The 256,031-nt window shown below is 66.7% G+C and overlaps 30 protein-coding genes and 1 non-coding gene across 73 annotated transcripts; 13 read left to right on the plus strand and 18 right to left on the minus strand.

The window, feature by feature from the left end:
- Positions 1–1,106: 1,106 nt before the first annotated feature.
- Positions 1,107–5,704, plus strand: LOC134525907 (mucin-2-like). Its single transcript, XM_063357220.1, has 6 exons — positions 1,107–1,413; positions 2,248–2,966; positions 3,167–3,240; positions 3,841–3,956; positions 4,058–4,204; positions 5,256–5,704. Exons 1-6 carry the CDS (start codon positions 1,122–1,124, stop codon positions 5,264–5,266), a joined length of 1,359 nt encoding a protein of 452 aa, XP_063213290.1. The 5' UTR covers positions 1,107–1,121; the 3' UTR covers positions 5,267–5,704.
- A 2,231-nt stretch (positions 5,705–7,935) lies between these two features.
- TRIM46 (tripartite motif containing 46) lies at positions 7,936–15,625 on the minus strand. Its single transcript, XM_063357168.1, has 10 exons — positions 15,419–15,625; positions 14,326–14,581; positions 13,878–14,221; positions 13,614–13,757; positions 13,388–13,483; positions 13,024–13,277; positions 12,160–12,281; positions 10,377–10,676; positions 9,344–9,641; positions 7,936–9,209 (listed from the first exon to the last, which is right to left on the minus strand). The coding sequence occupies exons 1-10, from the start codon at positions 15,479–15,481 to the stop codon at positions 8,834–8,836; spliced, it is 2,253 nt and encodes a 750-aa protein (XP_063213238.1). The 5' UTR covers positions 15,482–15,625; the 3' UTR covers positions 7,936–8,833.
- Positions 15,626–15,928: 303 nt separating this feature from the next.
- On the plus strand, positions 15,929–17,290 carry KRTCAP2 (keratinocyte associated protein 2). Its single transcript, XM_063357169.1, has 5 exons — positions 15,929–16,063; positions 16,246–16,400; positions 16,513–16,576; positions 16,840–16,906; positions 17,094–17,290. Exons 1-5 carry the CDS (start codon positions 15,961–15,963, stop codon positions 17,212–17,214), a joined length of 510 nt encoding a protein of 169 aa, XP_063213239.1. The 5' UTR covers positions 15,929–15,960; the 3' UTR covers positions 17,215–17,290.
- Positions 17,291–17,817: 527 nt separating this feature from the next.
- Positions 17,818–19,165, plus strand: DPM3 (dolichyl-phosphate mannosyltransferase subunit 3, regulatory). The gene is made up of 2 exons (XM_063357170.1): positions 17,818–17,900; positions 18,113–19,165. The coding sequence occupies exon 2, from the start codon at positions 18,119–18,121 to the stop codon at positions 18,395–18,397; it is 279 nt and encodes a 92-aa protein (XP_063213240.1). The 5' UTR covers positions 17,818–17,900; positions 18,113–18,118; the 3' UTR covers positions 18,398–19,165.
- Positions 19,166–21,394: 2,229 nt separating this feature from the next.
- SLC50A1 (solute carrier family 50 member 1) lies at positions 21,395–25,340 on the minus strand. 2 transcript variants are annotated; one of them, XM_063357111.1, is made up of 6 exons: positions 25,223–25,340; positions 24,053–24,130; positions 23,802–23,925; positions 23,556–23,717; positions 23,356–23,475; positions 21,395–21,725 (listed from the first exon to the last, which is right to left on the minus strand). In XM_063357111.1, the coding sequence occupies exons 1-6, from the start codon at positions 25,288–25,290 to the stop codon at positions 21,540–21,542; spliced, it is 738 nt and encodes a 245-aa protein (XP_063213181.1). In that variant the 5' UTR covers positions 25,291–25,340; the 3' UTR covers positions 21,395–21,539. The 2 variants fall into 2 exon arrangements, with proteins under 2 accessions (XP_063213181.1, XP_063213182.1); XM_063357112.1 differs by lacking the exon at positions 21,395–21,725 and adding an exon at positions 21,793–22,373.
- Positions 25,341–26,415: 1,075 nt separating this feature from the next.
- EFNA1 (ephrin A1) lies at positions 26,416–29,932 on the minus strand. The gene is made up of 5 exons (XM_063357110.1): positions 29,808–29,932; positions 27,864–28,159; positions 27,642–27,707; positions 27,313–27,363; positions 26,416–27,137 (listed from the first exon to the last, which is right to left on the minus strand). Exons 1-5 carry the CDS (start codon positions 29,909–29,911, stop codon positions 27,022–27,024), a joined length of 633 nt encoding a protein of 210 aa, XP_063213180.1. The 5' UTR covers positions 29,912–29,932; the 3' UTR covers positions 26,416–27,021.
- A 4,248-nt stretch (positions 29,933–34,180) lies between these two features.
- On the minus strand, positions 34,181–45,356 carry LOC134525818 (ephrin-A3-like). 2 transcript variants are annotated; one of them, XM_063357064.1, is made up of 5 exons: positions 45,137–45,356; positions 36,966–37,255; positions 35,344–35,409; positions 35,097–35,174; positions 34,181–34,930 (listed from the first exon to the last, which is right to left on the minus strand). In XM_063357064.1, exons 1-5 carry the CDS (start codon positions 45,256–45,258, stop codon positions 34,809–34,811), a joined length of 678 nt encoding a protein of 225 aa, XP_063213134.1. In that variant the 5' UTR covers positions 45,259–45,356; the 3' UTR covers positions 34,181–34,808. The 2 variants fall into 2 exon arrangements, with proteins under 2 accessions (XP_063213134.1, XP_063213135.1); XM_063357065.1 differs by lacking the exon at positions 35,097–35,174.
- A 9,948-nt stretch (positions 45,357–55,304) lies between these two features.
- On the minus strand, positions 55,305–58,847 carry LOC134525819 (ephrin-A4-like). The gene is given in 6 exon segments (XM_063357066.1): positions 55,305–56,764; positions 56,868–57,130; positions 57,214–57,273; positions 57,434–57,502; positions 58,263–58,587; positions 58,590–58,847. Coding segments are annotated over 5 exon segments (666 nt in total). The 5' UTR covers positions 58,713–58,847; the 3' UTR covers positions 55,305–56,764; positions 56,868–57,041.
- Positions 58,848–62,446: 3,599 nt separating this feature from the next.
- Positions 62,447–70,205, minus strand: ADAM15 (ADAM metallopeptidase domain 15). 9 transcript variants are annotated; one of them, XM_063357054.1, is made up of 26 exons: positions 69,983–70,205; positions 69,160–69,263; positions 68,418–68,494; positions 67,970–68,048; positions 67,787–67,863; positions 67,525–67,708; positions 67,390–67,455; positions 67,234–67,302; positions 66,949–67,118; positions 66,787–66,871; positions 66,559–66,707; positions 66,301–66,478; positions 66,039–66,131; positions 65,735–65,930; positions 65,545–65,653; positions 65,305–65,455; positions 65,158–65,235; positions 64,966–65,077; positions 64,700–64,838; positions 64,434–64,495; positions 64,242–64,295; positions 63,877–63,982; positions 63,363–63,431; positions 63,085–63,156; positions 62,794–62,915; positions 62,465–62,601 (listed from the first exon to the last, which is right to left on the minus strand). In XM_063357054.1, the coding sequence occupies exons 1-25, from the start codon at positions 70,050–70,052 to the stop codon at positions 62,804–62,806; spliced, it is 2,661 nt and encodes an 886-aa protein (XP_063213124.1). In that variant the 5' UTR covers positions 70,053–70,205; the 3' UTR covers positions 62,465–62,601; positions 62,794–62,803. The 9 variants fall into 9 exon arrangements, with proteins under 9 accessions (XP_063213126.1, XP_063213130.1, XP_063213132.1 ...); XM_063357055.1 differs by lacking the exon at positions 64,434–64,495; XM_063357057.1 differs by lacking the exon at positions 63,363–63,431.
- Positions 70,206–71,417: 1,212 nt separating this feature from the next.
- Positions 71,418–75,699, minus strand: DCST1 (DC-STAMP domain containing 1). The gene is made up of 16 exons (XM_063357607.1): positions 75,528–75,699; positions 75,316–75,441; positions 75,163–75,237; positions 74,934–75,062; positions 74,709–74,848; positions 74,444–74,624; positions 74,156–74,299; positions 73,457–73,578; positions 73,223–73,380; positions 72,960–73,059; positions 72,738–72,833; positions 72,529–72,655; positions 72,294–72,410; positions 72,031–72,173; positions 71,812–71,925; positions 71,418–71,663 (listed from the first exon to the last, which is right to left on the minus strand). The coding sequence occupies exons 1-16, from the start codon at positions 75,604–75,606 to the stop codon at positions 71,418–71,420; spliced, it is 2,097 nt and encodes a 698-aa protein (XP_063213677.1). The 5' UTR covers positions 75,607–75,699.
- A 59-nt stretch (positions 75,700–75,758) lies between these two features.
- DCST2 (DC-STAMP domain containing 2) lies at positions 75,759–79,538 on the plus strand. The gene is made up of 15 exons (XM_063357608.1): positions 75,759–76,062; positions 76,162–76,332; positions 76,453–76,554; positions 76,659–76,853; positions 76,966–77,031; positions 77,156–77,369; positions 77,456–77,631; positions 77,705–77,869; positions 77,946–78,113; positions 78,231–78,331; positions 78,439–78,569; positions 78,718–78,833; positions 78,930–79,023; positions 79,110–79,349; positions 79,439–79,538. The coding sequence occupies exons 1-15, from the start codon at positions 75,759–75,761 to the stop codon at positions 79,536–79,538; spliced, it is 2,343 nt and encodes a 780-aa protein (XP_063213678.1).
- Positions 79,539–81,949: 2,411 nt separating this feature from the next.
- On the minus strand, positions 81,950–97,101 carry ZBTB7B (zinc finger and BTB domain containing 7B). Of its 5 annotated transcripts, none has more exons than XM_063357236.1 (3): positions 96,553–97,101; positions 83,368–84,371; positions 81,950–82,763 (listed from the first exon to the last, which is right to left on the minus strand). In XM_063357236.1, the coding sequence occupies exons 2-3, from the start codon at positions 84,360–84,362 to the stop codon at positions 82,343–82,345; spliced, it is 1,416 nt and encodes a 471-aa protein (XP_063213306.1). In that variant the 5' UTR covers positions 84,363–84,371; positions 96,553–97,101; the 3' UTR covers positions 81,950–82,342. The 5 variants fall into 5 exon arrangements, with proteins under 5 accessions (XP_063213306.1, XP_063213307.1, XP_063213308.1 ...); XM_063357237.1 differs by lacking the exon at positions 96,553–97,101 and adding an exon at positions 92,419–92,587; XM_063357238.1 differs by lacking the exon at positions 96,553–97,101 and adding an exon at positions 88,680–89,406.
- Positions 97,102–97,127: 26 nt separating this feature from the next.
- LOC134525923 (mothers against decapentaplegic homolog 6-like) lies at positions 97,128–100,723 on the minus strand. Of its 2 annotated transcripts, XR_010073866.1 has the most exons (5): positions 100,593–100,723; positions 99,793–100,194; positions 99,534–99,647; positions 97,489–98,836; positions 97,128–97,191 (listed from the first exon to the last, which is right to left on the minus strand). XR_010073866.1 is itself a non-coding variant. In XM_063357239.1 (4 exons), the coding sequence occupies exons 2-4, from the start codon at positions 100,172–100,174 to the stop codon at positions 98,301–98,303; spliced, it is 1,032 nt and encodes a 343-aa protein (XP_063213309.1). In that variant the 5' UTR covers positions 100,175–100,194; positions 100,593–100,723; the 3' UTR covers positions 97,371–98,300. The 2 variants fall into 2 exon arrangements, 1 of the variants encoding a protein (XP_063213309.1); XM_063357239.1 differs by lacking the exon at positions 97,128–97,191 and having other exon boundaries at positions 97,371–98,836.
- A 2,122-nt stretch (positions 100,724–102,845) lies between these two features.
- On the minus strand, positions 102,846–105,959 carry FLAD1 (flavin adenine dinucleotide synthetase 1). Of its 2 annotated transcripts, XM_063357432.1 has the most exons (7): positions 105,766–105,959; positions 104,910–105,669; positions 104,254–104,401; positions 103,952–104,050; positions 103,671–103,860; positions 103,203–103,276; positions 102,846–103,120 (listed from the first exon to the last, which is right to left on the minus strand). In XM_063357432.1, the coding sequence occupies exons 1-7, from the start codon at positions 105,895–105,897 to the stop codon at positions 102,985–102,987; spliced, it is 1,539 nt and encodes a 512-aa protein (XP_063213502.1). In that variant the 5' UTR covers positions 105,898–105,959; the 3' UTR covers positions 102,846–102,984. The 2 variants fall into 2 exon arrangements, with proteins under 2 accessions (XP_063213502.1, XP_063213501.1); XM_063357431.1 differs by having other exon boundaries at positions 104,910–105,959.
- A 396-nt stretch (positions 105,960–106,355) lies between these two features.
- On the minus strand, positions 106,356–108,246 carry CKS1B (CDC28 protein kinase regulatory subunit 1B). Its single transcript, XM_063357016.1, has 3 exons — positions 108,057–108,246; positions 107,396–107,523; positions 106,356–106,522 (listed from the first exon to the last, which is right to left on the minus strand). Exons 1-3 carry the CDS (start codon positions 108,113–108,115, stop codon positions 106,470–106,472), a joined length of 240 nt encoding a protein of 79 aa, XP_063213086.1. The 5' UTR covers positions 108,116–108,246; the 3' UTR covers positions 106,356–106,469.
- A 126-nt stretch (positions 108,247–108,372) lies between these two features.
- SHC1 (SHC adaptor protein 1) lies at positions 108,373–118,737 on the plus strand. 5 transcript variants are annotated; one of them, XM_063357013.1, is made up of 14 exons: positions 108,373–108,492; positions 110,529–110,612; positions 114,313–114,468; positions 114,671–114,741; positions 115,045–115,108; positions 115,377–115,496; positions 115,914–115,967; positions 116,078–116,129; positions 116,313–116,439; positions 116,543–116,711; positions 116,922–116,982; positions 117,107–117,274; positions 117,364–117,626; positions 117,841–118,737. In XM_063357013.1, exons 2-14 carry the CDS (start codon positions 110,601–110,603, stop codon positions 117,967–117,969), a joined length of 1,446 nt encoding a protein of 481 aa, XP_063213083.1. In that variant the 5' UTR covers positions 108,373–108,492; positions 110,529–110,600; the 3' UTR covers positions 117,970–118,737. The 5 variants fall into 5 exon arrangements, with proteins under 5 accessions (XP_063213083.1, XP_063213084.1, XP_063213085.1 ...); XM_063357014.1 differs by having other exon boundaries at positions 117,110–117,274; XM_063357015.1 differs by lacking the exon at positions 110,529–110,612 and having other exon boundaries at positions 108,394–108,492.
- A 232-nt stretch (positions 118,738–118,969) lies between these two features.
- Positions 118,970–121,092, plus strand: PYGO2 (pygopus family PHD finger 2). The gene is made up of 3 exons (XM_063357074.1): positions 118,970–119,249; positions 119,332–119,381; positions 119,494–121,092. The coding sequence occupies exons 1-3, from the start codon at positions 118,979–118,981 to the stop codon at positions 120,580–120,582; spliced, it is 1,410 nt and encodes a 469-aa protein (XP_063213144.1). The 5' UTR covers positions 118,970–118,978; the 3' UTR covers positions 120,583–121,092.
- Positions 121,093–121,235: 143 nt separating this feature from the next.
- PBXIP1 (PBX homeobox interacting protein 1) lies at positions 121,236–124,694 on the plus strand. 4 transcript variants are annotated; one of them, XM_063357510.1, is made up of 11 exons: positions 121,236–121,337; positions 121,972–122,043; positions 122,119–122,227; positions 122,310–122,356; positions 122,435–122,573; positions 122,660–122,875; positions 122,944–122,967; positions 123,090–123,163; positions 123,243–123,368; positions 123,461–124,449; positions 124,550–124,694. In XM_063357510.1, the coding sequence occupies exons 2-11, from the start codon at positions 121,984–121,986 to the stop codon at positions 124,590–124,592; spliced, it is 1,827 nt and encodes a 608-aa protein (XP_063213580.1). In that variant the 5' UTR covers positions 121,236–121,337; positions 121,972–121,983; the 3' UTR covers positions 124,593–124,694. The 4 variants fall into 4 exon arrangements, with proteins under 4 accessions (XP_063213580.1, XP_063213579.1, XP_063213577.1 ...); XM_063357509.1 differs by having other exon boundaries at positions 121,972–122,227; XM_063357507.1 differs by having other exon boundaries at positions 122,310–122,573.
- A 380-nt stretch (positions 124,695–125,074) lies between these two features.
- Positions 125,075–126,647, plus strand: PMVK (phosphomevalonate kinase). Its single transcript, XM_063357181.1, has 5 exons — positions 125,075–125,223; positions 125,417–125,480; positions 125,812–125,964; positions 126,030–126,159; positions 126,381–126,647. The coding sequence occupies exons 1-5, from the start codon at positions 125,132–125,134 to the stop codon at positions 126,515–126,517; spliced, it is 576 nt and encodes a 191-aa protein (XP_063213251.1). The 5' UTR covers positions 125,075–125,131; the 3' UTR covers positions 126,518–126,647.
- Positions 126,648–128,128: 1,481 nt separating this feature from the next.
- Positions 128,129–148,431, plus strand: KCNN3 (potassium calcium-activated channel subfamily N member 3). Of its 2 annotated transcripts, XR_010073871.1 has the most exons (9): positions 128,129–128,958; positions 132,167–132,262; positions 135,643–136,061; positions 140,234–140,375; positions 142,314–142,424; positions 143,795–143,922; positions 144,102–144,171; positions 145,282–147,228; positions 147,736–148,431. XR_010073871.1 is itself a non-coding variant. In XM_063357307.1 (8 exons), exons 1-8 carry the CDS (start codon positions 128,221–128,223, stop codon positions 145,576–145,578), a joined length of 2,001 nt encoding a protein of 666 aa, XP_063213377.1. In that variant the 5' UTR covers positions 128,129–128,220; the 3' UTR covers positions 145,579–147,324. The 2 variants fall into 2 exon arrangements, 1 of the variants encoding a protein (XP_063213377.1); XM_063357307.1 differs by lacking the exon at positions 147,736–148,431 and having other exon boundaries at positions 145,282–147,324.
- Positions 148,432–161,005: 12,574 nt separating this feature from the next.
- Positions 161,006–174,573, plus strand: ADAR (adenosine deaminase RNA specific). 4 transcript variants are annotated; one of them, XM_063357103.1, is made up of 15 exons: positions 161,006–161,183; positions 163,210–164,754; positions 166,084–166,270; positions 166,353–166,510; positions 166,894–167,035; positions 167,218–167,435; positions 167,833–167,989; positions 169,025–169,196; positions 169,782–169,875; positions 171,332–171,460; positions 171,572–171,705; positions 172,180–172,362; positions 172,842–172,954; positions 173,319–173,446; positions 173,746–174,573. In XM_063357103.1, exons 2-15 carry the CDS (start codon positions 163,307–163,309, stop codon positions 173,984–173,986), a joined length of 3,504 nt encoding a protein of 1,167 aa, XP_063213173.1. In that variant the 5' UTR covers positions 161,006–161,183; positions 163,210–163,306; the 3' UTR covers positions 173,987–174,573. The 4 variants fall into 4 exon arrangements, with proteins under 4 accessions (XP_063213173.1, XP_063213174.1, XP_063213171.1 ...); XM_063357104.1 differs by having other exon boundaries at positions 163,213–164,754; XM_063357101.1 differs by lacking the exon at positions 161,006–161,183 and adding an exon at positions 161,870–162,019.
- Positions 174,574–176,602: 2,029 nt separating this feature from the next.
- CHRNB2 (cholinergic receptor nicotinic beta 2 subunit) lies at positions 176,603–180,560 on the minus strand. Its single transcript, XM_063357306.1, has 6 exons — positions 180,108–180,560; positions 179,471–179,616; positions 179,332–179,376; positions 178,727–178,836; positions 177,642–178,611; positions 176,603–176,919 (listed from the first exon to the last, which is right to left on the minus strand). Exons 1-6 carry the CDS (start codon positions 180,148–180,150, stop codon positions 176,749–176,751), a joined length of 1,485 nt encoding a protein of 494 aa, XP_063213376.1. The 5' UTR covers positions 180,151–180,560; the 3' UTR covers positions 176,603–176,748.
- A 277-nt stretch (positions 180,561–180,837) lies between these two features.
- Positions 180,838–189,245, plus strand: UBE2Q1 (ubiquitin conjugating enzyme E2 Q1). The gene is made up of 13 exons (XM_063357223.1): positions 180,838–181,219; positions 182,328–182,432; positions 182,745–182,849; positions 183,209–183,259; positions 185,341–185,481; positions 186,054–186,138; positions 186,607–186,667; positions 187,217–187,307; positions 187,406–187,464; positions 187,765–187,813; positions 188,053–188,148; positions 188,321–188,387; positions 188,819–189,245. Exons 1-13 carry the CDS (start codon positions 180,935–180,937, stop codon positions 188,848–188,850), a joined length of 1,227 nt encoding a protein of 408 aa, XP_063213293.1. The 5' UTR covers positions 180,838–180,934; the 3' UTR covers positions 188,851–189,245.
- A 3,031-nt stretch (positions 189,246–192,276) lies between these two features.
- SHE (Src homology 2 domain containing E) lies at positions 192,277–197,104 on the plus strand. Its single transcript, XM_063357505.1, has 6 exons — positions 192,277–193,273; positions 193,956–194,082; positions 194,903–195,211; positions 195,681–195,831; positions 195,968–196,087; positions 196,546–197,104. The coding sequence occupies exons 1-6, from the start codon at positions 192,878–192,880 to the stop codon at positions 196,730–196,732; spliced, it is 1,290 nt and encodes a 429-aa protein (XP_063213575.1). The 5' UTR covers positions 192,277–192,877; the 3' UTR covers positions 196,733–197,104.
- A 1,755-nt stretch (positions 197,105–198,859) lies between these two features.
- Positions 198,860–202,881, minus strand: IL6R (interleukin 6 receptor). Its single transcript, XM_063357446.1, has 10 exons — positions 202,734–202,881; positions 201,077–201,328; positions 200,868–200,991; positions 200,552–200,736; positions 200,296–200,456; positions 200,054–200,198; positions 199,930–199,973; positions 199,718–199,796; positions 199,519–199,627; positions 198,860–199,425 (listed from the first exon to the last, which is right to left on the minus strand). The coding sequence occupies exons 1-10, from the start codon at positions 202,828–202,830 to the stop codon at positions 199,245–199,247; spliced, it is 1,377 nt and encodes a 458-aa protein (XP_063213516.1). The 5' UTR covers positions 202,831–202,881; the 3' UTR covers positions 198,860–199,244.
- A 903-nt stretch (positions 202,882–203,784) lies between these two features.
- Positions 203,785–215,180, minus strand: ATP8B2 (ATPase phospholipid transporting 8B2). 2 transcript variants are annotated; one of them, XM_063357299.1, is made up of 27 exons: positions 214,792–214,925; positions 212,827–212,885; positions 211,934–212,047; positions 211,649–211,747; positions 211,395–211,456; positions 211,171–211,243; positions 210,739–210,809; positions 210,490–210,569; positions 210,108–210,266; positions 209,944–210,032; positions 209,672–209,868; positions 208,752–208,960; positions 208,510–208,553; positions 208,265–208,430; positions 207,999–208,187; positions 207,684–207,799; positions 207,366–207,530; positions 207,165–207,276; positions 206,915–207,020; positions 206,655–206,799; positions 206,385–206,568; positions 206,015–206,238; positions 205,579–205,662; positions 205,127–205,372; positions 204,843–204,981; positions 204,614–204,744; positions 203,785–204,516 (listed from the first exon to the last, which is right to left on the minus strand). In XM_063357299.1, exons 1-27 carry the CDS (start codon positions 214,850–214,852, stop codon positions 204,229–204,231), a joined length of 3,612 nt encoding a protein of 1,203 aa, XP_063213369.1. In that variant the 5' UTR covers positions 214,853–214,925; the 3' UTR covers positions 203,785–204,228. The 2 variants fall into 2 exon arrangements, with proteins under 2 accessions (XP_063213369.1, XP_063213370.1); XM_063357300.1 differs by lacking the exon at positions 214,792–214,925 and adding an exon at positions 215,021–215,180 and having other exon boundaries at positions 203,786–204,516.
- A 391-nt stretch (positions 215,181–215,571) lies between these two features.
- Positions 215,572–218,087, minus strand: AQP10 (aquaporin 10). 3 transcript variants are annotated; one of them, XM_063357604.1, is made up of 6 exons: positions 217,533–218,087; positions 216,754–216,880; positions 216,521–216,658; positions 216,316–216,434; positions 216,016–216,233; positions 215,572–215,841 (listed from the first exon to the last, which is right to left on the minus strand). In XM_063357604.1, exons 1-6 carry the CDS (start codon positions 217,842–217,844, stop codon positions 215,739–215,741), a joined length of 1,017 nt encoding a protein of 338 aa, XP_063213674.1. In that variant the 5' UTR covers positions 217,845–218,087; the 3' UTR covers positions 215,572–215,738. The 3 variants fall into 3 exon arrangements, with proteins under 3 accessions (XP_063213674.1, XP_063213671.1, XP_063213672.1); XM_063357601.1 differs by having other exon boundaries at positions 215,572–215,944; XM_063357602.1 differs by having other exon boundaries at positions 216,016–216,434.
- Positions 218,088–218,242: 155 nt separating this feature from the next.
- HAX1 (HCLS1 associated protein X-1) lies at positions 218,243–220,557 on the minus strand. Of its 3 annotated transcripts, none has more exons than XM_063357600.1 (8): positions 220,092–220,557; positions 219,642–219,856; positions 219,399–219,532; positions 219,243–219,288; positions 219,017–219,132; positions 218,753–218,903; positions 218,564–218,678; positions 218,243–218,386 (listed from the first exon to the last, which is right to left on the minus strand). In XM_063357600.1, coding segments are annotated over exons 1-8 (1,101 nt in total). In that variant the 5' UTR covers positions 220,415–220,557; the 3' UTR covers positions 218,243–218,385. The 3 variants fall into 3 exon arrangements, with proteins under 3 accessions (XP_063213670.1, XP_063213669.1, XP_063213668.1); XM_063357599.1 differs by having other exon boundaries at positions 218,519–218,678; positions 220,092–220,553; XM_063357598.1 differs by having other exon boundaries at positions 218,532–218,678; positions 220,092–220,552.
- Positions 220,558–221,008: 451 nt separating this feature from the next.
- Positions 221,009–252,615, minus strand: UBAP2L (ubiquitin associated protein 2 like). 11 transcript variants are annotated; one of them, XM_063357589.1, is made up of 29 exons: positions 252,545–252,615; positions 248,529–248,658; positions 247,873–247,950; positions 247,369–247,479; positions 244,736–244,904; positions 244,304–244,399; positions 243,541–243,586; positions 243,154–243,266; positions 241,139–241,198; positions 237,537–237,589; positions 236,005–236,090; positions 235,366–235,537; positions 234,275–234,476; positions 232,756–233,033; positions 232,303–232,475; positions 231,271–231,460; positions 230,590–230,644; positions 229,972–230,146; positions 229,704–229,776; positions 228,067–228,262; positions 227,885–227,973; positions 227,115–227,168; positions 226,400–226,481; positions 224,695–224,912; positions 224,499–224,604; positions 223,231–223,298; positions 222,704–222,901; positions 222,202–222,252; positions 221,009–221,651 (listed from the first exon to the last, which is right to left on the minus strand). In XM_063357589.1, exons 2-29 carry the CDS (start codon positions 248,616–248,618, stop codon positions 221,556–221,558), a joined length of 3,378 nt encoding a protein of 1,125 aa, XP_063213659.1. In that variant the 5' UTR covers positions 248,619–248,658; positions 252,545–252,615; the 3' UTR covers positions 221,009–221,555. The 11 variants fall into 11 exon arrangements, with proteins under 11 accessions (XP_063213659.1, XP_063213657.1, XP_063213658.1 ...); XM_063357587.1 differs by having other exon boundaries at positions 227,115–227,162; positions 244,709–244,904; XM_063357588.1 differs by having other exon boundaries at positions 222,202–222,237; positions 244,709–244,904.
- LOC134526140 (small nucleolar RNA SNORA58) lies at positions 226,571–226,705 on the minus strand. The gene has a single exon (XR_010073893.1). It is a non-coding gene; the product is annotated as a small nucleolar RNA SNORA58 (small nucleolar RNA).
- A 131-nt stretch (positions 252,616–252,746) lies between the features above and the next one.
- C21H1orf43 (chromosome 21 C1orf43 homolog) lies at positions 252,747–255,723 on the plus strand. Its single transcript, XM_063357441.1, has 7 exons — positions 252,747–252,887; positions 253,605–253,706; positions 253,963–254,071; positions 254,296–254,349; positions 254,642–254,808; positions 254,944–255,002; positions 255,390–255,723. The coding sequence occupies exons 1-7, from the start codon at positions 252,819–252,821 to the stop codon at positions 255,586–255,588; spliced, it is 759 nt and encodes a 252-aa protein (XP_063213511.1). The 5' UTR covers positions 252,747–252,818; the 3' UTR covers positions 255,589–255,723.
- Positions 255,724–256,031: the final 308 nt, after the last annotated feature.

A 256,031-nucleotide genomic window follows, 5' to 3' on the forward strand; every position in this document is an offset into this window, starting at 1 on the left:
ATGTTGCAGACCTTAAATTGCGGGCTGGGGGCGGGGGGGGTGGGACGACGGGGACGTGTTCCCGGCCCCCCCGGCGCCGCCCCGGGTCGGCACAAAGGGCAGATGGTGGCGGGTGCGGGAGGGCCGGGGCAGTGGGGGTCAGCAGCACCCTGGGGGAGCTGCCCGTCCCCACAGCTGAGGGGTTTCGGGGGGGGGCCGTGACACCACTACCCCCACCCCAATCTGGCTGCCCGTTCCCTGCCTGGCACCGAGGCCGCGGGCCCCGTCGGGGGGAACTGGGTGAAGCTGGTGCCATCGCACCCCGCTGACGCCCGTCCCTGTCACCGCGGTGCGGAGGGTCCCCCCACTCTCTGCTCCCTTTGCTCCGATGCCTCGGAACCCGGGGGGGGGGTTCGGCTGCACGCAGGGCTGGGCAGGACGCCGGGCGTGGGGGTCCCGGCCAAGCCCTCCCCAGGAGTAGGGGCGCTTCCTGGGAATTGGGGCTCTCCGGCAGGGCAGGGACAGGCAGGGACCAGAAAGGCCGGTGTGACCCGGCGGTGCCAGGAGCACGTGTCACCGGGGAGGATGGGGGCACCCGGTATCTCTGGGGTGGGGCATCGGCATCCGGCTTGGCACTGGGCATCAGCCTGGGCTGGGGGGCCGCGTCCTGACTGGGAAGGGGGTCCTGTGCCCACTGGGGCCCTGGCGCTTGGGGCGGGGGCCCTGGGACCTGGCGGGGAGGTTGCTGGCAGGTACTGGGATTTTGTGGGGCCCTGGGCCCCACCTGCGTAATCATTTGGGGCGGGGGGATCACCAGTGTTTATTTGAGCGTTGGGCGAGGCAGTGCCCGGTAATGATTAACCCCGCGCTGAGCCAGAGAATGAGCCCCCCCCCGCCCCCTCCCCGGCCTCGAGCGAGGGGCTGGGGGGTTCTGTCCCCCTGTGCTCCCCACCACGTCTTGGGGGCCATGGCTGAGCCCACAGCGCTGGGCAGACGCTGCCCCCCACCTCTGCCCGGGGACCCCTGGCCACTGCCCCTTCCCTGTGCCCCTCCCCGTGGCCGCGTCCACCCGCAGCACGAGGACGCCGCTGGCAGTGTCCCCCCAAGCCGGGGGACCATGGGGGACCCGGCCCCAGGGGAGGATGCCCTGGGGGCCCCATCGGCAGGGCGGCGGGCCGGTGCCCTGCGCCAAGCAGGGCGGAGGGACCCCCCCTTCCCCGGGGCCGGCGGCGGGGTGGGGCCTCCCCACCTGCTCCAGGTGCTCTATAAAGCTGCCACCGCTGCCGAGCCACCGGTTCCTGATCCCGGGATCGCAGAGCGCGCCGCCGGCTAACGGGAGAGCAGCGCCACAGAACCCCGAGAGGCACTGGGCCCGCCCCGGGATGAGCCCCATGGCGTTCACCGCCCTCCTGCTGCTGCTGCTGCTGGGCGCAGGTGAGGGGCTGGGGCCGATGGGACCCCGAGCTGGAGGGAGCCGGCCTGGGAGCCAGGCAAGCGGGGAGTTAACGGGGCAGGGGACGGGAGCGGGGTCCCCTGGGCTGCTTTCTGAGCGGGGACCGGGGGGGTGCCAGAGCCGGTGGCCCTCAGCACCCCGGCAGCAGGGAAATGGCCATCTCTCCTGGCCTGGCCCCGGGGTGCAGCACCCCAGGTCTGGTTGTCCCCAGCAAATCCAGGACCTGGGGACCTTGCTGTGGCCGCGGCTCCTCTTAGCCGTGTCCGAAAGGATCGGCCGGGCTGTGCCGGGGCCAGCCGGAGCAGACTCGCGGGCTGGTATGCAGGTGTGTCCCGGTGAGCCGTCCGGACCCCAGGCTCTCCTCCAGTGCCGCCGGCTCCTGCGGCACCCGCTGGGAAACCGCCCGGGAGCTGCCCGCGCTGGCCGGCAGCCAGGCCATGCGGGTCCGGGGCGGGGGGCATGGTTGGCACCCACCCTCCCAGCCCAGCGACCTGCAGCAAAGAGGGGTTTATCTGGGTGGAGGGGCTGCGTCCCAGCCCCCCCAGCATGGCCGCGTCCCCTCAGGAGCAGAGGGGATCCTGCAGGGCTAGGCACGGCGCCGGTGCCAGCCACCTCAGTGGTGCCACGTGTGCCCAGCACAAGCCCCAGCTGTGGGATGTTCCTGGAGGGCTTGTCCTCGTGGGCATCGGGAGCTGCTGATGGTCGGCTCCTGGAGGTCCCAGTGCTTCACGGTGCCTTGTGGCCCGGGGGGGTGTCCAAGACCCTCCCAAACCGGTGCTGCGGTCCCAGCCGCTGACTCCTGGGGTTTCCTCTAGGTAACTGTGACATGGCCACGAGTGAGACCACCGTGGAGACAACCACAACCGAAACAACCACCACAGAGACGACCACCACTGACACGACCACTGCGGAGACAACCGCGGAGACGACCGCCATCCCCACGATCACCACTCCCAACGTCACGATCTCCAAAACCACAGTGGGCAACGGGAACCGAACCTCCATCTCCTCCCACATCACAGTCTTCACCCCTGCCACCAACACCACAAACTCCCAGCCCGGCAACAGCTCCGCAGGCAACGCCACAGCCGAGAGCACCGCGGTGCCCGTCTCGAGCACCGCCATCATCTCCCACGCCAATGCCACCACGAACGGCAGCAACTGGATCACCCCCGTCGGCACCAACACGACCAACAGCAGCTCTGCGGCTCCCACCCCCACCGCGGGCGCTGGCACCGCGATCCCCATCTCCAGCGCCACAGGCAACGGGACCAGCAGCCCTCGGGTCGTCCCCACGCGGGAAACCTCTGTCACCAGCCAGGGCAGCCCAGCTCCCGGGCAGCCCTCCACGGCTGTGCCGGCCAGTAGCAGGGGTCCCAGCCCCAGCAAACCCCCAGCCCCGCTTCCCACCGGGGTCCAGCTGCTCCTCCGCGTCCTGCTCTCCTTCCGCATCCTCAACAGGAGCTTCAACGAGAGCCTGCGCGACCCCACCTCCAAGGAGTACAGGAACCTGAGCAACGCGGTCTTGACCATGGTGAGTCCCAGCCCCGGGCGAGCAAAGACCCCCCCCAGTCCGTGCTGGGAAGGAGCCGCCTCCCATCAGGGCTCCCCGTAAAGGCACCCCGAGCACCTGCTCCGCCGCAGGCTCCAGCAGCCCTGGCCGGTCCCGCGAGGGGACAGGAGGGAGGGGGTGTCTGGCGGGGAGGTGGCCGTCACCCCCGTGCTTTGTTCCAGTACGAACGCGTCTTTGGCTGCGCGAGCTGCGTGGGCGGGCAGACCTACAAGGGATGCAGCGAGCTCCAGTTCAGGTGAGCCGGGCAGCGCGTGTCCTGCGTCCCGGCGCGGAGCCCCTCGCGGTGGAGGGGGCGGCCGTCCGGGCGCTGACACCTCCTCTCGCGGGCAGCCAAGGCTCGGTGGAGGTGCAGTCCACCCTCATCTTTGGGCCCGGCAATGACACCATCACCAGCGCCGCCACTGGGCAGCAGCTGAGGAAGAGCGTGGACCAGGACGGCTTCATCATGGGCCTGCAGCTGGCCGACATCCAGAGTGAGCGGGAGCTGGGGGCTGGGGGTGCACGGGGGGACGGAGCCCCGCGGGGGTGTTCGGGGGGAGCTCCGCAAACGCTGCCCCATCCTGGCGGGGGCAGGGAATCGCCTTGGTTGTGTGGGGGACACACACACGGGTTTCCCTGTGGGACAGGCTCAGGGCTTGCAGCCAGCGGAGCCGATGCAGTTTCCCAGCGCTTGTGGCAGATGGCACTGGGAAGACCAACTGGATGCCTTGGAGGAGGGCTCGTCCCCTCGTGCCCCGTCCTGGGAGTCTCTCAGGGCTGTTTGTGTCCCCCCCGGCCCCCAGCCCCACGGCTCTGCGCAGCGGCGCAGACACGGACGGCTCTGGTCCTCTTTCAGGCACCGAGGAGGTGACGTCCCCAGCACCGGTGCCTGCAGTCCCGGATTGGGCCATTGCTCTGCTGGTCCTGGTCTGCATCCTGCTGCTGCTGAACATCCTCACCTGCTTCCTGATGGTGCGTCCCCCATCCCTGTCCTCACCTGCCTTCTGCTGGTGGGTCCCCTGTCCCTGTCCCCATCCCTTCATGGTCCCTGACCCCTTCCCTCTCCCCCCCAGACCACCTGCACCTGCCGCCGGAAAAGCCGAGGGAAGCTGGACCTGCTCAGCACAAAGGATTCCTACCACCCCATGGCCGAGTACGCACCGTACCAGAGCCACGGCCGCTACGTGTCACCCAACAGCAAGCCCAACCCCTACAGCCAGGTGAGAGCCGACCGCCATCGTCCCCGGGGCCACTCACGCCCGGCGTCGCGGCCGCCGTGGGCTGGGGCGGTGCTGGGGAAGGGGATTTTTGGTGCAGGCGGGTGGCTGGGCAGGTCCCTTGACCGCTGAGTTAATGGCTAACGGAGCCGGTGGCCCTGGGAGCCCGCCCCATGCCAGTCCCCTCCCGGCTGGGACACGAGCCTAACTTTCACGCCTGGATGGAGCAGCGGCGCTGGGCGCGCGACCGGCACTGGCAGACCCAGCCCGGCTCTGGGGAGCTCCCCGCGACCTTGGGCGGCTGCCCCCCCTGCCTGGTGGTGGGCAGTGGGGGGGTCCCTGCCTGCCTGCGCTGCCCCTGCTCGGGCTCCGCCATGTCCTGCCTGGACCCTGGCATCCGCCGGAGTCGGGGCATCCTTCTGCCATGGATGGGGAGCGGGGCTGGGGACAGGGCCGGGGTGGTACAGGGGTGGCAGGGGGCTGCTTCCCATATCCCGCGCCCCACGTCCCGCGCCCCGCGTCCTGCTCCCCGTATCCTGCACCCCGTATCCCTCTCAGCGGCTCTGAAACCCAAGGGCACAGCTCTACCCCCAAGCGTTGTGGGATTTCGGGGGGGGGGGGGGGGCTGTCCCGTGCCGCGGTGCTCCCCCGTGTGCCGGTGCTGCGGGCAGGGGCCGTATCCAGCTGCTTGGCTCCGTGCGAGCCGCTCGTCCTGTTCAAATACCAGGGGCCTGGGTAAATATTTACCTTTGCTCTTGCTGGGCAGGCTTATCGCGCGGGAGGGGAACACGGCCGGGGCCACTTCGCCTCCTCTGCCAGCTCCTGTACCCGGGGGGGGGGGCTCTGGGTGCCTGGGGGGGAGCTCTGGGTGCCCATGGGGGCTCCGGGTGCCCACGGTGCCCGTGGCCAGGGCGGCTGCCCACCGCGCAGCGGGGGAGGGATGCGCTTTGTGGCCAAGCACCGGGGGAGGGTGCCCCGGGTCGGGGGCTGAGGAGGGGGCTCAGCCCGGATCTGACGTCCCCCCTCACCCCCCCTCAACCTGCTCCCTCCCCAGGTGGCCGGTAGCAATGGCGGGGGGGCCGGCACCTTCACCTACACCAACCCCGCCACCACCTCCGACAACCTCTGAGGAACGCGCCGGGACGGAGGGCAGCTGCCGAGGGGAGGGGGCGGCCGCAGCCCCCCCCTGCTCCCAGGGGGGAGCAGCACCGGCCCCGGGCGTTTCCCCCCCTCCCCGGGTGCTGCTCGGCCCCTCGCCGCGGGCAGCGGGAGCCGGATGGTTCTGGAGCGGCCGAATTCGCGCGCATGACAGAACTGGATGAACAAAAAGATTCGGGGTGGGAAGGGAGGGTCCCCCGCACCCCCCGGCCCCCGCGCTCGCTTGGCCGTGCACCCCCTGCCATGGGGGAAGGGGGCTGCTGCGCTCGCCCCTGGGGGTTCAATTGCTCTTTTTGTGGTGTTATTTTATATAAATATAAATCTGGGGTGTTGGCGCCGGGCTCGGCTCGGCAGGGAAGTGGGGTGGTGGGGGCCGTGGTATATTTATCGCAATTTCGCAATAAAAGGATGGGTGCAGCCGGGTGCCGTGTCCCGCGGGGCTGCGGCGAGCCCGGGCGCAGCGGGTGCCTCCGCGGTGGGGTGATTGCCCTTCCAGCCCGGCGGCTGGTGGGACGTCCCCGGCGTGGCCGTCACGCACCCGGGTGAGCTCGGCTCGGGGTGGCAGGGGGACGACACCGCTCTCGTTTGTGGGGCCGGGCAGATGTGGGGCTCGTGCTGGGGTTGTTTCTGGCTCGCTGTCACTGCACCCGCGGTTGGCTGGGCGCGGGCGGTGTCCCCGGCCCCTGTGTCCCCCCCCCACTAGGTGTGACCGTGTCCCGCTGGGACACCTCTCGCCCACATCCCGCACTCTCGGTTTCCGTCTCATGAGCAAACACGTCTCGTTTGACACAACCGGTTATCCCGCGGCTGCGCCAGCGGCGGGCAGAGGTGACGACGGGCCCATAAAACGATGGGGCGAGCCCGGTGACGGCTGTACGTGCATGGCTGGCGTGCCCGCTCCCGCTCCCGCTCCCCTGCCTGCTCCAGGCTTGGCATCCCCCAAGCCCCGGGGGAGCCCCGAGACGGATTTGGGGACGGCGGGGGGAGCGGGACAGGGCTGTGGGCCGTGCCAGGGGGCAGCAGGGTGGCCCCGGCGGGGCTGGGGACTGAAACCAGACCTGGCAAGTGCAGCACGGGGCCGTGTGCCGGGGCACAAGCCTTCGGGATGGCCGTGCGCTGGACGGGGGGGGTCTGGGCTGGGCCCACACTGGGGGCTGGGAGGGTTTGACAACCTCTGAAAAGCCAGAAAAACAAGGAAACAAACCTTCCCCAAAGAAACCCCTTGTGCGCCCAGGCACGGGGCCAGCGGCTTCACCAGGAACCAACCCCTGGGACCAGCCCGGTGGCATGTGGCTGGTGGCCACCTCGGCACGTGGGCTCCGGGTGGGGGACGCGGCTGTGCCAGGTGCCCGGGGACCTGGGCATGTGCCAGGGAGGCACCTGGGCCACGCCGGGGTGCAGGCGAGGGGCTGGGGGGGCTCTGGGGCAAGGGAGGGGTGTCTGCCCGGGAAGAGCGGGGCGACACGAGCCCCGAGGATGGTGGTGGGTGCAGCCGGGGGTGGGGGGGCCTCCGCTGCTTTTGGTTTTCCGTGTGCCTCGCCGATAGCCAGAGTTGCCAACAGCAACGGCAAAACCCAGCAGCCTTCCAGCCCGGCAGGCGGGGGGCTGCGGGGACGGGGGGCTGCGGGGACAGGGTGCAATGGGGACAGGCAGCTGTGGGGATGGGGGCCGTGGGGACAGGGCGCACCCCAGAGGGGGGGAGACCGGGGCAGGGAGCTGGGCGGTTTGGCACAGGGCGGGCTTTGGGGGGGTCTTTGCGTGCACGTGAACAGCAGGACAACACCGGGGGAGGGGACAGGGACATGGGACATAAGGTGCCAGATCCCGCCCTCGTATGCCAGGAGGAAGGGGGGGGGAAGCTAAATCAGCATTGAGTCACCTCTGGCTTGTGTGTCCCCCCCGCGAACCTGCTGCCAGCTGGGGATGGGTTTGTGTGCCCAGGGCAGGGCCCGCCGGAGCGCGGGGGGGGCGCGTGGGGCTGCTGCCGCCTGGGGCTGGGCAGGGCGGTGTGTGCCCCGCTCCCGGTCCCCCCCCAGCCCTGGGCAGGGCCTGCAGGAATCGAAACTGGCGCCTGGGCTGGGCCCCACAAAGAGCCACCTGTTCGCCGGCCATGGCGGCCCCGCGGGCTGTGAAGTGGGGGGGGGGGCGGCGTTCCATGGGGACAGGTGCCAGCTCCGGGCAGGGGGGGGATCCCAGCCCCACATGGGGGTCCTCCACCTGCCACACCGCTCCCCATGGGATGGGGGGAGCCGGGCTGGGGGGGTGTCCATTCCCCATTACCCACCCCACAAGGATGTCCTGGTGCCCAGCTGACGCCCAAGCTGGACCCCCCCACTGATGCTATAGGGGTCTTCTCTTGGCCCAGCGAGGAGATGGTCCGGGGGCCCCCCAACACCTGAGGATGGGGCGGCAGCAGCCACGTGTCTGGGCAGAGCGTGGGCAGGGACCGGACACGTCAGCACTGCCCGGGCAGGATCGGGCCCCGCTGGCACGGCCCGAGGGACAGCCCAGCCCCGGGGGCGGCCAGCCCCCCGCAGCCCCCGCCCGCCGGCCCTCCCCGCAGGGCTCCAGAGGAGTCTGGCATTGCAGTTTATTGTAGGAAACCATGAAAATACAGCAAATGTTAACGGAACCCAGGAGAAACTACAGCAGCTCGGACGGATCCCGGTGTGGGACCGCTGGCACCGGCCCCCTGCAGTGGATGGTGGCCCCGCGTAGCCCCCGGCCGGGTGGGATGCCGACCCTGCGGCCACCCCGGCAGCGTGTGGTTTGGCACCGAGTGGTGTCACGGCGGCCTGGCGTGTCCCCCCGCCGGAGTACGGGCAGGGCTGGCCGAGCCCGTGGCTGCCCCGGGGACAGGGCAGAGCCGCCAGCAGTGCTCCGCGGCCCCAGGGGACAGCGGGGACACCGAGGACCCGCAGCCTGGCAGCCCGCGGGAGGGACGCAGTGGCGGCGGTGCCTGGCCACGGCGGTTGTGCCCGGCCGCGGTGCTGCGGCTGGGCGAGCCACGTTGAAAATGAGCCGTTTTAAAAAAAAGTCTTCACACCTCGTTCCAGCCCAGCCTCCCCCCGCCCTCTCTCCCCAAACCCAGCTGCCTCCCCCACCCCAGCCGGCACCCAGCCGCTCCCCCCCCCACCGTCGCTCGTCACCCCCCTCCCCACACAGCCCCACGTCCCGCTCGCACCCCCTCCCTGCTCCATCTCTCGGGCTGACCCTCTGCCCAGCCCTGCCCGCGGCCCCGAGCCAAGCCGAGGAAAGGGGCAGGCGGATGGGGACAGGAGGGGACGGCAGAGCTGTCCCCGTCCACCCCCATGCCACGAAACAAACGCCCGGCCTGCTCCCGGCCGGCAACAGGGCCGGGGCTGCCCTCGCTGTGCTCTGCTCCCTGCTCACCCCTGTCCCCCCCCAGGCCCCGGAGCTCCCTGGGCAATGGGGGGTCACAGCCAGCGCATGCGTGGGGAGCACGGGCACGGCTCAGTCCAGCTTTGCGAAGCCCCCGATGGTCACTTTACGCTCCTGCTTGTTGGCCACCAGCTCCTGGAGATGCAGGGCACCCCCTCCGATGAAGCAGAAGGCAGGGCAGACGGGCCCCGAGCAGTCCACGCCGCACTCCCAGAGCTCGCGGAAGGAGACGGCGTCGTAGAAGCTCACCTTGCCCTGCTCGTAGTCCAGGCAGATGCCGATGCGCGGGGGCAAGGGCATGGTGCAGCCGTTGGGGTCGCGAGAGGTGAGCGCCGACCCGTGCGAGAGCAAGATCTTGCCCATGCCGATGGTGAGGAAGGCGTAGGGCGGGGGGGCCTCCACCGTCGTGTCCTCCGCCCCGCTGTCGTGGCCGCTGTCAGGGTCGTACCTGCGGCGGGGGGGACGACGGGTGAGTCCCGCGGGGCAGGGAGACGCGAGGGAACGGCTGGGGCTCGGTGGGGAGGCAGGAACAGGCAGAAGACCCCCCCCCCCGGCCCCGCGCCCACCGAGCCCGCTGCTCACCTGGGGCTCACCACGTCCTGCGGCACCTGGAACCACTCCTGCAGCTTGCTCTCCAGCCCCACGCCCACCTTGACCAGGTAGGAGCTGGGGTCCACGCAGCAGGCCCAGTAGCTCTTGCCCTGCGTGATGGCCACGTCGCCGATGACCAGGTCGATGGAGAGGTGGCAGCTGGTCATCAGGCGCTCGGCGGCGAAGAGCATGGGGATGCCGGGGACGCTGCGCACGGCGCGCTGGTCCTTGCTGATGGCCAGCCGGTCCCGGTTGAAGCCCCAGCGGTTGTCCAGGAAGAAGTTGAGGACTGGAGGGAGGAGGAGAGGAGGGTGGGTGCCCTGGTTTGAGCGACACAGGACTAATTGCTCTTCTAACGCTTGGGGAAACTGCACTTTCAGAAGACTCTAGTGGCTGAATCTGTGAAAATATTTGCTTTAGAGCCAGCTCTGGGGTGCGGGTTTCAAGGTCTCGGTGTTTTCGAGCTCCCCAGGTGCGGGGACGAGGAGGAGCGAGACCCCGGCACTTGCCCCAAGCTGCCAACAGGGTTATTTCACACCGTGAACGGCACGTTCCATAGAAATTAGGAAGTTTGCTGAGGAGTTCTCCCTCTGAGCACTCCTCGCCCCGGTGCCGGAGCCCTGAGCCCTTCCCTTCCTCCTGAAGCCGCAGCGCTCGCCGTGGCCCACGTTGGCTGTCCCTGCTGGGAGTGCGCGGCTTCCTGCTGAGGGAATGGGCTGGGCAGAGTCCTGGGGTGTTTTATACTGGTATCGGGATCAACGCTGGTTCTTTAGCGTTATTATTGTTAATTATTTAGTCTTATTCTACTAAATCTATTTGTATTTCAGCCCTCGCGTTTCCTTGTGTTCCCCAATTCCCCTTCCCAGGTGGGGAGGGGTCATCGGGTGACAGAATAACTGCCTAAACGACAATAAATCGTTACGGGTTTCAAAAACCGTAACAGCAGGCGAGAAGGACGGCGCGAGCAGCCGGCGGGGTCCTCCGAGCCCCCAGACCGGTGCTCCGAGCCCCTGGCACCCCTCACCTGGGGCGGGCGGCGTGTGCAGGTAGATGTCTTCGCTGTACTCCCCAAAGCCCGCCTTGTTGCAGCCCTTCACCCGGAGCACGTAGACGCTGTCGGTGTCCAGGTACTCCACGAGGGCGCTGGTGCCGCGCACCTCCTCCCGCCGCTGCCACAGCTTCAGCCCCTTGGCCTTGGCGTCCGTCTTGCGGTACTCCACCGTGTAGTGCCAGGCGGGCGGCGAGTGCTGCGGCAGCCGCCAGCACAGGAAGATCTGGTCGTAGGCGTAGGTGCGCTGCGTGTCGATGACGGGGGCCTCGGGCGCTGCGGGGAGAGGCACCGGCGGGCATCAGGCAGCATCCCCCCCCCCGGCAGGCGGGGAGGCGGCCAGACGCAGGGAAGGGGCATTCCGGACGGACGCACGGACGCACAACCAGCAGGAGTCTAGGGGGATCTGACTGCGGAGACCGTGTGTAGGCACCGGAGGAGAGCGAGAGTCGGGGAGACAGAGGAGCTCGCTGCTGTGAGGCTCCAGGGACCAGACAGGCTGAGTGCAAGTCGGGGAGGGAGGAGAGAGAGAGAGAGAGAAAGAGAGAGGATGGAGGCAGCAGGAGAGGAGGAGGGGAGGGGATGGGGATGGTGGTGTGAAGATGCCAGCGGCGCAGTGGGAAGGAGAGGCGGAGAAATGAGGGGATGGCAGGAGGAAGTGGGGCAAGGAGGGGGGTGGAAATGGGGTGAGAGGCGGACAGAAACGGGGTGGGTAAGGGGATGGAAATGCGGCGAGAAAGGGGGATGGAAATGGGGCAAAAGGGGGACGGAAGTGGGGCACGGAAGGGGACGGAAATGGGGCAAGAGGGGGATGGAAATGGGGCAAGAGGGGGATGGAAATGGGCCATGGAAGGGGATGGAAATGGGGCAAGAGGGGGATGGAGATGGAGCGAGAGGTGGACGGAGATGGGGCACGGAGATGGGATGCGGAGATGGGGCACGGAGGGGGACGGAGATGGGGTAATGGGGTGAGGATGGGGACAGAAATGGGGCAAGGGGGAGGATGGAGATGGGGCAAGGAGGAGGATGGAAATGGGGCGCGGAAGGGGACGGAGATGGGGCAAGGAGGAGGATGGAAATGGGGCGCGGAAGGGGACGGAGATGGGGCGAGAGGGCCACGGAGATGGGGCGCGGAGGGGGACGGAGATGGGGCGCGGAGCGGGATGGGAAGGCAGGAGGAGCGGCAGCAGATGGAGAGGGGGCAGAGGCACCGCCCGCGGGCAGGATGGGGATGGAGGATGGCGTCGGAGCGGGGCCGGGGCGGGAGCAGGGATGGCGGGATGGGACAGAGAGAGCGGGGCCGGCTCTGGGGCAGGGATGTGACTTGCCTCAGTTACTTCGGTGACGACTCAGCAGCGGCCGCAGCCTATAAACAAAGAGAGGTAGAAGCAGGTCTGAAAAGTGTTGCCAGCGGGTCCGGCAGGGCCACGCGGCTCCTGCCCTGCGGGGAAGCGCCTGCCCTGCAGCGGGGCAGCCTCCGCTCCGTACTCACCCTCCGCCGCTCCTGCTGCCCTTACCTGGCACCGTGGCCCTGCCTGTCCTGCCCGCTGGCCCGGACGCCCTGGCACAGGGCAGGGCAGGGATCGCTTTTGGGGGGGCTGCTGGGGCGGGGGGCCGTCCCTGACGGGGAAGGGGGACCGGCAGATCCGCGAGCACCCGAGCTCGGCTCCGGCTCCGAGGCGGGCAGGGAGCCGTTCTGCCCGCGGGGGCTGCGCCTCTGCACGGGGCACAGCCGGCGCCCGGGCGCTGCTGCCTTTACCTCGGATGAAGGCCAGGTCAGTGAGCAGCTTCAGCTCCCTGCTGACGTCCAGCTGGAAGTGGCTGAAAGAGGCCGTGGCCGCAGGACGGAAGCTCTGCAGCGAGTCGGTGGCCCTGAGGATCCTGCGGCACAGGACAGCAGGGGTGTCAGGGTGGTACGCTGTCCTGGTTTGAGCGACACAGGACTAACTCCTCTTCTAATGCTTGGAGAAACTGCACTTTTAGAAAACTCTAGTGGCTGAATTTGTGAAAATATTTACTTTGGAGCCAGCTGTGCCATCTGGGATTCAAGGTCTCGGTGTTTTCGAGCTCCCCAGGTGCGGGGACGAGGAGGAGCGAGACCCGGGCACTTGCCCCAAGCTGCCAACAGGGTTATTTCACACCGTGAACGGCACGTTCCGTAGAAATTAGGAAGTTTGCTGAGGAGTTCTCCCTCTGAGCACTCCTCGCCCCGGTGCCGGAGCCCTGAGCCCTTCCCTTCCTCCCGAAGCCGCAGCGCTCGCCGTGGCCCACGTTGGCTGTCCCTGCTGGGAGTGCGCGGCTTCCTGCTGGGGGAATGGGCTGGGCAGAGTCCTGGGGTGTTTTATACTGGTATCGGGATCAACGCTGGTTCTTCAGTGTTATTGTTAATTATTTAGCCTTATCCTATTGAACCTATTTATATTTCAACATTTGCGTTTCCTTGGTTTTTCCCCATTTCTCCTTCCCGGGTGGGGAGGGGTCATCGGGTGACAGAATAACTGCCTAAACGATAATAAATCGTGGCGGGTCTCTCAGACCACAACACACGCGACGACCGCCTTTGGCACCGGAGGGCCGTGACCCCCCTGGCTGTCAGCCCCGTGCCCACGAGTGTCCCCGGTACCTGTTGTGCAGCTGCTTGGCGGCCTGGACGAAGCAGGGGTGGTCGGTCTCCTTCAGCACCTCCTGGGCGTAGCCCACCATGCCTGAGTTCTCCAGCATGGCCTGGTGCTCCTGGATCTGGCCGTGCAGGCTGGCCAGCCGCTCCTGCTGGCACTCCTCGATGGCCTGCAGCAGGGTGGCCCGCTTCTCCTCCAGCATGGCGCACAGCCCCTGGATCAGCTGTGACACCTCCTCCTTGGCCTGCGAGCCGTTCACCTGCCCGGCACAGACGGGTCAGCGTCGGGGGCAGCGAGGGGACCCGCCTGGCAGTGCCACCCCCCTGCCAAGGGACAGCTCAGGGACAGGCAGACGCCTTCCGCCCTCACCTCTGTGTGCTTCACCGTCTCCTCCAGCTCAGCAATCTGGGTCTGCACCGTGTCCTGGCTGCTCAGGATGTAGGCGAGGCTCTTCGTCAGCTTCTCCTGCAGGGAAGGAGGTGAGGCGAAGCACCGGCAACCCCCGCGTCCCCGACCTGCGCGCCCCATCTGTGGCCCCGATTCCTCCCCGCCGAGCCTCGTCCCCCGCCCCGAGCGCGGTCCCCGCGGTCCCTACCCTGAGGGCCTGGTAGGCGCTGAGCACCGGGGTGATCTTGTGGCTGGTGTGAGTGCGGCGCACGCGGCAGAGCTGGCACACCAGCCGCTGGCAGGTCTTGCAGTAGTGAGTCACCTCCTCCTTGTGCTCCGGGCACATCAGCCCCTGCGCGGGCACAGGGGAGCTCAGCGGGGCTCTGCGCCCATTCCCCGCTCCGGGGTGCACCCCCCCCGGCACCCGCAAAATCCCGAGCAGGGAAGGAGGAGCCCGAGGGGGAGGCCGTACCTTGGGGCGGAAGGTGAGGGTGGGGGGCGTGGGCTCGTGCTGGGCTTTCTGGGTGCCCCAGGGGTGGTAGAGCTTGAAGCACTCGTTGCAGAAGCTGGACTTGCACTCGGTGCAGCCCTTGGTGGCCTCCAGCTGGGGGGGCTTGCAGAACTGGCACATGATGGCGGCACTGATGTTGATGGTCTGGCGGTAGCGCTCCACCACCCGCTCCAGCGTCAGGTTGCGGAAGAGGCTGCCCAAGCCCCGCTCACCCAGGTCTACATCCCGCTGGCAGGCCGGGCAGGGGAAGCTGACGGTCTGGGGATGCACGGTGCCCCGCTTGCGCCCCGGGTAGGTGCCGAAGCCTGTAGGAGGGAGGGCGTCAGGGGGGGCACGGCACGCCAGAGCCGCTCGGCCCTCCTGCGGGGACCCCGCCGGACCTTTTCCCCATCCCCTCCGTCCGACCCACCTGATTTCAGGAGGCGGTCGAGGCGGTCGGGCTTGGGGACGGCCCGGCGTCCCAGGCGGGGGCTGCGGGTGGCAGGGGTGGCGGCGGGCGAGGAGGGCTCGGAGGTGGGGTCGCAGCAGAGGTAGCCATGCTGCAGCAGCACCTCGCTGGCACAGACGTGGCAGACGTTGTGCGCGCAGGGCAGGGCCAGCGGCTGCTTGTACATCTCCTTGCACACCGGGCAGACCAGCTCCCGCTCCATGTTCTTCATGCTGGTCTGGGGAGAGAGCAGGGAGCGTCACCCGCCGCAGACGGGACCAGGGCCATGACGGGACCGGGACCAGGGCCGGGGTCAGGGCTGGGACCAGCATCAGGGCCAGAATTACGACCAGCACCAGGACGGGGACCAAGGCTGCCACTGGGATGGGAATCAGGGCTGGAGCCGGCACCAGGCCAGGATCAGGACCAGCACTGGGAAAAGAGCCAGGGCCAGCACCAAGTCTGAGATCAGGCCTGGGACCGGCAGCAGGGCCAGGATGAGGACCAGCATGGGAGCAGTACCGGGATGGGGACCAGGGCTGCCGCTGGGATGGGGACTGGGGCTGGGAGCAGCACCAGGGCCAGAACCAGGACCAGCACCAGGACGGGGACCAGGGCTGGGATCAGGATGCGGATCAGGGCTGAGGCCGGCACCAGCGCCAGGATTGGGACCGGCACCGGGACCAGGGCCAGGACCAGGACCAGGACCAGGACCAGGACCAGTACGGGCACCAGCATCGGAGCCAAGATGGGGACCGAGCCCCCCACCCACGGGTGTGCGGGCAGCCCCCGGTGCTCCCGGTTCTCCCCGTGCCCCGGCCCCACAGCGCGGGGGGGCCGGTGCCGGCCTTCCCCGGGGATCGCCGCCCGGCGGTCCCGGGCCCGGTGGGTCGCGGCGCGGGTGCGAGGCCTCTCCGCGGCCTGCCCGGCCCAAGGGCATCCACGCCATCCCGCCCGCCCCCGCCGCTGGGGCCCGCCGCGTTGCCATGGCGACGCCGGTACCGGGGGAGCCCGGCCCGGCCCGGCCCGGCTGCCCCGCGGTGCGCCCCCCCTCCACGCCGCCGCCGCCGCTCACGCTGATGCGGACGAGTGCGTCCATGATGGAGGTGAAGGTCTGCAGGTCCTCGCCTTCGGCCATGGCTCCGCGCCCGCTCCCGCTCCCGGCGCCGGTCCCCGCGGCGGAGGCGGCGGCAGCAGCAGCGGCGGCCGCGGACGCCCCGGTCTGTTGCAGGGAGCGGCGGAGCCGAGGGGAGGGCGGGGGGCGGCGGCGCGCATGCTCGGCGGGACCCGCCCCGGCGGCGGCGGCGGGGGGGCGACGGCACCGGGAGGCTCCCGCCGCGCCCCCGGACCCCCCCCGCCGAGGCCGTGCAGACGGCAGCGCGGCCCGGGGTGCGGCGCCCGGGGTGTCCCCCCGAGCGGGCTGAGCGAGGCGCCGGGAGAAGGCCCGGTGTTGGGACCGGGGGTGTGGAGGGGGGTCCCCGCCTCCGCCCCCGGGCCGCCGGCGGCGCCTCTCCCCGCCGCCAGGGGGCGCGCGAGCCGGCGGGGCCTGCAGCGCCTCGCCCGGCCGCCAGGGGGCGCCCGAGCCCGCCGGAGCGCTGCCCGGGGGGAGGGCTGCGCATGCGCACTGCCGCTCCGCCGCGCCTGCCGCCGTGTCCCTCCCGCAGTGCGCCTGCGCAGCGCGGCGGGACGGGGCCGGGGGCGACGCCGCGGGGCACCATGGGTAACGGGGGCCGAGGCCGCGGTCCGGGGGGGCGGCCGGGACGTGGGGGGATGAGGGGCGGGCCGGGGGCCGGGGCACGGGGGGCTGCGGGGCGGCACAGGGCCCGCGGGAAGGCCGGGGCCCGGGGGGTGGCCCGGGCTGCGCGGTGCCGGTGGCCGTGCTGAGGCGGGCCCGGGCCCCAGCCGTAGGCACGGGCACCTCCCTGGCGCTCTCCTCGCTGCTCTCGCTGCTGCTCTTCGCCGGGATGCAGATGTACAGCCGGCAGCTGGCCTCCACCGAGTGGCTGACCATCCAGGGCGGGCTGCTGGGCTCCGCGCTCTTCCTCTGCTCCCTCACCGTATCCTTTGGGGCGGCGGGGAGTGGGGCTGGGGGGGTGGCGGGGACCAGGGCTTGAGGGGCGGTGGGGAGCGGGGCCAGCGGCCCGTTCTGTCCCATAACTCTCCGTCCAGGCCTTCAACAACCTGGAAAACCTCGTCTTCGGCAAGGGCTTCCAGGCCAAGATCTTCCCCGAGAGTAAGTGCTGCAGGGGGGTGGGAAGGGGGGGAACGCGCTGGCTGTGCCAGGGTTACGAAGGGCCCACAGCGTGGCCCTGCCCTGGGTGTTCCTCTGCCCGTGGGGCCGAAGAGTCCCAGCCCTGCCCCAGGGGAAGGGCCCATCCTGACAGTTCCCCCTGTCCCCACAGTGTCACCACTGTGGCCCTCGCCCCTGCTCCTCTGAGGCTGACGTCTTGGGGCAGTGTGACTCCATCTTTTACCTCTCCTGTTTTTCCCCCGCAGTCCTCACCTGCCTCTTGCTGTCTCTCTTTGCCTCCGGCCTCATCCACCGAGTCTGTGTCACCACCTGGTAAGCCCAGAGCCTGCCCCGGAGGGTGGGCAGTACCATCGTGCCACTGTGGCTGCTGCCAGGGACCCCCAGGGTGGCAGCATCGGGCACAACAGGGCGGGGGGATCAAAGGAGAAGGGGTTGTTTCCACCCGGGCGCGTTCCTGCCGGCCGGCCGCTTGAGCAACCTCTTCTCTTCTTTCCTGCAGCCTCATCTTCTCCATGGTTGGCCTCTACTACATCAACAAGATCTCCTCCACCCTCTACCAGTCTGCAGCGCCCGTCGCCACTCCCGCCAAGGCGGTCGGGAAGGGCAGGAAGAGGAATTGACGTGGCGGGGCAGCCCCCTGCCCCCGCCAGCCCGGCCTGGGGCTACCAAGTTCCTCAATAAAGCTATTTCTTTGTAGCTGGGTTTAGTTCCTCGGCCAGCTCGTGGTGCGGCTGGGAGCGGTCCTGCTCGCTTGCCCAGCTGCGGTGGAGTCTGGGGGCGCTCTCCGCCTCGCCAGGGCCAGGGGTCTCGGTGCCACGGGGGTCCCAGTACTGCGGCAGGTGATGGGGAGGGGGCGCAGAGGGTCGAGCTCCATCCCCAACTGCTCCCTGCCCCCGGTGCTGGCACGGCCAAGGGAATTTGGCCATGTCCGTGCCCTCCGTGGGCCGGGCAGGGGGGATCCCCCGGGGGGGCAGGGGGAGGGGGTGGCCGTGGGAAGGGCTCCGGCCCCGCCGGCCGTGGGAGGGCAGGCCGGGCCTGCTCCCACGCCGCTCCCCCCCTCCGCCACCCGCCGCTGCCGGACGCGGAGGAAACCAGATGCTTCCGCCGACCGAGCCCGGCGCTTCCCGAGCACCGGCCGGGGCCGCCTCGCCGGTAGGGGGCGCCCCGCCGCCATCTCCCGCCGCGCGTGCGCTCTGCGGCGCGGCCGCGCACTACAGCTCCCAGCGGCCCCCGCGCGGCGGCGCGCTGGCGTGACGTCATCCCGGCGACAGGGAGAGCGCGGGCGCTGGGCCCGGGACCGACCCAGGTGGGGGCGGGGGCCGGTACCGGTACCGGGGCCGGTTCTTCGTCCGGCTCGGGGGGGGCCGGGAGCGGGACCGGGAGCCGGTGCCTGTTGGCGAAGACCCGGAGGGGTTCGGAGCCGGGCCCTGCTCGGGAGGCCGCGGGGGGAACCGGGCCCGGCCCGGTTGGGGCGGGGGGCGCGGTCCCGTCCGGCTCTCACCGCCCTTCTCCCCGCAGGCCGCCATGACCAAGCTGGGGCAGTGGCTGTGCGGACTCGCCCTGCTGGGCTCGTCCTGGGCCGCGCTGGCGCTGGCGCCGCCGGGGCTGCGGCTGCCCGCCCCGTACCGGCAGGCCCTGCTGCCCCTGCCCATCTACTTGCTGGTGGCCTTCGGCTGCTACTCCCTGGCCACCGTGGGCTACCGCCTGGCCACCTTCAACGACTGCGAGGAGGCGGCTGCCGAGCTGCAGGAGCACATCAGTGCGGCGCGGGAGGACCTGCGCCGGCGGGGGCTGCGCTTCTGACCCCAGCAAAGGCGAGGGACGGCGGCCGCCGGTGGCGTACGGGGCTCCTGGGGCCTCCAGCTGGGGCTCCCCTGGGCGCTGCTGCCCTGGTTGGGGGCCACAGGCAGCCGGGGACACTGGGACGGTGCTGGAAGCCACATCGGTGGGTGTAATGGATTGAAGAACCCACAGCAATTTATTGTTTATACAATTATTCTCTCACCCGATGACCCCTCCCCTCCTGGGACGGGGAATTGGGAAAAAACAAGGAAACACAAAGGTTGAAATATAAACGGATTAAATAGAACAAGGCTTGATAATTAACATTAATAACGCTAAAGAACCAGCGTTGATCCCGATACCAGTATAAAACACCCCAGGACTCTGCCCAGCCCATTCCCCCAGCAGGAAGCCGCACACTCCCAGCAGGGACAGCCAACGTGGGCCACGGCGAGCGCTGCGGCTTCGGGAGGAAGGGAAGGGCTCAGGGCTCCGGCACCGGGGCGAGGAGTGCTCAGAGGGAGAACTCCTCAGCAAACTTCCTAATTTCTACGGAACGTGCCGTTCACGGTGTGAAATAACCCTGTTGGCAGCTTGGGGCAAGTGCCCGGGTCTCGCTCCTCCTCGTCCCCGCACCTGGGGAGCTCGAAAACACCGAGACCTTGAATCCCAGATGGCACAGCTGGCTCCAAAGTAAATATTTTCACAGATTCAGCCACTAGAGTCTTCTAAAAGTGCAGTTTCCCCAAGCGTTAGAAGAGACATTACTGGAAAGTAAAATTACTGAAAGAGCAATGAATCCTGTGTCGCTCAAACCAGGACGGTGGGGAATGGCTCATCTCTCCCCGGGGTGCGGCTGGTGTCCGGGGGGGCTCCACGCACAGGAGGGGTCTCCACGCAACCCCAGGAGGCTACAGGGAGCCCGCCCTGTCCCAGCCCGGCCTCTCCCTCTCCCAGCAGCTTGGAGCTGGGCTGAGGAGAAGCAGGGATTGCAGGGTGGCGAGGACAGGACCGGGCCTGGCCCCGCAGCCCCGCGGCGCTGGGGAGCACGGTGAGCGGGGCGCCTTCCCGGCTGCCCTTCAGATGTGGTTCTCGCCCTCGGCTGAGAGAGCCAAAACTCATCCCGACCCGCTGGCCGGGTTCCAGGGGAAGGAGGGGGGCGGCTGGCTGGGTGGAGCAGGCAGCGCAGCCTTTAAAATGCCGAATGCCCAAAGCCTGCGGTCTCCCCCGGGCTGCTGGGGCGGCTCGGCCCACGCCGGGGGGCTGCTCCCCGCTCCTGCTGCTCCTCTGCCCCCCACCTCTGCGGGCAGCAGCAGGGAGACACGCCGGAGCGCCGCCGGAGCACCCGGAGGTGTCCCTGCTGGGCCTGGCCGGGATCTGGCCGGGGGTGCCCCTCCGTCCGGGGGTCCCCCTCCATCTGGGGGTGACCCTCCGTCCCGGGGAGGGGGGGGCCGAGAGCCGGCGCTGCCGGCCCGGCTGGAAGAGCTGTGCGGCTGGTGGTGACGCATGCCGGGACCTGCCTTCCTGGCAGCCTCCCCGGCTTCTTCGCATACCAGCCAAAGGACTTTCTTGTTTTTAATTATCGGCTGCGCATCCTTCTGCAAAAAGGAGCAGTTGGTATCATGAGGGAGGACTCGGGCTAATTAGCAGGAGCGACTAATTAGCTGTTTCCTGAGCAACAGTGGCAGTTCAGAGCAGGGTGGGCAGCTCCCGCGGTCTCGCCCGTGTGCGGCTGGTCGAGGGGTGGCACCTTTCTGGGCCCGGGGCTGCAGCAGTGGTGCGGGGCAAGGACAGCAGCCCCCCCGGGCTACTCAGGGCCCTCCAGGGGCTACTCACAGCCCTCCATGGACTACTCGTGGCCATCTGGGGGCTACTCGCAGCCCTCTGTGGGCTACTTATGGCCACCCAGGGGCTACTTGCAGCCCTCCATGGACTACTCAGGGCCACCCAGGGGCTACTCATGGCCCGTTCATGGCTACCCAGGGGCTACTCGTGGCACTCCATGGGCTACTTGTGGCCATCCAGGGGCTACTCACAGCCCTCTGCGGGCTACTTATGGCCACCCAGGGGCTACTTGCAGCCCTCCATGGCCTACTCATGGCCATCCATGGCCTACTCGTGGCCATCCACGGGCTACTCATGGCCATCCAGGGGCTACTCACAGCCCTCCAGCAGCCGGGCAGGCAGCAGCACGCTGTCAGTGTCTCCCTGCACGGACACGTGCCCGCTGCGGACGCTCGCGTCCCCGGGAGCTGCTGCGCTCACCTCCGGCCTCACGCGTGGGGCCGCGTCGCGGCCACTCCCGCGGCCGCTGGCGGCACATGCCAGCCGGAGTGACCGGTCGGCAACCGAGTTTCTGCCTGGTGCGTCAGCGGGGAAAGCTGCCCTTTCCCAAATCCTTCGCCCAGGCTGGGAGCTGCGCCCCGGAGCTGGGGGAAAGCGGGGGCTCCTCCCCGCTACGGGAGCGAGCACGGCCCCGGGGCCAGACCCTGCGGCACAGACACCTGCAAGCGCGGCCGGCGCGGGCGCGGGGAGCCCCGACTCCGCAGCAGCAAGATGGAGCATGCCGGGCGAGCCCGGTAGCCGCACCGGCTGTGACTGCGTGCCACAGCGCAGCCGCAGCTCGCCTTCCCCGCCGGCCACCGCTCGCGCCTCGGCCCCGGTCCTGCCGCTCGCCTCCCTGTTGATTTTTCTCAGGCCACGTCGCAAGGTGTAAACGAGCGTCTGAGCCGTAGCACCGGGCTCTGCCAAAATCCTCGTCACTGCTTCCTTAATCCGGCCTGCGTCATGCGGGATGGAGGACGCGCCCGCGCTGGCGGAGCTGCGGGGACGGGGCTCCTCACCCTCGGTGAGGGGGGCAATGGGGGGGTGTCTCCCTCCTTTCCCGCAGCGGCTGTCGGGTGATTTGGTCACCCAAACACGCTCCCGTCCCGCCGGACGCGCTCGCCCGATAGCTTCATTCCAGACCGTTGTTATTTTGTTAATCGAGTTTGGGTCGATGCCAACAGCCGCCCGATTTGTGCGCGCTCCATCGTCGTGGGTTTTAGCAAGGATTTTAATTGATTCGAAGTTTGCCGCTGTCGTGGCCAGTAGCAAACCCCGCGTCGAAGCCGCAGAACGGACTTTTCTTTCCCCGTTGCGACCGGCGTCCCTGTGCTGCTGCTCAAGGGGGGGTCAGAGCAGTGTGTCCCCTGTCGGTGCTGCCGTCCTCGGTGTGTCCCCGCTGCCCCAACCCGGCCCCATGCCCGCTCCCTTCCCGGGGCTGGGGCTGATCCTTCCTCGCTGCTGGAAGGTGGGTGCTGCCGGAGGAGGGTTTGCCGGAGGCCAGGGGGGTGCCAGGCTGAGCATCCTGGGGACAAAGTTGGGGACAAGAGCCATCCTGGCCTCTGCACCCAACACACCAGGAGGGAGGGGACGACAACGAGGCACTGGGAAGAGTCTCTGATTTATTAAAAGGCACTTGAATTCGTACAAAAGAGACGCAGGGCTGCCCGGCAGCCCCCGGCGCTGGGGGAGGGAGAGCCGTGGGCATGGAAGACCTTCCAGGGGACCCCGGGGACAGGGGGGGTGCCCGGGGGCTGGGGCGGGGGGGGGGACTCCCACGGCCCCGAACTCATCACCGAGACCAACCCAACCGCCACCGAGGGACGGAGGGCTGGAGGGACGCTGGCGCGAGCGAACGGCGGCGGCAGAGGCAGGAGGTGCCCTCCCGGGGCCCCCCGGTCCTGCCCGGGAGCTGGTGGCCCTGCACCGAGGGGGACACGTGGCTCGGCGGCCGGGGCTGGTCCGTGCCGGAGCAAACTGGCAAGGGGAGGGGGTTTGGCGGGGGGGGGGGTCCTTCATGGATGTGTGAGCACGTGGGCTCCTTCCTCGGGGGGGGGGCGGCGGGGCCCCCTCAGGCGTGCAGGGGTCGGTAGGACTTGTCCTGGCCTGGGGGGTACCGCCAGAAGAGCCAGAACCGCACGATGCTGGTGACGATCCCCGGCACGTTGGGGACCTGCAGGAGGACATGGTGGGGGGAGCGGATTTACCCGGCTCACGGTGCTGCTGCGCTCCCCCCCCCACCCCCCAGCAACCGCTCCACCAGCCCTGCGTTGCCGGGGGAGATTTATTGGCCTTATACCATCTAATTAATTAAAATCAATACTCATCTCGCCGAGCCCAGTCACGGGCTCTGCTGTGTGACACAGACGCCGCCGGACGGGGGCCGGCCCCGTGCCAACCGCTCAGCTGAGCACGGCGGGGGGGGGACGGGACGAGGTGGGACCAGATGGGATGGGAATGGGATGGGATGGGATGGCATGGCATGAGACGGCATGGGATGGCATGGGATGGCATGGCATGGGATGGCATGGCATGGCATGGCATGGGATGGCATGAGATGGCATGAGATGGGATGGGATGGCATGAGATGGGATGGCATGGGATGGCATGGCATGGCATGGCATGGCATGGGATGGGATGGCATGAGATGGGATGGCATGGCATGGCATGAGATGGGATGGCATGAGATGGGATGGGATGGGATGGGATAGGATGGCATGGCATGGAATGGGATGGGGATGGGATAAAATGGGATGAGATAGGAATTGGATGGGATGGGGCGAATGGGAAGTGGATGGGATGGGATGGGATGGGGGTGGGATAAAATGGGATGAGATGGGAATCGGATAGGATGGAATGGGATGGGTTAAAATGGGATGAGATGGGATGGGGATGGGATAAAATGGGATGAGATAGGAATTGGATGGGATGGTGCGAATGGGAAGCAGATGGGATGGGATGGGATGGGATGGGATGGGATGGGATGGGATGGGATGGGATGGCATGAGATGGAATGGGATGGTATGAGATGAGATGGGATGGGGTTGGGATGAGATGGGAATCGGATGGGACGGGATGGGATAGGATGAGATGGGAATCGTACGGCACGGGATGGGATGGAAGAGCATCCCTCGGGGCCCGCCGCCCCAGCTCACCGTGATGTAGGGGTCGCGGAGCTGCAGGCCGTAGAGCGTCCAGCTGGTGGAGGCCAGGAAGGTGGTGACGGTCAGGGGGAAGGACAGGCAGCGCGTCGACTTGCTCCGGACAATCTTGGCCTGCAGAGGCAAATGTCAGGCTGGTCCCAGGCTGGGCATCCCCGGTGCCACTGCAGCACACCCCCCCCAGCCCCACGCACCAGGTCAGCCAGCGGTGAGAGGTACATGCTGATGGTGAAGACGCTGCAGAAGAGCCCCAGGCGCGCCAAGCGTGTCCGCCCATCAGCAATCAGGAGGGTGAAGTAGCCGTAGCCGGCGGCCAGCACGGCCAGGAGCAGCAGGCTCCTCAGCAGCACGGGGCGCTGGGACGGAGGGGAGGGGACGGTCAGGGCGAGGGTCCCCTCCTGTTCCCCCCTCTCGACCCAGCCGGCCCCCCCCCCCCACACCTTTGCGGGGCTGTAGTAGAGATAGGCCAGGATGTAGAGGGTCTGCAGGGCCGCCCCGATGGCGCTGACGGCGATGAGCGTCGGGTCCTGCTTCAGGCAGCCGTAGACCAGCCAGCTCAGGTTGCTGCAGGGCAAAGGGCTCTCGCTGCCGTGGCCTGGGGGCTTCTTCCCTCCCCCAGCGCCATATAGAAACCACCACCCCCACCCCCCCCCTGCCACTGAATGGGACCCTCCCCTCCCTTCCCCAGTACTTGACGTCGGTGGTGAGGAAGGGCAGGAACTGGATGTTCTCCACGCTCTTGGTTGCCAACATCTGGCGCAGGTCAGACCTAGGGAGAGGGGGGCAGCAGCCTCCTGGGTGCCTGGCACCATGTTGGGGGGGGGGACACACACGTGCAGTGCTGGGGGGGGGTTTACAATCTTTTGCAGCCAGCAGCCACCGCTCTCCCCTCCGAAACGTGCACCCTGAAATACTCCCAGTCCCCCTCTACTGCCCCTCCTCCAGCTCCTCGCCCTTAGTGCCCCCCCCCCAGCACCCCCAGACTCCCCCGTTCCCTGGCATCCTTTGCCTTGTCACCCCCCCCAACACCACCCCACCCCCCCGCCCCAGTGCCTGCCACGCTGCACCCCTCAATTCCTCTCCCATTGTACCCCTTGAACTGGACCCAGTGTGCTCCCCTTTGGACCCCCAGCTGCCCCCCCCCGCCATCGCCCCCATCACACCCCCTGAACTGCCCTGGTGCCCTTCCCATTGCACCCCCAGACCCTCATTGCACCCCCTGAACTGCTCATGTCCACCCCCAGACCCTCACAACCCCCATCGCACCCCTAGACACCACCCCCCCCCCCCACGGCCACGATTGCACCCCACAAACTGCTCCTGTGCCCCTCCCCATTGCACCCCCCCACACACCCCCAACCCCCCCCCCGTGGTCCCATTGCACCCCCTGAACTGCTTCTGTGCCCTCCCCATTGCACCCCCACACCCTACTTCCCCCGTGGCCCCCATTGCACCCCCAGACCCCCCCCTTTGCACCCCCCCAAACTGCTCCTGTGCCCTCCCATTGCACCCCCACCCTCTACTTCCTCCATGGCCCCCACTGCACCCCCACCCCCCCCCATGGCCCCCATTGCACCTCCAGGCCTCCCCATGGCCCCAGTTGCACCCCCAGACCCCCCCCCTTTGCACCCCCAAACTGCTCCTGTGCCCTCCCCATTGCACCCCCACACCCTACTTCCCCCATGGCCCCCACTGCACCCCCAGGCCCCCCCGTGGCCCCAGTTGCACCCCCCAGACCTCCTCTTGTCGCACCCCCGAACTCCTCCTGTGCTCTCCCCAATGCACCCCCCAACACCCCCCACCCCCCCCCCGGCCCCACTGCAGCCCGGTCCCGGTCCCGCCGCCCCCCCTGGGCGCTCACAGCCCGGTCCCGAACATGGCGAGGGTGCAGGCCAGGCAGGCGGCGGGCAGCAGCGGCGGCGGGGCCATGCCGGGCCGCGGCACCGGGCACCGGCGGGGAGCGGGGGCGGCGCTGCCCGCGGCGGGGCGGGGCGGGGCGGGGCGGGACGCACTACCGGGGAGGGACCGGGCACCGGGCGGGGCGGGGGGGGCGGGGGGGGGCCGGGCAGGCCGCTGGCGGCCGAGCAGCCCCGACGCCACGGCGATGGGCAGGGGGCCGCCGCCATGGGGCAGCACCCCACGGCTGGAGGTGGGGGAGGACGACGGGGGACACGCCCCGCCCCCGCTGTCCCGTGTCCCCGGTGCAGGGAGCCCACCCCCCCCCCCCCCGGGGCCCTGCATCCCCGGGGTCCCCTGCCCCCGAGATGCCCCATGTCTGGGGTCCCCCATCCCTGTGACCCCCACCCCCGCGTCCCTCGGGTGTCCCCCACCCCCCCCCCCAGAAGCCCCACCCCTGTGACCCCACCTCCCCCGGGGGCTCACACCTCGTGCGAGGGGGGGTGGGCGTGTGTGGGGTGTGTGTGTCCCCCATATCCCTGTGACCCCCCACCTCCCCCACCCCCGCAGATGCCCCATGTCTGGGGTCCCTCCCCCCCCCCAAAAGGTCCCCCAGGTGCCACATCCCTGTGACCCCACCTCGTGCCGGGGGGGGGGGGGGGGGTGGGCTGCATCCACGTGACCCCCATGCCCCAAGATCCCACCTCCCTCAGCCCCCCATGTCCCCGGGGGTCCCAGGCTCCGTCCAGGCTGGCTCCCCTGCCCGCCCCCCCCCCGGGCTCTGGAAGCTCATCCCGGTGCAGAGACGGGGAGGGGGGAAAAAGGGGAATATTCCCCCCCCCCCCCTCAGGGAGGGCTTTGTGTCACCAGATAAAAACAACTGATAGCGCCAGCCCCGCCGGGGCACTTTTCCACTTCAAAGCCCTGTGCAAGCACCGGCCAATTAATTAATTAACCAGCACAAATGCCCCGCATGGGCCATTCCCGCACATCCCTCCAAGGCCAGGCCCGGCCGGGAGAGCCCAGCCCCGCGGTGGAGTGGGGTAGGGGGGACATGCCCCCCTTCCCCCCCCAGGCTCCAGGTGCTCAGCGTGGTCTTGGTTATTTATTCAAGACAATTGTATAAAAACTCCCATAGTAGAAAGCTGTACAAAGGGGGGAGGGGGACGAAACACCCCGCGCAGGGTGCTGGTGGAACAGCGGGGGGCCCCTCTGGCACCCTGCAGAGGGGAAGGGGGGGGGGGGCAGCTCTCTCTGTCCCCCTTTGAGTGGGACAAGGGATGGGGAAAAGGGGGGGGGTTCCATGGCCCCGATCCGTAGCTGCCGGAAAAAAAAAAAAAAGAAAAAAAAATATGGAGCACATCCAGGCTCTCGGAGCCAGGTGACGCCAAGGGACAACAGCCCCAGGGCACCGTTGGCACCCGGCGGCCACAGGGCCAGCACCGCATCCCCGCCTGCGGGACACGTCACAGTCCGAGCCCACAGGGGAGAGACAGACACCCCACGGTCTCAGCTCCCGGGGCGGGGGTGCCAGCCCCCCGCGCCCCTCCGGTCCGGGCACGCAGCCCCTCGGTGGCACTCAGTCCCCGGCAAGGGCCGGGGAAGCCAGGGTGGCCCAGGGCTCGGGCTACTGGCCCCTCTGGGCCCTCTAATACTGACAAATCCTTTCCTCAGCCCGCCCCACGGCGCGCCCCAAGACACAGGGGGGGTCCCCAGCATCCGCCACAGCCTTGGTCCATCCGGGCCCCGTGGGGGGGGGTCGGCTCACAGCCCCTGCGGCACCAGGAGGGGCAGGAGGAGGCTGACGAAGGTGAAGGGGCTGCTGCCCCGCATGGCCGAGTTCTGCCCCACGCTCCTCAGCACATGGGCAGCCGCGTCGTCTGTGGGGAGAGAGGAATCATGAGCGTCCCTGGCGGAGGCGGGGGGGCTATGGGGGGGTGTGCCATGCCCCATGCCCACCCATGTGGGGGCTGCCACCCGCCCCTGTCACCCAGTCGAGTCCCCCCCCACCCCCCACCTCAGGAGGAACCAGCCCCACAGCAGCCCCCAACTTACCTGCCTGGATCCTCCCCCTCGGGGTAGCAGCCGGGGCAGGCGGTGCCTGAGCTGCAAAGCAAACATGGGGGTCAGGCCGGTGAAGGGCAGCCCCCCCTGACCGCCCCCCATCCTCCTCCCCCCCCTCCAACTACCACCAGCCAGGTTTTACTGGTACCATCCCCCCACCAGCACCTTCCCAGCCAAACCGCAGGCACCCAAACCCCGGGGCTGGCAGGGGGCCACGGGCCGGCCATGACTCAGCTCCGGAAAGGCCGAGTCCGGCTCCGATGCTGGGGGCGGGGGGGCCGCACAGGTGCCACGGAGTGGGGGAACCGGGCGATACTCACTGCCTTTGCCAGCCACCGTCACCTTCAGCTTCAGGCACGCTTCGCCGTGGTGGTGAATGGGCTTGGCTGCAAGGGAGGATGGAGGTTAGGTGGGGGGGGAGCCCGGCAGGGACCCCCAGCCCCAACGGCAGGGACCCCCAGCCCCAACGGCAGGGACCCCAGCCCCAACGGCAGGGACCCCCAGCCCCAACGGCAGGGACCCCCAGCCCCAACGGCACTCACAGATGTAGTAGTAGCTGTGCCCCTCTTTGAACTCCTTGCCCAGCGTGAAGGGGGTGAAACGCTGGAACTTCTCCGAGAACTTCTCCGGGCCGTGCAAGGCGCTGGGTTTGTTGCATTCCCAACGGATCTGCTCCTTGGATCGGGGCTTGCAGGCCTGGAACTCCTCGGGCTCCACCAGGTAGAGCGTGTAGCGCTCCATGGCGCGGGGGTCCACGCTCCCCTCCTCGTAGTGGGGGCAGATAATATCCAGGTAGTCGTTGAGACGCACCTCCACCGTGTAGTCGCTCGCCAGGAACCTGCAGCCGGAGGGGGGCGGGGGGGTCAGCTCCAGTGGGGAGAAGCCTGGGGGGGGCTCCCCCTGCACCCCCAGATCCCCACACCGATTATCAAGGCCAAGCGAGAGCAGCCCCCTGCCCCCAGCAGCTCCCTCAGAGCCCGAGGCGGGCAAACTTTGGGCCGCCTGGCAGTGCCCAGGTTGGCTTTGGGAGGAAAAGCCCCCCCCGCCGGCGAGCGCACCCCCTTTTCCCAGCGCTCCCCGCGGCCCCAGCAGCCGTGGAGCAGGGAGGGGACCCGCCAGGACGCGCACCCTGCCCGTCCCAAGGCTCCTGGAGCCAGGCGGCGGCGGCAGCTCTCGCCCGTGGGGCAGCCGGCCCGGCTCCAGCGCCTGCTGCGCCCCACACCTCACCCGGGGGGTGGGGGGGGGGTTGGGGGGGATGGACTGGCAGCCGGCCGGGGGCCTCCGCAGCGTCCCCTCACCTCACCGACTGCGGTGGCCTCGGGAAGGCACGGCCACCCATGGGTGCCTGCCCTGGTTCTCAAACACTGCAGGACCCCTCTCTCCCGAGCCCCCCTCCCACAGCTTGGGGGGGGCCTGGTGTTTAATGGGGGGGGCACCCCTAAAACCGGGGGAGGGGGGGCATCGACTGGTGTATGGGGCACCCCAACAGCCTGGAGGGGGGCACCCCTAAAACTTAGGCAGCTGGTGCCTGGGAGGGCACCCCTACAGCCTCGGGGGTCACGGTCCAGGGCAGGGGGGCACCCCTACGGCTTGGGGGGGGGGGGTAGCACCTAGCGAAGGGGGCACCCCTACAACCTGGGGGGGGGGCATTGCCTGGGGCGCCCCGACAGCCTGGGGGAGGGGCAGTGCTAACACCTAGGGAAGCGGTGCCAGGGTGGGGGGGGCACTTCTACAGCCTTGGGGGGGGGAGGCTGGTAGCTGGGGGGCACCCGTTAAGACGAGACGGGCACTCGTCGGGGATCTGCTGCCGGGGGGGGTGGGTGTCACGGCCCAGGGAAACACCCCTATAGCCCCGGGGGGGGGACGACGACACGATACCTGGGATGGGGTCACGGCCCCGGGGCCGGTTCCTGAGCACGGGGGGGGGCGGGCTGGAGGGTGGGGGGGGGAAGCCGGTGCAGGTCAGCCCCCCCCCTACACACACACACACACACACACACACACACACACACACATATCCTGCCCGGGCGGCGGGAGCCGGGGCCAGCCCCATGTTTGTCAACACGCTTCCCTGTGCCCCGGCGCCGGGGCTGGCGCCGCGCCACCCCCGCGGGGAAGGAAGAGGCCCCGCTCCCGCTCGGCCCTGGGAACGGAAAGGCCCCCCCCAACCCACCCACCCACCCCCCCCCCCGGCCCGCACCTGGACCGGCCGCGCCGCTCCCCCGCCTGCGCCCCGGGACCGCCCCGCCGGGGCTCGGCACCGGCCCCGCCGCCACCCCAGCGCCGGCCCCGCCGCGGTAACACACCGGGCTCGATCCCCATCCCCCCCCCCCACCCCCGCCAGCCCTACGGCGGCTCCGGCCCCGCCGCCCGCCTCCCGGACAAAGGCCGCCGGGGAGCGCCCAACCCCGGCGGGGAGCGGCGCCGTCCGCGCCCTCGGGGCCGCCGGGTCCCGGTACCGGAGGTGGGCGGGGGGAGGCACTCACCGGGGGTTGGAGCTGTTCCAGAAGACGGTGTGGCGCTCGGCCGCCGCCGCCCAGCACAACCCCAGCCCCAGCAGGGCCAGGGGCACCCACCGCCGCCGCTCCATGCGCTCCGCGGCCGCGCTCCGCCGGGCGGGCACCGCGCCCGGCCCCCGCCTTAAGTACGGCCCCGCCGCCGCCCGCCCCCCGCCCCGCCCCGCGCACCGGGGCCGAGACACAACAACAACACCGGCAGCGCGGGGGGAGGGAGGGGGGTAACCCCACGCACGGCCGGCACCGGGCAGGGACCCCCCCTCCACCCCCCACACACACACACCGGCGGGGGGGGGCAGGTCCTGCCCGGTGGCACCGCCACCCTTGGGCAGGGGGGGTCACGCCGGTGTCTCAGGGCGGCGATGGGGTGAGGCCCGGGCTGGTTTCCCCCCCGCACACACCCCTCCGGAGGCGGTGTGACCCTCCACGCCCCCCCGGTGCTCGGGGCAAAAGGGTCTGAGCTGTGACTGTCCTCTCCTCGGTGGGGGGCAACAGTGGGGTCTGGCTGATGGGGGGGCCCTCAGGCTGTCGCCATGGGAACCCCCTTACCTGAGGTGCTGGGGGGTCACCAGGAGCCCCTGGGCAAGCAGCAGCTGCAGGGGCTGCTAAGAAGGTGCTGGGGTCCGGGGGGGGGCGTTGCAGGGGCAGCCCCCCCCCTCCTCCTTCTCCTTCTCTTCCCCCCGCCCTTACCAGCTGCCTCTGCTCTCCCAGGGCTTCGCTCCAGCTCGGGGTGAACCCCAAAAGCATCCCCTGCCCTGCTCCCCTCGCTCCATACTGTGAAATTGCCCCCCCCCGGGACCCCCTGGCGCAGGACGGGGGGCTGCGGGCGCAAGCGGGCGCGTTGCCGGCCAGCCCGCTATCTGCTCCCCGTCTGCCCCCGACACCGATCCGGCCTTGTTAAGCCTCGGCGGAGGGATGCTCCGCCGCCCCGTGTTGTGAAGTGATAACTCAGGCGCATTTGCAAAACAACTTTCCTCTTGTTTATTGCATAATGATCCATTGATTGTGGGTAATGTTGCATGCCCGCCGCCGCAGCCCTGCGAGGAGCGCTCCCCTGGCACGCTGGAGGGGCTCGGGCAGGCGCCGGCACCGCTGCTGTAACCAGAGAGCGGCTGTCGGCTCCGGCAGCCGAGGGATCCCACGGGGCCGAGGTTGTGGGGCTGGGTGCCCCACGTCCCACCCGCAGCCCTCGTGTCCTCCCCACGCCCCGGCTTCGCTCCTCGCGCTCCCGCGGGAGGGGGACCCGCTTCTTCCCTTTCATCCTCCCTCGTTGCGGCCGGGCCTGACATCATCCCCGGCACCGTGATGACTCTGCCAGGCCTCTTGCTCCCGGGGAGCCGGCGCTGCCGTGGCTTGTACCGGGCAGCACCTCCCGGGAACTTCCCCCCCACCACCTCTCCCCGGGGTCAGAGAGCCAGAGCGTGGCACGTACAAGCCGTGGGGACGGGCACAGCCGGAGGGTGGTGGGAGCCGATTGGCACCGCAGCTGCTTCCCTCCCCTGGGCCCCGGCACTGCCCCCGCCATGGCAGAGACCTGTGCCAGGTGCCTGGGGAAACTGAGGCAGGGAGCAGTGATGGGGGGGCCCTGCAGCCCCTGGCAAAGCCCAGCAGCCAAGGCTCTTCCCCCCCTCCAGCAGGGCTGGTGTGAGCCCCGGCGGGTGACAAACCTCCTGGAGCACCGCGCTGGATCTGTCCCACGGGACTGGGGTGTGGCGCCCAGCGCTGTCGGCTGAGGGGCTCCCCCGTCCCCTCCCCTGTGGTCCCCAGCCCCGGGCACGGGGACATGGCTGGGAGCGAGGTCACGGGGACCTGGCCAAGTCCCAGTGTCACTGTCCTGCCTGGCCCATGGCAAAAGGGCAGCGGCTGGGCTGGGGGAGGAAGGACAAGCGTGTCCCCAGCTGGGGACAGCCCGAGGGACCAGCTGGGGCCGGAGGGTGCCCCGTTACCTCCCCGTGCTGGATCACCCAGGGCTCGACGGTGGGCGACAAGCAGTGGCAGGGAGGGGGTGACCATGAGGGTGGGCAGTGCCGGCGGTGGCACGCACGTGCATGCGGTCACAGCCGCACCACCTGGCGCATGTGCGGCGCTGGGGGCCGTCCCCGCGTGACCGTGGAACGGGGTCAGTGCCCGCGCCGCCCGCGGTTTGCAGGACAAAGGTGAAGCCATTTCGCGCCGTAAACACCGGCGGCAGAGCGGCACGGGGCAGGTGGGGCCGGCCAGAGGCCGCCGAGCTTGTGACAAACTATTTATGGTTTCACGGCTCGGGACACCCAGGTGCGCCCCGGCCCTTGCCCGCGCTGACGTCACCGGCCGCGAGGTTGGGGGAGGAAGAGGAGCCGTCCAGTCCGCGGCCGGGAGCGAAGGCCAAGGTGACGTGCCGTGCTGGCTGCGTGCAGCCGGGCAGGTAGGCACGGCCCGACGCCAGGCTGCGCGTGGCAGGGGCAGAGCCACGTCCCCGCGGCCGGCTGGCCACGCCAGGCCCTTACACGTTTGGCCGGAGAGTGGGATGCACCCAGCCCTGCCCGGGGAGCACGGCTGCTGCCACGGGGTGATGCACAGCCTCGTGCCACACGGCCGGTCCCGGTGCACACCCCGTGCCCAGAGCCAGACGTGCCGCCGGGACTCTGGAAGCCTCTCCAGCACCCGGGGGGGCACCCGAGCCCCAGCGCTGGGATCTCAACAAGGGCTCCCCCCTGCCTGGGGGCAGCAGGGCTCGGGGATCCCCCGTGGCAGCACCCCAGCAGCCTCCGTGGCTGGTCCGGGCTACCCCTGGCGTGTCACACTGCGCCCTGCCCGAGGGCACGGAGCGGAGCAGGGCTGGGTGGCCGGTCCCCACCGGTGCCACACACATGGCAGGGAGCGGTGCCTAGGTCGAGGCAAGCGGCAGGAGGGATTTTGCAAGTGGCGCTCGCCATGCCGTGCCATGCCATGCCGTGCCGTGCCGTGCCGGGGTGGCTGACTCAGTCCCCTGCTCCCCCCACAACGACGCACCGGGCTGCGCCAGCCCACCCTGCCCCTGCCCCAGCACAGCCACGCGCCGGGACCGGGCTGCGGCTGGTCACCATCAGCCACCCTCTGGGGGGGCTACAGCCCTCGGCAGCGCTGGGTGACACTGCCCCAGCCAGACCCTGGCCACCCCACGCAGCTCCAGCCCGGGGCTGGCAGCCGGCTGGCACCCGAGTCCCCGGGGAGGGGGTTCCAGGGCAGGGTCCCCAGCCCCACAACGGGCCAGGCCTGCGGGAGCGCGGGGGGGACGCGGGGAGCCCGGTGCCTGCCGGGAGCGCTCGGAGGACCCGTCTGACGGGTTCGCCGGCTCTTCCCGCACCCGGACAAGTCCGGGCCGGCGGGACGCCGAGCCACCGCCCAGCAGCGCCTGCCGGGGTGGGGGGGAGAGCAGCCGCCCCACTGCCATGGCTGTGGGGACCCCCCGAGCGAGGCCGCATCCGCAACGCGTCTGCCCCCGCTGGGAGAGGGGCCGCAGCCCCCCATGTCCCACGCTGCCTTGTGGGCAGAGTGGCTGCCCCCCCCCGGAGGCACTGGGCCCCCCCCCAGCCCGGTGGGGTGCAGGGTCAGGACCCACACGGCTGCTCCCCTGCACCCACCCGGGGCTGTGGGGCGCCAGCAATGGGGCCGGGTGTGCCCCACTCCTACATAGCTCAGCAACACCCCCCCAGGCGTGACCCCAGCGGGTCCCTGGGCATAACCCCCACCCCACACATCCCCTTTCCTCGCTGGACGCACTGGGGGGGTTGGGGGGGAGCCGAGGGCATCCCCCCCCATCCTGCGGGAGCTGCTGCGCAGACAGGCATGCGCCAGATCCCCCCAACGCCGGCAGGAGCCGGCATGCCCGGCAGAGCCAGACGCGCCGGTGAGAGCGACACGGGGATTCCCACGGGGCCCCCCCGGGCACAGCGGGGTTGCCCGCCCGCGGCCGCTCCCCCCGTGCAGCTGGCGGGGGTGGCGAGGAGGGCTCCCCTGCGCCCGCCCCTCCCGGCCACTGCACCCCAGCACCGCCCGGGGACGCGTGCCACGCCGAGGGCACTGCCCCCTGCCCTTACCTGGGGGTGCCGCCTGCCATCTTTGCCGCGCCGTCCTCCTGTGGGCAGCGCCGGCTCCCCGCCGGATGCTCCGTGCCGGTGCCTGGGGGGTCAGCGGGGAGCAGGATGGTGGGGAGCACCCAGGGTGCCCTCGCTGCCAGCGGCACCAAACCTGCGACTGGGGCCGTTGTGCCCGGGAGCGCCGCACGCCGCCGTGACAGGGGTCGTTTTTTTGGTTTGTTTTTGGTTTTTTTAACCTTTTATTTTTTTTATTTTTTTTTTAAGAGATTAAGAGCAGAATATGAAAATCACCAGCCAAAGCACTTGAAAAAAAGGTTGAGTTTGTTTGTTTTGTTTTTTTTTTTTTTGTTTTGTCTTGTTTTGTTTTTCCCCAAAAAGTGTCTGTGCGTTTGCATAGGTCGGGTCTTCACGGAAGACGAGGAAAATCCAACACGTTCGACTATGTACAAGCCAGCCAGGGCCAGCGCTGCTGCCTATGGTACAGTATAGATATATCTCTATAGTCGCTCTCTGTACAGTATGTATAGATCTCTATATAGGTATGTACAGCCTGCCCGGCCCTGGGGGTCCCTGCCCTCGCCGGGCTCCCCCGGCCGCTGCCCCCCCAGCCATGGGGCACCAAGGTGGGCTGCGGGCAGGACTCCGCGCCGTGGGACGGTGTTGGTGGCACCGAGCCGCATCCTCGCAGACGTGGCCGCAGCCGTCGGCGCGGTGGCGGGGGGGGGGACGAGTCCCAGCCGGGATGGGCGCGTGCCGCGGGCCCCTGCCCCACGGGGCGGCTCTCCGGGCAGGGGCGGGGGTGGGGGGTGCGTGGTCCCACGGTGGTTCCCACCGGCTTCTCACGAGGGGCAGCAGGTCGGGGGGTCCCCACTCGGCGGAGCCACGCTGGCTGGGCCCCCGCCGGCACCGGGAGCTAGGAGGCCAGCAGCGTCATGAGGAAGAGCGCGGCGGCCACGGCCAAGGGCAAGTGTTCCCGCTTGGGGCTGGTGCCGCTGATGCTCTTCTCCAGTTTGGGCATCTCCGGGTTGAAGTTGTCTGTGGGGAAGAGCGAGAGGGTGAGGGTGGCACCGGGGGTGGCCCCGAACCCCCACCCCGCGGCTGGGGCTGCCCTGGGGGCGGCGGCGGTGGGGGGGGGGACACGGGACGTGGGGCTGCGGGGCCGGGGCCGGACGGGGGGATGAAGGGGCTCTGCCCGACTCACCCAGGTCCTCGATCTTCACCTCGGGCCGCAGGGTGAACTGCGGCAGGGTGGGCGCCAGCTTCTCCCCGGAGTGCGACGCTGCAAGAGGGAGAGAGGGGACGGGGGGCGGGGGACGGGGGGTGTGTGTGTGTCACGCTCCTTGGCCACCTCGTACCGCAGCTCCCTCAAACACCCCGGGGAGGGACGGGGGACCCCACGCCGCCCCCCCACCCCCGCAGCCCCCGGGGCGGGCAGGGGGGGTACTTACTGGAGGCGCAGCAGACGAACACCTTCATCTTCAGGCAGGCCCGGCGGTGGTTGTGCGTCGGCGTGGCTGCAAGGCAAGAGCGGGACGGGGTGAGCCCAGCCCTGGGGCGCCCGCAGGCTCCGTGGGTCTGGGCATGGTGGGGTCTGCCCCTGCCTGGGGGCGGGGGGGGGGGTGTGGGGGGGGGGTGTTGCGCTTCGGGCTGGGGGGATGCAGCAGCACCCCCGTCCTGCACCCGGAGGCTGCACCTGCATCAACACCATGCACCCCCGTCTTGCATCAGCATCCCCCCCCCAGCATCCCAATCCTGCACCAACACCCCCCCCAGCATCCCAGTCCTGCACCAACACCCCCCCAGCATCCCAATCCTGCACCAACACCCCCCCCCAGCATCCCAGTCCTGCACCAACACCCCCCCCAGCATCCCAGTGTGCATCTACACCCCCCCCAGCATCCCAGTCCTGCACCAACACCCCCCCCAGCATCCCAGTCCTGCACCAACACCCCCCCCAGCATCCCAGTCCTGCATCTACACCCCCCCAGCATCCCAATCCTGCATCAACACCCCCCCCAGCATCCCAATCCTGCACCAACACCCCCCCCAGCATCCCAGTCCTGCATCTACACCCCCCCCAGCATCCCAGTCCTGCATCTACACCCCCCCAGCATCCCAATCCTGCATCAACACCCCCCCCAGCATCCCAATCCTGCACCAACACCCCCCCCAGCATCCCAGTCCTGCATCTACACCCCCCCCAGCATCCCAGTCCTGCACCAACACCCCCCCCCAGCATCCCAATACTGCACCAACACCCCCCCCAGCATCCCAGTCCTGCACCAACACCCCCCCCAGCATCCCAGTGTGCATCTACACCCCCCCAGCATCCCAATCCTGCACCAACACCCCCCCCAGCATCCCAGTCCTGCATCAGCCCCCCCAGTATCTCAATCCTGCATCTACACCCCCCCAGCATCCCAGTCCTGCATCTACACCCACCCCTGCACCCCCGTCCTACATCAACACCCCCCCAAGCGTCCCAATCCTGCATCAGCCCCCCCCAAGCATCCCCGTCCTGCATCAGCACCCCCCCCAAAGCATCCCAGTCCTGCACCAACACCCCCCCTGCACCCCCCTCCTGCATCAGCACCCCCCCAGCTTCCCAATCCTGCACCTGCCCCCCCCATCCCCATCCTGCTCCCCCGCACCCCCATCTTCCCCCACGCCCCCATCTCACCCCTGCATCACCCTCCCCCCCCCGCACCCCCAGCCCTCCCCACCCCCGCCCCTTCCACCCCACACCCCCATCCCTGAGCTCAGGGTGCCCGCTCCTGCGGGTTGCGGGGGGGGTGGTTTTGTCGCTGCAGCTGCCCAGCTGGGGGGGGTGCAGGGAGGTGCCCACTCCTGGGGGGGCTGCAGCTGTCCAGTTTTGGGGGGGGAGAGGGGGGGAGGGCAGGGGGACCAGCTGGGGGGTTTGGTGGGGGGGGGGGTGTCCTGGCTGGGGTGGGGATGCGGTGCCGGCGCTGGGGGGGGACGGGACGGACGACACCAACTTGGGGTGGGACACGGGGGTCCCCGTCGGGGAGGGGGGGCTGCGTGGGGGTCCCGCCCGGCGCCCCACACGTACAGATGTAGTAGTACTCCTGCCCCGCACGGAACTCGTAGCCCAGCGAGAAGGCGCTGTAGCGCTGGAACTTCTCCGAGAACTTGATGGGGCTGTGGGGCGCGTGGGGCCGGTTGCACTCCCAGCGCTTGAAGCCCTGGCTGGTGTTGCAGGTGCGGTAGCCCTCCGCGTTCACCATGTAGAGCACGTACTGCTCCAGCCGGTGCTCGGGCACCGAGGCGTTGTAGTGGGGGCAGTAGATGTCCAGGTAGTCGTTGACGTTCACCTGCACGGTGTAGCCCTCCCGCCGCAGGCTGCAAGGGAAGAGCCGGGGGGGGGGGGGGGGCGTGGGGGTCAGGAACACCCTTTCCAAATGCGGGTCCCTCCTCAAAAGGGACCCGGAGGTTGGAGAACAGGCGGAGCGCGGATCCCGGGGGGCAACGGTAACCCCCGGCTCGACCTCTACCCGGAGACCCCCAACACACCGGGACCCCGGTGCAACCTCAGCTCCGCGGGCCCGCAGGGCGGCATCACCCTCTCACGGGGTGCGGGAGGGACGCTGCCGGGGACGGATGCCATGGGTGCCAACCCACGGGCACGGCGGGGGGGGGACGGGACACGCCAGCCGGGACGCGGGCGCACGAGACGGCGCTGCTGGGTCCTGCCGGGAATGTGCTGGCGGCCTCAAGGAGGGGACAGACACAGCAGGACAGACCGACCGACCCGGCCACGGGGCTGACGGGCACCGGGGACCCCGCGGGACGCAGCCCCTGGGTCCTCGCCGGCCGCGCAGCCCCGGGTGTGCGGGGGGGGACACGAGGCCCCGGCAACCGACCCACTGCGCTGCCCGCCATGGCCCCAGTCCCGCCACGCGCCGCAGCTCACAGAGAGGATTTCTCACCCTGCTCCGGCTAATCCCGTTAGTTCGTTAATGCCGTAAAGGGTGGCCCTGGGGGAGCCTCATTTACATTGATTAGGAGCGGCAATCCCCTCAGATCCACTCAGGAGAGGCTCCGCTGGCTCCTAATCCGCGCCCGATGGAAATCCCGGCCGCGGTAATCCTCGCCGCCGCGCTGACCCACTGCTCCTGCCAATTAATTACGAGCCGGCGCTGCGAGGCGCTGGCTCCGCACCGAGCTGCCGCCGTGGCAGCGCCGGACCCGGCCTGGACCTCGCTCCACCGCCCGGCTCAGCCCCTGCCCCGCGCCCGCTGTGGCCCCCCGCTCCCCCCAAGCCCTGCCGCGGTGGGGGTCCCTCACCCGGCTCCCCCGGGACATGGACCACCCTGGCACGCGTCACCGGGCTCCGCCGTGGGGCAACGGCTCCAGCTCGGGGTCCCCATTCAGGGCAAACCTGGGTCGCGAGGCCCTGACCCCACGCTGGGGGTCTCCTCGCCCCACGGGGGGTCCTGCCACCCCCCGCCCCGGGGCGCTGCCGGCAGCGGAGGCGGTTCCCCGGGTGTCTGCGGCAGGGCCGGGCAGGCAGCGGGCAGGGCCGCGCGTGCAGACACCCCACCCTGCCCAACCGCCCCCGGCGGTGTTTGGGGAGCCCCGGCACGCGGCCAGCGCCGGCGGCACCCCGGCACGCAGCACCCCAGAACCGGGTGCCGGCGAGACAACCAAAGCCGGGGCGGGGGGGACGACGACACCTGGAGTCCAGCGGCAATGGGGGACCCGAGCAGCCATGCCACCCCAGCGCCGGGGGACGTGGCGGGGGGGCTGGCGGCAGGCCTCGTCACCCGCGGGGCAGGGAGCGTAGCCCCACGCGGCACCTCCCTCGCCACGCAGCCGCTATTCGCTAGCCCAGCCCGGCACTTGCCGGCCGCCAGGCAACTCCTCCGCCAGCAAGGTGCTGAGGCAGCCACCCTTGCTCCGCAGGGCGCCGGGACCTTTCATCTTCCTTCTTTGATGTGGTGGGAAGGTGGGGGGGGGAAGGAGAGAAAAAGGCTTGTTATTAAAGAAATGGCCCCAAGGAGAAAATTGCAATTAACTCCGTGCGGGACGCGGGGCTGGGACGCCAGCGTGCCCTGAGCCGGCTGCCCCACAGCGGAGCGGGCACCGGTGCTCACCACGGCCGCGCCGTGGCTGTGCCGGGGGAGCGAGGGACCGGAGGAAACGCGTTCCCCCCGGGATCGGCCCCGGTCTCTGCGCCCACGGGAGCGACACCGGGCGCCATCTCCCGCTGTGCCAGGGGAAACCCTGTCCTGGGGTGCCGGGGAGATGTAACCCCCCCCTTCCCCTGCGGCACCCAGCGCTGAGGCACACGCAACCCCCGGGACCCAAAGCTGGGGCTCATTAAGAAGTGCGGCTCCTGGTAAACATCCTTGCTAACGAGCGCTGCCCCACGCCGCGCTGGGGTCTGCCCTGGGCTGGGGCACACCAGCGTCGCAACGGGGAGGCGCAGGGGACCCCAGAGGGTGTGGGCCACGCTCCCCACGGCCATCGCTGGCCATCGTGTGCTGGGAACCCGCAGGCATCAGAGCGTCGTCGCCGGCCGGGAGCGGCCGCAGCAGAGCCCCAAACGGGCAGAGCCACGGGGCCACCACGGCCCGGGGCACGTCCAGGGGGCTCGGGCAGCAGCTTTAGGCCACGGTGCGGCATCCGTGGTTTGAGGACACCCCGTCACGCTCAGCCCCCGCACCCTGACCGCAGGGCAACCCCCCCCCCAACAGCTGGATGCCCCCGAATCCTGGCAGCCCCAATGCCATCGCCGGAGCGCCCCGAGCTCTGCCCGCGGCAGCGTCCGACAGCGCAGGGCAGGCAGAGCCACGTGCCCGGCCCAACGCCAGCAGCAGGCAGGGAGCCCCCGGGCCCTGTTTTCGGGCAGGAGGATGGGATCAGACACCCAGAGTGGGGGTCCGAGCCCCCTTTCTCACCGACACCCACCCCAGAGCGGGCACGGGCTGCCCGCTCCCTGCCAGCCCCCGCGGCTGTTGGGAAGCCCCAGTGACAGGCAACTTGGGTCAGGACGGACACCCCCCCCCGGGCTGTGGTGGCCGCGGTGCAGCCGGCGGGGCGCGACGGGCTCCAGCAGTGCCCGAAGGGTTAAGCGCAGGAGCAGAACAGGCAGCATCTCTTCTGCACGACTGCATTTTTAGAGCAGGGCATTGCGAGGCACTGGTACCTTCCAGCAGCCTGTCGGCGCTGGGCAGATGGATGTCCCCTGGCAGAACCGTCCCGAGCGCGGGCTCGGCTCGGCGCCCACCGGCCCCGCACCGGCGGGACCCCGGCTACCTGGCAAGCCGCAGCCACTGGTGAGGCTGGGCGGCCGCTCCGCTCCCATCTGCTGTGATAAATCTAGGCTGAGCGCCGCACGCTCGCTCGTGCACTGCTAGGGAGCGCCTGGTGCACTGCAGCACGCCCCGGCCCCGGCAGCAGCGGCACCGGGGTGGGACAAGACCCCCAGCTGGACCCCGGCGCTGTGGAGGCTCATCCCCACGGCGCGGGAAAGGCCTGGAGGGCGGCGGGGCCGGAGCTGGGCTCAGCATCCCGCGTCGGTGGTGACAGCGGCGAGGACCGGGGCGACATGAGGCATCCCCTGATGCGGGTGACAGTGTGGTGGCCCCAGCACTGGGGGCCAGGGCAGACACCCCCCTCCCCAGCCCAGCCGGGCTCTTTGTTTGGCTCCGGCAGCTTCGTCCTTTGGCGCATCCAGGGCCCATCGATCAGCCGGGGAACAAAAAAGTGCCATTGATTTACGCGGTCCCCTTCCCGTCACCCCGCGCCACAGCGAGAGGCGAAGGCGGCGCATCGATCCCCCACGGACAGACGGACGGAGGGGACGGAGGGACAGGCCCACCGCCCACGCCCCGCCGTGCCAGCCCTCCCCACGCAGCCAGCGCCGCACAGTCACGGCGCCCAGACGGCCGCGCACACGCGCACGGGCTCGGCAGACAGCGCCTGCGACGCAGCCCACGCGCACGGGTGGCACGGCGCCACAGCACGGTCCCCAGCCCGTGTCCCCCCCCCCCCCCAACACGCCTGGCGCAGCCGCAAGCCGCGGGCACAAAAGGCACCGCCGGCACATGGTGTCCCTGGGGCCACCCCCCCTTCCCAGGGAATCGGGGCTCCTGGGGAGACGGGGGCAGCTCCCCGGGGACGCGGCAATGGGTGAAGGGACCGCGGTGCCACGGGGCTGCGCCCACCCTGGGGTGACGGGCACAGCCCTCCCCGAGCACCCCGGGACCCCCAGCACCGCCCTACAGGTGCCTCCGTACCCCCCCGTCCCTATCGACGGCCACGCAATCCCTTTAATCCCCGCTAAAGCCCGGACCTTCCCGCTTTGCTAACAAGATCAATGAGGTTTCTAATTGGGTTTTAATTAAACCATCAATCTGCAACCGGTGACTCAATTACCAGCCTGGGCAGGAGCGGGTGGCCCCGGCCCTGTTGCACCCCGCGACGGCCCCCGCACCCCGATGCCGCGGCCCCTTCTCCCACGGGAACGCCGTGGGCCCCGGCCGCTCTGCCGGGGCTCGGTGCCGCCCGCCGCGGTGACTCACAGGGCACGGCACCCTCTGCCCACGGGCAGCAGCTCCCGCCGGCGCCACAGCCAGCACCCACGGGTGGCCGGGGGCTCTGTGCCCCACAGGGACCAGCCTGGGGGGCACAGCCGCGGGGCAGCAGAGCCCCCCCCAGCGCACCTGGGGACGCCGCAGCCGGCAGGGATGGGTAATTAGTCACCGAGAGGTTTAATCACCGCCTTCCCCACCTCCAGCCCCGCAGCAGGGTGGGAACGGCCCCACCTTGGGCGCAACTGCCCCGCGCCCCACAGCGCCTCCTGCCGGGCGCCCCCGGGCACCCCCGGGGTCCGTCCTGCCGCGGGTGCCACCGTCCCCAGCCCCGCGGGTGCCGGCGGATGCAATGGAGGGATCCGGCCGGGCACAGCCCCGCTGTTGGGGTCCAGCGGCTGCAGAGGACCCAGGAGTCCAGGCACCCCCAGCCGCCCCGGCGGGCGCAGAGCGGGGACACGGCTCCTCTGGGGCGCAGAGCGGGGACGCGGCTCCTCTCCCGCGCGTGGACGCTCCCCCGGGAGAGGCTGCTCCGCGTAAGGGCTCTCGAGAGCCCGCTCCGGCTCTCGCCGCCTGCAACACAAAGTCAGCCAGATAAAAGCCGCCTTGAAGAGGAGCGTGGCGGCAGCGCCGGCGGCTGGGAGGGGGCCGCACGCGATGCTCCCTGCGCGCAGGTGGGCTCCGACCCGCCTGCCTCGGCCGGGCACCAGCACCCCCTGTACCCCCATCCTGCAGCCACCCTGCTCTGCCCCCCCCACAGCACCGGGCACCCCTCGGTCCCCGGCGCCCTCGGTCCCCGCAGCAGCGCCAGGGGCACAGCGTGGCTCACCCCAACCCGCTCTGGGGGGGGTCCTGGGGGCTGCAGCAGCACCGGGCCATGCCTGTGCCCATGCGCAGGGACAAAGTGCATCCGGGACACCCAGCAGGGAGGTGGCATCCCATGCGCGCTGGCACGCCGGGGCCCGGCTCAGCTGGGGACACCCCTAGGAGCCCCCGGCCCCACTCCATGGGGCACCCCAGGGACACAGCCCCCCTGAATGTCAGCACTGGGTGGGACGCGGCCACCCCGCACCTCTGCCCCGTGCCACCGCACCTGTTCCCAGCAGGACTTGGGAGCAGAGGGCAGGGATAGGACAAGGATCGTCCCGCGCCCCTGGGGCTCGTCGGCTGCCACCAGTGGAGATGAGGGGACACAGACGGCACCTGCGCTGCCCCGAGCCTCACGCCCCACCTTCACGCCTCCCCTGAGCTTCGCCATCAGCACCCCAAACCCACTGCAGGAGGGGTGCTTTGCCCACCCATGGCCCTTCCAGCCCCCCGGCACCACCAGCCATCCGCCGTGGTGGCCAGGGGACCAGAGGAACCCAGCCATGTGCCCAAAGGGGACAAGCCACTGCCAGCCCCTGGCTCCCCCAAGACAACCCTGGGACCCCGGGTGCTGCGGGTGGGTTCTGGGGGGCAGCCGCTCGCCCCATCCTCCTGCCAAGGGGACACGCAGGGGCACCCGGGACGGTGCGGAAGGAGATGCAATAAATTTCTGGGGTGCCTGGCGCAGCCCCCGAGGAGCGGCCCGCAGCCGAGCCTGCCGGCGTGCCCCCCCCTCCCCGGAGAGCCCCACGGGGCCGCGCAGGGCTTGTTTATTGCTCTGATTGCAGCGGGGTTGCTGGGATTTGCAGGCTGCGGCCCAGGGAGCCTAATTCCCCCCATAATTTATCTAATCCAGACACTTTGCCGCGCGGCTATAATTGCGGCCGAGCTGCCGCACTGCCTAACAATAAATATCAGCGCTCCGGAGTCCCTGGGACATGTCTCTGCCGCAGCCGCCCCCACCGCGCCGCCCGTGCCCTGAGCCGGACGCTCGCAGCCGTGCCAGAGACGCGTGCGCAGCGGGCGCGGGCGTCTGGCCGTGCCACCCCCGGCTTGGCACGGTGGGGGCACCGCCGGCACCCCCTCCGCCCCGTCCCTCGGGAGGTGCCAGGGCAGCGCCGGGTCACGGCACACGGCTGCGGGTGATGGGGTGCGGAGACGTAGCCCCTCGGTCGCGGCGGGGCGAGGGTGGGAGGGCGGGAGTCTCCCACCCGCAGAGGTCCCGGCAATGTCACGGCGTGGGGAGGAGATCGGGGTCCAGGCGGAGGAGCGGGCACAGGGGGGGATGCCCGAGCGCGTTGGGGCGAGCCGAGCGCCTCGCCATTGTGCTGCGCCTCGGCACGTCGCACACATGCACAATTTATGGGGCCCGGGCTTCCGCCTGGCGACACAATCTCAAAGGCAGGGGAAGGAGCTGCCGTGGCGGGGTCGGGGGGGACGCTCCCTCCCTGCACAAAGGGGAGCGGGGCGGGGGGAGCCCGGGGGACCCCCGGGTACCAGCGAGAACCGGAGGATGCTCCGGCTGGGCGCACGTCCCCGCCACACCCCTGCGCGCTCGCACCAGCGAGGGAAGAGGGGCGACGGCAGCGGGCTGAGCTCCCCGAGCCCCGGGGAGGGGGCCAGGGACCCGCCGCCCACTCGCAGCCCCCCTCCCCATGGAGGAGGGGGGGGACCCCAGCCCAGCAGCGCCCATCGCCACCCCAATGCCTGCGGTGCCCGCGCCCCTCCGGCGCAGCCGTGCCAGCCCCAGGTGTGGGGGCCGCGCACCATCTCCCCCCACCCCACCCCCCCCCGCCCCGGGGTGGGTGAGGGGAGGGTGCAGCCCCCGCCGCAGGGCGTGAGGGAGGTGCCGCGGGTCGGTGGCTACCGATCGCCCGGGCTCCCGGCGGCTCCGCTCCCGCTGGCCGTGGGCGCGACGGCGATTTCCACAGCTCGCCCCCGCGAAACCCCCCGCACACGCACACACCGCCCCCCACCCCCCCCGGGGGCCCCCGGCTGCTGCCCCAGGGATGGCATCGCCGCCCCCCCGATGGACGGGGCGGGGGGGGGGGGGGCTGGCGGGCACACGCCGGGCCCCCCCCCCCCTCCGCGCCGCCAGTGCCGCTCCCGCACCCAGACAGGCGGGGGGCGCGTCTGGCGGCGGGGGCGGCGCAGCGAGACCCCGTGCCCGGCCCGGCGCACCGGAGGAGGGGGGACACCCGGCCGTGCCCTCCCCGCGGCACCCCAGTGCCCGCCGCGGGGCGGGTCAGCGCCGTCGGGGAAGGGGGGGGCGGCTCGGCCCCCCGGTGCCACCGATCCACCCGCTCCCGCACCGAGCCCCGCTGCAGCGGCGAGCCCGACCCCGCCGGTGCCCCGCCCGGCAGCGCAGCCCCGGGGCCCCGAGCCGCCGCCGGTCGGGTCGGGCCGGCCGGGTGGCTGCCCCCCCCCCCACACCCCCCGCGCCGCCGCCGCCTCCGCGGGCAGGGCGAGGTGCGCCGGGCCGGGAGGGGCATCGCACCGGCACCGGTGGGGGGGGGGGGTCCCGCGGCCCCGCCCGCACGGGGGCGTCGCGCGATCACCGGCACCGGGGGTGGGGGGGTCCCGCAGCCCCGGCGCGCGCGCCCCCAGCCCGGTGTCGCCCCCCCCCCCCCCCCCGCCCTTCCCTCCCCCTCCGCCGCCGCGTCGCGCATCCTTCGGCGCGATCCCCGGCGCGCCCCCGCCGCGTCCTTCCCGCCGGCGCCCCCCCGCCCCGCCCGGCCCCGGAGACACCCCCCCGCCGCCTCCCGGTGCCGGTACCGGCGGCCTCCCCCGCTCGGCCCGCCGCCCGCCCCGCACTCACTGCAGGTTGGAGCTGTTCCAGTGCACGGCGTGCCGGTTGCCCAGGGCCCCCGGTGGCCCCCGGCCCGGCAGCAGCAGCAGCAACGGGAGCAGGGGCAGGAGCGCGGGCAGCCGTGCAGCCATCCTGCCGCCGCCGCCGAGCCCCGCCGCGATCCCGATGAATGGAGGAGAACCGAGCCGGAGCCGCCCGCGCCCCGCGCCCCCGGCACCCAGCTCCGCCCCGCGCGCGCCCGCCGCCGCCGCCGCCGCGCCCCCGCGCGCGCGCCCGCCGCCGCCCCGGGCCCGTCGGCACCGGCACCGGCACCGGGCGGCGGGGGCGGCGGCAGCGCCGGGCTCGGGCTGCGGGGCGTCGCGGGTGGGGGCACCGGGGCCGGGTCCCACCGGGATCAGGTGTCACCGGGGGCTCACCGGGCCCCCCGCGGGGGGGAGCACGGGGAGGGCCGGGTCCCACTGACATCGGGGGCTCACCGGAACCCCCTGGGTGGGGGCACCGGGGCCAGGTCCCGCTGACATCGGGGTCTCACTGGGACCCCCACGGGTGGGTCCACCATGGCCGGGTCCCACGAAGATCAGGTGTCGCAGGGGTCTCACTGGACCCCCGGTGTGTGGGTCACCGGGGATGGGTCCCACTGACATCGGGGTCTCCTGGGTAGCAGTCCTGGGGCTTGGGGCACTGGCCCCCATGGGTCCATGCGGCCGCCACAGCCGTGGGTGGGGGCTCAGGGCCCCCAGGGATCCTCACGGTGCTGCTGCCAGCGTCGCGGGGGTCACACATGTTCACAGAGGGGTTTGGCCGCCCCGGGGACACGGCAGCAGGTGGGTGGGTGGATGGGTGGGCACTCAGCCACTTGCCACCGGCACGGGCGGGCGGGGGCCAGCGTGCCAGGGCAGCCTGGGTGCCGGGGGAGCACAGCCACAGTACCAGGCTCTCTTGCCTGCCCTGTCCTGCCCCAGGAGGTGGCACGTGGCAAGGCCGGACCCCTTGCTCTTCCCACAGCCCTGCCTCATTTCCCCCCGGGGGTCCATGGGGTGGAGGTCCCCAGGGAGCCAGCAGCAGCCGCGGGGCCGGTGGGTGCTCCCCGGGTGCGGGTCCCTGCCAGCCATGCGGGAAGGGAGCGAGCTGGGTGCCAGCTCCGTCCTCGGCAAGATCCCATAGCAACTGCCGTGCGGCACCGCCCGGCGGTCCCGTGTGCCGGGTGATCCACGCCCCGGCACATGCGTGCGCACACGAACGCGCTCGCACCGGCGCAGGCACACGCAGCACAGCGCGAGTTCCCACGCGGGAGCGCGCCCCAACACGCTGCCGGCACCCACCTGCCGGCCCCTGCTCCGGCGGCGCCGGCTTCATACACCACCCGGAGATTTGGCAGCCCGAGGAGCTTGCAAACGAAACCGGGTGGCTACCGAAACCGCGGCTGGGCTTGCTGAGCCGGCCCTGGCTGCTCCTGCCGGGAGCCATCTCGCTGGAGCGGCGAGCGTGGCCAGGGTGGCGTGGGGCCCCCCGCTGCGTCCGTACGTCCCTGTGTCCCCATTGCCCAGGCACGGTGGCTCGCAGGCCCAGGCAGGTGACCCCAGGCGGGGTAGCCCGGGGCTCAGGGCTGCCCAGTGCCAAGGTTAAGGGGGTTTCCCAGCTGCCCAGAGCTGCTGGGGGAGCTCATGGTGGGAGCGGGGCTGCTCCCCCCGCAGGGCTCCTTTTTGGGCTCCCAGACACCCCTTCGGACGTGTGGGCACTGCCCCCCACACATGGAGGGGGACGAGGACAGCGGTGGCCAGGATCTTGCCGAGGCCCCCCCAGTCCCACTCAGCACCGTGGGGGGGCCCGGTGCCGGCAATGCCTGTGGCAGGGCTGTGCCGAACCCTCCCAGCCCCCATCTGCACCGGCGGCACTGGGGGGCCGAGCCCCCGCCGGAGCCCTGCCGGGAAGGGGGAAGGGGCCAGCGGAAGGGCCCGGAGGACCAAAAAAAGCTTCTATTAATTATTCATCCGGAGAAGTGAAGTGAAGAAAACACAACACGTGGAAAAGGGCTCTGGCTGGCCCGCGGAGGGGGGGTGGAGGTGGGGGGGCAGGAGGGGCTGCAGGGGCCGGGACACCCATGTGCCGGGACACGGTGGCGATGGCGGCGGCGGTGGCTCCCTCCCGGTGCGCCCTGCGGTTGGGGCATCCCGGGGGGCTGAGCACCTCTGGAAGGGCCCCGGCAGCGCCGCGCTGCCACCATGGAAACGCCTTGGCTCGGCAAACCCATGGCAACACACACCTCCACATGGAAACCCCCCCCCACCCCGGCTCATGGCAACGCGCACGCCGCCGCCAGCACCCGCACACCGCCACGCTCGGGGGGGGGACCCTCCGGCCCGGGCACCCCCATGTGCGGGGTCACGGCAGGGTGGACCAAGTGCTCCCGTGGGGACCCAGGCGGCCGAAAGCATCACGGTGTGCACCCGCGTGCGGGTGCCAGCACCCACCAGGCATCACCCCCGGGGCTCGGGGGCAGCCCGGCTGCGGCAGCCGGCACACGGCGGGGGCTTGGCTGGGTTTTGCTGACCACAGCAGGAGACGGCGTCTGCGGTGGGGACACGGGGGGGGATGACACTGCCAGCCGGGCGGCTTTGCTCTCAGGAGGACATGAGAGGCCTCGACCTCTCCAGGAGAGCTCGGGCACGAGGCAGTCCTGGTCCCCCCCTATTTCCGTGCCCCCACGTCTCCTCACCCCTGTGCCCGCCGTGCTGAGGGCCGGCAGGTTTCTGCTTCAAAGCAGGGCCGGGGGGGGGACCGGAGCAAAGCGCCCCACCCGCCGCCTGGAGCGGGCAACCTGGGGCACTGGCCATAGTGGCCACTGCGCCCAGAGTGGGGTGGGCCCGGGGGTCCCGCCGGCCGTGGGTGCCCAGCAGGGCAGGGGACCCCGCTTCGCCCGCCCTGGTTAATATTTAACCGCGGCTTCCTGTGACAGCATGTCGCAACCGCAGAGCAGAGCCGGCATTCAATAAATCATCGCGCCGGGCTGGGAGCCGGGGGGGGGGGTGGTGGTGGGGGGGAGAGCGAGGAGGAGGGGGGGGCAGCGGCGGAGCAGCGCCCAGCCGAGCGCGAGAGGGGGAGCCGATAAATAATTCATTAAATAAATAAACATGGCGAGAGAGCGGGGAGGAGGCAGGAGTGTAACCAAGAAAGGGCTCGGTGAACGCGGGCATGAAATATTCACCAGCCACACCTACGCGGCCCCGAACACGCTGAGCTCAGGGCTCCCGACCCGCCGGGAGGAGCCAGGTGCCGGCACGTGTCCAGCTGGACACGGCAAAAAACATGCTAGCGGCACGCAGAGACCGCGGCCAAGGCCACAGGCACACGGCACGCAGGTCGGGGTGCAGGTAGCCAACCATGCCGGCGTGGCCAAGTGGCCACCGGCTCCCGCCAGCTCCTCCCGGCAGCGCTCAGCCACACGAATGGGGCAGCCCCGTGCTGGCGTTCGGGCTGGCCGTCCTGCCGGGGAGCTGGCCCAGCCTGGGGCACGCTCGCTGTGCGCCACACGCCCCCGGGTTCCCGGTTGCCCCGCTCCTCCCTGCCCCTTTCCCTTTTTTTTTTATCCCCGCGTCGGTCTTTAAATTTGAATGAAGGCCTCACGGATGGTCGCGCCGCGTCAGCGTCTCGGCAAACGCCGGGCAAGTGCCACCCCGGTGAGGGCGTGGGGTGCTGACCCCCGCACGCCCCTGGCCCTGGCAACTTCCCATGGGACCTTCCCGGGGCCGGGCTCGGAGCTGCCGCAGCGTTATCCAGGGCGAGGAGCTGGCACAGGGGAGGTGGGGATGGGTGGCAGTGCCACAGGCCACCGGACCACCTCACTGGCGAGCCACGGGACCAGCTGGAGCGGCCCGGTGCTGCCGGGTGGGCTGGAGGCGAGCCCCACTACGCGGGCGGACATGGGGCTGATTCGTTAATTAGCACCTCGGTGGCTTGAGTTAATTGACGCGGAGCTTAATGGCGCAGGATCGCAGAAGAGGGTTAATTGCCAAGGCAGAGCCGGCCGCCAGCAGCCCGGCCACGGCCACGAGCGGGCGGCTGCGCTGGGTGGTGGCGGCGGCAGCGCAAAGCCGAGCTGTCGGAGGAAATCAGCTTCCTCGCCGAGTCACCGGATGAAGCCGTGCGTGGCTCCCGGCTCCGCCGCCTGCCAGCCCTGGGCTCGTTCACGGCACCGGGGTTGCTCCCGCTGCCCGGCGGGCAGGAAGCCGCAGGGTCCCTGCCCTGGGCGCCGGGCGCCTTCTTGCCGGAAGCCTGGCTCCGGCGGGCTCCACTGTGCCAAATCCCACCGGGACTGGGCACGCGGGCACCCAGAGGTGCCAGGTGGGGGGTGCAAGCGGCCACCCCTTCACGGTTCCCACGGCCCGGCAGCTGCGGTGTCCCCCCCGTGCCACCCCGGCACGCTGCTGTGCCGCTGGCAGGGGATCCCAGGTCGAAACGGGTCACCACGCTGCGAGGCACCGACCAGCGCCCACCACACGCCGCTCACCCCTCGGACCACCTGGTGGCACGGCGGGTGCCGGATGGGGGTGCCAGGGTCCCGGCTACCCCCTCTGCCGCATCCCGTGGCCCACCGCCGGCGGCGGGGGCTACCTGGCAGGAAGCGCCTGAGTCAGCAGCCGGCACCGGGTGACTCAGCCGGCTCCTCTCCTCTCCTCCCGCATGGCAAATCTCCCTCCTGGCCTCAAGATCACTCCAATATCGTCCACCGGTGGCAACCCCGGCCCCGCTGGCCCCGGCCCAGCCCCTCCTGCTCCGGTGTGGCCGTGGCAAGGATGCGCTGGTGGGCGCGCTGGCCGCGCTGGCGTGGGCAGAGCAAGCACGGCGGGGGGCTGGCACCCGGCCCCGCTGCAGCGCGGCAGCCGCGGCTCCCCGGGGGAGCGACAAGGACGTGGAGCTGGGTCTGCAGCTGCCGGCCCCAGCGCTCAGCCGCCCGCTGGCATCGTCCCTGCCCACCCTGGAGCCCAGCGCGCTGCTCGCCTTGGCCGCGTCACCTGCTGTCTCCTGCACGGTGGCCAGGGGCTTGTTGGGGGCTGCAGCAGGCACCACCTGGGGTGGGGGTACAGCCCTCTGCCCCCCGCCAGCGCCCGTCGGCCCCAGGCAGGCAGTGGTGGGCAGAGGGGTGTCGGAGAGCGGAGCACGGGGCCGACAGCGCGTGCAGCTGGGCCACGAGGAGCCGTCAACGCCCCCGCGCCGAGCCCCGCTGTTCCAGCAGCCGCGGGAGCACCCAAGGACCCGGCAGGCCACTGCCCACCCCCCGAGGGACCCCGCACCCCAGACTCGCCCTCACCCTGGCAGGGCCTCGCAGCATCCCCGGGGCTCAGCCCCACTCAGCCCCCGCAGCATCTCGCCCTCCCCGAGCGCTGCTGGTGCCGGGGCCGCGCTGGCTCTGCCGTTGGTGCCCGTGCCCGGGGCTCCCCGCGGGCAAGAGTGCGGGGGGAGTGCGCAGGAACGCGCATGCCGGGGCCGCCGGTGTGTGGGGGGGCTCCTCGGTGGGTCCCCGTGTGCATGGTGCCGTGGCCATGGTGGGGTGCGGGCTCAGGGTGGGTCCCTGGGGGGGGCCGGCAGATGCACGAGGGGCGACGGAGCACCCATGGGACTGGGCAGGGACCCGGCCCGCCGTGGCACGTCAGACCCGGCGCCGTGACGGTGGCGTGGAGCCCCGCAGCAGCCCCGGTGGCAGATCTCTGAGCCGCCCGTTACCGGCGCGTAAGTGACGTTAATCCAATCGAGGGGTGACAGGCAGCATCCATATCCCGCTCCCGCTATACATAGATCACGCTGCAATGAGCATCCGCGGCTGCTGGGGCGGGGAGAGCGGCTGCAGGCCGGGGGTGACAGGGACGGGTCCACCGGGGATGTCCCCATGGTCCTGTCCTGACCCCATGGGCGATGGCACCAGGGGAACCGCAGCCCCTCGGTGACAAATGAGGGTTGGGGCCGGGCGCAGGGGTCCCGGGTGACATGGGAGCCATCCTGGGGACCCCCAGCTGGCACCGAGCTGCCCCAGGGATGCGCTACCGACTCCGGCACTGCCCCCCTGCCCCCCGGGGACCCCATCCTGGGCTGGGGCCGTGGCGGTGGGTGACCCCCTGGCCTGGGCTCGGGGACAGGGGCCGGCCGTGCGCGGTGACCCTGCTCCGCCACACCCTTGGTGCCGGGCAGAAGCGCGGGGAAGGGAATGAGCTAATAAACCGGGGAGGGGGGGGTCGGGATAAAGCATGCAGCGCGGGAGATTTCAGGGCCTGAAATATTCATCAGGTTTGATGCGGCGCCCGCCGTCACGCCGGCCGCGAGCGATGGCGCGGGGTCGTTTTAATAATGCATTGCTGGTAAAAAGGCTCGCGGGAGGGGCGGGGGCGGCCACGGCTCGGCGCCGGGCTGAGGTGCGGTGGGAATCCCGGTGAAAACGGGCGATCCCTCCGCCAGCTGCAGCCGCTGGGCTCCGGTGGGGCCTGGGCCAGCGCCGCGGTGCCGGCTGGGTGCTGCGGTGCGCGGTTGGGGACAGAGCAGGCAGTGGCGGTGGCACCACCTGGGGACAGCGGGGCACGGAGAGGCGCTGGGGGGGAGTGGGGTGCCCCGTGCTACTGGCACCCACCGCCCCAGGGGGTGGCGAAGGCCCCCACATGGGTGCACCCAACCAGCAGCCCGGCAGTGGGTGCCCGGCCGCCCCGTCCGGGCCACGTGGGGGTGCCGGGGTGCGAGCGTGGCGCCGTGCCCCAAAACGGGGTGTTGCCGTCGCAGCCGCCTCGCGCTCCCTCGTTAAATAATTCAGCGCTTCGATCCGCCTGCTGCTGCGCCTGCTTCTGGCCGCGGGCCGGCCACGACGCGCTCCTGCCAGCCACCGGCGCTTCCCTGGCCCTGGGCTGGGACCCGCGGGGACCCCAGGAGGTTGCCCACAGTGGAGCCGGGCGCACCTTATGCCTGGTGAGCCCGATGCTGGCCAGGCGCTCCTGTGGCTAACGAGGTCTTTGCCAGGGAAGCTCGTTAGCAGCCTGCCAATCAAAGGAGCACGGGGAGGATCAATGAAGGTGGGGAGCAGGTACGGAGGCACCGCGGGGCTCCTCCATGAAGAGGGACCCCTGGGGAGGCGCCTGCCAGCTCCCCCCGTCCTGCAGCCCCCCCGGGTGCTCACCTCCGCCCCGTGCCCAGGCATCGCTCCTCGGCGCAGGGGTCCCTCCGTGTCCCCCAGCGTCCTCCCGGCTGGACGCGAGCCGGGAGGGGGCGGCTGGGCAGCGGGGGCCGCGCGCCCGCGGCGCTTCGTGAGCTACTGCCCGCCAGGGCCGCGGTGAACCCCGGCATCCGGCCCCGCTGCCGACCCCCGCAGCACCCGCTCTGGGCACCCTTGGAAGATGCCGCCCCGGACTCACCCTCCGGCTGCCGCAGGGACGCAGCGTGCCGGGGGTAACGCCGTGTCGTTGGCACCAACCTGTCCCTGTCCCGATCGTCCTCCCGATGGGTGCGAGAGCGATGCTGCGCCGGTGCCAGCCCCGGTGTCCCGGGATGGACCTGGCTCCATTTGAAACCAATGAGGGGCGCAAGGACAGGAGGTGTAAAACCCAGGGGGGAGTGCTGCCCGCTCCCTGCCCGCTCCCTGCCCGCTCCCTGCCTGCTCCCTGCCCACACGCCCTGGGACAGATCCCACAGGCTGGGGGGATCCCTGTGAGCCACCCCCCCTCGTTCCCAGGGATGCAGGGGGGGTCCCGGCCCGGGGAGAGCCGGGCACGGCAGAGCTGCCTCCAGCACCGTGTGCCCTCAGTACGCAGACAGAGCCGGCAGCTGAATCCCGCTGCCGCTGCAAGGGCAGCTCCTGCCCATCCCGGCTCCGGCGCAGCAGGATTATTGTCCGTCAGGATTACAGCAGGCTGAGGGGGGGACGGGGGGGGGCCGCCCTGCCAAGCCACTGCCGGCACCCCGACACGCGCAAGGGCACGGGCAGACAGGGGCAGGCAGGGACGGACAGACACCCCGGCGCAGAGCGGGGACGCACGAAGGCGGCGTCTGCCTGCACCCGGCGCCCCTGGGTGCGCACACCCACCGGTGCCCGGGCTGCCGTGCTAGCCCCTGGGCCAGCCCAGAGAAGCGGCGGTGCCCTCTGCTCCCACCCGGCAGCGGGACTCGGCCAGCAGAGATACGGCTGCCCGCCTGGCACCCAGTGCCAGCCCCGCCGGATTGGGGGGGAGTGGGATGCGATGGCCCCCGCGCGCGTGTGCCGCGCTGGTGCGAGCCGGCGCGCCCCGGTGCACGTGCCCTCATTGCTATGGCTGGCGCGGCCTCGGTGCGTGCGGCTCTGGCTAATTAGCTGGCGCGGGCCGGCTCCCTCCAAAGCCCCTGCTGAGTGTTTTGCTAAATTATAACCTTGACGATGCACATCATCAGGCGGCTGCTCGGGGAACGGCCGGCTCCGGCTCCGGCCCCGCGCGCCCAGCGCCGAGCACCGGTGCGGGGCTGCCTGGGTGGGGTGGCAACGCACTGAGTGGCGTCGCACTGGGGTGGCATCTCGCCACGTGCCCGCAACCGCCAGGTGATGCGGGAGCAGGGACCGAGCCGGGCGCTGGGCGCTGTGGCGTGGCCCCAGGGTGCCAGGGAAGAACCTGCGGTCAGTGCCTGGCGCCCGGCGCATCGCGCCCAGCGCCCGGCTCGCCCGGTGCCGCGCTCCTCGGGGCTGGGCACACACGTCCCCTCGGCATGGCGAGTCGGTGGCCCCGTTTCCATGGTGACGCAGAGCCATTTCCCATCTCCAGGATGCTCTCGGCAGCTCCCGGGCGGGGGCTGCAGCCGCTGCCCTGCGCCCATGGGAGACAGGCATGGATGGGTCCCACCACCCCGGGGGGCGGGGGGCATGCTCCTCCCTTCCAGCCCTCTTGGGATGGCGGGGGGGGCACCAGGCCCTGCATCCCACCCTGCGTGTCCTGGGGCTGCCCCCCCAGCGTGGCCGCGGTGCCTGACCTCACCCTCCTCCCGGGCGGCGAGGGGTGTCGGGGTGTGCCGGGTCCCCTCTCCTGGTATGGCTGGGGGGGCAGGGGGGGCCACGGCAGCATGGCCGGCTGGGGGACCCGGTGCCAGGACCTTCCTGACATGCTGCTGGGAGCGCCACGGGGCTGCGGGCCCCCCCGTCCCACCGGCGAGCCGGGGCACGGGGCTGGTCACAGCCACGCCGTGCCACCGCCTCACCTGCCGCCACCGTGTCTCCCGTGCCGCCGGCGCAGCCCGCCGCCTCTTTATTGCCCCTCTTCATCCCAGGGCTGCCTATTACCGTCTCGCCTCATTTTCTGTTCCCGGCGGTACGTTTTTTTCTTCCCAATTTCGGAGGGTTTAACGGCTGCCCGCCACGCCCGGGGCTGCTTCGTGGGGCACCCTCACCCCACGCCCTTCCCCGGCGGGACCCGGGTGTCCTGGCACCTGAGCATCCCGGCCGGTGCGGGTGGCAGTGGGGAGCTGGGGGGGGTGTGGGGTGTGCGGCTGGCATCAGGGGGGAGCCCCGAGGCAGGGAGATTGCGAGACAGAAGGGACGGGCTAATGGAGCCTATTCCTTTAATAGATTCAATTTCTGCCGCGGCTGGCTGCGGGGCGCGGAGCCATCAATTCGATTCAGGGGACGGGGAATCTGATTTGGAGCGGCCGTGCCATCAATTAGCTTTTATTGATGGCATTGCTCATTGGAAGTCGATGGGATTTGAAGCCGGCAGCAGCTCCCGCATACCAAGCATCCCCCCGCTCAAGGACAGGGCCCCGCTGCTCCAGGACCCGGCACCCACCCCCGGGACCCCCCAGGGACCCTCAGCCTCACCTGGGAGAGCCCCGGGGCCCAGGGAGGGGAGATGGGCAGCCCCCCAGAATCCCTGCCTGGGGGTCCCGCGGGTCACCGTCACCCCCGACACCCCAAGGTGGGGCTCCCGCGGGGGACAGCCTTCCTGCATCCACGCCACGGGGATCCCGCAGGGCACAGCGGGCCCCCCCGCCCCCCGAATCCCTGCGTGGGCATCCCACAGGTCACCATGACCCCCAATATCCCTGCAGGGTGGTCCTTTGGGGGACGCCCCCCCCCAGCCAGCCTTCCCATATCGGGGGGGACCCATGGGAGACGGTTTCTCCCAGCATCCCCACATAGCGTGGAGGTCACACAGGGCACGGACCCCCTTGCACCGGGCAGATTCGGGGCACCCTTGCGAGCCCCACGGTGGGGCCTGGCCCCGCGGCGCCCCCCATGGGGACGGGGTGCCCCCGTCCATGCGAGGACGGGGTGCAGGGTGGGGGGGGGGAAGGGCAGGCAGCGGCGCAGGGGGGGAGGGGCGCGACGCGGTCGATGCTTTTGCTCAGCCTCTTGCCGAGCAGTTTCTCCGGAGAAGCCATAAAACCTGTCTGACGTGCCCAGCACCACTGCGGCGGGCGGCCGGCAACGCCTGCGCGGGGAGGGGGCTGCGGGGGCCCAGCTGCCGCCAGCCCCATGGGGAACTCGGCTCCGGCTGGGCCCCCCGAGGAGGGCAGCGGGGGGCTGCACCCATGGGGAGGGGGGGGACAGGACCCACCGGCGGCTGCGGGAGCCTTGAGGGGGGGACAGGACCCACCGGTGGCTGCGGGAGCCTTGAGCATCGCTCCCGGGGCATGGCATTGCCGCCTCCATGCTGCGGCTGCACCGGAGCCATGACCCCAGCAGGGTCCCAGCTGTGCCAGGAGGTCGGCCCCCCCACAGCCACCTGGGTGCCCCCTTGGCGAAGGGTGACACCTCAACTGTGTCGTCCCCCCCCCAACTGACATCCCACAGCCCCCCACTTTGGGGTACACCGTAATGAGGGGACAGACAGACAGACGGACGGACGGAGGACCGTCGCCCCGCTGGCAAACCAAGCCCAGCCAAGGGCAGCGAGTGGGGCCAGCGCGCCCGGCCGGGGGCTCCAGGTGAGCGACCCCCCCCCCCAAAGCCCCAGCACCCCTCATCCCTGTCCCTTCCCAGGCGCCGGCAGCCGCCTCTGGGTCCCGCTGCCAGGCGCTAATTGCAGGCAGCTCATCTGTAATTAAAGCTCTCCCTGTGACATGAGTTGACGTCTCAATATCAAATCGCTGCAATTAAACCCCCCCCCCCCCGGCCGGAAAGGTGGCGGCCAGAGGCGCGGGCACCCCCGGGGAGCAGCCCCCCACGGCCCGTGCCCCAGCGTCCCCGGGGGGACGGGGACCGCGGGCAGGTGGGCACGGGCAGGAGGGGACCGCGGGCAGCGCGAGGCCAGGGCTGGGGGGGGTCAGGGGGGCCGCAGAGCCCGAGGGCGATCTTGCAAACACTGTATTGCTCGGCTCAGTCACTACCAGGGGTTAAAACCAAACCGTAGGGGCTGGTCAGGCAGGAGGAGGAGGAGGAGGAGGAGGAGGAGGGCGTCTTCCCAGAAGACAGATCGGTGTGTCCTCGCTGGAGGACAAGGCAGCAGAGGGGCCTCCATCCGACGCCCGCTCCAGGGCCTGGAGGGGTCCCCGGCATCCCCCGGGGCGGGGAGGGGGTCCATGGGGGAAGGCACGAGACGAGGCTACGGCCCTGGGGCAGAGCAGGGTCCGGCCGAGCCGTGGGGAGCCCAACGCCGGGGCAGGGCGGGGGCCGGTGTGCGGCGATGCCAGCGGGAATCCAGGTCCCTGGGAGGGAGGGAGGGAGAGAGCGCGGTCGGGGGATGCTGCGGCACGGCGAAGGGCGAGGGCACCCACCCCCCCCCCGGCAGCCCACCCGCACCCCACTCACCTTCCAGCCCGGAGCTCCCGGCCCCGGCTCGGTTCTGTGGGGGGTCCGGTGGGTGAGTCGTGGCCCGGGGCTGCCCCACAGGCTCGGTGGGGTGGGGATGACGGCGGAGGAGAAGTCTGGAGGCGGGCGGTGGGGCAGAGGAGCCCGTCTCCCCGCCATGGGCAGTGCCGGGGGTCAGATCCGGAGCAGGGCGAGGAGCGGGAGCGCCAGGCAGGGGGCACAGGGCTGCAGCGGGGCCGCGACGCCCCGGGCGGGCACTGCGTCTGCCAGGGCAGGAGCAGAGTAAGGGCGAGCCCATCCCCGGCCCCCTGCCACCCCTCCGGCCCCCCGCCCGCCCCATACTCACCCTCCGGCCCCCCGCGCCCACGGGGCTGCGAATTGGGAACCTCCGTCACCGGTTCCGGCGCTGAAACAAACCCCGATGGTGTCAGTGACCGGCACCCCTGGGACACACCGTGTCCGCCCCACCGAGGCCCCAGTGGGGGTCAGGCTGCCCCAGAGACAGGGGAGGGGGAGCCCCAGATTTTTGGGGTGCAGTCACCCCCCCCTCCCCCGGCCGGACTCACTGGTGTTTCTGCAGCAGACGGAGACCCGCAGCTTCAGGCAGCGCCCGGCGCTCTCGGGGCTGGGGACGGCTGGGCAGAGGGGACACATCAGCGGGTCCCCCCCCCCTCGGCACGACCCTCCCCCCCCCCCCCCCAGCCTGGGACGGGACCCCCCCGACGGCCGGGGCCGGGCCAGAGCCGGGCCTGGGGCGCCCCCTGGCGGCGGGCGGCGGGACCGGCACCCTCCCGCGCCCCCACCCGGGGGCATCCAGACCCCCCCCGGGCACCCCGACCCTCCCCCGTGTGCTCCGACCCACGTTGCACCCATAGCTCTAGGTGCAGCTGGACCCCCCCCCCATCATGCACCCCAACCCCGGTCGCACCCCAACTCCCCGAGGGCACCCAGACCCCCCCCCAGTTTGTCCCCCCCTCGGCAGCACCCAGAGTCGCGGTGCAGCCGGACCCTCCCCGACGCCCCCTCCCCCAGTTGCGTCCAAATCCTCGGTGCACCCCGACCACCTCATGCACCCCAATCCCTCTTGCATCCAGATCCAGATCCCCGGGTGCAGACAGACCCCCCCCCACCCCACCCCACCCCATCAACCCCCACCCCACCCCACCCCATCAACCCCCACCCCAGTTCCACCCAGACCCCCACCCCCGTTCGCCTCAACCTCATCTGCATGCAGTGCAGCCGGTCCCTCCCCGACGACCCCGCGCGGTCCCATCCAGACCCTCAGCGCGCCCCAACCCTCTCACGCGTCCCCAGCCCGGTTCCACCCAGACCCCTGGGCGCAGCCGGACCCCGGTGGGACCCCAGCGCGGCTGCACCCACCCCCCGGTGACTCACAGATGTAGTAGTAGGTCTCCCCCGGCTGGAACTCGAAGCCGAGCGAAAAGGGGGTGAAACGCTGGATCTTTTCGGAGAAGCGGACGGGCCCGAAGGGCGCCTGGGGCCGGTTGCACTCCCAGCGCTTGAAGGCGCCGGGGGTCTCGTAGCAGCCGCGGTAGCCCTCCCAGTCCACCATGAAGAGCGTGAAGGTCTCTGCCCGGCCGGCGGGCACGGCCCCCTCGTAGTGCGGGCAGTAGATGTCCAGGTAGTCATTGATGGCCACCTGGATGGTGTAGTCGTCCCGCAGGAACCTGCCGGGCAGGGCGAGCCGGGGAGCGGGCGCTGGGGGGGGGGGGTCCTCTTGTCCCCAGGAGGGACGCCCCGCCGCCCCCCGCCCCAGCAGAGCAGGTGGCCAGGCTTTGGCCGAAACAGGTCCTGGGCACACGGCCGCTGCACACAACCAGGCATCAGCTCGGATTAGCCGCGGGCCACTGGAACTGAATGGGCTCGGCCGTTGCGGCCGGGGGGAGCCCAGCCACGCCGGCCGGGGCACAAAGCCCCCCACCCCAGGCACCCGCCTCACCGCCCCCGGCACTGATCGGCACCGACGCCTCGGCTGCCCCACGCGATGCCTCCTGCGCCGGGACGGTGCTTGCACCCGGGCGGGGGGCACAGGGGGGTGCCCAGCCCGGGCAGGCCGGCACCGGCACCGCTGCTGGGACGGCGTGAGCTCACGGCTGTGCAAACGCCAGGCCGGGGTGGAGCAGGCGCGCACACACGTGCACACACATGTGCACACACACACACACACACACACACACACACACGTGTGCGCACACGCTGGGTCCTGCCCGCCCGGGACAGGTGACGGCGCAGGAGCCCCTCTCCCCATTCCCGGGGCGGCACCCTCCGCCCTGCGCCCGCGTCTCCCGGCCGGTCGGATCCTGCCGCGGCCCCGGCATGCACCAGGGCCCCGGCCTCGCCGGCAGTGCCGCGGCAGGGATGGGGCTGCCCAGCTGCCGGCGGGTTGGGAGGGTCGCCCCGGGGGGGGGGCTGGCAAGGAGCCCCCAGCTGGCTCCAGCCACCCCGGTGTGGGCACAGCCGGGGTTTACACCAGGCGCAGGGTCCCGGCAGAGGCTGGTGCGTTAATCACCGGGCCGGCAGCGCTGCGGTGACGGGCAGGCTCGGGCCCCAGCCGCCCCCCCCCAGGCCAGGGGCTCTTCGAGGCCAGGAGCGGGCGCGGGCTCCGCGCTGACTCAGAGCACCCGCCGGGCGACGCTGGCCGGGACGAGCCCGGGCACGGCCGAGGGCTGCCAGGGGCCGGGGCCCTGCCCTGACCCTGTGGAGGGGCACATGGACCCCCCCGTTCCCGGAGCACCCACGGGTGATGGGTTCCCACGTCTCGCATCCGCAGGTGCCCGCTCATGGCGGGGGACAAGGCGGCATCAGTGCCCCCAGCCCTGCCCGGCGTGTGCCCGCCTGCCCCAGCCCAGTTTCGTGGGCCGAGAGCACGAGACCCCCGTAGGGGAGGCAGCCCCCAGGCCTGGCACGGCACCCCGACCCTGTCCCCCCCCGCTCCCCCAGGCCCCCAGCAGCCCCAAGCTGGGAAATGCCTAAAATGGAGGAAGCCGGGAGGATGGATGGGGCCAGCCCCGGCCCACCCATGATGGCAGAGCCTGCGGGCGGCCCCCCTGGCCGTGCCCAGCCGCCCCCACCAGCGGGGACATCCTCCATGTGGACCTGCAGCCCTGGCAGTGCTGTCCGCCGGCTTGATGCCACCTGGGGTGACCCCAGGCTCGGTGCCCACTGGCCACCAGCGCCCCAGGCTGCCCACCAGCCCCATGCCCAGCCAGCGTGCCTGCGCTCGGTGCCACCTGAGGATGCCCAAAGCTCCCGGTGACACCAGGGGTGCCCAGGCTCCGTGCAAGCTGGTACCACTGGGGGCTTGGCACCACCGGGGCTGCCCACCGGCTCGGTACCCCCCGGGGCTCAGTGTCCCCTGGGGACACTCACCGGCTCGGTACCACCTGGGGCTCAGTGCCACCAGGGATGCCCGGTGGCTCGGTACTGCCCGCGGCTCAGTACCGTTGGGGGTACTCAATGGCTCGGTAACACCCAGGGGTGCCCGGTACCACCGGGAATTCCTCACCGGCTCGGTAAGGCCCAGGGGTGCCCAGTGGCTCGGTAACACACAGGACTCGGTACCACCGGGAGTTCCTCACCGACTCGGTAACGCCCAGGGCTCGGTACCACCGGGAGGTAGTTGCCAGCTCAGTACTACCCATGGCCCGGTAACACCGGGAGTTTCTCACCAGCTTGGTACCGCCTGAGGGTGCCCGGTGGCTTGGGCACACCCGTGGCTCGGTACCACCGGTAGGTGCTCACTGGCTTGGTAACACCCAGGGCTCGGTACCACCGCGGGGTGCCCAGTGGCTCGGTACCACCGGAGCTTGGTACCACCGGGGCCACGCACCATCCCGGTATCACCTGGGGGCGCACGGTGGAGCGGGGCTGCCCGGGGGCTCGGTACCACCGGAAGGTACTCACTGGCTTGGTCACACCCGGGGCTCGGTACCACCGGGAATTCCTCACCGGCTCGGTACCGCTGGGGGGTGCCCGGTGTCTCGGTAACACCGGCAGTTCCTCACGGGTCCGGTAACACCCGGGGCTCGGAAACACTGCGAGTTCCTCCCCATCTCGGTACCACCTGGGGGTGCCCGGTAACACCCGGGGCTCGGTACCACCGGGGCTACTCACCATCTCGGTAGCATCGGGGCTGCCCGGCGGCTCGGCGCCCGCCCGCCCCGCCCCTCCCGGGACCCGCCGCCCGCCGCCCCGACCCTCCCGGCGGCGCGGGCGCGGGGCTCGGCGGGGCCCGGGGCGCACAAAGGCGGGGGGGCGGCGGCGCTACCTGGGGTTGCTGCCGTTCCAGTGGACGCCGTGGCGGAGGCCGCGCACCGGCGGCGGCGGCGGCCAGAGCAGCGACGCCCAGAGCAGGAGCCCGAGCAGCGGCGCGGGGCGCATGGCTCCGCCGGCGGCGGCGGGGGGCGGCGGGGCCGGGCCGGGCCGGGGCGGGGGCCGGCGGCGGCGGCGGGGGCGGCCCGGCACGGCGGGGCTCGGCACGGCACGGCCCCCGCCCCGACAACTTCGGGCCAATCCGCGCCGCGCCGCCGCCCGGCAACTTCCCCGAGTGCCATTAACCCTTGGGGGGCGGCACCGGCGGCATCCCCGGGACCCAGCCGGCACCCACCAGCACGGGGACCGGCGCCGAGACCCACCCGGCACCGGCACCGACCCATCGACACGGGGACCGGCACCGGGACCCACCCGGCACCGACCCATCGACACGGGGACCGGCACAGGGACCCACCATCACCGGGATCGTCGGCCCCGCACCGATGCGGCACCGAGACCGGCACCTACCCGACCCCTTCGCACCGGGACCGGCGCCACCCCGGTCCCTCGGGCGTCCACCGGGACCGGCGCCACCCCGGTCCCTCGGGCGTCCACCGGGACCGGCACGGGGATCGGCACCTCCGATATCCGTCGGCACCTGAACCGGCACCTACCCGCCCCCCTCGCACCGGGACCTGCACCGCACCGGTCCCTCGGGCATCGACCGGGACCGACCCGGCACCCACCGGCACCGGGACCGGCACCTCTGCACGGAGACCGGCACCGGCATCTACCCGCCCCCCTCGCACCGGGACTGGCACCGCCCTGCTCCCTTGGGCATCGACCGGGACCGGCACTGCCCAGCACGGCCCGGGCACCCGGGACCGGCAGCACCGGCTGCTCCCCGCGACCACCCCCCCTCCCCGGGCCGGGCATGGACACCTCGGCACCCACCGCACGCCGGTACCGGCCCGGCGGGACCCGAGGGGGGGTGTGTGTGTGTTGGGGGGGGGGGGGGGGGCGCTCCGTGCCCACGGGGCGCGCGCACACGTGCCCGCGCGCGCAGGCGGGTGGCCCCTGCACGTGCCCACGTGGCTCCGAGGGAGACCCCCGCCCCTCTCCCCCGCCGCGGCTGCGCGCTTAGTCCCCGCCAGGGGGCGCTGCCGCCAGAGACCCACTTCCTGCGCGGGAGGCGGTGCTTCCGGCCGGCGCCGCGGGGGCTGCCGGGAGTTGTAGTTCCGCGGGGATCAGCGCGACCAGTCCCTCTCCCCTTTCCCGGTCCCCGGTGGGGCGGAGGCAGCACGGAGACAGCTCACAGCCCCTTTATTGGCGTCGTCGGGGGGACAAGAGGGCGGCGAGGCCCCGGGGCGAGGCCTCACCCGCGGCTCCAGCGCTGCGGCGCTCCCGGCCCGCGGCTCAGGCCTCCCGCTGGGCACCGGCGGGCGGCGGCGGCGGGGCCGGCCTGGGGGGGGGGAGAGAGGCGGGTGGTGACGGGGACCCAGCGAGGCCCCCAGGGCCCCCCCTGCTCTGGCTCCCCATAGCCCATGCCCCCTCCCCCTGCTCTGGCCTTTCACCCCCCCCCCCGGCACTGTGCAGCCCCCCCATTCTGCACCCCAGCTCAGCCCCCCCCAACCCCTCGCAGCCCCCCCCTCACCTGGAGGGTATCACCGTGACGTAGGGGTGACCGGGGGGGGTCTCGCTGTGGGGGAGCGAAGGCCCCGGGGGGTCCAATGGCAGCGGCCGCTGTGGTGGGGGGGGCTTGGCTGGAGCTGGGGGCTGCGGGGGAACGGGGGCGTCAAAGCTCTGGCCCAGGCCAACCCCCCGCCATGGGCTTGGGGGGGGGGGGGGGGCACAAATCACCTCCCCTGCCCTGGCGGGGGGGACAGGGGGAGCCCGGCCGAGGCACAGGCCGTCCTGCCCCACACGCTGGTGCCGCTGCCGTTACCTGCGTGCCGGGCACCACGGGGTCTGCGGGCAGCGGGCGTGTGGGGGGGGGCGGCCTGTCCGAGGGGGGGGCCTGGGCAGAGAGAGCAGGAGGCTGTTTGGGGGTAGGGGCAGAGCTCTCCCGTAGGGGGGTGCCGGCTCTGCCGGGGCGGTGGGCACCGGGAGCCGTGCCACGGAGGGGCCGCAGGTCGTCGAGAGCGGGTGCGCAGCCAGGCATGCAGGGGTGGCCGGTGGCCAGGGGGGTGCTGCCCGGGCCCCCTACCCCGGCCCGGGCGTTACCTTGGGCGGAGGGTCCGGCGGGAGAGGCCGGGAGGGTGGATCGGGCCGGGCCGAGCCGAGGGCAGCCGGCTGCGGAGAGAGGGAGAGGGGGGCAGGCGCGCCATGCAGCCCCGCAGCCGGGCAAGCCGTGCAGCATGCGGAGACCCCCCTCCCACCGCCAAGCTGAGACCCCCCCCTGCCCCCACAACGGGTGGCTCCAGGGCTCAGCCCCGGCTTGGATGGCCACCAACGGCCCCTGGCCAGGCACTGATCCTGAGCGTGGCACAGGCCGCCGCAGCGGCGCGGTCCGGGGCCGTGCCAGGCTGCTCCTGTCCCGGGGTGTCACGGAGCCGAGGCACGCGGCCCCGGCAGGGAGGGATGCTCGGAGCTGGTACCCAGGGATGCCTCCTCGGCAACAACCAGACTGAAACCCGGTACCCACGGCAACCGCAGCCTGTTACCACGGTGACAGCATCCCCCTCACCAGCGTCCCCCCTCCGTCCCCATTTCCCACCCCCCCAACCCCAGCTCTCACCTTGCTGCTGTGCATGACCTGCAGCTCCGTGGCCTGTCGCCACTGTGGGGGCCGGGGGCGCTCAGGGGGGCCCTGGTTGCCCAACCGGGGCTCTGGCTGCGAGATCCTGCAGGGGAGAGGCAGGATCAGGCCCCACTCACTCCGGGCGGTAAGGGGGGGGATCCCACACGGCAACTGAGCGACACCGACACCAGCAGAAGCCCAAGAGAAACGAACCCCTCGGCACCGGAAGATGCGACACCCTGCACCCCGGGGCTGCCCCACACCCCCCGGGCACTGCCAGGGGAAGATCGCAGCACCGGAGGCCTTGCGAAGCAGGATGGCTCAGGGACAGCCCCACGCCCAGGCGCCGGCAGTGACGTTACCCGCTCCAGCCGTCTGGGGCTTCTGGACCCAGGAATCGGACCCGGGTCTCAGCGCTGTGGGGAGAAGAGTGGGGGGGCTCAGCCCTGGGCTCGGGGCCGGGGGCGGGGGGGGAAGTGGGGAAAGGAACCGCGGTGACGTGGGGCGAGGAACCGGGGTGACGCGGGGCGACGATGCACGACAGGATCTGCTACCTGCACGGGGGGAACGGGGGATGCAGACAGGCACACGCACACACACACGGGCTGTCGCCTGCCTGGGGACACACACGCATGCACACCGCTGGGTCAGCCGCCACGGGACACACGCGTGCGTGCAAACACGCATGCACGTGCCCCGCGTACCCCCCACGCGCGTGTGCGTGCCCCCATGCAGGCAGGCAGCACCGGTGCCTGCCGCGGCACGCGCATGCGCCCACAGAGGCGGCGAGTGCCACCCGCGTGCCACCCGTCCCGGTTACCTGTACTGGCAGGAGGTCCCTTTGCCGAGCTGGCAGAGGCGCTTGTGCAGTCCGGCGCGGCGGGCGCAGCAGAGCCCCAGGGCCAGGGCCAGCCCCAGCAGCGCGCTCAGCAGCAGGGCGGTGGGCAGGGCGCTCCCCCCTGCGGAGAGCGGCACGTCAGCCCCCCCCCGCCGCCACAACGTGTTGTAACCCATGCCAGCTCCGGCCACACAAAGCCCCATTCTCCGTGCCCGCGGCGGTGGCGGCCGCCTGCTTCTGGGGCTCACCTCGCTCCAGGCCGGCGGGACCGCTGTCCTGGCTGCCCCCCACCCCGGGGCTCTCGCAGGTCGGGGGGGCCCAGCCCCGCTCGCAGTGGCAGTGCCCATGGTTGTTGCACACCTGGGGTGGGGGACACCGAGCCTCAGCCCCACTGGCAGGTCCCCACCTCCAGCACCCACCCCCCCCAGCCCTGCACTCACCCCGTGCCCGTGGCACTTGCTCCGGCACTGCTGGTCACCCAGCGCCGAGACGTTCTGGCACCGGTGCTGGAGGCACACCTGCCGGGGGACGCAGCGTCAGCACCCGGTGAGCCCCCCCGGTCCCTTTCCCACCACCCTGGCACTCACCTTCCCGGGCCCACAGGCGGTGCCAGGCAGCACCATGGCCGCATCGCTCACGTCCTCGTCCCCGGGCAGGAGGGTCCCCTGGCAGGACCCTTCTGGTCTGTCCCCCCGGGTGCTGCTGCGCTGGCACTGCAGCATCCCGCAGCCGGCGTCCCTGCAGAGACAGAGGGGTCAGGGGCGGTGGTGGGGGACGACAGTGGTGGTGGTTGTTGGGGGGGACAGCAAAGGGGGGGTGGCACTCACCGCTGGGCACAGGCGACGTAGGAGCCATTGGGGAAGTGCCCGCAGTGCCCGCGTTCATCCCCTCTTGCGTTCAGGGAGGCCATGCAGGAGCTGGAGACGGGGCCGGCGCCTGCAGCGGGGCAGGGGGGGAGGAGAAGCGAGCGTCAGCACCCCCACCCTGCCCCCAGCCCCCGGCCCGGCCCCGCCGTACCTGCCCCCAGCAGCTGCTGGCACTGTCCCTCGTAGGTGGCACAGGCGCCGCCGAAGCAGAGCGCCCGCCCGCCGGCGCAGGGCTGCCCGTCCTGCAGGAAGGTGTCGGGCGGGCAGCGCGGCGAGACCCCGTCGCAGAACTCGGGCAGGTCGCACTCGCCCAGGGGCTCCCGGCACGGGTGTCCAGCGCGGCGCAGCTGTGTGTGTGTGTGGGGGGGCACAGTCAGACGAGCGGGTGTCCCCAGGAAACCCACCCCGGGGAGGGGCTGCAGTGCCAGCGCCGCCGGCCGCCCACCCCCGCGCACCTGGCAGTCCTGGCAGCAGGCGTCCCCCGAGGCACACTCAGCCCCGGGCATCAGCTGGCAGCTGCTGCTGTTGCAGCAGGGATCGGTGCACTCCTGCCGGCAGAGGGGCTGCGGTAAGCGGGTGGCACCGGCACCCCCCGCCAGCCCGCCGGCAGGGCCGGGACACGGCACCCCCGGGCAGAGTCATGGCACGGGCAGCCCCAGGCTCAGGAGAAGGGGGGTGGCCGCAGGGGGGACCCCAGCCCGGCCGGAGTCCCCGTACCACGCTGAGGCCGCAGTCGCAGCCCTCGTCCGGCTCCACGAAGCCATTCCCGCAGCTGGGGCTGCCGGCCAGGCGCCGGGGCTCGGGGACGTTGGAGAGGCACCAGCCCCGTCCCTGACGCAGGCTGCGCTCCAGGTCCTGCCGGCTGCAGTTGCTGAAGCTCAAGCCCGGCGTCAGCCTGCAGAGCCGGAGAGGGGCCGGTCAGGTGGGGAGGGGGCTCAGCCCCGTCCCCCCCAGGGCCCTGCCTGCTGCCCTCACCCCGTGGGCGACGCCATGATGCAGCCGCGGTCCTGCCGGAGGTCGCTGCAGTCGCAGAAGCGCCCGGCGCTGTCGTGGCGCATGCCCAGGTTGTGCCCCAGCTGATGGGCCACGGTGGAGGCGACGACGAGGACGCTGATGGAGTGGTCCTGCAGGAGACGTGGCGGGGGGGGGGTGTCAGGGCAGGCAGGTGGCAGCAGGATGGAGGGGGGGACAGGGGGTACTGACCATGCTGACCCCGCCGGAGCGCGTGGGGGAACACATGGAGGCTTGAGCCGACATCCCCACCGAGACGTCGTCAAAGCGAGCACCCCTGGGGAGAGAGCGTGGGGGTCGGGGAGGGCTGCCCGCGCACCCCGTGCCCCGTCCCCATCCCGTCCCCCCACTCACGTGAGGAGCTGAGCGTTGTCGTGGGGCAGCCGGGGCAGCAGCTCCTCCCGGCGCCAGCGCAGGAACCGCTCCAGTGCAGCCCGGGCGCTGCCGCCCACCGCAAACCTGTCGCCCTCGCTCCAGACCTCCACCGCCACCAAGGCCACCCGCACTCCCAGCGGCTGGAAGAACTGGGGGGGGGGGGGACAGACAGCACAGGGTGGGTCAGAGACCCCTGGCCCCACGGCAGCGGCACAGCTGAGCCGAGCGCCAAACGGTGCCCGGCAGGTCACAGCGGCGACTCACCGTGTCCACCTGGTTGGCGATTTCCAGGGTCCGGATGCGGACACGTTGCAGGTCGCGGTAATTCTGGAACTGGGGGGGACAAGGGAGGGGTTGTCAGGGGGGGCGGCGGGGAGAACAGGGCAGCCTCTGCGCCGGGGGCGTCTGCCCAGCACTCACCGCAGCGTGGTCCACCACCATCACCAGCTCCACGAACCGCTGCTGCTCCACCGCCGCCCGCTTGCCCTGGGGAGGAGAGGGGGGGTCAGGACAAGGGGACCCTCTCTGGCGGGGCAGGACCCACGGGTGACCTACCCTCTGCAGCCAGGGGGGCTCCGTCTCCTCTGTCTCCTCCTGGGGGGGGTCCAGGGGGCCGTGCCCGCAGGCCCGCGGTGCCAGCAGGACCTCCCGTGACCGGTACGCAATGTGCCACCCCGGGGGGCCACCAGCGTCTGGCTCCAGCCCGTAGCTCCTGGTCTCCGACAGCCGGAGGTGGCCGCTGGGGATGGGAAGAGGAGGCATCAGTGGCGTGCTGGGACCCGGTCTTGGGGACCACCGGGGCTGGGGGGGGACTCACCTGAGTCCGTTGCACGCACAGAGGCTGGCCCAGGAGCCGGGGAAGCCCCGCACCGTCCCCTGGTAGCAGCAGTGCTCCTGCAGCAGAGAGGGGGACTCAAGAGCCAGCCCCACACTGGAGTCCCCCCAGGGCATGGGGACCCCTCAGGGACACCGCTGGGGACACGGTGCGCCCGGGCCCTACCTGCTCGCTGGCCTCCTGCGCCACCCGCGTGCCGTTGGGCAGGTAGTAGAGCAGCGCCCCGGCGCCCAGCACCAGCTCCCTGCCAGAGACACGTGTCACCCCCGCCGCTGGGACCCCCCAGCTCACCCCACTCTGAGCAGACCCGTGATGGAAGTGGGGACCCTGGTACCTCCCACCCTGCTGCGGGTGCGCCCCGCATGGAGACAGGGTCCCTGGGACCCCCACCGCATGCGTGCTATGGATGGACAAGGGGAACAAAGGACCCCCACTCCATGGGGCACCACGGACGGAGAGAGGGTGCCCCCGACCCCCACTCTATGCGCACCACCGATGGAGACAAAGCCCATGGGCCCCCCACCCTGCATGTACCATTCACGGGCACAGGACCCCCCGGGACCCCCCCCGCCAACTCCCAGCCCTGCTCTGCCCCAGCCAGCCGCCGACTCACCAGTTTTGCTCCAGCTCCAACACCAGCCGCGTCCCCTCCAGCTCCAGCAGGACCCGCAGCCGGGCGGGGAACCCCCCCTGCCGCCAGAGGCAGAGGTTACAGGACGACCCCCTGCCCCAGGGGACCCGATCCTGCGCCTGCCAAGGGGCCCCTCCCGTCCCCACCGCCCTCCGAAACGCCGTGACCCCCAGCGGGGTGTTGGTGGGGGGCCGGGGGACCCGCCTGGCCCTGGCGCGTGCCCGGAGGGAGGGGGCGGAAGGGATCCCCTGCCCGCCCCGGCCCCCACCCTCACGCCCCGCAGGAAGCGTCCCTCCCTCCCAGGCTCATTGTGCTGGGGAATGGGGGGGGTCGAACAAAGCCGGGCCCCCCCCTCCCCGCTGCCCCCCGCGCTTCCTGCCCGGTGCAGCGCGGCGGAAACGCTGGAGAGACTCCCAACGGCCGCGGGGTGGGCTGGGCCCTTCCGCCCCGGCCGGGAGGGGTGTCGGGCGCAGGGTGGGTGCCCCGACACGGCAAGGTCCCTCCCAGCATCGGGAGAGGAGGGGAAGGGGGATTTGCTGGGGGACCCCTCCCCACAGCCCTTGGGGGGCTCAGAATGCTCGGACCCCCAGGGACTTGGGGCCAGGGGACATGGATGCTGGGTTTCCCGCGCTGGGAAGGGGGCAGAGGGAGGTGGCGGGGTGCAGGCAGCCCCTACCCCACTGCCACAAGCGTTGTCACCCCGAGGACGCGGGCGGGGGCTCACCTGGGTGGCCTCTGCCAGGCTGAGTGTCCGGTCGTCCCTCAGGACCCGCGGGGTCACGCGCCAGAAGTGTCCCAGTTCTGCACGGCGCCGCCGCCAGCTGTCACCTGCACGGGGCCCAGAGCCGCTCTGTCACAGCTTCGTCACCCATCGCACCTTCGTCCCCGGTCGCAGCCCGGTCCCCGCCGTCTCCCGTCACAGGGCAGCCCCCCCCCGCCCAGGGCCAGGGCAGGGGTTCGGGTTGGGGGGGCAGGAAGGGGGACTCCCATGCTCACCCCAGCGGCTCCCGCGGTGCCCCCGGGCATCCCCCGGCCGTAGCACCAGGGCGCCGGCTCCCAGCGGAGCCCGGGGGACGCCTGGAGGTGACCCCGCGGTGGCGCGGGGGGGACCGGGAGCGCTCGCCCCCGCCCGGGGCTGGGCCGCCCGGTGTCTCCGGCCAGGCCTTGCGTCAGCCCCGGCCCGGCCGCCCAGTACAACCAGCCCAGGGACCGGGGCAGGGCTGGGAGGCCCGGCCCGGCTGACTCAGTGTCCCTCACCCCCCCCCGCAGCCCCCGCTTCCTCCCGGCTCTCCGGGGGACCCCCGCCCGCCGGCAGCCCCGAGGATGCTGGAGCGGCGGGGGTCCCCCGCAGCCCCCGCTCCCCACGGCCCCGCCAGCCCGGGGGACACCGAGCATCCCGCGGGGCTGCGACCCCCGCTCCCGACGCCCCCGCACGGTTTCCCGGTCCCCGAGCGTCCCCGCACGATGTCCCACCACGGACCGAGGAGGGACCCCCGTGGGCTGGGGGCCACGGACCGACGACCCCCTCCGTCCCCGTCCCCGCTCACCTGCGCCGCTCCCGTTGGCCCCGGTGGCGAGGAGCGGCCCCGCGGCGAGGAGGAAGAGGAGCAGCCCCATCGCCCTCCCGCAGCCCGAGCGGGGCTCGGCGGCCCCGGGCCGGCAGCTCCCGAGCTGACCCGCCGCGGCCGCCCCCGCCGCGCATGGCACCGCCACCGCCGCCGCCACCGGGACCGGCCCGGCCCGGGAGGAGGAACTTCCTCCGCCCGGCCCCCCCCGGCCCCGCCCGCCGCTCCGCCGGCGACGCCCAGCCCGGCCCGGGGCGGGGGGGGGACACCCGGGCGGCCGCGCCGTGGAGGCGACTCCGGGGCTCCGCGCAGCGGCGGCTCCGTGTGAGCCGGGAGGCGGCGACACTGCCCGGGGCGTTGCGACGGGGACCCCCGTCACTGCTGCTGCGGAGCGGGACCCCTGCCCTCGCCATCCCGTGCTCCGGAGACCCCCTGCCTTCGTCCCCCCACACAGCAGAGACCCCTGCCTTCTCCACCCTGTACACCAGAGACCCCCATCTTCCTCACCCCACACAGCAGAGACCCCCGCCTTCTCCACCTTGTGCTCCAGAGACCCCCCCCACACAGCAGAGACTCCCGCCTTCTCCACCTTGTGCTCCAGAGACCCCCATGTTCCTCACCCCACACAGCAGAGACCCCCGCCTTCTCCACCCTGTACACCAGAGACCCCCATCTTCATCACCCCACACAGCAGAGACCCCCGCCTTCTCCACCCTGTACACCAGAGACCCCCATCTTCCTCACCCCACACAGCAGAGACCCCCGCCTTCTCCACCCTGTACACCAGAGACCCCCATCTTCATCACCCCACACAGCAGAGACCCCCGCCTTCTCCACCTTGTGCTCCAGAGACCCCCATCTGCATCACCCCGTACAGTGGAGACCCCCACCTTCACTGTCCCGTGCTTCGGAGACCCCCGCCTTCATTATCTCGTACAGTGGAGACCCCCACCCTCATTACCCCATGCTCTGGAGACCCCCGCCCTCACTGCCCCATAGAATGGAGACCCCCATCTTCATTGCCCTGGACACCAGAGGCCCCCGCCTTCGCCATCCCGTGCACTGGAGACCCCCATCTTCATCGCCCCATGCACTGGAGACCCCCTCCTCCTCCATTCAGTGCATTGGAGACCCCCATCTTCATTGCCCCATGCACTTGGGACCCCCGCCTTCTCCATCCCGTGCGCTGGAGACCCCCATCTTCGTCGCCGCATACACTCGGGACCCCCATCTCCCCTACCCGTACATCAGACACCCCCACGTTCCCCATCCCACACACAGAAGAGTCCCCCACCTTCATCACCCCCTTTCCCCACTCCGTACCCCGGAGCCCCCCGCCCCTGCGGACGCGCCCCACAGACCACACTCCACGCTGTGCCGGGGGCGGGGGGGTCGCAGCCTGTATTGTGGGGCGCCCTCAGGCCGCGTACCCGCTGTCCTCGTCACTGCTCTCCTGGGAGAGGCCGACATCCCCGGGGGTGCAGGCGAGGCACACGCCGCCCGCCTCCCTCCAGCAGGGCCGGCAGTACGGGGCGCCGCAGGCGGGCGCGGGGCAGACGCGGTCCTGGGGGGTGCCGGGGGTCCCGCACACCGTGCAGCTCCGGCGCATCCAGCGGCGCAGTCGCGGCCAGCGCTGGCAGCACCACTCCCGCAGCGACGGCCCCTGCGGCGGTGACGGGGACGTGTGGGGCTGAGCGGCCGCCCCATGGAGGGAACGGACCTGGGATGGGGGGGACAGCAAAGTCGTCCCCCCCCTGCCTCGCCCCGGAGACCCGGTGCGGTCCCAGCCCCACGTCGCCGTCCCCACTCACCAGCCCCGGGTGCTGCCGTGCCCGCCGGGCGACGAGCTTCCGCTGCCGCTGGACGAAGATCTGCCGCTGCCGCAGCAGCTTGTTGTAGAAGTAGAGCACGCGGCTCTTCTCCCGCTGCGCCGGCGGAGACCATGAAGGGTGGCCAGGGCCAACCGGCTCACCCCAAAAGCGCGCCAAGGCTGCGCCGGGCCCTCGGCCGGTGCCGGGGCTGCCGCTCACCTTGGGGAAGTAGAAGGCGGCGATGGCGCGGCGCAGGCGGTGGGTGTAGACCTGGGCCAGGCAGAGCAGCACCAGCAGGGCCAGGGGCAGGCAGCTGCCCACGTACTGCTGCCGCCCCATGCTGCGGGGCCGCGGCAGGCAGGCTGGGGACAAAGTGGCACCGCTCAGCCCCCTCTCCGAGGCAGGGAGGGGTGGCCAGGCCATGGAGCCGGGGAAGGGGTGGTGTGGGGGGGGTTGTCCCGTCCCCTGCAGGGGGGGCTCACCAAAGTTGGACGTCTCCAGCCGGGAGTGGGAGGAGGTGTTGAGGGCCCCGACGGTGCTGCGCAGGAGCCGAGCCATCAGGGACGTCCCCGTCACATGCACGGCCAAGCGGTGGCTGCCTGCGGGAGGGGAGGACGCGGGGGGGCTTGCGGGGCTGGGGACACGGGTGGAGGGTGCGGAGGCGGGGCGGGGGGGGGGAAGACACACACGACCCTTGCCGTGGGGCTGGGGGCTCACTGTGGAAGGAGTACTGCACGAAGGAGTGCTGCCGGATGACGCTCAGCATGGCGACGAGCGCGTGGTCCAGGCCGCAGGCGAGGAGGAGGAGGAGCAGGGGCGGGATGCACTCCAGCAGCTCCAGCACCTGCGGGGAGCGGGGTCCGCCACAGCCTGTCCCCCCCCAGCCCTGGCGCCCCTCCGCCACCCCCCCACCCCCAGCCCCTCACCATGTTCTTCATCTCGAGCCGCTGCATGGCCAGGCGGCACGGGAAGACGACGGTGGAGACCTCTGCCCGCCGCAGGGGCAGCAGCGTCCGCTTGTGCTGGGGAAGGGGGAGCAAGGGCGGCTCAGCGCGGCCCCCACACACCCCAGGACCACCAGACGGGGGTGAGGGCCCCCCCCGCCCTGCTGCCGCCACCCCTTCTCCCCCCCCCGCCCCGATCCTCACCTGCTTTCTGCGTCGGGCATCGATTTGGCGGAAGTAGGTGGTGATGTAGAGGTTGTCAAAGGAGATGTCCTGGCAGTACTGCTTGGTGTAGGAGAAAGCCCTGGCAAAAAGGAAGGGTCTGGGGGGGGGACACGACAAAGGAGTGCCTACAGCCCCGCAGGATCCCCCCCCGTCTTTGTGACCCCCAAGCCTGCTGCCAAAGGAGGCCCCTGCCCCTCCATGCCCTGCGGCTGGCACCCCCCGCCCCCCATCCCGGGCCTCACGAGATGAAGACGAGGAGGAAGGTGAAGGAGAGCAGCAGGCGGAAGAAGGAGACGGCCCGGCCCAGGTGGCTGCCGTGCTGCTGCAGGTGCGAGTTCACCTCCTCCATCAGCCGCGCCGCCGAAATGTTGGCATCCAGCAGCATCTCGCGGTGATGCTCCTGCGGCCAAGGGACCGTGGGGCCGGGCGGGATGCGGCCCCCACCCCGGCCCCGGGCGGAGGGGACGGGCCCCCACCTGGTAGACGACGCTGGCAGTGAATTCCTGACTGAGGTTGCCGATGGAGTCGTTCACCAGGTCGTACATCTGCCCGAAGTTGCCATCCACGGGGATCCTGTTTTGGCACCAGCTGTCCATGACTGCAGGGATGGAGTGGGGATGGAGCAGGGATGGAGCAGGGATGGAGTGGGCATGGAGCGGGGATGGAGCAAGGATGGAGCAAGGGTGGAGAAGGGATGGAGTGGGGATGGAGCGAGGATGGAGCAAGGGTGGAGAAGGGATGGAGTGGGGATGGAGCGGGGATGGAGCAGGGATGGAGCGAGGATGGAGTGGGGATGGAGCAGGGATGGAGTGGGGATGGAGCAGGGATGGAGCAGGGATGGAGCGAGGATGGAGCACAGGTGGAGCGGGGATGGAGCGGGGATGGAGTGGGGATGGAGCAGGGATGGAGTGGGGATGGAGCGAGGATGGAGCCGGGGTGGAGCGGGGATGGAGTGGGGATGGAGCCGGGGTGGAGCGGGGATGGAGTGGGGATGGAGCGGGGATGGAGCAGAGGTGGAGAAGGGATGGAGCAGGGATGGTGCTGGCAGAGCCGGGACCCCGGGTATCACACCAGCACAGGCCGCAGCTGCCATCCCGGGGGGCTGCAGGGGGGCAGAGCTGGAGCTGCTCCACCGAGGGAGGACAGGGTCGGGGGGGCCGCACACGTTCCCCCACCCCTGACAATCCGGCAGATGATCTTGAGCTTCATGGGCAGGCAGACGAGGTGGTTGACGATGGGCACGAACACTTTCTCCATGCACTTGTCGTGCATGGAGTCGAACCATTCCCGGCAGCGCCGCATGCCCTGGTCGATCACATCTGGGGGGCGGGAGCACTCAGACCCCCCGGCTCAGCACCCCCCCGGGGCACCATCCAGGGTGCCCTGCGACACGGTGCGGGGGGCTGCGGCAGCCCCTCTCCCCCGACCGGCAGCACCGCCGGCCTCCCGCCCGCCCCGCTCACGGGTACAGCGCATCCTCGTCTTCTTCTCGAAGAGCTCCTGGGTGCGTTGGCCCGGCCGGGGGCCCGGCTGGCGGCGCTGCCGCCGCAGGTCGTAGCCCGCCTCGCTGGCCACCTCCTCGTTGAGCTCCACGAAGGCGCGCGAGACGTTCTGCATCTCGGCGTTCAGCCTCCTTCCGCCCCGCTGCCGGACACGCACGCTGACCGACGGGCTCGGCCCCGCTGCCCCACGGCTCCCCGCCGCCCACCCCTCCCCCCCCAGCCTCACCGCCATGTTCTCCATCAGGTCGTGCAGGGGGGCCGTGGACGCCCGCCAGAGGTGGCGGCTGTGGTTGACCTGCAGCTCGGCCACGCAGCCCAGCGAGCGCGTCACCTCCTCCAGGTTGTGCCAGATGTTGGCCACGGGGCCTGCCACCGGCGGGGCTGGCTCAGACCCCGCCAGCCCCCAGGACCCTGCTGGGAGGGGGGGGACGAGGACACGGGGAGACCCTACCGTTGTAGATGGCGGCGAGGACGAAGGAGAGGACGTAGACCCGACCTTCCTTGCCCAGGAATTTGGGGGCCACGAGCAGGGTGGCGCAACGAAAGTGGGGGGACGTGGCCCAGCCCAAGGCAGTCACCCCTGCGGGGAGCGCAGAGATGAACCCACGGTCCCGCAGAGAACCCCCCCGGGGCTCCTGACGGCCCCCGTCACCCCAGTCCCCTCCCAGCCCCGTCCTCACCCGCCAGCCCGTAGGAGACCTGCGCCTTGCGCGTCTCCGTGAAGTTCATGGGGACGATGAGGAGCTGGCAGAGCCCTGCAACAACCCACAAATCTGCCCTGAGCCCCCGGTGCCGCCGGCCCCCTGCTGTGACCGGTGCCGGGACACACTCACCGAGACCCAGGAGGGTCCCGACGCCGGCTCCCAGGAAGAACTTGCCGCTGCGGTACTGGTCCGGCCGGCTCCAGAGGAACCGGCTGCACGGGGCGGGCAGCAGCGAGACCACCACTCGCTTCAGGGCTGGGTGGGGAGGGCGGCGTCAGCCCTGCCCCGTCCCACTGCCCACGGGCAGCGCCGGCCGGCAGCAGGGTGGGACGGGATCTCACTCGTGTTGGGTGGTTTCTGCCTCCTGCGCCGCTCCGTCCCGGCCGAGCGCACTCGCCCAGGGGCTGCCACCGGCTCCATGGCTCCGTGCCTCGTCCCGGCGACAGCGGGATGCTCCCTGGGCAACCGGCAACGACGGAACGCTCCCCTGCAACCGGCACGCTGCGAGCTGCCCGTTCCCCCTGCCGTATCCCTGCACCCGGAGCCCGAGAGAGCACCAGGAGAAACCCAGCATGGGCTCCCGGCTGGGCAGACCCCCGAGGGGCCGGGGGGAGAGCCCGACTGGGGGCAAGCGGTCCCGGAAAAAGCCGGAGGAGGCAAGCGAAGCGCGGGAATTGGCCCACAGCGCCGGCGGCTTCGTGCTGGGCGTGTTGCTGGCCAGCCTGTACGGGGCTGCGGTGCTGCTGGCGCAGGGCCGCGACATCTGGTACTGCCTGGTCACCACCAGCAGCCTGGGGGCCGCGCTGGGGCTGGGCATGGCCTTCTCCGCCAAGGTGCGGGTCACCGTGCTGCTCTCGCTGCCCCACATCTTCACCAGTACGTAGCCGTGGGTCCCACCGCCAGGAGCCGGGGCGGGGGTAGGGGGGAGGGTGCTGGGTCCCGGTTGAGCCCCAGGACCCCCCCCCGTCCCCGCAGGGGAGGGGAAGGTGCTGCTGCTGCTGCTGGCGCTGGGCATGGCGGTGCAGGGTCCCTGCGCCAACGTCCTGCAGAACTTCTCCCGGGCCGCCGAGTCGCTGTCGTGCGGGGCCGAGCTGGCCCTCAACCAGACGGCCGAGCGGCTGCAGCGCGCCCAGGAGCCGCTGCTGGGTGAGCCCGGGGATGCGGTGGGACGGGAGGGTCCCTTCCCGGGGGAGCCCCGGCAGCGCTGGCCGGCCCCGGGCTGCCCTCGCCCTTTGGGGTACGGTCAGAGGTCCCCCTTCTCCGCAGACATGCTGGCTAAAATCAAGGAGATCTCCCAGAAAGCCAAGGTGGTGGGCGACCATGCCCGCAGGGTCTTCCGCTCCCTCATGGACTCCGTCAGCTACGTCGGTGAGCCCCTTGTCCCCGAGGGTCTCCCCGGCTCCCTCCTGCTTTCGCTCTGTCCCTGTCCCCACCACTGCCGCCCGTCCCCGACGGCCGCTCCCTGCCCGCAGCTCAGGCCCTGCGCAACGTCTGGCGGTGGCTGATGAAGGTGGGCGAGGTGTGCAACCGGGAGCTGGGCTCCCCCTACGCCCGCTGCCTGCGCCTCTTCCACGAGGCCAAGGACAAGTGCGAGCGCACCATCCCCTTCCTCTCCTTCCTCTGCTACATCGTCGTCATCTTCAGGCCCCTCTGCGGTTTGGCCAAGGGTGTGGGTCCCTGCCCCTCTGTGGCGGCGGGGGGGTGGGTGGGGGGGTGGCGGGGTGGACCCCTGCCCGTCGCGGGGGTGCCCGCCCTGGCAGAGATTCCCTCTCTCCGCAGTTGCCCTCCTCTTCTGCGTCATCCCCAGCTACATCCAGTCCTTCCTCAGGAGGAAAATTTCAGATCGTGAGTATCTCGGTGCCGCGCCGGGCCGGGGGTGGGGGGAGTGGGGGTCAGGGCTCCCTCTCTGCCCCCCTCCTGGCTCTCACCCCGACCCCCAGCCCCACGCAGCCCCTTGTCACCCCCGCAGCCCTCAAGGACGCTCTGGAGCGCGTCCGCCGGGAGTTTGAGTTCAACATCTCGGCCACGCACCACTTCAACATCAGCCTGGGCGCCAGCAAGAGCCTGGGGGAGGTGGCCACGGACATCATGGAGGGCGTGCGCCTGCGCCTGGAGCCCACCCGCCGCGTCCTGGGGCTCTTCCTCCACTTCTCCTTCTGCGCCATCCTCTACCTCTACCTCCAGTGAGTGGGCTGGGGTCCTGCTCCGCTCCCCCGGGGGGCACGGCGAGCCGGTGTGCGGGTGCCCGGCATCCCCCCCGTGTCCCCAGGGCGGTGCGGTACCGTCACCGGTACCTGCGGGACGACACCTTCGACAACGTGTACATCACGCGGCGCTTCGTGGAGCTGGACCTGCGGCGGGCAGAGCAGGGCAGAGCCACCGTCCTGCCCCTGACGGCCAGGGAGTGCACCCGCTACGTCTCCCCAGGTCAGCCCTGCGCCGGGGGTCACCCCCCAGGCCAGCCCCGCGGCGGGGTCCCGGCGCGGCACGAGCTCACGGCGTTCCCGTGCCCGCCCAGCCGGGATATGGCTGTCGTACAAGGAGTGCCGCCGGTACGGGCTGCAGCTGGTGGCCATCCTGCGCCACGTGCTGCTGGGGGCCAGCATCATCCTGGCCGACTACAGCCTTTTCTGGCTGCTCGACCTGATCCGGCACCTGATGCAGGGGGAGATCGTCGCCCGGGGTGAGCAGCACCCTTGGGTGGGGGTTTCGGGGCAGTGGGTGCCTCGTCCCCCCGGGCTGAGCCGCTCGCCCCGCAGCGCCGGTGGTGTTGGGCATCAGCGTCAACGGGTCGGGCTACACCAGTGAGATCTTCAGGGACGTGGTCTCTGCCTTCGACGTGCTGCAGCGGGGCAACGTCTCGGTGCTCTCCCAGCGCTGCGTCGTCCACCCCGTGGAGCCCGACTACGGCACCTACGTCGCCATGGGTGACTGGGGGTGCTGCCCCCTCAGCGTGCAAGCTGGGGGGGTGGGTTGCAAGGGGGGGGTGTGTGTGTGTTGCGGGGGGGGTCGCCCCTTGGCGTGACTCGTCCTCTTCCCACCAGGACTCCTTTATGGCGTCTGCTTCTTCACCACCGTCTTCGGCAGCTACGTGGCACGCCTGCGCCGGCTGGTGTGTGCCGCCTACTACCCGTCCCGCGAGCAGGTAGAACCCCCCCCCGCCGCCACCACCACCACCACCACCACCTCCATCGCACCCGCCTGTCCTCACCCCGTCTGCGTCGTGTCCCCCCGCCGCCCCCGCCACGCCAGGAGCGCACCGCCTTCCTCCACAGCACCATCCTGGCACGCCGGGCAGGGTTGGCACGTGCCCTGTACCAGGCCACCAAGCGAGGCGCGGTCGACGCCGGGCAAGGCAACCTGCTCCTCTTCCTCTCCTCCACGTAAGGAGGATGAATCCACGGGGCTGGAGCCAGCCTGACCCCCACGAGCGCTTCGCTGGGCATTGCAAAGGGGCAACGCCATCCCTCCGGGGGTCCGCGGCACCCCCGGGGGGATGGCGTTGCCCCCCATGGAACATCTTGCCCGCAGGGTGCCTGGCTTTGCCCGGCTGGCTCGCCTCCTGGGCATCCAGCAGAAACGCTGCCTGGCCTGCGAGATGCCGGAGCAGCCGGATTTCATCAAGTGTATGACGCCCAAATGCAAAGGTAGGAGCCCCGCCGCCCCCCGCCATCCCCCCGCCCCCCCGCCAAAAAAAAAAAAAAAAAGAAATAATCTCCCACCCCTCTCTCCGTTTTCCCCAGGGTTGTACTGCAGCGAGTGCCACAAAACCCTGCAAAACGTCTGCTCCGTCTGCACGGGTCCCCTGAGCTGCTGGGACGCGGGGGACGAGGAGATGTGAGCGGCATCGGGGTCGGGGGGACACCCACCGGACCCCCCCGGGTGGGGGGCTGGAAGCCACCCCTCCCTCCCCATCCCCGCAGGGACTCCAGCGACGAGGAGACGGTGGGGCTGTGGGTCGGTGCCGCGCGGGCGCTGCGGGGACAGGAGGGAGGACGGCTGTTGCGGCAACGCGTCCGGGAGGTGGCGGCGGGAAGGGGGGGCGGCAGGAGGTTGCCCCCCGAATTGGCAGCCCGGCTGCGGGCCCAGCTGAAGGAGTTGGCAAGCGGGGAGAGCGACGGGGCCAGCAGCGGGGTGGACGGCGAGGACAGCTCGCTTTCCAGGTGAGGGCTGGCCATGTCCCCGGCACCCTCCTGGCACTGGGGGTACCGGTCCCCAACACTGCTGTGTCCCCCCCCCACACCCCCAGCAGCCTGGACTTTGGCTACCAGGAGCAGCCCGACAGCAGCGGGAGCGAGCTGGAGGAGGTGGTGGCCCTGCGGCCGCCCAGCAGCGAGGGCAGGGCCCGGTGACGACGGCAGGACGGTGCCACGCGGCGGCGAGGACACGGGGCCAGGCTCGGAGGACGTGGCTGGAGCCCCAGCAGCGCGGGGGAGGCCGGGAGCTGCCGGGGCGGGTGGGGAGGGACTGGGCAATAAAGCACCCGCTGCCTCGGGCGCCGGCGTCCTGGTGGCCTGAGCTGGGGACCGGCACCCCGGGGTGGTCCCCAACTCACGGTGGCCCCAGTCCCACGCTGCCCCCAACCCTGTGGTGTCCCCATCTCCAGCCCCATGGTGTCCCCAGCCCCTCGATATCCCCAGCCCCACCGTGCCCCCACCTCCACGGTACCCGAGCCCCCCCCAGTGCCCCCGTCCCCACAGTCCCCCCAACACCATGGTGGCCCCGTCTCCAGCCCCACGGTGCCCCCAGCCCCTCGATATCCCCAGCCCCACAGTGCTCCCAGCCCTGTCCCCACCGTGCCCCCACCTCCACGGTACCCCAACCCCCCAGTGCCCCTGTCCCCGTCCCCACACTGCCCCCAGCCCTGCAGCACCCCCAGCCCCCTGGCGCCCCCACCTCCCACCTCATGGTGCCCCCAGCACCTCGATGTCCCCATCCCCACAGTGCCCCCAGCCCTGTCCCATGGTGCCCCCACCTCCACGGTGCCCCCAGCCCCTCAGTGCCCCTCTCCCCATCCCCACAGTCCCCCCAACACCATGGTGGCCCCATCTCCGGCCCCACGGTGCCCCCAGCCCCTTGATATCCCCAGCCCCATGGTGCTCCCAGCCCTGTCCCCATGGTGTCCCCGGCTCCGTTGTGCCCAGAGATCCCCAGCACCCCCATCCCTGTCCCCACAGTGCCCCCAGCCCTGTCTCTGTCCCCATGGTGCCCCCAATCTCATAGTGCCCCCAGATCCTCAGTCCCCCCCCAACCCCACAGATGCCCCCATCTCCAGCCCCACGGTGCCCCCAGATCCTCAGTCCCCCCCCAACCCCACAGATGCCCCCATCTCCAGCCCCACGGTGCCCCCAGCCCCTCAGTGCCCTGTCCCCGTCCCCACAGTGCCCCCAACGCCATGGTGGCCCCATCTCAAGGCCCATGGTGCCCCCAGCCCCTCAACATCCCCAGCCCCACAGTGCCCCCAGCCCTGTCCCTGTCCCCGCGGTGCCCCCAGATCCTCAGTCGTTCCCCCCCAACCCCACGGATGCCCCCATCTCCAGCCCCATGGTGCCCCCACCTCCACGGTGCCCCCAGCCCCTCAGTGCCCCTCTCCCCATCCCCGCAGTCCCCCCAACACCACGGTGGCCCCATCTCAAGCCCCACGGTGCCCCCAGCCCCTCGATATCCCCACCTCCACGGTGCGCCCAGCCCCTCAGTGTCCCCGTCCCCGTCCCCACAGTGCCCCCAACACCATGGTGGCCCCATCTCCAGCCCCACGGTGCCCCCAGCCCCGCTGTGCTCCCCCCCCCGGCCCCGGCGGTGCTGCGGGGAGGGGGCGCGGGGCAGAGAGCCGGCCGAGCGCGGGGGGGGTCTCCCTGCTTCTCCGTTTATTACCAAGCAGCCTTCGTTTAAAAAAAAAAAAAACAAAACACAAACAGACAGACAGACAGACAGACAGAGGCGACCCGGCGGGGCGGCGGTGGTGCTGTGTGTGGGGGGGGGTGTTGGGGAGGTGGGGGGGGGGGGGTGGGGGGGGTGGGAAGAAGCCGCCCGCCGATTATTCGTTTGGTTCCTGACACCAGAGAGGTTCAAGTAGCCGAAAATTTTTCAAGTTCACCGTAAGGCACTTTAAAGCCACGACGGGAGCCGAGCCCCTCGTCCCCATCACCCCCACCCCCCCCCCCCCAAAACCACCACCACCAACCCCCTCCCCCCTCCCCCCCCCCCCCCCCCGGCACCCCATGGCAAGGGACAGACGCGCGGGGGGGCCGGGCAGCGCTGGCGGGCAGCAGCGGAGAGGCCGGGGGGGGGGGGGGGGGGTGTGGGCCGGGGAGGGGGGGGGGGGGGGGGGGGAATATATTACATCATCTTTTTAAATATAGATAAACTCTTATTTTTAGGCAAATAGTGCCAGTCCCCTGCTCCCCCGGGGGGGGGTGGGGTGTGGGGGTTGCGCCCTGGGGGGGGGCATGTGCAAAGGGCAGAGGGGTGACCGCTGGGGCCCGGCCACCCCGGGGAGGGGTGGGGGGGAGCGGGGGGGGGGGGGGTCCCACAGGGCCGGGGTTTTTGGGAGTTGGGGGAGGGGGGGGGGGGGGGCCGGGGCTGCTCCCCCCCCCCCGGGTGGGCTCACCCGAATAGTGCAACCAAGAGAAAGCAGCCGGGAGTGCAGGGGCGAGGGGGGGCTCGCCGGGGGGGGGGGCTGCTCGGGATGGGGAGGTGGGGGGGGGAGGGGGGGTGTCAAGCTATTTACAGCGCGGGGCGGTGGCCCGCCCCGCCCCCCCCGCCCCCGCCAACCGTTTGGCGAGGGGGGGGGGACACGGACCGGGCCCTGTCCCGCTGGGGGGGGCACCCACGGAGGGGGGTTTTGGGGGGACACCCCGGTCTCGCTTCCCCCCATCCCCCCCCATCCTCGCCGGGGCTCCGTCGCCCGGGCACGGCGTGGGGGGGGGTTGGGGGGTGGGACACGACCCGGACACGGTGAGGGTGGGGGGGCCCGGGCACGGTGGAGGGGGGGACGGCGGGGACCCCCCCCCCCCCCCCACCCCATTGTGCAAATCGGCCAGGGGGGAGTTTCCCCCTTTGCATAACTGGGAACGAACCGTGACGGGAAAAACGGGAACAGAAACCCCGGGCGGGCACGGCTCGGCTCGGCACGGCACCCGCCATGGCGGCGGCTCTATGCCGTCTCCACCGGCACAGCACCGTCCGGCTGCGGCCCTTCCTCGCCCTCCGCCTCCTCTTCCTCCTCCTCGGGCCGTCCCGGAGCCCAATAACGGGCGATGGAGAGGCGCAACCCCTCCAAGCGCCCGTTGGAGAGGTCGAGGCCGGGGGGTCCGGCGGGCGGCGGGGGCGGCTCGTCGCGGCGGCGGCGGCGGGTCCGCACCTCCAGGCAGTTCTGGCCCTTGAGGTGCCGCTGGAGGTGGTCGTCCTTGGCGAAGGCCTTGTGGCAGCGGTAGCACTCGTAGGGCCGGGCGCCCGTGTGCAGGTGCATGTGGTTCTTCAGGTCGTAGCTGTGCAGGAAGCGGGCGCTGCAGTGCTGGCAGGAGTAGGGCCGCTCGCCCGTGTGCTTGCGCATGTGGATCTTCAGCTTGTCGTTCCTGGGAGGGGGGGACACACACACACACACACGGACAGGCAAGAGGTTGGCACGGGGCAGCCGGCATCCCCGGGGATGCGGCTGCTTGGCCGTGGCCGTAGCGGGTAGGGGGACGGTGCCGTTGCGTGGCAGGGACGTGTCGCAGGGCACGGGGGATGCGGCGGGACAAGGGACGCGTCCCGGCTGCCTGGCTGGGGCGCGCAGGGACCGCTGCGGCACTGGCAGCGGTGGGAAATGGGTCCCTGCGTTGCACCACAGCAGGGACGCTGGCAGGTGCCAGCGCGGCGGGGGACGCTGCCGGGTACCCTGGGCGGCAGGCAGGGAAGGTCGGGCCGGCAGCACGCAGGGTGCGCAGAAGAGCCCGGGGACCTGGAGTGCAGCATGGCGGGGATGCGGCCAGGCACCGGCAGGGCTGGCGGGGGATGCGGTGTGGGGGGATGCGGTGCAGGCGATGCTGCCGGCTACCCAGCGGAACCGGGAGGTCGGTCCGGCAGCACTCACGACGTGAAGCCGAACCCACCGACCCGCACCGCCGCGCTGTGCCAGGTGCCAGCAGGGGAGGCGCCACGGGGGATGCCGTCGGGTACCCGTCCGGCAGCACTCACCGTGTGAAGCGGACCCCGCAGACCTGGCAGGCGAAGGGCTTCTCGCCCGTGTGCGTGCGCATGTGGCGGGGCAGCTTGCCGGCGCCGTGGATGACCTTGTGGCAGACAGGGCACTCCTGGGGCATCTGCGAGCGGCGCTTGCGTACCAGCTTGTCGGGCGTATCCAGCCCGGGCGCCAGCGACTCGTGGTGCAGCGAGCTCAGGTACGCCATCAGGTCGGGGTCGATGGCATCCTCGTCGGAGCCGCCCTCCTCAGGGGACAGGGAGGGCTGGTAGGGGAAGGGGAAGGGGTGCGGGGGCAGCTCCTCCTCCTCGGGCAGCTCGAAGCTCTCGTAGGGCAGGGGCAGCCCCTCGGGCAGGGGCGGCGAGGGCGGCCCGGGGGGCGGCGGGGGGCTGCCGCAGCCCTCGGCCTCGGCAGGCGGCTCCTCAGTGTGGTTGTTGAGCCGGGCGCCGCGGGCTTGCAGGAACTTGCGGGTCTTCTTGCTGCGGCGGGCGGCGGGGCGGGGGGGCGGCGGAGCGGGCACCTCGCCCTCGGGGAGGGCGGCGAAAGCCTCCAGGTAACGGCGGGCGCGTTCGCAGTCGCCGTCATCGGGGCCGGGCGCCTCTATCCCGCTGCCCTGCAGGATCTCCACGCAGGCGGCGATCACGCAGGGGATCTCCAGCAGCCGGGCGGCCCGCAGCACCTCGCCCATGTTGGCGCTGCTGATGGTGAGCGTGGCCGTGTAGGCGAATTCCAGCAAGGCGCCCAACGCCTCCGGCCCCACGAAGTCCAGCTCGCAGACCTCCTGCCCCGGCCCCGGTCCGGCGAAAAGCTTCTTGAAGTAGCGGCTGGAGGCGGCCAGGACGGCGCGGTGGGTGCGGTACTCCAGCCCCTGCGTCTTGATGGTGACGTCGCAGAGCAGCCCGAGCTGCCGCTGCTCGTTCAGGCAGCTCAGCAGCTCGCTGCTGTGCTCGGGGAAGGGGATGCCGATGAGGTCGTCCTCCGGGCTGGCCATCGTCCTCACCTGCGGGAAGGAGGGGATGCTCGCCCACCGGCACGGGAACCAGCCCAAAGACGGCGCTGGGCCGAGACGCCGCGGCTGAAGCGCCAGCTCTGCCACGAAGCCGGGGCGCGAGGAAACCTCCATTGCGTGGGGCTTGGTGGCGGCGGCGCCGGGGTTTTGGTGGGACACCAAACCGGGGCAGGCTGGGGGCTGCCCTCACCCCCGCTCAGCCCCTGCCGGGGTTGGCGGGCGGCAGGGCCCCCCCTGCCGCAGCCCCCCGCGCTTCCTCCGCCGCCAGCACCCGGCCGCCCGCGCCGCCCCCCGCGCCACCACAGCAAAGGGGGAAATCTCGGCGCGGCGCCTTTGAACGGCGTCGAGGCGCGGCGCTTCCTGCCCCAGCCCACCCACCCCCCGGCACGGCCGGGCGCTGCCACCGGCTCCCGGCACCCTCGTCCTGGGAACGCGGGCCTCACCGGCGGCGGCGGGCGCGGGTGGGCGGGCGAGTGCTGGGAAGAGGGCCCCGAGGGCCGGGGGCCGCCCCACGGAGCCCAGCCGGGGCTGGGAACGGGGGCCACGCTTCCTGCCACCGCAGATTAGGATCTGCACCCGCGCCGCCGGTTCCTGCCCCCGCTCCCAGTGGGGGCCCGGCCCCCTCCCTCCCTCTTTGCCCCAGCCCGGGGCTGCTCCTCGCCCAGCCAAGCCCTGCCTGCGCGAGCCGGGCCTTTCCCACGCTGCGGCTGGCAGGGCTTGGCCTCAGCCATAAACCCGGCTCTGGCACCCGGCGTCCTCGCCGTGCTGCGCTGGGGACCCGCGCGTCCCCACGGAGCCGGCGCAGGCGGGCGATGGAGGCTGTGGGAAGACGGGCAGAGGGAGCGCGCTGCCCTCCCGACCCACAGGCAGGGTGCGGGCAGCAGCGGCAGCTCCGGTGCTGCAACCTGGTCTGCGACCCCCTGCCCCGCCATGGGTAACGCCATCCCGGCTGTCCGGTGACGCTGGGTGACACCGGGCTGGGATGTCTGTCCGGTGGCTGCACCCTGGGGAAGGCAGAAGCGGGCACGCCGCAGTGCCATGTCCAGGCTCTCGGTGCTGCCAGAGCCGTGCCGTGCCATGCTCGAGCCAAGCCAAGCCATGGCGGATGGTGGCACGTGGCACTGGACATCCCTGAGTCGCACCAGGCCGCACCGAGCTGCGCCAGGCCCATCCACACCGAACCCCACCGCGCTGTGCCAAGCCACGCTGTGCCGTCGGCGGGCGCGGGGGACGTGCCCCCTCTTGCCCGTGGAGGGGCGGCGCGGCCGGCGGCCCCCGGCGCAGGGGCCCATCCCCGCGCCGGCCGCTCCCTGCGCTTGGGCGGCCGCCAGCTGGGGCTGCCTCGGCAGGCGGCTGGGAACGGCCCCGGAGCAACCGGCTGCGGAGCCGCCCCAGCCGCTGCCGAGCAGGCCCGACCGGCATGGCAGGCGGCAGCCGCCCCTGAAACTGGGAGCCGGGCAGTGCCGACCGCCCGGGATGCTGGCGCCAAGCGCCCATGGCCGCCCCCCCTCCTCCTTCCCTTGCCAGGAGCCCGTCCCGCCGCCGGCCGGGGTCCCCGCTGCCCGCCGGGGCGGGGGCGAGCGGATTAGGGGCGATTAAGCCATCAGGGCCCCGGGAGCCAACAGGCAGCGACAGCCCCCGGTGGGATTAGGCGGGATTAGCAGTGGGGGCAGGATTAGGGGAGGCGAGCGCCCCACACCACGGCTCGGGCGGCCTCGGCGGGGGGACAAAGGGGACGCGGTGCCCGCTGAGGGACCCCCAGGGCTGTGGCAGGCGGTGGTCCTGGCATGGGGTGGCAGCCAGATCCTCCATCGCTGTCTCTCTTGACCAAACCCTGATGGCAGCAGGATGGACCCCCCCTATCCCTGTGGCACCCCCAGGCCCATGGGACACCCGGGCACGGGGTACAACGCAGGGCTGGGGCCAGCGGCCGCCGGCATGTGCCCGTGGTGGGGCTCCTGCGCCAGGGCTGCCGGGGCCTGGTGCAGCAGCCGAGGTCCCGGCGGGTGACAGGGCGCTCTGAGGCATGGCCACCAGCCTCGCCATGTCGCCGTGCAGGCGGGAGCAGCCCCGGTGCTCAGGGTGCCACGGTGCTCCCCGGCGCGGGCCCGGCTCAGCCCGGCGAGGGAGCCGGGACCCCCGCGAGCGGCCGCGGGGCCGGATGCCTGCGGACGAAGGCGCGGGGCTGGGGCAGGGCGGGGGCGAGGTGGCAGCAGGAGGGGGATTTTCCATCCACCAAACCGCCCGTTTACGGCTTCTTCCCCGACACCCCCCGCCCCCCCCCCACCCCCCCCGCGCATCCTCCCCGCTGGAGCGAAGTCACATGCTGAGCGGGTGCTGCCATCGAGATCGCAGCGGCGATAAGGAAATGGGGGGGGGACGAGGTGTGAGGGTGCCGGAGCCACCCCCGGACCCCCAACGTTCCCTGGAGACGATGGGGCGGGGGGCACGGCCCAGGAGGGGGCTGGCAACGATGCCCGCACCCCTGCCACGCCAGAGCTTTCTCAGTTACGTCAATGCCTGCGGCCGGGCCCGTTTCGGCTGCGGCAGCCGCACGGGGCCGAGGAAAGGGGGGGTCGCTCCCCACACTGAGCTGGCTGCCATGCCGGGGCGGGCGGCAGCGGGAACAATGCCTGCCCGGGTCACCCTGACATCCCACCGCCGGCCCACGCCGCCTGCTGCAACTGCGGTCGGCCCCCATTTACCTGCCAGCCCCCGTTACCTGCCAGCCCCCCTCCGCCCCTGGGGGTCCGCAGGCAGCGGGGCGGGGGTCCGGCCCTGCCAGCACCCACCCTGCGCAGGCAGCGGCTGTGTCCCGTGCTGCCGAGCCGGGATGGCACCCAGCGCATGGGCACAATGCCAGCCTGTGCCAGGCACTGGCCCCAGCTCGGGGATGGTGGGAGATGTGGGGTGGGAGGGGGTGCCTGGGGGTTCCCCCCCACCTGCTCCCCTGTGGGAAGGGGGGGCAGGGGCCTCGGGGAGCGCGGCCCCCATCCCCGGGCTGCTGCCGGGTGCCGCTGCTTTCGGTCACAAGAGTCGCAAACGCTGTCGAGGGACTTCACAGCCGCACCGGGGAGAATGAGTCACCCAGGAAGGGGAGCGCAGCACCAGCCACCAACCCGGCCCCCAGCCCCTCGCCCCGCAGGGGCCCCTCGCCCTTTGGAAGCTGGGAAGGGGACGCAGGCGTCCGGGCCGTGCATCCCCCCACCCACCCATCACCCTGCCCGAAGACGGTGGGGAGCAGCAGCAGCCCCGGCCCCGGCTGCCGCGGTGCAGGGGGGTGGCACGGCTGCGGGGCAGGGGGCTGTGCGGCCCCTCTGCCCGCCCGGCGGGGAAGGCGGTGGGCCAGGGTCCGGCCAGGCTGGTGGCCCTGAAGTGGGCACGTGCCAGAGGCGTGCCGGGGGTCCCGGTGCTGGAGGGGAGGCAGGCGGGGGGGAAGCGGTCCCGCTCTTTGAAAGAAGAAGAAGAAGAAAACAGCGAGCGGAGCCGAAAGGAAATGGTTTGAAGTGAGAAGAGGATAAACAGACCCCCCGCCCCACGGTGCCGGGGAGCGAGCCCCATGGCACCACCCCGGCCCCCCGCTGCCGTCCGGCTCCCCGTGCCTGCAGTGCCCGTCCGAGCGCTCCCAGGCACCTCCGGTGCCTCGCGGGCACGGCCGTGCGCCGGTGGCCAAGGCACGGCGGCCATCAGCGCCGGGGAAAGGGCTCTGAGTGCCGCGGCCCAGGTCCGCCTGCACGCCCAGCCGGCGCTGCCCGGCGCAGCTCCCGGGGCCCGGTGCCAGCCTGGCACGGTCGCTGGGCTGGAGGCTGGGCACAGGCAGCCCTGCCGTGGCAGAGCTGTGGTGGCAGGACCTGCGGCATCACCGGCACCAACCCCGGCACCTGCAGCCAGGACAAGCAGCTGCCGGCCCAGCCGAGCCCCTGCGCCAGCCCCCTGCCCACCGTCCCCATGTTGGCATCACGGCACCCTCCCGCTGCCAAAACCTTCCCCCCCGCCCGGCCAGGCAGAGGCGTGTCCGGCATCGACGCCGCAAGGTGCGGGCCTCGCTCTGCCAGGCCGCGGTGACCCGGACCTTGCCACCCGTCCCTTCCCATCCCATCCCGTCCCGTCCCATCCCACCGGCAGCGAGGGCGGCGCAGGGCTCGGGCGACGCCAGCATCCCGGCAGCCTCCCGGCCGGTGCCAAAGCAGCCGTGCCCGGCCCTCCCCGCACCCACCCCGGTACCACGCCGGGTCCCCGCCGCCCCGGCACCTTCTCCGCCATGCCGGCAGCTGGCGGCGGGGTGGGCGCGCGGCTCACCTGGCGCGCGTCCCGGCGTGGCTCGGTGTTGCGCCGCGGCCGGGTCGGCGGCCCGCGAGCGGCAGGGAGGGGAAGGCAGGGTGCTGTGTGAACTTGGCCCCGCTCCCCGCTGCACTTGAGCTCAGGATCCCACCTCAAAAGGAGTCGACGCCCACACCCCGGGTCACGCACCTCCCAGCCCCGCTTCCCAGAACACACACGGCATTAACCCTTCGCGGCCGGCGCCGTGCCGCGGGGCGCCAACCCGGAACCGGGCAAGGGGCATCCCCTGGCCCCCTCCCGCCGGAGGAAATTCCCAGCGCCGGCAGGACGGCCGCCCCGTGCCGCGGGCATCCCCTCCTCGCCGCCGGCATCGCCTCCCCCGGCCCCCAGCGTCGAGGCGTCGGACGAGCCCTCGCCCTCTCGCCGCCCCGGGGCAGGGCGATGGGTGCTGGGTGCTCGCCGCTGGCCGCGGCCGGCCCCGGCCGAGCCGGGAGGGCGCCTGCGCTCGGTGGGAGCGGGGCTGCCACCGCAGGGCTGGGCTCGGTGCGGCGTGCCGTGGCCTGCCTGGCCAGCCCCGGAGCCGCCCCCCAACCCTGCTGATGCACGTCCCGCTCTGCCCCCAAAGCGGGTCCTCGAGGTCTCACAGGGGATGCGGTGACCAGAGGAGGGGGCTGAGGGACGGCACCTGTGTCTCACCCGGTCCCCTTGGGCAGGGCCACCGGTGGGGCACGGCACGGCCCCCCCCCCCCCCGCCGCCCACCCCCCCTAACTTTCCCCCCGCAGCCCCCCTGGGGCCGGCTGCAGGTTCACGCAATCCCCCCCCATAATTACACCCTCTGCGTCCCCAGCTAAACAGCAATTAGCAGCCAGGGGAGCGCTCCCCACACCCCACCGCCGGCACCCAGCACCCGCCCCGGCCGCCCACACCAGCCCGGCCGGGGCCGTGCCAGGGCGCTACGGTGGGGCTGCCCCCCATTCGGGGGGCAGCCCCACCGTAGCGCCCTGGCACGGCCCCGGCCGGGCTCTGGGCAACCGTGCCGGTGCTGCCGGCGGCACGAGGCCGGGCAGAAAGGGGAAGAGCCCTGTGCCAGCGGGGCCACGTAGCCGGGCAGGGAGGGGGCCTCCGTCCCCAGCAACGTCGGCGGAAAGAGCCGGGTTGTGCAAGAGCCCGACCACACCGGCGGGCAGCGGGGACGACGGGCAGAGGGGCAGCGGGCGCCTCGGCGACTCGCCCACGGGCGCCATGGCATGGCACGTCTCTCCTATCACCGGAGACCACGCGCCACCACGGGTCGGCCCGATGGCCGGAGCGCGGCTGGGAGGCGGCGGTGGTGGTGCCAGCAACCTTGGCCACCACCACGCTGCGGGCTGGCCGGCCACCCCGGTGGGGGGAGGACATCCCCAGGCCAGCGTCCCCAGGGGGGAGGGAGGGACATGGCACCTGCCTGCCAACCCTCTGCCTGCCCTTTGCTCCCCATAAAGGAGGGGAATGGCGCCAGCCCCCCCTGGCCCAGGTGTGCCAGGTGCTAAGGGCGGGAGATAAGGTGGGCGAGGCGGGCAGGGAGGGGCACGGCATGGGCACGCAGCCCTGACTCAGGGTTCCCGCTGGTGGCCAGGCCCCGCTGGGGTGAGTCACCACGTCCCCCCCACCCTGGGGGGGGATGGGGGGTGTTGCAACCGCCCACGCGCCGGCCACAAACTGCTGCTGGCCCCGGCTGGGGGGCACCCAGGGTGCCCACCTCGGGGTGGGGGGGGACCAGGCGGTGGAGGCGCTGGCCTTGGGGGAGGCAGGGCTGACCTTCCTCCATCCTCCTCCACGCTCCGCCCTTGCCTTGGCCAGTGGCACCCTGACCAGTGTCACCAGTGATGGGACACGGCCCCATCCTGCCAGCGATGGGCTCCGGCAGCATCCCAGCTCCCGCGTGGCACCAGCCCCTCTCTGGATGGCAGGACGGGCACCTTGGCCATGGGCATCCCCATCTCCCGCACCACGGGGGACCCCAACCTGCCAGGACGGGGGATCCCACAGCCACCTGCTCGCCCGTGGGTGGCCAGCACGGATGCGTCCAAAGGTGCGTGGCCTCTGTCGGTCACCCCCGGGCTGCCCGCCGCGAGCGTCGCCGTCCCCAGCGTTGGGGAGAGGCCACGCGAGGCCGGAGAGGGGCTGTCCCCGGCTGCTCCCTGCCAGGGCGGCCCCGGGAGCGGGGCCACGCACAGCCGGGAGCAGACAGAGAGAAGGGGGGTAGGAAGGAAGGAAGGAACGAAGGAAGGAACGAAGGAAAGAAAGAAGGAAGGAAAGAAGGAAGGAAAGAAGGAAGGAAAGAAGGAAGGAAAGAAGGAAGGAAAGAAGGAAGGAAGGAAAGAAGGAAGGAAAGAAGGAAGGAAAGAAGGAAGGAAAGAAGGAAGGAAGGGGGCTGCCGAAATGGAGCTTGAGGAGGGGGGGAACAGGAAGGAAATGGTCAACAGCAAACCCCACGTTTGATCACCCCAGCGTGGAGTGAAAGCCACTGGCGGGTCCCCCATCAGCCGGGGGGACAGGGCTGCAGTCGAGGCAGGTGACACTCGGCAGGGGTCCGAGGCCGGCTGGTGCCCAGGACACCCCTGCCAGTGCCAAGAGGGGCACAGCGGAGCCGGGCATCCTGCTACCCCCGGCTTGCATGGCCCAGCCTGGCCAGGACCCCACTGGGACGGACCAAGACTCGGCTGCCCACGTGCACCCCGACAGCCTGGTCCTGGGCACAGGGGGGCCAGTGGCAGCAGGACGAGGCCCTGCCAGCCCTCGACAAGGCAGGCTTGCCCGCGGCTGGTCCCGCTTGCCGGCCCCGGGGTGAGCCGGCTCCGGTGCTGCTCGCCCTGCGGCCCACAGTCACGGGAGCCCCTTGGAGGGCAGCCAGACCCCCGGGTCCTGCCGCGCCGCACGGCCCCGGGGGCCCCCCAGGCTGGTGGCATCTTCTCCCCGCCGTGGGGTCCCTGTCCTCACTGCACCCCGGGACGGACCGAGCACCGCCAGCCGGAGCTGGCACAGGACAGGCCTCCGCGCTCCATCCCGGCACCGGGGCGGTGCTGGTCCTGGTGCGGTCACCCGGCAAGGACAGTGCCAGCCCACGGCCCCCCCTCCACACCCCCCGAAATAGCCCGGCTTCCGCCCCCACGGCAGCTGCCTGCTGCCAGCTCCCCGCTGCCCACGGCTGATCCCGGGGGAGGAAGGAGGGGGCAGGCGGCTCTAATCCCCCCCAGAGCCCACGTAGCGCTGCCAGCGGGGCCGTGCCCGCCGCGGCCTCCCCGACCCACACGGCGCCGCGAGCGAGACCCCGGCCAGCCCCGCGCCGTGGGGAGGGCGACGGCCCCGGCCCCCGCAGCAGAGCGGAGCCGGGGGCAGCCGGCCGTGGAGCCCCGCTGTGACACGCGGAGCCGTCCCCGAGCCGTCCCCAGCCCCGAGCCCCACCGGGATGTCCCCGCTGTGCCGGCTCCTCGGCACAGCCCCAGCGGGACGGGAATCCCCTTTGCCCTCCCCTCCTCGGCCCCGCAGCGGGCCAGGAGCGGAGCATCCTCCTGCCCATCCCCACCGCAGCCCCCAGGGACCCCCCGTGTCCCCAGGGCTACCCGCGGGAGGGGAACCGAAGCGAAATTACCGGGGCGCTGTCATGCCCACCGCGTGCCAGCCAGCCCGGCCGCGCTCACCGGCACCCAGGGCAGGCAGCGTCTGGCACCCACCCTGCCCAGGACCCAGCGCCCGGGGGCAGGACCCCGTACTCACCGCCCCCTCCAGCCGCTGCCCATGGGGCCCGGGGACACGGCGGGGACAGCCGGGGCAGAGCGGAGCACGCAGCGCAGCCGAGGCTGCCGGGAGAGGCCAGCGCTCGCCTGACCTACTTCTCCTTCCGCATCACCTGCTTTCATTTTCCCTCGCCACGGCTCGGTCCCCCCGCCCGCCCACGGCCCCGCCAAGTCACGCCACCGGCTCCGCAGGCACGGGACACCGGGGCCCTGCAGCTCCTGCCACACCGGCGCGCACGCCAACCCGCCACCCATCCCCAGACACGGAGCGCGGCCAGGCACCGGGCGCGCTGAAGGTCACCGGCCACGGCACCGGCATCGGACACGGCCGCCTCCCCCGCTGCTTGCACGGCCACCCAAGCGTCACCTCCCTGGCACGAAGCGAGTTTGACGGGTCTCAGCCCAGCCCCTCGCCAGGTCCTCCGGCCGCCCCGGGGCTCACTGGGGTGTGGACACGCAGCTCCCGGGGCATGTCGGGGACGCCAGCGCTGCCGCGGGGAGCCGGGCGGGCGCCAACCCCCCAGACGGGGCGGCCTCCCCCGCCGGCACCCCGCCGGCTCCCGCGGTGGGGTTACCATGGAAAGGCGGCGGCGGCGGCGCAGGGGGAGCGCGGGCTCCCGGGGGCTCCCGCCAGCAGCCCGCGCGCTGCCAGGAGAGATTTCTCCGTGGTTTCATCATCCGCCACCCGCCCCGAAGGAGAAGTTCCTGCTCCGCGCGCGGGGCAGCGGCCACCCCTCGAGGGTCGGGCTGCGGGGGCCGCACTGGCCCCGCACCCCCACTGCGCCCACTGCCCGCCCCTGTCGCGCTCAGGCCCGTCGCGCTCGTGCCACGTGTGCACCGAGGGTGCATGGCACCAGCTGGCAGAGCCGCGCTGCCACGGCCTCGGGCTCAGCACCGTGGCGTTGCCAGCGAGGGGGGGGGCCAGCCAGCCTGCGCCCCGGCGGGTGGTCTCAGAGCGTCCCCAGGACCCAATGCCGACGTCCCCCCCAACCTCCTGTCACTTCCCCATGCTCGGGGGCTTCACCTGCTCTGCACCCCTGTCCCCAGCGAGGGCACCCCCAGCCCCAACCAGCCCCCAGCCCGGCTCCGCTGCCCCACACCCTCCCCTGCCCCACAGCTTCCCCTTCTCCACGCATCCACTTCAAGTTCCTGAGCCCAGCTCCTCCCTCGGCGCCCGGCACCGGCATCACCGGCCGCGGCCTCGAGTCACCGGCAGCGGCCGTGTGCCTCTGCCAGCGCCGGGGAGACCCCAGCCCCACCAACCTGTCCGCGGCGGGGGAAACCGAGGCACACCGAGACTCACCCCACGCCAAACCCGCCACCGCGTCCCCCCTCGCCCGGCGAAAGCGGCCTCGGGTCAAGCGCGGCCACGGCGCAAGACGGCAGCTCTCTTCTCTGGCGCGGGCCGCGGCGGGAGGGTAAATACCGCACCCCGCCCCGGGCAAACAGCCGGCTGGGGGCAGCCAGCCAGGGAGGGGGGACAGGTACAGCAGGGCTGGGTGCGCGCGGGGCAGAGTCCACCGGTGTTCGGCGGGTGCCACCGAGCCACCGGGCCCAGTGGGCAACCCCTTGTCAACGGCAAGCAGCCGCCCGCCGCCAGCGGGCCAGGCCCGGCGGGTCACCGGCGTGGGCGCAGCATGCCGGGACACGGGGGACACCCACCCTCCGCTCCCACCTCTACCGGCACCTTGTCACCGGTGTGGGGGGGGGGGGCGGGGGGGGCGCAGCCTCGGGAAGCGGCGGGGACCTGCCGGTGGCACCGGTTTCCCGCAGCTCCCCTGCGGAGGGGACCGGGAACAACCCACGGGTGGTGGCCCCCCCACCCTACCGGCGGCGGGCGGGCACGGTCGGGGCGCGGAGCACCGCCCGCTCCCGGCGCACGGTTTCCGTGCGCCGGGAGCGGGCGGTGCTCCGCGCCCCGACCGTGCCCGCCGGTAGCATCCCGGATCCCCGCGACTCACCGCAACCGGGTTGCAAAAGCCTCCGCCGTACCGGTCCCGCTCCCGGTCGGTCCCTCCCCGTCGGTGGGGTCCGTCCGTTCCCACCCGCCGCCGCTCACCTGCGAGCCCCGCCCGAGCTCCGGGGCCGGTCCCGGGGCCTCGGCCCCGCCTCCGCCTTCACCTGCCGCCCCCCCCCGCCCCATCCATCCACCGACACCCCCCCCCGCTGCCCCCCCCCCCCCCCCCCGCCCTCCACCGCCGCCACCGGGGCTCCAGGAAGCGCCCGCCCCCGCCTCGCTCATTGGGCAGCGCGCCGGCGGTCCGGCCTCCCATTGGTGGGGGGGGCCCGCCCATCAACCCCGCCCCACCCCCCCCCCAGGGAGGGCGGGGGCCATGAGGGGGCCCCCCCGGGACCGGGGGGTGCGGTGGGAGGAAGGGGGGGGGGGGGTAAAGAGCTGAGTCAGAGGCGCGGGACGGCGGAGATTAACGGGGCCGCCGTGGGACCGACCCCGGGGATGGCGGGGTGGGGAGGGGGGGGAGTCCGGTACGGCCCCGCCGGCGCCTCGCCCGGTGCCAGGCGCCGAGCGCGCCCCGCCCGCTGCGGCCGCCGAGCCCCGGGGCCGGGCCGCCCCGCTCCGCTCCGCCCCGCGGGCACGGGGCGGGGGAACCGGGCACGGGAGAGCTGGGCACGGCGGGGGGGGTGTGTGGGGGATGGAGAACCGGGCGCCGAGAACCGGGCACCGGGCGGGGATAGAGTATCGGGCATGGGGGGGTGTGGGGGGGGTGTGGAGAAGCGGGCACGGGGAGCAAGTCACCGGGGGGTGGGAGGATGGAGAACCAGGAACGGAGAAACGGGCACCGGGGTGGTGTGGAGAACCGGGCACCGAGAACCGGGCACCGGGGGGAAATAGAGAAAAGGCGCCGGAGGCGGATGGAACACCCGGTACGGGGGCTATGGAGAACGGAGCACCGGGGGGGGGGGGGGGCGGGATGGAGTACAGGGCACGGAGAACCGGGCACCGGGGGGGGATGGAGTACAGGGCACGGAGAACCGGGCACCGGGGGGGTGGTGAATGCAGAACTAGGCACGGGGACCGAGACACGGATGGGGGAATGAAGAACCGGCCACCGGGGGGTGGGGGTGGGGGGGTGGGTAAGTAGAACCGGGCCCGGGGAACGGGCTACGGAGAGGATGGAGGACCGGGAACCGGAGAAGGACGGAGAGCCGGGGGAGCGCGGCGCGGCGGGGCGGGGCAGGCCCCCCCCACTCCCCGTTCCCGGCGGCGCTGGGGCAGGGCGCGGCGGCAGCGGCCCCCCCCGGGAGCGGCCCCCCCCGCAGGTGGCGGGGCGGGGACCCCGCGCAACCTGTTTGGCCGCCGCCGGCCCCCGGGAGGCAGCGGCGGCGGCGGCGGCGGCGGCGGGGCCCGGCCCGGCCCCGGGCTCACCTCGCCTCACCCCGGCCTCCCCCGGCCCCCCCCCCTCCCTCCGGCTGCTCCTGACTCAGAGCCCGGCCGCTGCCCGGCGCTGGCGGAAAGTGTGAGGAGCCGCCGCCGCCGCCGCCGCCGCCGGTGGCTGCCAAGGCAAACACCGCCCCGCGCAGACGTTATGTCAGCCGGGGGGGCACCGCTCCAGCGCCGGCCCCCCCCCCCCCCCCCCAACACATACACACACACACTCCCCGCACGCCGGGCCCCGGTACCGGGCACCTGCCGCCGCGCCGGGCCTCGGATTCTGCTTCCCTCCCACCGTCCGTCCCTCCGTCCACCTGCCCCGCGCCCCCCCGGCCACACCTCCATCACCCCCCCGCGCACCGGCCGGCCGGTCACCTGCACCACCCCCTCTCCGGGCCGGCCGCCCCCCGCCCATCCCCGGCACCGACCCACCGGGCTCGGGGCTCCCGCGGGGGCGGCGGCAGCGGCGGGGGGGAGGGGGGGGGAAACCCGCAAAAAATCCCCTCCGCGCCGCTGACACCCGCTCCCGGCCCCGCCGCCCACCGGCCCGAAACCGGCACCCACGGCCCCCGCCGAGCCCCCCCCCCACCCCCCCCGGCACCGCCGCTCTCCGTGGCCGCTGCGCTTTATCGGCGCCGGAGCCCCCGGTGCCCGCGGCGGCGCTCCCGGTGCCGCCCGGCCGCTCCCCCCCGGGGCGGCCCCGACGGCGCGGACCCCACTCACCTCCTGCCCGCGGGGACGCGGCGGGACCGGGGCCGGGACCGGGGCCGGGCGGGGCGGGCGGGGGCCGCGGAGCCCAGGCCCGTCTCAGCCGGGCCGGCGGCGTGGCAGGAAGGACCGGGCGGTCATCGCGGCCCGGCGGCGGCCGCCTGCAGAGGGCACTGCCGGTCCCCGGAGCCGAGCCCCGCGGGCCACGAGCCCCCCCCCGCCGGCTACTTCCCGCGGGCCCGGTACCGACACTCGTGGGGACACGGAGAGGGGGGGTTGGTGCCGGCGGCACCGTTTATTGGGGTTACAAATACCAGACGCAGCCCGGGCACCCCCAAGGCTGCGCTCGCCCGGGGGGACCCCCCCGCGCTGCCCCAGCGGCTGGAGGGGCCCGGGGGTTCCCCGGCCCCGGGACCCGCCGCGGGAGACCCTGCACCGGCCCCGGCCCCCGGCCCCGGGCTCGGCTCCCGCTGGGTACCTCTGCCCCGGCTGTGCCGGCCCGGGCCAGCACCCGCTCGGGGGGGCTTGCCTGCCCCACACCCATCCAGCTGTGCGCACCTGCCCCACGCTCTTCCAGCTGTGCTCGCCCACCCCACGCCCATCCAGCTGTGCTCACCTGCCCCACACTGCAGCTGTGCTCACCTGCCCTAGAACCTGCCCCACACCCATCCAGCTGTGCACACCTGCCCCACACCCATCCAGCTGTGCGCACCTGCCCCACGCCCATCCAGCTGTGCTCGCCTGCCCTAGAACCTGCCCCACACTCATCCAGCTGTGCGCACCTGCCCCACGCCCATCCAGCTGTGCTTGCCTGCCCCACGCCCATCCAGCTGTGCTCGCCTGCCCTAGAACCTGCCCCACACTCATCCAGCTGTGCGCACCTGCCCCACGCCCATCCAGCTGTGCTTGCCTGCCCCACGCCCATCCAGCTGTGCTCGCCTGCCCTAGAACCTGCCCCACACTCATCCAGCTGTGCGCACCTGCCCCACACTTGTCCAGCTGTGCTCACCTGCTCCAGAACCTGCCCCATGCCCATCCAGCTGTGCACACCTGCCCCACACCCATCCAGCTGTGCTCACCTGCCCCACACTCCAGCTGTGCACACCTGCCCCACACCCATCCAGCTGTGCGCACCTGCCCCAGAACCTGCCCCACAGTCATCCAGCTGTGCTCACCCGCCCCACACCCCCCACTGCACCAGCTCACTCCAGTTCCCCCCACGCCTGCCATGACCCCCAGACCCACACCCCTCCTTCGCCGTGCTGGGGGTCTGCCCCACCTCCCTCGGGCTGCTCTGTGGCCCCCGACCTGCCCAGCTCCTGCACACCCTGCCCTGACTGCCCCCCCCCCTCCGGCCTGGCCCCGGCCACTCACAGCGCGGGGGGGCGGCAGCTGCATCGCGCTTTTCTTTTTTTACAAAAATAAGATAAATTAAAATAAATTTAACCGTTAAAATAAAAAATAATAATAAAAAAAAAAAAAAAAAAAAGAAAGAGATTAAATAGTGCCCTGTCTCAGCGAGAGGCTGGTGGCCGGGAGGGGGGTGGGTGCCCCCAGGGTGCTGGGACAGACGTGGGGGGCACTGGGCCCCCAGGGGGCTTGGGCAGAGGGTCCCAGTGCGTGTCCCCTGGGCCAGGACGGCCCCGCTGCAGCGCAGCCCTGGAGGGCTGGGGGGGGGCAGCAGAGGAGGGTTCCCCAGCTCGTGCCTGCCCCGCACTCGCCTCGGGGGGCTCCCTGGCACCCCCCCGGCCACCCCCAGCCCCTCAGCGCGGCCGGTTCAGCAGGACCTCCAGCCAGCACGGGCAGGAGGTGATGAACTGCCGGGAGTAGCAGGGACCCCAGCCCTTGGCGAAGCTGATGCGGACGCTGTGGGGGTCGCAGGGGCCCTCGCCGGGGAGCCGCCAGCCTCCCACCCCCCCCGCCCGCTCGTAGTCGAACACCTTCGCCGAGTAGCCCGGCAGCACCTTGAGGACGGTGAGCCCGCGGGCGCCGGGGGGGCCCAGGGTGGGCGAGCTGACGAAGATGGGGTGCTCGCTGCGGTTGTACGCCCACACGCCGCCCGGCTCCCGGCTCAGCACCAGCCCCCGCCCGATCTTGCCGCGCGCCCGCCGGACGGCGCGGCTACGGTGGGCAGCGGGCAACTGGCCCAGGCAGAACCCGCTGCCCCGCGGCAGCTCGCCGAAGACGTTCACCGACACCTCGTGCACGGCGTAGAGGCGGCCCACGCGCGTCCGGTGCTCCCAGTAAGCCAGTTTGCACCAGCAGCCGTCCTTAATGGTGCTCCGCGAGATGCTGGTGTCTGGCGGGGGAGAGCAGAGCCGTCACCGCCGGCGCAGAGCGGTCGAGGGGAGAGGGGACGAGGAGGGGTTGGGGACACAGGGGGTTCCGCGTCCCCCGGTTCATGCAGGGGGTGGCGGAGCAGACGGATGGACAGACGGCCGCGGCGCCCCGCCGATGTCCCAGCGCGGGCTCCGCTACGGGGCGTGAGTCACTGGAGCGGCTGCGAGCCGGCACGTAGGGCTGGCCCGTCCCTGTCCCCCGTCCCTGGGGACGGCGGCGAGGGGGGTCCCCGGGCGAGGGGAAGGTGGAGCCCCGGCGGGCAGTGGCCCGGTGGCCAGCAGCCAGGCCGGAGCCGGCGCTGTGTGCGTCAAGGCACATTGTGCGTGTCCCTGTGGGCAGCGCTTCCTCCGGCGGGGAGCCCGGCGCCGCCAAAAATAACAGGAGCCGCGGTTGGGGCGGGCCCCGGGCTGGGCCCCCCCGCAGGAACCCCCTCACCCCGCGCCAGAGCCTTTCCTCCTGCCCAGGGTGGGGGGGCTGCCGGCTCCGCTCACTGATTATTTTTTGGGGGGGCGGGGGGGGGGGGGGTTGGGATCACAGCGCTGCGCTCCGAGGAGCAGCAGGGTGGGGGGCAGAGCTGCTTGGGGGGTGCAGGACTGGGGGGGCCAGCGCTACCTTAAACCACCACCACCCCCCCCCGGCCTGTGGGACCTTCTTACCGCGCCAGTCCCCGCCATTGTAGCTGAACTCCAGGAGCTGGGTGCCGGGGTGCGGGGGCTCGTCCGGCCAGGAGGGACCGCAGGACGCCTTCGAGTAGGGGGGTGGGGGGGTCTCTGGGGGAGGACAGAAGGGGGTGAGGGGCTGGGATGTGTGTCCTGCCCCCCGCAGAGCCCCCCAGAGCCCCGCAGAGCCCTGAGCTGGCCCCAGGGACCAGATATCGGAGGGTGGGGGGGCTCCGGTGGAGCCGGGGGCACTCACCGGGCGCAGCCAGGCGGCCGAAGTGGTGGGGGTTGCAGCAGAGCGCGGCGGCGTCCCCGCAGCCCCCCCGGCCCCCGGCGCAGTAGCAGAGGTGCTTGAGCTCGTGGGGCTGGCGCAGGTCGGGCCAGCGGTAGAGGCGGCAGAGCAGGACCTGGGGGGGCAGCGCCTGCTTGGCCCCCCGCGGCGCCCAGACGCAGCCGGACTCCCAGGCGCCCCGGCTCTCCACCGCCTGCACCAGCAGCTCCAGTTCCTCGTCCTTCAGCTTCTTGAAGAGGGCGTGCGCCGCCGGTTTGAGGGCGCCGGGGCCCTCCTCGGGGCCGGCCGTCGCGCAGCGTTGCCGCCACAGCCGCCTCACCAGCCCGGCGCGGCGGGAGCGGAACATGGGGCGGCGGTGGGGACAGCCTGTGGGACGGGGACAGGTGTCACCCCCCGCCGCTGCAGGGGACCCCGGTGGGGACGCGGTGAATCCTCCCACACTGCTGTTCCCTTCCCCACCGCGGCCCCGGCAAGGCCACCCTGCCCGGGTTTGCCGCTGCCCGTGGCCACCAGTCCCCGGCGTCGCTGCCTGTCCCCACAGACGCGCGAGGACGCAGCGCTGCTCCCAGGGGGACGGGTGTCCCCAAGGTCGTGCGGGGACCTGACCCCAAAACCAACTCCCCGTGGAGGGGAAGCTGCCCGTGCCCAGACGGCGAGGGCAGGGGGCTGCGCACCCCCCGCCCGCAGCACCCACCCCACCCCTGTCACCCCCCGGTGTGGGGCTGGGCGAGGGGTCCCCGGGGAAGGGGGGGGGTCTCACTCACAGCAGGCAGCGGAGCTGGGTGCGAGGAGCCGGGGCTGCGCTCTCGGGGCGGCCGGCACCGCTCTGCCCGCCGCGCGCCGCCGCCAGGACCTTTTCCTGTGCCGGGACGGACTCTCCCCTCCCCCGGACCTCCCCGTTTGGGGAATTCATTGATTCGCCCCGTCCCGGCCGGCCCCGGGGCCGAGCCGCTGCGGGGTCAGGACGCGGCAACAGCGGGGCAGGCAGCAGACGCGTGGGCTCCAGTGGGCAGCGATGCCCAGTGCCACGCTCCCGGTGATGCCAGAGCCCACCCGGCTCCGTGGGCAGCCGGGCAGAGCCAGCAGCCCGTTCGGCACCGCAGACGGTGCCAGTGCACGGCCGCAGGGCAGGGTCCGGCCGCAGGAGCCGACTTGGGCGAGGGGGAGCCATGGGGTGCAGTCTCCTGGCAGCCCCCCATCCCTGCCTGCGAGCATGCAGGGGGTGCAGGGACCACCTGAGCCCCTCCTGGCACCCCAGGCAGGGGTCCCCACCGCCCCCCAGCCCTCCCTGCGGCCAGGGCCCCCCCGCAGGCGCTGGGCGAGGGTGGGAGCAGGCTCCACAACAAAGCGGCTAATGTAAACGGGACCCTTATCCCGCGCCGGGCCGCGCTTCCTGCTCCCAACTTCCCGCCGAGATAAGGGAGGCCGCGCTGGCGCCAGGCGCTGCCACCGCAGCCGGGACACGCGGAGCTTCCCCTGCGCCGGGGACAGGGCTGCGGGCAGCCCCCGCGCTGGGGCCTGGCACCGGCGCCACCGGGGCACGGCGGGGCTCAGCCCGCTGGGGGACCCGCAGCCGTCCCCGCGGCAGGGTCCCGGTGCCCCGCACGTCCCACCGGCCGTGACCTTTGCCGCAGGTCCAGCCAGGCTGGGCCCTTTGGGGACATTTTGCTCTGGCTGCTTCCCGCCGGCTCTTGGCAGCGCCGGTGCCGGCCAGGCGCGCGGGGCCGGGGCAGGAAACGGCCTGGAGCGGGGACAAGCGGAGACGCTTTTTAAACAAGGGTCTGAGTCACGGGCAGGGATAAACCCGGCGGAGGGGCTGGCACAGCCACGGCCCCGCAGCCCCCAGGGGCCTGGGGACCCTCGGCCCCAGGCAGAGGCGACGTGTAGGTGCCCAGGTCCCACCCAGGGTGAGGGGTGGCTGTTTTTTTTTTGGGGGGGGGGGGGGGGGGGGGCTGCGCTCCCAGACACCCCCCCCCCACCCCAAACACACCCAGCCGGTCAGGTGCTGCGGAGGTTTATTGGGGTCTCTCATCAGGGGGAGCGCAGGCTGGAGCAGGGTCCCAGCGCTGGGGGTCCGTCAGCTCCCACGGCACGGGGCGACGAGCAGTGCTGGGGAGGGGAGAGAGGCACGGGGGGTGAGGACCCCCTCACCGGCACCACGGCTGCACCCCATCACCCCCCAGGAGCACCACGGCCAAGCCCCCATCACCACCCAAGCACCACAGCCGGGCCGTTGTCACCCCCCAGGAGCACCATGGCCAGGCTCCCACTACCCCCAAGCCCCCCCACCCTGTCGCCCCCCCAGGAGCACCATCGCCAGGCCCCAAACACCCCCCAAGAGCACCACGGCGGGGCCCCCATCACCCCCCAGGCACCATGGCCAGGCCCTTGTCACCCCCAGGAGCACTACGGCCGGGCCCCGCTCACCCCCCCTCCCCCAAGAGCCCCACGGTGGGGCCCCAAACACCCCCCAGGTACCGAGCGGAGCAGGCAGCGGAGGGCAGGGCACTCACCCATGGCACAGGGGCAGGCAGGGGGTGCCGGGGGTCCCGCGGCATCGGGGGGGGGTGCTTTCTCTAGTCCAACAACTCACGGATGCACCAGCTGCAGAGCAGGAGGTAGACGCACTCCCGCAGCAGCCGCAGCAGCCAGGAGCCCAGGCGCAGCCCCAGGGAGGTCTCGGCGGGTGCCGGCAGTGCCACCACGCGTGCCATTCGCCTCCGAGTGCCCGGCGGACGGGACGCCGCAGCCCGGTGGAGGCGCATGGCCGAGGGATCAGCAGGGTCTGACAGGGGGAGGCAGCCGCACCGACACACGGGTCCCCGGTAAACGCTGGAACAAGCTCCATTCTCTGCACTTCAAAAGCTTCCACAATAGCGGACACGGGGAGGGGGCACTGCCCGGGGACACTTTTGTTCAGGCAGAGCTGGCCTCACCCCCGTCCTGCCCCCGCCAGAGCCCCGCGGGGCTCGAAGTGACCAGCACGGCCAAGCGCGAGCGCGATGCAGACCACGGGCTGAGCGCAGCAGGTTTATTCAGCGCTGGCAGGCAGCAGGTTTATTCAGTGTCATCCCCAGCAGTGCCAGGGGTGTCCGTGGGGGAGCCAGCTGCCGGCAGCGTCCCAGCAGAGCCTCTCCGAGTGCGGTCCACGGGCCTTCACTGGCGGGAGGTGCGCTCATCTTCCTCGTTTTCCAGCTCGTAGGCAGGCCGGTAGCTCTCCCGGCCCCGGGTGTCAGTGTAGCGCAGCGCTGGGTTCTTCAGCGTGTTGGCCATGCTCCCCAGGGAGGTGTAGCTGCGGAGGGAGAAGGCGGCTGCAAGGCTGCGCCCAGGGGCATCGGCTGTGCCGAGCAGGGAGGGCAGCACCAGACACTCACCCCTTGTCATAGAGGACGCAGTAGGGCACGTAGAGCTTGCGCAGAAACTCCCAGATGTCCCGGTAGGTCCAGTCCTGCAGGCAGAATTGGGCAGGGATTGCCGCAGAGGCGGGCAGGCTGCCCCCTCGCCCCCAGGGAAGTCAGCCACCCCCCCCTCCAAGAGCACACGGGAGAGCCAGCGGGTCCCCAGAGCACCCTGTCCCTCCCAGCACCTCCCCAAACCCAGGAAAAGCCCCCGGCGGGCAGGAGCGAGCCCTGCCTGACAGCACCAGGCAGCTTGGCTGCAGCGAGGGGCACCCACGACCGCACAACAGGGCAGGAGATGCTCTGAGGAGAGGGGGAATGGGGAGGGAAGCCCTCTGGGATGGGGGTGGATTAGTGCTGGCTTCCAGCCCTGGCATTTAACCTGCCAGACTCAGTCCCCCCTTGGGATGAGCCTCATCCGCCGCGCAGGTGGAGGCCACGTACCAGCAAGGGGTTCACCCGCATGTACGGGGGCCAGTCGGGGTCAGTCATGCACATGGGCGTCAGGGTGCGGGAGTAGGGGTCTGTCCGCCGCGTCCCCATCAGGACAGCCTCCAGCTGCGGCTGCTGCTCCTTCAGGTGGGCCAAGGCCTCCCGGATGGAGCCCTCCACTGTGCAGAGCTGGATCTTGTACCTGGTGCAGGCAGGACGGGCAGCTGCCTGCCGGGCTGCGGGAGACACTGCTCACCCTCCTGCCCGGCAGCCCACCCCCCTCTGCCCTGTACCTCTGGACAGTCGCCTGGATGAACTGCTCCATTTCGGGGAAGGGGGACACGATGCGGATGTAGAGCACCTGCAGCTTCTCCTGCCTCATCGGGTACCGCCTGGGGAGAGACCCGTCGCAGCTGGGATCCAGCAGACAGCAACCGGAGGCAGAGCAGCCCCCCACTCCCTATGAACTGGGCCCCAAGAATCCGCTCTTTTCCCCAGAGCGGGGCAGGGGAGAGTCCCGGAGCCACAACCGGGGCCCATGGGACTCCCTCACCCCTGCCCCAGGCCAGGCCGGCGGAGCCCCGTGGCCGGGTACCTCTCCACGGCGGCGTGGACGAGGTGCAGCAGGGCCGTGCAGTCCTTGCCCCCGTTGAAGCCCACGCAGAGCTGGGCCAGGCTGTACTGGTCCAAAGCCTCCTCGATGGTCCGCAGTGCTGCTGCCACCTTCTGCCCCAGGGCTGAGCCTGCCGGGAAGGGATGGTCGGCGCCTGCCCGGAGGCCACGTTGCCCCAGTGCTACCCCAGGGCCTGTGGCACCTCGCCCTCCGGGCATGATTTGTCTCCAGACACACCATGGAGACAAGACTTGTCTCCAGACACACACTGCCGGCATCACGGCCTGGAGCCAGGAGCTTGCGCAACCCGGAGTTCTGTGCCACGGATGGGACCAGGTTCCTGCCTGCACTGGGGAACCGCAACACTGCTCCCGCTAAGGCACACTGCGCTCTCTGGGACCTGCACTGGCTGGCCCCAGCTGGGGTTATGGGTCGCACTCCCACCTGTGTGGGACGAAGCCCACTGCAGCTGCAGCACCAGTGAAGCTTCAGCACCCCTCAAGCGCCCCACCACACCAGAACAGGCACATTCTGCTCCCAGGCCGGTCTTCCCAGTGCCCCGGCCCTGCTGGGCCGCAGGGTCTGCGCAGGAGCAGCGCAGAGGCACCGAGCCGTGTTACAGCAGCGCTTCTGTGTACCTGACTCAGCCAGGCCATAAACCTCCGCAGCCGCTGGCGAGACGCAGTCCGTCACCAACGGCACAACAACGCCCACTGGCAGCTTTTCCATCAAGAAGCAGTAGGCTTCCTCCAGGTCCTGCTCCGATTCCGAGTCCAGCGTCAGCTTCACACGGTAGTAGTTGCTGGCCCAGTCCGGGTAGGAACCCAAACTGACACGGCCCTGGAAGGTGGCGTCGGCCTGGTCCAGCACAGGCGTGATGAGGATCTCATCGGCCGCCACATAGATGGCACGGGAGTGGAAGCGGGTCTGCTCGCTGCGGAAGAGGTGGGCAAGGCCGTCCAGGGCACGCTCCATCAGCGCCGGGATGCCAGGGAAGATGTAGACGTTGCGCACGCTGACCAGCGGGTACTTGAAGGTGCCGCCCGTGCGCCCGTCGGTGCCGTAGTTGAGGCGGGAGGACTCGGGGACGCGAGCCAGCTTCATCTCGGGGCACTGCGCCTCCGTCTTGCCGAAGAACTTGTGCACCAGGGCCACCAGTTCGGGGTGGGGGGCAACCTTCTCCCCAAAAGCCCTGGCCACCGCCTCGAAGGTGACATCGTCGTGCGTGGGGCCAATGCCCCCCGAGGTCAGCACGTAGGTGAAGCGGGCGGCGAAAGCGGCCACCTCGCTGGCGATGGCCTCCACCTCGTCAGGCACCACGGAGATCCGGGCCACCCTCACGCCCAGGGCCCGCAGCCGCCGGCACATGAAGAAGGAGTTGGTGTCCTGCGTGTGGCCCTGGGGACACGGGGACACGCGTAAGAGAGGGGGGCCTCGGGCCTGCCCGGCCCCGACCCACGCAGCAGGCCCCGGCCCTCCCGCCCCCGCCCGCACCTTGAGGATCTCGTCGCCGATGACGATGATGCCGGCGGTGGCGGGGGAGACCCGGGCCGCCGCGGGGCCGGAGGCCGCCATGCGGCGAACGGCGACGCGCAGGGCCCGGCCTGCTCTCAGCACCCCCCACATCGGCCCGGCCGCCCCGACGGGCCGCGGCACCGCCCCACGCCCTCATTGGCCGGGCTGCGTGCCCGTCAAGAGGCGCTGCCGACGCGGATTGGCCGGGAGGCGGGACCTGCGTGGACGGAACCATTGCAGCGGGCGGGGGCAGGGCCCGCTCCCCCTTCGGTGGCCGTGCGGCCGCCCGGCCGGCAGGGGGCGGGGCCACGTGCCCCTATCGGGAGCTTCGGCTCCCCCCCCCCCCCCCCCCCCCCCCCCCCCCCCGCGATGCCCGGAGGCACCGGGACCCCCCCCCCCCAATCCCCTCCCAGGCACCGGAATCCCCCCCAGCCCCGGGGAAGCCCTCCCATGCTCCCGGTCCCCGGGAGCAAACCCACAGTGCCCAAGGCAGGATGCTCGCAGGCACCGGGAGCGAGCCCCGGTGCCCACCCCCCCCCCCCCCGGCACGGCACACAACAGCTCCTGAACATCCTTTTATTGAAGCTCAAGGCGGGAAAGGCCCCCCGGTACCGGGGGCAAACCCCCGCCGGGGACGGCGAGGCGGCGGCGGGCGCTGTCCCGGCGGGGCGGGGCCGATCATGTCACTTCTCCGGTTTCTTGGGCCGCGGGCGGCGGAAGAGCAGGATGTGGGGCTCTGGGGGGGGGGGGGGGTGCGGAAGATGTGGGGAGGCTCGAGGGGGTACAGGGCGATGTGGGGCTCCGAGGGACCGGGGGGACACACGGGAGAAAGGGGATGTGGGTCCCCGGGGAGAACATGGGGCTTGGAGGATTATAGGGCTCGGAGGAGGTTCATGGGGAGGTTTGGGGGGATGGAGAGACATGGGGGGGGCCCTAGGAGGGGTGAAGTGGCATGGGGGCTCAGCGGGGTTGGGGCAGGACATGGGGCTCAGGGGGTTGGTGGGGACGACGCAGGGGTGGGGTTTTAGAGGGATGAGGTGGGATGTGGGGCTCGGAAGAGGATGGGGGGCTCCATGGCGGGGACAGGGGGGGAAGACGTGGAGCTCAGGGGGACACAGAAGGGGCATGGGGTTCAGGCGGGGGGCATGGCTCGGGGGGGAGGATATAGGGCACATGGGGTTGGGAGGCTGTCAGGGGGGATGTGGGGTGGCTGTGGAGGTCCCAGGGAGGCAGGGAGGATCCCGGGGGGGTCCCAAGGGAGATCCTGGGGGGAAGTGGGGTGGCTGTGGGGGTCCCCAGGGGGGCAGGGAGGATCCCGGGGGGCTGTGGGGTGGCAGGGGGGGTTCCCAGGGGGGATCCCGGGGGGATGGGGGGTTGCTGTAGGGTGGCTGCGGGGGTCCCAGGGGGGGATCCCGGGGGGCTCCTAGGGGGATGGGGGGGGTCGTTGTAGGGGTGCCGGGAGGGGATCACGGGGGGCTGTAGGGTGGCTGTGGGGTGCCAGGGGGGATCCCAGTGAGATGTGGGGTGGCTGCGGGGGTCCTGGGGGGTCCCGGGGGATCCTGGGGAATGTGGGGTCGCTGGGGGGGTCCCGGTCCCGCCCCCCCCTCACCTGGCTCGTGCACCATGTAGTGCACCCAGCCCTGGCTCTGCTGCACCCCCAGGTTCCGCCACTCAGTCTCGGAGAGCAGGTGGGTGCGGGGCACCAGCCGGGCCAGGTCCTTGGGCAGCACCACGTGCCTGCGGCCCCAACTCAGCCGGGACCGGCACCGGGACCGGCAGCCCCGGCACCCCCCCGGCTGGAGGACCCCCCCCCCGCCCCACCACCCCGTGGAGCTGTTAACGGGACCTGCCCCCTACCCCGGTACCGAGACACGCACCCCACCCCGCCTGCCATCCACTGGGGAACCGTTACCGGGATAACCCCGCTCCCACCCCACCGGGGAGCCGTGACTGCCCCCCCTCCTCCAGCGAGCCGTTAATGGCGGCCCCCCCACCCCCCCGGGGAACCGTGAGTGGGACAGGCCGCCCCCTAGGGATCCGTTACCGGGACAACCCCCCCACCCAGGAATCCCTTACCGGGACAACCCCCTTCCCGCCCCTCAGGAAGGCGTTACCGGGACACCCCACCCCCCACAGGGAGCCGTTACCGGGACAACCCCCTTCCCAACCCCCAGGGATCCGTTACCAGGGCTTCCCAACCCCACTCCCACCTCGCCCAGGAGCCGTTACCGGGACACCCCTCGCCCGGGAGCCGTTAAGGGGACACTCACCGGTACTCGAACTCCTCGTCGTCGTACTTGTCCGAGTAATAGATCTGCTTGTGCGCCATTGCCGCCGGTCCGCCCCCTTCCCGGCAGCCCCCGCGCACCCCTCGCCTCAGCGGGGCCGTTGGCGCCCCCACCCCTCACAGCGCTTTCAAACGCCGCCGCCCCGCGCGCCCATTGGGCCGCGCCGCCGTGCGGGCCGCGCGTCAGGGGGCGGGGCGGGCTCCCATTGGTCGGGGCGGGCGGGGCGGGGCGCGACGGCGGCGCCGCTACCCGCGGGTCGGGCGCGGCTCGCTATTGGCCCGCGCGTCACGTGACGGGGGCGCGGTGAGGCCGCGCTGGAGGGCGTGGGCCGGAAGTGAGTGGCGGCGCGGCGGGGGGAGGGCGGGCGGTGCGGCCGCCGGGACCGGAGGACGAACGGCGCGAGACCCATGGTGCCCCGGTGAGCGCGCGGGCCGGCCCGGGGCGGGGGGGCCGCGCCCGGGGGCCGCGGCGGGGTCGTGCAGCGGCCTAGTGTAGCCCCGTGGGAGCGGCCGGCGCCCCGCGGGGTCCTGGGCTGCCGGGGCGGGCCAGGCCCGGCCCCTCGACGCCGGTGCTGAGTCCTCCCCGCCCGCCGCCGCTGTCTTCCGTTGAGGCGACTGGGGGTCCTGCCGCAGCCGTCCCCGAGGCCCGGTACTGCTTCCCTCGGTGCTGCGGGGCCTGGCCACCCTTCCCTGCTGCCCAGCGGGGGGCACGGGCCTGGTCCCCTCCCCGGGGCGGCCCGGCCGGGGCCGGGCTCTGCCAGCCCCTCGGTTGTCTCCAGGTCTTGGGGTGACATCGGTGCCCTGGTTCCCCCGCCTCACTGTGCGTGCCCGGGGCCACTCACTGGGCTCCGGTTTGCATTGCTGCTGCCTCCCCGTGCTCGGGGCCGCGGGAGGGAGACTGGCTCGAGGGACGCTGTCAGGCCTAGGGAAACCCCCAGACTGGCGTCGCCCGCAGCGGGCACAGGGCACCGGCTGGGTTTGGAGGTGTCCTTGGCCTCTGCAGTGCCTGGGCCCTCCTGCACTCCAGTATCCAGCCCTGCCTGCGCTTTCAGGCTTCTGAGGGTGGCAGGGGGCGAGTGGCCGGAGCAGACCTGGCTGTTGTGCCCAGGGCTAGATATTCCCTCTCGCCAGCCTTTGCCTCGCCCCCCCCGGCAGTGTGGTGTGTCCATCCATCGCGGGCTATCAATTCTTCACTTGAATCTCTCCCACGGGGTCACCCCCTTGCTGGGAGACCCCAGACGTGGGGTGTGAGGAAGTGTGACCAGGGCCCTGCCCGCTGCAGAGGCCTGTGGCCAAAGGGCAGCTCTTGCGGCGCTTGCCAGGGCCGCCCTGGCCTCGTCCTGTTCCGGGGGGTCAAAGACACTGTCTCTCCCCAGCCGAGCAGGGTCTGAGGATCCACCCGTAGCCCTTTGGTGTGGGAGCACAGTGGCTGGGCTGCCTGTGCCCCCTGGAGCTGTGTGGGGCAGCATCCCCTCAGGGGGGGACACAGCCGGGCCCCAAGGAGGCTTCAGTGAGGCTGAGCACCCCGGGTCGGGGTCCCAATCCTCCTTCCCTGTCGCCAGCCTCGGCCCCAGCATCCAAAGGGCCTTGTGGCCACCTTTGCTCGGCAGTGAGTGACCTGGCGTGGTGCTGCTGGGCCCTGCCTGGGGCCAGTCTGCGCCGCTGCGCTTGCCAAACCGAGCCCTTCTTATCTCGCTGCCTCCCGAACTAATTGTGTTAGTGCCCGCCTGGGCTCCGGCGCTGCCTTTGCAGGCCCCAGATAAGGGCACGATTGCTGCAAGGAAGTAAATCATGTTTGCTGCCCTGCGCTGCTCGCCCGGCCTTGACCGCATCGGTGTGGGGGTGGGAGCGGGAAGGGCAGTGGCTCCGGAGCTGCTTTTGCTTCGCTTGCCTTGTTTTCCCCTCGCAGAGCTTCCTGCCCCTCCTGGCTTCCCTCTCGTAGCCTCTTTCCATGACTCCCTTCTTCACTGCGCTCCTGGGAAGGAGGGGACCGCAGACGCGGGGGCTCTGCACGTCCTTTTGCGGCGAGGTGCCAGCTGAGGGGGTGGCAGGAGGGGGCAGCTCTGCCCCCCTGGGCTGCCTCTGCTCTCCCCCCAGCCTTGCGTGTGGCCTCTCAGCACTGGTTTTGGGGCCAGGCAGGGATCGGCTCTGACGCTTGTCTCAGGTCACAGAGTGACCCTCAGCCCCCGACGCCGTTTGGTGAGGCCTGAGCAGAGCCAGGCTCAGTCTCACATTCCTGCCCCAGCGCATCCCAGCTCCATCCTCCCTCGGATGGGAAGCAGGAGGCTTCCCTGGCTCTTGCGCCTAACGTGTCGGCAGTACGTTGTGCTGCTGCTACGGCCCCGTCTGCCTGCAGTCAGCGAAGAAGAGCAGGGTCTGCCTCTCGGTGCCAGGGCCACCGCCTCGGTGGGCCGGGGCAGGGCTGGCTAACTCCCTGTTTGTCCCCGAACCGCAGGTCGGAGTGCCAGACGAGAGGGGCTGTGCGTTTCTGTTCCCTGCCCGGGGCCTGCCCTGCCCTCCGCCGGCGATGGAGTATGTGGTAAGGATTCGGTGGAGGGCTAAGTGGCTTCGGTGGTGGATCCTGCCTCCCCGCTCTCCCCGCTGGCAGGGCCCCGGCCTCCTCCCCAGGTCTCCACTGGCATCTCCAGGCCCCTCTTCTGAGCAGCAGAGAGGTTGCACACAGGAATGTGTAGATGCTGTCAAGACGTTTGGGGGAAAAAACAGCTGTTGGTTAGATTTGAGTGTTTTTCTTTGCTTCCCCCCTGCCCTGGAGGCTTGGGGGCGGCTCCACTGCAGCTGCTGTGGGACCGAGGGGGTCTCCTGCCCCGGACCAGGCGTGTGTACGTGCGGCAGCGTCCGGCTGCCTGCTCGGTTTCTTGCCAAACCACTGGCGTGTTCCAGGTCTCTGACTCAGCTCCCAGTTTGTGTTTCCTGGGAGGATGTCAGGCGCTGGCCTGGTAGCAGGGCCCCAAGCGTCCCCTCTCCGCTCCTCTTCCTCGCCCCGGGCTGTGTGTGAAGTCCCAGCCCCAGGCGCCCAAAAGAAGCCCGCGTCCCTCTGCCTCTCCCGCACGCAGGGAGGATCCGGCGGATCCGGCACCTCTCCTTGCTGCTGGGGCGCGGGGAGCGGCTGGGCCGGGAGGAGCTCCTCGGGGGCGGTTGTTCTGGCTGCTCCGCTCGTCCTCCGCTGCAGGGGCAGGAGCTCGCTGCCGCCCTGTCTGCCTGCTGGATCGGGCTCAAGGGCTGCCTGTTCAGGCAGGGCTGTTCTGCGGCTCTGCAAGTGTCTCAGTTTGCCTTCTGCACTCCGAGCCCCCTGGGAAGGAGTCTCGGATACTCTGGGGGGGGGGCTCTGGGGTTGGGGGGGCTGCAATGGTGGCACCTCTGGTCTCTGAGAACTGGGAGTGACGATATGTCTTGTCCCCAGCTGGTGCAGGCTGGTGAGGTGATGTGGGCTGGCTGGCCTCAGAGGATTCTGATAAAATCAGAAATTATTCCATCTTATAAAAGCAGAGGTCTGTGTGAGCAGGACGCTGCGGCTCCTGGGGCGCGCCAGCCCCTCGGTGCGTGTCGGGGACGGCTGCTCCGAGCCCTGTCGCCTGTCTGGGTGACAGCCAGGACCTGGGGTGGTGGGAAGAGGCCGAGGAGACCCCCCTGCCCCTGCTCAGTTCCCTCCTGCTCTTACCCCGGCAGGGGCCTGGGGAAGCGTCGGGGCTCATGGAGCCCGTGCTTCCATGCCAGGGGACCCGAAGCCCCATGTCCGCCAGCCGGCCGGGCCCTCATGGGCAAACCCCACTGCCCCGCGCCCCTTCGACGCCGCCCAGCTGGGCTCCCCCCGGCAGCTGGGGGCTGCGGCTGGCCCCTCGCCGGGCTGGCGGCTTCCTGGCTCCCTGGCCCCGGGCTTCCTGCTTTTCTTTAGAGCAGCGGCACTGCCGGCCACGGGAAGGTCACAGCGCCGAGCGGCCGGGGGCCCCCGGCGGGGACGAGAGCTTCACGGGACGGCTGGTGTGGGCTCTCTGCGCCTGTGGGATCACCGCCGCCGCCGCTGCCGTCGTCGGCTGAGGTGGGGGCTGATGCTCGCGGAGGCGGTGTGTGTGGCCGAGGCGATGCGCCGGTGCCGGGAGGAGGCGGGTGACGGACCCGCTGTTGTGAGCCACAGCCCCTCGCACCGTGCAAGAGGCTATTTCCAGCTCCGTCCTGGCTTCCATTTCCCTGTCCCTGTGGCAGCGTGCCAGCAGTTGGGAAGCAGGGCAGGCAGCTGCCCGTGCTGAGCAGTGCCCTGCGGCGGGTCCAAGCAGGGAGAGCATTTCCCTTGGGCTGGATTTACCCAGTTTTGGCACGGTGGCTGGTTTTGCGGAGGGCCTGGTGGCCAGGAAGGCCCTGGCCCATGGTGGGTCAGAGGGGTTGGGTGCCGTGGGGCTGCCCAAAACCCCTACTTCAACCCACGGGAAGTGGATGGCGGGGGGGAGAGCTTTTGCCTCCCGTGGAGGCTGGTGCGGATGAGGCCATGGAGAGTGGCGTGGGTGCGGGCGGTGCGGTGCGGTGGGTCTGGCCTGCGGTCCCGCTGGCGTGCCAGTGTGTCGAGGACGGGAGAGTGGGGGAGACTTGCCCCTGACACCCCCGACCTGCCTGCGGGGGCTCTGCCAGGCTCCCTGAGGCCGAGGTTCGCCCCCCGGCGTGCTCTCGCCGCATGCTCCCGCTAGCTCCGCCTGTGACCTTGATTTTTTCTGCTCCAGATCCGCGCTGGGTCCCCACCCCTCGCTGGGAGCCCCTCCTGCGCTGCGCCCCAGCCCGCACGCAGCCCCCGCCGCGGGCAGAGCCTGCCCCGCCGCCCGTGAGTCAGCACGGCCCTTCCCGGTAGCGGCAGCCCCTTCTGCTCCTTCTCCCGGGAGGAGCCGCCGCTCAGCGCCATCCGGGATGCGGGAAGCAGCAGCAATTAGCAGCAGCCGCTTCTCCTGCCGGCTCCTCGCTGCAGCCGGGAGCCTGCGCTGAGCCCTCCTTCGCCCCGCAGACAACCCACCTGTATCCCGCTCCCGGGCATCCTCCTCTTCCTCCGGGCGAGATCCGCACCCAGAGCCGCTCTCTCAAAGGACTGGATGTCTCTGCATCCCAGGCAGCTGCGAGTGCTGGCGGCATCTCAGCATCGCGGCCCCCCCAGCTTTGGGCGCCGCTCCCCCCGGCAGAGCCCGGGGAGCCAACGGCGGCTGCCCACCGCCGGCACGTGGGCTGCGTAGCGCTGGCGGCCACAGAAGGACCTTGTTCGCTCCTGGACGGTGCTTGGAGCAGGGCTGGGCTGGGCTTGGATGCGCTCTGTGGCTGCCTTGTCTCCGGGCTTTAAATATTCATGCTTTTGATTTCCTCCTAGCGGCAGCGGGGCAGCGCAGGGGCTGGAGCGGAGGGCAGCCGTGCCGGACCCGGCCGTGGGGCTTGAGGACCTCCAGGCTGGGGGTCGAGCGCGCTGAGCCCCCGTCCCCGCACCGGCAGCTCCCCGGGGCGTAGCCGCAGCCCCGTTTCCTCCCCACCGCGGCGGGAGCAGGGGGTCGCTCTCTGTCTGCCCGGATCTGCACATCCTTGCTGACGCCGATCGGGATCGATCGGCTGCGACGGCACGGAGCCGGGCAGCCCCCGGACCTGCTGCCTGGCGTCCCGGGGCCGGCTCTCCCTGCCAGCCATGCCGGGCGGGCACGGGCCTGGCACGGAACTTGGCCGAGGCTTGTGCTTGGGGGGGGTTTCCCGGCGGCTGCAGGCGTTCGGATTCTCCATGGGGCCCCCGTGAGACCCGGCCGGCTGCCTCCACCCCGGAGCTGTGCGGGCCGGGCCGGCCCCGGCCCTTCTCGCCTCTCTCCGGCATGGATCTCCTGCAGAAGAGCAAATACAGCCACCTGCGGAACGAGTCCGTCTCCTCCCTGGAGGAGGTGGTGGGGGGCCTGGGGGTCCCGGCCTCCCCGGTGGAGTCCCTCGCAGGCACCCAGTCTCTGCCTGGCTCCCTGTCCTCCTCCTCCCTCGGCCCCGCGGCGCCTCTCGGGGAGCTCTCCCCCGAGTCGGAGGACAGCCCCACCACCCTCTGCTCCTTCTTCCCCAAAATGGCCAACCTGAAGCTCTCGAACCCCGCCAACCTGCTCAGCCTGCGGGGCTCCTCGGCTGGCGGCAGCCCGGGGGACCCCGGCCCTGCTGGGACGGTGGCATCAGCGCCGGGGGGAGCTGCCGGCTCCGATTCAGCAGGACCTGTCACTGTCTGTTCCCAGGATATGAACAAGGGAGGGAAGAAGACGCGGGTGGAAGGTGGCCAGCTGGGGGGTGACGAATGGACCCGCCACGGCAGCTTCGTCAATAAGCCCACCCGTGGCTGGCTGCACCCCGATGACAAGGTCATGGGCCCCGGGGTCTCCTACCACGTCCGGGTGAGTGCTGGGGACTTGGGGGTGGGGTCACGGTGGGGATTTGGGGACCTCCTGGCATGCTCCTCGGGGGTGGCAGGTGGGCACTGGGATTCCTGGAGAGGTCGCTGCTGCGGAGCTGGGGGGCTCAGGGCCCCGGCCCCCTCCTCAGCGGGGCGGGGAGCAAACCCTGGGGCCAGCCGGGCTGACCCTGCTCTCTCCCCAGTACATGGGCTGCGTGGAGGTCCTCCAGTCCATGAGGGCTTTGGATTTCAACACCAGGACCCAGGTCACCAGGTGAGCTCTGCCCCTCCCCGGGGGCTGCTGCTTTTTGGGGTGGGGGTCTGAGCCCCACACAAGCCCCTGGTGGCACATGGGGCTTTTGGGGGGGGGGGGGGGGCGGTGTCAGGCTGCCTGCAGCCCCTTCAAACGTTAATGCCAGCGCACTTGCCCCGCTTGAAGATCCTCCAGCTGGCGCTGCCCGAGGGCTTCCTGTTTGTCACCCTGTCCCTTCTGCGCTGGTCCCCGCGTCCTCGGTGCCGTTGTTGGGGGGTGACGGGGGAACGGGGTGGGACTGACGTGGCGCTGTGCTCCCCGCAGGGAGGCCATTGGGCTGGTGTGCGAGGCCGTGCCCGGTGCCAAGGGAGCCGTGCGGAGGAGGAAGGTGAGGCCGGGCTGGGGAGCTGCCGGGGGGGAGCGTGCTGGGCACGGGGCCGAGGGCCGGACTCCAGCCCAGCTGGCCATGCCCGGGCTGGGCAGCCTGGGACGCTGATGTCCGCACCGCAGCTCGGGCCAGCGGAGCTCGGCGGGAGCGCTGGGGAGGACGAGGGGCTCGTCTCCGCTGTGGAGGGCAGCAGGACGTGCCCCGTCCCCCCACAGCCGGGCTGTGTCTGGCCCGAGGACCACCTTCCCCATGCTGCTGTTGCCCCTAGCCCTGCGGCCGCTCCCTGAACTCCATCCTGGGCAAGAGCAACCTGAAGTTCGCCGGCATGCCCATCACCCTGACCATCTCCACCAGCAGCCTCAACCTCATGGCTTCTGACTGCAAGCAGGTGAGAGCGGGGAGCTGGGGGGATGGCTTCAGACGAGCAGGAATCCTCGTGTCACCCCACCTTTGGGCCCTGCTGGGGCAAGGGATGTCCCCAGCCTTCCTCGGGGATGTCTGGGTGGGCTACGTGACCTGCTGAGTGCCCACCTGCCCGTGGTCCCCGGGGCTGAAGGAGTCGGAGCAACATCCCGCATGCTTTGCAGGATCCGTCCTGGGGAGTGCGAGACCCAGGTCTCCTGGTTTTGACCCCACTCTCAGTGGCCCCGCTGGTGTCCCAGCCCTTTGCCCGGTGGCCTGTGACTCATAACCAGGGCTCCAGGGTCTTGTAAGCCCCCATCATGGGCCAGCCCCGGGAGGAATGTGGCAAGCAGGAGGTGCTGAGGAGCTCCTGGCTGCGCCCAACAAACTCTCTGCCTTGCAGATCATTGCCAACCACCACATGCAGTCCATCTCCTTCGCTTCCGGAGGAGACCCGGTGAGTACGCGGTGTCCCTGTCCACGTCTGCCTTGCCCCGTGCTCGCCATCGGTGCCCCTCCTGCCCCCTCCCCGGCAGCCTCCTCTCATCGCCAGTGTCTCGCCCGCAGGACACAGCCGAGTACGTCGCTTACGTTGCCAAAGACCCCGTCAATCAGAGAGGTGAGGATGCGGCCGAGGGTCCTAAGTGCCAGAGCCCCGTTTCATGGGTGTTTAGGCGCAGCTCAGCGGGGTGGGGAGGGACTGGAGCCCCCCAAAGGGAAGCTCTGGGGTGCACAGGGCAGGCTGGAGGGGTGGGGAGCTTAACCTTGGTTCCCCGTTGCTATCCCGCCATTCCCTCCCCAGCCTGCCATATCCTGGAGTGCCCCGAGGGCTTGGCGCAGGACGTGATCAGCACCATCGGGCAGGCCTTCGAGCTGCGGTTCAAGCAGTACCTGAAGAACCCCCCCAAGCTGGTGACACCCCACGACAGGTAAGGGAAGGAGGAAGGTGGGAAGGTGTCCCAGATTGGTTTTGGAGTGGGGACGCAGCCCTGGCTGCTGGCGGTTGCTCACCTGTGCCGTGTCCCCCTCCAGGATGGCGGGCTTTGATGGCTCTGCCTGGGATGAGGAAGAGGAGGAACCGGCCCCGGATCACCAGTACTACAACGACTTCCCCGGCAAGGAGCCTCCCATCGGGGGGGTTGTGGACATGCGGCTGCGGGATGGGGCTGCTCAGACCCCCAGTCACTTGGGGGCCACACTGGTAAGGCTCCTGGGCACGTCCTCATGGGGAGGCTCCACAATACAAGGGAGGTGCAGGGACCCCGACTGGGCCGCGGGCTCTTTGTTCAGGGTTCTTCCATCACGAGAGCGGTGGCACGTGTCTCCCCAGCACCTCCAGCAGCCCGGGGTGTGGGGAGTGGGAAAGGATGGGGAGCACAGCGGGGGGCTCATCACCCACATCTCCCTGCAGCCCGTCGGCCAGACGTCTGGCGGGGACTACGACCCTCGGAAGCAGCACGCTCCTGCCCAAGGTAACGTGACGGATGTGACCAGTCCCGCTCTGCTTTCCTTGGGGTCCCCAAGCGCTCCGACGGCCGGCACTGGTGTTGGGGCCAAGGCAGGCTGGAACCCAGCTGACCACAGTCCTCTTGGCAGCAGGGAGAGAGAAATACCCGGCTCCGGCAGGCGCCTCCGGCCGCACGGACCTGTTCGATGACCCGTCATACGTCAACGTGCAGAACATGGACAAGACACGCCAAGCCTCGGCCGCTGCCGCCCCTGCGACAGCCAACGGCAGCACCCAGAGAGACCTCTTCGACATGAGTGAGTGGGACGGTGGCCGGGGCCGTGCCTGCGCTGGGGGGGTGGCTGTGAGGTTGGTCACGGACCCCCTCGCTCCTCTCTCCCTGCAGAACCCTTCGAAGATGCCCTGCGTGTCCCCCCGTCTGTGCCCGTGGGGCTGCCCCCCGCCCAGGTGGTGGCCTCCATGGAGGAGCAGCTGCGACGGGAGCCCTGGTACCACGGGAAGATGAACCGCAAGGAGGCCGAGAAGCTGCTGAAGGTGAACGGAGACTTCTTGGTGCGGGAGAGCACCACCACCCCGGGCCAGTACGTGCTGACCGGCTTGCAGGGCGGGCAGCCCAAGCATCTGCTCCTCGTCGACCCCGAGGGAGTGGTGAGTCCGCGTAGCACCGGGGACGGGGGTTTGGTGGGGGGGTCACAAGAGCCACCAGGGCACGGGGCTTCCCCGCTGCTCCTCTGGGCTGGTTCGGGGGCAGAGAGGGCACGGGCGGGAGCACGGGGAGCTCCCCCCAGGTCGGTGCCCAGCTCGTGGAGGCTGGTGGCATTGTCAGCCTCCTGAGTGTCCCTTTCGTGTCCCCCCCCTCCAGGTGCGGACGAAAGACCACCGCTTCGAGAGCGTCAGCCACCTCATCAGCTACCACATGGACAATCACCTGCCCATCATCTCGGCCGGCAGCGAGATGTGCCTGCAGCAGCCGGTGGAGAGGAGACTGTGAGCGCCCCAGGGGCCCCCCCGGCCCCGCTCCCTGCCCCAGGGAGCCCTCAGACTCTCAGCCGGCTGCTCTGCCCGGGACTGAGCGTGGACTTGGCTGGGGTCCGTCCCCTTCTGCCCCAAGGAGCTGGTGGCAGCTGAGGGGGGGCTGCCTGCGGGGCGGGGGGGGCTGCTCTTGCCAAAGTCCCCCTGTCACCCCCCTGGCTCCAGCCTTTGCACAGCAGCTCTACCAAAGCCTGGTGTGGGCAGGGGCTGCCAGAGCCGAGCCCCCCCGCCCCCGAGCGTGGTGGTGGTGGTGGTGGGGGGAATGGACAGACGGACACCCCGGCCTTGTCCCCTGCCCACTGGCCCCCGTGGGGGGCCGCAGGGGGCCGCGCTCCCCTGAGCGCCCGCTGTACCGATCACTTGACGTGTTACTCTGTGCCTTACCCCGCGGGTCCCGCGCTCCTATGCAATGCCGGGGGGGCCGGGGCAGACCCCCGCCCCCCCGCCCCGAAAGCCCCCCGCACCCCCATCCCCGGCCGTGCCCTCTCCCGGGACGTGCTGCTCCTCTGCACCCCCTCCCTACCCCCCCCCCACCGGGGTTCGGCGGGGCCCGGCCGGCTCCGGTAGCCCCGGGGCGGGGGGGCGGCGGGAGGGTCCCCCCCGCATGCACGGTGTATTTCCCCCCCCCCACCCCGAGCCAAAGCGCAGCCCCGGCTCCCCGCCCGCCCCCCGGGGCCCTGCGATACCAAAGGAACCGGCGGTTAGTATTAAAGTTGGTATTTCTCTATTTTTCTCTATTCTCACACCGTTCGGTTGGGGGCGCGAGCACCCGAGAACGGCCCCTCCCGCCCCGGGGCGGTGTCGGTGTCCCCTCCATCGGCACATGGTTCCTTCCACCACCACCACCACCCCCCCCCGGCCTTGCGAATGGTCCGTCCCGCTCCTTCCGCCCCCCACCGCGGGCGCCGCAAATGGTCCGTCCGGCACCACCCCCCCGCCCCCGCACACCCCCTGCCCGAACGTTGCACATGGTTCGTCCCGCTCCCCGGCGTCCCGCCCCGCGCGCGGTGATTGGCTCCGCGCCGTCGCTACTTCCGGTTCCGGTCGGCGGCGCGGCGGAGGGGCTATGGCGGCGGGCCGGCTCTGAGGCCATGGCGGCCCCACACGCGGAGAAGCTGGAGGGAGGAGGCGGAGGAGGTGGAGGAGGAGGCGTCCCGGCCCCGCCGCCCCCTCCGGGACCTCCGCACCCCGCGGGAGGCGCCGCCGCCGGCGGGCCCGGCCGGAAGCAGGGGAAGGCAGGTGAGTGATGGCGGCCGGGCCGGTGTGTGTGGGGGTGAACGGGGCCAGGCTTCGGTTGACGCGGTCCCGGTTGTCCCCGCAGGGCTGCAGATGAAGAGCCCCGAGAAGAAGCGTCGTAAATCCAACACGCAGGTAGGACCGGGGGCTGCGGGCGACGCCGGGACCGGGGCCGGGGCCTCCGCCCCGGCCCCGGTCCCGGCGCCGCCCGCAGCCCTGACCGTCGCCGTTCCCCCCCTCCCCACAGGGCCCGGCCTACTCGCATCTCTCCGAATTCGCCCCGCCGCCCACCCCCATGGTGGATCACCTGGTGGCTTCCAACCCCTTCGAGGATGACTTCGGGGCCCCCAAAACCGGGGCGGCCCCCGCCGCCTTCCTGGGCAGCCCCGTCCCCTTCGGCGGCTTCCGCGTTCAAGGGGGGATGTCACCACAGGTGCCCCCCGGCTACGGCGGGGGTCCCCAGCCCCTGCGGAGGCAGCCACCCCCTCCCTTCGCCCCCGGGCAGATGGGTCCAGCGTTCGGTATGCCCCCCCAGAACCCCGGCTACGTCCAGCCTGGCGCCATGAGCTTCCCCGGGCAGCCCTTTGGGCAGCCCCTTGGACAGAACTTCAGCCCCCCCGCAGGGCAGCTCATGCAGGGGCCCGTGGGGGGCTTCGGGCCCATGATCTCCCCCACTATGGGGCAGCCACCCCGGGGGGGTGACATGGGTCCGGGGCCTGCCCTCAACCCCCCCGGGGGGCCGGCTGTGGCTCAGCGTTTTGGTCAACCTGGCAACCTCTTTGGACAGTCGCCCCTGCAGCGCCCTGGGCAGAACGTGCCCCCCCTGCCCCCCACAGCCAGCCCCTTCCCGGGGGCTGACCCCGGCTTCCCCCCAGGGGGTGAGGAGGGGGGCAAGACCCTGAACCCACCCCCCAGCACCTTTGCCCAGGAGACACATTCAGGCTCCCCTGCCGCCGCCGTCAATGGGGCCCAGCCCCCCTTTGCCCCTGGCAGTGCCGCCCGCGCCGCCGGCACCCCCGAGACCAACAGCCTCCCGCCGCCTCCCCCTGGCAAAGCAGCCGGCGGGTCAGGCCACCAGCCACCCCCGGGGCTAGTGTACCCCTGCGGAGCTTGCCGCAACGAGGTGAACGACGACCAGGACGCCATCCTGTGCGAGGCATCCTGCCAGAAGTGGTTCCACCGGGAATGCACCGGGATGACGGAGAACGCCTACGGGCTGCTCACCACCGAGGCCTCCGCCGTCTGGGCCTGCGACTTCTGCCTCAAGACCAAGGAGATCCAGTCGGTTTACGTCCGGGAGGGCATGGGACAGCTGGTGGCCGCCAACGACGGCTGAGCCGCCCTCCCGCCGCCGCGGACACCTTCCCCTGCCGGTTTAGGACCAAACCCCCGTTTTTTTGTAGCCGTTAACCCCCCCGCCAGCCAGAGAGACTACACTGGGCGCTGGTTCCTCACTGGGGGCCAGCCGCAGCTGGCTCCTGGGCCAGTGCTGGCCGCGCCGTTGCCATCCCTTTGCTGCGGGGGAGGCTCCGGTGTATCGGTCCTTGGGGACTGAGGCTCCCTGGTGCCCCCCAGCTCTGCCCGGTGCCTTCAGTACCCTTGCGGGGGGGGGTGGGGTGGGGTGGGTGTGATCCGGTCCCTGCTACCATCCGTGACTCCCCGCGGGGCTGCAGTGTTCCCGGTGCCCCCCCCCCCCCCCCCTTCCATGTGCATGGGACAGTCCCGGTGCCCCCGGCTTCCCCCCCCCTCCCCCCGGTGCTCGGGGCAGTCCCGGTCCCCCCCCCCCGCCCCCGTTTTATCCGATCGTTAATGGAAACTTTTTGTACCGTCGCTATAAAGCTCTGGAACCCGCCTGTCCGTCTCTCGCTCCGCTCCCGGGTTGGGGGGGGGGGGGGGGAATCCGGTACCGGCGGGGCCCCGCGTACCCCCCTTTCCCGCCCCCGCCACCCCATTGGTCCCTCGCTGCCGCCGCCCGCTCCCATTGGCTGCTGGTGTCACGTGCGCGCCCCTTCCCGAGGGCGGCGACCGGCACCGGCGGAAAGTTACCGGCAGGGACTGAAGTTACCGGCGGGACCGCGGCGGCGGCACCAGGTACCGCCCGGCCCCCTCCTCGTCGTCCCCCCGCGTCCGAGCCCGCTGTCCCGGCGGGGCGGGACCGGGAGCGGGGCCGTGGGGGGCCCGGGCCGTTGCTGCGCAGCGGGGCGGCGGGCGGGGCCCGGTGCGCAGGGATGGGGGGGTGTCACCGGCGGGGCCCGGGATGGTCCCGGGTCTCCGGGGGGTGCGGGCGGCCGGGGGCTGCCCGAGGACCCACCTCCGGTATGGCCCCGGTGCCCCCGCATCGGGCCCCGCGGCCCCATCCACCTGCCGGGCGGCATCACCGGCTAAAAATACCCGCGGCGGCAGCTGCTGTCGGGGGGGGGACACACGGGGGGCTTCGGCCGGGGCCGCTCCCCACAGCAGCCGCGGGCAGGGGCTGGGGACCGGCCGGCGCGGGGAGCGCGGCTCTCCCGGTGACACCCCGGCGGTGCCGGGGGCCGGGCACGTCCCCCCGCCCGTCCATCCCTCCGTCCGTCTGTCCCTCCGTGCCCCGATCCGTCCATCCCTCCGTCTCTCTGTCCGTCCATCTGTCCCCCCGTCCCTCCGTGCCCCCATCCCTCCCTCCGTCCGTCCGTCCTTCCGTCCATCGCTCCGTCCCGTCTGTCCCCGTCTGTCCATCCCCGTGCAGGTGGCTGTCCCCATGGCGGAGGACTCAGGCTCCCGGGACTCGGACGGCAGCTGGGTGCTGGCGGGCGGCGAGGTGAGGGACCCCCGGAGCTGGGGGGCAGCGGGGGGGGCCGGGGACAAAGGTGCCACCCGCGCCCCCCCCTCCCAGGGCCTGCCCGTCGACACGGTGGGTCCGGAGCAGGATCCGGCCTCTCACGGGGCCGAGGATGAGGAGCTGGAGGAGGAAGGGCAGGAAGGCGCCCAGGACCCTGTCCCAGGCAGGTGGCCACCATGGGGATGGGACAGGCCCGGTGTCCCCCCCGTGCCACCGGTTTGCCACCGCTCTTTGTGTCTCTGCAGCCACCGTCACCAGGCAGACCCCGCGCCCCGAGGACGCCGGGCTGGGGGTGAGCCAGGGCGCTGGGGGGGTTGGTGTCCTGCCCGCCCCGAGGGGACGCCTGAGCCCCCAGCACCCATGTCCGCAGGACCTGGAGGACTGTGGGGACACGGGGACAGTGCCCACCCCGGACGGCTTGGCAGAGCCCGGCACGACGGATGGCGGGGAGCCGGAGGAGCCCGATGCCGAGGCTGAGCCAGGACCCTGCCCCGACGCCCCCAAAGCAGGTCAGGCCCCAGCAGGGTCCGGGAGGGGCCACGCTGGCAGTGCCGGGGTGCGTCCCCTCCCTGCAGGTCCCCCCATCCCTCCCCAGGGCCACCGGCGGAGGAGGGGAGCTGCACCAGCAGCGACGATGATGTGGAGGGGCTGCGGCGACGGCAGGGCCACGAGCCCCGGCCCGGCCCCCCTCCTCCTGCGCCTGCCCCGCACCGGGGGATGCCGGACACCGGTGATGAGGACGGGCTCAGCATGAGCAAGTACCTGCTGGGCGCCCTGGCGCTGGTGGCCGTGGGGCTACTGGTCATCTCCGGTGAGTGGGGGTCCCAGGGGCAGAGCGGGGGTCCCAGCATCCCCCTCATTGTCCCTTCCTCTCCCCAGGTGGCATCTACGACCCGGCTGACGGTGAGTACGGGGGACTGTCCTGCCCGGGCAGGGTGCAGCCCCGTGGCAGACCGGCCATTTGGCTGCCGTCTGATGTCCCTGTGGTGACATCGGGGTCCCTCGTCGGTCCGGTCCCTCCCCAGGCCCCGTGGAGAGCGTGGTGACCCGGGACGTGTCTGCCGAGGAGCAGGAGTTGCCGCTACCTGCCGACGGCAATGTAAGGAGCGGGGTCCGCCGCGGGGCTTAGCCCCCCGAGCTGGCAGCATCCTCAGGGCTCCCATCCTGCCCCTCCCCAGGACTCGCAGCAGAAGCCCCCCCCATCGGACGCTGGGGACCCCCAGAGCTTGCAGTCTGTCACCCTCCTCCTGGACAAGCTGGCCAAGGAGAACCAGGAGATCCGGCTCATGCAGGCGGAGCTGCAGGTGGGCGAGCACGGCCGTGCCCGGGGAAGCCGGGTGGGGGTCCCAGCGCCACTCTCCCGCCCCGGCTGACGGCGTCCCCGCTGCCTCCCCAGGCCCACAAGGACGAGCTGCGTTCCCTGCTGCAGAAGAGCGAGGGGGAGGTGGCGGCGGCCGGGGCGCAGCAGCAGAGCCTGGCCGCCGAGAACGCGCGGCTGCGCGCGGCGCTGGAGCGGGAGGCCACCGCGCTGCGCGACGCCCGGGCCGAGCTGCAGCGCCTGCGGGCTGCGGAGGCGCCGGGCGGCCACGGGGCCGGGGCACCGGCGGCAGAGCAGCCCCCCGGTATGGGCGCCGCAGCCCGTGGTGAGGACGCGGCGCGGCGGGAGGGTGCCCGGCTGGCGTCGGTGCGGCGGGAGCTGGCGGGGGCCCTGGAGCGGGCGCGGGGTCCCGGGGGGCTGGAGGGGCTGGTGGAGGAGCTGAGCGCTCTGGAGCAGCGCCTGGGCCGGGAGCTGGAGGCGCTGGGGGCCGAGCCCTTCCCCGGGCCGTGGAAGAAGCCGTTCAAGGCGGAGAAGAAGGAGAGCAAGCGGCACAAGCGGCGCGGCGCCGGGGGGGACCCCCACGGGCGGGAGAGGAGGGAGCAGGGCAAACCCCACGGGCACGGGAAGGACCCCCGGCCCCCCCAGGAGCACAAACAGGGCAAAACCTGGGGGAAGTCACCCCACGGTCCCCCCCGGCGCGGCCCCCGCGAGCTGCCATCGCTCAGTCGGTACCGGGCACCCCAGGGCTGCTCGGGGGTGGCCGACTGCGCCCGCAAAGAGGGTCTGGAGGTGCTGGGGGCCGCGCTGGAGCCGGTGCAGAAGGCGCAGTTCCTGCGGTTGCTGGAGGGTTTCATGGGGCGGCTGGGCTGGGGGGAGCATTTCGGGGGGCTGGCGGGGCGGCTGGAGGGGGTTTTCGGGGCCGACGGCGTCTTCGCCCACGACCGCCTGCGTTTCGTCGACTTCGTGGACGACGTGGAGGAGCTGCTGGAGGAGGTGGCGCGGCGGGAGAGGGGCGACGAGGAGGCGGCCGACGGCTTCGAGGAATACGTGCTGCGGCACTACGGCGGGTGAGCCGGGGAGCGCCCGGTGTTGGGGGGGGGGGGGGACTGACCCCCAGCCCTCCCCCCTGCCCGCATCACACACACCCCCCCCCCGTATCTCTTGCAGCGGCGCTGGGAAGGAGCGGAGCCGGACACCCATGGCGGGGTAGAGCCCCCGCTGCAAGCCTTGATCCAACACCCCCGGGCATGGAGGGGGGGGGGGGGCGATGGGGGGGGGGTTGTGTGTCCACGAGCCGGGTTTGGGGGACCAGGGGTGTGCCCCCCCCCTCGACACACACACACTTAAGGCCGGGTCCCCGACAACACGCACTGTGTGATGCTGCGCCGCCACCCGCAATAAAGTCACCGCTGGGCAGAGCGTGATGGTGTGGGGGAAAAAAGGGGGGGGCGTGGGGGGGGGGGGGCATGGGGAAGGGGGGGGGGGGAGTCAGAGGAGGCGGGCGGGGCCAGAGGAGGGGGGCGGGGCCAGAGGAGGGGGCGGGGCCAGAGGAGGGGGCGGGGCGCGGCGGCGCTGACTCCGCCCCTCCGGCGGGCGGGCGGCCGCCCGCCCGCCGGAGGGGCGGAGTCAGCGCCGCCACGCCCCGCCCCCTGCCCGGGCCGTACCACCCGGCTCCCCGCGGGGGGGGTGTGTGTGCGCGCGTAGGGCGTGGCCGGGAGGGCGTGGCCCGGGAGGGCGTGGCCGGGGCGCATGGCGGCGGCGGCGGCGCCGCGCGCGGTGCTGCTGGTGAGCGGGAAGAGGAAGTCGGGGAAAGACTTCGTGGCCGAGGAGCTGCGGAACCGGTACCGGGAAGGCGGAGCCGGGAGCGGGGGTGGGGGCGTGGTCGGAGGCGGGGGGCGGGGCCGATGCCGGGGCCGGTATCCGGGTAGCGATGCCGGTAGCGGGGGCCGGGACCGGGGCGGGTGGAGGCGGTACTGGGGGGGTGTGGAGCCATTACCGGGCCCGGTGCCGGTGCCTCTGACCCTTCTCCCGCAGGCTGGGCCCCGATGTCTGCGCCGTCCTGCGCCTCTCCGGGCCCCTCAAGGAGCAGTACGCCAAGGTACCCCCGGCTGCGCCGCGCCCTGCCACGCCCTGCCGCGCCCTGCCACGCCCTGCCACGCCCTGCCGAGCCGTGCCAGGACGTGTTGCACCGTGCTGTGCCGTCCCACGCCGTGCCGTGCCACACCATACTATGCCACGCCGTGCCGCGCCGTGCCACGCCAAGCCATGCCATGCCACGCTGCGCTATCCCATGCCGCGCTGTGCTGCGCCGCGCCACGCCACGCCACGCTGTGCTTAACTCTGCCGTGCCGCACCATCGTGCTGTGCCGAGCCGTGCCGTGCCGTGCCGTGCCGTGCCGTGCCAGCCTGCTGAGCCCCTCTCCCCGCAGGAACACGGCCTGGACTTCCAGCGGCTCCTGGATGCCAGCGCCTACAAGGAGACGTACCGGCAGGACATGATCCGCTGGGGCGAGGAGAAGCGCCGCGCCGACCCCGGCTTCTTCTGCAGGACGGCGGTGGAGGGGGCGGCGCAGCCCGTGTGGGTGAGTGGGTGGGGGTTTTCGGCGGGGGGGGGCGTGGGGCGGGCGCTGACGGAGCTCCCGTGTAGGTGGTGAGCGACGCGCGGCGCCTCTCGGACGTGGAGTGGTTCCGGGACGTCCACGGGGACGCGGTGCAGACCGTGCGGGTGGTGGCCAGCGAAGAGACGAGGAAGAGGAGGAACTGGGTCTTCACCGCCGGTGAGCAAGGGAACGCCGCCTCCCAGAGCACGACGCCAAACCCGGGGCTGCGCTGGCACCGCGGTGGCCCCGCGGGCAAGGCTCCGTTATGCCGCCACCGTCCCCTGGCTGGAGGTTGTAGCTAAAGTCCCCCAGCTCCAGGAGGTCGGGGGGGGGGGACGGACAGACGGAGGGGTGTGGGGGGGCCTCGGGGTCCTCACCCGGGCTCTGCTCCTCCCCAGGGGTGGATGACGCCGAGTCAGAGTGTGGCCTGGACCAGGGGGTGGCCTTCGACTGGGTGATCACCAACGACGGGGACGAGCGGTGCCTGGACGAGCAGCTGGAGCCGCTGCTGCGGTCGCTCCGTGGCCGGCTGTAGCTCGGTGACCCTCTGCCGGGGCTTGGGGACCGCGGCCCCCACCCGGCCCCACGGCGTCCCCCTGTTCTGCCTCCCGCCGGCCCTCCCCGCCCTGCAAATAAAGCTCCGCCACCACGGGGAGCCACCGCCACCCCGGGCCCGTGTGTCATTTCCCTGGGAGGGGGGACCTTCACGTGGGGCTGGGGGACACAGGGCCAGGGGACGTGGGCTGCTCCCCCGCCCCCCGCGTGGGCTCTCCAGCTTTTTGGGGGGGGGAGGGGGTCAGAGGTGCAGTTTAATTCCCGCTGCCAGGGCGGGAGGGTCGCCAGCTGTTTGCTTCATGGTGTATTTTAATAGGCTTCCAGCAGCCAATTCCCTGCGGATTATCTGCTTCCCGAGCAGACGGCTCCTGCCCTAATACCTGCTCCTCTCCCGCAACAGCTGGGGGGGGCTGGGGGGCTGCGAGGGGGGGGGTTGCAGGGTTGGGGAGGGGGATTAGGGTCCTATCCCCCACACCCCCTTGCTGTGTCAGCGAGCCCCGTGTCCAGCATCGCCCTGATCCCCCTTGGGGACATTTTGGGGATGGGACACCCAGCGTGGGAGCACCTGCTCCAGCTGCAGCTGGGCACGACCGGGGGGGTCCTGGGGAGCTCCGGGGTTGAGGAGGGGGATTAGGGTCCTATCCCCTGCACCCCGTCACTGTGGCAGCGAGCCCCGTGTCCAGCATCGCCCTGATCCCCCCTGGGGACATTTTGGGGATGGGACAGGACACCCAGTGTAGGAGCACCCACTCCAGCTGCAGCTGGGCATGGTTGGGGGGGGGGGGGGTCCTGGGGGGCTGCGAGGGGGGGTTGTGGGTTTGGGGAGGGAGATTAGGGTCCTGTCCCCCACACCCCATCACCGCGGCAGCGAATCCGTGTCCAGCATCACCATAATCCTCCTTGGGGACATCTCTGGGAGGGACGGGGACAGACAGGGGGTGACCCGGCGTGGGAGCGCCTGCTCCAGCTGCAGCTGGGCATGGTTGGGGGTGGTTCCCGGGGGGCTGCGAGGGGGGGTTGTGGGTTTGGGGAGGGGGATTAGGGTCCTATCCCCCGCACGCCATTGCTGTGAAAGCCAGCCCCGGCTCCAGGGATCACCCTGCTCCCCCTTGGGGACATCTCCGGGGGGTGGGGGGGGTGGCACACACGCAGACAGGGGGTGACCCAGCGTGGGAGCGCCCGCTCCAGCTGCTGCCCGTAATCTCCGGCTTCCACCGGGGGATTAGGGCGGGGGGTTTGGGGGCTCGCTGTACCGTCGAGGGGAGAGCCCGGTGGGGGTCCCCGGGGGAGGGAGGATGGGTGGAACCCATGCGGGGTCGTTCGGGACTTGGAGTCCGCCGGGGTGCACCGGCGCCGGTACCGGCGCCGGTGCACCCCGGCGGACTACAAGTCCCGAACGACCCCGCAGAAAGGCAGGAACCGGGGGCGCGGGGAGGGACCGGGGGGGGGGGGTGTGGGGGGGGGGATACGAAGCGGGGAGCGGGCGGGGATGATGTCAGCCTGCGGGGAGCCCCGGCGCGGCCAATGGCGCGGCGGGGCCGGGCCAGCGGCGGCGGCGGCGGCGGCGGGGGCGGCGGCGGCGGCGGCGGCGGCGGCGGCGGGGAGCGCTCGGCGCCCATTCATGATCGAAGGGCCCGGGAAAGCGGAACCGGTGCCCGGGCGAAAGGCGCCGGTGCCGCCGTTATGGAGACGTCGGGGCATCTCCACGATTCGGGCGTGGGGGACCTGGAGGAGGACGGTCGGTGTCCCTGCCCCTTGGCGGGGGATGAACGGGCACCGGTGCCGCCGCCGCCGCCGCCGCCGCCTCCCGCCGCGCTGCCGCCGCTCCAGCACAGCCTGTTGCACTCCTCGCCCGGGTCGTTACGGGCCCCTCCTCCTCCTCCCGCCGCCCCCGCCGCCCTCCACCCTTCCTCCCGCCACGGCAGCCAGCTCAACCTCGGCGACCACCCGGCGGGCTCCGGGGCGGGGAGCGGCAAACACCGGCAGCCCAGTCCCTTGGTTCACCGGCGGGACAGCAACCCCTTCACCGAGATCGCCATGAGCTCCTGCAAGTACAGCGGGGGGGTGATGAAACCCCTCAGCCGCCTCAGCGCATCCCGCCGGAACCTCATCGAGGCCGAACCGGAGGCTCAACCTTTACAGCTCTTCGGGGCCGGCGGACCCCCCGAGATCGTCGTCTCGCGCGAGGACAACCACGCGCCTGCCGCCCGTCGCCCCGACCGGCCCCCTGCCCGCCCGGCCCCCGCCGCCTTCGCCAAGGGGCCCAAGCGGAAGGCGCAAAACATCGGCTACCGGCTGGGGCACCGCCGGGCGCTCTTCGAAAAGAGGAAGCGCCTCAGCGACTACGCGCTCATCTTCGGCATGTTCGGCATCGTCGTCATGGTCATCGAGACCGAGCTCTCCTGGGGGCTCTACTCCAAGGTACCGGCGGGGCCAGGGGGGTGGGCACGGGGCTGTCGGCGCTGGCCGGTGCCCGGTGGGCTGAGCGCGGAGTGGTTTACCCCGTATGGTGTCCCATGGGATAATCATGGAGCCAGTTGCCCCATCTGGGGTTGGACGGGGCGTACGGGCTGGCTGGGACCCACGGGGTGACCCCGGGGCCTCATGGGGCCGCTGCGGCCGCAGGTGTGGGACGGGGCGAGAGCGGGGCTGGGGGCTGCCGGGGCCGCGTGCCGGCCGTCGCGTGCCAGGACGGGCGTTGCACCGGGTCCTGTGCCGGGGACTGACCCACCGGGGTCTGCGGCGCCCGTCACTGGCCCAACCGGGCGCTCCTTGAGGCACCGTGCCCTCGGCGGTGCGGCGGAGCCCCCCCCTCCCTCCTCCTCCTCCTCCTCCTCCTCCTCCACACCCCTTTCTTCCATTTTTTTTTTTTTTTTTTTTTTTTTTTTTGCAGGACGGTGTCTTTTATTTATAATTCTCCCCCCCACGCCCCTTCCAGCTCCTGCTCCCGGGCTGCGCTGGTTGGCAGCGATATGAATAACTCTTTGTATAGACATCTGTCATGTTATTTATACCTATCCAGAGAGGGGAAGGCATCGGCACCCGCGCCGGCAGGGCGTGCGTGGCACCCATGGGCGTCAGCGGGACGGCGCTGCCGAGGAGGCTGGGGGGCGGCCGGCGGGGGTCCCCGTGCCGCGGTGCCGCCGCCGCAGGGGAAGGAGCCGGGGGGTGGTGGGAAGGGGCTGCTCAGCGCTTCCTGCCGTGATCCGGCGCGGGCGGCTGGGAGGGCGGCGCGGGCGGAGGAGGCGACGGAGCTGGAGCAGGTGGAGGGAGGGAGGGAAGGACGCTGCTGGGGGTCCTGTGGGCACGGGGGGGCCCCGCTGCCTCCCCACGGCTGGTGGTGGTGGGGGGTCCCGAGTCTCCGCTGCCGCCGGCGTCGGTGGGAGCGCAGGGGCTGCCGGCAGCGGTTCCCTCTGCTCCGGCCAAGCCTGCATCCCTGGCTTCCCCGCCAAGGGAGGAGGATGCTTCGCTCGGCTTCAGCGCCGGAGCCTCTTCCCCAGCGGTTCCCGCTCCCCTTCGGCAGGATCGGGGCTGAACCACCGTCCCCCACCCATCTCCGCTACCTGTTGAGCCGCGGCCGCCCTCACCGGGCTCCCTGGGCCCACGTGCCCGGTGCCGGGGGGGGACCGGCCGCCCTCGCCAAGCTGCCGGCAACGCCGTTGCCGCGCTCGCTGGCCCCGGCACGCCGAAGCTGCTGTGTCAGCCGGGGAAGACCCCGTGAGTCAGCGCTGCTGCCGTGCAGCCGCCCGTGGCCCCGACCCCTGCCACGATGCTTGTGCCGACAACCGCAGGGTGCAGGAGGGGGGGGTCGCTGGGTCCCCGCCACCCCAAGCCCTTGGCCGGAGCTGCGGCGGCGGGCGACCATCTATAAATCACCCCCCCACCACCCCCGGCAGGCCCTGGTGGGAAACCGGAGCTCCTCGGCCGTGACCGAAGGAGCACCCAGGGCCCGGGCAGGCAGCTGTCGTGCGGACGGGGATGTCGGTGCTGCCGGCGCTGGCCGGGCTCCAGCTCTGCCCCGCAGCCGTCAGCCGCGCCGCCGCGTGCTCCCCAGGCCGGAGGGTGCCGGGGCCAAGGCGGAAAACAGGGATGCGGTGGCTGGGTTTTGCCTGTCCCTCGAGCGTGGGCAGGATTGGGGGCTTCTCCTGCCACCCCCACGGCACCGCCGCTTCCCAGAGCCACCGGCGCCGCCGGGACGAAGCGTCCTGCCACCTGCGTGGCACGGGGGTTACCGAGGTGTCGCCGCGGTTCGGCCAAATCCATCCCCCCCCCCAACACACACACACACACCCCGCATCGTTGTTTGCCGCGAGCATGGGATCCGGCAGCCGCTCTTCCTGCCGGCTCCCTCCGGACCCAACGCTGGCAGGAGGCATCGGCAAACGCGGTGGTAGCCGATAACACTTGCCGGGAGGGCCGGTGGGGCCCCGGGTGGCGCAGCCGCCGCGGTCGCGGCGGCTGCGCCACCCGGGGCCCCACCGGCCCCATGGCATCCCCGTGATTTGGGCTCCCGGCCGGAGCAGCCTTGGCACGAGCCCTGCCCCGGAGTTTGCCTATTAATAGCCGTTGTTTGGTCCCCGGCACTTCTCTCTCGGCACCAGCCATTATATCCACACAATTGCCTGGCCGGAGCCAAGTCGTTAACAATGCGCCACCGCCTCCGCGGCAAACCGTCCCCGCGCCGCCTCGAAATCCCCCCGTGGGGCTGGGGAGAGGGAGAGGAGCGAGGCTGAAGGCCCCGTTGGGGTTGGGGGGCGGCGGGGAGAGGGAGAGGAGTGGGGCCGAAGGCGGCCGGGGGCAAAGGATGGGGTGTGGCGTGTCGCGAGCGGGCCAGGTCTCAGCAATGCTGGGTCTCAGCGTTGTCACGAGCGCGCCAGCATCTCGAGCGTGCCACGAGCGCGCCGGGTCTCAGCGTGCTGGGGATGGGGCGGAGGCGCGAGCCGGGTGTGGTAACGCCTTGGCGAGGGGCTGCCGGTGCTCGGCGGGCCCTACCTCGGCTTCCTCCTTGTGCCCCTTGGTACGGCACCCGTGGGACCCGCAGCGCCCACACGGCGCCGATGGGGCATCCATCGCACCCATAGGGCAACCATAGCACCTGTGGGGCGCCCGTGGGACCCACAGTCTCGCTGGGGTCCGGAGAGGAGCCCGTGCAAGGAGCTGGTGAATCCTGCTCTTCCCGGCAGGGTCCCGAGGAGCAGCCGCTTCGGTCGCCAGTCAATCAGGGGCTGGTTTAATTTACGTACAGCTAATTAACAGGAGGATCTAATTAGACCATCCGGTAGGGTGCCATAATATCGGGCTCAGGCTGGATGTGGCCGGGCCGCTTGACGACGCGCGTCCCGGTGAGGGAAGGCTGGTAATTACACACTTGGCAGAATCGGATTCAAAAAAACATTTTGGAGAAAAGGTGGCTCTTGCCCGCAGCGTCGCCGGCGCCCGCGGTGCCAGCGCTGCCCTGGCCGCTCGGGGTGGGAGCTGGGGTGGCCGAAGTGCCGGATTGGGGGTGTGGGGGGGTGTCGGAGGGGATGCAGCTTCTCCCTGGGGGTGCGGAGCCCGGTGCCGTGGCCAGCGCTGGCAGGGTCCTGTGGCCACGTCCCCCCCTAACGCCGGCCCTGCTCTCGCCTTGCAGGACTCCATGTTCTCCCTGGCCCTGAAATGCCTTATCAGCCTCTCCACCGTCATCCTGCTGGGCCTCATCATCGCCTACCACACGCGGGAGGTGCAGGTAGGTCCCGGCGCGGCCGGTGTGCCGAGCGAGGGGTGGCCGAGATGGGCTGGGGGCTTTGAAAGCCGCTCCGGTGGGATGCGGTGTCCGAACTCGCAGCCTGCACGGAGCCTCCCCGGCTCCTTGCCGGGGTCTTGCGGGGCAGCGCGGGGTCTCGTGGCGGGGGGTGTTGAGGCCGGGCACCGAGGGGTCTGCCCCGGCGCGGGGTGCCCGGTGGAGCTGCCGGTGGCTGGGGGAGGCTGCGGGCAGGAAGGGCTCGGACCAGCCGAGGTGCCAAGGAAAGCTGTGAAATCCTTTCCTAATCAGGGCTGCCCACTCTCTTCCTCCCTGCCCGCCCTTGGCTTCGCTGGGAAATTCAAGGGCTCCCTGTTTGCTCCAGGAAGGCTGCGCTTCCCCGCAGGATCCGGCGTCGGCGCGATGCCGGCGAGTTTTGGGGATGGGAGGAATCAGCAGGCAGGAGAAGGAGCATCCCGGGAAGGGACCCCGAAACCCCCGGCCCCAAGGTCCCACCTCGTCCTGCCCCGGGCTGGAGGTCGGCGCAGCTCCCTGCCTGCCTCCTGCCTGCCTCCTGCCTGCGGGGGACCTTCCCGGGAGCCAACCCTCCGGCTCACCCCACCAGCACAGGGACCGAGCCCGGCGGTGGCTTGTTCAAAGCAAATATTTGAGCGCGCTGTTTTTTCGCTAGAATAATATTTACCCCGGGGTGGGGGCGGCTGGGGTCAGCCGGGAGGGCCGTGCCCCGGCGCTCGCCGGCTTCCTCCCCTTGTTGTTCTTGGGAGCGGGTTGGGCAAAGGCAGCGTCCACCCGAGCGGCGCCTGGGGCTCCTCGCCTCTCCCCGCTCCGCCGGCGGCCGGAGTCGACATCCCCGCTGCCGTCTCTCCACGGGGTCCCGGTCCCCAAAGCGAGCGCAACGCGCCGGTGCCGAACCTCGCCACGGTCTGGCCGTGTGGCCCCGGTTTAACCGCGGGGCTGGTTAACGCTGGCAGGGAAGGGAATGAGATCGGTTTGACTTGATTTGCTCCGGACAAAGCTGCGCTGGCTGCTGATCGCCCTATTATCTCTTAGGTGCTTATAAAGGGATTGCTGATAATCCGGCCGGAGATGGAAGCGGGGCCGGCGGAGCTGTAAATCCTCAGCCTCTCGTCCCTTTTGTCCAAGGGGGGGCTGCGCTCGCCCTGTGTGGCACTGCCAGACCTCCCCGGCCTCCGGGAAAGGCTTGACAACAGCTTCGGCCTCTTCACTCAGTATTAATTCCGTTAATTGCTGAGTCCTTCGGGACATTTGCAGCTCTCCCTGAGTCTCGGTTTCTCCAGGACTGGGGCATCGCTGTGCCCGGAGCCCTGGGTCCAGCTCCTGGGGTCCTACCTGTCCCCTGCCCACGCTGTCCCTGATGGGCTGGGACGGTGACGGGTCCCTGGGGTGTCCCCAAGCCCATCCCTCGCCAGCCAGGGCTGCAGGTGACCGAGCTCCTCCTGCCCCTCCATCCTCCCAGCTCTGCCTTGTGCTGCGGGGCCACGAGCCACTGCTAATCGCGTGTGTCACTCGCTCTTCGTTAGGCTGAGCCTGTGCAGGGAGCTGCCGGCGGCGCCGCCGGGTCCTCCCGCTCCCGGTGGCACCGGGGGCTCGGTGTCCTTGGGGACGGCTCTGGGCTGCACCCCGGCGTGGTGCGGAGCGTGGCGTCCCCGGCCAACGCCGCGTTCATCGCTGCGGCGCGTGATGGAGCGCGGTGCTGGCGAGGCTGCCAGCTCCAGCCGGGGGGGTTTGGGGGGCACAGCCCCGCTCCGGCGCTGCCCTTGGGGTGCCCAGGGCTCTTTGTGCTTTGGGTTTGGTGAAGCTCTTTCCCCTGCGCGGCTTCTTGGTGGCTTCCCGTGTGCTTTCCTTGTCCGGAGCTGTGGCGGCCAACGCACTTGCTCCGTCCCCTGCCAGAGCTGGTGCTGGGGATGCTGGGGATGCCCCTGTCGGGTACCACCGGGCCGAGCCGGCGTTTCCATGGAAACCCGCAGCGATGCGCTGCAGGTGCGGGGCTGAGAGGGGCTGGCGCAGGGGGAACCTGCCCGAATCCCCCCCTTGCTCCTTCCCTTCCCCGACCTGGCCTGTCGCAGCCCCCCCCCACACACACACAGTCAAAAGGCTCCCTGCCTCTTTCCTCTTGCTAATTTGTTTATTTTTAACACCCTTTTCCAGGAAGGAATGGGCTGTCAGCTTGTTAAATGCCTGAGGATCTCCCTTGACAGCTTGGAGCATTTTTATAAACAATTTCTCAAACAAAGCAGCTAAAAGGAGCGGAGCTTTCCAAACAGAAAGGGAGGTGGCCGGGGACGGCCGCTCCGTGAGTCAGTCCCGCCGGCTCTTGCCGTCCCCGGGGAGAGCCCCGTGTGCCGTGCCGTGCCGGCGAGGCGGCTGGCGCAGGTGCACCGGGGCTCCGGCGGGGCGGGGGGGTTGTTCCCGGGCTCGGCGCCAACCTGGGGCCACGCTCCCACCCACCGCCCAGCCGGCAGCGGCTGCGGGAGCTCCCGGACCCCCCGGCTGAGCCGGGGTCGGCCTGCGCTTTGCAGGGTCGAGGACACGCCGGTGACGGTGGTGACCGCTGCCACGTCCCCCTTGGATCCCTCCCAGCGGCGTCTTTGACAAGCGCTGCTTGCGGAGAGGCCCCGAGCGCGTCCCCGCTGACGTAGGTGACACCGGTGTCCCCATCGCGCCAGGGGCGAGCTGGTGTCCTGGCGGGGTGGGTGACCCCCCCCAGAGGGGCCAGCCCGAGCTGCCCGCGCCCCAGCTTCCGCAGAGACCCCGACTCTGTCGCCGGCAGCGGGAGAGGGAACCGGTACCCAGGATGAACCGGCGGTTGCTATGGCAACCGGATCCCATCGCCGCCAGCGGCCGGCTGCTCCAGCAGTGGTGTTCCCTCTCCAAAAGTTGCCCCCGACAGTGGGGGGGGGGCATGTGGTGGCTGTCGGTGACACCGGGGTGGTGCCGGCGGGAGCCAAGGGGCTGGGGTGGCCCGTGCCGGTGCTCTGCGGCACCACGGCTTGCCCGGGCTGTGCCGGGAGCGGGGCTCCTGCCAGCCGCTGTGTGGGAGCGGGTCGGAGCCCGCTGTCCCCATGCCGTGCCTGGGCGTGTGCTCAAGGCTGGGCACCCCAAAGCTTCTGGGGTGTCCCCAGAGCTGTAACTGTCCCCTGAAGACACAGGCGGAGCAGCGGAGGGGATGGCGAAGGCTCGTTCTCACCTTTGCCTCCCCCATCCCTCTCCAGCCCTCCTGGCCAAAGCCGTCACCAGCTCCGCCGGGCTCTGGTGTCAGTCCCCCCACTGCCCGCGGTGGGATGCTGGTGGGGCAGGGTCCTCTGGGGCCACCAGTAATTTGTGTGGTTTTTGCATCCCGGTAGCTCTTTGTGATCGACAACGGAGCCGACGACTGGCGGATAGCGATGACGTACGAGCGCATCCTCTACATCGGCCTGGAGATGCTGGTTTGTGCCATACACCCCATTCCCGGGGAGTACAAATTTTTCTGGACAGCCCGCCTGGCTTTTTCCTACACGCCGTCTCGGGCAGAGGCAGACGTGGACATCATCCTGTCCATCCCCATGTTCCTGCGCCTCTACCTGATCGCTCGGGTGATGCTGCTGCACAGCAAGCTCTTCACCGACGCCTCCTCGCGCAGCATCGGGGCGCTCAACAAGATCAACTTCAACACCCGCTTCGTCATGAAGACTCTCATGACCATCTGCCCCGGGACGGTGCTGCTGGTCTTCAGCATTTCCCTCTGGATCATCGCTGCATGGACGGTCCGGGTGTGCGAGAGGTGAGAGGGGCTGCGGCGGGGGGGGGGGGGGCGGGTTCGGGATGCGCGGTGGTTTGGGATGCTGAATGGTTTGGGATGTCTCCTCTGCCCTGTCTCTGCTCTGCCCTGGGGAGGCCACAGCTGCAGCGCTGGGTCCAGTGCTGGGCTCCCCAGTTGCAGAAGGACGGGGAACTGCTGGGGAGAGTCCAGCGGAGGCCGCGAGGATGATGAGGGACTGGAGCATCTCCGTGCTGGGGAAAGGCCGGAGCCCTGGGGCTGTTCAGCTGGAGAAGAGCAGGCTGAGAGGGGATCTCCTCGACGCTCAGCGAGAGCTAAAGGGCGGGGGGCGAGAGGATGGGGCCGGGCTCCTTCCAGTGGTGCCCGGGGACAGGACGAGGGGCAACGGGCACAAACTGGGACAGGGGAAATTACTCTGAGGGTGGCAGAGCCCTGGCACAGGCTGCCCGGAGAGGCTGTGGGGTCTCCTGCTCTGGGGATATTCCGAACCCGCCTGGAGGCGACCCTGCGCGACCTGCTCTGGGTGACCCTGCTCTGGCAGGGGGTGGGACGAGGTGACCTCCAGAGGTCCCTTCCAGCCCCGGCCAGGCTGGGATGCTGTGATGTGCGGCGGTTTGGGATGCTCAGCCGTTTGGGATGCTGAGCAGTTCGGGATGCTCGGCGGAGCTGCCATGTCCCAGCACTCTGTGAGAGGGATGCAGAGAGCCGGGGGCTCGGCAGCCGCGGGTTCCCACCGACGAGCCCCCGTCCCGGGCAGGAGGCAGAGGCAGGGGCAGCCCTGTCCTCGCAGCGCCGTGCCTGGGGTCAGGCAGGGTCCCCCTGCGAGGGGACGGTGTGCGGTGCCAGCCGGCGCGGGAGCCCCGGGAGGGCGGGTGGGGGACGGGGGGAGCGGCGGGAGCTGGGGGGCGCCGAGCACGGGGAGAGGCCGGAGGTGCTGGCGAGCAGCAGCAGCTGGCTCGGGCTCTGGCATCGCTGCGAGCGACTGCCATGACAACACCGCCGTGACAAACCCACTGCCGGATGGCATCACGCCGGCATCGGCGTGCTCGGCGCGGGGGTTGCTGTGGCGACCGGCTCCGGTGGGTACCACTGAGCCTTCCTCTCCCGGGGACACGCCGGCCGGCACCCTTTTGTCCCCTGAGGGGAACCGGGGGGGCTGTGGCCACCCCCAGCCACCCCAGCGCTGTGGGGGTTTCTCCCTGGCTGGGTGCGAGGTGCCGGTGGCACCCGTCCGTCCCGGGGCAGGGAGGGCAGGTCCCCCATGGGGTGTCCCGTGTCCTGTCCCGGCGCAGGGCCGTCCCTGTCCCCAGGAGGCTGAGCTCAAGGCCGTGCTGCCATCGAAGCCGCCGGGGCTGGTCTGCAGGGAAAGCGCCCGAGACCAACGCGCGCCTGTTGCGATTCGGTGGCCGGGGATTAGCCGAATCGCGCGAAATCCCTTTCAATTGTGGCGGCGCCATCGTGCCGTCCTCAGAACCGAGGTGCGAGGGATCGCGCCCCGGCGTCCCCTGTGCCACCCAACTTGCTTCTGGGCACTGTCAAGGTGGGAGGAAGGCCCCCCCTCCTCTTCCCCGGGGTGAGACCCCTCGCGCTGGTCACCCCGCGCAGGGGCTTTAAGTACCGTGGCTGCGGAGCGGCACGCGGCGATTTTACGAGCTTTTACAGGCCGTCTTTGCCTTCCTGTCTCCCTTAATGATGCTCTCAGGATGTGCTGGATGGTTTTGCGCGGCTTAATTGTGTTTGGGAGATTTTTATTTGTGCCTCCTAAACGGGGAGCGGGCAGACGGGCTCCCGGGGGATGTGCAGGGGGTTGATTCTGCACCTGGGGGGCTTAGGCTGGAAAAAGCAATGTAAATAAAGAACCATCAGGGACCAAAAGAAAAAAAAAAAAGAAAGATAGAAATGACGCAGACGAGGCGCTGCAGATCACCGGCACCGTGGCTGCCGCCACCTCCCTCTGTCTACAGAGCGGCAGCCGTGAACGCGGGCGGGCTGGGGATGCACCGACCCGGGGGGCTGCACCGACCCGCGGGGACGGACTGAGCCGGGGGGATGCAGGACGCCCGGGACGTGCTCCGTCCCCGGGGGATGCACCGTCCTCGGGGCATGCACGGGCCCTGGGTGCCACCCAGGTCCTGCGAGGGCCACGTCCCCGTGTCCCCACCGGTGGCAGGTTGCTTGCACTGGTGCTGGCAACCAGTTTGCTGTGGCCTGCGGGGACATCCCCAACCAGCCCCCGCTGGGGCCGGGTGGCTCGGAGATGGCTGTGCCGCTCCGAGACGTGGTTCCCCGAGCTGGGGTGGCCTGGCCGTGGCACATCCCCTCGGCGCCATGGGCTGCTCCGGCGCCCGCAGGCACAGCGGCATCGCTGCCGGGCATCCTCCCGTGCGTGCCGGGGGGCCGCAGCTCTCGGCAGGCAGCGAGTCGCTTAGCAACCTCGCCCGCTCGCCCGGCCGCCACGCAGAGCTGCCTGCGGTGCCGGTGCCGGCAGCGCTGCCGGGGCTGCCCGCCGACGGCGCGCACGTGTGCCTGCACGTGCTGCCGGCCCTGCTGCCCGGCGTGAGGGTGCAGCCAGCCCCGGCTCCGCGGCCGCGCTGCCCAAACCCACAGGCTCGGTCCAGCCGAGCCGGTGCCGCCGTAGCATCCTGGCGTGGCGATGCTCGGTGTGGCGGCGGCGTGGCACGGGACCCGTGGGGAGCGGCTGTGACCCTGGTGGGGACAGGCAGACGAGGGGACGATGGAAACCGGCGCTGGGGTCTAACTGATCGCAGCACACCCAATTCCTGCCCGCGCCAGCCCCAGCGCGTGCCGCCCCCGCCCCGTTTTATCAGCTCCTTGGGCTCAAAGTGCTTCTCGGAAGAGAAAATGTCTGTCTGTCCGGTGGCGCCGTAACCCCCGTCACCAGCGCGATGCTCCCGGGGTCATCCCCGTGGCTCGAGAGCTCACATCCTGCGGGATGGGCTCAGCCTTTCCCAGGGGAACACACGGGCTGGGATGGGGCGGGGGGTGCGTGGCACTGCTGGCACCGAGATTTCTGGGGAGCCCGGCCCTGGCCGCGGTGATGGGCTCCGGCTCCCCTGGCGCGGCAGCGGCTCTCGCCGTGGCTGAAGGCGCTTCCTCATGCGCCAGGATCTCGATCGAGTCTCCGGTTGCTTGGGGCAGGGGGAGGGGGGAAACATTTCGGAAGAGGAGAAAACCCAACTGCTCGGGGCGCTGCGATGAACCGGGGGGGGATTGCCAAAAGATCCATCTGGTTTCCCTCTAACGATTCCGTGAGGAGGCTGGGAGAAGCCTGCCAGGGAGCGGGATGCGTGCGGGCAGGAGGGTGGCTGTCCTGCCATGGCCGGGTGCAGGCGCTGCCCGTCCCTGCCCACGCCGGGCTTGCGGCTGCGTCCCGGGCCCCACTCTGCCTCCGGGAGCCGGCGCTGCATCCCCGGGAGCATCCCCGCGGGGCTCGGCCGGGCTCGAACTGGCCCTGGGGAGCCGGAGGCAGCCAGGGCCCCGGTTGCGTGTTGGCTGGAAGGGCCGCAGCCGGATGCCGGGCCGGCCAGGACGGTCGCTGACCTCGCAGCTCGGCGGGGACGCGGCCATGGAAAGTTTGCAGCATCCCCGAAGCGGCGGCTGCTCCACGTGTGCTTCATCTCGAGCGTGTGAGCCGTTCCCCTGAGCTGTCCCGGAGCCAAGTGCGTGCCGGAGGTTTGGCTGCGTCCGTCCCTGGCGGTTCTGCCGGGGCTGCTGACGGCACCGTCCCCCGGGGCGGTGCAGGGGGAGCGGGCTCAGCCCGCGCCGCGGCAGCGGGGGGGACGCGGAGGAGGATGCAGCGCGGTCGGGGGCTCTGCAGAGCCGCAGCTGTTTCTCCCATCAGCCAGTTCTCGCCGCCGCGCCACGTGTCACCGGGGACGCCGGCGGCGGGACGGGGATGCGGTGACAGGTCTGACCGAAAGCAGAAGCCCTTTTGCGTTGAGTTTTCGCTCTGATTTTGTCCATGCGGGTTTTCCTGCGCCAGAAATTGTGCAACCGCTGTCGCTACGGGGCATCCTGCCGCGTCATTAATCCCTATTCCCCGTGGCACAGCACAGCCTCTCGCCAGAGAAGCCGCCGTGCCCAGGTGGCCCCGTCCCTCCCCGCAGCCGTCCCCGTCCCCTGCGGCGATGCTGATGCCCGTGTCTCCTTGGCAGGTACCACGATCAGCAGGACGTAACCAGCAACTTCCTGGGGGCCATGTGGCTCATCTCCATCACCTTCCTCTCCATCGGCTACGGCGACATGGTCCCGCACACCTACTGCGGGAAGGGCGTCTGCCTGCTCACCGGCATCATGGTAAGGGCCGTGCTGAGCCAGTCGCCCGTCCCACGGGCTCTGCCCATCCCCACCCTGGCCACCGGATTTTACGGGGACCCGCTTGCCGTCTGGCATGTCCAGGCGTAACGGCTCCACCTCTGAGCCGTCGCAGCCTGGAAGCTGATCGAGCTGGAATTGCAATTCTGTAAGCGCGGTAATTAGCAGGACGTGGCGGTGCGGGTGAGGAGGTGACGGTGCAGGCTGGGCACGCGGTGTGGGACACCAGCCGGTCCCTTTGCCCCCGCTGGTGAATTTGGGGTGGATTTGGACCCGCGTTCGGTGAGAGCCGGGGGAGGCTGGACCGCGGCGGGGTCGGGGGTGTCCCCGGGGAGCAGAGGGGCCCCCGAGCATCCTTTGGCCATCCCTGTTCACTCCACCTGGCTCCCATCGCCAGGAGTGATCCCAAATGCTGCCGGCTCCTGTCGAGAGCCGGGACCAGCTGGGAGCCCTCCACGCCCCCACGCTCCCGCCGGCGTCACCGCTCTGCCGCGGCTTCGTTTCCCCATGGCCAGAAGGTCACGGTGCTCTGTGGCCTCCGGTGTACCTGCTCCAAGCCGCCCGTGAGATGTCCCGGCTTGTGGGGCTTTCACCGGAGGAACGGCTGGGGGCTCCGCAGTCACAGCCCAGCCCCGGACCCCCACCTCTGCCCCCCCTCAGCTGCCAGGATCTGGGGACGGAGCCGTCCCTGTCCCCCGCTTCCCAGCCGGGACAGCCCGAGCTGGCGCCCGGCACCGCCAGGTTTAACTCTGAGCCCCGCGAGAGCCATCGGCCGAGGCGGCTCCGCCGGCGGGTATTTATTTTATATTATCTTCACGTCTTTGAGGTCGGGCGCCAGCGAGGCTGACGCTGGTGACAGGAGCCAAGCGAGGGACAAAACCCCTCCTGGGAGGGGGGACGCGGCATTTCCCGGCTCAGGGGAGCAGCCGCCGGCTCGGCCGGGGGCTCCCGGAGCTCCCCCCACCCCCAAGTCAGGGTTTCCTTTGAACCGAGGCACCATCTGGCAAAGCGTGCCCCCCTCCCGGCGCCCATCCGGCACAGGGACGGGGACCCTCCGCGACTGCCGGGGCCGGGGGAACCCCTGGGGTCCCTGAACCGTGGCACCGGGGGCGGCCGCCCCCCCGGGGAGAGAGAAGCGGTGGGAGCCGAGAGCGAGCACACAGCGGGCACCTTCGGGGATGCTAAAGGATTCAGCTCAGAGCATGATGTTAATTAATGACTCTTTAATAAACGAAGGAGCGTTTGCCAGGATCGTGGGCCTCTGCCAGAGTGCCGGGGGCGGGCGGGGGGAGCGTCTCATCTGGTCCGGGCAGCGGCAGGCAGAGTGCAGGAGCCCCGCGGGGAGCCGGGGTTTGGCACCTTTGCTTTCCAAAGACAAATACACGCCGGAGATGATGGCTCCCGCCCGGATCTGGCCCTAATCGCCGGGATAAGCGAGCTCCCAGCTGTCGCTGCTGGGAGACGCGGCGATTTCGGGGCTGGGGGTGGGGGGTGTCTCGAGTTGGGCCTCCCCTTCCCCGCGCTCCCCCAGGGCGCCCGCTGCTGCCCCACCGCTCTCCCTCCCCGCAGGGTGCGGGGTCTCGCCGTCCTCCCGGGGGGCAGGTCCCCAGCCCGTGGTGGCACCGGTAAGCAAGGCTTAGCCCGGCCATTTCCAAGGCGCGCCGGGGACGCCGGGGCTCGCCGCTCATCACCGCTGACCTCGTAAATCGGCCCCGGCCTCTCCCGTTAATTACCCAGCACATCGTCGGCTGCTCAAGGACACCCAGGCTCCGTGCTACCTCCTCATTGGGATGGCAGGGGCGGGTGAGGGGGGTGCCATGGAGCTTCGGTTAATTAGGGGGTTGCGCGGGTGGGGGTGGGCGCGCTGCTCTTGCCCCAGGTTGCTGGCGGGTGACAAACCGTTCGATGTCCCCGTGGCAGGGCGCCGGCTGCACAGCGCTGGTGGTGGCCGTGGTGGCCAGGAAGCTGGAGCTCACCAAAGCCGAGAAGCACGTCCACAACTTCATGATGGACACGCAGCTGACAAAGCGGGTAAGGTGCCGCGGGGGGGAGCTGGGGTGGGGGCTGTGCTGTGCCGGGGGAGCCGGGGATGCCGGGAACCGTGGCGGGAGGAAGGTGTTGGCACCCCTGGGTGCGGGTCCCACGGCGGGTGCGTTGGCTCTAAGCGCTTCGGCTGCAGCGCAGGCATTTCGGTGAGAGCAAACAGCTCCCGCTCTGTGTCAGGGATTTAGGTGATGCAGGATGCTCGGCCGCACCCCGAGAGGAACAGCCTGGGGGTTTTTTTCCGCCCCCCGGGAGGATACGGACTCCCTCCTCTTGCAGGGAATGATCTCACTCAGCTCCGTGTCAGGAAAACAACTGGAGCCGTGAGGCCCCTGCCGTTTCCATCCTGCGGAGGGACCCGGAGGCTGCGGCTGCGGCTGGGGGGGGCCGTGGGGTGGGTGCTCATGCCGGGGTCCCCCGTTACATCCCCGGCAGCGTGCGGGGGGCTTGCGGGAGGTCTCTGGTCTCAGCAGCTTCGTCACGGCAAAGCATCGGCAACCCGACAGCGCCGCGTGATGCGATGGGCTCCGCGCACCGCTGGCAGTTGCGGTATTTTGTATAGGGCATGGCGGCAAAGCGGGGGTTGGTGCAACCCTTGGAAGGGCTTGGGACAGTGCTGGCATGTGGCCAGGGCTCCCCGCTTCCCCCGGGGGAGCAGAGCCGCGTGCCGGCAGAGGCCCTGGTGCCCCGGCGATAGTCGGGGGCTTCGGCGCGGCCGGGCTGGGAAAGCAAACGGCGGGTTGGCCCCGCTCCCCCCGCCCAAGCCGTGGATATGGATCCGCGGGCTCCGTGCCAGGCAGACGGCGGCGGCCAATTCATCTTGGAGTGCGCAGCGGAGCCGCGGTTTAGCCGGGGAGCCTGCGGAAGCCGTGTCCTCGTGCCGGCAGCCCAGCCGGGACCTGCCAAGAGTGCCAGATGGATGCAGGAATCGAGAAAAACTTGGGGATTTTTTTTTGTTTGTTTGTTTGGTTGGTTTTTTTCTCAAGGCTTAGGGCGCAGGCTGTGGAGTGAGGGGTGAGTGGGATGCGGGATGCGGGGTGCAGGCGAGGAGCCCGCTGGCGGAGCATCGGCGCAGGGTAGGGTGGGGACGTGGGTGCAGCGGGGACCGAGACCCGCCGCGCGGCGTGGGCAGCTCTTGTTCCCGTCCCAGCGGCCCTTGATCCCTTGCAGAGGCGCAGGAGACCGTGCGGGAACGGAGCCGAGCACCTCGCTCCAGCTGGGGCGAGTCAAGTGCTCTCGCAGCACCGGCTCCCCAACGGGGGGCTCGCGGCAGAGCCGGGCCGGCGTCTCCGTGAAATCCCGTGTAGCCCGGCGCAGCCGGGGCCGGTGACCCGCCGCCGACTCTCCTCCTCTTGCAGATCAAGAACGCTGCAGCCAACGTCCTGCGGGAAACGTGGCTCATCTATAAGCACACCAAGCTGCTGAAGAAGATCGACCACGCCAAAGTCAGGAAGCATCAGAGGAAGTTCCTCCAAGCCATTCACCAGTAAGGGGCCGCGCGCCGGGTGGGGGGATGCTGAGCCCCAGCCACGGGGGAATCGTGGTCCAGTCCCCGGCCGGGGCGTGGGGACAAATTTCCCATTGCCCAGGACGCAGGCAGGCCTCCGGCTGCGGTGTGCGGTTGGGGAGGGGATGCAGCTGCGTTGCTCTTTCCTTCTCCCCCAGGTTGCGGAGCGTGAAGATGGAGCAGAGGAAGCTGAGCGATCAAGCCAACACCCTGGTCGACCTCTCGAAGGCAAGTCCCCGCTGCGACCCCGCGGCTCGGCTGGGCTGCCCCAGCGTTTCTCTTCAGCTGGAAAAACCAAAGCGGACGTGGCCGACCGCGAGACGCTCCGGGCGGTAGATGTCAGCCGGGAATAGCTGCCGTGGGATGGCTGCCCTCGGGAGGCGGGAGGAGAAACGCAGACACAAAGCAGGGGCTGGGGGGGGGGGGTGTCTTTGCTCCCTGCACCCCCTTACGCAGCCGCAGCCGGGGGTACCGTGGCTTGGCAGCACGGGGCTGGCCACTTCTGTCAGTTAAAAGCGAACCGCGAGAATTAAATGCTCATCTTTACGGGCGCGCAAGTTCTAACAACGGGCAAGGTAGGACGCAGGTTACGCCGTGAAAGCGTATTTGCTCGCAAACAGATAAAAATACTCGTTAACTAGTTTGGTAAGAAAATAAAAGTGTGAAAGTATCTAGCAAAAACATTTAATCACCTCTGGCAATGGCAAGATCGAATTCGTTTTTATATCACGTGGAACAAAACCAGCTGCAATTTTAGGTTTCCTCAATGCCTTACCCAGAAATACGAAGGAAGACGCAATTTGTTTCCAAACAAATGATGTGAAGTTTCTTAATAAGCTGAAAGGCCCCAGTGCAGAATGAGCTCGGGCATTTGGCCCCGTGCTAATCGTAGGGGTGGTTATCCCGCAGCCATTCTGGAGTCATCAAACAAATGACGGCAGACTGCTTTGGCCGCTGAAATAAAGCTGCAGCGTGGGAGAGAGGTGAAAACCTTTGCCGACACCGAAATTCGGTGCGGGTTTCTTAAGGCTAGGCAGATGCTGGCATCTAATTTAACCGAGGGCAAAAAAGAGCCAAGCCACCCCTTTTTTTTAAGGGGGCATGACTTGGCCCCGCCGCCCGCGCGGAGGCAGGATTTCCTCGTTTTCGTGCCCTGGGACGAGCCGAGCTGGGTGGCGGCGCCCTGCGAGCTGCGACGGGGCAGCTCTCGGGGCTTTGCTCGCGGGAAGGGGTTCAAGGGCTCAGCGCCGGCGGTGGCACCGACCCAACCACGGCACTAACCCCTCTGTGTGTGTGTGTGTCTGTGTCCCCGTGTGTGTCCCCCCCTCCCCCCAATAGATGCAGAACGTGATGTACGACCTCATCACCGAGCTCAACGACCGCAGCGAGGACCTGGAGAAGCAGATCGGCAGCCTGGAGTCCAAGCTGGAGCAGCTCAGCGCCAGCTTCAACTCCCTGCCCCTGCTGATGGCCGACATGCTGCGCCAGCAGCAGCAGCGCCTGCTCGCCGCCGTCCTGGAGGCGCGGGGGGTCGGCGTGCCGGTGGGCACCCCCCAAACGCCGCTCTCCGAGAGCCCCATCGGGGTCAGCTCCACCTCCTTCCCCACCCCTTACACGAGCTCAAGCAGCTGCTAAAACGCAGCCCCCCCCGGCCCCCCGCCACCGCCACCACCACCACCCCCCTCCACGGACAGGGGAAGCGTTTCCGCGCAGGTCCCGAGGTCTCCATGGACTTTCTTCTGGTCCTCGAACCGCCGCAGGACCCTTCGGCCGGAGCCGGTGGGACCAGCAGTGCCGAGCGCCGCTCGGAGCTTTGCCAACGCCTTGGTATCGGGAATCGCATCCCCGTTCAGGTGCCTCTACACGTGGTGAAGGAAGGGGACGGGAGGCGACGCCTCGGGCGAGCCCGCGCCGCGGCGTCCGGTGGCGGACGGAAAAACCCACGCTCAATCTCAGGTCTTCACATTTGAAAACAAAACGAAACGACGACGAGTCAGAAGCACTGAAGCGACGGAGACACCAGAGGGAGAGTTTTCCTCCCCTGCGTGGACCCCGCCGGGGGCCGGGGCGCTCCCCTCGCCCCCCCGCCCCTCTCACCATCGCAAAGCGCCGCCGGGCAGATGCCAACGTGGTGGTTTCTTGCACGGGCTCCGACCAACGCTGCCCACGCTCCATCCCGTCTCCTTACCGGGACCCACATGAACCCCCCGCCCCGGCCCCGCGCATTGCCGGGCGGGTGACAGTGTCTGGCCATAACCTGCCCGGGGTGGGGGCGGTTCTCCGGAGCCGTGAGTGTTTTCTGCCTGGGCAGAACAAGGGACGCTTCTTCTTTCTGGTCCTCGGCGTCGTATTCTGCCTGGAGACACGTGCCGGAGCCAGGAAAGCAGTGCCTAAAGCGTGCGGGGATGCAGGGCCGATGCGGCGACGGCCGATGACGGGGCTGGCAGGCCAGCCCGGGCGCCGGGGGGGGGAATCTCCAGGTGCTCACACACCGCCGCCCGCCCAGGAACCCCCCACCCAGCATTTCGGGAAGCCAACGGGCTCTTTGCGGCAGAAAAACCCCATGGGCGCCATCCACCTCCGTTCGCACCGGGAACGGTCGCGCTGGAGCCCGGCCAGCAGCGCCGAATCCGCCGGGGTGGAGCAGGGGCTCGCTGGCAAGTGCTGTAGTAGCGGGGGCAGGCGCTTCATCTGTTTAAAACCCGGCCCATCGCCTTCGTGCCGCTTCTGCTGGCTTTGGTGGGGATCAGCAGCACCATCCGGCAACGGCGCGGCGCTCGGCGTCGGCCACCGCCTGTGCCCGCCAAAGCGTAGCCCCTCATGCTTTGGTTTTTGGTTGTTGTTTTTTTTTTTTTTTCTGGCATTCAGCTTCCCGAGGTACCCTTGGCATCCCCGGGCTACTTCTGGAACCATTCATTTTCTGTTCTACTTTCACCGTTTTCCCTTTTTTCCTCCCCAGTTCTGCCCCCGGGGTCGTGTTCGGGCTCCGGCTTTGGGGCTGGTGTTTGCTGCTTTCAACGAAAACTCAGCAGAGGCTATTTATATATTTTTTAAACAGATGAAGCAACCATGTAATTACTCCGCGATATTAATTACACCTCACCCAGCAGTGTCAGTAATTGTAATCAAAGTCACTGTGTTACTCCAGGTATACTCAGCCTGTAATCTTCTCCTTTGTAACTCCTTCCCTTCCCTGGATAACGCTGGATTTCGCGCGCACGTAGGCAGGGACGCATCAGCCCGATGCCGAGGAATTTCCGTGCAAAACTCCACTTGCTGCCGGTGGTAGGTGGTTTACTCCTTGTGCCCCGCAATTAAAGTTGCGTAGAAAACAAGCCGTAGCGAGCGAGGAGCGCTCCCCCCCAGCCCCCCACCCCCCGCCGCCAGCCCCAGGCGGTGGCAGGAGGAGGAGGAGGAGGAGGAGGAGGAGGAGGTGGAGGAAGGCTGCGAGGCGACAGCGGGAGTGCTGCAAGATGAGCCCCCGGTGCTGCAGAGGGGGTTGTCGGCAGCGGGGGAGCGAGCCGTGGCCGTTCCCTTCGCATTCGGGGAGGAGAGGAGGCCCGCGGCCATCGCTGCCGGCCCGTCCTGGTCCTCGGCCGGCCGGAGATACTCCGCTTCTGGGAAGGAGCCGCTCTTCCCCCTCTTCCAAGCTCTTGTCGTTAGTGTGATTGCGGGGTGGGCAGGATGCCTGGGAGAGCCTCGCCGCCTTGGTAGCCACCCGCGCTCCGTTCGTAGCCCTGCTGCTGCTCCCTGTGTGCCTACAGGTGACCCTCAGCCCTACCTCCCCGGCAGGAGAAGCTTCTGCCCAGCTCTGCAAGAAGGTTTCCGGTGCGGCAATGGAGAGAAAACGTTGCAAATTCTGAGAAGGAGCCTGAAAACGCAGCATCTCCCCTGGCCTGCGGGCAGCCAGCAGAGAAAAACGCTCCCGCGCCTCTCCCGGGGTTCGGGCAGGAACGGGGTGGAGGTGCGGAGACGTATCCTCGCGCGTCAGAGAGCCGGAGGAAGTCTTGACACTCCAGAATCGATATTGCCGGCGGGAACCTTCTTAGGGGCTAACGATCAAGTCTGGGAAATCAAACGGAGTTAGACAAGACCCGGCACCGTCGGCTCGCCGGGACCCGAGGGGCTGAAGGGGAGCGAAGCGGCGGGAGCTGCAGGATGGCGACTGCTGCAAGAGATCCTTGTCCGGGGGGCAGAGCCGCTGCTTCGGCGGGATGTCACCGGGGCGGTGACATCTCTGCACCTCGCACCCTGCGCCCCCGCCCTCCTCCCTGCACCCCAGACACCCCCCTCTGCCTGAGGCCTCGCAGCCCTGCGTCTGCACCCTGCGCCTTGCAGCCTGCATCCCGCGCACCCCTGCCACCCCCGTCCCACACCCTGCATCCCTGGACCCCCATCCCGCACACCCCCGTCCCACACCCTGCATCCCGCGCACCCCTCATTCCACACCCTGCACCCCCACCCTGCACCCCCATCCCACACCCTGCATCCCTGGACCCCCATCCCGCACACCCCCATCCCACACCCTGCATCCCGCGCCCCCGTCATCCCACACCCTGCACCCCCACCCTGCACCCCCACCCTGCACCCCGCATCCCACACCCTGCATCCCTGCACCCCCATCCCGCACACCCCTATGCCTCCATCCCGCACCCCGCATCCCGTGCACCCCTCATCCCGCACCCCGCATCCCGGCGCCCCCCATCCCGCTCACCCCTGCACCCCCATCCCACGCCCCGCATCCCACTCAGCTCCTCATTCCACACCCTGCATCCCTGCACCCCCCATCCCACGCACCCCGCTCCCACAGCCCCCATCCCACGGACCTCTGCACCCCCCCCACCCTGCATCCCCCGCACCCCTGCGTCCTCCACCCCATGCCCTGCATCCCTGCACCCCCACCCCACACCCTGCGTCCTGCGCACCCTGCAGTCCTCACCCTGCTCCCCGCACCCCACGCCCTGCACCCCCACATCGCACCCCCCCTATCGCACCCCTGCCAGTGCTTCAACACCGGTGCGGGTCACCCTGACCCACCGCCCCCAGCACCGGGCTCACCGGACCCCGCCGAAGCCAGCACCGGGACTAATCCCCCACCCAGCCCCACTGTGGGGACCGAGGAGCCGCCCCGATGCCAGGGTGAGGGCAGGCATGGGGGGAACCCCCAGCACGGTCCAGCCCACGGTGTCCCCCGGTGCCGGGGGGCTCTGGGCCTGGGGGTGCCCACCTGGAGCCGCTGCCCTGCTCCCCGCGCGCGGCTCTCGGTCCCCGGTGGTTGAGCAGCCTCGGCGCAGGCGGCAGCCCCCGGCTCACGCCCAGGGCAACGTGGCGGCTCGACCTGGAGCTTCCCTTCCCGGCAGCAGCTGGCAGGTCTCCGGTAAACGGCTCCGGTAAACGCTCCCCGGCCGGCGCCGCCTGCCCACCTGAGAACGTCATTTGGGAACCCTCGGCCACAAAGGGGATGGGGACACGTCGAGGAGAAGAGCTGGGACCAGCGGCCGAGGTGGAGGAAAAGCACAAGAACAAAACCGCGACGCAGAGTTATAATCCCAAAGAGATGCCGACCTCCCGCAGCCGGGAAGCATCCGAACCCCCCTCCCCGCGCCAGTGGGGCTGAACCCCGAAGCCCCCCCCCCGGGACCCACCCAGCCACGGCCCGTCTCGCTTTGGGCACAGCCTCGGGTGGTTTTTTGGTTTGGTTTTTTTTTTGGTTTTTTTTTTTTTTTGCTCCACAAACCTCCTCCCTGCGCTGCCTGCGAGGAAACGGCCCAGAAACGCCAGAAGAATCCCACGTCCTCTCTGCAAACTCACAGACGTTTCTGTCCAGACTTAAGGAGCTTCGACCTGGGTTTGCATCTCGCCTCTGTACTGCTCGCTTCTTTTTTAACAATAGGGGAAAGCATAATAGTTTATTTTAACTATGAAATATATTGCTATATTATAAAGGTTATTGTAACTTTCACTTATGGTTTTGTACCCAACCCGGTTGTCGGCGGGCAGCGACGCCAGCCTGCTGCCAAAAAAATGTCTGTTTCTGAGTACAGCCGCTGCTCCCGGTGAGGACGGAGGCCAGGGGTGGCAGAGGAGGGGCGCAGGACCCCCGCCGGAGAGTGTCCCCACGCTCCTCCTCCCTTACCCCCCAGCCATTCATTCCCGTTACCTGGAAGCGGGTCCACGATCCGCAGAGCCCGCTGGGCACCGCCGCTCTGCTTCTCCCTAGGGAAAAGTCTGCCCCCCCACACACACCCGCACCCCAAAACCTTTTCTCCTGGGGTCTCGGCGGTTTTTGGAAAGCCATTTGTGCCCCCCCCACCCCTCCTCCAGCTGGAGGAGGGACTCAGCTCCCCCGGCACAAGCTGTGCAAGAGCCAAAATTCCCCCTTTTCCCCAGGATGGAGGTTTTCACGGAAGAAGTGGCGCGGGGTGCGCTGCTTCCCTCCCCCGGCCGGGTTTTCAGCACGTTTGGGCTCAGCGCGGGCAGGATCCGGGCAGGCTTTGAACGAGGGAATCCCTTGCGCCTAGGGAAGGGTGAGGGTGCAAACATCCTCCTCCCCGGCAACGCCGCTCTGTGCCGCGCCGGCCGCCGAAACACTGGGCTCCGCGTTTGGCCTGGGGACCTGCAGGACGGCTCCCACCTGCTCCGGCTCCCTGGCCACGGAGCCGCGCGGGGTTTTGCTCAGGAGGCGGCAGAAACAGCGTGCGCGCTTTTTCTTCTCAGGTCAAACACCTCCTTTCTGGGCTGGGGGTAAGGGGCAGCCCCTTGCCCCGGTGACCTGCGCTGCCGCAGGCAGGGGCTGCGCTCCTGGGAGCGATCCCGCTCTCCCCGGGGTGGGGGGGAATCGCCCCGAGGGAACGCAGCCGCTGTGCCCGGGATGGGTCCAGTTCAGGCTTCACCCCCTGCCCTGGGGAGCTGCGGCTTTTGCTCCCTTCAACCTCAGGCTGCGATGGAGGACGAAGCCCTGAGCGTGAAAGAGAAACGCGATGAGTTTGCGGGGGCTGCTCCCTCCCAGCCCCGCAGCCGACGCGCTCCTCGAGCCTCAGAGAGCATCTCTTCCTTCCCTCCAGCCCCTGAGCCGCTGGACCTGACCCCCACTGGATCAAGCTTTGTGGGCAAAAAAGTCTTAAAATGTTCTTTGGCAGCCCCGATGCTCCTTCCCGGCCAGTCTTCCCGCACGGCCGGGAACGAGCAGCGCCTACGGGACCAATTCCTGCTGCTGTTCTCCAGAGAAACCCTAAAAGCGCCCGCACCGGTTCTTCCCCGTCGGAATCACTATCAGTGCCGTGCTGTCATCGTTTTCTCGGTTATTACTGTCACGGCTGCCCTGGCCTGACCCTCCCAGGCCGGTTAACCCCAGTAGGGTCAGGTCCCGGCTCCAGTGGCTCCTGGCTGGCCCCTAGACCTGAAATCCCCCCGCAGACCCCAGCTGGCAGACGGTGGCTGCCTGGGATTGCCCGCCCGGGGCTGTTCCTGCCCCACGCATCTGCCCCCGGCTTGTGGGGCGGTTGTTGGGGGCAGCCGCCCCTCGTTGGGGACCAGCTCGGGGGTTTATAGCTCCGCCGGAGGAGAGGGGCTGGCTCCCCCCGGGGGGGCAGGGCTGAGCCCCCCCCCTCCCCCCGCTGCCAGGTGGGTCTGGGGGCTCCTGGGGATTTCTGGGGTGCTTCGCCCCCCCCCGCACCGCTCTCCCTTAGGCTTCTCCTGCCCGGCATCGGACCTTGTGCGATGGCCAGCAGGTAGGTTTGCTGGGGGGGGGGGGAGAGGTGATTCCTCAGCAGTTGGAGAAGGGGAAGATGCTGCTCCGGGGCTCTGCGCTGCTCCCGGCTTCTCCTCGCCCGGCTCTGAGCTCCCTCCCCAAAGGCACCCAGAGGGCTTGGGGCGGTGGAGAGGGGCTCTCACAGGGGAGAGGAAAAGCTGCTCCGTGGGATTAGTTATTTCCTTGTGGAATGAGCCAGCTCGGAGCCCTGTGGGACACCGGGCAGGGCTCCGCCACCACCTGCCTGGTGGCTGCTCCCGACCGGGGGCTCTGGTGCTCCGGGCGCCGCGAGACGCGCACCCAGCTCTGCTCCTTCTTCTGCCCCAAGTGTTCTTCCCCCCCGCTCAGACCCCCCGAGCGGCCCAGACACCTCCCAGCGGGAGCCTCTTGCACGTCCCTGGGGTCAGGATGCGGCCCCGGGCTTACGTCCCTCCCTCTGCTCCGCCGGCGGGGGGGGGTCTCTGGGCTGGGGAAGGGAGCGGGGACTGGCCCGTCCCCACAGCATTGCCATAAACCCGAGCTGTACCCAGAAACAGGCATGTTTTAAACTATGGCTTTAACCTGTTCACTGTAAAAAGTGCCTTGGACTTTAATCTGAAGAGGTCAGTATCTATAAATATTTACTTGTGCGGGTGTGTAAGTATGCAGCTATCAATGTATAGTTACACACACAAATATATGATATATCCGTACATCTGCCAATGCTTCGGAGCCCTCTGTTCCGCGGGTCTTGGGAGCTCCCTCCTTCCTGCCGCCGGGGCCGGCGTCCGGCTGTGGAGCGATGTTGGAGGCGTTTCTGCCGCCGTCACACCTGGCCGTCGGAGAACCTGGTGCTGCGAGGGCTGTGCTGGGCGCGGTGGTTCCCCCGGCGGCGCTGAGCTCCCCCGTGCCCCCCCCAACCCCCCCACCCCGGGAAGCAGCTTTGTGCCTCCTGGCGTCCGTCTCTGCGCTTTGGGGAGACCCCGGCGAGGGTCGGGATGGGGGGAGGGATGCTGGGGCTGGGGTAGCATCTCCGGAGCCCCCGTGCCGGGTGCCGCTGGGTGCTTCGTAAAACCACGTGCTCTAATTGCCGCCCCTCGGGATTCCCCGGCTCCCGGGCAGCTGCCTTCCTTTCCATGAGCAGGGAGGTGTTTTCCAGCCACCTGCTCCCAAAAGGGCTTTTTTGAAGCTTTTTTGAAGGGGGTCGGGGGCCCTGTGCTCAAGGGGAGAGCGGAGGAGCTCGGTGGCGCGGCTGATGGTCTTTCCTCTGGCCCCGCGCCGAGGCTCCCCGAGGATTTCCCTCCCGCTCCCCCCGAACATCGGAGCTGGGCTGCTCCCTCCAGCTCAGCAAACGGCTGGGTTCGTCCCTCACCTCTAAAGAAACGAGGATAAAAGCTGGCTGGGGTGCAAAGGGCACAAAAACAACTTTCCCGGGGGGGCGGGGGGGAATGCGTTGGTAGAGAGAAGGGGAAGCTGGAGCCTTTCCCACCGCGCGCCGCTAAATCCAGGCGACGAGTCAAAAGCCTCGCTCAGAGCCTGGCAACGCTGCGCCGCGAGCTTTGGCTCGCTCCGTCAGCAAGCGGGCACCAAGGCGGCAGCCCGAGGGACCGGCTGCCCCCAAATTCATCCCCAAACGCAGGGCAGGGGGGTACCAACAGGCACGACTTCCCCCGGCTAAGCCGGCTATGGGTGCCGTGGGGCCAGCGGAGGAGGAGCGGGTGATGTGCAGTAGTTGAATCACGATGAATGGATAAATTGGGCTCTTTTTTGGTTTGGTTTTGTTGGGGTTTTTTTGAGCTAATACCCGTGAATCCTAAAAAAATACCTGTGACGATCTGGGGGACTCTTTGCCAGGCGATTAAAACCCTCGAGCTTCGTTTCCAGTATTAGTGGCTGGGCGCCGCGGAGCCCTAACGTACGAAGGCAGCTGTATTTCTGGTACTGCCCACGGAGACAAGGCAAAATTCGTTTAATCTTTGCGTGCGGCGTGAAATCTGGTTTTATTAATGGCTGGGGATTAAGGCTTCTCCGAGGAGAAAGAGAATCATGTCCCTAACGCGGATCTCCGCCTCCCTGCGGCCGTTTGCCCTTGGCTTTCCCAGCTGGAGGAGGGGAGGAGGGAGGATGGTGCTGTCGGTGCGAGGGTCCGGGCGCCTTCGCCCACCCCAGCGCGACGTGCCCACGGCAGCTCCGGGCTTGCGCGGTGACGGGAGGGGAAGTGCAATTTGGAGGAAAAGAGGAAAAACCAAACAAAAAAAATAAAGCTATCGTTTCGCTCAACAGCTCCTTGCAGATAGAGCTTTCTATAAACGGTGGGGAACTGCTGGCCTTCCACAAGGGAGGGGAAAACCACCAGCAAATGGCTCCGCAAGGCAGGGGTCTGGATTGCTTTGAGTCGGCACCTGCCCGCTGGGAGCGAGCGGGAGGTGGGAGGCAGCTCCCGGGGACGTGGGAGGCAGCGGGGGGAGCAGGGTCTTTGGACCAGGCTCCGCGTTGGCACGCAGGCAGGAAAACGGCTCCAGCGCTGAGCGACGGCTTCTGCGCGCCGGCATTTCCCCGGCTCCTGAGCCGTGAGCCCCTCTCCCCGCGGAGCAGCTTCAGCTCCTGAGGGGATGGGGCGGGCGGTGAGCGAGGGGGAGCCGCCGTTTCCAGCTGGGCAATCCGGATCTCCTCCACGGCTCCCCCGAGCCCAGGCAGAAAAACCTCCTGTCAACACCCTCCTGCGGAAATTAAGCGAGCTGGGGGCCTGCCCTGCAGTTATTTCGATCTTGGATGGGCTCCTTCTCCAAGGTAAAATCGCAGCTGCTCGGCTGCTAATTCATCACCCCAGCCTTGGGATTCCAGGCACCGACGGGGTCGTTTGTTACTGCTAATTATCCGCCCAGCGGTGTGAGGTCTGCAGGCCAGATCGCGCCTTCGGAGAGGTCTGTGCAACGTCAGCCAAACAGCTCGGCGCGGCGAAAACTGCCCCTGAGCCCTCAAGAGCCCGGAGAGGGATGCTCCGGCTCCTGCTCCGGGGCAGTACTGCTGGGATTCGTTAGTCGATGGAGCCTGTGCCGGTGCCGCTTCTGCGTGATCCCTCTGCCCAGGGGGGGACACGCGGGGCTGGGGCTGCGTGCAAGGGCTGGCAGGGTGTATTTTAGCTCCTGAGCTTCCTGCTCTGGCCACGGCGTTTGCACATCGGCTTCCTCTTCTCTTCCAGACATGCCTGCAATTCCCACGAGCATCCACGGAGGATGCATCTGCACGAAAAGATGCCAGGCTCGAGTTAACGGCATTTGTGTCCCTTCACATGGTTATGGGGATGGAAGAGGCCATCTCTCTTTCCCAGGGCGGTGCTCGCACAGTAAGAGGGTTTCTCAGCAGGGATGGGCTGTAAAATGCGATGGTAAACGACACTTTTCTACCTAAATAGGGATTTCTGGGCTTCCTGCTGGGGAGCGGCTGCTGTGCTGGAGCAGGAGCAACCCTCGCGAGCCGGCCGGTGGCGGGGGCTTTGCTGCAAAACCTGCAGACAAGTTGTCGCGATGATATTTCAACCAGAACTGGAGAGCCAAGGGCCAGGAGCGGGGGTCCGACTCCCGCGTCTGCTCGGGAGAAGCCGCCGGGTGACAGGAGAGCCCCCACAGCCGCCCCGCGCCAGGGGCAGCCCTCGCGCAGGTCCGAAGAATTAAAACCATAAGGCGGCGTTTCCCGAAGCGCTAGAGCTGCGGGCGGGCGCTGCAGGGGGGGAGGTTTGGACGTGCTTGGCGAAGCCCCCACCTAACCCAGAGCGGCCCTTGCCAACACGAGCCTGGTTTCAAACCCACGCGAGGGCTTGGACGTCCTTTCGAAGGTCAGGAGGCAAAAAGCTGAGAAGTAGCTTCGCTGAAAATGAAGTTGAGCTCTTTTCCGTTCGGAAAATAACCGGATCTGGGTGAGAACTGGTGAGCCGCTGCCGGGCGAGGCCAGGCACAGGCACAGAAATCCCCGTGAAGCCTCGGTTACTCCGGGTGGTCCCATCCAAGCCCCTCGCCGTGGTTCCGTGCGCTGACACGGCCGGCTCTCCTCCTTCCCGCTCTCACTGCCTGGAAGAAAGTCGTAGGAGCTGGAGGTGGCCCCGGTTCCCGGGTACGGAAGAGGCACCGTCAACCCCGCACCGTTCCCGGCGGCTCCTCTCCTCCCTCCGCCACGCCGAGCCGCGCTGGCGCGGGGACACGGAGGGTGCTGCTTGCTCCAAAGCTGGCACTGAAAGTTGGTTGAGAGCAACAGGTTTTGTACTAATTAAAGAGGAATCAATTAGGCTGCAAGATATTCAGCCACCTGGTGCTTCTGACTATTTTTTCCTCCTCCTTCTCCTCTTCCTTAATGTGCTGCTGCTGCCTCCAGGGAAGTCATGAAAGAAGCAAGACACGTTCCAGTTTCTTGCTTTCTTTTAGATTAAAAAATGCTGTTTGTGAGGAAATCTGTGCAGGCCGACCAATTAAAGTGCTGTACATGTCCCTGAGATCTGCAGCCGGCAGCTCCTGTGCCATCCATCACTCCCTCCAGCCGCCCTCCTGCCTCTCCATCAGTGCGTGTCGCTGGCTCTGGCAGCCGGTTTGTGCTGCGTGAAAAAAATAATCCGCAGCGAATAAAGAAAAAGCGGCGAAGGAGGCGTAATGGGATCCCGTGGGAGGCACAGAGGAGTCCTACACGCGAGGAAGCCCTTCGGAGACCGGGCCGTGCCAGGCTTTCCTTGCGAGACGGGCCATCAGAGCCTCTCTGTGCTCAACAGCACATAAATCCGGAGGAGCGGAGAGCAGCGGCTGCCCGCCCCAGGCGGCCCCCGGGGTTTGCCGAGCGCTGACCTTGAAGAAAATGTTGGGGTCAGCAGGGAGCCCCACGGCAAGCGCCGCGAGCGCCGCGGGCGAAAATCGGACGCTGGCGCGGTGACGAGCGACAGGGGAGCGGCAGCACAGAGCTCTGCCCCAGGGACGTCTTTTCCCCTCAGGCCGACGCTTTTCCCACCCGCGGCTCAGCCCCCGGGAGGGATTGTGAAATCCTTTTGATTTGTCTGAGCGCAGGATAAAGCTCGCTTGCAGATAAATCCGATTATTTAATATTAAATATGAAAGGGAATAGTAAAGAGCAAAAAGGGGAACCTGGACTTAGATGGTGATGTAAAGGTCACAGAAGAGAGAGTATTAATGCCATGTCGACTGACACGTATTAGGAAGCTCCTTGAATTCTGGCTTTAGGGAGGATTCATTAATTTAACTGATTCATTCTCTGGGAACCACCGCAACGAGTGCACTAATTCAGAGCAGAGACAGTAATCCCCATCTCCTCGCTGGTCCCCCTCCAAGAACAAGCTCTGAGAGGTGCCGGGCGGCTCGAGGTCCGTCCAGGGTCCCCGTCTGACGCCCTGCAGTGACGCTTTGGCCATCACCCAAGAGACGACAACTCGGCGAGGGGCAGGCTGACCAGGCTGGAGCCACGCCGAGGAGAGACGCCGGTGTCTGAAGCGCGCCTTGTTGCGGTGGGAGCGGCCGGTCTTCCCGCAGCCCCTCTCCCAGCTGGAAGAGCCCCTGGCCATCACGGCAGCGGGCCGGAGGAGCCTCCCACTTGCCAAGCAGACGCTGCCATGGCTGTAAAAACACAACAAACGAGCCCATCGGCATCCAACGCTAAAGGTGAAGGCTGCGCTCACGTGGCATCCCCTGCCACGCGGGTGGCTGCGCTGCAGCCTGCCTTCTCCTGCCTATTTTTCAAGGGTACCTTTTGTAACAGCCGGGAATAAAACCCTGCTGCTTCCCACCGCTGCAGCTGCCGTGGGAGTCACCGCGCCGGCTCCTTCGCCTGCCGCAGCTGTGCCAGCCCCACCTGCCTTTCCCTGCCGGGGGGCTCCACGGCGGCTCGGAGCCAAGGACGAAGGCCGTGGGAGCGCGCCGGCGCGTCCCCGGAGCACACCGACACCCCAGGGGGATAAGCGTCGTGCGGACAGAGGTGCCGGGAGATGTGGCAGGGTCCCCTCTTCCCCTCTGCTCTGCACAGCGAGCGCCTGAGATGAGTAATCGCTGCTGACGTCTCGGGAGCACAGACATGGCAGCTGCCGGGGCTGGATCAAAGCTCAGGTTCACTCCTTTGCTGAGCAGCGAGGAGCCTCCAGAGAAAAAGCTTGTGCGACGCCCTGGATAGCTCTGGTGCTTCCCCAGCCGGGAACCAGCTCCTCGGGAGCAAAGCGGGTGAAAAACCCCCACTTTCTGGGAACCAGCACCTTTCTGCAGTGCCCAGACCAAAGCCCCAGGCTCAGGGCAGGGCAGCGTCTCCTGTGCGTTACCTCCGCTGTGCTTATAGCTACAATAAAAATCTATTCGAAGGAAATAAAGTGGTTTTTTGCCCCTCCAAGGGGAACTGAAGGCACTGGAGTTATGGAGATTTTCCACGCCGGTTCCCAGCTGCGCGGTCGGACACAAGAAAGAGCAACGTTTGGGAGGAGGTGGGAACTGACTCAGCCCAATTCCTTGCTCCACATCCGAGGAGCCCGGAGCGCTCGACGGGCGCTTCTGCGAGAAGGCCGGAACCTAATTGAACCTCTTGCCTCGGCAGCGCGAAAGCGGAGCTTGCCCCTGGAGCGGAGGGGAGCAGGCACCGGCAAGGCCAATAACACACCACCCCTCCCAGGGCTGCCTTCAGTTAAAAAATGCGGCCAGCTGATTTAGGAGAGTAACACAATGTCCCCTTCGCAACCGAGCCATCTGCTTTTATCTCTGTTATAGGAACAGGCTGCCTTCGAGAGCGAGGAAGTGATGTTTCAGAGCGTCTAATAAAGCAGTTTAAAATGAAACGGCGGAACAATAGCCTTAGCTGAGAACTGGCATTTGAACAGAAAGTCGGGCGGGGGAGCTGTGCTACAATTTATTTCTTCTCGTTTCATTTCATAAGAGGGGAAGCAAAACAAAGCAGACATCTGAGGCATCTATAGCTGGCGCTGGAGATTTAGCAAATGCTGCCATCGCGCGGGGAAGCCTTCGCTCAGCCCCGGGGAAGCCGTGGGTTTTGGGGAGCCCCCCGGGGGGGCAGGATGAACCCCGGCATCCCAGGGTGCTGGCGCTGGGCGAGCAAAGGAGCCCTCTCCGTGTTCCACCAAAATCTGCGGGGATAACGCAGGTAGCCAGCCGCACGTAAGCCGGTTATCGGCCGGCAGCTCCTTATCTCCGGCACAAATTGACTCGGCTTTGCGTGTCCGTGATGTCGGGAGGCTTCTGCCAGACGCCGTGGCTGTGTTAACGCCGGGCCTTCGGCAGCCGGCGCTTCTCCCCCGTCTCCCAGCCCGTTCCTATGGAAACAGGTTGGGAGCCTGCCCCATTTTCCATAGAGAAGGAGAACGGAGAATGAACTCGTATCGATTAAGTGGCTATTTGTCGCGTTTAGGGTGTTGCAATTCAAGAGGATATATGGCCCCATAACGCCAGCTACAGATCCTTTCATGGGCAGGGTATATCACGTCGAGGCGGTGCAGAGCAGCGCCGCGACCTTCCCGTTCTGCCTTAACGGCAGCCAAGATGAATCACACTCACTGAGGCTGGGTTAAAGCTTCGGAGCGATCACAAGCAATTAAAAAGGGCGGGGGGGGGGGAATAATAAAAGAACATGTTGAGGAGTTGATCGCCGTGTGCTCCGCGTGCTGCAGAGTCACTCCTGCTGTGGCAGAGTGGGTGGGACATGCTGCTTATGGGGACTGGTAGTGCCTGACCCCCGGTGTTTGCAGTTCTGCCGTGAGCCTCATACCAGTCGGGGGGGGGTTTGCGCACACAAATCCTCCTAGGAATAAAGATGTGACAATTTCAGTTGGCGGAGGGGGCCTTTTTTAGAAAATGAGTCTCCCCATTACAGCAAAAAAAACCCACCCCACAACAGCACCAATGTGGGAAACACAAGCCCCCAGCTCTCTGAATCCAGAAATCATCTGAAAAAAAAACAAAACCCAACAAACTCTGAACAAGCCTCAACCTCAGCTTCACAAAACGGCCACCGAATGTGAGCAGCAGCTGAGCCCGGCAGTTCGGGGGCCTGACTCACCGCCTCTGCCTGCCTGCGGCGACTCCAGGCTCATTGAAATGCCTTCACGAAGCCGCGGGGCAGCAGCCACGGTGGGTGCAGCGTCCCCACCAGAAGGCACACGCAGCCTTTGGGACGGGCAGAGCTGCTGGCGGGGACCAGGGTCCTCCGAGGAGCTCGTCCTCGTGTGTTTTGCTCATTCGTGGGCAAGTGGAGGCAGACGGTCGCTTAAAACGCACCCAGAGCCCGTGCCCGTCCCTCCTGGCTCCCCTCCGCATCCACCCCCCCGGCAGAAGGGGGGCTGGGGACTCCCGGTCTGATGCTCCCAGATGTTGGCTATCGCTTGCCGGTTGCCCCGAGCCACCGGCAGCCTCTGAGCCGTGGGAACCAGGCGCGGTGCCGGTACACCTCCCGCCTCTCCCCTGGCACCCAGCGCCGTCGCCTCGGTGCTCGGCGCTCGCTGCCAGATGGTAAATGACACACAACTATTTACACGCACGCGGCAAAGCAGCAGACAGGAACAATCTGTTCTCTGACGGTAGTTTTTCGAACTCACACGACTAGGAGGGGTCGTGCCCGGGAAAGGGAGGATCCGCCGGGACCGGAGGCTGTTCCTGGTTTGGGATCGGGGAAGGGAACGTCTCCATCTTCCTGGAAGATGGGTCGGGGGGTGGGGGGGTGGGTGTGGAAACATGACTCGGGCCTCGACTGGAGGGATAGCTCTTCCATTAAAAAACATGTATCAAAATAGGGGTGAACATGTATTAAAATGGGGCTGAGGGGAGTCCCACAGGAAACGGGGAGCCCGTACAGGAAGGGGGAGCCCCACGGGGGAAAGGGGGGAGCACAGGGCGTCCCCAGGGGACAGGGGAGCCCCGTGAGGGATGGGGGGGGGACACAGGAGATGGAAGAGCCCTACGCCCTACCAGAGATGGAGGGCCCGTGGGCAATGGGGCCCCCACAGGGCAGGGGCGGCTCACGGAGGGGGGAGCCCCATGGGGGGGGGGGCAATGGAGGAGGGGGGAGCCCCACGGGGCACGGGCAGGCCCATTGGGGACGGCGGCACCGAAGCAGATGGCGGCCCGGCGAGGAGAGCGGCGGACGGGCCCCCCCCCCCCCCCGATCTCCCCCCTCCGTGGGCTCCCACCGCCCCACAGACACGCATGCGCGGCCCGGCGGGCCTCCAGCGACGGCTCCCGCTGCGGCGGGCGCTGCCCCGGGATGCAGCGGGAGCGGCTGCGGGCTCCCAGCCGCAGGAGCGGGGGGGTTGTGCAGCCTCTCCCGCAGCGCAGCGACCGAGCTCGGCCCCGCGGGGCCCCCGGCGGCGGCGGTAGAGCCAGGCGTGCCCTGGCTAAAGATGGCCGCCGCGCGTGGCCCTGAGGGAACATGGCGGCCGCGCGGCTCCCCGCACACCGCGCAGGCGCGGCGGGGGGCGCGCTTGCGTCATCACCCTGCGCCAGCCGCGGCCCCAGCGGCGGGAGCGGAGGGGGTAAGGGGGCGCGGGGGGAGGGGGGGGCGGTTCCGGCCCGGTTCTGGGCCTTCAGCAGCGTCCGGGGCGCTCATGGGCCCCCTGGGCGGAGCGGGGCCTCCTCCCCGGCCCGTGGGTGTCCTCCGGCTGCCGCTGGGCCTGGCAGGATGGGAAGGCGCTGGGCGCAGGCCGTGGTTGGGCCTCTCGTGCGGGGAGCCCCGGAGAGGCGGCGCGATCGCGTCCCGGACCTCGGGGTCCCGCGCTGCGGGCGCCCCCATCGTCTCCCGCCGCGGGCGCGGGGTGGCCGCGCCGACCCGTGGCGGTTCTGCTCGGGGGAGGGGTGGGAGGCGGGCGCGGGTCGGCGCCGGGCGTTGGGGTCTCCTCCCGAGGGGTAGTTCCAGGTGCCCGCCGGTCCCGCAGCCTCTGGCCCAACCGGGAGAGCAGCCGCCCCTTCCGTGCGGACCCGCGTCCCGTCCCAGCGACGGCTCCTGGCTGCCTGGGGCTGTAAATCCCTGCCGGTACCGGGGGAAGGAGCTCCCCTCCGGGGTTTGCTGGCCCGGCCCGGCCGTGGCCGCCGCTGGGACGGCCGCTCGGGGCTCTGCAGGGCCGAGCGTGCTCGGGCCAGCCCGAAACCCAGCAGCCGCCTCCCCTCCCTGCCAGCGGGGCGGGGCGGCCGCTGCGGGAACGGGAACCGAAACCGAAAGGGAGCCCGCAGCCATCTTGCCGGGGTGATCGGTTACCCGCAGCCCGTCCGGCGCTGCCTGCCCTCCCCGGGAGACGTTCTGCGGGTCGGGGTGTCTTTTTTCCTATGTATTTTCTCATAAAGCGAGGGAATTTGGCCTATGGACGAGACTGAGGTAAGAGCGTTTTTTAAAAACCCCTCTTCCTGCCCGCCGGGGTTTCTCTCCTCCCTTTGCCTCAAGGGTCGCTTTTAAAACGAGTTCACCGAGCGGGGGGACAGTGGGACCCCCCCACACCCCGCTGCACTGAGCACCCCAGCGCTACGCCTGGAGTCTGTGTCCATCAGAGTTGGTAAAATAAGTCCCGGGTGCAGTTGGAGGCTTTTAATGAGCTCCTTTAAGGAAAGGGATATTTAAGTTGGCCTTGAGGCGTGTTTGACGAAGATGAGGAGCTTTAGAAAGGTCCGGCTTCGATCAGAGAAATCTATCCCTATGAAGCTGGGTGCCTTAAAGAGGTCACCGGGAGGAAGGTAGGTCGGGGATGTATCAGCAGGTGTCAGTTGCATGTTTTCATCCACTCAGTTTCTCAACCAGCTGTTGTCAAAGAACTGGAATATAGCCTGTGCTGGGTTACTTATTTTTCAAAAGCGTATTAAAAGCTTAGATTTAGGTCCTGTACCTGAGGGGGGTAGCACAACTGTCTGTCATATGAGTGAAATTTGGGCTACAGTCCCAAAAAACTCTTCACACAGTTGCCAGCTGCACACCTATCTGATTTCGCTGCCTGTTCTTGCTTTACTTCCCCTGTGGCGTGCTGCTTTACATCCGCGGGTCACGTAATGGCCAGGAAGCAAAGGACATTTGGGATTTCAGACTTTTTTTGTCCATGAGTTTGAGAACTGTTGCAGCTCTGTCCTGTGTGACCGTGCGAGCTGCTTCACCTCCTTGTTGCCTCTGTTTTTCCGATTCCAAAGCGGGTCTTGAGATCCTTCTCTCCCTCAGGGCAGAAGAATAAAACTTGCTTGTGTTTCGGAAGCGCGGGGTGAGCCTCTGGCAGACAGCGTTGTGAAAAGACAAACCGCCCCTGTGCAGCTGGCTTGAAATTCAGTCCAACGGGAACAGAGGGTCGCTCTTCTTCAAGCTGCTTCTCGTTGTTAACTTTGCAATTCCTGACTGCTGGGTTCTGCGCTGGACAGACGCAGAGTTCGCTATTTGTGTTTGCATTAATAATTTAGACTCGGAAAGCTTGACACGGCGAAGATGCTTGAAATGCCTTGGTAGCAGGGAAGCTGTTTAAACTGCATTTCTGGAATCCTATAGCTGAGTAAACAGGTTCTGAATTGTGGTTTTTTTTTTTTTCCTCCTAGCAGGTGCCTGTTCAGGACGGCAGAGTGCGGAGTGAATTGCAGGTCCCTTTCTGGCGCGCAAGCGGCCCGATTCACACGTGTGTCCCAGCAGTGCGCTATGAACAGAGGCGCTGGTCGAGGCAGAGGCTCGTATCTCACCTCGTCAAGACGTAACTACCCCAGCACTAATCAAGGTTTTTTTAACCGCCCTCATACCCCACGAGAAACTAATCGGGAAACCTTTTTACACCAGCAGTTCCTAACAGAGCAGGACACTGAAGTCTCTTTGCTTCAGGGACAGGGATCATACGACGACTCACACATCAGAGGCGTGCGAGCGGCGGCGCCGGCTCCTGCAGAGAGATGGCAACCCAGCTGCAGCAGGGCAGGATGGCATAGGTTCTCCAGCAAGTGTCCGTGGGTAGAAACTTCACCACGTTATTGCCCTCCTCGGTACCGTCATCAGGAGAACTCGGAGCGAGATTCTGATGCCATCAGGCTGAATTTCCAGAGACTGTCTCTTGCTGGACAAGACTGTGAACAAGAAATTCTGACGATTTTTAGGCAGCTGGGGGAGGGGAAGACTTGTACCGTTCATGATCTTGTACGTAAACTTAAAACTCAAAAGAAGGAGGTTAACCGTGTTTTGTATAAACTCTTCAAAGAAGGCAAGTTGCACAAAGGCGGAGAGACGCCGCCGCTGTGGAGGATTGCCAGCCCAAGCGCAGGGAGGGAAAGAAGCCCCGCTGACCACAGCTGTGGCCGCACAGATCCAGCTTGTGAGAGCAGAGGAGAGAGGAGCGCGGTTGGCTCAGGAGACGCCGATCCCATGATGGCTGAGACGAAGGACAAAATCTGCAACTACTTGTTCAGCGTAGCAGAAACGACGGCGCTCAACCTCGCCAAAAACATTGGGTTTTCGAGGGCCAAGGACGTTAACGCCTTTCTCAGCGCTCTGGAAAAGCTGGGAGATGTCCACAAGCAGAACACAAGCCCCCCACGGTGGTCCCTGACAGACAGGAAACGCGAGCGGATGCAGATGAGGCTGAAGGCCAGCATGGTAACGCAGACGACGGATCCCACGCCCGAATCAGGTTTTACACCTTCTTCTGTTCCTCCATGTCCCCAGGAGGTGACTGTAGCTTCACCAGCAGTGAGAACATCGGAAGAAGAAAGTATAGAGAATGGACGGCAGGCTCCGGGCCAGGCTGATCAGGGCGATGCCAGTGACACAGAAGTGGCCCTGCCTGAAGACACTAAGCCCGAATTCTCCAGTTTAAGTAATTATGATAACTCTGAAAACGGCAAGTGGGCCACGGATGATATCCCAGATAATCTCAACACTATCAACAAGCAGCCTGATGCATCAGAATCCATCATGAATTCCCAGTCTTCCCCCAGTTACGCTGCCCAGTTTGAAACTGCTTTCCCTTGTACGCCTGTAGAGAAACTGATGGCTTGCCAGGAGAAGAACCCCGTGAGTGGCCTTACCGAATATTCCCAGTACACGTACCAGCACTGTGAGTTTGCCATGCTGGAGCAGAGCGGACCCTCTCACGAGCCACGGTAGGAAAATTTCCTCCCCTTCCTGAGCTGTCTTTTTGCTTAAAATGGTCTGACTTCAGCTAACTTCACCCACTCGGCTTTGTCCTGAAGGGCTGCTTGTTCATGCTTACCTTGTTTCAGAAGGATTAGGCTAGTTGATTCCTCACAGCAGCTTATTAAAAAAAAAAAAAAAAACAAAACCCAAACCACAGAACAGAACAAGGCTAAAATTTAATCCCAAGTAGCCCGTTTTTGGCAACCCTGCACCTCGTTCCGAGCAGCAAAGGTGGGAATCATCTCTTCAGCCAGGTGCCTGTCTGATTTAATCACTTGGCTTTCAAGTTGATCGTATACGGGGAAACTGGTATTTCTAAGTGACCTCTCAAGATGCTCTCACCCTGGCAGTGTTATAAAGGGGACACAGAACAAAGTGCTTGGGTGCAGATATCTTGGGTTAGATGAGGTGAACCCACTGTAGAGGTTTCTGTGGCGTAGCAAGGCAGAGCGGCCTGTGTGAGCAGAGCGCGTTGCGCGTTTGCCCAGTCAGTCTCTGGAGTCCTGCTTCCCTGTGCTAAATCATGGCTGTTCCTGAGTGCCAGCGAGACGGTGCAAAGCGCTATATGTGCCACACCGGAATATGTCAATAGATCCGCTAGACAGGAAAATTGGCCTAATTTCTAATGATGGAGGCCCAGGCTTTTTTTTTTTTTTATATATATATATATAAGGAGGGTTCTGAATGGATTCAGCCCCATAACCCCTCTCCAGACCTGGTTTGACCCGTTCTCCTTGGAAGTAGGTTTCCTCTGTATAGGGCTGGAGGTCAGAAGAGAAGACGTTTTAGAGCTCACAGGGAGGAGAGAGACAGAAACATCAAAGGCAGGAGGTTTACGTGAGGCAGCACCTCTCTGAGATGGTGCAAATGCACTGCGTAGCCAGGGAAAATGCCAGCGGGACGAGTAACCCCAAACGACCAGGTGCAGATGGAACGGCACAGGCTGCTTTTAAGCTTTCTTCATCCCTGTGCGGGAGACATAAACCTGCTCTTTGCATACAGCTGTTAAAAGTCTCTGGCGCTTGTGGAACAAGGCAGTTAATCCTGTTCCTTTGAAATAAAGTCTGGAACTGCCCCTCTGTCATGAACAGCTCTGGAAACGTGATGAAACGAGGCCCAGATGCAGAGCTGTTGGGGCACCCTTGATATTCTTGTCTTCTGCACGCGGCAGCCTGGGTTTGCTCTCCCAGCCAGGAACTAGGTGTTTCTTCTCACTTGAATTCCAAGAGCAGCCTTGCTCTGAGAAGACCACACTTCTGCCTCTCGATTTACCTCTTTGGTTTTCTCTTTCAAAGATTTAAGTTCCAGGCAGTGATTAATGGGCGCCGATTCCCACCAGCAGAAGCAGGGAGCAAAAAACTTGCTAAACAGGAGGCAGCAGCCAACGCTATGAAGGTCCTGATGAATGAAGCAGAGAATGGAAGATCTGGTGGAATCAAATGTGAAGAGCCGTTTCCCTCCGACAATGCTGAACCAGAATTGGTGAGTCTTGGTTTTGTTACTTATGAGACCGCTCAAGACGGCGTTTAGTCTGGAATTGGTTTCCTCCATCTTCTTGCTGTAGCCTTTGCAGCCAGAGCCGGAGCCGTCGTCTGCGCCAGCTCATCTCAACCTGCTTCCTGGGAAGCACCCTATCAGCGTATTAATGGAGTACGGACAGAAATCGGGGAACACGATTGAATTCCAGCTGCTGTCTCAGGAAGGCCCACCTCACGATCCAAGGTATGGCATATTGTCGTCAGCTTTGGGGAGGACAGAAACCCTTTCTTTAATATCCTTCCTCTTCAGCACGCTGCCCGCGTTCCTGGACTTGTCACTGAGTGCTCCTCTTATCTGAGGAGTCTGGGCATGGCTCCTTCAAAACATCTGCCTCCAGAAAGAGACCAAAACCAATTTGTCAGAGAAGGGATGCTGTTTCTTCTACCAGTCCAGGAGCAGGTTCCAGTCCTGTACCCTACCTGGCAGTGCTCTACCGGCAGTATTTAGGGTGTAGATTTAAATTGGAGATAACCCAGAAGGATTTAACTTGAACTGGGAGAAAGGGATAATAAATAGATCGAGACACCTATGCTTAACACTTTTCATATGCTATAATGTCCTGTCAGGTTCAGCTACTGTGTGAAAATGGGTGACCAAATTTTCCCTGCTGTGGTAGGAAACAGCAAGAAGGGAGCAAAGCAAATGGCAGCAGAAGTTGCTGTGAAGATTCTTTCTGGAGAGTCCGTACCCCATGTCTTGCCTGAACAGGTACAAATAAGAACCGAAGTGTTTTGGCTTGGGTTCCCCCCGGGCTATTGTTTCCTATTCCACTGGATTTCACCCCACAAGGTCACGTGCTGGCTCCAGCAGGGGTTTGCAGAGTGCTCTTGGCCTGTGGTGATACCAGCTGCTCGGTATTTAACAGATTCTCCTGTCTAACTCTGCTCCAGCCTGTCCTGAAGCCCCATGGTGACCAGTCCATGCACAGCTGTGGACCGTGGATCCCCACTCCGGATGAATCCCAGGTGGCGAAAGCGAAGGGTGTCGGGGAGCTCATCAAATACCTTAATGTCAATCCTGTCAGTGGCCTGCTGGAATACGCCCGCTCCAATGGGTTTGCTGCGGAGTTCAAGCTCATTGACCAGTCAGGACCTCCCCACGACCCCAAGTAAGTAGCTGCGTCTACTGGAGCACCATCCCTGGAGGTGTTTAAAAGCTGGGCAGGCGTGGTGCTGAGGGACACGGCTTAGTGGTGGACTTGTCAGTGCTGGGTTAACGGTTGGACTTGATGATCTTAAAGGTCCCTTCCAACCTCGATGATTCCGTGATCGGTCCAGGAGTAAATTTTGCACTGTTGCTGTCGTCCTGGAGAAAGGGCAGAGGACACAAAATTCCTGTTGTGGTTCAAGATGGCAGCAAGGCGAGCTGCTGCCTCTGCCAAACCTTGTATCCAGACGACAATAAGCTACCTCCACTCCTCTTCCCACTGAGACAATTTAAAAAAAAAACAGGCTGAAATCCGTATGTTCTTGGTTTCTCAGAGAGGTGTCCTGCTGTCTTTCTAGGTTTGTCTATCAGGCGAAGGTTGGAGGCCGTTGGTTCCCGGCTGTAACTGCACACAACAAAAAGCAGGGCAAGCAGGAAGCAGCTGATGCAGCGCTCCGAATCCTGATCGGGGAAACAGAGAAAATTGAGCGCATGGAAGGGATGAACATCACTGAGGTAAATCCTCCTCCTCCTCCTCCAAAGTGGGGACGGCTTTCGTAGCCCTGCCCGTCCTGCGCCTCTCAGTCCAGCAGAAAAATGCCTTCGAGGTCAACTGTGAGATCTCTGTTCTCTGAAGGTGTAAATAAGCTGATGTTTTCCTGAAGTGGGTTAGGTCTTTCCTCAGGGCACACACGTACTCTTCCCTCTTGCTGGCGTCTGCTGTAGGGCTAAATTATCATCAGATTCTTCCACGAGCTGCCGAAATGTGTTCCTGTGGTGGAGCAGGAACGCGCTCGTTTTTAATGCTGTGACTTTCTTTTTGTTCCCTGCTTCCAAATTCCTTCACGCCGCGCTAAAAATTGTGTGTCAGCTCAAAAAAGCCTCCCGCATCAGATAAGAGCGAAGGTCTGCTTGTGTCGGGATGGCTGCCCCAAACCTGTGCCGCTTTAAAAATCACACTTAGGAGTTTTGTGATCTCTTAAAAGCCGCGTTCCAGGCTGCACAGCTGAGCACAGCAGCTGTGGCTCTAAATAGAAAAGCCATCAGGGAAGATTCGTCAGTCAGCAGTGGTAGAGGAGGCAAGTGCCCGTCTGCCATGGGAGCGGCTGTGCCGACTCCTCGCAGGCAGCCAGAGAAGGGATTCCTCCAAAGCCAGTGACAGATTTCCTTGGCTGAGTCTCTGGGAACAAGCAGGATGGGCTTTGTTCCTTTGCGACGGGGGTTTCCCCTGGCAATCTCGGGAGGCCGTTCCTCAGCCCGGTTTGCTTGCTGCCGGGAAGAGAGCTTGCTGCTGCCTCTTAACGGTGTGCTCGAAGCAGAACTCAAAACGCTGGACAGGTTTTTCCCAGAAATACCTAAAAGAACTTCACCCCCCGCCTTGGCGCGATGCTGTCCAGGCGCTCAGCCCCAAATCGCGCCGCCTGTAGCTCGTGTTTTCTGTGTTCCTGCCTCCTGCTTGGATGGCCGTGCTTCAGGTTAGCTACATCTCGAGCCGCTTTGTGACCTGCTCATGATCTCTTAACAGTCCTGATCTTGCTGTCCCCGTTCCAGCTCCCCGTGAGTGGCAGTACCCTGCACGATCAGATGGCTATGCTGAGCCACCAGCGCTTCAACACCCTCACTGCTCGCATCCAGCACAATCTGCTTGGGCGGAAAATCCTGGCTGCCATCATCATGCGGAGAGGAAGCAAGGGGCTGGGAGTGGTGGTCAGCATCGGAACGGGTACGAACAGCTTCTTCCAGCATAAAATGAGCTCTCGCTTCCCCACTAGATTCCCCCGTCGGCTACCACTAGGGAATGGCTTTTGCCTTAGGCTTCTTCAGAGGGCAAGAAACGTTCCCAGGGCTCGCGTGGTGTCACAAGTGATCTGGTTATAGAGAGAGAACAAAGCAAATGTGCCTGCAGCTATATTGCTCTTAATCTTTGCTTGCATTGCTACGCGCTGGTCTGTGCAGCAGAGCATGGATTCCTCACGTCGTACAGCACAAGATCCCCCAGCTTCTCGCAGCTGCACGTACCTTAGCTCCCTTCCTGCCACGCTTCCACCCGGAGCGGTGGGCTGAAAAGCGCTCAGGAGGGGACACTAACCCTAAACCTGTGGCAGTTTAAGTCTCTGCTGCCCCTAAAGTAGCGTGTGCTCTTTGTCCCGTTATTTTCCTATCTGCTTGGATCGGGATAATGATTTAACAGTCAGGGGGGTGCTGCTGCTCAGGAGCCCAAAGAATAAAACTTGAAGCGGGATGAAACCCTCCCTCTTTCTGTGAAGCTGCGTGTTGACTTTGATGCTCGCCTTTTTATTTCTTTCAGGTAATCGTTGTGTGAAAGGAGAAGAGCTGAGCTTGAAGGGGGAGACAGTGAACGACTGTCACGCAGAAATCATTTCTCGAAGAGGCTTTGTGAGGTGAGACAAGGGGAAACCTGCAGGAGGAGGCGACTGCCAAGAGGTGCTGACCCGTTCTAGAGGGACGTAGCTGCGCTTGCTGTGTCGAGGGAGGCTGCGATCCTCCTAACACTACTGTTTACCCGTGTGTTGGTAAATAGAGGGAAGTTATTTCTGATAAGAAAGGGCCATGCCTGAATGGTGCCCAAATTAGTACCGAACTGGAAACTTGCCAAGAGCCCAAGGGCTGCATCTGATGTACTTCAAATAAAGCATCCTGCAGAGCCTGCTTGGCCGGCACGCAACGCGCTGACGGGGTCTGACACAGCTCTGAGCCGAGGTGCTGGGGAATCTGCAGGCCACGTCCCCTCGTGGCCCTTCTGCCTCTGGGAGTAGAAGGCTTCAGGAAAACCTATTGAATGTGTTTGCATTGCGTTGACAAGTCAAAAATCCTTTTTTTTTTTTTTTTTTTTTTTCCTTGTCGGTTGGAAAGGGTTTTCCCAACTAAACTGCACAATTGTTCTCTTTTCTTTATAAACATTCCGTGTGGCGCTTTTTTTTTTTTTAAAAAACAAAAAGCTAAATTGACGTGAAGTTGGACTAGCCTTGTTAACGTCTGCCCTTCCATTATGAACAGCAAAGCCCAGCTGCTTTCTTAAAGCCTTTTTTGCCTGCTCCCACTGTACTCTGTGTGCTCCTCGGCGCTGGAAGGTGTTGAGGGACGGTCCCCGGCGGGGTGCAAAGGCAGAGGATTGCGCTCTTGCTCGATGGCTGTCTCAGCTGTTAATCTTGACAGTAGCGGCTGCTCTGGCGCAGCCCGTCAGAGACGGGAACAAGTGAGCTCCACCTCGCCTTGCAAAATAAGTCCCTGCACGGGCTCTGCTTGAGGAGTCTGTGGGAAGCCGCGGTTTTTCTTTAGTCCTTGGCGCTGCGTTGGAGACCTCCAGGTTTCTCGCTGTCCCCGGGCAGAAGCAGCCATAAAAGACCCAGTCATTGTAAACGGATCGTGGGGTTGTGCTAATAATACCCCTGGCCTTCAGCTGCCTGTGGGGCTGCTTACGCTTAATGCAGACTGGGTGCTGACTAAAGGTGCTAGGCTGACAACCTTGAAGTCGTCTTCCCACTCGGATCAGATGCATGCAAGGAGCAGCCAGCCAGGCTCCTTCCTCTCTCCTGCCACTGCTTCCCTCTGCTCACCTCACAAAATGCTTATTTTCTCTTGCGTGTCCTCTGCACCATGGGGAATCCGCTGTATTTCATGTCTTTTCCTGTAGCGTCAGACACTACTCGTTGGCTTCTGGGTGTTTTCAGCCGCGGCCCCTGGTCTGTGCTCTCCCGTGCGGCAGGACCTGGAGAGTTGGTGCGACGGAGACAGAGCTTTGGACCCTGCCCGCCCCGGGCACGGGCCGTGGTTGGATTGAAACGCTCCTTGTCTGAGGAGCAAAGCAGCCTTTTGACGCGGTGCTGTTGTTTTCAGGTTTCTCTATAGCGAGTTGATGAAGTATGACCCGTCTAATCCTTCCTCTGCAGAAGAGAGCATTTTTGAGCCAGCGGGAGGGAAGAGACTCAAAATAAAGAGCAGCGTTACCTTTCACCTCTACGTCAGGTTCGTGCGGGGTTGTGCGGGGGGTGACCGGTGTCAGCCAGCACCGTCGCGCCCCCGGCCCTGGCCGTTTTCTGAGGGTCGGTGCTAACCTGGGGAGCGTTTGTTTTCTAGCACAGCACCTTGTGGAGACGGGGCCCTCTTTGATAAATCCTGCAGCGATCAGGCGAGCGTGGTGGGGCAAGCCCAGCATCAACCTCTCTTCGAGAACCCCAAGCAAGGCAAGCTGCGGACCAAGGTGGAGAACGGTGAGCGTGTTTGCCCCCCTGCGGGGCTGGGGTGGCTCCAGTCCTCTCCTCTGAGCCTTTCTGGAGTTCCCGAGTTTCCTTACCCCTCTCTGTGGGGTGCCGTTGTGGGATTTGAAGCATTCAGGAACCAAAGCGGGGTGGGTAAAAGGGATGGGGGCGTTAGAGGGAGTCCCTCCTCCTTCCCCGGTCTGCCTGTCGGACTGCCGCGCGAGCGAGAGTACAGCTGGAGTGTGCGCTCTCTGGCCTCCCTCCCAAGCACCCTTTCGGTCCGCTTCAGCCACGTGAAAAATGACACGTCTGTAATCCGTACCGAGTTCCCTTTTTCACGTCACCTTAAAATGGTCCCCAAACCTGGAGACAAGGCTGACTCTGGAGCTCACCCCACACCTGCGCGTAGGAGATAATTTCTTGTGCAGTTCGATCTATTGAACATCTGACTCTTTACAGAAAAGCTTTTCTTCTTCCCTTCTGCAGGGGAAGGAACCATTCCTGTGGAGTCGAGTGACATTGTGCCCACGTGGGATGGGATCCAGCACGGGGAGCGGTTGCGAACCATGTCCTGCAGCGACAAAATCTTACGCTGGAATGTCCTTGGCTTGCAAGGGGCATTGCTGTCACACTTCATCGAACCAGTTTATCTCAGCTCTGTTACACTCGGTATGAGACGCCCGCGCTGCTCTCTGGGTTGGGAGGGATGTGCCGCCCCGCTCCTTACAGCTGGGCTGCAGGGACGAGGAACCCCCCTTCCCCAAGCGATGGCAAAGCTTCTTTGTGGAGGCTGTAGGAGTAAGAGCCTGAACCGTCGTTCTTGGCAGCGCCGCGCTGTTTGGAAGCGAAAAGGGAGTTTGTGGATTTTATGCTGTGGGTGGGAGTGGGCTTTTCTCCAAGGCTTTTGATTTTTGGAAGGCACATGTGATCTACGAGGGCGAGACAAAAATTGCCTGTTTGTGTCGTCGGTGAGAAACGTTGCACTCTAACCCCTCATCTTACCCATCGAGGGTACGCGTAGCTGTTGCCGATCCATGTGGCCGCGAGCTTTCTGGAGCTTCGTGAGAAGTGCCGTGGTTCTTGGGGTTTGGCCTGTCCGTCGCCCGTGCCCTTCCCGCTTCCTAACGCCTTCGTCTCTGTCTTCACAGGTTACTTGTACAGTCAGGGGCATTTGACACGTGCGATCTGCTGCCGCCTGGCAAGAGACGGGAACGTGCTGCAAGGAAAGCTCCAGGCTCCGTATCACATTAACCATCCCGAGGTACTGCGGGCTTGGCACCCTTTTGTCTTTCCATCCCGCCCCCTTCCACCTCCGCCCTTGGTGTTTTGGGGTGTGTGTGTGTGTGTGTGTGTGTGTCACCTGGCAGAAGCTCTGCAGCCAGGGCCAGGAAACCTGTGCCCTTGGTGTCATCCCACAGTGCCTGGGGGTTCCTGGCAATGACCCGATGCGGGGGAAAAAGGAGGCCAGGGTCACCCCTGTAGCCTTCAGCTTAGTAAAAACCTCGCGCTCGCTGCTCCCAGGATGAGCCGAAGCCCCTGCAGGGGACGGAGGAGGCGAGAGGCTGCCCTCAGCCGCGAGCTCGCGCAGCGGGACCCGGCGTTAAACCCTCGTACGTCTTCTGCAGGTCGGGCGAGTCAGCGTCTACGACTCTGCAAGGCAGACGGGCAAGACGAAGGAGTCGTCGGTGAATTGGTGCCTTGCTGATGAAAGCGAAGTTGAAGTCTTGGATGGCACAAAAGGGAAAGTAGACGGGTAAGAAGAGCCTCTCCTGACGCTGCTTTTCTCGTTGGGGAAGCGGGGGGGCGGCCCTGAAGTCACGAGCACGCTCTGCGCCTCGCGCGGGGGGGGGGTTGCAGAGAGGAGGGTCGAACTGACGTAAGCGAGCGCTCTTGAAGCCAAACGAAGTATCGCCCAGACCCTACAACAGGGCCCCCCGCTGAGCCAGGAGATCTCTCAGACCGTCCCATTGGGGGTTTCTCCCCCTGCCCCCGGCTCCTCTTGGCTCTTCCGAGTGTCGTGTCCTTCATCGCCGCCTTTGTCTCCCTTCTCAGGCCGAAGCTGGATGTGTCTCGTGTGTCCAAGAGGAGAATGTTCGCCCTCTTCCAGCAGTTGTGTGCCAAGAACGACTGCAAAGACCTGCAGAACCTCTCGGTGTACTCGGACGCGAAGGAGGCAGCCGCGGGGTACCAAGAAGCCAAGCAGCGCTTCTTCAGCGCGCTGGAAGAGATGGGCTACGGCAGCTGGATCCGCAAGCCCCAGGAGGAAGACAATTTCTCGTTCTCTGATGCGTAATGAGACGCCCCGCGTGTGTGAGGGGGTGAGTGTGCGCAAGGCCTGCGCGTGGGCGTGTGCGTCCTTCTCTCAAGCACCTTCTTTTTCGAAGCGGCGTCGGGAACGTGCAGCAGTTTCCCCCGTAGGCCTGGCTGCCTCCTCTCTCTGCTCTTCTTACTCGGAGACCCTGCCCTTTCCCTTTTTAAAACGCGCATGAAAATTACTGTCTCTTTTTTTAAGCTAGGGCAGGCTCAGTCCCCGTTTGCTTTTATGTTTTCCTCTCCTCTTTTTTTAAAAGAAGGCACAAGAAACCAGAGGGATTCTCGGACTGCGAGCTCGAAACCTTTGGACCGTGCACCGCGGTTCCCTCTGGCAGGTTTTGAGGCAAATTTTCTCTTTTGAGAGGAGGGAAAAAAAAAAAAAAAAAAAAAGGAAAAAGCTGAGTGGCTGGTTTTATGTTTTTTTTTCCGTCAGAAGGTTTTTTTCTGTCAGAAGGTGGCTGGAAGCCCGTCTGAGGTGGGACATGGGACTGAACTCGGCCAAGACAGCCGGCAGGACCAGCGTAACATTCCGCATTAATAATAATAATTAAAAAAAGGAGATTTCTGTATTCTAGCTGGCTCTGTGCTGTTGTGGGGGGGGGGTTAATTCCTGCAGAGGGAAGGGGGGGGCCCTGGCTAGAGCTGGGTGGGATTTGGGGAGGAGCAGAGATGAGTTCGCGTTCACTGAATGATGGATGATCTGGGTGGAGCTGCGGCAGCTGTGAATTAAGTCTCCGGCCTTAAGCAGGGGCTCGTTGGGCAGAACTGGGCCCTCGGCGAGCTGGAGCGGCTCCGTCCTCCATTCTGTCTTTGGGGTGGGGTGTCTCCTCTCCGGTCCTGGGAGGTCACTCGGGAGGCTGGTGGTGTCTGCAGGCCCTGTCGTGTGTCTGCTTGTCTGAGCTCACACGCGCCAGAGGCGCTTGTAGAAGGTGGGAATCACAGAATGGTTTGGGTGGGAAGGGACCTGGAAGACCATCCCGTCCCACCCCCTGCCCTGGGCAGGGACACCTCCCACCAGCCCAGGTGGCTCCAAGCCCCGTCCAACCTGGCCTTGAACCCCTCCAGGGATGGGGCAGCCACAGCTTCTCTGGGCAACCTGGGCCAGGGGCTCACCGCCCTCGGAAGAAGGAATTTCTTCCCCACATCTCATCTCAATCTCCCCTCTTTTGGTTTCAACCCATTCCCAACGTCCCGTGGCTCCCCTCCCTGCTCCAGAGTCCCTCCCCAGCTTTCCCGGAGCCCCTTGAGGGACTGGAAGGGGCTCCAAGGTCTCCGCGGAGCCTTCTCTTCTCCAGGCTGACCCCCCCCAGCTCTCTCAGCCTGTTCTCCCAGCAGAGGGGCTCCAGCCCTCCCAGCAGCTCCGGGGCCTCCTCCGGCCCCGCTCCCACAGCTCCGTGTCTCTCCTGTGCCGAGGCCCCGGAGCTGGAGGCAGCACTGCAGGGGGGTCTCCCCTGAGCACAACAGAGGACGTCTTCGGCATCCTGGTGGCAGCAGCGGCACGAGGACGAGCCTGGGACCTCTTCCCTCCGCAGTGACCCCCCCCCCCATCATGCTGCCAGCTTCTCGGGGCTCCCGCATCCTCCTGCCCCCCCGGGGCGCAGCAGGGAGCCCCCGTCCCGCACTCACCGGGGCTGCACCCACAGCAGCGGGGACGCAGCAGTGGGACAAAGCAGGACAAGCCCCAGCACGGGGCTGCTTCGGGGGTAAAACTCTCAACATTTAAGTATTGGGGCGCCCTCCCCTGAGAGGAGGAGGTCCAGGAGCAGCCTGGAATTTCTCTGACCGGGTGAAGTGATTTAAATTCATTTCTAGCGTGTGGCTTCTCTTGGGGCTGTGTGCCCCCGGCCCCACCGCGCTCCCCCCAGCAGGGAGGATTAGCCGCATTTATAGCTCCAGTTCGATTTTCCCCGATGAGGCCAATTCCTGCCTGCGAGGGAGAGTGTGGGAAGCGCTGCCGGGGCTGCCAGCCCCCCGCTGCCGGCTCCCCCACCCCCACCCAGGCCCGCCTGCTCCCGGCTCCGCTCCTGATCGATTCCTATTTTCCTTTTCACGCACCGAGCCGGGAGCTCAGCAGGGGCCGGTGGCATTGCCGGAGCGTGGGGCCCAGCCCGGCGCTGCCTGCCCTGGCCCTGCCTGCAGGTAGGACCTAAAAATAGCATCCTCCTGCCTGGTCCATGTGCTCACCTCGAGGAGCGGGAGCAGCTCCATCCTCCTCCCTGCGCGTCGCTGCGGCTCTGCCTGGCTCCTGGCAGCCCCGGGGGAGAGCGCGGGGCTCCGGCAGAGCTGGGGGCTGCCCCCAGGGCTGGGGCACCGGACCCCCCATGGCCGCATCGGTGGGAGAAGATGCGGTGAGCGGCCGGTGCTCCCGGCAGGGTGGGAGGGAGCCGGGTGCATCCCCATGAGGCCAGTTTCACGCCGCTGCGCTCCCTCCCACGGCAACTGGGGTTTTCCCTCTTCCAGAGCCGATTCCTCCCCAGCCTCTTACCTTGGGGAACCAGATTTCCCCCCTCCCAAGCCCTGGCCGCATCCTGCTCCCTCCTGCCTGCGGGGAGCGGCGTGGGATGAAACGACACTAAAATGAACCAGCCCCCTCCTGTGTGAGTATTTATTGGTTTGCTGTGGCTGCCTGGAGACCAGCACCCGGCTCTCCGGCCCCGGGCTCAGCAGCGGGGAGAGAGTGTGGAGCCCCCGGTCCCTCGCTGTCCCTGGGGCCGGCGGGGAGGACGGGCGGCCGCCCCGGCGCTATTTGGAGGTGGGGGTGCCCTGGCCGAGCTGCAGCAGAGAGTTGGTGGCGTAGTTCTGGAAGAGCGGCTGGAGGAACATGCCGACGGTGCCGAAGACACAGACGAAGACGAAGATCCACAAGAAGAGGCGGTCGATGACCATGGCCACGTACTTCCAGTCCTCGCTCACCTGCGCGGGGCCGGGAGAGAGGCCGGGTCAGGCCGGGGCCTCCGGCATCACCCGGCGCTGCCTGCGCCGTTTCTGGCAGGAGCGGGAGCTTGGCGTCTCCGCAGAGCCCTGAATCTGCTCCCTCAGCACTGCAGCTCCCGGGGCCGCCTGCCAGCCCGCCATGGGCCCCGTGGGGCTCGCTGCCGCCCATGCCGCTGAGCCCGGGAAATGCATCTCCCCGGGGAGCCGAGCTGGGGGGGTCGCAGCGTCCCCCGGCCCTGCAGCCCCGGCCAGGGCTGGCTCCGGCGAAATCTGCAGCCTCACGGAGCCACGCAGGGTCAGGGCTCCTGGGAGCCTCCCGGGTTTCCAGAGCAGCTGATTCAGGCTGGGGCTGCGGCGGCAGGTTGGGGGCCATGGCCAGGCCCCCCCGCCCAGGCAGGGGCTGCGGGGAGTCCCCAGGCATGGGGCTGGGCAGGGACCCCCTTGGTGCTCCTGCACGTCCCTGCCTACGGTGCAGCCCTGCGCACGCTCCGCACCCCACAGCCCTGCCAGCACCCCACAGCTGCTCCCTGTACCCCACAGCCCTGCCCACACCCCCAATCCCCTGCCTGCAGCCCTGTTTGCACCCCACATCCCCTGCCTGCACCCCACAGTCCTGCCCGCAGCCCTGCCGGCATCCCGCAGCCCTGCCCGCACCCTGCATCCCCTGCCGGCATCCCGTGGCCCTGCCCGCCCCGACTCACGCTCTGGTCGTCGTCCTCGCTGCGCATGTGGTCGGCGATGAAGCGCACGCCATCCACCGCCTCCTCCAGCCCGCAGGCGCAGCTGGCCGCCGGGGCCGGCGCCTGCCCCTGCCGCTCCCGGTAGCCATTGAGCCCCTCGGCCTTGGCAGCACCGGGGTTGGCGTAGCAGGCGCAGGTGCGGGCGCCGGCCCGGAGGAAGAGGGTGGCGGTGGCGGCGGCGGCGGCGCGCTCCTGGGTGTGGCGGCGTTGGCGCAGGCGTTGGCGCGCGCAGTTCTGCCGCGGCTGCTTCATGAAGAGCAGCGCCGGGAGCTTGCGGAGGAAGAGGGTGCGGACCCAGGGCGGCATGGTGTGCGTGGTGGGCGAGCGGTGGTGCACGTTGAGGACGCAGACGCTGGTGACGATGGAGAAGGTCACCAGCACCATGGTGAACATGAGGTACTTGCCCACCAGCGGCACGTCCAGCGAGGTGGGCGGCACAATCTTGGAGATGAGCAGCAGGAAGACGGTGAGGGCGAGCAGGACGGAGATGCAGAGCGTCATCTTCTCGCCACAGTCGGATGGGAGGTAGAAGACAAGGATGGCCAGGGAGGTGATGAGGATGCAGGGGATGATGAGGTTGATGGTGTAGAAGAGCGGCTTGCGCCGGATGATGAAGTCATAGGTGATGTCCACGTAGGTGGAGTCGTCGGGGTTCTCGTTGCGCCGGCCTGGCAGCGCCACGATGTCCCACTCGCCGCTGGGCGTGAAGTCGTCCAGGCTGGCCACCTCGCTCTTCAGCACCAGGTCGATCTCGGTGCGGTCGTAGGTCCAGGAGCGGAACTTCATGGTGCAGTTCTGCTGGTCAAAGGGGAAGTGCTTCACCTCGATCTTGCAAGCGCTCTTGTAGATGGCCGGCGGCAGCCAGAAGATGCTGCCGTCGTAGGAGATGACCGCGTTGGAGTAGAAGGAGACTTCATACATCCCGTCGGCACTGGGGTGAAGGGACGCACTGTCAGCCCTGGCCCTGCCGCAGCAGTGCCGTGGCATCGCCCTGAGCCCCAGATGGGGTTGGGGCACGTGCAGCACCCCCAAAAAAAGCCACTTACTTGTTGTAGAGCACCACATCGGGCAGCCAGATGTGCTTGGAGGGCAGGCGGACCTTCTTCATGTTGTCAAAGTCCTCGGGCTTCCAGGTGAGGCGGTAGTCCTCCCACTCCTGTGGGCACGCAGGCTCAGCCCGGCCCGGCCGCCGGCAGCGGGGGGGCCCAGGCGGGGAGGGCTCAGGGCAGGGTGGACACGGGGGTCCCACACAGGGCGCAGGGGGGTCCCCAGGACAGCAGGGGGGGGCCAGCACAGGGTGTAGAGGGGCCATGGGGCAGGGCGCAGGGGGTCCCCAGGACATGGGGGGTTCCAGGGCAGGATGAACATGGGGGTTACACAAGGGTTCTATGGGGGGGGGGGCCGGGACAGGGGGTTCCCCAGGACAGGGGGGATCCCAGGGCAGGGTGAACATGGGGGTCCCACACGGGGTGTATGGGAGGGGCTGGGGCAGGGTGCAGGGGGGTCCCCAGGACAAGGTGGACATGGGGGGATTCCTCGGGCAGGGTGCAGGGGGGTCCTGGGGCAGGGTGTATGGAGGGTCCCCAGGACAGGGTGCAGGGGCGGGGGGGTCCCGCTGCAGGGCGGACACGGCAGAGTCGAGGGCTCCCACCTGGGTCAGCCAGACGTTGGTGGTCATGATCTGCTCCCGCTCGTGCTGCGGGGAGAGCGGGGCTGGTTACTCGGGGGGGCTGGCTGCAGAGCCCCCTCCTTCCCCAGGGAACGGGGGAGCTGAGCCCCGGGCAACTCACCACGCTGATGAGCTGTGCCAGCGACACCATCAGCTGCACGGTCACCAGCTCGGAGCCGTTGGTCGCCGGCCGGATCAGCTTGTTGTAGCGCGCGGGGTCCAGCAGATACTCCACCAGCCGCTCCTCCGTGTCGGTGCCCAGGCTCCCTGGGGGGCGGCGGGAGGCTGAGCCCCACGGCGGCGGGCAGGGCCGCCCCGGGAGGCTCCGGACCCCCCCTCGGGGCTGAGCCTGTGCCCATCCCGGGGGTCCCGGCCCGGCGGCTCGGGGGTGCCGTTGTCACGGGTGGAGGCACAGGGAGGGAGATGGGGGAAACCGGGGGGCGGTGGGTGCCTGCAGCTGGGTGCCCCTCCCGCCCCCCCCCGGCTACCCCCTGGTCCCGGCCCGGTGCTACCCCGCTGCTCCCCGGTCGGAGCCGTTCGGGCAGCGGAAGCCCCGGGCCCGGCGGTGCCGTGGGGGCCGCAGAGCCCCGGGATGGGGGGCGGCGAGCACCGGCAGCGCCGCCGGGCAGGGACAGCGGGCAGGGCCGGTACCGGGTCCGGTCCTGTGCAACAGGCGCATCCCGAGGACCCGGTCCGGTCTCCTCCCCGCCGGTGCCGGTACCGGTGCCGGTGCCGGTGCCCGCCCCCCCGGCACTTACGTCTGAGGGCGGCGAGGAGGCAGAGGACGCGGAGCAGCGCCATGGGGGCGGCCCGGTGCCGCTGCCGCTGCCGCTGCCGGTGCCCGGGCGCTGTCCCCGGTGCTGCCCGCGCTCTCCGCGGTGCTGGAGCCGGCGGCGGCGGCGGCGGCCCGGGCGGGGCGGCCCCGGGCGGGAGGCGGTGCCGGGCGCTGCGCCGGGGCCGCCCCGCGCTCCCCGCTCCGCCGCCGTCACCGCCGCCGTCAGCGGCCCCGCGGCCGCCCCGCCCCCGCCCCGGGGCCGGCGGGGGAGCGGGGGGTTCGGCGGGAACCGGGCTTACAGCACTGTCCGGCCGCTCCCGCTCCACCGGGGCCCGGCTCCCGCCGCCCTTGGTTCTTGCCCGGTGCCGGTGGGGCGGGGGGGGGGCGGCTCCCGGGACCCGGGACACAATGTGAAGGAGGATCGGCCCGGTCCCCCCCGGTCCTCCCCTCGGTGTTCCCCCCGCTGCCCCCTCACGGTGTCCCCCCCGGTGACCCCCCTCCCGGTGTCCCCCCCGGTGACACCCCCCCCGGTGACCCCCCCGTGACCCCCCCTCGACAGGGGAGGGGCGAGCCCCGCCCCTTCACGGTCCGCGGCACCGCCCCCCCCTCCTGCCGCCGCCGTGGCGTCACTTCCGGCTCTGCGGCGCCCCGCCCGGTTGGCGAGGGCTTGTTCCGGCGGCTCTGGCCCCGCCCCTTCCGCTGTCGGCGGGAGGGGTCACTTCCGGAGAGCGGGGCCGTCCCGCCGCCATCTTGGGCCGGCTCCGGGGGCTGCGGCGGCGGCGGCGGCGGAGCGGGTCCCTCCATGGGAAGATGCAGCGGGCGGGGGCGGAGGAGGCGGCGGGGGCGCAGGCGGCGGCGGGGGGGCCCGGGCGGAGCGGGGCCGAGGTGGCGGCGGCCCCCGCCGGGCGGCTCCTGAGGCGGGAGCTGCGGCTGCTCGAGTCCATCTTCCACCGGGGCCACGAGCGGTTCCGCATCGGCAGCGCCTGCCCCGACGAGATCAGCTGCGAGTTCGTCCCGGGGGCCGGGGCCCGCGCCGGGGCCTCCGCCTCCCGGGGGCCGCCGCCGGGGCCCGTCCGCATCCACTGCAACATCACGGTGAGGCCTGGGGGAGGACGGGGACACCGGCTCGGTGCGATGGGCCCCGGCTGCGGGGGCGGCCCTGGGACTGAGAGGCCCCCCCCTCCCCGGCTCCGGGAGTGCCCGCCCTTGGGCAACCGCGGCCCGGCCTTGGGGCGAGCTGGGCCCGGGGCCGGCTGCGGGGAGCCGGGGGGAGCTGCCTCCGGCCACCCCCCTCCCGGTGCCCGTGTGAGCGGGGTGCTCGGACTGTGCGGGGCTCCCCTCACCGGGAAGCGTCTCCCGGCAGAACAAACCCGGGAGCTTCACTCTGGAGGGAGAAGGGGGGAGCTGGCTGGTCACCCTGGGGGTACGCGGGGTGCCCCTTCCTCCCCTGTGCACCCTCTGTGCCTCCCCCGGGGGGGGGTTTGGGGGGGTCACAGGTGGCCCTGAGCAGCGACACCCCGATGTTGGGCCCTTTGCCTCCGCTCTGGCTCATCCTCACCTGGGTTTTAGGGGACCCCTGGTTCTGGGTGGGTTCGCAGCGAGGTGCGGGTCCCACCTCGCGTTGCAAGGCACAGCCGATGGTGCGGCTCCAGGCAAGGAGCAGCGGAGCACAGAAAGCCCCCGGCGTGGACTCTGTCCGGGATTCTCCAGAGGGGCAATTCGGAAACGGTGTTTGAGGCTGTCAGGGGCTTTGGCCTGGATTAAAGGTGCTTGCTTGGTCTCTGGCCCTGATTCTTCTCCAGCGCTTCTGGTGCAGAGCTGGCAAGGCGAGAGGCCCGTGGGGCAGCGTGAAATGCCCTTGGTGTCCTGCCTTAACTGCTTTCCGGTGACCAAAGGGGTGGCCAAAACGTCACCACTTTCTCTGTTAGCCCCAGCTCCCCCAGGCTGGGGGGAAGTGGCACAGAGCTGAGCCAGACCAGCGCTGTTGGAGCAGGGGTTTGGTTTGCCCTCGGCCCCAGGGTTATCTGGAGGGTGGATGCAGTGGCTCACAGGCCGTTTTGCTGATCTGGAGGGATGCGTTTGCAGGAGACACGGGGCTGCAGCTCCCTGTCCTGCCTGACCCGCTGCTCTGTTCCCCGCTGGCTGTGTCAGTGGGATGGAGGCAGTTGCAACGGCTCAAACGTCATGTTCTCCTTCTCCCCAGGAGGCTTATCCAGCTGTTCCCCCAATATGGTCTGTGGAGTCGGACGATCCGAACCTGGCAGCTATCCTGGAGAGGCTGGTGGAAGTCAGGAAAGGAAATACACTGGTGAGAGCGCGCTGCCTGGGGAGAGGGGAGGCCACAGGCTGGCTGCTTCGGGAAAGTAAAATCCCTGCCGCCATCCGAGGCGGGGAGCGTGTCTGGCCTCATAAGGGTTCAGTAAGTTTGGGATGAGCAGCTCTGACTTGTCGCGAGTTTGATGCTGGGGTGTGATTTCCCCCCTTGTGTCTGCTGCTGCGTGGAGAAGGAATGAGTGGCCGCTCGGCCTTCGCTCGCTTGTTGCAGCGCTGGGGACGGCTGAGGCTTAGCGTGGCGAGCGGGTCTCTGCACTTCTCTGACACTTGTCTGCTCTCCCGACAGCTTCTGCAGCACCTGAAGCGAATAATCTCTGACCTGTGCAAACTCTACAACCTCCCCCAACATCCAGATGTTGAAATGTTGGACCAGCCTCTGCCGGCAGAACCGGTGAGTGACTCGGGTGGAGACTTTGTAAGCTCATAAAACGAGTTCCCTGGAGTTCGCTTTAGAGGCTGAGGCTTCCTAACCCCTGAAGGAGGAACGCAGCAGGGGAGGCGTTGATCTCCTCTCAACACCTGGGATGGATTCCTGCCCAGGGTGATGCCAGGCTGCTCTGTTGGCCCTCGGTGCTGTTTCGTTGCTCTGGTGTAGTTTCCTGTAAAGGTTCTTGGCTTCACTCTGTTTTTAACTTGGTTCTGCGTGTAAATCCCTGTTTAACCTTGCCTTCAAGTGTCTGGGAAGGCCGGAGAGCATTGCTCCAGGATGCTGGTGGTGCAGTCTTCATCTCTGTCCTTTTGTCCCTGCAGAGCACACAGGAAGAGGTGTCCTCTGAAGAGGAAGATGAAGAAATGCCAGAGGTAAGTGCCGCCTCGCTGTATGAGGAAGTATGCTGGAGAGCAGAGCACAGGGAGATACCCGCTGAAAGGTGCGAGGGCACAGGGATCGTGTCTGGGAGGAGCCCATGGAGTCCAGACAGGGAAGAGTCTGACTCGAAGACTAGATTCTTCTCAGCATTTTGCTGCTGGGGACCCAGGTCCTGAGCCACCGATAGGAGCAATGTGTTCACAAACCGCAGCTGCAGCAGCTGAGAGGCGTAGCCGTGGCCTCCAAAGCTGTGCAGACGAGCTGAGAGCGGGGCCCCTTGGACAACTTCTCTCTCAGATCACGCTGCTGTGCTCTGGAGCCTGAAGTTTACTCGCAAGCGATGGGATTTCCGGGTTGCCGTTGCTGGCGGGGAAATCACGCCGTGAAAACGGGAGTCCCACAGAGAGGATTAGGTAGGATGGCTGAGTGTGCGAGCGAGCTAATTGGCAGGAGTGACAGAGGAAGCCATACTTCACTGCAGGCTGAGAATATCATGCTGCAAAACCCACAAGCTTCGGTTGTTTGGTTTGCGGTTTAGAGATCTCTAGAAGTGGGTGGAATAATCTTCAATCTCCATGGTGACGTTTAGCGATGCCTCGCACACTTCTCCTGGGGTGTGAGAGTCACGGGCACCGAGTCAGCAGCTCCGCAGAACCTGGGGGCAGGTCACTTAGCAGCAGCACGCCTGGCAGTTGTTGGGGTTTTAGCCAAGTTAACAGCTTGCTAAATCAAGGCCGGCCTTTGCTAGGGTCCTGGGGGAAAATGAGGAGGCTTAAACTGGTACCGGCATAACCTCGCTTGTCTGCAGACTTGCTCCTTCCTGGCAAATTTGTGATGCGTGAGTCTGCACACTCCTGTGGCCTGGAAAAGAAATCCCTAGGAACCGAGCGTTCCCCCTCGTGCTTTCTGCTAACACCCTGTGTCGCTGAGCAGGGACAACGCTCTTGCTTAGAGCAAAGGTTTCTTGCTGAGCGGCTGGATTTGTTGGGCTGTGTCGGAAGAGCAGAGCCGTGCCCTGGTGCGGAGATGCATTATGCGGGTTAATCCACTCGAGGGATTTTCTAGGAGGATCTGTTTTCCCGTGTGACGGGCTAAAAATGTCAGAGCCCTTCCAAAAATGCTGCTCATCCAGAATAGCAGCAGCAGATAGCCTGGAGAGGCCGAAGTAAACACTTGTTCAGAGGGTTTAATAGCAGCGCTGGAGCTGTGAGTACCCACAGCCATTTGCAGGCAGCTCCCATGGTGAACACTGTGCATGGGGAGAGACCTCCGTGGTGGCCCCTGATTGCTGCAACGGGTTTTTACTGGTTATTAACACTGGGGTCTTGCACATGTCAGCCTGGTGAGCGTTGTGGAGAGGGCTGAGGGGCAGAGCCTCCGCTGGGGTTAGGGAGAGCCCTGGGGATGTGCTGCATGGTGAAGAGCTGAGCTGGTCTACAAAGAGCCTCCAGGCACGCTGTGAAACCTCACCTCCTTTTGAGGGGAAATTGTCCCGCGCTACTGAATCTTGTCTGTGAGGGTCTCCTCTTCTTGTGCCGCTGGCGACCTGTGTTCACGCTGGGTTTGTGGTGGTGAGGGGGGAGCAGCGTGGCCCAGCAGCACTGCACCGAGTGTCTGCGCCTTTGTTCCAGCTCTCCAGAAACGTGACACGGGGCTGCTTGAGCCACGGGGCTGCCGAGATGCAGCGTCCTTCAGTTACGTGGGGCTCGTTCAGGAGCACGCGTAAGGTTAATGGCTAATTATGAACATGCGTGAGACTTGGCAGGGAAGAATCCAGCCAACAAAGAGCTTGTATGAGCCCAATTTGATTCTGGAAAGAGAATTGTGCTGCTCTGCCTGCTGGCTTTGTCACGGGAGGGTGGCAGGGGCCCAGGGCCCAAAACTTTGTCACGGAGCTTGCCCAGGCCTTGTGTCTGCCACCCGCTTTGTGCTTGGGATCAGAGCTTGGGACTTCCCTGGTGAGGGAGAGTTGCACCGGGAACCCTTCCTGGTTCAGGGCAGCTTCTGTTTGCAGTACTGGGAGCAGGGGGGAGCGAAGGCGCGTCTCCTACTGACTCTCCTCCCCCCTTCCCAGGACACCGAGGACTTGGACCACTATGAAATGAAAGAGGAAGAGCCGGCAGATGGGAAGAAGACAGAGGATGAAGGCATTGGGAAGGAAAACCTGGCCATTTTAGAGAAAATAAAAAAGAACCAGAGGCAAGATTACTTAAATGTACGTGTCGCCTGGCGGGCAGGCGGGTTGGGGAAGCAGAGGGAGCCAAGGGCGAGAGCGATGGAGGCACCTGCTAGCCCTAAAGCAAAGGGGCCGTCTCTGGCCAAAGGTACAGCGGTGGCTCTCAGGGGCTGGCCCAGCTGATGCAGAGGAGCCTGTGAACTGCCTCTGCGGCTCGGGGAAGTAAGTGTGGGCCGCAGGTGTCCCCGAGGCGTCAGCGCTACGCAGGGCAGCCTTCCTGCAGTGAGATCTGGGGTTGCCCTCTGCTCCCTGGAGCTGCACCTCGCTTCGGGCCGTGGGGGCGGCTGGTGGGCTGCGCTTTAATACTCCGGGGCTGAGATTCTTACTCAGTTGAGAGGGCACGGGGGCCTGGAGCTGCACAGCCTGGGGTGGCATATGTGGGGCAAGGGAAGTTGCTGTAGGGGAGAAGGGGAAGACAAAGGCGAGGGGCACGGTAAGGTCCGGTTTAGAGGCCGGACGGGAGCTCTGGCTTGGGTGTCGGCTTCGTAGAGCAACGGCCGTGGTGGGTGCAGTGTAACAATGCAACTTCCCTCCTCCCAAATTCCTCGTAGGGTGCAGTGTCTGGGTCTGTGCAGGCCACCGACCGGCTAATGAAGGAGCTCAGGGATATTTACCGATCACCAAGTTTCAAGGGCGGTAAGTACTGCGGGGAGCTCCAGGGAGGGGGGCTGCTGCCCCGCTGTTCATGCCGGGGTTTTCCGCATCGTTCTGGGTGGCACCTGATGGGCCTTAGAGCTCTTCTGCTCAGCTCGGCTGAGGAGAGGGTCTCCGGCCTTTGGTTGTTGCGGCTCTGTCAAGAGGAAGCAAAACTGCCGTACTGTCTCTGATCCCCGCCGGCGCTGGATGGAAGCGAGGAGTGCGCTGTGGGTGGGAGGATTATGCAGCTTTGAGGGTGATGGTGCTGCTACCCCTTTCCTGAGCCCAAGGCCTTGGGAAAGAGCAGTCGTCGGAAAAACTGCTGCCCTCAGGACGGTCCCTCTGGATAAATGCCGCTTTTGGGGGGGTTCTGTGTCAGGCTGAAGTGGTGCTGCAGGGTCGAGGGGGTTTGAAATCTTCCCTGTTCAGCCTCCCCCCGCGGTGACGCGCCTCTTCTCTGCCTTGCAGGATACTATGCAGTTGAACTAGTGAACGACAGCCTGTACGATTGGAACGTCAAACTCCTGAAGTAGGTGGCATAGCTTGGGATCATGCGACTGGGGTGGATTTTGGTGGTGGGACCAGAACGTCCCCGTGAGGCAGACAGAGGGGAAGTGAGCAGGGCAGGGGAGCGCCGGGCAGGCCTTGGCTTAGCCTCTCTCAGGCAGCTTGCTTGCTGTCTCCACATCAGAAAGGAGGTGCCACATCTTCAGAGAAAGATGAGATAATCTGAGGGCTCTGCAAGTCTGTCTGCTGTTCCTAGAGTCCTGGAAGAGTTGCATCAGGCAAAACCCCGAGCTTTCACACCCTCCAGCCACCACTGCTGCCTTTCCCATGGGCCGGGCAGTCTTTATTTTTAAGCTGGCAGCATGCAAAAAGGGTGTGATGGTCTTCTCTGCAAACCGGGAGCAGAATGCCGACAGCCCGTGCTGTCGTTCCCCTCTGGGTGAGAACCTGAGGGCCCACGTGGCGGCCCGGTTGTGCAGGTACGGTAGCTCCGGGGTTCGGTGGCGGTGAGCGCGGCTGACGTGAGGTGCATGACCTTGGCTCTGACCCTCCGGCGTTTCCCCTTCGGCAGGGTTGACGAGGATAGCGCTTTGCACAATGATCTCCAGATCCTCAAAGAGAAAGAAGGAACAGATTTCATCCTCCTAAACTTCTCCTTTAAAGTAAGGCTTCCCGTACCTCCACCTCCTCAAGGTACGCCTGCCGCAGTGGGCTGTCAGAGATGTTTCTCAGCGGCTCTGCTTCCCTTCTCTTCTTCCAGGATAACTTCCCTTTTGATCCACCGTTTGTAAGGGTCGTGTCCCCGGTGCTGTCAGGGGGGTAAGTAGCTGTTTGTCTGTCTCTGCTCGCCGAGGTCTCCGGCGTTGCTTCCTGCAGCAGTTTTCACTCGGAGGGAGTTTATCCAGGGCTGCGCAGTCCCGTAATCTCCTGATGGGAGTTTGTAGTAGCTCTCCCGGGAAGCACAGACAGGGGTGGTGGATTATTTTTCTTTTTTATTTATTTTTGTTTGGTGTATTTTTTCCATCTGAGATCTCTGAGAAAAGCGTTTGTCTCCGGAGCAGAGGGTGGGGTGAGGCTGTGTCTGTCTCTGACGTAACTTTGCCCGATTCCTTCCCCAAGGTATGTTCTAGGTGGCGGTGCCATCTGCATGGAGCTACTTACAAAACAGGTGGGTACCGGCCGCTACGCGGGGCTCGAAGGCTGCCAGCGTGGTCGTTTTAGCCCGCCATGCTTTGTATTCCTGCTGCTGGGGGCCTGCGGGCAGCAGAATCCTGGCTGGCAGCTGCCTGGCGTGGCTTTGCGATGCCTGCGTCGGGCTCGGGGAGGCTCTTCGCTGTGGGGTAGCGCAGCCCCCCGGGCAGGGGTCCTGTCGGCGCCGCCCTCACTGCGTTTCTCTGTGTCCCGCAGGGCTGGAGCAGCGCGTACTCCATCGAGTCGGTGATCATGCAGATCAGCGCGACTCTGGTGAAAGGGAAAGCGCGAGTACAATTTGGAGCCAATAAGGTGGGGCCCGGTCAGCGCGAGAGAACCTGAGGGAGCGGTTGGTGAGGGGGGATGGAGGCAGATGGGGGGCGACAGCCGGCTCTGTGGCGGCGCGGTTCGCGTAGGGAGCGCGTGTGGGGTGGCTCGCACCGGGTTCCGGCCGGCCTGACGGTCGCCCTGGCTTCCCTTGCAGAATCAGTACAGCCTGACAAGAGCGCAGCAGTCCTACAAGTCCCTGGTTCAGATCCACGAGAAAAATGGTAAGTGCCGAGGGAGGGCGCCTGCCTTTCCCCCTGCTGCTCCGGGCTCCCCTAGGCCGAGCGTCCGGATGCGCCGCTTGAGTCTTCTCCTGCCTCAAGTGCAGAGATTACCTGGAGCGAGAGGGCAGCGAGCAATAGCAGCCGCTGTCTTAACGCAGAGCGTGGGGCTGCGGCGCCTCTCTGCCCTTCCCCGCCGCCCGCCTTGGCCAGGGCTGAGCTCCTTCGGCTCTAACTAGAGACAGCGCGGCATCGTTGGGTGGTGTCGGGAAGTAACCCGGAGAAAAAGCCTCCCGGTAATCCGGGAGACGTGGCCCTTCTCGAAGTGGCGCTCGGCATGCTGGCGCTGCCGCTTTTCCAGCTGTGCGTTTCCAGGCGTGGATTTGCGTTCCGCCCGCAGCTCCGTCCCTCACAGCTCTCTCTTCTCCTTCCAGGCTGGTACACACCGCCCAAGGAGGACGGCTAGCGCGGATGCTGCGGGACCAAGCTGATTATCTTCTGGATGCTCTACTTGGATCTTAACGATGCCTCTCGGCTTTCTCCCAGGATGTAATAGCTCTGCCTGTTGCAGGACAATAATGGCTGTTTAAAAACTCTAAATAAAACTGTTTAAGCAGTTGGACTGATCTAAAACACTTGCTGGACCCTTGCTAGCAGGCATTCTTGTTAAAACAAACTTTTGAGCCTCTTGTATCGCTGGAAACTTTCGACTCTACTCCAGTCTAGAGCGTCCTCCTTACCTATGCTATGGATTTAATTTATTTTCTTATTTCATGTACACTGCTTTTTTTTGTTACAGTGTATGATGGATGTGTATGGAAAATGTATCTTTGGAGAAAAATTACAGTTTGTTAATTTGAAGATGCTGGTCTGACTATTTTTTTTTTAATTGTTTTTTTTTTTTTTTTCCCCCCCTTCCCCCCCAGTGGACGGTACCCTGCGCCGGCAGCAGCGGGGAGCAAACCCCTTCGCGGCGGCCGTGCCACGCTGCAGCTCCGGCCCCGGCCTTCCCGTGGGCGCTGGATGGAGCTGAGGGGGCCGCACTGGAGGTGGGGACATGGGAATGGCCCAGACCTCTTGGGCTTGGCTGCAAAGCCCCCGGAGAAGCCCTGCGGAAGGTCTGGAACAGCTGCTGTGGAAGAAGGAAACCCTTTTCTTTTCTTTTTTTTTTTTTTTTTTTTTTTTTTTTTTTTTTTTTTTTTGCAGCAAGGGAGCAGGGCTTCCGTCCCCTTCTCCCCCAGAGCAAGAAGAGACTTTTCTTTCTATAAACTGCAAACTTAACGCCTCTGGATGCGGAGAGGAGAGGATCTGCACGGCTTTCCCGTGTCCTGCTGTGGATGAGGTGCACCCCGGGGCTGCCAGCCCTCGCCCCCGGCTTCTCCACGTCCCGTCCTGCCAAGCAGTAAGAGATGAGCGGAGGCTCAGCCGTGCCAAACCCGGAGCTGTGGCCCTTTGCCCGTCTCTCCCCACCCGCGGAAGGGGAAGGCACCTCTAAGGGCTGCGCTGTGGATGGAAGCTGCCGAAGGAAGGGGAGCGCGGGCGGTGCTGCGTGCGATCGCCGCTCTCATCCCAGCCCAGGACTCGCTCCGGCAGCAAGCGGCCTGCTTCTGCGGGGCTTTATTTTCTTCTTCTTCCTCAAGCCATCGTTCCTGCTCGCCTCAGTGCTGCAGGGCTGAGGCCGAGGCCTTGTTGCCGTCGTGTCCTGTCGCTTCAGTCCCTGTTCTTTGCTCGGATTCTCCTGCTCGGTCCTGAGGCTGCAGGGAAGGAGATTTGGGTGTTGGAGCTCCTCTAACGTCTGGCGCTGTGTCCTCGGCTGGAGGGCATAGCTGACTCACGGGTGTCAAAGCCGGACCATCAGTATTAATTCACTGTGTTTGAATAAAAGTTATTAGAAAATCAAAGGGCCTCAGAAGTCCGTTATCTCTGCCAGCAGCTGTTCCCCTCTTTAGGCATTGTCCTGCTCCAAGCCTTGGAAGAGAAAGATGCTGTAGGAGAGGGATTACTGATGCTGCAGGAGCGGCTCCAGCCTCGGCCGGGGGCTATTTTGAAGCGCGGGGCTGAAGGACCGGAGGATTTGCCTTGCTGAGCAGCCAGCCCTGCCCCGTGCTCTGCTCCTCTGCCCCGGACCCGCACCTGGGGGGGTGCTGAGCCCTCCCCAGCCCTGCCCCCGGCTCTTCAGCTCAGTTAACACCGAGGAACCTGCTGGGGAGGGGGGTGAAGCTGCTTTAATGAAGGTTTAAAACGCTTGTGGTGTTGCAACAGCGATGGGGTTGGGGTTGGCTGGGAGAACCAAATCCCAGCGCTTTTCCGGGCCGGGATGAGCAGGAGGGTCCCTGCAGGAGCCTCCACTGTTCGGATGCCGACCTGGGGGGTGTGAAGGCTGGAAGCGCGGCAGGAACAGCCCGCGCTGGCGTCTGGCAGGCGCCCGCTTCTCCCGTCTGTTCTCACCCGCCCGAGCGTCGGGATCCATCCCGCTCCCAGCCGGGCTCAGCGCCCGTCACCACCGCGCTGGCTCGGCTCTTGTTTTGGCTTCGCGGGGAAGGAGGCGCTGGGTGCCATCTGTCACCGCTCCCACAGCCTTCCCCTGCGGGAGCCGGCAGGGGACGGGGAGAGACTTCCCAAAGGAGACGCGTGGATGGCGCAGCGCCGGGAACAGCCACCACAGCACAAAGCCACCAAGACGGTGCCGCCTGTCTGTCCGTCCTGCTGTTGAGGTCCCTGGGAAGATTAAAGGGAGATTTAAATCTGCCAAGGGAAGAAAACGAACCGGCACCTTTCACTCAGCTAGCACCCACGGTTACCGGCGGAGGCACCGAGTTTTTCTTGGCCTCGAGAAAGCGAAGCTGAAGCCGGCCAAGATCCCAGCACCAGTTCGGGCGCCAGCCTAGCAGCGGCGCCTCGGCACCGCGAGGAGCATCCTGCCCGGCAGCGCCGTCGAGGAAATCGCCACCACTTCCGACGGCGCTGCCGGTGACCCCGCGCTGCTGCTCGAGGCGCCCCGGCACCTCCCTGCACCCCGTGGGGGGGCACAGTGCTGGGGACCAGCCCTATCTGCCAGGTCAGGGTCTGTCCTCCCAGCGCCCCCCCACAGCAGCAGGACCCCCCAGTGGCCCTTGGGGACATTCTCCAGCCCCTGTAAACAGGAGGAGCCCCATGTGCTGCCCAGAATCGGGGACTTGGCGGGGAGGGGGAACACATCTTTACCTGCAAAACCATCCCTTTCTATTGTGCTGTTGCAAACAGGTTGGTGAGGGCCCCCTTCCCCCCCCCCGGCACCCCACAGCCCCACAGGAAGCCAAATCGCTGGGCTCAGCCGATGTTTTCTGGCAAGGTCTGGGTACAACCAGCAGAAGTAGGTCTCTGCCGGCGCGGTGTGAACCACAGCGGTGGCACCAAACACAACCCGCGCCGTGTCCTCGCCCCGGTGCGGGGGCCGGGGCGGGGGGGGCTGTGCATGGGCGGTGGGGCCCGTACGCAGATGAAGGGCGATGCAGAGGGTCTTGTGCCGGGGGGGGGGTGTCTGTGCATAAGGGTCCGTGTGCGGGGGCTGCCTGTGGGGTCCGTGTGCGGGGTCAAGCCCCCTTGTCCCACCTGCCGGGCCGGGGCCTGAGGTCTCCGAGCCCCAGCGGGTCGGGACCCCCCCGCCCCCCCCGCCTCTGCCCCACCGCTCTCGGGGGGACCGCGGATCCCCCGGCAGCCGCCGGATGGAGATCCCGGCCCGGGGAGGACGGGGCCGGGGCTCCCCGAGGCCGCCGGGGCCGGGGGCCGCCCGCCCGGCCGGTGCCGCGCCGTCCCCCGGGGCCGCCCCCTCCGGATCTGGGCGGGGAGCGCCGGCCCCGCCGCCCCCTCCGGCCCCTCCGGCTCCGTCCCGTCCCGTCCCGTCCCGCCGCCGCCGCATGGGGCCCCCCGGGCCGGCCTGACCCCCCCCCCCTGCAGCCCCGCCGCCCCCGGAGACGGGCCCCGCCGAGGAGCCGCGACGGGACCCCCCGGCTGCCCGGCCCCAGCCGGACCCCCCGGAGCACGGAGAGACCCCCCCGGGCCCCTTCCCCGGGGGCAGAGGACCCTCGGAGCCGCCCCGGGGCTGCCCCGGCCGGACCCACCGGACGCCCGGCGAGACCCCTCGACTCGTCCCATCGCTGGAGCTGAGACACCGGCCCCCCCCGGGACCCTTCCCCGGGGCCAGGGACCCCCGGGGAGACGCGGTCACCTCCCCGGGACGTGGGAACCGGCACCCCTGGGGACCCGCCAGCCGTCCCCGCGGGGACGAAGGACGCCTGGAGCCCCCTGCCCGCGCCGGGGGCGAAGGCCCCGGCCCCCCTGCCCGTATCCCCCCTCCCGGGCTGGCCCCCGGCCGCCGAGGGTCCCGCTCCCAGGGCTGGGGGGAGCCGGGCTGCCCCGTGCCCCCCGGCTGAGCCGGCCCTGAGCCGGCAGGGCGGCCGTGGGGCGTCGAGGAGCCCCGGGGGGGCCGCGGCACCCTGCCCCTCCCCAGCCCCATGGCGGCCAAGTGGTTCAAGGAGTTTCCCTCCAACCTGAAGACGGTTTCGGAGAGGGCTCGGCCGGGCAGCGGTAGCCTGGGCAAGAGCCGCAAGAATTCGGCCGCCGAGTTGGGGGGTTGCCGGGCCGGCCCGGGGGGTGGCAAGGAGGGGGGTGGCCGGCTGTCGCGGGACAACCTGCAGGGTCTGCTCCAGGCCGCCACCGGGAAGATGCGGAAGAACTCGCGAGTGGAGGGGGTTACGCCCGAGGGACCCCCCAAATCCTGCGGCACCTACATCAACCGCCTCATCAAGGTGGAGGCTCATGAGAAGAACGGGAAGGGGTACCCGGCCCCCCCGCCCGCCGGCCTGCCTGCCCCCGAGCAGGACAAGGGCAAGACCCCCAAGACGGAGACGGTAAGGGGGGACTGGGAGGACTGGGAGGGGGGGAGCGTGCCGCACTGACAGCTTTAACCGCTTTGGGCTCCAGCTCATTAGCCCGGCTAACCCCGGCCTTTCATCGCGCCCGGCTCTGCCGTCTTCAAATCCCGTTCAAAGCTCCCTTCGTCCCGACCGCCCTTCATCACCGCTCCGGGTGGTGGTGGGGGGAGCGCTCGCTGGGCCCCCCCCACCCCCCCAACACTGCGTCCCACCGTGTCCCATCCCACCCTGACCCCGGCACTCTGCCGCTGGTTAAACAAAGGCTGACGTAAAGCTTTTCTGGGAAGCCGGACTTTCACCCCACACAGCCCCGGGGTGGCTGGGAGCCAGTCGCGGGGGGGGGGGTGGGGGTATGTTTGGTGTCACCTGAAAAGATCCCCGACCCACCCCCACCCCCCCACCTGGCTTCTCCCCACCGCTGGGGTGCGTAGGGATGGGTGCTGCCCCCACCCAAAGGTGCCACCCGCTGCATCCTCGTGAGGTGGTGGCGTGGCCCCATCCACCCCAGATGAGTTGCTGTTTCCCTCCCGGGGACCACACCGTCCCCAGCCTGCCTCTGCGCCGGTGTCATCCCCGCCACCCCCCCCCTCCCACTCCACCACCCCCGGTGGGACCCCCGGCAGCCCCCTGAGGCCGGCGGTGCCCGTCCCTTCCCCAGGTCATCATCCTGGAGGACTACGCCGACCCCTACGACGCCAAGCGCACCAAGGGGCAGCGGGAGGCCGAGCGCCTGGGGGAGAATGACGGCTACATGGAGCCCTACGACGCCCAGCAGATGATCACAGGTACGTGCCGCCCCGGTGCCGCGGTGGCGCGGCTGGCACCGCTCCCCCGGCCGGGAGCACGCGGCCGCCCTCGGAGCCGCCCGGCGCGGGAGGCTCCGGGAACAGGAAAACCGCTCGCCGCTTCCTGCGGCTGCGCGGGGCCAGATAAGGAGCGGGCGCGAGGCCGGACGCTGACCCTGTGCCCGCCGGCCCCTCGCCCGGTGCCACGACCCGCCGCCATCGCCCCGCGGGTGCGTGGGGACAGTGCAAAGCCCTCGATGCCACCCAGCTGTCCCGGGGTGGTTGTGGGGTGTGTGGGGGGGATACAGCACACCCCCGAGGGTCCCCCCCGCGGCCGTGCCCCCCAAGCAGCGACCCCCTGGCCGGCGCGGCGGCCGCCCAGCTGGCCAGAACAACAGGAACTGACTCGGCCGGAAGCTGGAAATAAAAGATTTGCTGCTGATGGTTTTTTTCCGTGCGGGGCAGCCCGGGCTGTTTGGCGGAGCCTGGCGCCGTGGGGCGAAGTGGGGGGCCGGGGTGTGTGTGTGTGGGGCCTAAACCCCCCTGGGGTGGCCTCCTGTGGGGGCTGAGCTCCAGCGTGGGGTGTCGCATCCTGCCCCACCGGCGTGGGTCCGTGCCCGGCCCTGGGGCTGTGACAGCCGCCCAGGCGCCACGAGAATGGGCCCCATCCTGCTCCGGTTCCTCCCGAGCCTGTTCCCAATGGGGTGTCCCCGCTATGGGGCAGGGGGTCCCCGGCGCTTATCCCTCCCCAAGGGCAGGCGGTGGGATGTCAGGGGGACGCGCAGCCCTCTCCCTCACCCCTCATCCCTCTTCCCTGCAGAAATCCGCCGTCGGGGCTCCAAGGACCCCCTGGTCAAAGCCATCCTGCTGCTGGACGGCCCTGGCGAGCCCGGGGAGGGGGGCGGCAAGCCGGAGGCGGCCAAGTGGCCGGGAGGCAAAGAAGCGGTGGGGAAGGGTCCCCAGCTCTACGACACCCCCTATGAGCCCGGGGAAGGGGTGGCCGGGGGGACCCCGGAGCGCAGGGCGAGGGCTGGGGACGGGCGACTGCCCGAGAACGACGAGCGCCCGGCGGGCGAGTACGAGCAGCCCTGGGAGTGGAAGAAGGAGCAGATCGTCAAAGCGCTGTCAGGTAGGGACGGGGACACGGATGGGGACGGGGACACGGATGGGGACGGGGACAGACGTTAGTAAGGCCTGAAGTGCGAGGGCAAGGCGGGGTGGATTTAGATTAGATCTAAGGAAGAAATTTGTCGTGCTGAGGGCAGTGAGCCCCTGGCCCAGGTTGCCCAGAGAAGCTGTGGCTGCCCCATCCCTGGAGGGGTTCAAGGCCAGGTTGGACGGGGCTTGGAGCCACCTGGGCTGGTGGGAGGTGTCCCTGAGCATGGCAAGGGGTTGGACTAGATGGGGATGGGGATGGGGATAGGACTGGGGAGGGGGACAAAGATGGGGAGGGGGCAGGGGATGAGGATGGGACTGGGTCTGGGGAAGAGGACAAGGATAGGGAAGGGGACAAAGATGGGGACAGGTGCCGAGGCTGGGGACAGGGACACATGGAGGGGACTTTGGGGGCTCACGTCTCGTCCCATTCCCACCCCCAGTCCAGTTTGAGGGCTCGGAGCGTCCCAAGGAGGAGGCACCGCGGCAGCACCTGCGCCAGAAGAGCTGGACCCCCAAGATGATGAAGCCGGCGGGCGCCGAGCCCGGCGAGGGGGAGCGGGTGGACCCTGCCCTGGCACTGGAGAAGCAGCCGTGAGTCGCCGGGCTGAGCCGCGTGCGGCAGCCGGGGGGGGGGGGGAAATGGGGGTGGGTGGGTGTGTGTGTGGGGGGGGTGTCTGGGGCTTTGCCACCTCTCAGTGTCCCCCCGGTGTCCCCCCCCCCCTCGCAGCTGGTACCACGGGGCCATCACGCGGGCCGAGGCCGAGAGCCGGCTGCAGGCGTGCCGGGAGGCCGGCTACCTGGTGCGCACCAGCGAGACCGGCAGCGGCAAGTACTCCATCGCGCTCAAGTGAGTGGCCACAGAGTCGTGGGGGGGGATGTCCCAGCGCGTGGTGATGGTGGGGGGGTCTCACCCTGGAGGGAAGCCGCAGCAGGAGCCCCCCCAGGTTGTTTGTGCCCTGATGGGTGGGAGCACCCAGGTCCTTGGTGGGGGGGGTGGGGGTGGGGAGTGGCACCCCCCGACCCCACGGGGGGACCCAGGCATCCTGGCGCGGTGCTGGGGCCGTGGGGTGGTGGGGGGGGTGGACGGGGCGGCGCGTCCCCCTCCCCGGCGCATTGTCGGGAGCGCCGGTGGCGTTTCCTTCCTGAGGAAGCGGAGCCCCTGGAGCCGAAACAATCGGAGCGGGACGGGAACAAACAGGGGTGGATGCGGCCCTGGCCGCGGGGCGGGTGGGCGCCCGGGGACGGGGTGGGGGGGTGGGGGGCTGGCGGCACTGCTGACGTCCCCCCACCCACCCACCCACCCAGGACCAGCCAGGGCTGCGTCCACATCATCGTGGCCCAGACCAAGGACAACAAGTACACGCTCAGCCAGGCCAGCGGCGTCTTCGCCAGCGTCCCCGAGGTCGTGCACTACTACTCCACCGAGAAGCTGCCCTTCAAGGGGGCCGAGCACATGGCCCTGCTGCACCCCGTCCACTGCAAGCTGCATTAGCCCCCACTGATGCCCCCCCCCGCCCCACGACTGGCCCGCGACCCCCCCCAACCCCAGGGCGTGGGGCAGGGTCCGGCCTCGGCCATCGCCACGTGCTGCGGGGAAGGGTCCAGCGGAGGAACCCCCCCCCCACCCGGCCCTCGGTGGCGTCCCCAGCCCTGTGGGGACCCCGCTCTTGCCCGGTGGCCGCTGGCCCGCCGCTGGACTCCGGCAGGGCTGCGGCCGCCCTTTGTGCCGGGACGGATCCTGCCCACCCTGTGCCGGAGCCGACCCACGGCGCGGCCACCTCCGGGGCGAGGCAGGGCCGGGGCGGGGCGGGGGGGTCACAGCAAGATTGGGATGTGTAACGAAGTAGTAAAATAAACTTGTTGGCTGAGGGGAGGTGGGTGGTCCTGGGGGGCTGCAGGGGGGATGGGGGGGGGGTGTCTGGAAGTTATGGCGCTGGGGGCTGTGATGGGGATTGGGGGGGGGCCTGGAAGGGACAGGGCTGGGGGCTGCAATGGGGAAGGGATTGGGAGGGGTCTGGAAGGGACGGCACTGGGGGCTGCAATGGGGCTGGGGGGCCTGGAAGGGACAGGGCTGGGGGCTGTGATGGGGAAGGGATTGAGGGGGGGTCTGGAGGGACGGGGCTTGGGGCTGTGATGGGGATGGGGGGGTTCTGGAAGGGATGGGGCTGGTGGCTGGGTTGGGGAAGGGATTGGAGGGGGTCTGGAAGGGACAGCACTGGGGGCTGCAATGGGGCTGGGGGGGGTCTGGAAGGGACAGGGCTGGGGGCTGCAATGGGGAAGGGATTGGAGGTGTCTGGAAGGGCTGGGGGCTGCAATGGGGAAGGGATTGGGAGGGGTCTGGAAGGGACGGCACTGGGGGCTGCAATGGGGCTGGGGGGCCTGGAAGGGACAGGGCTGGGGGCTGGGATGGGGAAGGGATTGGAGGGGTCTGGAAGGGCTGGAGCTAGGGGCCGGGATGGGGAAGGGATTTGGGGGGGGGGTCTGGAAGGGCTGGGGGGCCGTAGTGGGGTTGGGGGTGCTGGGACAGGCGGGTGCCCGGGGTGGGGGTGCTGCCAGGGGTGCAGTGAGTCACCCAGCCCCTTCCCTGCCCAGTGCCGTGGGGGGGCCACAGCGCTGCCCGAAACCGGGGCAGCTTTTTGGGGTCGGGGGGACCATGAGGGCTGACCCCAGGATCCGGCCCCTCGCCCCGTCCGCCCCCGAGGGGTCACCGAGCTTCTCGGGAGGGTGGAAACGGGTGACTCAAACCCCGGTCTCGTGCCAGGCGGAGCCACCCCGGTTTCGGGGGGCAGGGGTACGGGGCTCCCCCCACCCGCACATCTGCATCCTGCCAGGCTTTTTATAGAGCGGGGCCGGCCGGGACGGGGGGAACGCGGCGTCCCCAGGGAGCCCGGGCACCCGCTCCCCTCGCCCTGCGGTTTCCTGCCCGGGTGCAGCTGCAGCTCCCGGGGGCCTTGCACAACCCAGCGTGGCATGGCCGGGGGGGGGGGACGGGGACGGGACACTCATTGGCACGGGGGCCACAGCCCCGGGGGGGAGCATGGCATGGGGTGTGTGGCACGGCGGGGGGGGGCATGGCCTGGGGTACCTGGCATGGGGGTAGGTGGCATGGGAGGGGAGGGACATGGCCCAGCATGGGGTGCATGGCCTGGGGGCGCGAGGGGGGGGGCACAGCATGGTGTGCAGAGCCTGGGGTACGTGGCAGGGGGTACATGGCATGGCGGGGGGGGGCACAGTATGGGGTGCAGAGCCTGGGATGCACTCGGTGGCATGGGGGGGTATGGCCTGGGGTACATGGCATGGGGTATGTGGCATGGGGGGGGGGGGGGCACAGCATGGGGTGCAGAGCCTGGGAGGCACTCGGTGACATGGGGGGGACACACAGCCTGGGGTACAGGGCCTGGTCAGGGGGCAGAGCGAGCTGCACGGACTTGGGGGGGGGGGCACAGCCCAGCCTCACCCCCCCCACACCCCCTGGAGTCACTCCCCAGGGAGGGCGGCTGCAGCGACCCCTCCATAACGCCCCCCCACCCCCCCAAAGCACCCACTCCGTTACAAATCCGAGGCATTTATTGCCACGTTTCCCCGACACGGTGGGGGGGATGGGGCTGATCCAGCCAGGCCCCCCCCCCCCCCCGGCCCCGACACCCGCGGCACTGCGGGAGCTACGCCCTTCCCCGAGGGACCCCCAAAACCTGGCCCCGCGGGCAGAGCCCGGCCCCGCTCCCACGCTCCGGCCCGGCCGAGGAGCTCCCAGCGCCTTCACCCCCGGCCACCCCGGCTTGGCCGCGGCCCCGGAGCTGGCCCCCCCGCCCGGGACCCATCTTGGAGGGCCCCCCCTCCCCCAGCCAGTTCTCCATAGGGGTGAGTTTTGGCACCCCCCGGATAGGGGGGTGGGGAGGCTGCTCTCAGGGCTCCATCCCAGCCCCGGGACCCCCCCCACCCCGCCAGGGTCAGGGACCCCCCCGCCTGACCCGCAGGCGCCAGCAAGTGTGTCCAGCCCTTGGCTACTGCCCTGAGAAGAAATAGTCCAAGTTGGTGACGTGGAGAGCCCCGGGGGCCGGGGACGAGAGCAGGGGGGTGTCACTGAGCGGGGGGCTGGGGGGGCTCAGGGGCACCAGCACGTGCTGCCCCTCGCCCTCCAGCTTGGCACCGCGCCGCCGGCCCGTCTGCCAAGTCTGCCTGTACCTGCGGAGGGGAGAGCAAGTCCCGGGTCAGGGGGGGCAGGTGGAGCACCCCCCCCGCCCCGCCGCGGTGTGTCCCCCAGCCCCGGGCGCTCACCTCACCATGATGCCCACGAAGAGGGCGATGCCCAGCAGCAGGCTCCCCCCGGCCACCAGGAAGGCGTAGGGGGACGCTATGGAGCTGGCGCTGGCTTCCACGACAGCCCCTGCGGCAGAGGGGGGGGGACGGGTTTTGTGGGGACGAGGGACGTGGGGGTCCCGGCCCCTCCACGGCCAACCCAGGGCCCCCTCCTCACCACCAGCGTCATCAGCAGCATCTTCCATGAAGAGCTCAGGGGGGAGCGTCACCCAGTAGGTGCCATCCTCCACGGGGAACTGCAAGAGAAGGCAGAGGGGTGCAATGGGACAGGGCAGCCCCCCCGGCGCTGGTGGCCCCTTGTCCCACACAGGGACACGAGGCCCAGCCAGCAGCGCGTCGTGTCCCCCCGTGGCTGAGGCCGAGTCCCACCTGCGAGCTGAAGAGCGCCATTTCAGAGGTGAGGTCCCTGGGGTCTGCAAGGCGAGGGGAGAGCGTGAGGCTGGGGGTCCCCGGGCTGAGCCCCCAGCCTCGGGGCCACATGTCCCCCTCCTACCTGTCCAGGGGGTGCCCACTGCCTCCCGGCTCCACTCGCTCCACGTGCCGTGGCCGAACTCCTCCTGCGCCCGCACTTGCACCACGTGCGGCGTCCCCCGCCAGGCGTCACGGATGTCCAGCCACGTCGTCACCACCTGGTCCACCTGGAGGGGACACGGGCAGCGTGGGCTGGGGGACAGCCTCGCCGGGGCGAGGGGACAGCCCCACGTTGGGGGAGACGCGGAGCAGGGGGGGTCTCACCTCCGTGAAGGTCTGGGCGGGCTCGGGACGGTAGCGGACCTGGAAGTGGAGCCAGTAGAAGCGGGGGTCCCAGGAGGAGGGGTAGGACCAGTTGACCCGCAGCCGCTGCGGCGCCTTCTCCACCGCCTCCACCGTCACGTTGAGGGGGGGGTCGGGCTTCACTGCCAGGGAAAGAAGCGGGGCGGGGGGGGGTCAGGGCCTGGCACCGGGCCACACGGCCAGCCCCAGCCCCCGGCAGGAGGGGAGCAGCACTCACGGATGCTGCTGAGGGTGATGATCCTGTCCTCGCCGGCCGAGCCGCCGGCACCGTTGCTGACGCAGGTGGACACCACGAGGGGTTTGGTGTCGTCGACGCCGGGCGGCACCTTCACCCGGCAAACAAACTTCCGCGCCTTGGAGAAGTAGCGGCACCGCTGCCCCGTGGCGTTCTCAGCCGCGAACCTGCGGGGACGCGGCTCGTCCGGGGCTGTGGCACACACCGGGCACGGGGCAAGGGTCCGTGGGGAGGGACGGTCCCCCGCCCCCCGTGCCGTGGGGTCCCGGCCCCAGGTAGGTACCGGGAGGGCGCTCACCTCCGCTTCACCCAGAGCATCGCCCGCGTCCCCGGGGACGGCTTCACCCGCTGCGGCCACTCGCACAGGACGTCTTTGTCGTGGCTCCGCCGGTAGCAGGAGACGCGGGGGGTTTCGGGGGGCTCTGCAAGGCAGGGAGGCGCTGGGGGACGGGGGGCGCCAGACCGGGTGATGCCCCGAGGGAAGCCCCCGCCCCGGCGCGGACCCACCTTCCACCAGCAGCCGCAGGGAGCGCAGCGGGCGACCCCCCACGGAGCAGCTGTAGCGCCCCGAGTCCTCGTAGCGCAGGCGCCGCAGGAGCAGCGCGTTGCCCTCCGCCAGCCGCCGGTTGTGGCCCCCCAGCGCCGCCGCCCCCCGCTCCTCCACCTGCCAGGACACGGTGACGTTCGCCGGCTCCTCGTCCCAGCAGGTCAGCGTGACGTTCGCTCCCAGGCGTCCCAGCACTGTGTCCCGCGAGAGCCCTGCGGGGGGGACGAAAGGGGGGGTCAGGAGACGGAGACAAGACTCCACGGGCGTCCCCAGAGGAGGGGGACACCCCACCATCTGTTCCCGCGTGCCCAGCGGCCGCTCAGTGGCAATATTTGCAGGAGGCACCGAGCCGGAGCGAGCGGCAGCTCCTGCTGAGCCAGTGATTCCCCACCCAGGCAGGCGCCGGCCCCCCCCCGGCACACAGACCCCCCCTGGCACCGCCACCGACCGGCCACCGCAGCACCCAGCCAGGGTGCGAGAGGGGTCCGGTGGTGGGACACGGCCGGGCAGCGTGGGGAATGGCAAGTTAAGCGTGGGGAATGGCAAGTTGGGAGCGGGGCTCCGGGAAAGCCGCGGGCTGGGGGTCCCAGGGGGTCCGGGGACCTGGAGCCAGAGGGGTTAAGTGGCCGGGCTGGCCCGGTGGCACCGGGCCAGGCTGGGCTGGGGCCAGGGAGGCCACCGGGGGCAGCTCTCCCGGCTCCGGCTGCAAAGGTCAGCGGCCAGCCTGGACCTGCAGCTCCCATCGGCTCCCGCTGCCGGGAACGCACCCAGCACATGATATCCAGCGCCCAGCACCCACTCGGTACACAGTAACCAGTACCCAGCACCCAGCCAGCACCCGGTACGCGATAACCAGTACCCAGCACCTGCCCAGTATGCAATATCCAGTACCCAGTACCCAATAACCAGTACCCAATAACCAGTACCCAGGGCACAATATCCAGTACTCACTCAGTACCCAGTAGACAACAACCAGCACCCGGCACCCAATATCCAGTGCCAGCCCCCGCTCTGTACCCAGTAACCAGTAACCAGCCAGAACCCAGCCCAAAATATCCAGTACCAGCCCCCGCTCTGTACCCAGTACCCAGCCAGCACCCAATATCCAGTACCAGCACCCAGTATACAACACCCAGCACCCAGTACCCACCCAGCAGCAGCACCCAGTACAAAATATCCAGCACCAGCCCCCACTCTACCCAGTAACCAGTAACCAACCAGCACCCGGCACAAAATATCCAGTACCAGCCCCCGCTCTGTACCCAGTAACCAGTACCCAGCCAGCACCCAATATCCAGTACCAGCCCCCAGTACCCAACACCCAGCACCCAGTACCAGCCCCCACTCTACCCAGTAACCAGTACCCAGTACAAAATATCCAGCACCAGCCCCAGTCCCCACCCGGGGTGCCCCGTACCCCCCCCGCCCCTCTCCCCGGCCCCGGCGGAGCCCTCCCGGGGCGCTCGGGGAACCGTGTGTCCCGTCCCCCCCCGCGCGGGGCCCCGCTCCCGGCCGAGGCGCCGGAGCCGGGGCAGCTCCGCCGCCGGGGGGGGTGGTGGCGGCTGTGGCCGGGGGGGATCCCGCCGCTCCCGCCCCCCCGGTGCCGGTGGCACTCACCGGCGGGGCCGCAGGGCCGCCCGGCGGCGGCGGCGAAGAGGAGGAGGAGGAGGAGGAGGCGGAGGAGGAGCGCGGCGGGGAGCGGCGGCCCCGCCATGCGCCCGGCCCCGGCCAGGAAAACATCGGCGCGGCCGGTGCCCGCGGTTGTGAAACCGGGACGGGGCGGGGGGGGGGGGGGGGGGGGGGGCGGCTCCGCGGCGGCAGCACGTGCGCCCGGGCGGGGCGGGGCCGCCACGGGGGGAGGGGGGACACGAGCCTCCCCCCCCCCCCCCCCCCCCGGGGTGTCCCGTACCTGCGACCGTCCCCCCCCCCCCCCCCCCCCGCAGGACACAGGACACGGCAAAAGCTGCTCAGAACGTATTTTTTTTTCTTTTTTTTTTTTTTTATAAAAAAAAAGCTGGGTTTTGCTTCTTTTTTTTTTTTTTTTTTCTCTGTGGACCCATAAAATGATACAATTTCGCAATATAGAAACGTGTAATAAATTAGACGCCCCGATCCTCGCCCCCCCCCCCCCCAACCCAAAATAACCCCCAAAACACCCCCAAAAATGGACTCCGGCCCTCGCCAGAGCCCGTCCTGAACGGGTTCCTCTTTGGTATCAAGGGGAGAGCGGCCCCGGGACCCCCCCACCCCCCGGAGGGGGGGGATGGCCACCCGCACCCCCCGGGAGAGGGTCCAGACCCCCGGGAGCCGGCGAGGAGGAGGAGGAGGAGGATGGAGGAAGCGGAGGCTGAGGGTTGTGCAAGACCCCGGCGTGGGAGTGAATCACGGCGGCCTGCAAACCCCCCCCCGCCTTCCCGCAGAAAGCAGGAAGGAGCCGGGGAACGCTTCCCCTTTCCCACCCGGCTCCCCCGGCCCCCCCGGCGGCCGGGGGGGGGGACAGGGGACGGTGACACCCCTCGCCCCCCTGCACTGGACCCCGGCGCTCTCTCCGTAACCAGCCCTGCCAACGCTGAGAGAAAGAAGTCGCTCCGTAAACTCCGTAAACTTGGAGGGGTTTTCCTTCCTTTTTTTTTTTTTTTGTGTTTGTTTTGGTTCCCCCCCCCCCTTTTTTTTTTTTTTTTTTTTTTTATATATAAAAAGAAGACACGTGGGTGAGGGGCAGGGGAGGGGGCAGGGCGCTGTCACAGCCCCCCTGGACCCCCTGCGCCTGCCCGCAGCGGTGGCTCTGGCATGATACATTCGCGTGTGATGGGGTATTTGCGCTCCGTGGAGGTGAATACTGAGAGAGGAGCAGCCTGGGGGGGGCGGGGGGGCTGCTGGGGACAGCGTGCGTCCGTCCGTCGGTCCCAGGGACGGGGAAGAGTATTTTTTTTTGGTTACACCGCAACAGTCCAGACTCCTCCAAACCGCAGCACCTGGGCCCACACGGCCTCCGCTCCCCACCACGGGACCCCCCCCCCGCCCCTGCAAGCCACAGTGAGAGAAGGAGGCGAGGGGGGGTGTCCCTGGCTTCACGGGAGGGGACGCCACCCCCCCTGGCGCGCCCCAAGCCTCACACCTTGAGCGTCTTGTCAGGCGCGGCGCTGGGGCTGCCGGCGGCGCTGCTGTCGCTGCCCTTCTTCTTGCGCAGGGTCTCGATCCAGCCGGCGCTGGGGCGGGCGGCGAAGCTGGAGAGGGCCAGGGAGCTGAGCCGCATGTTCTTGCCCGACATGATGAGCTCCCCGAAACCCTCCTGGTGGGAGAAGGCGTAGCCGGAGCGGCGCGAGCCCACGCGGCCCACGCGCCGCATGCACCGGTGCTGCGTCTTCTGCTTCTTCCGTACCAGCTGCGTGTAGCGCACCTGGGGACAGGGGGGACGGGGTCAGGGATCCGCAGAACCGCCTGCCCCCAGGGGACCCGACCCCGCGTCCTCCGTCCCCACGGCCACGCGCTCTCACCGTGTCCGAGAGTTCGGGTTTCAGGTCCAGCTTGAGGAAGCGAAAGGCCACGACGGGCATGATGCAGACCACAGTGGTGAGGGCGATGGTCAGCCAGACCGTGGGCTGGGCCAGCGTGTTCTGCGCGTTACCTGGAGGGGGGGGAAGCACGAATGCAGCCAGGGCTCAGCCGGGACAGCACCCTGCTGCGGGGTGGGGGGGGACATCGCGCAGCCCCCCTGTGACTCACCCACAAAGCGGAACTGGTTGGGGAACATCTGGAAGAGGCCGTCGCTGTGCATGGCAAAGAGGATGGCAAAGTAGGCAGCCAGGCTGCCCCAGATGAAGAAGTGGTTGATGGCCGTCCAGAAGCCCGTGTCCAACCCGATCTGGTGGAGAGGGGAAGGAGGTGGCAGGGCTCCGGGGACGGCCGCGCTGCTCCGAGCACGGCTGCAGGGCAGGATGGGACTCAAACCTTCACCCTGCCCTTTGTGCCGCAGGTGAGGGGTCGGAGCCAAGCAGCCGCGTCCCTACCTGCACGCTGACGACAATCACGAGGGAGGTGGCGACGGTGACGGCAAAGGACTGGTAATCGGCCAGCTGGGCGCCATCGTCGCGGGTGGCGTCAGCGAAGACGCCGTAGGGGATGAAGAACATGAGGACGGAGGTGTAGATGCCCTGGGCGATGCAGATGAAGAACTCCCGCTTGTTGAAGAGCAGGTTCAGCTGCCCGGGCTCGTACAGCTTGGGATACTCCATGCTCCGCTGCTCCGGCACGTCCTGGGGGCACAGGGCACTCTGGGCACCTCCCTCCAGCCCCAGGCAGGCACTGCCGGAGCCGGGCCGGCCTCCACCACCGGCCGAGGGACAACGACAGCCCAGCCCGGGCACCCGGCAGCCCTTCCTCCCGCAGGGTGGGCCACGCAGGGGAGCGGGGCCAGCTCCTCGCGCAGCCAGGGACCCCCCTCACCACCCCCCCGCTGTACCTGGTCGAAGACGCCCATGGCGAGTACGGGCAGCGACGTGTAGACGATGTTGTAGAGAGTGATGAAGTACTGGTCGTACACGGTCTGCGTGGAATGAAGCGCTCAGGGAGCCGCGAGACCTGCCCACCCTGTGTCCCAACCATCCTCGTGTCCCAACCATCCCCGCGTCCCCGCAGCTGCAGGGACGGGAGAGCCACTGCCAGCCCCCTGTGGGTGCCCTCCCCGAGCGGCACCAGGTGCTGCTGCCACCACGTGGCAGCCCCGGCCACACGGGCTCCTCGCACCCACCACAAGCTCCAGAGGAATCCCAGGCTGTGCCTGCTGGCCAGGATGGGGCCCCACAGGGAGCCTGGGGACCAGGACACGCTTCTGCACAGGGCGGGGGGCCCACGGGCAAACCCTCCCCAACTCCGCGCGCGAGGGGCCAGCAACGCACCTGCGCCGAGAAGCCGCAGAAGAAGCCAAACCAGAAGTGGACCATGGTGAAGGCGAAGTTCTTGTAGAAGAAGTAGCAGAGGAACTTGCACATGCGTAGGTAGGACCAGCGCCCGTGCACCAGGAGCAGGCGCTGCAGGAACTTGAACTGCGAGAAGGAGTAGTCGGAGGCCAGCACTGCCTGGATGCCCTCCTGCCCGCTGATGCCCACCCCGATGTGGGCAGCTGGGGAGGGAAGAGACACGTGGAGTGAGGAGGGCTCTGCCAGGAGCACGAGGCACAGAGGGGCAAGGACAGAGGCTGCCACAGGCCCCGGGGTGGTGCAAGGAGGGACCTGTCCCTCCTGCGGCTCCCCAGATCCCAGGACTTACTCTTGATCATGCTGACATCGTTGGCCCCGTCCCCGATGGCCAGGGTCACAGCTTTCTTGTACTTCTTCACCAGCTCCACCACCTGGGCTTTCTGCAGAGGCGTGACGCGGCAGCAGATGACGGCCTTGCAGGCACACGCCGTCTCCAGGAACTCCACCTCCATGTCAGCCTCCAGCGCGTGGGCCTGCGAGCAGAACGGGGGGACAGTGGGGGGCACGGCCCACAGCTGGGCACGGTGCCCCGTCCAGCCCGGTGCTCCCAGGTCCCTACCAGGCTGTGCCCGTTGATGACCAGGGCATATTCGCCCGCGATGGCTTCCAGCACAGAGGTGAGCTTGGAGGAGGAGAGTTTCTCCTGGTAGGAGAAGCCGTTGCCCATGGAGCGTGATGCATCCATCATCTTCTCCCGGGCTTTCCTGCGGAGAAAGAGAGGGGTCAGGGGGCCCTGATTCAGGGCACTTCTGTATCCCCCAGCTCCCCCGCGCCAGCCCCCCCTGTGTCCTCTGCCCAGCCCTGCCCCCCGACCCTCACCTGAGCTCCTCTCGCACCTCCAGCACAGTGTGGCCCGTGACAACAAAAACCTCCGTCATGTCATCCGTCAGCATCTTGCAGGAGTAGCCGATGTTCACAGCCGTTTCTGGGGACAGAAAACCCGGGGTTGAGCCCAGGGTCAGCTCAGACGGGGGAGTGTCTGTCCCACCGCCCCCCAGGCAGGTGGCATCCAGCCCACGAATGTCCTCGTCTCCGGCCAGCCCAGACCCCCACCCCAGCGTTGCCTCACCCTGTTTGTCCCCCGTCAGCACCCAGATCTTGATGTTGGCCAGCGTCAGGATGGCGATGGTTTCAGGGACACCCTGCTGCAGTTTGTCCTCGATGGCCGTGGCTCCCAGCAGCTAGGGGACCCAAACAGGCAGGAGGTCACCAAGAGCTGCCCCCCAGCTGCCTCCCACCCCCCCCGCAGTGTCCCCAGCCCACCACATACCATCATATCGTGCTCCACCTCATCGTACAGCCGAGCCAGGCGATCCTCACGGGCCTCGGGAGCGCTGCCGGCTCGGTGCAGCCGCTCCGACCAGTCCTCGTAGTAACTCTCCTCCAGGTCTTTGTAGGCCAGCACCAGCGTCCGCAGCCCCTCGCCAGCATATTCCTGCAAGCGGCCGGAGCTGGGCGCACAGGCAGACCCCCAACCGTGTCCCCAGACCCCGATCGCCCCCCAGGACAGTACACAAGCCACGCTCCGTGCTTCTGGGCAGCCCCTCTTCCTTTCCCAGCCCTGCCCGCAGGACCCTGCCCCACTCACGTTGAGGTGGTCGGTGGTGACGTTGGTCAGGTCCTGGTTGACGGGGTGCAGGCGCTCCAGCAGGATGGTGTCAGCCCCTTTGCAGTACAGTCGGATCTTGCCCTCGGGGCTGCGGACTGCGGGGAGCAGGGAACAAGCTGCCTGGCTCAGGGGCACAGGAGCAAATCGCACTCCAACCCCCAGCCATGACGCTACGATGCCTCCACCATCACAGCGCCATCTGCGCGGGGCTGCTCCCCAGCACACTGCACCGAGCCCCAGCCCCACTGCGGCCCTCCCAGCCCCACAGCCCCTGTGCCGTGCCCAGGACCTCACCGATGACAGACATGCGCTTGCGGATGTTGTTGAAATCCAAGATGGCCAGCAGCTGGTAAGTGATGGCTCGACCCAGCTCGTGCACCGTGATGGTCTTGGGCGTGCGGGACCGGAACACGAAACCGAAGTTTCTGGCAGCCGTGACCAGCGCTCCCTCGTCCGGGGACTGAGCCTTGTAATACAGCTCCCCTGGGGACAGCACGGGGGGTCAGAGCTGGCGTCACGCACTGTGCCATGCAGGGACAGGTCCTGCCCTCTGCGCCCACCTTCGCTCTTCTCCTCGGACATGACGGTGTGGCAGAGCGAGAGCAGGCGGAAAAACTCATGCACGTGGGGGTCTCCCAGCTTGACGGCTTCCAGCAGGCTGGGGTCCCAGAACTGGAACCGTGGGTCCGCCAGCGGGTTGAAGGAGAAGTCAACTGGCTCTGGCCTCTGGCAGGGGAAGAGACGGGGTTACCCCCCTGCGGCACAGCCAGGCACGGCACCGTCCTCGGCCCCGGGGCACCCTTACCTCTCCCAGCTCTGCCTTGTGACCCAGCACGTCCTGCACGTCACCTGTGAACCGGGGCGCGGAGTTAACCGGCACAGGGACCCAACGCTGCTGCTCCACTGGCAGCCATGACCAGGGGGCCCACGGGGCAGCGGCAGCCCCACAACGCTACAGCTGAGCGCCCTCGTCCCCCGGCTGCCCCAAAGGGTCTGCAGGAGGGGAGCTGGCGCACCCGCAGCCCGGCCCTGCTGCCCTGCGCTCACCGTAGCTGTGCCCGTTCACGGAGCACTTGCTGAAGACCATGATGTTCTGGGTGAGGGTGCCGGTCTTGTCGGAAAAGATGTACTCCACCTGCCCCAGCTCCTCGTTGAGGGTGGTGGTCCGGGCCTCGGCTGGCGTCCGGCGCTTGGCACAGTACATCTTCTTGTCCCAGTTGATGAAGTAGCTGTGCCCGAGACGGATCACCTCCACGCTGCAGGGGGGGGGACAGCCGGGTGTCACCGGGGCAGGGCAGCAGGCTCTGCTGAGCCAGCGACGGGCACACACACACACACACCCGCCCACCCCGGACCCCCAAGCGCCTTGGGGCACCCAGGGCTCCCACGCTGTTTGCCAGCACCCGCGCCCGTCCCCGGGGCTGGCCCACACCCGCTCCTACCGACAGCCACCGCCAAGCCAGGGCTGGGGACGCAGGGCCTGGCACCGATGGGGGTTACCCGGGCATCTCACACACCTACGCGCCCCAAACCCCCTCCCCGGCCCCCAGGGCAGACAGCAATGAGCTAGTGGGAGGGGTGGGGGCGACACGTTCTTACCTCGGGGCTAAGGGTGACAGAACCCATGCTGGGGAACGAAAAGAGAGAGAAATTAAAAGAGAGAGAGAAGGGGACAGTGCAGGAGCCTGGGAGCTGCAGGAGGGCAGAGCAAAATAACCAGCATGCAGCCAGGGCAGGGAGAGACGAGCAGCCAGACAGACACAGCCGGGGGGGCCCCGAGGGACCTGTGGGGTCTCAGGTCTTGGGGTATCCCCGAGGGCAGACGTGGCCCGTCACCCTGACAGCAGCCCGCGCCCACCCCACGCACACAGCTCTGCCCGTGGGTCTCCATCCCCGTCTCCCCTCCCCAGAGGGCACCCCTAATTCCTGCCCCTCGCACACCCCCAGCCCCTCGGCCCCTGCCCTACCTCACGTAGAGCGAGATGGGCACCACAGTGTTGAGGATGATGATGTAGGACCAGAAGGAGAGGAAGCCGGAGAAGAAGGCACTGTGCACCCCCTCGTCCCAGGGCAGGTAGATCTGGAAGCAGACGCCCACCTCGTGCTCCCAGATGGCGTTGCCGATGGCCAGGATCACCCCCATGCACACCAGGAACCCGAAGATCTGGGGACAAGGAGAGGCCATCAGAGCCCAAACCAGACCAGAGCCAGGGCTCCCCGGGATCCACCTTCCCCATACCCAGAGCACCAGCGTGTTCATCAGCCGATCGATGCTCGTCCGCTTGAACTTGGTCCGGCCACTGTTCTGCATCAGTTTCGTGTCAGGCCCTGGGGAGAGGGGAGCGCGTCAGCGGGGGTCTCTGCCCTCCGCACAGTGTGGCGGCGGTGGCCGTCCCAGCCCACCTGCAAAGATGACGAGGCCGAAGCACCACTCAGTGTTGCGCAGGACGCAGCCCCGCAGCAGCATGTTCTGGTTGCTCAAGGGATACTTGTTCTCCTTCCAGTACAGCGTCCCGCCAAACTTGTCCAGCTTGTTGTTGGGGGGTTCACAGATCACCTCGCCTGGGCGCAGGGGATGGCTCGGCTGTAACGTGCCTTCTCCACGTGGCCAGCTCCATCCCAGTGCTCCCAGCACCGTCCCCACCTCCCCAGAGATCCGCTTCAAGCCACAGGACCGCACCACCGCGTGGATGGTCCTGGTCTCTCCAGGGTGGAGCCAGGCCAGGTGATGGAGAAGGAAACCCAGGGGCCGCCCCTTCGTAGAGGACCGGTCGCGGGCACTCACCATCAAACCGAGCCAGCTTGCTGGTGTCACCCAGCTCCGAGGTGACGGGGATGGCCTGCCGCACCTTCATGTTGGTCTCTCTGCGGGCAAGGAGGCACCACGCGCGGGGTTAGCGACAGCCTGGCAGGGAGGGCTTTGGCAGAGGCTCCACAGTTTCAGGTCCCCGGTGGCTCCTGCCCTGTCCGCAGCCCATTCTCACTCCTACCTCTCGCCTTCCCTTGCCACCCGAGGCGAGCGGGGGCTACCTACCCATCCAGCTCTGCGGTCTCTATGTAGCACAGCCCATGGGGTTCGCTGCTGCAGAGGAGGAGGAGGTCAGCCTGCCGGGAGAGACACGTGAAGAATCATGCTGACACTGGGGCTCCCCTGCACCTTTCCCCAGGGAAGCTCCTGACCCTCGGATGCCAGGGGCCAGCGGGGTCCCTGGAGCCATGTTGTCCTTAGCAAGGTGCTGCTGGCACCCTGGCCCGGACACCATCGCCTGAAGCGCCCACATCAGCCAAACCCCCAGAGCTCAAACGCTCCAACCTAAATGCAACTTCCAGGCTAGAAAGTCCCTGCTATCTCCACCCCAGGAGGTGATGGAGGAGCACGAAAGCAGAGCGGGCGCAGCACCATGCCGTGCTCCTGTCCCTGTGTGCCGCCCACCCGGGAACGTGCCCGTCTTGGGGCCACACTCACCGCCACAAACTGGTTGTTCTCCAACTTGATGATGTCTCCGACACGGACGTTCATCCACTGCTCCTGCCGGAGGCTGCAGAGGGACAGCAGAGTGGAGTTAGGCAGGAGCTGGCAGCACCACTTCTCCCCTGCCCCACTGCCCTCTGCCCCTGCCTGCAGCACTGCGCCGTGGCCCACAGGGCCCCGTGTCCCCTCCCCGGCCGCCCCGTCCCCGTGACACTCACACTCCGCCGATCAGCACCTGAGACTGCCGGTTGTTCACCTGGTTGTCGCTTTTATGGCGGAACTGGGTGCGGAGGAGAAGAGACAGCGGCGTCAGCCCCTCTGGGGACGGGGTCCCGCACCCCTCCCCCTCCAAACGCCACGGCCCCGGGCACCGCACACCCACACCAGGGTCACAGCCCCCCTGCCCAGCCCCTGCTCCCCATGCCCAGGGGGCAGCCAGCCCGGGTAGAGGGGCGTGTGGGGGACCACTCACATAGTCGTCGGTGGCATCTTTGACAGCTGTGATGGTTAAGACAAGAACCAAAGGCACGATGGTGGTGAACCAGGAGAGCGACGAGATCTGCGGGATCAGCTGGGGACAGGGAGCGGGAGTTGGAGGGGACCAGGCCACCCCCAGGCCCCCGCTACCCCTGCCCGAGGGTGCCAAACCCCCCGCTTCCCAGGGGCAGGACGGTGCCCTGAGCCCTCCCGGCCGCCCAGCCAGGGAAGGACAGCGTGGGGGGGCCCCGTCTGCCTCCCCGGACCCCCCACCACTCACCTGCAGGATGAGGAGGAAGAGGAAATAGGTGTTGGCCACTTCCTGGAACTGCTCGAAGAGGTTGACAGGCAGGAAGGTGACGATGTTGTACTTGGAGGTCTTGATGCAGTTGCTCTGGGGACGGACGGGGCAAGAAGGGTGTTCAGGAGCTGCCGAGGCCCCGTGCCCCCCCCCAGCGTCGCTCTGGAGGCAGGGCTGCAGCTCACCATGCCCCTAATTTGGGATTTCTGGACAGCAGCCCGGCCCCCCCCGCCCCCCAGCTCCTGCCCCTGCTCTAACGCCATGGCAGCTTCCCCAAGGAGCCCGTTCCTCCGCCTCGGTCACCAGCCGGTACCCGGGGACCAGCCTCCTCCAGCGGCAGCATCCTGCGCACCCTGGCAGCACCCGGCCCCCAACAAGGGTCACCCCAACCCAGACCCCCTGTTTCCCGCCCCCCCAACAGCGAGGCCGGGGCAGGGTCCGGTCTGGAGGAACCAGAAATAACCTCCAGCGTGGAGGGGGAGGCCAAGGTGAGCGGTGCCCCTCCCCCAGCGGCTCCGGAAGCTCGTTAATTAGCCAGACACAGGACCGCATCATCAGGGGACCAGGCAGGGGTGCAGGCAGAGCTGGGGGGGGCTCAGGCCCCAGCAGAGGATGGCGGGGGGGGGTTGCATCTCTTCCACGGGAGCGTGCCATGCCCCCCTCCACCCAGGCCGTCCCCACCACAGAGCTCCGTTAGCGTTAGCGGCTCGTCAGCACAATTTTCTCCGGGACAAACATCTATATTTAGCCATAACTGCCCCCCCCGCCCCCCACCCCGCTGACCTAGACGGTGACGCAGGCCCCAGCCCCCCCAAACCTGCCCGAGCCGTGGGACGAGGCCCCCGGGGACGGAGCTCGGTCACCCCACTCACCGCGTACTGGAACTTCTCGTTGTACTCCCGCGCGTTGGCTCGCACCCGCCTCTCCTCCTCTGCAACACAGTGCGCCCCGTCAGCCCCCCGCCCCCAGACCTCCCCTCTGCGCCCCCAGAGCTCCCCCCTCTGTGTCCCCAGATCTCCCCTCTGTGCCCCCAGACCTCCCCTCTGTGCCCCCAGAGCTCCCCCCTCTGTGCCCCCAGATCCCCCCTCTGCGTCCCCAGATCTCCCCTCTGCACCCCCAGATCTCCCCTCTGTGCCCCCAGATCTTCTCTCTGTGCCCCCAGATCCCCCCTCTGCGCCCCCAGATTTCCCCCCTCTGTGCCCCCAGATCTCCCCTCTGCACCCCCAGATCCCCCCTCTGCGCCCCCAGAGCTCCCCCCTCTGTGCCCCCAGATCTCCCCCCTCTGTGTCCCCAGATCTCCCCTCTGCACCCCCAGATCTCCCCCCTCTGCACCCCCAGATCCCCCCTCTGCACCCCCAGAGCTCCCCTCTGTGCCCCCAGATCCCCCCTCTGTGCCCCCAGAGCTCCCCCCTCTGCGCCCCCAGATCTCCCCTCTCTGCACCCCCAGATCCCCCCTCTGCACCCCCAGAGCTCCCCCCTCTGTGCCCCCAGATCTCCCCTCTGCACCCCCAGATCTCCCCTCTCTGCACCCACGGACCCTCCAGCACTGCTTACCTGCACCCCCAGCCCCCGTCTTGCACCCCCGGATGGCCTGCCCTGCCTCTCTGCACCCCCAGACCCCTCCCAGCCCTACACTGCCGCAGCTCTAGCCCAGAACCCCCGGACCCTGCACCCCCAGTCTTACTTATCTGCACCCCCAGCCCCGGATATCTTCACTCCTAGCCCCCTCCAGCCCTGCTTAGCTGCACCCCCAGACCCTGTCCTGCACCCCCAGACCCACAGCCCTGCTCCTCTGCACCCCCAGATCCCCAGCCCTGCGGCTCCAGACCCCCCAGCCTTACTTCTGTGCACCCCCAGGTCTCCAGACCCCTACCCCAGGACCCCCAGATCTTGCACCCCCAGTCTTGCTTCTCTGCACCCCCAGACCCCATCCAGCCCCGCACCCCCAGCCCTGCTCAGCTGCACCCCTAGACCCTCAGGCCCCCAGCCCTGCACCCCGAGACCCAGCCTTGCTCTTCTGCACCCCCAGCCCCCCAACCCTGCACCTCCAGCCCCCCAGGGCCGCACTCCCACACCCCTAGCCCAAAACCTGCACCCCTAGAACCCCAGCTTTTCTCCTCTGCACCCCCAGCCCTGCACCCCCAGAGCCCCAGCCTTGCTTCTCTGCACCCCCAGACCCCCAGACCGCTCCGGTATTGCACTCCCAGACCCCCAGCGCGGGACTCCCAGATCTTGCACCCCCAGTCTTGCTTCTCTGCACCCCTGGACCACCAGCCCTGGATACCTGAACCCTCAGACTGTTCCAGCCCTGCACCCCTAGCCCCGCTCAGCTGCACCCCTAGACCCCCAGACCCCCAGCCCTGCACCCCCAGACTCCCAGCCCTGGATATCAGAACCCCCAGCCCCCCAGCCCTGCACCCCCAGACTCCCAGCCTTGCTTCTCCACGCCCCAGCCCCCCAGCCCTGGATATCTGAACCCCCAGCCCCCCAGCTCTGCACCCCCAGCCCCCCAGCCCTGTTTCTCTGCACCCCCAGCCCCCGTCCTCCACCCCCAGCCCCCCAGCTTTGCTTCTCCACACCCCCAGCCCCTGTCCTGCACATCCAGATCCCCAGCCCTGAGGCCCCAGCCCTGCTTCTCTGCACCCCCAGCCCCCCAGCCCTGCGGCCCCAGACTTCCAGCCATACTTCTCTCTGCACCCCCAGGACCCCTCCAGCCCTGCGCTCCCAGACCCCCAGCCCAGGACCTCCAGATCCTGCACCCCCAGCCCAGACCCTGCCCCCCCACAACCCAGGCCCCCGGCCCGGCCCCGCCGCAGGCCCGCCCGCCCCGCACCCACCGGCCCGTCCGGGCCCGCGGACCCGCGGCCACTTCTCGGGCATCTCCCGGGGCACCGTCATGGCTGCGGGGCCGCGGCGCGCCCCGGCGGCGCCATCCCGCTCTGCCGCTGCCGGTGCCCCGGGCCCGGGCCCTCCCGCCCCGCCCCGCTCCGCCGCGTTGCCGGGGCAACGCCCGCACCGGGGCCCACCGGGGCCTACCGGGGCCTACCGGGCCCCCGCCCCGCTCACCTGGGGCCCGGCGGGCCGCGCACCGCTCCATGGCCCGCGGCCCCGCAGCCCATGGGGAGCGGGCGGCGGGGGCCGGGGCCGGTGCCGGGGCCGGTGCGGCCCCGCTCCCGCTGCCGCTGCCGCCGCTTCAGCGCCCCATGGCCGCGGCGGCGCCGGTCGGCGGCGGAAGTGATGGGGGGGGGGGGGGGAGCGGGGGGAAAGGCGGGCGGCGACCGAGCGCTGCCCCGGGGGGACGGGGCGGCCTCGGGGGTCCCGGGGGGATCCCGGAGTACAACCCCGGGGGTCCCGGGCAACCCCGGGGGTCCCGGGCAGCCCCGGGGGGTCCCGTGGATGGTCCTGGGGGGCCAGAGGCAGCCCCGGGGGGGCACCAGGGGTCCCGGGAAGCTGGGGGGGAGGCGCTCTGGGGGTCAGAGGCAGCCACGGGGGGTACCAGGGGCATCCCCGGGGGGGTCCGGGGAGGGTCCTGGGGGGTCAGAGGCGGCCCCGGGGGGCACCAGGGGCAGCCCATGGGGGTCCCAGGGAGGGGGGCTGGGGGGCCAGAGGCAGTCCCAGGGGTTCCCAAGAGGGCAGGCCCCGCCGCGCCGGGGGGCTGGGGGCCGCTGCCTCCCCCTGTGCCCAGACACAAGACACCCCATGATCTCAGGGCTGGTTTAATGGTGTGACGGGGGCTGCAGGGGCGACCAGGGCGATCCCTGGCGTCACTTCTTCTGGGACAGCATCACCCCCTCGTCCTTCTTCCCAGGTGACATCTTGGTGTCCGAGGGGATGCTGGCGCTGACGAGGACCAGGGAGTTCTGCTCATCCTGGGGGTTGCCCTCCTCCTCCGGGTGGTGGAAAGCCACGAAGAGCTGGTAAAGGGCCGAGCCCACGGCGGCCCCCAGCAGCGGTGCCACCAAGGGCACCCACCACCACCCATTGCCCCTGCTGGAGACGGGGCACGGTGGGCAGGGGATCACCCCTGCCACCCCCCACCTTGCCCCCGTCCCTCTACCCACCTGAAGACCTCCGCACCCCAACCCGCCACATAAGTGAAGAGCCGGGGTCCGAAATCCCGTGCAGGGTTCATGGGGCAGCCACAGTTGGCGCCCATGGAGACCTCGATGGAGAGCACCAGCAGGGCCACGGCCACTGACTCCAGGCCCTTGGGGACAGGCTTGTTGCGGGTGTCCATGATGGCCAGAACGCCCAAGATCAGCATCCCTGTGCCTATCACCTGCGGGGCCGGCACGGCAGCTCAGCACCGCGGGGATCGGCACCACCGGAGGGGTCTGGGTGCAGCCGACACCGGCACCCACCTGATCCAAGAAGCCGTTGGCGATGGAGACGTAGTCAGCAGGGTAGGTGGCAAAGATGGAGGCGGTTTCCCGGGGGCCGGAGGTGGTGAGGGTCCCGTTGCTGTAGTGCCAAATGGCGTCTGCGGAGCAGAGCCCGTGCGTGAGCCCGGCCACCCCGTCACAGCTGTGGCGTCCCCCCGCCGGGCGCCCACCCACCTCCCCGTACCGTAGTAGAGGAAGTAGACGGCTCCAGCGGCAATGAAGGAGCCCAAGGTCTGCACGGCCACGTAAATGGGAAACTTCCACCAGGGAAACTGCTCCAGCAGGCACACGGCGAAGGAGTACGCCGGGTTCAGGTGGGCTCCTGCAAGGGAGTGGGGAGAGGGGCCGGGAGTGGAGGGTCCTGGGGGATCTGGAAGTGGGGGACAGCAGGAGCTGGGACCCCCTCCCCAGCCTCACCTGAGACTCCCCCCCCTGTGTGGATGGCCACCATGATGGCCAGGGCGCCCGCCAAGTAGGCGCTGAGGTAGTTCCCCTTGGTCTCAGAGGTGGTGACCATCTGTGCCGAGCCGCTCAGGGTGATCAGCTGGAGAGGAGGGACAAGGGCTGCATCATGGCCCCCCCTCGCCAAGCCCCCCCTGCTCCTCAAGAGCCGCTGCCCCACCGTGCCGCAGCCGCCGGCGGAATTAGCACCGATCCCGGGCGGCAGAGGGGCAAGGGCTGCTCCGGTGCCGCTGCCTGCGCTGGCTCCATGGTTTGACAGGGACAGGCTGGGAGGCAGCTACGGTTTCATTTGTGGTTTTGACAGCAAGGTAAACAAATTATCAGTAATTAAGTAATCTGCTTTCCTGAGGAGACAGCAGGGAAAGGTGCGCCACCAGCGTGGACGAGCTGTCACCGACCACGCGGTTCGCCGTCATGGGATGCAGCCAAACCGCCAAGCGCAGCTCCAGAGCCCCAACCTTTGCCTGCTCCGGGGTGGGAGGCGTCAAGGCCGGTCGGTGCTGCCCGGCACCGCTCCCTCAGCCGCTGCATGGCAGCGCCTGTGCCCGCATTGCACCGAGGGCACACCACGCTGCCGAAAATGGGTCCAGGGGGGAGGCTGGGCAGTGCTGAGCCACTCAGCAAGCACGGTGCAGCCCCAAACCCCCCCCACTCCCGGCCAGGGGAGCCCTGGGACCCCTGGCCCCCGCCACCGCCCCACGGTCAGCCCCAGCCCACCCACATGCCCCACTCACCATGAGCACGAAGACAGACAGCAGCTCAGCCAGGCATTCCCGCACCAGCTGGTTCCGGACCCGGAGCAGAGCTTGCGCCTTCTTCAAGAAAGAAGCGGAGCCCATGGTGCCGGCCGAGAACGGGCAGAGGTGACAGCAGGAACGGGCAAGCAGTGTGTTTGTGGCTTTGTCCCGGTGTGATTTTATGAGCCCCGGGGCTGGGGTGGGTGATAACACGCAGACTTTAAACCAATCCAGGGCCACACCGCAGGGAGACGCCTGGCAGGGACCAGAGTCCCATGTGTGGCCGGGACAGCGGTGCCTTGTGACCATGGCATCCCCTGGTAGGACCAGACCTGGCGGGAGCCCCCCGCGGATCCCCGACCGGCCGTGGGGACCCGAGACCTCGCTCAGGTGAGCTGGCACCGGCGTTTCCCCTCCGGGGAGCCCCCCCTTTTCCCTGCCAGAGCCCTGCCCAAGCCGCAACCGCAGGCAGCGCTAATGAAGAGGCCTTGGAAAGGCTCCCAGGACGGGCCCTCGAGAGCGGCCCAGGGGAGGCATCAGCCGAGCGCCGGGCAGGCAGGGGAACGGGAGCGGAGGTGGGCAGGGAGCGGTGCAGGCACGGGGCCAGGCCAGAGGAGCCCAGCGGCTGCCTGCACCCATGGGGCAGCCCCCAGGAGCCGTGCAGGTCCCTGCCTCCGAGTCGGAGCCTGAAGGAGCCTGACAGGTCGCCGTTAGCATAAATAGATTTTTATTGCTCTGTACACATGCACACACACACACTCAGCCCCATGGGGCTCCCCGCAGCTCCGCAGCGCCCCAGAAGGTGGGCAGCCCCCAGCGTGGGCACCAGCTCCCAGCAGGATCTGACCCATCTGTAACGAAAACAGGCGGTGAGATGAGGCCGCTGCCCACCGCCCACCCTGGATGGAGCCGGCAGCCCCAGCTCCCAAGCTGGCGTCTGTCCCCACAGCCCTGGGAAGCCCCGGGGCCCCCCCAGCCCACACCTATCACACATACGGGGCGCTCAGTCAGGGAGGGGGCACAGCTACCAGCTTGAGAACCAGCGTCGGAAGAAGCTGCCCAGCGCGGATGAGGGGTCGCTCAGGTTGGGAGCGCGGAGCTCATCTTGCCGTGGCCACGTGCCCGCGAACTGCGCCAGCTCCCCTGGGAGAGCAGGGAGAGCTCCCTCAGAGGGGACCCGGCCCCGCTCCCCTCACCCTCCTCAGCGCCCCACTCACGGTCATCCATGTTGACCACCTCCTCCCGGTAGTCCTTGCTCTGCCCGTCCTCCTTGGTGGTGGTGATGAAGGCCTGGTCCCCCCTCCGGCGGGTCACCGTTGTCTCCCGGCGGCCCTGGCTGTCCTGCACGGTCCGGCGCTCCTCCACCGCCTGTGCAGAGCACCAAGCCCTGAGACATGCCACCAGCCGGGGCTCTGCTCCCTGCCCGAGGACGGTGTCCTCAGGTCACCCATGGACCATCCCTACGTGATAAGGACACTCACCCCGTCAGGGAGAGTCACTTTGGTGACAGAGACGCTCTGGAAGTAAGAGTGGGACTTGGGCTCATGGGGTCTCAGGATGGTCCCCAACCCTGCAGAGGAGACTTGGGAGTCCAGGTCTGTGGGGCAGACGTGAGACAGTGACAGCAGTGACATGCCCTGACGGCCGCCGCAGCGCGGGCAGGAGCAGGAAAGGCAAAGAACAGGCGGCCCCGCTCCCAGCACCCACCTTGGTCTTCCTTGAGGTCTGGAGGCGCCGGGTGAGCGTCTTCCAGCTGCAAGGCAAAGCCACACACCGGTGACGGGGAGGCACAGTGTGACACCGCGCTGGCAGGCTCCAACGGCTGCCAGAGCCCAGCCCGCGGGAGGCGGAGCCCTCACCCACCCCCGGGAAGGGTCTCCAGGGCCGGGCCGGGTCACCGGTGCCTTCTGGGGCCACGCTGGGAGCGGGGCTGTCTGGGTGCTTCAGCATGGAGTCCCGCAGGGGCCGCCCCTCGCCGGGGCCGGGCAGGGCGGGCTCTGGGGAGCAAAAGGGGGTCGGGTCAGGCCGGGCCGCCCGCGGGGCTCCGCATCGGCCCCCCCCGGGCTCCACGCAGCCCCGGCGGGGGCGGCCCCATCCCTTCCCCACCGAAGGTCTGCGGGGGCCCGGCCCAAGTCCCCCCGAAGACGCCTAGAAGCTCGCCCACGTCCCGGAACAGCTCCTCGAAGGCACCGCGGGACCCGCCGGGACCGAAGCCGAAGCCGAAGAAGTCCTGGGGGGGCTGCGCCAGGGCCGGGCCGTCGTCGTCGTCCTCCTCCTCCTCCTCGTCCCACGCCGAGCTGCCGAAGAGCGGGTCCCGGGGCCTGGGGGACCGCGGCGCTGAGACACACCCGGGCCCGGAGCAACCGGGGGCCGGGACAGGCCCTGCGGGGCAACAGGGGGCTGGGGGGGGACGGACCGGGCGGCAAACCGAGCCAGGGCCTGTGCGGGCGGGGGGACGGGGGGCAACCGGGGGAAAGGGGGCCGGGGTTTGCGCAGCCGGGGGGACCAGGGACGCCCAGTCGGGGGTGGCGGGGGCCGGGGCGGGGGTGGCAGTACCTGCGCCGCCCCGGGAACCCGAAGAAGCCGCGGAACGCGTCGTAGAAGCTCATCGCGCTCCGCCCGCCGCGCCCAGGTCGCGCTGCCGTAAAGCGCCGGGAGCCGCGCGACGGCCGTAAAGCGCCGCCGGGTGTCGCGAGGCGCCGCGGCCTGGAAGGGAGGCGGATCCGCGGGGCCCGTCCCGGTCCCGGTCCTCGTCCCGCCGCCGCCCCCGCCTCGGCCCCCCCACCCTCGTGCCCCTCACACTCCGGGGCAGCCCTGGGGCCTCCCGCTCCCTGCTGCCACCGGGCCGCCAGGCCGCCGCCGGGCTCCGGGCCCTCCATCCACCGGCCCCAGGCCCGTCCCCTCCATGTCCCCGGGCGTCCCGCCCTCCCCCCCCCCGGGGCTGGTGGAGAAGGGCCGGGGCAGAGGACCGTGACGGGGACCCTGTGCTGGGATCCTTTCCTCCTCCAGGAAGAGGAAAAAGCTACAAAAAGGGGAAAAAAAAAGCAGCTGGGGTGGGGGAACCGTTCCCCCCCCCCGCCCCGGCCCGGGGCCTCGCACCCCCGGGGTGAAAAACACGGCGGCAGGCTGGGGAGGCAGGTATTAAAAAATACACACATCACTTTGTGATCTTTATTCTCTTTAGTAAATCACCCGCACGGGGGCTTCGGTTGAAGTGACCGGTTTGAACTGAAAAATACAAGATCTGGACCGCATAGAAAAAAAAAAAAAAAAGAAGAAAAAAAGACCAAAAAAATCAAACCAAACCAAAAGCAGAAGGTACTTACAGCGTGCAAGGGGAGTGGGGGGGGGGGGGAGCAGGACCTGCGCTCAGGGCCCGCAGGGAGGGAGGGGGTGCGGATGGAGAACGTAAAATAAGGGGGGGCCCCTCCGGGGGTGTCAGAGCGAGGAAATGAGAGAACTACAGGACGGCGTGGGGTTTTTGTTTTTATATACAAGACACATTTATCCATTAAATTTAGAACACGGTACAAAAAAAACACTTCAACTAATTCATCTTACAATGCTGTTCATATCAATTACTGTTCTTATTCCTAATAATAAGGGGGTTTTTGCTGTAGGCGACTCGCAGCTTCCACTCCTTTGGATCCGAGAGGTTGTGGGGCAGCAGGAGGTGGGGGGGGAGAGGGGAGAAAGGAGTAAAAACCAAAAAAGGCCCCTACGGCAAACGGTTCAGAATCTGAATGCAGAGAGAGGGGGGCAGGGCGGGGAAAAAGAAAGAAAAGGGGGAGGGGGGGGGGCGGGGAAAAAAAGAAAAAATACAAATTCTATATTACATACAACAGGAAAGGTGGCTGAAGACAGACGCGGCCGAGCCGCCTGCCCTGCTCGGGGGCTGCGGGGCCGGGCGCTGCCCTGCGGCAGAGCCTTCTCCTCCCCGGGGTCCTTCGGCATCGTCGGGTTCGGTTGGATTCTCTTCCGGAAGAAGCAAGTGGTGGGTGGGCGAGGGCGGGCCCGGCCTCAGTTGGCGCCCCAGCTGTAGCTGTTGTAGGCCGACTTGTTGGCCTGGGATTTCTGGGGGATGGAGCTGCCTTGGCTGCGCTGCCCGGAGCCGCTCTGCGGGAAGGGGGCGAGAATTGGGGCAAGTTATCACGGGGCAGCGGGTGCCACCATCTCTGGGGACCCAACCCCGGCTTGCTCCGCAGGGCGACGCTGGTCCCCGCAGGACGGCTCCTCGGCTCTGGCTGACCCGCCTCAGCCCAGCGCAAGCCCCCTGGGGCCACCGACACCAGGGCGCGGGCCACCTCCTGCGCCCAGCCGGTGGCCCCTCAACGCCCCAGCACCCTCCCCTCAGCTCTGCGCCTTCCTCCAGGCTGGCACGGTGCCAGGACCGCAGGCAACGGCGGGGGGGGGGCCCTGGCAGCGCTGGGGGGGCTGCCGCGCAGCAGGGAGGGGGGAAAGAGGGAGGGGGGGGGAAGGGGTCGAGCCGGGGGGGTGTGTGTCTGTGCGCGCGGGTGTGTGTGTGTGCACATACTGACTGAGGGCCTCTCTCCTCGCCTGGCAGGGCCGCGGGGGGAGAAGGAAGGGGCTACGTGAGCCTGGGGGGCCTTAGGGGCGGGGGGAGACCCCAGGGCAAGTGCAAGGCATTATCAGAGAGGTTCATTACCTGGTCTTCCTGCTGGCGTTGGCAGCACAGTATCATCTGCAAATATGGAAGCTGTTGCAGTACCAGGATATGTAAAATAAAGGGACAAACTATGACAATAGAAATCCACGGTTAGACCTGCAAGCTATGGCGGGGTCGTGGCTGTGGCGAGTCACCCCTTCGCTGCTGGCCTGCGGAGCCACCCCTCCGAGGAAGGGGGAGGTCGGGGGGTACCAGGCATGTCTGCGAGAAGGGGCACTACCCGACCCTACCTGGTACAGCCCGGCAGCGAGGGGGCCGTGCCGAGTACCCCCCAGCGGAGCGCACCCCGGGCCTTCCTCACCTCGTCCTCTTTATCGGCCCTGTGTGTATGTGCAGGTGTGAGCGTGTGCGTGTCACCGCGTGTGTCCGCCGCAGGGCGTGAGGGAGGGAGGGAGAGGGGGGGGGGCCGGGGAGAGGGGGAGCGAGAGCCCTAGGAGATACCCCAGCGAGGGCCGGGGGGAGGCTGGGGGGGGGCGCTTACCTGCCCGTCCTGCTGCAGGTGGTGGTGGAGGATCTGCGAGTGCGGCTGCTGATGCGGGGTCAGGATGTGCATGAAAGGGGTCGGGGGGTACGCCGCCGCCGTCGCGGGGTTGATGGGGCCCCCGCTGCCCAGCGCCGAAGGCAGGTTGAAGGAGGCTGCCGGGGTTCCAGTGTGAAATCCCTGCTTCTCGAAGGATTGCTGAGGAGGAGACGCCAACAGCGGAGTAAGGGCTGGGAGCTGGGCGGCGCTGCCTTGCCCTTTCCCAGCAGCGTGTCCCTTCCCAGCAGCGTAACCCCCCCAGCTCTACAAGTCGTGGGCCCAGGAGCTAGCACGTGGTGCAGAGAACGGCCAAAAGTCTCTGCCTATGGCTCTTTCTGGGCTTGGAATTGCTCTAAGTTGGGAAAGGCCGAGCATTTTCTTTCTGCTCCAAGGGGAAGAGACCTCCTTGCCCAGGGGGGCTGTCTCAGAGCTGGGCTTCCGCTCCCCAGCAAAGCGGCGCCTTCCTGGAGCACACACCAGACACTAACCTGAGTTTTGGAGTAGACAGAGCCCGAGATGTCCGGCACTCCCGTATTACTGGATGTCACGGATACACCTGGGGAGAAGGAAAGGCAAGCGAGCGTTAGGCAGCAGCCACCGGCTCAGCAGGAGCTACTGCCGCTAATGCCAGCGTCAGGTGGGGGAGAGCTCTAGTGGCCCCGCAGCCAGGGAAAGGTTTGGAGCCAGACGTCGTCTGAGAGAGCAGGGCCTTGGCCAAGCCAAGCTGCAAAATGCCTGCAGGAGTGTAAGTTCTCTCGCTCTGGACACCGGCGGTTTCTGAATGCCTCCAGGAAAAAAAAAAAATAAAAAATCAGGGACCTGCCGCCACCCCGAGAAATGCACGTTATTGAAGAGCCCAGAAAACAGCAACTGGGAGAAGATCCGGGGGGGATGCGGCAGACAAGACAGGGAAACAAACTCCCAGCACGACACAGCAGCAAGGACGGGCCGAGAGCTCCTTGGATGTAAACCAGGCAATTGCATGGAAAGGCCCCTCAACGGTGGGCAGGGACGGCCGGTGCAAGGACTGGCAACGCTGGCACACAACCCCCATTTGAGGCTGTTTCTGACAGGGTGGTACGGAAGAAAGCCTCAGCAATCATTTAAGGCACGGAAAAAGTGTTAAAATCAAAAAGGTTTGAAGGACTCAGTACCGGGTGACCTGGTACAGAGCTGAAGTATCTTTGCCAGGAGAAAACAGTGTCTTGAAGGGCTCTAACGTAGGGAAAAGAGGCGCAACAGGAATTTGGGAAGAGGGACCCAGATGCAGGCCCTCTGTAAGTCAACCAGATGTTAACCGTGAAACCCAGTACTGAGACAAGTGGCAGGTTCACGACTTTCTTGCATCTTTGAATCAAGGACGACGCTCCTCTAGAAAGCATCATCTGCCAAACACAGGAGTCAAACAAGTTTCCAGGCTCAAATCTGGAATAATTATTGTTCTACTGATCACATACAGGCAGTAAAAAAAACCACAAACAAACAAAACCCCAACAATTCCGCAGCTTAAGCTCTCCGACGCGAGCCCAAGGCCCCAGCCAGCCAACTGCTGGGCAGAGGGGAGGGCATGAAGTGCTCCATACTCCTCAAATCCGCTCCAGACCTGGATGCGGAACAAGCCTGGGCCTTTCCACAGAGAATTAAATGATCCGCGAGTTGCACCACAGCCATCTTCCTCCCTTACTGCTGGAAACTGTGGACAAGCCCTGCCACTGTCAGGAACTGCTGCCAAGATGCTCCTTCGGGTGTGTCTTACCAGTGCTGTATCCATGGGAGCCGTAGCCACTGGGCTGCTGAAAAGGGGTTGCTGATGCGTTGACGCTGACATTCACACCATGCTGCTTGGAAGAGGTAGGAGCAACCTACAGCACGGAGAGAAGCGGAGTGAGGAGAGGCTTCGCTGCGTTGCCCTCCTGCCCGAATCCCACACGCCTTGCCTCCGGAAAACTCACAGGGAACACGGCGGGCCCGTATTGGAAGGTGCTGGGGAGCCCTGGTACCCCTGTGTAGTACGGCAGACTGGTGTAACTGTAGCCAGGAGGCAGCGCCGGGTTCAGGAACGTCTGCTGCGTGGTGTGGTGAGTCTGGGTCTGGCTCTGCTGAGGCTGGGCCAAAGTCGTTGCAGGAGCCGGGGAAGAGGCATCGCCTCGGCCAAATTTTGTTAAATCCCCTGGAATACAGGAGACGAAAGGAGAATGAAGAACAGGCACGTGTCAAATCCCGGCCCACTCTGGCTCAGCCCAAGGTGACCCAGCCTTTTGATCAACGGTGACTTGAATCAACCCCCCTTCTACAGCCCTCCCAAGCCCTCAGAGCCTTGCATGCTGATAAGGATAAGCTGTTAATTACTCTCCTCATCCCTGAGAGGACTTCAGAGGGGAAGGGAAACCCCCAGCAGCTAAGCCACAGTGCGGCACTGCCTGATGTCAGCCTGCCATCCGGCACGGGATAAACCTTGCCACTGGCCGCCTGCGCAGCAACAGAGCCCCGGCTGCCAGAGCTCTCCCTGCGCCCTCTCCGTGCATCACCCACAGGCCTGAACACGACTCAGCTCCCTCCAGAGCCAGACCCGAGGCCAGAGCGGCAGCGCGGGGGCCCTGTCCTACCGCCAAACAGCCCCTCACTGAAGGGGGGAGGCAAGTATCTTCCAGTTGAGGATGCGTGAATGGCCCCTTTCTACCGCAGGGTTCACGTCTCCTTCTCTCTTGCTGGAATCAAATGCACCGAGTCAAATGCCGCTGCAGAGCCCCAGCAGCCCGCGGAGAGTACGCGGAAATACAGTTTCCCCTCTTCCCAGTCTGGGCACTGGGCAAGGGTTTGGCTGCAGGGCTCAGGGAAGCTCCCTTTGCTGCTCCTTCACGCAAACACTCAGAGCTCAAACGGTAAGCCAGTGAATTTCTCAGTGCTGCCCCAGCTCACAAGCGAGTCCAGGATAGCCACAAGTATTAATTACCACCGACGTTAACTTGGCAAATCCCGCACGCAGCAGTGCCGCACTCTGAGCTTGGGATTTCAGCCTCAGTGTGCCAGGCAAAAGCACCTCCTCACAAAAAAGCTCCCGCTGAAGCTGGGGAGAAGCGGTGCTGGGAAAAGAGCAATCCACAAAGTGCAACAATTCCTAGAGCACGTGAAAGCTCAGCAGAACTGCTGCCCGCTGCAAATCAGCAGTGGGAATAAACACACCTACTGAGGTCAGCGAGAGAGCAGCCACTCACTGGGCATTTGGGTTGAATTTGACAGGTCCTAAATGCCCCGTTTTCTTTCTCCATGAGACTGTTGCATAGATAAAAAAACTTTAATTCCTCCAGATTTTATGCTTCTTTCTATTTTAAGTCTAAGTGCTTGAGAAGCACTGCTTAATCCCTGCCTCACCACGACCTGAAAAGCAGTTCCCCGGTTTTACACCTCTCAGATTCTTTCAGCCCTTCCTTGCTCCCTTTCCAACTGCTGCATCAACTCCTACTCTGCATCTTCCCGGTAACGTGCCTCGACACGACCAGACGATCAAAGGGAAGTCAAGAATTTAGCTGCTGAGAAACATGCTCCAGACCAAAGGCAGTGCAGGGGGTGGTGCCAGCAGACAACGGCACAGGAAACCAGTAGGCAGCAGCACAAACACCTGATGGGATACACCATCGGAGCAGTGTGTTTCCCTACCAGAGTACGGATTGCTGCTCAGGCTGCCATCTCTTCCAGTCAGCGGGGTGGTAGGTGTAGGGAATGGGATGCTGTAGTAATCCTGAAGGATAAAACCAAAAGGAGAAGTTTTACGAGCTCTGTCCAAAGATGCAAAGCAGTTTTTGGAAAAGAAGAATTTCTGGACTGCAGATATGTTGGAGTATTGCAGTTCAATCAGCCACAGCGGGGCTGATCGCAGCCTACAGCAAGCCCAGGTTTTTGTAGCATGCACCATCCCCCTCGTCTGGCTATGAGAAGAACCAGATAAGGTCTACTGGTATGCAGTCCTCAAACTGCCCGGACTTCCCCCTCCACTTCACCAAACAAGGAACACGTGTCCTATGGCTAAATAAAACCCATTCTCATAGAAGTATTTGGTCACTGCCTCTTTCAAGGATCAGTGTCTCCAACAGCTCATCAGACCGCTGCCGGGCAAAACAGCTCTGCCTGTGTAGGTCTGGCATTCCCTGGCCCCACCACCCATACCGCTGTCCGAATAACCAGCGCTCCTAACTCCAAGTGCAAAGGAGCAACCGATTAACTCCTCACTACTGCCACAGAGCATCTAGCACCCCGCTTTGCCAGCTCCTCAGGACCACCTCGCAGCCTGCCCTGTCTGCACACCCAGAGCACGCAGCACCGGCGAGCTCTGCACCGCTAGAAGCGCGTGTCCCTGGCGGGCTGCAGAACTCACCAATGGGAATCGCGTCTGGAGCATTTGCAAGTCATCGTATCCATACACCTGTGGCTAGAAAAAGAGCAGGAGACGATGTCAGGGACACAGACTAGATAAAGACACTTACCTAATGTTAGATTAAACATTTAGAGAAGTGTGAGATACAGCCAGACAACCGGAGGCTACACGAATACCTAGGCACAGGCAGCCCGCATTCACTACGGCAAGACTGACACTGCCAAGAGTATTTTTATGAGCTGCTCAAATGAAGAGTGAGCACCAACTCCTAGCACAGCTGCTCCGGACCACAAAGGCACTCGACGGTTTTACTCTAGTAATTGTTCTAACACCAAAAATCTGTCCTCGCCTTCAGAAGCGGGCTGTGACACACCACCAGATCTTTGGGGCAGTAGCTGCCCTTGTTCTGACTGTTTGGCCTCTGTCATAGCGTGTTGCTAATACAGCTCCACGCTTTCACGAGCCACGCTCTGACCGAGGGCTGCTGCTCCCCAGAGGCCTGGGGAGGCTGCAGAGAACAGGCAGACAGAATCTGCTCCAGGGTGACCAGAATTACAGAGATTCACTCCCACAGGCACATGGATTTCCTCTGCTACCGTTTTGTGGAAAACGGCAGGTCCAAACTCTTCCCATCCAAGGCAGTCGTGCTGGGCTGGTGTTACCGTTTCTGGTTTCTCTACCACACTACGTCCCTCCCTGCTAGCTGAAGACAGAGCTAGGAGGGATCTAGTGGCATGACACAACTGCAGAGAGCCAGTCGTCCCACTCACCGGATAGGCGTGCAGCAACCCCGGAGCCATGATATACGGATTAGGCAACAACGGTGGGACTCCAGGAGGGAGATTGGGAGGGGCTTTTCCTGGAAAAGGAAGAGAAAGGAAAAGTTCCCCAGTGAAGCCGTGTCCCTCAGCCCCTATACCCTCCTTGTGTTTAGCAGTACCCAAGGAAGTACCTGATGTTGTTGCAACGGAGCTGCGAGTTGAGGCCGTCACCGTGGAGTTACTACTGAGGCTGAGGCCCAGGCTGCTGACACTGCTGAGGCTGGATGAAACGCTTACGACTGGCGGGGCGGCTGACACCGTGCTGGAGGAGGTGGAGAAAGTGCTAGCAGAAGAATGGAGGCTCGCTTCACTCTCCACACTTGTGTGCTAGGGAAGGAAGGGAAGAGAGTTAGGGGCCCAGGAAGATAAAAATGAGTGCAGAAATATCGCAGGACGCTGTCTACACAGTGCTGGGTTAATGGTTGGACTTGACATTCTTAAAGGTCTCTTCCAACTAAAACAATCCTATTCTACGCAATATTTTTTGTGGCTCCATCTGCACCCAAATGTTCCCGAGAGCCTGCAATGAACTCAGCTGCTGCAGGCTACGGAGAAACCTGCTCTGCATCTGGCTTAAATCCAAAGTCCTGATAGCAGTCAGCCCCTAGCGCTTCCAAGCCTCTGTGCGGCTGTGTCCCAACACGTCTGTCTGCTGGGAGAAGCAGAGCTGAACACCGCGTCTGCGGTAGGGAGATTTATTCTGCTGCAGAAGCCAACACCCAGGGGCTCTGTACTGCAGAAGCTCCATCACTATCTACGTTTGAACAGTGACACCCCATCAGCTACCAGTTTGCTCTGACAACTGGTTGCAACTCCGCAGCATTTTCAAGAGCTGCTACAGGCCCAGAAGAATCACAGAATCACAGAATGGTTTGGGTGGGAAGGGACCTGGAAGACCATCCCGTCCCCTCCCCTGCCCTGGGTAGGGACACCTCCCACCAGCCCAGGTGGCTCCAAGCCCCGTCCAACCTGGCCTTGAACCCCTCCAGGGATGGGGCAGCCACAGCTTCTCTGGGCAACCTGGGCCAGGGGCTCACCGCCCTCGGAAGAAGGAATTTCTTCCCCACATCTCATCTCAATCTCCCCTCTTTTGGTTTCAACCCATTCCCAACGTCCCGTGGCTCCCCTCCCTGCTCCAGAGTCCCTCCCCAGCTTTCCCGGAGCCCCTTGAGGGACTGGAAGGGGCTCCAAGGTCTCCGCGGAGCCTTCTCTTCTCCAGGCTGACCCCCCCCAGCTCTCTCAGCCTGTCCTCCCAGCAGAGGGGCTCCAGCCCTCCCAGCATCTCCGGGGCCTCCTCCGGCCCCGCTCCCACAGCTCCGTGTCTCTCCTGTGCCGAGGCCCCGGAGCTGGAGGCAGCACTGCAGGGGGGTCTCCCCCGAGGGGAGCAGAGGGGCAGAATCCCCCCCTCGCCCCCCTGCCCACGCTGCTGGGGATGCAGCCCAGGCTGTGGGGGGGGCTCTGGGCTGCCAGCATGTATCGCCTTATTGCACTGCACTTATTGTACTGCAAGCGCGTAACAGCATCTACTGTTATGTCTGAAACAGGCAGGGTGTCAAAAGCCTCGAGCCAGAGGTGCACAACGTTCTGACATAACCCTCCATCCCCTCTCCACATGAAATCCAAACTCCAGCGGGACAGGAGCTGCCAGGCTGCTGGTTGTCACAACTGCAGACCCCGCCAGCCACACACCAAGGTCGGGCACCCCAGCAGAGCTCTCCACGCTGAGCAGGGACGGGGGCGCACAGCACCAGAGCACAGCGAGACTCACCAGTAGAGTTGAAGTTGACGTTCGCCCGGAGGACGTGGATGAGGACAGACTGTTCTGCTGGGTGGGTAACGTACTGCGGAAGGAGGAATAAAAGGTTGTCAAGCCAAGGTGCGAGAATCACCACTGATGGCGCCAGGCCAGATCCCATTCCCCATTTACTCGGATGAGTCATCTCAGCCTTCCCCGCTGCACGAGACAGCCTTCGATGTCTATTTTAGACCCCTGCTTCTAGCTCTGCTCTAGAAATCCACCCCCCACGCCGGCTCACCTGCTGAGTTGGGCGGTGGTTGTACTGGGGAGCTCCTCACTGTGGCTCAGGCTGCTCAGAGCTGTTGAGTGTTGGCTGGCTGTCGTCAGCAAGGAGGATGCAGACACCCCATCGTTGAGAGGCGTGATACTGGGAGCAGAGGGGGAATCGGATTTCACTGCGGGGCCTGTAGCACCTGCGAAGAAAAGCTTTGGGTTAGGGGCAGCTACTAGCAGCTCCCGGAGGACGACCAGCAAAGGCTCAGCTCAAGGAGCAGGGAGATCTGGGGCTTCCCTCGCTGCTGCCAACCAGTTACACACTTGTGACAGCACGATTGTGTCCTACGTCTCACTTTACCCCAACACCACAATCAGCTCCACAAAGAGCTTCAAGACCTACACATGAGGTGCCTTTCACAAGCAAATCAGAGTAAATTATTGTCATCAGGGAGTGACCCATCAAGGACCTCAAGGATCCACCAGCAGAAAGCTGAATATTTCAAGGCAAGCAAATAAACAGAGTGGCAGCAATTAGTCCAGCAGGGAAAGGATTTGCTATTAGATAAAGTTTTTAATCCAAAGCAATGAATACAAGCAGTACAAAAGACTCAGGATACCCACTGCAGCGACAGACTCTTACCTTCAACGGCCTGTGTGGTTTGTAATGGCGTGGGTTGTACAGAACTGAAACCATTCTGAGGAAGAAGAGAAAAAAAAAAAAAGAGTACTGGGCACTGCAGCTGCTCGTTTCCAGAGGCGGATCTAGTGTCGGCCCCCTCCCACACGCCCTCCTCAGTTGTGAAAAAGGCACGCTACTGATGCCCGTCACCAGGCTGCGCCAGGGTCGGTCCCAAGCTCAACTAGCCCAGTGCCAGCACAACCCTCGGGCACATATTTTAGAAAGCAGTTCCAAGAAGTTCCTCTACTGTTGGTAGTTAGACTAGTTCAACACCCTCAACCCAAGTTCGTTAGCCAAAACTGATGTCACCGAACCTGTGTGCAGCATGCAAGAATCAAATCCTTAAGACAAAACTAAATCCTTAGCCTGACCGCCGCTCTGCAGCAGGGTAATTATGCGTGACACGACACATGGCCTGCAATCAACTTAACCACTGTTAACCCCACTGGCCCAGCCCCAGGTAAGTAACGTAACTAAGAGCTCTCGTAGCAGCCAGAAGAAAGCTCTCACGAGAGTCCACGAGCCACGTGGTGAGGCTGGAGGATTGCAGAAACACTTGATAAACCACTTGGCTTCCCCCGAGACAGTGCTTTACACGCTATGCTTACTCAGCACAAAGGGAGAGCAAAGCTATTTTCCTACCTTGGCCTGGGTCAGATCTTTCTGGGGCGAGGAGGAGATTGAATTTGGGTATCGCCTCGTCTGGGTGGATCTCTGTTCGTACAGTGGTCCCTGAGCGCTGTTCTGGGAGGTAAACGTTGCTGTCTGTATTGTGCCGCTCTGGTAACCAGACTCCTGGCTTTGATTGGACGAAATTGTGGATGAAGATTCACTACAAAGGGGAAGGAAAGAAGGGGGGGGGGGGGGAAAGGAGTTAAGGAGTTTAATGTTCTCCTCCAAAACAGCCCTGCTGACCCAGACTGCTGTAGGCTCTTCATTTCAAATCTTCAAAATAAAGAGCCCCATAAAGGCACCACACAAAGCATCAAAGCAAACCCAGCAGAGAAACGCACCCAGACAAGGGCTACAGCCCGACCGCAGGAGGATGCTGGCACCTCGCTGCAGCCTTGCCTGACACACTGCTGTGCTCTGGGTGACGTTTCACGAGCTGCCATCACTCAGGTCCCTGCACTCAAGGGACCGGCAAGATACTAAGGGTCAATCCAACAGGGGCTCTGAACAACCTGGTCCAGTTGAAGATGTCCCTGCTCACTGCAGGGGGCTTGGACTAGATGGGCTTTAAAGGTCCCTTCCAACCCAGACTATCCTGTGATTCTAAAAGAAGAGAGGAACACTTTGCCGTAGATACACCTACTCCACCGTGTTCTTGTTTGCCAGGCAAAAAGCAGGACAAAACACGCAGAATCTGTTCACCAGGGACAAGGAACGGTTGCGCTGGGGATTCCCCTCCTGAGTTTCCAGCAACACCGTTTAAAGGCAGCAGGAAACGTCTGTGTTCTGTATAAGTACCACAGGCCAACCAGTCACAGAGCTGCCTGAATGAGCCTGCGGGCAACTTATCCTTTGCTGTTGCATACGTTGTCCCCCCTTTCTGACCACGGCACAGTCAGAAAGGGTCTACTAGTATGCAGCATAACTAAAGCCCACGGGACCAGCTACCTTCCAGAGCTACCTGCTTGGATTAATCGTTCCCTTCCTTGTCCTGGTCCTCACCTAGCCGTGCTGGTGTACAGGCTGCTTTGAGATTGGCTAACAGCGGCGCTCGTTGTGGGCGTCGATTCGTACTCGGCGAGAACAGGCTCCGAACCAAACTGTAACGCCCCAAACTGCAGGTTTAGCCCTGAGATATCTGCTGAGCCAGGCATTTCCACCGCAAGCGCAGGAATCTGCAAGGGAGGAACAACAGAAAGGGTCAATCCCTCCCTGGGGTCAGCCCAGAAAATGACTTTAGTATCCACATTTCCCAGCACACGACGGCAGTTACAGGCTTGTATCCTCTGAATTACGCTGTTCAAGCCAGGCAGGCCAGCTTTTCTCCGTCACCCCCACAAACGCCCAGTGCTAACAGCAGGAAAGCCAAGCCCAGCCCTTCCCTCACCAGCCCAAATGGATTTTTCTGCAGCTCTAACACAATACGCCGCCTCCTCCCCCACCATCGATGCGCACCTTTGATGTTAACGACGCTTTCTTCTTCTGCTGCTTCAGCTTCTGCTGTGCTGGCTGGGGACTGGAGGACTGGTTGTCCGAGGACCCTGGGGACATCTGGGGAACAGGATTGGTTTTGCTGGGCAGCGGCGAGGAAGGGGGTGCCGGCACAGTTGTGGAGGCAGTAACCACAGGCTGCTTCTCCTGCATGAACACTTCTATCATGGTTGAAGTTGACGTGAAGGCCTGACGCTTAGTGAAGGGACTATGCACAGAAGAGTCCGTTGGGTTCTTGAGATCTACCAGGGGAGACAAGAGTTGAATTAGCAGGATTTGTTTCCTTAAAATTACATCTAAGTTCTGACACTTCTCAGCATCAAGAAAAATAAAATCATTTCACACTATGACTCCTCCTGGAGTCTGTCAAAATCAGAGAGCCGAGAATCCGAGCATCTCCACTCCCAGCCTTGCGCTCTCACCACCACCAGCGTCGAGCCTTTTGAGCCCTTCTTCCCTCAGCTCCTTCCACCACCCCTTACAGGACAAAGTGAGCTTGCGCAGCACACATCCTCCATCCTCGGAGAAAAGCTGGACTTCAGAGTCCCTTGTGTGCAGGCACCGCATGGCGGAGTCCTCACGGGCCTGACGGTGCTTCCTTCCCCTTCTCTGCCAACCGCTACATTCACTGCCTGCCCTTTTCCCTGCAAGTACTGGGTATCCTCCACGCAACACCACCGCTCGAGGCTGCCCACCCTCACGCCTTTGCGCGACTGCACCGCCCTCCTCCTTTGCCTAAGCCTTACCGCAGCTTATTAAAAACAACTCCTATTCTCTCTGACTCTCCTCTGTGGCTCCTTGTCTGAAAAGATCAGAAGCTGCCAACACTGACTATTACTAGGACAGGGCTCAATTTTTCTTCAGCTTAGATTTGAACCAGAGCCATTTCCCTACAGCAAGAAACAAAATGCACAAGCTGAAAGAAAAGGCACTAGTACTTGACCACTGTAGGGCTCAGCATCTCATCTAAAAAAAGCAGGATCCTCTCTTAATCGCTGTTTATTCCCTCACGCCAGCCCAGAGGCAGAGTTACCTCTTGGCATTTAACAGTCACCAGAACTGAGTTTCTTTAAAAGATAACATCAGGTCAGCAGTGAGGTGAGACTGACAAGTGTTGGTATTCAGGAACCCTTCTCCAGAGGCGCCCACTTTCAGACCCCTTCTCTGCTAACACGGCTTTACACCAGGGAGCAGGTTCTGCACACTGTGAGGGTCTCGGGATTGCCAGATCCCTGGCTCTGAAGCTGTCTGGAAAGATCAAGAGGCAGACAGATCCAACTGTTCCAAGTATAAAAGGAACAGGGAAAGACTCACACGCGCTATTACGTTTTACTCTCACAAACTCACACACATGTTTCTTTTAATTTCTCCAGCAGTTGGCTCGGTTCTGAACTTGTGATCCATCCCTCCACCAAGTCCCTCACATTGCTGCAGTTCTGGGAGAACACGCTCCCCTCTGGGGAGCCATGCTGCTTTTCCTTACCATACTGCACGAGAGACGAGGGCTGCGTAGTGGATCCCATGTCCCAGGAAGAGGGGGTGGTGCTCCCGCCAGGCTGGGTGTGCTGAGCAGCCAGCTGAGCCAGAGCCTGGGCTGTCTTGAACTGCTCCAGGAACTGAGAACCCGTGGTACTGCTGCCTTTGGCCTCCCCGACGTCTCCAAACCCCTTCCCCAGCATGCTCACCTGCAATTTCAGCAATGAAATAACAAAGTCAGTGTCTCCCCTGGCTTGGAACTTGGCTCAGAGGACAGATCTATCTCTTAACGTAAGCCTGAACGCGCCGTACCCTGCTGCTTCTCGCTGGGTGCTCAGCCAAACGCTCCTGAGCTCCTGATGCACACAGACACCGCTGGCAAGGAGAGCTCACACGTCTCTCTCCGCCTTTATCACTTGTGAGCGCAGGTACACTTATCTGCTGCCCAACCCATGGCATTTTACAGCGTCATGGAGGTGTACAAAGAAAGTTAATAGGTAGGATCTTTAAAAATGTACTAAATTAGCGCAACCAAATGCCTGGGAATAAGACAGACAACCACCAGGAGAACGTGGCTTTTACAGTTAAGGTGGTTTTGAAAATTCTTCCTGAACTATCTCACCATTAAGCGCACAATTTTAATTTCTTTTGCTGAAGTTACACAAAGCAGCATCTGCCCAGGTCTGTGCCCATCCCTGATTCAGATTCAACACCTCTCTCCTTCACCTGTCCGTAGATACCGGCATTTCATCCCGCACCAAATTCCCAGTCATTCCCACTGCTCAAACTGTTGAATTTGCAAGCCCTGGACTGCAAGAGCTTTTCCTTTCCTCTAAGCAGGAAAGAAGCACGTGTTGCAAGTCTGGCAAGGGCAACAGGGGAGGAATTATCCCAATGATTTCTAATTAAGAAATGGACTTCATGCCTCTGTATTTAGAGCAGACCGGCGTATCAGCCAGGCAGAGGACTCTGCCACCCACAAGAAGCGAGCAGGTGTCAGAACTGGATTTCCCATATTGCCCAAATGCAGACAGAGAACGTCAGGGGAACCAACGCCTGCCAAAACCCACGCGCTGGCAGAGAGGAGCGTGTCCTTACCATGCTGTGGTGAGAGAAGGAGTTACCAGAGGCAGGCTGGGATATAGCACTCTGCTTGGAATTGCTGAACACCAGCGGCTGGGCCAGGGAAGGAGCCTGGGACGACTCCAGGTTTGTTGACTCATTCTCCATAGAAGAGGGCGTCTTTCCTAGCAGGACTGCAAGATCGATTCTGGGTAAAGAAAGAAGACAACCCACTGAGATTAACAAGAGCTCTCTCACTCCCCTCGCTTCCATTGCAGTGGTATTCTACCTCCAGCCTCACAATTTATAGCTTTTCCTTTACAAATTGAATGAATCCGCAGAACATTAACTCACAACTGCCAGTAGCAACCTCAAAAGGACAGAGACCAAGCAAGATCCTGCAAGGCCTTCTATTTTAAAGCCTGCCTTCCGTTAATTTAACACAATGCAAAATGCCCCCAGATCTGAAGAACCAGCAGCAGAGCCTAGGAAAACTCCGATCCCAGGATTAGGACCCAGAAACTCCTAACTCAACTTTTCGATTTAAATCCATCTCATCTTATTCGGAGCAGGTGCATTTTAGCTAGCTGGCAAGGTTTAGTCTGAGACAGCAAAATGGCTCTGGGACTTGTGTGCCACTCTTCCCACGTAAACAGCATTGCCATGGGTTATCACCTCTGTCCAGCTGTGATTGTCACATTCTCGGCAGGCAGAGGCACTGAAGACACGTTGGAGGCGGTGAAGATCTTCGTCTCAGACAGCTGAAAGATTAAAAAAAAGGCAAAAAGAATGAAAAAGTGAGAACGGCGTCTCAGGACTCCAAGTAAAACACACAAACGGTTGAGACAAGCAGCCACAAAAATGATTCAAGAAATTCAAGTGTTTAGACTTAAACTTCTCTAACTGTTGGCTCCCATCTCATTTGCTTCTTCTCAGGCTAGGGCACAAATCACCTGCCAGTGGGGAAAAAAACCCAACCAAATCCTTCTACAAATTTCCCGTAGTCCACAAATCCGGTGGGGCTGCTGGGTCTTAGGCGGGTGCTCTGAACTGCCGGTACACGCCGCACCAGCCTGCAAAACCCACTGCACAGGTAGGAGCACGCATTGATAAAGAAGTCAAAGGAAAAAGCTTCAGACCCATAGTTCGACTTCCAACGATCCTGGCCTCGCCTGCACGATCCAACCAGAGACCAACAGACCTACTTCAACTACGGAAGGGAAAATAACATTGCTCAAAAATGAACGAAGGGGAGGTTTAACGACCGCCTGTGATTTAGCCCAGAACATATCTGAATATGACCAGCTTTTACTCCAGATTGAGGAGCTGCCAGCAACTCAACAGCATGAGTTTAAAACCAAAATCAGGAACCCCTGGGAGCGTTATCACCCACACTGAGGGCAAGAAGGGCTATCAAAGGCTCTCCCCAAGCAGAGACCTGACTGAGCGGACACAGAAGCTGCTTGTGTCTCCAAGCACAGCAGGAGCGCTTCCTTCAGACGGTGCCTGGAAAGCAAAACCTTTCCCTTCGTGCCTGTTCTGTAGCTTAGCAAAAACGAGCATGCAAAACTAGTAATAATACTAAAAAGGCCCAACCCTGCTCTCATCTGCGATAATAGAAGTTCTCCCTTGATTCAGAGAGGCACCGAAGCCCATTTCAGAAGCAACTGATACAGAGGAATTAAAAGCAAGTGATAACAGTGTCCATCCTGCCCTGAAGATGACACCAGGTAGAGAACAAAAAGCGGCGAGATGTGCCAATGAGCAAGTCAGAAGGTAAAGCCAAGAGCTTCTCTTCAATCCAAACCACAAGGACCCGCTGATGCACGTGACACACACGAAACCACTGCAGCACGTGGTGTGGATCAAAAGAAAACCTTCCCAAACTGCCGCTTCACCGGAGAAGCGGAGCAAGACTCTTGGGTCAGGCTGGTTCACGGAAGAATTCAATCATGTAGCTGCAGGAAGTGAGAGGACCAGACTCGATGCCCTGGGAGAGGAGATCCCTTCCTGTCTTGAGCTCCTACAACAAGCTTTACTACGCCTGTACTTTAGAAGCAGCAATGTTTACTTATTCATCACAGCTCCTGGAACTGGGAGCTTGGCTTTGGGCTATGCCCACATTTTGGGAAGGACGGGCCTTGCGCTCCCCTTGTAGCTGTGTGCGCAGCAGACGCATGGAGGAGAGGGGTTTGGAGAGTACCTACATCTTCGTTCCAGTCCTCCGTGCCCCATTCTTCTGTCGCTGCCCTCCACGCACCTACAAGGATAACAACAGGTAGAGAAGTTACACAGGCATCAAAGCTCTAACTCCAAGAGCCAGGGAAGCACTGGGGAGCTTTGCAAGCGGCCGAGAGGATTTTTATTTGCCAACCAGACAAGTTAAAGCAGTCAACCCCAACCCACGATTCACGGGCAAGGTACCGCGATGGGGTGGCCTCAGCGTTGCTGGGGCAGGCTAGGCTGAAACAGAGGGAGCGCCGGGCCGGCAGCGAGGGCAGCGCACACACCCCGACACCGAAGAGGGAAGCTGAGCTTGGCAAGGAAGTCCCGGCATCGTCCCCAGCCTCCTCCTGCCATTTTCCTGATTTCCCCTTGTATTACAGTAGCTGCAAGTTTCAGCATCCACGAGCAGCTCGTGTTACCCCAGCAGTTCAGACAGAGCACCTCCTTCGGGGATTCCTGCCAGCTCTCGTGCGGGATCTCACCACCCAGTTAAACCTGAAGCTTCTATAAACCCCTGGGACAACGGAACCATTCGCATGGTTCATCTTTTCTTCCACACACCAATCCCCCCCGCCCCCAAAAAATGGTGAATCCTCACTGCACCAGGAGCTGCTGTACAGAGGCAAATGGGAATCAGAAAGGAAAATTCAAGGGACTAAGCAATCCATGCATTTTCTGCAACCAGTTTTCAGAAATGCACTGGAAGTGAGTAGCTCAAATACCAGGGAGAAAAGCAGGAGATTTCAGCCGCAATCCAGCACAGCGCAGTTTGTAAGAGAGCAAAATTTACCAGGAATGAAAAAGTTTTGCCTGGCCGCATCTTCAACTTGTTCCACCCCTCGCTTCCATCACAGTTTAACCTCAGTACTTTGAATTTTACGTGGCAACTTACGAATCCATTAGACAACTTAAAATTTGGTGTGGGAGGAGGGCGGGAACATTTTACATCCCAAAAAACTCAAGAGCGTAAAAACAGCCGCCTTTTGCACGGCCTGTTTTCAGCCCATGCAAACCAGATCAACAAAACAACGACACAGCCGACAGGGTTAATCCTGGAGACGTTTACAGGGACGGAACAAGTTGGCATCAGCCCTTTTATAAGCCAAAAGCCTTTTACAGCAAAAAACCAGAGCACGTGGGAACAAGAACATTGCGGATTCTTCTGCAGGACACAACCAGGCTCGCTGAGATTTTTGGGGGGAAGAATACGGCAGATCTTCCCATTTACACTTCAATTACGAGGCCAAAACAACCAAACAACTGCTTGTATAGAAGCAGGGGATTTAGTGCATGAAATAAGTATATAGCAGTGAATTAGCCTTTTTTCCTTGTTGTTTTGTTGGATGTTTTGTTTTGCCTGGCAAGTGGAGCCAACTCAAGAAGCCTTCCTGGGTTGTTTTGTTTTGTTCTTTTTTTTTTAAATATTCAAGTTAGAAATACAGATATTAATACAAACATGACTTCCCTGAGTGCCAGGAGTCTCAAGGCACAGCCCTCTACCCCTTCCTCCCCAGACAGAAGCATCAGGAGGAGTTCAGCATATTCAATGCAAAACACATCTGGGCTTTAAAAACCCTGATTCCACCATTCCTTAGATTTTTTTTGTGCAGTAGCGGGAAGGCTCCTTTCCAGATTTTCATGGATCAGAAAGATCCTACCAGCTCGACCCTTACCCAGGGGGTGGAGTGGGAGCTGGAGGTACCTGGGCTGCTGCAGTTGGCAGCGGGGAGCAGGAAGCCAGGAGAGTTTCCCGAGAAGAGTTTGTGCATGTAGGAACACAGCACGGGGCTCTCTCAGTCTTGCCTGCTTCGGGGAAACGAGAAGAAAAGCAAAGCAGCAGGAAAAGCAGAAGGAAAACCTGCAGATGGAGAGCAGCCATTGATGGGGCTTTCCTGGCAAGTCTAATTCTCGAGTACCAGACACCTATCAGCACGGCTTGTGGTCCTCGCACCCAAGGGACGGATGGAAAACCAAAGACCTGCGATGTAGAACCGGGCATTTGCCAGAAATGTTCCAGAAAGCTTCCTAACCAGCACAGTGTGGTTAGATTTTTTTTTTTTTTTAAAAAACTGGGTGTATCGCTCTCCATCAAGCTCTTCCGCAGGGGAGAGCTGCAACGCAAGCAGCGCCCTGACGCTTCTAACACCATTTCAGAAGTGTCATCTTCTGAACAGCAACCCCTCCTCTCCGCTTTAAGGAACCCTTCGAAGAGCTGCTGGTCTTTGAGCTCCTCAAACGAGGAAAAGGGGAAAAAATAAAATGTCAATAGGCATTTGCAAATATGAATGTGCTGAAGAAAAAAAAAATCTCATCGTGTCTTCAAGATTGTCCCCTCTCCAAATACACTATCTCTCAGTTTTAAACTGGGAGGTGGGCAGCCAGCTTGCTCCTCCTGCAGCCCAACAGGAGCTCTGCCGCTATCTCAGTGACTGGATCCGGGCTGGATGGCCCAGCCTGGAAGGGTGACAGGGCCAAACCCCCCAACTCTGCACCTCAAAGGAATGTAAATCCAAACAAAGCCAAAGCGTGGCCAAAATACAAAGGCAGTGCTGGAGCAGATGGCCTTGTGCTGCCTGCAGGAGTTAATCTTTAACGCAGAGATGAGAACTGCAAGATGCCCCAAAGCAGGAGAAGCACTCCAAGCAGGTCTGCCTCTGGGCCCCTGCAAGACAGACTCTACAGCCTCAACCCTCCTCCTGTCCTGACCTTCAAGAGCAATGTGACGAGTTCCTTCAAAAGGGCCCTCGACTTTCAGAGCTCAGGTTAGCTTGAGGAGACCTTAAACAAACAGGATTTTGGTCTCGTTACAGACACTGATGGGATTTGGTAGGTAAAAGGCAAACTGCATCAATCTCATGGGCGTCTCTTGGCTTCGTAAGGCACAAAGGTGTAAGAGCAGGAAACAAAGCAGCCAGGCACTGAGCCGCTTTGCCATCAAACATCCCGGTCATCTCAAAATCCACCGTCATCTTCAACTGCAGGGTACGTCGGCTCAGGTGAAGAAGAGCAGCCAGGCAGCAAGGACAGGCCAAAGCAGCCATCAAGCGCATCGCTCCCCCAGCAGCAGCCGTAAGCAGAGGCAAAGCGCTGAGATGGTTTGGCCAGACTAATTCCCCCCCCAGCACTGTTGTGACCCTGAGCAGAAACACAGTGGGGAGAGCAGTGAAGCGATGGCTGCAGAACCCAACCGCCGCGCCGAGGAAATGGCGCAGGGACAACGGCAAGTCACAGCTTTCTGGATGCGAGAGCAGACCACGACCGAGCTGCCTCCCGCTTCCTCCCCTCGGGTGGGATACTCTGTCATCAGTGCTGTGGACACGGAGCTGCTCTGGGCACCGAGAAGCAGTGGCTGAAGTTAAGATTTACATAATCCACACGAATTTGGGTTAACCTCTCCCAATTTACATTCAAGGTGTCAGCATTAGTAAAAGCACAGTCAGAACAAACGCCAAATATTCATTAAAATCAACAAATTAAGAGAGAGAAGAATGACATATCCACAGATATTTCAGTTGTTTTTTTTTTAAAAAAAGCTATAGAGTAAAAGTATCCGGGGCAGTTAGTGCACCTGGATGTATCGTACCAGGAGCAGTGTCAAATTTTCGGGGATAATTTGACCCCTCACCCCCAATGAAATCAAGTCCTGAAACAAAAAAAAAAAAGAAAAGAAAGACAACCAGTGAAATTTCGACTTAAAAGAAGTGAAGGCGAGTTTCATTGCCCCCACGTACACCAGTCACATTGTACCTGTGGATATTGTTAATTTAAAGAGATGCCTGCGGCTACTAAAATGGAAACAAAACGACCACACATGACACAGGTGAACAGCCTCGTTGCACGACCAACTTTACAGCTGTGTTGCAGCACTAGAGCAAATTTGAGTTGTTCCATCAGAAAAATCTTCAGTTCCCCCCAACCAGGCTCTAACCCGCTTTGTTCCACAAAACACCAACACATTAAAAAACCAAAACCCCACACAGAAGCCTGTTCAGACCAGTTAAACCTCCAGCACACAGAGCTCGTCCACTCCCATCCCTTTTTCCTCCAGAGACAAGCCTGCCCGTTGCCCTTAACACATGCCCACATGACTCCCTCTGGTATTTAAAACTCCATTTCTCAGTCGGCAAGACGACGATCACTCAATCTGTTCGTGTTTTACAAAACCACGCTTGGGTTTTTTTCTCCTTTCAAAACAGCTGTTTTCTGAAAACAAGAAACAAAAAGCCACCAAAACACAAGCCAACCAAAAAAAAAAAAACCCAACCCCTACACTAACAACGCGTAGTAAAAGGTATCACAATTCACGGTGTTTTATTTCTCTCTTTCCAAAGCTACCAGTTTTCCAGCAAATACAAGAAATATGGAAGTGGCCCAAAGCAACATTGACATGGTTGTGAATGCTTCTGACAACCAAGATGTGGTATTTACTTGAGTGCTCAAAAACCATGGGAAAACAGTCTGACTTCACAGTGGTGCAAGACTGCTCCATAAAAAAAAAAAAACAAAATCCAAACCTCTTAACCCCCCCCTCCCCCAAATAGACTACTTACGATTAAGGGTTGTCCCCTGCGACTCTGTCCAGTTATCACCCTGCACAATCTGAGTTCACTTGTGTCTTACAACAGTGTGCATACTTGAAACAGAAGAAAAGTACCATTTTTCCAAAGCGAGAGAATGTGCCAGGGCAGACGGGTGTTTATGAGCCGCCCAGGGAAGAACGTTTGCTTCAAAGAGGGAAGTGATGAAGATTTCTTTTCGGCTAGCTTTCTGTTACGGGGTCTCATCCTGCAGCACTTTGGGCAAGATGGCCATGCCAGAGAGAATGCTCCCCATACCAAAATCAAGAGCAAGACATCTGAGCTCCGAGCAATGCTCTCTGGAGGATGCACCAAATACCAGCACAATTTGCATGTGTTTATCAAGCTACAATTTATAAAAAATACTTTTCCAAGGAGGCAGCATGGTTTCTCAAGGAAGGCCTTCTCGCTTGCTACAGCTCCCTGAAAGGAGGGGGTAGCCAGGGGGGGTCGGGCTCTTCTCCCAAGGAACAGGCGATGGGACTACAAGAAACAGCCTCAAGTTGTGCCAGGGGAGGTTTAGGATGGATATTAGGAAAAGTTTCTTCTCTGAAAGGGTTGTCAAACACCGGACCAGGCTGCCCAGGGCAGTGGTGGAGTCGCCATCCCTGGAGGGGTTTAAAAGCCGGGCAGACGCGGTGCTGAGGGACGTGGGTCAGTGGGGGTTTGGGCAGTGTTGGGGTGATGGTTGGACTCAATGGTCTTAAAGGTCCCTTCCAATCTTGACCATTCTGTGATTCTGCTGGAAAGGCAAGTGTTCCTGTGCCTCCGTTGGGCAACAGCACGCACAAGCTCACACCATAACAATCGTCCAGCTCCCAATTTCCAACGTGATCTCCCTAACAGATGCAAAGGCACCAACAGGTGCAGGGAGACAGGGTCACTGAAATCCATCTCGGAACCAACAACCTGTTCCTCCATCCCTGAGCCAAAGCCCTACCCAGAACCTCCTCAGTACAACTGGACGGACACAAAATCCACTAAACACAAACCAGCCAACACGCGCGTGAAAACCACTTACTTGTGCCATCATCCGGCTCGAAGCTGCCAGTGTTGTTCCACGTGTTGTTGTTGCTATTCCCGTAGTTCTCATCTGCGCCGGACGGCTCGGCATAGTCAGCTGGGTTGAAAGTTCTGCAAGAAATATAAGGATGGAAATTTTTACTCCCTCTCCCTAAGCATATTAAAAGCACTTGATTTTATTCAGATCATGACACTTCTCAGAGTCTCAAAAGACAATTCTCTCAGCAGAGGGATGTTTCAGCTCCACCAGCCATTCCAAATATAAGTTAGCATGATAGAGTTTTGGTTTTTTTAACAAAAAAAAAAAAAGGAAACTCGGAACACAAATGACTGATGCAAACTACTATTCATGCGCAAAGACTTCTATTTTTGCTTTCAAACTTACCCCATGCCTTGGGCAGAAAACCTTCCCCCTCGCCTTCCAGAGCCACCTGTAAAATACAAATGCACGCACTGCTGAGCATCTCTTGCTCTGCATCACTGGGAAAAGAAATATTTGAACAACATATGGATTTCTGACGCCAGAATATGAGCGGTGAGGATCTTCCCGAGTTGATGGGATTTCCAGCAGCGTTTTTATATGTATGGGAATGACCTCGGCTAGCTGGCAGTGTAATTAGCGATGTGCGATTCCAGGCTCAGATGAGGTTTCCAGCTGGCACAAACCATAAATACCGGACCCCAGGTTCTGATTTCTGCGGTGCGTGTCCTCAGCAACAATTCCTGAGCAGCACGGATTTTGTGGAAAAATTAATTTCTGCCGCTGAGTATTTAAAAACCAAGCCAAGCATCTGCACAGCCACGGTGCTCGGAGACACATGGGCAAGAACAAGGAGGATCCAGATTCTGTTCCTAACAAGCAATTGTCCCACCTGCCAAACTGTCACCTGAGTTTTTTTTAACTTCCCACCTTTATACAATAAAGCCCTATTTTTTTTCAGCTCCATGGGATGCAAGAACTAGGTACTGTTTCTAGAGCATCTAAGATGGGGAAGCAACGTGTAGACACTAGGTGTAAGCATAAGAACAGAAAAATCAAGCGCTTATTTTCAGTTTGGTGACTCCTCCCATAAAAGAGGCTTTCAAACTCTACAGGGGAGATAGAAACGCTGACTCCCACCCACTCTGACCTCAAACCCCATGCGTACCTCGGCCTCGGCCACGTCCCCGTCTCCCTCTTTCTGTGCCTCTTCCAGAAGTTCCTCCACTCTTACCACCGTCTAGTCCGTTCTCCTGGCCCCGAACTGGAAGATAGAATGAATGCAAAGACAATTTCAAGATTCACCCCGCTTTAGGGAGGATACAAGACCGACCTCAAGCAGCGAAGCGCGGCAGCTGTGCGGGAGATCACGCCGCCAAAGGCTCCCATAGCGTCTTTTATTTCAGCTGATGGGACTGAGGGTATCGCCCAAGGAATCATCTCAGACAGGGGAGCATCAAACAGAGCGCCACACACACAAGGAGGGTTTTCCTCAAAGACATGTCTGCCCAAGAAGCTTCACTGGGAGCTTTTATGCAGCACAAAGCGCCCCGGGGTGCGATGTGACAATTACGGGTGTTATTAAAGGGCAGGTCCATACACTCTCTTCCACGGCTGGCACCTCGCCCCCGCCTCGGTGGCCCGCCACGTCGTCTGCTGAAATCCCGATCCCTCTCCCGGTTTTCTTTGCTTTCTTCACTAGGTTCTGTCTGTCCGCTCTCCTTCTGTCCCGAGACACCCTTCTTCTTCCCGACCATTTCCCAGGAATGCTGAAGGTTTGCAAAGAAAGTAGTTAATCGTAGTTTGATCAATGCAAATACACATGTATTTAAACATGCTACAGAGAATATAACGAAAGTCTCCAGAAAAATGGTGCCCAGTCCAACTGTATTATTTTTTTTTTTAAAGAAGAGTCTATCAGCCTACACACAGTACAGCCTCTTCCTTGAAGGAAAGCTTTCTTACTAGCATGCACTTTGAGCTAACAGGAGAGGAGTTATTCTATTTCTGCAAAGATCTACTAAACCTCTTAAATAAAGTGGGCATAACACTTACTCAGGTTCAAAGCGTGGCTAAATTTACCCTGTTCAGGGAAAAAAAAACCCAACCCTGCCATTTCATACAGGTCACTGTTTTGGGGAGCTCCCAGAATAACCCAGGCAAATGTCCCGAAGTGCTCTGCCGTCAACATTTCAGGGAGAGTTGTTCTCTCAGCTGCGGAGCGATTTAACAAAACCCCTCCTCTGAGCAGCAGCTCACAGGGAGAGGAGTATCACAGAATTTATCCAACAGGCAAGTTCAAGTCATCACAACTGTAAGAAGTTACGAGCGCCTCCAGCTTACAGCCGCGGGCCCGCATCGGTTTATTTTATGACAGTCTGCAGAGGTTTCATAGTCTTAAACTGATGCTGCACACTGTTAGAACAATTAAAAATAGGCACAAGTCATTGACAAACACCTGAAAACATAACTGGCAGACGAGTAAACAGCTGGGTTTGGATGACAACATGCAGGGACAGTGACAAAAAAACCTCGGAGGCACAAGCTGCCTTCAAACCCAAAGCTTCCGAAGTCTCTCTCCATAGGTATCTGGCTCAGAAGGAAATTTAGGAAAATATTTACTTTGAATACTGTAAATTTTAAGCCAAATCTACCTCGATGCTAAGATCACGCCAGCTCCTCTACTGTTTGAAATACGGTTATGAGTAACTAGCTCAGCAGGTGAGCTGTCTTCATCAGCGGGTGAATATCTGAGCAATTAGCAAGCCCGTTTCTTATCAGAAAATCCCCTTTACAGGATTGCTGCACAAGCTGAATCCGGGCCAGAAGCAGTTCCGAGACCTTTGACCAATTACAGCACAGACGCTGCCGCCTGCGCTCGGTGCGGCGGGCACTGGCCGCAGGCCCCCCATGGCACTGCAGGCTCTCCAGGGCTTTGCTCTGCCAAGTCCCTTTCTGCCTCTACAAATCCTCCGCAGTAGCCGTGCCTTGCCCTGCATCTCACGCCGCTGGGCATTCCAGCTGCTCAAATAAAGGAAGTACCGCACACCATCCTGGATGCTATTTTCATGAGCAATGCGTTTATCCAGGAAACGCAACTGCCGTTGCAGCAGGAGTTCATCGTTTGACTAGAAGCCGCTGGTTACAAGGGTTGTGGAGGAAAGTGACAGTCATGGCAGAGCTCTGCCTCAGCAACGCACAATCATATCATCCCCCCTTCTGAAAGGATTTTCCGACAGCTATTTTGGTCAGTTGTCAATGGAAAGGGCTCTCTAAAGGCAGGGAAGGACCCTTACGCATGCGGTTCTGAGCTCGGCCGGTGCCAAAGCTAGCAAAGCACCCGAATTGTGAAGCAGGTACATTACGCAGAACAGACTCTGAGCCCTCCAGCGCATCCATCTATGCTCAGGGCTAATAAAGAGAAAAAAAAAAAGAGCTAATACGTAATATTCTGAATCGGCACTTAGAGCCTCAACTCTACAAAGAGTCGAGTCGGCTTCAGCCAAAGCGGGGTGCTGGGAGGACACCTCTGATCAGCGGCAGTTTGGAAGGATCTGATATTTGTAGGCTTTGTACTGGGCTGTAACAAAACTTGTGTCTGCTGTCTGTCACAAAATGAACAACATCCCACACGCCAGGCAGAAAGTTCCTCCGAACCAAGCACTCACTTGTTCTCCGAGCTGACTTTGGCTTGCCTGAGACAGGCACCTTCATGACGGCAGCTGAGCTTAACTCCACAGAAAACAAACGGCAAAAAGACCCTCAAAAATGCAGCACGGGCACACAAGCCAGTCAGCATGCCGCTGAGAAGCAAATGTTTAGGGCCAGAGACACAAAACCGCATTACCCTAACAGAAAGGAACCACAGCTGACACGTACCTGCCCCTTAACACAGACCACTCGGCCCTCGTGGGGAAAGATAAGTTATTTCATGCTCACAGCACTGTGAAAGCTTATACGGATGCCACTGTACCGTTGTAAAAGTGCATAGGAAATAAATGATTTATGGCATTTTCCCCTCTACTCCTTTGGCCATGCTGGCCACGCTCATTTTCTGTGCAAGCCTACAGAGAGCAGCGTTAAGAAGCCAGGACGCAATCACACATTACGCGCTACTTGTGGAACTAGTAGGTCATTTTGGCTCTTGTTAGCTAGACATTACTGTATGTCTTGTCTCCAAATACGCAGCTACACTGAAATAGGCCTCACCAGATTTACAGGACCCAATCCTACCGTGTCCGGATTGCCCTCCAGCAGCACGTTGATGGCTCTGTTGACATCTCCGTTGCAGTCATGCAGAGCAATCACACACTCGTCCTGGTTCTTGCCTGTGATGTCGATCAGCTGTAGAGAAGACAACACCATGGTCAAAACCATGTGTTCCAAACATCAAACGTGTTCCAAACCAAGAAGGCACCAAAATCTCCACGGATCTCTTAGGAGCCAAGCAAGCTGAATCCCAAACCAGAAATCCTACAAAGAAGTGTCAGGGTTTGGGAGTCTCCCCGTCCTCCTGAGCTTAGTTACACCCCCTCAATGAGAAGGTAACTGAGAGTGGGAATTTCTGAGCTACAACCTCCTTTTTCTCAGGGTAACACCATCCCCTACATTCTGGGGAACAAGCCAGTCCAAGAAAATTCAAGGAGCAGCCAGCCGCATCCCTCCCACCCCCTACACGGTACTCGCGACATCGATCTTGCCTTCCCATCAGGGTTCACCCTCACGTTCCACACTCACTTGTTTCACCTTCTCCTCAAAGTCAGCGTCGTTGTGGTCCGAAATCATCTGTGCAAGTCGAATCTGTTCCGCAGTGGCCTAAAGAAATTGAAGGCAGAGAGAGCGCGCGGTTAGAGCGGCGCATTTCCAACAAACCTTCCTCCAAACGCCACACCGCTTCCCTGAGATCTCTGGAAAGGAATCAATACGATGAAGAGGAGGCACAAACAAGGGTCAGAGAGAGGAAAGCTTCAGAGAGAAAGTCAGACGAAGAGGAGTGAGCGAGGGGAGTCTGGAAAAAAGGGACATACCGCTGGATGGCCTTGCAGCCCCAGGTGAGCAAGACTCACCTAAACCATGTCTATTTTGAGGCAGACCTTACCAACACCAGAGCACCAAGACCCAGAGCAGGTGGCTTCTCAGCCACTTGCGCTCATTAAAGTGAACGAGGAATGGTCAGGTGGAAATGAAAACAAGTCTCAGCCCCAGCTGCTGCTCAGAGGCACCGACACAGAAACCCCACCGTCAGTGGCCGCCCAATTAACCTGGCTCTGCCAGCAGCACCCCGCAGCACGCGGGAAGTTCGTTAGAGCAAGCCCAGCTGTTAGCGCTGGGCCAGGCAGGAGTGCCAGGTCTCCACCTCCAAGCTAACTGGTTTCCATAGACGCTGCCCTTACCTGCGGCCGCTGCTTGTGCTGTGTCTGGCTCTGTGTCTGTGTCTGCTCCCAGTTCCCCCGGGCTCGGTTAGTGCCCACCGATGTCATCATTTACAGTATATACAAATAACAGTATTTACAAGGTAGAACTCTGTGGTGGGTCAGGGGAGAAGAGAGAACAGACCATTAGAAACCGAAAACAAAAGGCAGCACCAAGACTGAACGATCGCGTAGGCAAGGCAGCCAGTAAAGCCGTTGCGGGCCCCCACCCTCCCCGCCGCTTCCCCAAAAGCCCTGGCGGGCAGCCTACCATTTCCACGTGTCCCCAAGACAAAAAGACCACCTGTACTTCTCGAGGTTTCTCCACCGCTACCACGGTGGAGCGCTTCAAATGAAGCATCACCTGCATTCAGGTGGGAGCTATCAGGACCCAGGAGCAGAATTACTTGGGGTAAAGGGTTGAGCAACTCACTGCTAAAATACAAGTGTGTGAGGGGGCAGGGATTTGCCATGACCAGGGCTGTAAGAGGCTACGGAGATCAACTGGAGCAAGGAGCGTTTGAAAAAAAGCTCTAAAGAAACTTCACTTTGAGAGAACACCTCAGAGCCCCAGACACATCAGCTACTTCCCCTTCTCCTTCCTTGCCTCCAAAGCAGGGCAGGGGAAGCAAAAACTCTCCAGTAATAAGTGGTGCTACAGGTTTGGGGGACATTGCTTTAAAAAAAAAAATACTGCCCTTGTAGAACTGATGATTTTTGCTTGCTTCAATTATTCCCCAGAACTGGAAATAATGTTTTCTTCTACCAAGTATTCCAGATTAAAAAAACTACCAAAAAAAGAAATTAACTAGATGTCAACAAGGAATAACAGCCAGTAATGTTGTTGAGTAACTGCTTGAGGCAAAAAATCCCAGTAAGAGTTCAGGCCATGGAGCATCCAAAGCAAGTGGAGTTCTGTAACTTCACTCGGACTTTGGAGGAAGAGCCCAACCCTGCTGGTTAGAACGGGATCGGCACCCAGTAGTTTTACGCTGCCTATTGTCTCCCGGGCACAAGGGATGCCAGGCACAGCCCAAGGCAGGACTTTCTACCTCCGAGCCCCCAAAATCTCAATAATCGCAAACTTCTCATTTTCAGATTTCGTTAACAAGACTGCGACGCCTTCCTCCAAAGCAGCAGGGTGTGCTCCTGGTGCTGCAGGCAGCCGCTTGGGACAGGGGAATGAGCCACAGAGAGAGCATGAGAGGGGGGAGGAAAGCCAAGCGAGAAAATCCGACCTGCAGGATACGATCCGAAACATCGCTTGCGAACACCAACAGGGCAGCACAGGGCAAGACCCAGCGTGCAAAGCGGGGAGAGCTCGGAAGCGGCGTTAGCAAACGGCCCTGTAAGAACCGGGGAGTCTCTTGCCCAAGTCCCCCAGCAGAGCGCTTGACCAGGCTGAGACACCTTTCCCTGAGAGCACGGAGACCCCAAGGTCACCTCCGCGCCGTGGCTCGATGCATATGCCACCGCTCCTGCTCCCATCAGCTTCTAGCCTCCGTTTGCAGGCAAACTTTCAAATGCAATTGCTCTCGTCGCTTCCCACAAAACCTCAAAAGTTGGCCCTTTGGGGCACCCATGCCTCGCGGCAACTTCCAAACACAGTTTTCCAGCCACACAGTGCCAAGGTTCCTTATCAGGAGCTAATCCAAGCTACCTGCCTGGTCACCGGGAGCCCCCAAGGTGCGTGTGACACCGAGCAGATTTAAGAAAGAGCAGCACCAAGCCTGGACTTCACCCAAGGCAGATGAGACAAAGCCTCCTGGGCTACGCAGCCACCCCTCCCACGCTCCACGCAGGCTTCTTCCCCACGGTATTTATTTTCGCTCTCCACCGCTAGGTCTCTTCCAGTTCTAAGTGTTTCACGCACAAACAAGTTGTCATATTAAACCAATTTGGCAGCAGAACGGCAGGCCCAGAGGGAAGCAATCCTGCGCGTTTGCAGTAACTTAATCTGCAATTTCAATAGGATACAGTTCCAGCAGTCTGCTGCCCCGAACCTTTGTGCAGTGGCTGGGCATTGTTCAACAGCTGCCACGCTCTGCCCAGCTGCATTGCTGCCACGATTAAATCATATTTATTTTTTTTCTTTAATATGAGAAAAAAAAACAAAACAAAAAACACCAACCCAAACCCACAAGAAAAACATCTATTATAGAAATATCAGCCAGGCCCTGGCCCCGCTGATAAGCGGGCATCCCCACGCAACACCCCACGTGCTGCGTCGAGGGAAGAGGACTCGGCTGCTGGTAATTTATTCCTCAATCGTGTAACTTCAGTACAGCTCACGGGCAACGTTTAACTGCAAATCCTGGTTATCCTGACCCCGCACAGAAGTAACAACAGTATGAGTTTACCAGTTCAAAGCAGTCTTCATCAAAAGTGTTTTACCATTTAAAACAAAACAAAAAAAAAAGAGCAAGCCCAAATATCAAATATATTCACCAAGAGGGATGTAATAAAAAAGGGCGACTCCGGCCAAAGCAAAATGTGGCTGCTCCACACCAGAGAAACAGCGTTAAACCAGGCCAGCGCTTATGTTTCAAGACAACGGGAAAGCGAGGCATTCATAGAGGATTTAGGGAAAACGAGAAGCTTCACAGCTACAGGTTACAACATCTTTTCTTCAAAGGAGCTGCAAGTAAACGTGACACACTTTGCCGTTACCCCTTTTCCTTTCCAGACTACACCGCGACTCGCCTTCCACGGCCAGAGGAGAGAGAATCTTGGCTACGAGAAACATGAAGCGCGGAGTCTCCAGAAAAAGAGGTGATACAGAAACATAACGAACTGTTAATTTTATTAGAAATTTCAGGTAAGTTACAGTTTTAGAACAAGGATCTGTTGGTCACATCCACTATCCCCGGCTGTGTCAGACCTGCTGGCTGATGCTGGGCGAGTCCCGGCACATCCCAGCCTCAGTTTCCCTTATCTGTTAACACAGAAAATTGGAATTTCCAACCCCCTCTGACAAAGCTTAATTAACGCGTGCAAAAGGCTCCGAAGCTCCAAAGGAAAGGACCCCAGAGGGCAAAGCATTCGGAAAGATTTTCCCTGCGACGAAGGAGCACCCAAAGGAGCCCGACGCAGGGGGCTGGTCTATCAGTGTTAGAAGTTTTCCCCCGGAGCCAACACACTGCGGCTGAGAGCCGAGCCGCTCCCACAAGATTTTGGGGGGACGCCCCCCGGATACGCCATCAGAGCCCCCGGGTCGGTACCGACGCGCAGCGCCGGGTCGGTGCTGCCGCCCGGGAGCGCACAGGCAGAGCCCCCCGCACCGGCGGGGAGGCCGGCGCCGCGCCCGGGACCCCGCCATCGCCCGGGCACCCGCAGTGGGGCCCGCCCCGCGGCCAGGGGCCGAGCTCGGTAACGACCCCCAAGGCGCCGCCGAAGGACGGGTGCCCGGCGGCGGGCGAGGAGCCCCGAGAGCGCGGCGGGCGCGGCGCGGCCCCCATTGTTAGCGCCGGCAGCGGCGGGGCCGGGCGGGCCCCGGGAGCAGGGCAGGGCCCGGTCCCGCGGCCCAGCAGGCCCGGCGGCCCAGCCCGCGGCGCACAATGGGGGCGGGAGGGAACCGGAGGGGGCCGGCGGGGCCGCGCGGGAGCCCCCGCGGCGGCGCGGCGCCAGGCCGGGCCCGCACCCGGGAGGCGGGCGAGCGCGGGCCGCTTCCGCCCTCATGGCCGCGGCCGCCATTCCACCCCCACCCCCCGCCTCCTCCGCCCGCCTCCCGCCCGCCCTCACCTGCGGCGGCCGCGCGTTACGCCAGCCCCCGGCTGCGGCCCGGCCCACTAGGCCGCGCGGGGCCCGGCGGCGGGGCGCGGCGGCCGCCCCCGGAGCGGCGCGGTAGGGCCCGTAGGGGGGGAGGGGGGAGCGGAGGGGCCGGGAGGGAACCGGGGGGCGCTCGGCGGTGGCGGAAGGGGGGCGGGAAGAGGGAGCGGGATTTAAAGGGGCCGCGCGCGGTTACCGGAGCCGCCGCCGCCGCCGCGCAGCAACTTTACCTGGGTCTCACCACACTGACAACTACCAGCGGCGCCCGCCCCCATCACGTGACGAGGGCGCGGGGGCGGGGCCAGCCCGGCTTCACCCACGTGACGCGCTCGCGGCGGGGGCGGCGGGGAGAGGGCAGGGGGCGCTCTCCTGGCGGCACGCGCGTAGTGACGCGCCGCGGCGCGCCGCGGTCACGTGGGAGCGGCTCCTCTCCTTGGTCACGTGGTGGGGGCGCGGAGCGGCTTCGGCGGCCGCCATGTTGTGCGGCCCCGGGCCGGGCCGGGGATGGCGGGGGCCGGCAGCAACTGGCTCTCCGGGGTCAACGTGGTGCTGGTGATGGCCTACGGCAGCCTGGTGAGGCGGGGGTGGGGGAGGCCGGGGGAGCCCGTGGGTACGGGCCCGGCGTGCCCCTGGGGCCGCTGTGAGGCCCATCCGGGGGGTGTCTGTGGGGTGTCCGTGGGGCTCCCGTGAAGCCCATCCCGGCCTGTCCGTGGGGCTCCTGTGGGGCTCGGCTCCGGGTGTCCGTGGAGCCCATATGAGGCCCATCATGGCGGGTCCGTGGGGCTCCTGTGGAACGGGGGCTGGGGTATCCGTGGGGCTCCCGTGGGGCCCATCCTGGTGTGTCGCTGGGGCCCATGCGAGGCCCATCCCGGCGTGTCCGTGGGGCTTCCGTGGAACCGGGCCCGCGGTATCCGTGGGGCCCTTGTGAGGCCCATCCCGGGGTGTCCATAAAGCTCCAGTGAGATGCATCCAGGGTATTTGCGGGGAACTCGTGGCCCTCACGGGGCTGGGCCGAAGTGCCTGTGGGGTCCTGGTGCCTGTGGGGCGGCGAGGGGACGTGAGCGGGAGCCTCTGTGGAGGTTGGGGCGTTTGTGGGGCTGGCCCGGGTGTCCGTGGGGCTCTGGGTGGGCTGGACAGGGACCCCTGAGCTTGCCGGGTTTGCGGGCGTCTGTGGCGCCCGGTGGCTGCTCGGCCTGGAGTGTCCGGGGGGTTGGGAAGAGGGCGTCGGCGGGGACATCCCCAGGGTGCCACTCAGTGTCCCTGACCCCTGTCCCTGCTGTGGCACCCCAGGTCTTCGTGCTGCTGTTTATCTTCGTGAAACGCCAGATCATGCGCTTCGCCATGAAGTCCCGCCGTGGCCCCCACGTGCCTGTTGGACAACACGCCCCCAAGGTGAGTGCACGGGGCCCCGTGGTGGGGACGTGCCCTCCCTCCCCCGTGCCCGCAGACCCATCCGTGCCCAGAGGGGCAAGCAGGGTCCGCTTCCAAATCGGACCTTTCCAGGAGCTGACACCTTGGTGCGGGGCTGGGCAGCCGGACGGGGAGCGGGTTTATTTCGGAAGGCCCACAGGATGACTGTCATCGTTCTTGTGATCCCCCAAACAAAGAGAGCGCCCTCTAAATATTGTGGTTTTTTCCTGCTGTGCAGGATTTAAAGGAAGAAATCGACATTCGACTGTCAAGGGTGCAAGACATCAAGTACGAGCCCCGGCTGTTAGCTGAGGACGACAGCAGGCTTCTGCAGCTGGAGACACAAGGTACGCTCTCTTGCTGCTGCCAGAGACACCGTCCAGTGCTTGTCCCGCTACACCTGGTTGTTGCCCGAGTCGCTGGCCCCTCTTGTTGGCTGTCCCATCGCAACGTCGCGTTTGGCGAGCCGACCCGAGATGGTCTCTCTGCGCTCTGCTCCTATCTGCTTTCCCCACCTCCCTCCCGCTGCCGAGTTTTGCAGAGCTTTCAGTTTGGGTTTTCTCTTTGCCAGGCTGCTATAACTACCTGTACAGGATGAAGGCGCTGGATGCGATCAGAACATCTGGTAAGGGAGCTCGGGGCAGGAGTGGGAGGGGAAGGGTGGAGAGAGACGGGGTGAGGAGGAATAAGGGTGGGGTGCGTGACCAGCAGCCTCGTGGTAAGGCTCGAGGTCCTGGTTTGGGAATAACAGTCACTTATCCCACCCGGGGCTGAGGGTCCGCTCTGCTCATGCGTTGGGAGCAATCAGCAGATGTGGTGGGACGTTTAATTCCCCACCAACTTCTGACGTCTGTGGGTGAACACGAGCGTTTTCACCTGCACAACAACCGGTTGTGTTGTGCCTTTTTATTTTCCAGAAATCCCCTTTCAAGCAGAGGTCCGGTACCCAAAGTCTTTAATAGGGAAGAACTTCTGTGCCTACCTGCTGGAGCTGCGGAATTCCAGCTCCTCCTTCAAAGGCATCCGCAAAGCCTTGATCGACACCTTGCTGGATGGCTATGAGAGCGCCCGCTATGGCACTGGGGTAAGTGCTGGCACTGCGGCACCCAGCCCCCGCGGCAGAGCAGGGGCCCGCTCCTGCACTCCAGTCCAATGGCTGGACCGTGGTCACCCTGTAACCTCGGATGGGTTTTCCATGGTCTTTTCTCTTTGCGTCCAGGTCTTTGGGAAACCGGAATATCTGAAGTACCAGGATGCTCTGAACGAGCTGGCAAACATGTAAGTGTTACTGCCCGGGTGTGCAGCTGGGGTGCAGTGGTGGCTTCATGGGGCCCAGCAGCCCATTGTGGCGTGTGAACAGAGACAGGTTTTGGGGCAAAACCCAGCCTCTGAGACATGGGCTGTTTACGCCTGTTTGTCCTTCCAGGTTTACTTGTTCCTTACAGCCCGTCTGTTAATGCGTTTTTGGGTTTGTTACTTGGTCACAGTCACGTTCCTGCTTGCGCTGGCTGCTTCGAGCCAGGGACCTCATGCAGGCTCCGGGCCTGGCACCGGCAGAAGCATTAACCTTGGTTTTCAAAACGGCAGTGAGCGCCGTTGTCCTGGGGGGCACATCTGCCTTGTGTCTGACAGACGGATGTGACTGTGCCTCTCCTCTCCCTGCAGGACCAAGGCCCGGGGAGGCAGCAGCCAGCGGCAGCACCAGTCGGCGGCGAAGGACCTCACCCTCTCCCCTGAAGTCTCCAACCCCGCCACCATCCAGGTCACCTACCTGCCTTCCAACCAGAAGAGCAAACGTGCCAAACACTTCCTGGAGCTGAAGAGCTTCAAGGACAACTACAACACGCTGGAGAGCACCCTGTGAGCCGCACCGGGAGCACTGCTCCGCGGACCTGCCACGAGCAGAGCATCTTGCTGGGTGCAGCTGGTGTCCTGGGTGGGGTTTGGCCGCAGTTCGGCGTGCCGGCAGCGTCGGGAGGAAGCAGCTGCGCTCTCAGGTCTCCCTCTTGCACGGTGTCCGAGATCATCGCTCGGCAGAGGCTCCGTTTCGGCTGGCGGAGCTTGGCCCTCGCCAGGAGCCCATTTGAAAGCAGCGTGCCTGCCCGCTGGATCCGGAGGGGGTGAGCCGTGGGCCTCCTCCACAGCGGGCTTGGGACATGCTTCAGGCTTGAGGCTTTGAGTCTGGCAACGTCTTAGAGCCCTGGCCCTGTGAATAAACTGATCAGCTTTAGCTTATTTATAAAAGACATCGATCCCAGCCAGTGCTCTCCTCCACCTGTCCTCTTTCCCCGTGATGGCTGGCACGGG

Source organism: Chroicocephalus ridibundus, chromosome 21 (assembly GCF_963924245.1).
Source record: "Chroicocephalus ridibundus chromosome 21, bChrRid1.1, whole genome shotgun sequence".
In the NCBI taxonomy this organism is placed as follows: domain Eukaryota; kingdom Metazoa; phylum Chordata; class Aves; order Charadriiformes; family Laridae; genus Chroicocephalus; species Chroicocephalus ridibundus.

Excerpts from the sequence above, each read along its gene's own strand:
- KRTCAP2 (XM_063357169.1), top strand. The coding sequence starts at position 15,961 with ATGCGCACTGCCGCTCCGCCGCGCCTGCCGCCGTGTCCCTCCCGCAGT. Across the intron at positions 16,064-16,245 it reads GACGCCGCGGGGCACCATGG|CCGTAGGCACGGGCACCTCC; the intron begins GTAACGGGGGCC and ends CCCGGGCCCCAG. Across the intron at positions 16,577-16,839 it reads GGCCAAGATCTTCCCCGAGA|TCCTCACCTGCCTCTTGCTG; the intron begins GTAAGTGCTGCA and ends TTTCCCCCGCAG.
- LOC134525907 (XM_063357220.1), top strand. The coding sequence starts at position 1,122 with ATGCCCTGGGGGCCCCATCGGCAGGGCGGCGGGCCGGTGCCCTGCGCC. Across the intron at positions 1,414-2,247 it reads GCTGCTGCTGCTGGGCGCAG|GTAACTGTGACATGGCCACG; the intron begins GTGAGGGGCTGG and ends GGTTTCCTCTAG. Across the intron at positions 2,967-3,166 it reads GCAACGCGGTCTTGACCATG|TACGAACGCGTCTTTGGCTG; the intron begins GTGAGTCCCAGC and ends GCTTTGTTCCAG.
- SLC50A1 (XM_063357111.1), bottom strand. The coding sequence starts at position 25,290 with ATGGCCCCGCCGCCGCTGCTGCCCGCCGCCTGCCTGGCCTGCACCCTC. Across the intron at positions 23,926-24,052 it reads TTCCTCACCACCGACGTCAA|CAACCTGAGCTGGCTGGTCT; the intron begins GTACTGGGGAAG and ends TTTGCCCTGCAG. Across the intron at positions 23,476-23,555 it reads TCTCACCGCTGGCTGACCTG|GCCAAGATTGTCCGGAGCAA; the intron begins GTGCGTGGGGCT and ends TTGCCTCTGCAG.
- SHC1 (XM_063357011.1), top strand. The coding sequence starts at position 113,917 with ATGGATCTCCTGCAGAAGAGCAAATACAGCCACCTGCGGAACGAGTCC. Across the intron at positions 114,469-114,670 it reads GGGTCTCCTACCACGTCCGG|TACATGGGCTGCGTGGAGGT; the intron begins GTGAGTGCTGGG and ends CTCTCTCCCCAG. Across the intron at positions 115,109-115,376 it reads GAGCCGTGCGGAGGAGGAAG|CCCTGCGGCCGCTCCCTGAA; the intron begins GTGAGGCCGGGC and ends TGTTGCCCCTAG.
- ATP8B2 (XM_063357299.1), bottom strand. The coding sequence starts at position 214,852 with ATGACGGTGCCCCGGGAGATGCCCGAGAAGTGGCCGCGGGTCCGCGGG. Across the intron at positions 207,800-207,998 it reads CAAGCGCATGTCTGTCATCG|TCCGCAGCCCCGAGGGCAAG; the intron begins GTGAGGTCCTGG and ends TGCTCCCCGCAG. Across the intron at positions 204,517-204,613 it reads AACCCGAACTCTCGGACACG|GTGCGCTACACGCAGCTGGT; the intron begins GTGAGAGCGCGT and ends CCCTGTCCCCAG.
- TRIM46 (XM_063357168.1), bottom strand. The coding sequence starts at position 15,481 with ATGGCCGAAGGCGAGGACCTGCAGACCTTCACCTCCATCATGGACGCA. Across the intron at positions 10,677-12,159 it reads TGACCTGGCCTTCATCCGAG|CGCCCGAGGCCCCCGTCATC; the intron begins GTAAAGGCAGCA and ends CTCTCCCCGCAG. Across the intron at positions 9,642-10,376 it reads GCACACGCCGCCCGCCCCAG|TCCTCAACTTCTTCCTGGAC; the intron begins GTGAGGGGTGCC and ends TCCTCCCTCCAG.
- IL6R (XM_063357446.1), bottom strand. The coding sequence starts at position 202,830 with ATGGCGGGGCCGCCGCTCCCCGCCGCGCTCCTCCTCCGCCTCCTCCTC. Across the intron at positions 200,992-201,076 it reads CCTGCGGCTGCTGGTGGAAG|AGCCCCCCGAAACCCCCCGC; the intron begins GTGGGTCCGCGC and ends CCTGCCTTGCAG. Across the intron at positions 199,426-199,518 it reads TTCGTGGGCATCATGGTGAG|GTACAGGCAGACTTGGCAGA; the intron begins GTGAGCGCCCGG and ends TCCCCTCCGCAG.
- FLAD1 (XM_063357431.1), bottom strand. The coding sequence starts at position 105,897 with ATGTGGGGGGTGCTGAGAGCAGGCCGGGCCCTGCGCGTCGCCGTTCGC. Across the intron at positions 104,051-104,253 it reads GTCCACGCCGCCGTGGAGAG|GCGGTACCCGATGAGGCAGG; the intron begins GTACCCGGCCAC and ends GTCTCTCCCCAG. Across the intron at positions 103,861-103,951 it reads ATCCAGGCGACTGTCCAGAG|GTACAAGATCCAGCTCTGCA; the intron begins GTACAGGGCAGA and ends TGCCTGCACCAG.
- CKS1B (XM_063357016.1), bottom strand. The coding sequence starts at position 108,115 with ATGGCGCACAAGCAGATCTATTACTCGGACAAGTACGACGACGAGGAG. Across the intron at positions 107,524-108,056 it reads GACGAGGAGTTCGAGTACCG|GCACGTGGTGCTGCCCAAGG; the intron begins GTGAGTGTCCCC and ends TTGGGGCCGCAG. Across the intron at positions 106,523-107,395 it reads CTACATGGTGCACGAGCCAG|AGCCCCACATCCTGCTCTTC; the intron begins GTGAGGGGGGGG and ends CCCCCCCCCCAG.
- HAX1 (XM_063357599.1), bottom strand. The coding sequence starts at position 220,414 with ATGGAGGGCCCGGAGCCCGGCGGCGGCCTGGCGGCCCGGTGGCAGCAG. Across the intron at positions 219,857-220,091 it reads GGGTTCCCGGGGCGGCGCAG|GCCCCGGGACCCGCTCTTCG; the intron begins GTACTGCCACCC and ends GCGGTCCCCCAG. Across the intron at positions 218,904-219,016 it reads AAGTGACTCTCCCTGACGGG|GCGGTGGAGGAGCGCCGGAC; the intron begins GTGAGTGTCCTT and ends TGCTCTGCACAG.
- KCNN3 (XM_063357307.1), top strand. The coding sequence starts at position 128,221 with ATGGAGACGTCGGGGCATCTCCACGATTCGGGCGTGGGGGACCTGGAG. Across the intron at positions 128,959-132,166 it reads CCTGGGGGCTCTACTCCAAG|GACTCCATGTTCTCCCTGGC; the intron begins GTACCGGCGGGG and ends CTCGCCTTGCAG. Across the intron at positions 136,062-140,233 it reads ACGGTCCGGGTGTGCGAGAG|GTACCACGATCAGCAGGACG; the intron begins GTGAGAGGGGCT and ends TCTCCTTGGCAG.
- CHRNB2 (XM_063357306.1), bottom strand. The coding sequence starts at position 180,150 with ATGGCGCTGCTCCGCGTCCTCTGCCTCCTCGCCGCCCTCAGAC. Across the intron at positions 178,837-179,331 it reads CCAACGTCTGGCTGACCCAG|GAGTGGGAGGACTACCGCCT; the intron begins GTGGGAGCCCTC and ends GCGTGCCCACAG. Across the intron at positions 176,920-177,641 it reads GCGAGGACGACGACCAGAGC|GTGAGCGAGGACTGGAAGTA; the intron begins GTGAGTCGGGGC and ends GGCCCCGCGCAG.
- EFNA1 (XM_063357110.1), bottom strand. The coding sequence starts at position 29,911 with ATGGAGCGGCGGCGGTGGGTGCCCCTGGCCCTGCTGGGGCTGGGGTTG. Across the intron at positions 28,160-29,807 it reads TGGAACAGCTCCAACCCCCG|GTTCCTGGCGAGCGACTACA; the intron begins GTGAGTGCCTCC and ends CTCCGGCTGCAG. Across the intron at positions 27,138-27,312 it reads GAGGGGGAGGATCCAGGCAG|ACGACGCGGCTGCCCATGTG; the intron begins GTAAGTTGGGGG and ends CTCTCCCCACAG.
- DCST2 (XM_063357608.1), top strand. The coding sequence starts at position 75,759 with ATGGGCTCCCGGCTGGGCAGACCCCCGAGGGGCCGGGGGGAGAGCCCG. Across the intron at positions 76,555-76,658 it reads GGACTCCGTCAGCTACGTCG|CTCAGGCCCTGCGCAACGTC; the intron begins GTGAGCCCCTTG and ends CCCTGCCCGCAG. Across the intron at positions 78,332-78,438 it reads ACTACCCGTCCCGCGAGCAG|GAGCGCACCGCCTTCCTCCA; the intron begins GTAGAACCCCCC and ends CCGCCACGCCAG.
- PMVK (XM_063357181.1), top strand. The coding sequence starts at position 125,132 with ATGGCGGCGGCGGCGGCGCCGCGCGCGGTGCTGCTGGTGAGCGGGAAG. Across the intron at positions 125,481-125,811 it reads TCAAGGAGCAGTACGCCAAG|GAACACGGCCTGGACTTCCA; the intron begins GTACCCCCGGCT and ends CTCTCCCCGCAG. Across the intron at positions 125,965-126,029 it reads GGGCGGCGCAGCCCGTGTGG|GTGGTGAGCGACGCGCGGCG; the intron begins GTGAGTGGGTGG and ends GCTCCCGTGTAG.
- AQP10 (XM_063357601.1), bottom strand. The coding sequence starts at position 217,844 with ATGGTCACAAGGCACCGCTGTCCCGGCCACACATGGGACTCTGGTCCC. Across the intron at positions 216,659-216,753 it reads CACAGGGGGGGGAGTCTCAG|GAGCCCACCTGAACCCGGCG; the intron begins GTGAGGCTGGGG and ends ACTCCCTTGCAG. Across the intron at positions 216,234-216,315 it reads CCAACGGCTTCTTGGATCAG|GTGATAGGCACAGGGATGCT; the intron begins GTGGGTGCCGGT and ends CCGGCCCCGCAG.
- ADAM15 (XM_063357054.1), bottom strand. The coding sequence starts at position 70,052 with ATGGGGCTGCTCCTCTTCCTCCTCGCCGCGGGGCCGCTCCTCGCCACC. Across the intron at positions 65,456-65,544 it reads TACGTCGCCTGTGCCCAGCG|GGACGCCGGCTGCGGGATGC; the intron begins GTGAGTGCCACC and ends CTGTCTCTGCAG. Across the intron at positions 64,496-64,699 it reads GGGACCTCCTGCCAGTACAG|GCAGGCGACAGCCCGTGTGT; the intron begins GTAACCGGGACG and ends GTGTGTCCCCAG.
- ZBTB7B (XM_063357234.1), bottom strand. The coding sequence starts at position 84,494 with ATGGAGGTTTCCTCGCGCCCCGGCTTCGTGGCAGAGCTGGCGCTTCAG. Across the intron at positions 82,764-83,367 it reads TGCGGGGTCCGCTTCACACG|GAACGACAAGCTGAAGATCC; the intron begins GTGAGTGCTGCC and ends CCCCCCTCCCAG.
- ADAR (XM_063357103.1), top strand. The coding sequence starts at position 163,307 with ATGAACAGAGGCGCTGGTCGAGGCAGAGGCTCGTATCTCACCTCGTCA. Across the intron at positions 164,755-166,083 it reads GGACCCTCTCACGAGCCACG|ATTTAAGTTCCAGGCAGTGA; the intron begins GTAGGAAAATTT and ends TCTCTTTCAAAG. Across the intron at positions 169,197-169,781 it reads GGTGGTCAGCATCGGAACGG|GTAATCGTTGTGTGAAAGGA; the intron begins GTACGAACAGCT and ends TATTTCTTTCAG.
- C21H1orf43 (XM_063357441.1), top strand. The coding sequence starts at position 252,819 with ATGGCGGGGGCCGGCAGCAACTGGCTCTCCGGGGTCAACGTGGTGCTG. Across the intron at positions 252,888-253,604 it reads TGATGGCCTACGGCAGCCTG|GTCTTCGTGCTGCTGTTTAT; the intron begins GTGAGGCGGGGG and ends GTGGCACCCCAG. Across the intron at positions 255,003-255,389 it reads CTGAACGAGCTGGCAAACAT|GACCAAGGCCCGGGGAGGCA; the intron begins GTAAGTGTTACT and ends CTCTCCCTGCAG.
- LOC134525923 (XM_063357239.1), bottom strand. The coding sequence starts at position 100,174 with ATGTTCCGCTCCCGCCGCGCCGGGCTGGTGAGGCGGCTGTGGCGGCAA. Across the intron at positions 99,648-99,792 it reads CGGCCGCCTGGCTGCGCCCG|AGACCCCCCCACCCCCCTAC; the intron begins GTGAGTGCCCCC and ends GTCCTCCCCCAG. Across the intron at positions 98,837-99,533 it reads CAATGGCGGGGACTGGCGCG|ACACCAGCATCTCGCGGAGC; the intron begins GTAAGAAGGTCC and ends CTCCCCCGCCAG.
- LOC134525818 (XM_063357064.1), bottom strand. The coding sequence starts at position 45,258 with ATGGCTGCACGGCTGCCCGCGCTCCTGCCCCTGCTCCCGTTGCTGCTG. Across the intron at positions 35,410-36,965 it reads GCAGGAGTACTACTACATCT|CCACGCCGACGCACAACCAC; the intron begins GTACGTGTGGGG and ends CTTGCCTTGCAG. Across the intron at positions 34,931-35,096 it reads GGTGAAGATCGAGGACCTGG|ACAACTTCAACCCGGAGATG; the intron begins GTGAGTCGGGCA and ends TCTTCCCCACAG.
- UBAP2L (XM_063357586.1), bottom strand. The coding sequence starts at position 248,618 with ATGATGACATCGGTGGGCACTAACCGAGCCCGGGGGAACTGGGAGCAG. Across the intron at positions 232,476-232,755 it reads AAGCGTCGTTAACATCAAAG|ATTCCTGCGCTTGCGGTGGA; the intron begins GTGCGCATCGAT and ends CCTCCCTTGCAG. Across the intron at positions 227,974-228,066 it reads CTCCGTTGCAACAACATCAG|GAAAAGCCCCTCCCAATCTC; the intron begins GTACTTCCTTGG and ends TTCCTTTTCCAG.
- DPM3 (XM_063357170.1), top strand. The coding sequence starts at position 18,119 with ATGACCAAGCTGGGGCAGTGGCTGTGCGGACTCGCCCTGCTGGGCTCG.
- UBE2Q1 (XM_063357223.1), top strand. The coding sequence starts at position 180,935 with ATGCAGCGGGCGGGGGCGGAGGAGGCGGCGGGGGCGCAGGCGGCGGCG. Across the intron at positions 182,433-182,744 it reads TCAGGAAAGGAAATACACTG|CTTCTGCAGCACCTGAAGCG; the intron begins GTGAGAGCGCGC and ends CTCTCCCGACAG. Across the intron at positions 188,388-188,818 it reads TCAGATCCACGAGAAAAATG|GCTGGTACACACCGCCCAAG; the intron begins GTAAGTGCCGAG and ends TTCTCCTTCCAG.
- SHE (XM_063357505.1), top strand. The coding sequence starts at position 192,878 with ATGGCGGCCAAGTGGTTCAAGGAGTTTCCCTCCAACCTGAAGACGGTT. Across the intron at positions 195,212-195,680 it reads GATCGTCAAAGCGCTGTCAG|TCCAGTTTGAGGGCTCGGAG; the intron begins GTAGGGACGGGG and ends TCCCACCCCCAG. Across the intron at positions 195,832-195,967 it reads CTGGCACTGGAGAAGCAGCC|CTGGTACCACGGGGCCATCA; the intron begins GTGAGTCGCCGG and ends CCCCCCTCGCAG.
- PBXIP1 (XM_063357506.1), top strand. The coding sequence starts at position 121,984 with ATGGCGGAGGACTCAGGCTCCCGGGACTCGGACGGCAGCTGGGTGCTG. Across the intron at positions 122,968-123,089 it reads CATCTACGACCCGGCTGACG|GCCCCGTGGAGAGCGTGGTG; the intron begins GTGAGTACGGGG and ends GTCCCTCCCCAG. Across the intron at positions 123,164-123,242 it reads CGCTACCTGCCGACGGCAAT|GACTCGCAGCAGAAGCCCCC; the intron begins GTAAGGAGCGGG and ends GCCCCTCCCCAG.
- DCST1 (XM_063357607.1), bottom strand. The coding sequence starts at position 75,606 with ATGGAGCCGGTGGCAGCCCCTGGGCGAGTGCGCTCGGCCGGGACGGAG. Across the intron at positions 75,063-75,162 it reads GGTCTCCTACGGGCTGGCGG|GGGTGACTGCCTTGGGCTGG; the intron begins GTGAGGACGGGG and ends CGCTCCCCGCAG. Across the intron at positions 72,834-72,959 it reads ATGCCCGACGCAGAAAGCAG|CACAAGCGGACGCTGCTGCC; the intron begins GTGAGGATCGGG and ends CCCCTTCCCCAG.
- PYGO2 (XM_063357074.1), top strand. The coding sequence starts at position 118,979 with ATGGTTCGTCCCGCTCCCCGGCGTCCCGCCCCGCGCGCGGTGATTGGC. Across the intron at positions 119,250-119,331 it reads CCGGAAGCAGGGGAAGGCAG|GGCTGCAGATGAAGAGCCCC; the intron begins GTGAGTGATGGC and ends TTGTCCCCGCAG. Across the intron at positions 119,382-119,493 it reads GTCGTAAATCCAACACGCAG|GGCCCGGCCTACTCGCATCT; the intron begins GTAGGACCGGGG and ends CCCTCCCCACAG.